General features: G+C 40.4%; 1 protein-coding gene, 1 long non-coding RNA gene and 2 pseudogenes across 6 annotated transcripts; 1 reads left to right on the forward strand and 3 right to left on the reverse strand.

Annotated features, from left to right (window-relative positions):
- Positions 1 to 9,406: 9,406 nt before the first annotated feature.
- LOC134730153 (protein FRG1B-like) lies at positions 9,407 to 49,393 on the forward strand (annotated as a pseudogene).
- Positions 49,394 to 54,698: 5,305 nt separating this feature from the next.
- Positions 54,699 to 193,905, reverse strand: LOC117977803 (histidine-rich glycoprotein-like). 5 transcript variants are annotated; one of them, XM_063603453.1, is made up of 7 exons: positions 193,013 to 193,902; positions 189,019 to 189,176; positions 149,121 to 149,243; positions 99,024 to 99,145; positions 73,667 to 74,559; positions 65,011 to 65,440; positions 54,699 to 64,562 (listed from the first exon to the last, which is right to left on the reverse strand). In XM_063603453.1, the coding sequence occupies exon 7, from the start codon at positions 57,761 to 57,763 to the stop codon at positions 56,630 to 56,632; it is 1,134 nt and encodes a 377-aa protein (XP_063459523.1). In that variant the 5' UTR covers positions 57,764 to 64,562; positions 65,011 to 65,440; positions 73,667 to 74,559; positions 99,024 to 99,145; positions 149,121 to 149,243; positions 189,019 to 189,176; positions 193,013 to 193,902; the 3' UTR covers positions 54,699 to 56,629. The 5 variants fall into 5 exon arrangements, with proteins under 5 accessions (XP_063459523.1, XP_063459520.1, XP_063459521.1 ...); XM_063603450.1 differs by lacking the exon at positions 99,024 to 99,145; XM_063603451.1 differs by lacking the exon at positions 73,667 to 74,559 and having other exon boundaries at positions 193,013 to 193,901.
- A 37,739-nt stretch (positions 193,906 to 231,644) lies between these two features.
- LOC134728419 (zinc finger protein 717-like) lies at positions 231,645 to 237,493 on the reverse strand (annotated as a pseudogene).
- A 29,314-nt stretch (positions 237,494 to 266,807) lies between these two features.
- On the reverse strand, positions 266,808 to 272,305 carry LOC134730075 (uncharacterized). The gene is made up of 3 exons (XR_010111729.1): positions 272,024 to 272,305; positions 269,830 to 269,888; positions 266,808 to 266,883 (listed from the first exon to the last, which is right to left on the reverse strand). It is a non-coding gene; the product is annotated as an uncharacterized LOC134730075 (long non-coding RNA).
- Between the last annotated feature and the right edge of the window lie 16,053 nt (positions 272,306 to 288,358).

The following is a 288,358-nucleotide window of genomic DNA, read 5'->3' on the forward strand; positions in this document are numbered from 1 at the left end:
AAATGTTATATGTCATTGGTCTGGGCAAGGACTTTTTAGAAAAGACATCAAAAGACATGCACAACAAAAGCAAAAATAAACAAATGGGATTACACCAAATAAAAACTTCTGCACTGCATAGGAAACAATCATGAGAGTGAAAACACAACCTACAAAATGGGAGAAAATATCTGCAAACTCTTCACTTCATAAGGGGTTAATATCCCAAATTTATAGAAAACTCAAACAACTCAATAGCAAAAATACAAATAATTGGATTAGAAAATAGTCAAGACAGCTGAATAGACATTTCTCCAAATAAGACAAAAAAAAAAAAAAAAAAACCAACAGGTATATGAAAAAATGCTCACCATCACTAATAATCAGAGAAATGCAAGTCAAATCCACAGTGAGATATCATCTCACCCTGCTTAGAATGCTTTTTATGAAAGAGTCAAAAATAACAAATGCTGGCAAGGATGTGAAGAAAGGGGAATTTTCATACACTGTTGGTGGAAATGTAAATTAGAGCAATTGTTATGGAAAACAATATAACTTCCAAAAACGTTAAAAATAGACTTATCACAAAATCCAACAATCCCACTACTGGGTATATATTCAAAGAATATTAAATCAGTATGTCAAAGAGATTTCTGGACTCTAATGTTAATTACAGCACTAGTCACAATAGCCTAGAATCAACCTAAGTGTCCATCAATGAATGAATGGAGAAAGAAAATGTGGCATATATGCTGTATTTGGTCATTCTTGCATTGCTATAAAGAAATACCTGAGATTGGATAATTTATAAGAAAAGAGACATACCTGGTTCCATGGGCTGTACAGGGAGCATAATGCCAACATCTGCTTGACTAGTCAGGAAGCTTGGGAACTCGTTCACTATCATGTGGTATCACCAAGCCATGAGGGATCCACCTCCATGACCCAAACACCCCCTACCAGGCCCAATCTCTAACAGTGGGGATTACAATATAACAAGAGATATGGGTCAGGACAAATATCCAAACTATATCATATGCACATTTGGCCATAATGAAGGGTAAAATCGTGTCACTTGTGACAACATGAATGAGCATAGATGACATTGTGGTAAGTGAAATAAGCTAACCATGGTAAGACAAATATCACATGATCTCATTCATATGTGAAATCTAAAAACACTCATCTACTAGAGAGTAGAAGAGTGGTTACCAGACTGGGAAAGATAGGGAGGAGAGGTTTTAACAATGTGTCATGTATCAAAATACCACATTGTACCCCATCAACATGTGAAATTATCATGTATCCACTTAATAAAAGAAAAGAAAAAATAAAATGGAAGAGTCAAGATACTGGGGCACTGGAAGAGATAGAAGAGAAGGTGAGTTGGCAGTAAGGAAGAGAGAGTCTGAAAGAGCATGTCACAGAGTGGAACATTAAAGTTTATAACATTAGAAATCAATTTTTAAGTTATTGAAAAGTTAAGTTTATAGCCATGAAAGTGAGTAGCTCAATTGAAGTGAAAGTAAAAGTCAATGAAAGATTAAGTTAGAAAATATATTGCTTGGCATTTAGTAATTACTTCAGAAATATTAATAAATCTTAAGAGAATTAAGAACACCAAAGCATTCATAGTGGGCCATTATCATAATACGAATTTATGTGGTAATATTTTATTCTTTCCAGTGAAGGGAGTAATTCAACAGTCTTGATTACAGGTTAGAAAATGATTTCTCCAGGTGTGACCCACTGACCAGATTCATTGTATTTGAATTGCTTGAGCAATTTGTTTCAGGAGAAAATGGAAAGATTTTAAGATGGACCAACGAAATTACCACTGAGTGTCTTTAATGGAAATCTCATCCTTGTCTAGAATAACCTGGGTTATCTGTTTCTATGGGGTCTCTGTGCCTTTTGTTTTCTTTGTTATTTGCAATTCTGTTAGTTGTAGATTACTGATAGTAATGCAAATATTCTTGTCTATAGACAGGCAAATGATTGATTTTGGTGGAAGTATAATTAATTTTCCTTTTTCCACCTTCCATCAAGAAGTCAGTTTTGAACCTATCAAGCAAATTTATTTCAGTGTTCCTTAGTGCCTAGATATGTGTGTGGCTCTTAATTTTCCATAAAACTTAGCATAACATCTTACTGGCTCCCTCATTAAATAAATGAGTTAAAAATCTTAGACAAGTGTTCATTTTATATTTGTAAGTCATAATTTACCCTATTTTAAGCAATTTTCCTTTATCATTCCTAAAAATCCAGATTCCTATGTCCCATGCTAGACCTATTGAATCAAAATCTCAGGCCGAAGGCACAATAATTTACATTGTTAGTAAGCTTTTTAAGTGATTTTTAGGCATACTAAATTGTATTACCTTTACCATTCTAATTCTTTAAACTTGAATTATTGTATTTATAATTCCATCTTCGTCAAATTAAACTTTTGGTTAGCAAAAACTGTAGAAACCCCCTTATTCAATCAGATTGGGACCAGTAATAAACAGATTAATCACAAATTTAAGTTAGATGGAGGAATCATAAGAAGTATTAGATGTAAGTCCTTAAAACTTAACTTTAATTTAAAAGACATGTGTAAATAAATTTGCCAGAATTTTGATGACAAGGTCAAAGCCTTGCACGGATTCAGAGTGGAGTTTCTTGTGGAAACTATGCCAATGATATGTTGTCATGGATTTCTTGTTCACTTTCTGTGAAGACAACTGGGGTAAAGCAATCTGAAATCCTAGATTACACAATTTTTCCCATTTGTTTCTAGTTGTCTTGCCAACAGTTAAGCTGACAGCAACTGTTTGAGTTTCTCATTTTTCCAACACATTTAGTTTATTTCTCAAAGAAACAAAAATGCTACTCTTGTTATACTCATTTTCTCAGTTTACATAATATTTATTTATTTATTTATTTAGAGACAGAGTCTCACTGTGTCACCCAGGCTGGAGTGCAGTGGTGCGATCTCTGCGCACTGCAAGCTCCGCCTCCCGGGTTCATGCCATTCTCCCGCCTCAGCCTCCCCAGTAGCTGGGTGTACAGGCACCCGCCACCACGCACAGCTAATTTTTTTGTATTTTCAGTGGAGACGGGGTTTCACCGAATTAGCCAGGATGGTCTCGATCTCCTGACCTAGTGATCCGCCCGTCTCAGCGTCTCAACACAATATTTAATTAAATCACATACCTACAAGAACAAGAACAAATGGTGTAAACATATTTAGGAATCAACACAGCTTCCTCTTAGAAACTATACAATTTCTGTGATGGAAGGAGAAATTTACAGGCATTAAAAGTAGCTCAAAGGCTTTCAGTTTACAGTGGACATCAGTCAATAAGTTGTACAGGGGTAGCAGAAAGTGCTAATTGCAAATCAGTTAAGTGGAGGTCAGTTAAGGCAGCATCCACTGTATCTTAATTTGTAAAGTGAATGTTCTAAAACTGGGTTCACTTTTGCTATAAAGGACCAGATGATAAATATTTTAGGCTTTGCGAACCATACGGTCTCTATAGCAACCATTCAACTCTACCATTGTAGCAGGAAAGCACCATAGATCCATAGATGTGCTCCAATAAAACTTTATTAAAACAGGCAGCTGGTCTGAGGGCCATGTATATATCTTGCTGTTTTCATACAATTTTCTAAGTTAGTAGTCCCCTGCCTTTTTAATAATCAAGGATTACTTTTAATCCTCTCCTCTGATTTTATGTTTCAAAAGCCTTAAGAAAACCCCACAAAATATATTTATTTTGTAATTTTGGGGGGTTTCTTATTTTACTAATAAGTAATCAATGATATATAAAGGCTACCCACTAGGTCAGTATGAAATAATCAACATTATTAACTCTAATGACTTAGTTCTGGATAGAAATAAAAAGTATTCAACTATATATATATATAACTTAAAACCTGTATAGCTTTTTCTGGTGTAAATATATAACTTTTCGAGATTTTTCAAGTATTAAATAAAACTTTTGGAAATCCTCACACCTGGCTCCCTATGATGACATTCAAGAATTCTTAGGATTCTGGGAATCTTAGAATGAAAGTCACTGCTCTGTAGGAATGAATGAACGAATAAGAAAGGGAAGGAAGAAGAAAGAGCATGTTTACTAAATGTAAATTAATCATCAAGGAACTGTTATTTTATTAATACATTTGTCAATTTTAGGTTGCCAAATCTAACAAGATACCAACATGGCATTCATGGTGATCACACCTCTAGTCAAATTTTATTTTAGTTCATTGACTATAGTATTAATATCCTGAAATACTCAAAAATTCTGTCCTAACTCTGTGAATAATTCACTTATTAATCACCCTATACACTACTTAATGAATGGAATGATGCTTGGAATAAAGATAATTACAGGGCTAAAAGGGTTTTCTCTAGAGGCAGGTTATAAGATTTTGTTGTCTGACTGGATTAAAACAAAATTAATCAATATTTTCTGCAACCAGTGGCTTTTGACTTAGTCATCTATTAATATCTATCAATCACCATAACCTCAGTCCTATTTCCTCCATTCTTCTTTTTGCTATCATAAAAACTTGTCCATTTTTTTTCCTGTTAGATCTATATGTTTCTCCTCTTTTCTTTTCATCCAAACAACTGGACATCAACTTAGTACAGATAGTGCAATTGATCCGAACCCTACAGAACTCACTGTTTCCATTTACATAACTTACATAACTGTCAAGCTGAAATCACTCTCAAATTTTTTAATTCAAAATTTTAATTTCATTTAATCATATTTATTCATTAATTAATTAATTTATTTTGAAAATAATTTTAACTTGTATTTTACATTCAGGGGTACATGTGCCAGTTTGTTACATGGGTATATCTCATAATGCTGAGTTTTGGGGTATGAATGATCCCATCATCCAGATGCTGATTTGGTATGGTTTGACTCTGTGTCCCCACCCAAATCTCATGTTGAATTATAATTCCCAATGTAGGGGGAATGACCTGGTGGGAGGTGATTAGCTCATGAGAGCAGACTTCCCCCTTGCTGTTCTTAGATGGTAAGTGAGTTCTCATGAGATCTGATGGTTTAAACATATGGCACATACCCCCTGGCTCACTTGCTCTCCTGCCGCCATGGTAGAACGTGCCTTGCTTCCCCCTTCACCTTCTGCCACGATTATAAGTTTCCTGAAGGCTCCCAGCCATGCTTCCTGTGCAGCCTGTGGAACTGTGAGTCAGTTAAACCTCTTTTCTTTATAAATTACCCAGTCTCGGGTAGTTCTATATAGCAGTGTGAGAACAGATTAATACATGAGCATAGTACCCAATAGTTAGTTGTCAAACCTTGCTTTCCTCCTTCTCCCTTCTAGTAGTCCCAGTGTTTATTCTTTCCATCTTTATGTCCATAAGTACCCAGTGTTTAGCTCCCACTTATAAGTGAGATCATGTGGTATTTCGTTTTGTATTCCTGCATTAATTTACTTAGGATAATGGCCTTCAGCTGCATCCATGTTGCTTCAAAGGACATGATTTTGTTATTTTTATGGCTGCATAGTATTCCATGGTGTGTGAAATGGTTTGGAAGGTGGCCCCTATAAATCTCATGGTGAAATGTAATCCTCAGGGTTGGAGGTGGGGCCTGGTAGGAGGTGTTTGGGTCATGGGGGTGGATCTCTCATGATCTGATACCGTCCTTGTGATAGCGAATTCTTTCAAGATCTGGTTGTGTAAGGGTGTGTGGTACTTACCCCCACTCCCATTCTCTCTTGCTCCTGCTCTGGCCATGTGATGAGCCTACTACCTCTTCACCTTCCATCATGAGGAAAAGCTCCCTGGAGACTCCACAGGTGCAATCAGATGCCGTCACCATGCTTCCTTTACAGCCTGCAGAGCTATGAGCCAATTAAATCTCTTTTCCTTATAAGTTACCTAGTCTCAGGTATTTCTTCATAGCAATGCAAGAATGGCCTAATAATACTGTGTGGATGTACCACATTTTATTGATCAAATCCACTGTTGATGGGCACCTAGGCTAACTCCATGTCTTTGCTATTGTGAATAGTGCCGCGATGAACATGCAAGTGCATATGTCTTTTTGGTAGAATAACTGACTTTCTTTGGGTCATATACCAGTAATGGAATTGTTGGCTTGAAAGGTAATTCTATTTTAAATTCTTTGAGAAATTTCCAAACTGCTTTCAACAGTGGCTGAACTAATTTACATTCGCACCAATTATGTGTAAATGTTCCCTTTTCTCCAGAGCCTCCCAAGATCAGTTGTTTTTCGATTTTTTAATAGTAGCTATTCTGACTGGTATAGGATAGTATCTCGTTTTGGTTTTGATTTGCACTTCTCTCATGATTAGTGATGTTAAGCCTAATCTCTGCCACCTGAAAACTGGGAAAATACAGTGTCACTTGTCAAAATAAGTTGTTTTACTTTGCTTTAAAAACAATCAATTGAGTAGTATATTTCTTCCATCAAAATTAAGAAGTAAACATTTAGAAATGTACAGTACCTTGCTGTTAAGTCTTCGCACAAGTATACCAATCCAACATAAAGGCCATCTTAAACTTTCATTTGAAACGAAAGGCAATTTTTAAGAGGTTAAGGGCTAGTAATTTGTTAAAGTCCTGAAGTTAAATCAGCTCAAGTAAATAAAAAGACTTTCTTTTAATTAAAGCCTTTTAAATGAACACTTTAAAGCATAGTTGGTTTCTCCCTCAAATCTTGTCCAAAGCCACTGTTTACAACTCAGTATATCAAAGAAGATTTCAGACATGATTGTGAAGCTCCCTCAACTTACAATGTGCTATTTGCAACCTTAGATGGCTATCATTCTGGCTTTTCTACCTTTTAGCAACAATAAGCACACCATTCCCATTTCTCCCCCACCCTGACTTACCCCTCTTTGCATTTAATATATAATTTTTTTCAGAGTGTTCTTACACATCTTTAACTGTAAATATGACAAAAGCACACAGTATAGTACATGTGCCACATGTATAAATGTTGTATCTAGTCATACAATTTTCCTTTTAAAAAAGAAATATTTTAATTTCAAAAAGCAAAGACTCTAGGAATCTTTTCTAGCTGCCAGTCATAAAAACATAAATTCCTGGTTAGATTCCCAAATTTGCCTGACCATAAGAACCACTTGTGATACCTGTCAAACACATGTATTCTGAGTTCCATCCGTGATCTCCTGAATCAGAATCAGCAGATGAGAGGCCTGGGAATACACATTTTAAACAAACGTCCACAGTGATTACGATTAGTCAAGCTTGAAAAAAATTTCACTAGGATCTTTATGACTGAATAACCTCACAAACATAGGAAAGTTACTGGAGAAAAATATGGGCAGAATTTCAGAATTCTGCCTTTGCTGAAAGTGTTTGTTCCCTCCTCCTCTACTCATCAAGACCTGACTGCTTATGTAACTCCCCCAAACCACCAACACCTGGAAGGAGTTGAAAATGATTTTAATGAAGAAGAAAAGCTGATGTTTAATTCAAAACTGATGGCGACAATAGAAGGGAGAGGCATGAATTTATCTTGATTCTAACACAAAGCATTGTATTTGAGTCTACAAACGAAATTGGTTTCATTTTTATTTTTTGTAAGTTTTTGCCAAACTTTATGCATATATAGAGGCTGGGCAAGAAAGAAAGAAATACAGAAATATGGCATATGCCATCCCTTATTTATTTCCTCATGCGACAAGCCAACAGCTTTTTCACCTAGTCCCTGCTTCAAGCTGACTTTGTGTCTACTTCTCTATCAGAAATGGAGCTTCCCTAAAGACTGCCTCAATGTCAGTTACCCAGAGGCCGTTTTTCCATCTTGTGCTCCTAAACTTCTATGATATTAAATGATATTACCCTTTCTGGAAATTCTCCTTAGCTTTGATTTTATAATTTTACTCTAACTCTGTTTCATTCCTTCTTTTATAGCCTTTCTTTTCTCTATCCCTTTACTGCAGACATGTTGTACGGCTTTGTTCTTGACCTTCTGATCTCTCCACATTCATTCCCTCAGAGCATGTATCCATTTTTTTGGTGTCGGCATTCCTGACTATCTGTTTATTACCATCATATAACAATGCTGGTGATAAGCATAGCTAACATATCCTAGGCATTTTCCATGTAGATTATAATAAGCACCCTATATAATTTATACCATTTAATTCCTCAAACCTAAATGGTACTATTACTAACCACATTGTATGAGATGAAGACAGTGAGATTTTCATCAAAACCATGGAAAGCCAACGTGAGGAGCCCCTGTGTGTCTCCTTTGTTAATGCCTCTGGGCATCATGGCATGTGGATTGCCGTGGAATGGGGATTAGGAAGGGCAGCACTGTGAAAACACCAGAAAATATGTTATGATAGCGGGTAAGGAAGCTCATCTCTGCACATTGAGATGGTTTTGTTTCTGAGTCAGGTTTGAGATGAGCCAATCCTGACTCCGTGGTGCCACCAGGGATCACGAATTTAATAAGATCTTCGTGGATGCTTGGAACCCAACTGGTCTCTGTTTTGTACTTTAAGGAAAGAGCCACAGCTTGAGTGGGGTGGTTTTGGTGTCACATACGCTATCAATAATACCCACCGTTTTGGTGTCACATACGCGATTAAGAATGCCCACCGCTGCAGAGGAATCACCGTGGACTACTCCTCCTTTCATCCCATACTCTTGCGATGGATCCCTCTCACCTGTTTACTGATTTCATTCAAATTCTTCAGCGACCACTGGACCCCGACTTGCCTTCTCTATCCTGGCTCCCATCACTCTGCTTTACAGGCCTGGCCTGCTCGCGGCTCCTCACACCAGCGCTGCATGGCTCCCTCCACGCCTCTGCCCTGTTTCCTCCATCTGACAGGGCTAGTTTCCTCCATCAGACACGGCTAGCTTCCTCCATCTCTATCGGGAAAAAGCCTGCCCAGCGTTCAAGACCCTCCTCAGATGCCGCCTCCACGATTAAGCTTCTTCCTGACCCCTGAGCCTGTAACACGCGCCTGTAACTCTCCACCTCAGCCCACATTCCCACAGCACTTGCGACGTCCGCGGCCCTCAACATGGCGCTTCATTCTATTTTAGGGTATTTCCTGCTTGTTTCCTGCACACACGGTCGCGCGAGGCACAGCCCCGAGTGACCCATGCACGAGTGGCCAGCGCTTCCAGACGCGCCGCCGCAGGCCGGCGAGGGAAGGCTGAGCCGCTTCCTGCCCCCGCGGGGACCGTCGCCAGCCCGCAGCTCTAGCGGGAGGCGGTTCCACAGCGAGCCCGGCAGTCCCGCCACCGTCAGCACCGGCGCCTCGGGCGGGCTTTCCCCACCTCTGGGAGGCACGAATCCTCAGGGGCTCCTCGAGAGGGCGCCAGGGAGCAGCTGCGTCCGGACACCTTTCGGCCCTCTGCGGCCGCCGTAGCTCCCCGGCAGAAACCCGGAAGTGGAAATCTCAGCCATTCAGCGTTTGGGTGAAGACGAAGGCGGGTTCTGGACAGACGTACGCTGTTAGGGAGTGTTTACTTCGCCTCCACTTCTGTTCCTCCCCGCCGTGGTGCTGCTCTGGGTCACATATTCGTCCTGAGCCGGCTTCAGCCTCTCCGCGCAGAAGTCTCCCGGAACCATGGCCGAGTACTCCCATGTGAAGTCTACCAAGCTTGTGCTTAAGGGAACGAAGGCGAAGAGGTGGGTCCTGCAGCTCCGGCGGGAGCCTCCTCAGTTCTTTTCGGACGCACTCCACCCCCTCGAATCCGGTGGAAGCCGTGGCGCGGAGAGCCGGCTTTGTGGCCTCCCAGGCTTCGCCCTGGCCCCTGTCCGGGCTGGACGGAGGCCGGACCGCGGTTCCTGGCGCCTGTGCAGAGAGGGGCAGCCTCCCGCGCGGACGACCCTGGAAACAGGATAGACGGGCGGGTGACCCGTGGCCCCGTACCCACGAGTTTCGGTCCTCTGAGGCATCTCTCCAGGTCTCTGCCTGGTGGGTCTGCGTTAGTGTGATCTCGTAGTTCATGATAATAACTTCCTTTATTAGGGATTATTCTTTTCTCCATTGTCTCTTCCTGGAAAAATTATTGATTAATTTTTTCTAAGCTAATATGTAGAGTGAAACCAGGATGAATCACACAGTGGTTGAGGTGTATATGGGCTTTGATAGGGATATGGGCTGGAACCTGCACTCTGTCATTTACTAATTTTGTAATTTGTGGCAAATTGGTTAATATGTCTGGACTTCCATTTACTCATTAAGAGATCAAATATCTTTGAACCTCCGTTTACACATTTATACTTTCAGGCCATTTTTTATACCTTTAGAAGACTCTGAGGATTAAATGAGAGGACATATATGCAGTAAATAAATTGAGCCAAATGTGAGGAGGAGGTCGTCGTGGTAATTTATTAGCTCTTTAGGAGAAAAATACCTGTGCATTCATATCCCCGCTTCTTTTATAACTGGCAGATTTGCCTGAGGTTAACTGTACATACAAATATTGAGCATTTCCTCCTGGTCTCCGTGATAAACAAAGCTTTTGATATTGTTAGGCAAGATGGAAAGAAAGTATCAAGGAGTGAGCTGAAGCCACTGCCCTTGAGAATCCTCTCGAGGAGTCTGGCCTCATGAAGATGCCAGAATAAACGGCAGGTATATCCTGAATGAATGTGAGATTTTTACCCTGTGAATTTCCTGTGAGGAGTGGTGAGTTATCTTCTGAAAACTTTATGATGAAAATGCAGACAAGAGTGTCTTAAGATTATCGTAATAATCATAATTAATGCTTATATAGCACTTTCAATGCACCAAGAAATTGTTGTAGGCACTTTGCACATTAACTTTTTTCAAATCGCTCTTGGGTTTTTTTTTTATTGCGATGTAATTCATAATTATAAAATTCACCCTTTTTTACAGTCAGTGGTTTTTAGTATATATTCAAGAGGTTCACTACTGTCTAGTTGCTCAGCATTTTCATCATCTCAGAAGAATCTCTTCCTACCCATTAAAGCAGTCACATCCCATCCTCCCCCTCTCCTAGTCCTTGGCAACCACTAGTCTGCTATCTATGTGAAATTGCCTATTCTGAATATTTCCTAAGAAATCATGCAACATGTGGCCTTTTGTATCTGGCTTCTTTCATTTATAACATTCTTGAGGTCCATCATTGTTGTAGCACTTGTTCCTTTTTATGACTGCATAGTATTCCATTGTATGGATGTAGCATTTTGTTCATCCATTCATCAGTTGATGAACATTTAGGTTGTTTCCCCTTTTTGACTATTGTGACTAATGCTAGTGTGAATATTCTTATGTAAGTATTTTTGTGGGTGTATGTTTTCATTTCCCTTGGGTATACATACTTAGGAGTAAAATTGCTGGGTCATATGGTAACTCTTTAACTTTTTGAGGAACCCCAAACTGTTTCCTGTAGATGCTGCACCATTTTACATTTCCACCAGCAATGTGTGAAGATACATATTACCTCTTAATCCTCACAATAGCCTTAAGAGTTAAGTTATTATCCTAATTTTTTAAGTGGGGAAACTGACTCACAGAGAGATTCAGTACCTTTTCCAAAAATCACAGAGCTAAGAAATGACAGAACCAGGATTTAAAATCTGGCAGTGTGGCTCTACAATCTGCTTTGAACTTTAACATGATATGTACAAAGCCTGAAGCAACTTCTCAGTACTGTATTTAAGAGGGCATAGCAATGTAAGTCTTCCTAAATCAATAATTTATAAATGCAACAGCTTAAAAGACTTCCAAGTTTCAATCTTATGATATTTATTTATCACACAAATCGATATACCTAAACTCATCTATATAAATTATGTCCTGTAGTAAGAAGAAAAAGAGGAAAGATAAGAAGAGAAGAAGATGAAGAAACCCAGTTTGATATGTTGGTGAGTCAGATTTCAGTGCTTTATTCTGAAAAAAAGTTAACAGTTCTTGAGATCTCATTGAAAATATTTTCCTAGTTAGAAATTTATGATGTATTCATATTTGTCTTAAAGTGCTTAAATATTACCTACATTTGTAAATTCCATTTATTCTTTAGCACAGTAGATGCTACTGATGCCTTTACTTCATTATCAGAACAGAGCACAGGAGAGAAGAATTACAACTCTCTGACTTAGTAGGCACCATTAGACTGCTTAATAGCCAGAGATTCTGATACATAATTTTAAAGGCTTAATGTAAATGTTATTCAACCAAATATATTTTACAATTTATTTTCTTTGAACATGTATACATTTTAGTTGTAGAAGTCAGTTGTCTCTTAAACGAAGTATCTTCACAGGAAAAATCATTATTTTGTGAACTCTGAAATGAATGAAAATTTTAAATACAATATCAGGGTAGCCTGTAAATGATACTAGAAATAAACTGACCCAAACACACTTAACCAGCCTGTTTTCCGTTTAGCTGTTTCCATACTTTTTTTTTCTGTTTTAAAACTTGGCAAGTTGCATTTTGAATCTTGATAAATTATGGAAGCTTAAAAATATATAAAATATGGAATGGTATAAAACTAATGTTCTGGAAGAATCATTGCTTTTGAAATGGCAAATCAACAATTCTAAAATTAGGGTATATATCTAGGGTAGATATGTAGATGTGGAATTGCTGTGTCAAAGGATAAGTGAATGTTTAACTATATAAGAAACTGCCAAAAATTTTCTAAAGTGGTTGTGCCATTTTACCCTCCCACCAAGAATGAATTAGTTCTCCAGTTACACCCTTGCCAAAAGTTGATGGTGTTGTCAGTCTTTTCTCCCAGTCTGAGTTTTTCCTTTTCAGTTTCTTAATGGTGGTTTTTGGATGGACAGCTTTTTTTTTTTTTTTTTTTTTTTTTGAGATGGAGTCTCACTCTGTCGCCCAGGCTGGAGGGCAGTGGCGCAATCTCGGTTCACTGCAAGCTCCACCTCCCAGGTTCATGCCATTCTCCTTCCTCAGCCTCCCAAGTAGCTGGGACTACAGGCACCTGCCACCACGCCCAGCTAATTTTTTGTGTTTTTAGTAGTCACAGGGTTTCACCATGTTAGCCAGGATGGTCAGAAGCTGTTAATTTTTATAAAGCTTAGTTTATTTTTTTCTTTTATGGTTACTACCTTATCTCTTTGATCTAAGAGATCTTTGCTTACCCCAAAGTCAGGAAAATATTCTACGTTGTCTTTTAGAGGCATCATAGTTTTAGTTTTTACATTACATCTGTCTTTAGTCTCAATTTATGGCATGGTGTGAGTTTGTTTTCAAAATATACTTTTTTTTTTTTTTAACATCTTGATAGCCATTTGTGCCAGCACCACTGGTGTTTCCTTTTTCCATTAATCCAGTTTCATATCTTCATAAAAAATCAATTATCTTTCTATATATTGGTCTATTTCTGGACCCTGTTCTATCGATTGTCTGTTTTTCTTTTGGTATATTTCTCTTGATTGCTATAATTTCATGAAGTCTTGAGATCAGGTAGTGTGTGTCCTCCAACTTTGTACTTACTATTAGTTTATTAATTTCTATAGTGAGGCCTGTTGGATTTTCTCGGAGAATTGTATTGAGTCTAGATCATTTGGGGGAGAATCAACATCTTAATATTGGGCCTCAATATTTCATAATTTTCAATGTAGCAGTCTTGCATGCCTGTTTAAAAATTTATTCTTAAGTATTTTATAATTTTACACTACTGTCAGTAGAACTTTTGAATTTGATTTTCCAGTTGTCTGCTGTCAGTATGTAGATATACAATTGATTTTTGTATAGTGACTTTGTAGTCTCATAAGTCTGTTTCACTTATTACTTCTAGTGGTTTGTTTATATAGAATACTAAGAAATTTGCAATTATGTTTCCTGTGACTATCATTTTACTTTCTTTCTGATCCTTACGTCTTGTCTTGCTTTTTATTGGTTTATTATACTGCCCAGGACTTCCATAGTGTTGAACATAAGTCACGAGAATGGGCATAATTGCATTGTTTCCAAGCTAAGGCAGAAAGCTTTCAGTAGTCCACCATATGGTATGGTGTCTCTAGGATCTACAGAGAAAACCTTTATCAAAATGAGGACATTCCTTTTAAACTTTGTTTCTTGGGAGTTTTTTATCATAACAATGTTTAATGCTGTCAAATGCCTCTTTCTGTGTCTGCTGAGATGATTATACAACTTTCTTCATTTTGCCAATGAATTACATTGGTTTCATTTTCAACTTTTAAACTAACTTTACATCCCTGAGATAAACCCCACTTGGTTGTGGTGCGTTGCCTTTTGGGATATTGCTAGATTTGATTTCTAGGTTTTTTTTGTTTTTTTTTTTTAAGATTTCTATATTGGTGTTGATGGGAGATATTGAACTTTTGTATCCTTTTCTTGTAATGGCTTTATTTGATTTTGGTGTCAAGGCGATACTGGGTGTCATAAAATTAGATGGGAAGTGCTGTCTCCTTCCCTGTTTTTGGAAATAGCTGTGTAAGATCGGTATGATTTCTTCTTTACATGTTTGATAGGATTTACCAGTGAAGTCATCTGAACCTAGAGGGTTTTGTTTGGTTTGGTTTTAATTTTTTGTGGGAGAATTAAGATATTTTAAGAGATATGTTCAGATTTTTCTGTTGTCAGTTTTGGTAACTTGTGTCTTTTAGGAAAATTTCATTTCATCCAAGTTGTTGGATTTATTGGCATAAAATTGTTCAGAATATTCCTTTAATATCCTTTTAATGTCTGTAGAATCTAATCTGTATTGCAGTCTCTTCATATTGGCAATTTGTGTTTTTTCTATTTTTTCCTGGATCAGTCAGTCTAGCTGGAGGTTTATAAATTCTTTATAAGATCATTTATTTTAGATCATTAATGATCTTTTACTACAGGGGTATTCAATCTTTTAGCTTCCCTGGACCACAATCGAAGGAGAAGAATTGTCTTGGGCCACACATAGAATACACTAACGATAAGCTGATGAGCCAAAAAAAAAAAAAAAAAATCTCATAATGTTTCAAGAAAGTTTATGAATTTGTGTTGGGCTGCATTCAAAGCTGGCCTGGGCCACATGCAGTCCTCAGGATTTGACAAGCCTGTTTCAGTATTACTTATTTTATCTTTTTTTCATTTTTTATTTCATGTATTTTCAGTCTTTTTTTTCCCCTCCCTTTAACTTATTTTCAGTTTACTTTGCTCTTGTTTTATTGCTTCTGAAGAAGAGAGTTAGATCTCTTCATTCCACTTTAGTTTTAGTTATAGTCAACACATTCTGTTTTCATTTTCATTCCATTCAAAATATTATCTAGTTTTCCTTGTGATTTTTCTTTTCATGGACACTTGAGTTATTTAAAAGTGTATTGTTTTTAATTTCTACTACATAGAGATATTATAGGTATGTTATGGTTGCTGATTTCTAATTCATTTATAGTATAGTTGGAGAACATACTTTCTTAGTGAATTTCTACGTACACTTGAAAAGAATGTGTATTCTGCAGATGTTGGTTCAGGGTTTTTTTTTTTTTTTTTTTTTTTGGAGACGAATTCTCGCTCTGTTGCCCAGCAGGCTGGAGTGCAGTGGCACAATCTCGGCTCACTGCAGCCTCTGCCTCCCAGGTTCAAGTGATTCTCCTGTCTCAGCCTCCGGAGGAGCTGGAATTACAGGCACCTGCCACCATGCCTGGCTAATTTTTTAAATATTTTTAATAGAGACGGGGTTTCACCACGTTGGCCAAGCTGGTCTCAAACTCCTGACCTCAGGCGACCCACCCACCTCGGCCTTCCAAAGTGCTGGGATTACGGGCGTGAGCCATGGCACCCGGCGGTTCAGTGTTTTTTAGATGTCAGTTAGATCAACTGGTGGAGCTTGTGTCTATGCACATCTGTGTCCTTACTGATTTTTTATTCATCCTACAATGTAATGAGAGTTATGTTAGAATCTCCAGCTGTAATTCTAGATCTGTCTACTTGAGCAGTTTTTGCTTAAAGTATTTTGAAGCTGTCATGTGTACGCATTTAGGATTGTTAAGTCTTCCTTATAAATTCAGTCTTTCATTTTCATAACATTTTAACCTTTATTTCTGTTAAATGTCTTGATGCCTAGTTAAATTATTTGACCACCCTTTTTCTCCTGTCAAGCCGGGCCTTTGTTAGTTTGTGGTTATTTATTAGGTTTTTGCCTGTAGACTTAGACAGTGACTCTTACTCTAGGAAAGGCTCATCCTCATGGGCCTCAGCCACATGTTCTAAGTATACTTGGTGAGTTCTGTCCACTCTGCTGTGTCCCAAATTTGTGTGATCTCTGGCATCTCCAGTCAGCCCTCAGAAGTGCCAGCTACTCTGCAGAGGCCTTGTGGAGCCTGCCTACTGTATGCACTCCCCCCAGCCCTTGGCCCCAGACCTGCAGAGAACTTTTGCATACTATTCCGAGGCCTCACCTGTATGTAGTTCCCTCTTCTCCAGTACCTTATTCTATAAACTCCAAACATGTTAGCACTGCAAGACTCTCAGCTTAGTGACAGTGACATTGCCTCATTTTTGGAGGTCTCTACCTCTCTGCGTGGTCAAGAAACTGCCATTGGGCAGAAAACAGAAGTGTGTGTGAGATTTGCCTCCTGTGTTTTCCTGTTCTCAAATATCACAGTCCTGTTCTGCCTGTGTTCCAGTCCCCGAAAACAGTTTTCTCAAATATTCTATCCAGTTTCAGTTTTCTCGTTGGTCATGGTGGGAGGGCAAGTCCATCTTGGCTGGAAGAGGAAGTCCTTCTGCATCTTTTTCTCTTTGTCCTTCCACCTTCTTTTGCATTGTGGATTTTCTAAACTTGCCGTATAAGTAAGCAAGTGCCTATTTGTGAAGGGAAAGAAAAAAACCTTTTAATTTTTTAAAGCCCCTCTGTTGGTTCCTCACAAGGATCTGAAGGGATTGGTAAGTAGGATGAAAGAAACTCTGTCTTTCACATGGAGAGTACCATGTGTGACATTAATAAAAATGAGCCTGTCTGTAAGCAAGGATTTTCACTGAGCTCTGCTAGATTCAGAAGCAATTGAACTTACAACATCGTAGTTTGCAAAACACAAATTTGATTTACCCAGGAACTAAAGCTAAGTCAGCTATGGGTTAATAGAAGGTCTGTGAAGAGTACTTAGACTACAGTAAGATTGGGGAAGAAAATTCCCTTTCCAAATCTAAGATATATCATTCCTTTGTGCCAAGCACATAATGAAGGCAGAGATTTAAGGGGGTCCTTAGCACAGAAGCACTGGGTTAGTCAGAATGTGAGGTGAGCTGTCACACAGCCTTGATGCTAGAATGAGGGTGCCCTGGTAGTATCTTATCAGCCATGACACTGGTGCATCGGGCCAGTTTTTTTTTTTTTTTTTTTTTTTTTTTTTTTTTTTTTTTTTTTTTTTTTTTTTTTTTGAGACAGGCTGTTGCTTTGTTGCTCAGGCTGGAGTGCAGTGACATGATCATGGCTCGGTGCACCCTCGACCTCGTAGGCTCAAGCAGTCCTCTCACCTTGGACTCCCGAGTAGCTGGGACCACAGCCTTGTACCCCCATACCCAGCTAATTTGTTAATTTTTTTGTAGAGATGGGGGTCTCCTTTTGTTGCCTAGGCTGATTTTGAACTCTTGGGCTTAAATGATTCTCCTGCTTCCACCTCTCAAAGTGCTGGATTACAGGCATGCCAGACATATGGGAACATTCTCAACTATGTGAAAATATGTGAAAAGCTTTGTTATGCATTGTGAGACAACACAGCGGAAATATTTCACCATCTGCCTAAGGTTTAAAAGGAAATAACTTTAAGCATGTGTCTAAATAGCAAGTAATGTTTTTGAGTGGATTCTCTTAAATTCAGCTTGGGCGTCTGCAGCATATACACAGCTTGAGCTGTCACCTGACGTAGAGACAGGCAACTTCAGTGCCCACTGTTCTTAGGATCCACTGCTTTTTCACAGCTAAAACCCCGGAGTGGCACCGTTAAATATTATGTTATGTTACTTTAGTCGCTAAACATATAAGCATACCTTCAAAGGTTGAATGTAGGCCACTTGCAGAAAGTAGACAGAATGCTCACATTTAATTCTTGATGATACTGTGTTTAGCTTTCTTATTCTTTGAAATCCCATTGAGAAAAAATACTGGCATCTGCTCAAAGTAATTTCGTTTTCAGTTGACAATATTATAAGTAATGTTATTGTATCATTTCCCTACTTGGACAGAGTGTGAAAATTTTGAGGAGCTTGTCTGCCAGAAATTTCTTCTTCATTTGCAAAACATTAATGAGATATTATATTTAAATGATTTTATTTAATATTAAGTGTACTTGGTGAACGTGGCATAGAACATACAAAATAAAACTAAGTTAAAATTATTAACTGTTACATTTATAAGAAAGGCTTGCTAATCATCACACTGTTCATAATGATTCTGAATAAAGCATTATTTCTTTTACTGAAAACAATTGTAGCTATAACTCAATCATCTAAATTGTCATTAGTTTTATTGCTTTCTAATCGTCTTTAGCTGAAATTTTAATTTTGATTAATTTTCTTTTTCTCCATTGTTTTTGTGTGTGTGTGTGGAGGTAAAATATACAGAATATAGAATTGGCCAGTTTTTCTTTTTTTTTCTTTATTATAATTATACTTTAAGTTTTAGGGTACAAGTGCACAATGTGCAGGTTACTTACATATGTATACATGTGCCATGCTGGTGTGCTGCACCCAGTAACTCATCATCTAGCATTAGGTATATCTCCCAATGCTATCCCTCCCCCCTCCACCCACCCCACAACCGTCCCCAGAGTGTGATGTTCCCCTTCCTGTGTCCATGTGTTCTCATTGTTCAGTTCCCACCTATGAGTGAGAATATGCGGTGTTTGGTTTTTTGTTCTTGTGATAGTTTACTAAGAATGATGATTTCCAATTTCATCCATGTCCCTACAAAGGACATGAACTCATCATTTTTTATGGCTGCATAGTATTCCATGGTGTATATGTGCCACATTTTCTTAATCCAGTCTATCATTGTTGGACATTTGGATTGGTTCCAAGTCTTTGCTATTGTGAATAATGCCACAATAAACATACGTGTGCATGTGTCTTTATAGCAGCATGATTTATGGTCCTTTGGGTATATACCCAGTAATGGGATGGCTGGGTCAAATGATATTTCTAGTTCTAGATCCCTGAGGAATCGCCACACTGACTTCCACAATGGTTGAACTAGTTTACAGTCCCACCAACAGTGTAAAAGTGTTCCTATTTCTCCACATGCTCCCCAGCACCTGCTGTTTCCTGACTTTTTAATGATCGCCATTCTAACTGGTGTGAGATGGTATCTCATTGTGGTTTTGATTTGCATTTCTCTGATGGCCAGTGATGATAAGCATTTTTTCATGTGTTTTTTGGCTGCATAGATGTCTTCTTTTGAGAAGTGTCTGTTCATGTCCTTCGCCCACTTTTTGATGGGGTTGTTTGTTTTTTCTTGTAAATTTGTTTGAGTTCACTGTAGATTCTGGATATTAGCCCTTTGTCAGATGAGTAAGTTGCAAAAATTTTCTCCCGTTTTGTAGGTTGCCTGTTCACTCTGATGATAGTTTCTTTTGCTTTGCAGAATCTCTTTAGTTTCATTAGATCCCATTTGTCAATTTTGGCTTTTTGTTGCCATTGGTTTTGGTGTTTTAGACATGAAGTCCTTGCCCATGCCTATGTCCTGAATGGTAATGCCTAGGTTTTCTTCTAGGGTTTTTATGGTTTTAGGTCTAACGTTTAAGTCTTTAATCCATCTTGAATTGATTTTTGTATAAGGTATAAGGAAGGGATCCATTTTCAGCTTTCTACATATGGCTAGCCAGTTTTCCCAGCACCATTTATTAAATAGGGAATCCTTTCCCTATTGCTTGTTTTTCTCAGGTTTGTCAAAGATCAGATAGTTGTAGATACATGGCGTTATTTCTGAAGGCTCTGTTCTGTTCCATTGATCTATATCTCTGTTTTGGTACCAGTACCATGCTGTTTTCATTACTGTAGCCTTGTAGTATAGTTTGAAGTCAGGTAGTGTGATGCCTCCAGCTTTGTTCTTTTGGCTCAGGATTGACTTGGCAATGCGAGATCTTTTTTGGTTCCATATGAACTTTAAAGTAGTTTTTTCCAATTCTGTGAAGAAAGTCATTGGCAGCTTGATGGTGATGGCATTGAATCTGTAAATTACCTTGGGCAGTATGGCCATTTTCACGATATTGATTCTTCCTACCCATGAGCATGGAATGTTCTTCCATTTGTTTATATCCTCTTTTATTTCCTTGAACAGTGGTTTGTAGTTCTCCTTGAAGAAGGACCTCTTCAAGGAGAATGTGCCAGTTTTTCTGTTTTTATGTGTACACTTCAGTGACATTTAAATACATGCACCATTTTACCTTCCCACCAGCATTGCACAGGGTTTCAGTTTCTCCACAACCTGCCCAACATTTGTTTTTCTGGTTTTCTTGGTTTCTGTTTTTTGTTTGTTTTGATAATAGCATTCTAATGGGTGTGATGTGGTATTGCATTATGGTTTTGATTTATATTTCCCTAGTGACTAGTGATGTTGAGCATCTTTTCGAGTGCTTATTGGCCATTTGTATATCATCTTTGGAGCAATGTCCATGTATATCCTTTGCCCAGTTTTGAATTGTGGTATTTGTCTTTTTGGAGTTCTCTATGTAGTCTGGATATTAATTCCTTATATTGTATGTAGTTTACAAATATTTTCTCCATTCTCTGGGTTGCCTTTTACTCTGTTGACAGTGGTTCTTGATGCACAAAAGTTTTTAATTCTGATGAAGTCCAGTTTGTCTGTGTTTTCTTTTGTTGCCTGTGCCTTTGATGTTCTATATAAGAAATCATTGCCAAATTCATTGTCGTGAAGCTTTTCCAATTTCTTCTAAAAGTTTTGTAACTTTATCTCTTACATTTAGGTCTGTGGTCTATTTTAAGTTACTTTTTGTGTTTGGTGTTAGATAAGGGTCCAACTTCATTTTAGCTGAAATTTTATGTATTTTAAAATTGATTATGAAAAGCATGAAATGTTTAGTTGAATAGAAAATTTTGTGCAGTGGAATTAACTGAATCTTTAAAACCTTTTCGTTATGGAAATATCCAAACTAATCCATACATAGAAGAATATAATGAGTCCCCCATGTGCCCAGGCCCCAGCATTAATTATCAATATTTTGCCAATCTCCTTTCATTTACATGCACCCCCCACACACGTTTTTTACAAGAAAATTTTAAGTAAAATCACAGATATTACATCATTTTACCCGTAAGTACATAAATGTACATTTCTTAATGTGGTATGTCTTTCTCTCATCACCTGTTTTGTTGTTTACTTTTATACATTATACTATGTCATTATCAGACCTTGTAAAATTAACAAGAATTCCTTAATATGTCATATCCAGTTAATGATTGACTCATTTCTACTCTAGTTAAAGTACAATTTAGGAGAAGGTTTGAGGATATTTTTTAACATTAAGATGTAAACTTTTATAACAACTGCTAAAATAATTGTTGCTAGAGTCTAACATTTCTATTGGCAAATTGGAAATTAGTATACATAGACATAGATTCTGCTCATTTTGCTTTCAATCTAAAATCGTTGTTAAGATTACTGGCCGGGTGCAGTGGCTCACACCTGTAATCCCAGCACTTTGGGAGGCAGAGGCAGGTGGATCACGAGGTCAGGAGTTCAAGACCAGCCTGGCCAATGTGGTGAAACCCCGTCTCTACTAAAAATACAAAAAAAAATATTTAGGCATGGTGGCAGGCTCTTGTAACTGCAGCTACTTGGGAAGATGAGGCAGAGAATTCTTTGAACCCAGGAGGTGGAGGTTGCAGTGAGCCAAGACTGCCTCACTGCACTCCAGTCTGGGTGACAGAGCAAGACTCCATCTCAAAAAAAAAAAAAAAAAAGATTACTATGCTAGAAAGTCTTCCTGTAGAGGCATTTTTAAGAAGCATTATGATAGGCATTGCCTCGGGAAAGCAGGCATGAATAGATGGCTGGGGTCTATCATGAGAGAGACCGTTCTCCATATATCACTTTGTACCCTCACATGTTGCCTTTTGTTTTGTTTTGGTCTTTTTTTGAGACAGGATCTTGTTCTGTCACTCAGGCTAGAGTGCAGTGGCGTGATCATAGCTCACTATAACCTTGAACTCCTGGGCTCAAGTTATCCTCTTTCACAGCTCCCCAAGTAGCTGGGATTACAGGCATGCACCCCCATGCCTGGCTGTATGTTGCTATTGTGTATTTTAAAAACCTAATCCTGACTGTGCTGGTAGTCACATGAATCTGTGCACATACATGCAAACAAGTACATGTAAAACTGGTGAAATCTGAATAAGCTTCATGGATTATATCAATGTCAGTTTCCTGATTCTAACAATGTATGATACTTATGCAGGATGTCATCATTGAGACAAAGTGAGTGAAGGATATGTGAGATCTTTGTAGTATTTCTTATGACTGCAAAATAAAAAGTTTTAAAAACTAAGTTATAATAACAAAGAACTCTGTGTCAAAACTAAAATGTAAAGTTGAAATATCAATTTTATTTTTTAGGAATCTGGTGGACGGTAACAAACTTTGGTGGAATTTCAGGAACCATAGCCATTGAAATGGATGAGGGAACCTATATACATGCACTCGACAATGGTCTTTTTACCCTGGGAGCTCCACACAAAGAAGGTTTGTGTCTGGAAGGGAAGATCCTGCCACAAGTGTAGATTTTAGGACATTCATTCACTCAGGCCAAACTCTAACTAGTCTCAAACATTTTCCAAAGAAATGGAACCATTGCATTTGACTCTTCCATTTTTTAATTCCTTAATATTTACCAGCCATTGGGAAGTCCCTCTTTCTAATATAAGCATTTGAAAACATTCCATATAGTTCCATAAGAGTATCTTTGGAAATCAAAACAATATGAATAATTAAAATAGTAAGTGGAAAGAAAAAAGAAAACCTACTTGAGTCAAACATATTTGAATTTCTTTTTTATTCAGACCTATTACCAAAACTAACCTGGGTGCATTTAACAATTTGAAGTTTCCTCATTTTCTTTAGCCCATCAGAGGAAGCACTAATGAGATATGAAGTAATTAGAAGGTAAAAAGCAGTATCATTTGGTCAGCAAGGCCATCCATTGAATAAATGAAAGCGTTTAGCTTTTTTAAATAAGTGCTTATTTATGACTGTATTTTAAAACATAAAGATAAGCTATCTTGAAAGTTATTAAATAAGCATTATATCACCCTGTCTTACTCAGTGTATAAAATTAGCACTGTAGTTACAAGAAGGTAAAATAGATCTTGATTCCAAAGATACAGTATTACAGTGACATCAGTATATCTGAATATTCTTACATTTAATTGCGGAAGAAAATAGCCACATTTTTTAAAGCAAAATAATGTCTTTATATTTATAGCAAATGTCAAATTTATTTTCAAACGTTTTTTCTCCAATAGTTGATGAGGGCCCTAGTCCTCCAGAGCAGTTTATGGCTGTCAAATTATCTGATTCCAGGTGAGCTTATGTTGTAATATAATTAGTAACCAGTTATTTTAAAAATTTAATTGTATTCATTAAAAATTTTAGTATCTGTCTTAAGCCCACAGTAATTTTGATATAAAAAACGAAATAGCTTTTTTGAAAAGTAGATTTTGTGATCTACTTTTAGTGGATTTCCTATCAATATATAATGCTAGGCTGGAAAAAAGATATGTAAGTTAAAAAATGAAGATTAATAATTTCACACACCAAGTAAGATAGATTAAAAAATAAATCAAATAGTGCAAAACCTGGTTCACTGTTGCTATGATATTTAAACTCACTGTTTGGAAGTCTAAAGACAAACAGGAAGACTAAAAAAAGGAATATTGTTGAAACCAGCAGAGAATGTTACAGCATCATAACGACCAAAAGAATATTTTTACTCACTATTTTTTCAGTCATTTTATAAAGTAGCCTTTTTTATTCTCACCTTGTGCAGAAGTATAGAATGATTCTTTGGGTAAAAGATACTGAAAGTGAATTTACATATTTTAGTAATTGGTTACATCGACATGATAATGATTTCTGTTATATAATCATTAACGTATAAAGGAGTAAAAGTCAATTCTGGCATCCAAGGAGATTCTTGGTAAGGTAAAAGAAATCATAATTTTAAAAAATCACATTAAGATGATTATTTCTGTACTTTCTTTGGAAGTCAGATAAGTAGGGTGAAAAACAAAGAATAAAAGCAGAGGAAGAAAAAATTCAATAGTTTTAAACTGCTTTACAATTATAAACAAAAAAGGAATATAAAGAAAATTAACTGACAAATGAGGAAAATATTTACAACAATCTTAATAGGCAGTGAGTTCTTACTCTTCATATGTATCTTGTATAAAATTCATAGCACTGAAGACCCCAGTAGAAAAATTGCGAACAATCAGATCTGAATAGAAAAGTGGACAAGGCACATTACCAGATAATCTAAAAACTAAAAAGGAAAGGAAAAGAAAAACAATTGTTATTCTAGTTAACTACTAAAATGCAAATTAATAGGATACTGTTTTTTCCATATCACGTTTTCAAGTATTTTTTTAGAGTCATAATGTTTAAAAAAAAATCCATGATACAAAACATGCTCTGTTAATTTGAGGTAAGAATGTAAATGGAAGCAGCATTTTCTGGAAAACAGTTTAATGACATAAAGTTTTAGTAATTATTGAAGTTCATAACTAAAGAGGTATAATTGAAGAATGACGAATTTTGAAAATATTTATTATGTAATATATAAGGTACAATGTTTATATTAAAAAAGCAAAATATGAAACTAAATTTAAAACTGCACTGTCCAATATAGCAACAACTAGTCACATGTAGCTTTTTTTTTTTTTTTTTTTTGAAGGCACAGAGTCTCACTCTGTCACCCAGGCTGGAGGGCAGTGGTGTGAACATAGTTCACTATAACCTCAAATTTCTGGGCTCAAGCACTCCTCCTGCATCAGCCTCCCAAGTAGCTGGTATTACATGTGCACACCACCATGCCCAGCTAACTTTTAAAATTTTTTGTAGAAATGGGGTCTCACTATGATGTCCAGGCTGATCTTGAACTTCTTGCCTCAAGCAATTCTCCCATTGCCTTCCCAAAGCACAGAGATTACAGGTGTGAGTCACCACTCAGCCACATGCATCTTCTGAACACTTGGAATATGTCCAGTCTGAAATTTTAGATATGTACACACCCCCACACATACACATGTCCTGTTTTGATGTCCTATAATTAATTTTCTGTCAGTTTTTAAATTTTATCTATCTTATTAATGTATAGAATTGCCCTGAAATCTGGCTATGGAAAATATCTTGGTATAAATTCAGATGAGCTTCTTGTTGGGCATTCAGATGCAGTTGAACCAAGAGAACAATAGGAACCAGCCTTTAAAAATATAAGTGCTGTTATTGTTTATAAAAACTTCCTGTCAGTTTAACAGAAAGTCTGTAACAGTCAATCATAATATATTTAAAAAGAAAAAGTAGGATGCAATAGTATAATACATTAAATAGGAATAAATCAGTAAGAACATAGAGCCTTAAAGAGATCTCAAAATATAGTGCAACAAAAATAGCTTTAGTACTTTTGCCCACAATTATTTCTGTGTACCATTAGTGCCTAGATATGGATCTCATTTCCACTGAAGAACCAGTCAATTTTAGGTCACAGAGTAGGAAAACAGAATAGTTCCTAAGTATGTTCCTTGTAGGAGAAATCATGGATGCTTTCAGAAACATTACAGACTGTAAGAGAACAGTGGAGCTAGCTAAGAACAAGTTGTGACAATTTGTGTATAAAATATAAATAATAATAGTTCATTGAAGTAAATTATCTCTAAAAGACTTTCAGTTCATAAGCTTAAATTAGTGTATGAAAAGATAGTTTTAATATAAGAAAGAAAGATAATATACTAATTCTTAATTTTAGTAAGTAGACAGTTGTAGTATATGGATGTTTTGTTAAATCTTTGTTGATACAGAATACATGATTTCCTTTTTCTGTGAGAGAAGTAAAGATTGAACAAAAAATATGTGAGTGCTAAACTGTCTTTAAAAAGTAGATAACTATATCAAAAACAGTAAGGACCAGTGGGTACCACGCAGAACAAGCAAATAGAAGATAAGCTCAGCCTTTGAGTAGCAGCTTTGGTAGTATACAATAATGAACTGAAAATAGGAACTCAGCAGTGTTTTCTAAGTTGACAGATTAAACAAACATCCCACCAGAAAGAGGTAATCACTTAGACTAATTTCTTCATCCCCTAGGATAATATCTTAAGTCAGTGACTTGAAAACTATTTTGACCCAATCCATTGAGAAATGCATTTTTACATTGCAGCCCAGCACACACATATGCATAACTGAAGCAAGAGTTGTACTTAACAATACTTACTTATCCAGGTGTTATGCACCTTGATATTTCTTATTCTCTTTTACCCCTTCCTCTGTGTGTCTGTGTGTATTCCTTTTCCCCCCAGCCCACCCAATACCGTTTAGGAAACACTACATTGATTTCATTACCTGTTAATGTGTTGCAACCCCTTTGAGATGATCCTACTAGTTGTGATGAGATGTTTCTAATAAAAGTTACACCAGTAGAAAATGCCAATATTTCATAAGGCCAGGATAATGACTTAGATAGTACTAATAATACAACACTTTAGGAAAGTTCTTTTCATTTTATTTTTAGGAAGGACGCTAAGTTTCAAAAATTTAAATGAAAGAGGGTCTTAAAACTCTATTTCAAAAAGGACTCAGCTGAATAATCTGTGGCACAGGTTTAAATCGCCTTGGACCACACCGCCATGTTCCAGGGCTCACCAGGAGCCATCCAGATGAGAGACCACCCAGCCCTTGGGACTTGACTAAGAAATTAAATCCATGTTATCAGCACATTTTTAACTGGATGTGATATAAGGTTAACATATTTTGTAATCATTGTATTTATAAATATTTTGTCTAAATGTTATGGTATTCCAAGTTTTCCAAAAGAATCAACCAAATACAAGTTATAAATAAACATTATATTTGTTACGGGAGTTAAGCTAACCAAATTTGTAACCCAGATTTAGATACACAAGAAAATCAGTTTTTAAAGTTTTGTTTAATAGAAAGCAGTGTAATACATCAAACATTAAACAACTAAAAATGTATATGAATATTTATTTTCACACACAAAAGTCCCTCAGACATGGATTCTTAAATTCAAAACACCAAAGGTATTGTATGTACCTTTTCATGTTTTCTAATTGTGAAGAAAATAAATTTTATTTAAAATGTTAATATTTGAATAAAGTGTGCATTCATAATTATGTTCCTGTTTTTAAAGTTAATTTTCCAAACAGAACTAAATCAGTTTCATCTTCAGTAGATCTTTCAGAAAGGAAGCAATCCTACCTCATCTAATTAGAATTTAGTCCTACTAGGAAGATACATTACAAATGTTTATTGTGGTAATCTTTGAATAGTAAAATGAAAGGTGATTTTGGTTTCCTTTTCTATATGTTCTTGTATTATATTTTTCAGGTTTTTCTCTAAGTTCTTTTCTGTGATTTTTAAATCAGGGAGGAAAAATTAATTCAGTCTAAACACTTAATGTTTCTTCCACAAGAAGTATCCTCATGGCTATTTTGTTATTTTGTTTCACTTAGGGGAAAATGGCTTTGTTGGCCTCAAATAGCTGCTTTATTAGATGCAATGAAGCAGGGGACATAGAAGCAAAAAGTAAAACAGCAGAAGAAGAAATGATCAAGGTAATGATGACATTTTATACAGATGACTGCATTCACACATGCGATGTGACTGTATCTCTTTAAAATGTTAAGTCATCATTTACTGTCACTTTAAAGATTTAGTTAATAGCTTTTTATAATGTGGTGTTTCAAATAGACTCATTTTAAATTATAAATCCCATAGTTGATGGCTTGTTTATACAATATGTTAGACAAATCAGTGCATCTAGGAACTACCTTGCCATTATCTCCATGGATTAGTATATTTTTCTGGTAGTTCCACATGCTCCTTTTAGGCTTTCATTTTCTTGTTTTCTTGCTTGTATTTTAAAATCTGATTTTTTAAATAGATAACATGTACACGTGGTCCAACATTTTTAAATAAAAGCATATAAAGATTAAGATACATGCCTGCCATGCATCTTACTCACCTGTGTCCCAGCTCCTGTTCCTCGTTCCCTTTGTTTTGTTTTTTTATAGCCTCCTAAAGTTTCTTTATAAACATATGAATATATTTATAATTTTCAACTGTTTTACTCTAAAGACAACCTCCTCTATAGTCTTCTCGACTTTGATTTTTTTTTCCTTAAAATTGTATCTTGGAGAGTTTTCTACTATTAGTTTGAATGTAGAAAGTTTTCTCTTTGTCTTGCTTTTCCTCTCTTTCTCTCTCTCTCTTTTTTAACAGCCACACAAAATTCCATTTTAGGGATGTACCTTAATTTATTTAGTCTTTTGTAGATGGAAATTTAGGCTGTTTCCAGTCTTTTGCTCTTATAAACAGTGCTGCAGTACATAACATTGAATATGCATCAATTTGTAGATGTGCGGGTGGACCTGAAGATAAATTTCCAGAAGCAGAATTACCAGGTCAGGGTATACGTGTTTGTATTTATGTAATGCTTGAGCTTCTGTGATGATAATCACTCTATGAAACGTAAAAAATCATAGCAGAACTTCTGAGGCCTTAGCCCTTACATTTTAAAAATATTTTTATTAATAGTACCTGTCTTCTTTGCATTAGGAGAAACATGAATCACATAAAACATGGTTTTTATTTTATTTTTAAAATTCATGTGCATCACTAAGCTGGAAATAAAAGTTCCTTATTCCAGGCTAAATTCCCTCATCCATAGTCAGATGTGTTATCCATTGCACCAGTGGCCTGTGCCCTCCCTAATCCTACTCTTTGTTTTACATCATTGTAAAAGTTACACAGACATCTTCATATCAAGGTGAAATTCCAAATAATACTGTTAATATAACCTAGATAAATCAGGTAGTTAACTGGAACTTGATGAAAACATTTAAGGATTAATTTTTTAGACTCACAAAAGCCACTGATCTTTAATGATATACATATACCAGGATGTGTCTAAGGAACAACTCCCCCCTTCTTGACACATGGTTTTTCTGTGTCTTGGCATTCCATCGCAGTACTGAGCAAAGGCACTGATCTTTAATGATAAACATATACCAGGATGTGTCTAAAGAATAACTCCCCCCTTCTTGACACATGGCTTTTCTGTGTCTTGGCATTCCATCCCAGTACTGACCATCCAGAACCTTACTTTGTTTGCCTCTGTTGGGAATCACAGGTTGCATCCAGTCTGACCCAGATTTGCTCTGTAAGGCATTGTGGGGGCCAGAGTGGAAGGCTCTAAGAGAGGGGGCAAATGCCTTTTCTAAAATGCCCTTCATTCTTATAATTAGAGCATAAAAATTTATGTTACATTTTTCTCTACTACCAATGTAATTTAAAAGCATCTATCAATTCTCTGTATGTGCTTCATGTTAGATTTCCGGTCATATGTTTGATTTTCTTTTTAGAATAGTCTTGATTTCAGATACTTTCAAATCTAAATCTCAAACAATTTCAATCTAAAATGTAGGTATTTTCTTACAGTTAGAGAAGTGAAATGTTATATTTTTTCATTGCATGCATCCGGCACATGCGTTGTAGTCTTGAATTTCCATAATGCTCCTGTGAGGTGGATTTGAACTCAGCCTTACAGACAGGAAGACAGCCTCTGACCCTCCTTACATCCTCGTGGTTTTTGTCAGTCAGTTCATGGAAATCACAGTGATTTCAAGGTGTGGTAAGACAGGATGTGCAGCCAGGCCCAGCTGACTCCAGAGGCCACTCTCAGTATTTCATAGCACATTGCTTCTCAGGAAACAGGTCATTGGGGAAATGCAGATGGGTTTGTGACTTACATTTAATTTTATTTATTTATATTTTATTGTATCATGTTTAAATTATTTTTCATCTGGATATCATCACAAAAGTGTTACTGAAGGCAACAATTGCAAATATATGTGCAGTGCTTTGCACTTATACAAAGATACAAAGATACTTATACAAAGATTGCATTTTTCATGATTTAAAGCAATTTTCAGATGAAATACAAAGTTTTCTGGGTCTTTTTGGTTAGTCAAGTACTTGGAAGCTCTGAACAGTGATTATTTAGGACTCTTTTTGTACCATTTAATTGCAGGCTGTCCTAATCTCTGTCAGCCCTTCACCTTTATGAGCTTGCCTTGTCTACCAGAACACAGACCCCTCTTACTAAAGGTAGCATTGTGCTACAGGCCCTAGCAGGGAATGTTTTCAGGTCTGGGACCCCTCCAATCAAAACTGTCACAAAGATGTCATTGGCACAAACACGTTATTTGTCATCACTTTCTAAGCAGCCCTGGAACTGGACTCTGGCCACAGAGATCCCTTAGGAGACTTGAGTCCTTACCATTGCCAATTGCCTGTTCTGTGGGCGATCCTAATTGTTGAATGCAGATTAATTAACTTATGACATGTGATAGTAAACATCTATCCAAACTTAGGAGGATATAAGAAGCTAGTAAAAGAGGTGGGTCACAATTAATTAAAAACAAGTTGTGTAATGTTAAAAGATTTAATACTTTGGTAATAGTCTGTGCAATGTAAAATAGCTATTAAGCTTTTAATCTGATCAAATGAACACTTGTCTACTAGGGATAATTTGATCCCAGTGTATTCACTTGGCGGACAAAATTAAATTAATGATTTCTTTATTGCCTAGCAGGATCTGATGTGTAAAGTGTTTCTGAGATAATTTTGTCTGTAGTGTTTCTGACACAAGGGCTGTGGAGAAAGCATGTGATAGCACTTACTCATATAGATTATATATATGAAGTAAAAACACATAGCCAGAACCTGTCTTTTTCTGAATATCGTTGCTCAGTTAATTTTTTCTTCTGCATAAGAAATCATCTCGAATGTTCTTATGTGATGCGTAAAGTGGGGAAGGTGGAAGATAAACATATAACCCATTGGATTCTCTTTTCCAATATCTAGATTAGATCCTGTGCTGAAAGAGAAACCAAGAAAAAAGATGACATTCCAGAAGAAGACTAAGGAAATGTAAAACAATGTGAAATCAATTATGTGTATGTATGATTTTCCTTTTAGACCTACAGATTTGACAGTGAAGTGCTTCTCAAAGTGCTTTCAAAATAAATTACCTAATTAGCTGGGGATGGTGATGCATGCCTGTAGGCCCAGCTACACGGAAGGCTGAGACAGGAGGATTGAGCCCAGGAGTTCAAGGCTGCGGTGAGCTCGGATCACCACTGCATTCCAGCCTGGGTGACAGAGTAAGACCCTGTCTGAAAAAATGAAAACTGATGGACAAGAAGAGGCAACACAATGTAGCCTCTAGGACAGAGCACTGAGCTCAATGCTTTTCTCTTCTTGAGGGTTCAGTTTTCCTAATCATCCTACCAGCTCCCAAAGGTAGTCACTCTGGTTAGTCAATCTCTCTATTCATTCATAGAATGGGCCTGATGCCAGTCAAAGGCTGTGCTATGGCCAGGACACAGGGGACTCCAGCCAGCATGACTTAATAGAAGTGGGGCCTTCTGCTACCCAGTCAATGAGTGGCCCTCCTCTTGAGAGGTTATGAAGGTCATCTTTGTTGTTCAAAATCTCCAGCTTATTTAAAAAAATACAATTAGACTTTTTTTTTTTTCTCCCCCGAGACAGAGTCTCACTCTGTCCCCCAGACTGGAGTGCAGTGCCATGATCTCGGCTCATCGCATCCTCCTCCTCCCAGGTTCATGTGATTCTCCTGCCTCAGCCTCCCGAGTAGCTGGGACTACAGGCACGCACCACTACACTCGGCTAATTTTTGTATTTTTAGTAGAGATGGGGTTTCACCATGTTGGCCAGGCTGTTCTTGAACTCCTGACCTCGAGTGATCCACCTGCCTTGGCCTCCCAAAGTGCTGGGATTGCTGGCATGAGCCACTGTGCCTGGCCTACAATTAGATCTTTTTAATAAGTGAAAAAGAAATTAACAGTATTTACAAATTTAATAGTAAATATGTATAATCAGTTTGAGGTATTTTTCAATGAAGACATTTTCTTTGCAGAAAGAAATTTCAGAGCTTCCAAGACCACAAATTTAAAATAAGTAAAGAAGAGAGTAAAATTCTTAAAAAAGGCTCAGAAAGATGGATTTTTCATGAGACGCTTCTGGACAGGTAGCTATTTATTTACTTATTTTCACTATTTTCAGTAGCCCATAGAAATGGCATGTAGAAAACCTATATTCTCTTAAATTACTGTAGTTTTCACATTTTTGTGTTTATTTCTAATTTATGAGTGTGGCAATATTACCTAGAGAGGACATCATGAGTTTGGGAAAAGACTGTCAAGAAAGAATATCTAAAAATTATAACCGATTCTAAGTATATATTTTAAGAAATTCAGGTTTGACTGTATCTACTTCATAAATTTATCATCATCTTTTTATAACTATTAGAACCAGAGTTAGAAAGAAGCAGTTTGACTAATATAAAAATTATGTGGATTCTGTTAGAGTAGTTCAGGTTCCTTAAAATAAGCATAGATCAACTAAAAAACTAAGTATAAAAGCTGAACAAGTGAAATTGAAACAGTTTTATTGTAAGATTTGGAAGAGTGCAGGATGTTTATCATAGCACATTATTAATATTTATTACTCTTCCTATGTAGATAAGTAGTGTCCTAGATTTACAACATAGAAAAACAGGTAGAGACATTTAGCTGTGAGTGTACAAGTATAAATCAATTAAGTGCCAGATTTTGATAATCACCAGCCGCTCATTCAAGTCCTATGTTGCAAAGTTACTCTTACACTTTTTTTACATTACTTGATAAAGGCAATGTTTAATTACATATTTTCTATTAACTAGCTGGTAGAGTTCATACCTAAAGTCAGTAAATAATGTTAAGAGTTTTTTCCAGCTGAGCAAGTGAGTATGTATCTAGTTGTAAGAAATCAAGAAGAGGATATAAAATATAATCAGGATGTGGACTCTAAAACGGAATAACCTCTATGTCCTGTAACTTTTATCACTCGTAATAATACAGCATTCTCACCCTATTAAATGGAAATTTAAAGCATCTTTAAATTCTATAATAATTAAAATTGCTATTTGGATTGAAAAAGCCCTTAGGTGACATTTATTGAATATTAGGAAATAACTTTTATAAGATTAGAATCCATTTTTTATAGAAACCAAATTTGAAAGTATACATATTTTAATATAAGTGTTGTGGTAATACAGTAACCAAAATTGAACACACAGTTTTAAAGCTTTTTATATTTAGTAGCAGTTGAATATATGTGGCATGTTTTACATAGATTAATTTTACTATTTTTCTTTGTTTAAAAAAGAGAACCAAATTGAAAGCCGACAGATACTGCAAATGACTGAGATTTTTGTTTCTGCCTTATCTTTTTGTATTTTTTTCTGAATAAAATATTCAGAGGAAATGCTTTTACAGAGTTCTTGAGTTGTTGTGAAATTATTATTTAGCTAGTACCTAGTTTAACCAGGATTAAACAAGTTTAATCAGGATTCTTCATGGATGTACTTTTTAGCTAACTACAGTTTTTCACATGGAAATGAAACTTACAGTACACACTTAACATACCACATAATTTTTTTCTGGATTTCCTGTCCTGAAGCATGAAGTGTAGTAGAAACCAATTCTTCCTGCGCTACTTGTGGAATCTTTCTTACTGGATCATAATCTTACTTACTTTATACAATAGATGCTTAATCAGTGCCTTTAATAGGAAGTTAGAAACTCCCAATCCAATCAACAAGGCTTTGATTCTACCTCCTAAGTAGTATCCAGATCACAGACAATCCAAATATCAGAACTAGGGGGCCGGGCAGAAAGGACAAATCATCTATTAGGGAGTGGGACAGAAAGTAGAAACATTACAAAGGAGCAAGTAGTCTCAGAACAGAGGGGAGAGTAGTACTGGGAAAACTCCCTACTGAGGAAAGGTTTGCCACAGTGGATATGTATGTGATGCTTTTGTCCTCTTGGGCTGGAATGGAAGCTGATAAAGAAGTTCAGACGCTACGTGTTGCTTAGGTCTGCTTTGTTGAAGCCTGTCTCTTTCAGAGTTCCTAAACACAATATTCCCGTGGCATCTAATCCCAGTGAGTGCTCCAAATCCAGGCTGTGTATCAGATGCCACGGGAAATTCTGCCTCAGGACTGAGGTTGGTTCAAGTGATACAAACCACAGAATGAGGAACACGCCTTCAGGAGACTGAATCCTGCTTCCCAACCCTAGCTTGGTATCTGAGACCATCTGCCTGCTGACTGGCTTTCCTGGCACAAACATTCTGCATGTAGGCACAGTGTGTTCCTGGACTCCATGTCAACCCGTTCACCCTCATGTTCCCTTGGTTCCTCTCCCCAGTCCAGCGAGCAGAACTGATTACAGATCTTGACAACAGAAGATACAGATTTAAAATAACTTGCCTGTTCCCGTGGACTTTATCCACTAGTGGAGGAGGACAAGTGGACAAGGGGAGAGGGTAGGTGGGGGCTCCTTCCCTATTCCTCCCATTCCACTTTATACAAACCCCAGCTAGACCACTGGGAGAGCAACGGAGGTTAAGAATGACTGCATCTAAATATTGTCATCTGGTCCACTCTTCTTCCATCTTGTACACAAGAATATCATGAGTTTTGGTTAAAGCACTACTGAAACCAAGATAAACTCTGGCTTAGCATGCCCCTGACGGATCAGTCTAGTAATCATATCAAAACCAAGACTACCTAAAAGCACTAACCAAAGGAAAGCTCCCTCACCCCAACCTATGACTGCTCACATTTTTCAGATTGAATCATTTCAATTGTATTTTAAGGTTCATTGACTCTTTACCACCTCCAAGCTGCTCCTGAACACAACTGATTGTTATTTTTTAATTTTGAAAACTTTCTCACTTCTAGAATTTCCACTTGAGCCTTTGTTATTATTGTAGTTTCTTCTTCTCTGCTGTGATTTCCTATCCATTTATTTTATGGGTTTTTGGGGTTTTGATTTTAGTAAGAATTACAATAACTACTTTAAAAATCCACACTAATTCCAACATCTGGGTCATCTCGAGGTCAGTCTCTATTGATTGCCTTTTTCTTTGAATATGTTTCTTTATATGTTTGATATAATGGGATTGAATTCTGAATATTGTAAAACTAGATTCTGTTTTGTTCCTCTGAAAATTTTGATAATTTTATGTTGTATTTGTTGTATTTTGCTTGATTGTTTCTTTCTATTGTATACTTTACAATATATTTTCTTCCAATGGTTTTAACATTTCTGTTTCTCAAAATATTTATGTTTATGTTAAAAATTATACAAAGTAACTTGGTGCAGTGGCTCCCATCTGTAATCCCAGAACTTTTTAGAGGCCAAGGCAGGAGGGTCACTCGAGCCCAGGAGTTGGAAACCAGCCTAGACAACAGGACAAGACCCTGTCTCCACAAAAAATTATTAGGATGGTGCAAAAAGTAATTGCGGGTTTTGCCATTACTTTCAATGGCAAAACCCGCAATTACTCTTGCACCAACCTGATAAAAAAACAAGCTGGGTATGGTGGTGGCGTGTGCCTGTGGTCTCAGCTATTTGGGAAGTGAAGGCAGAGGTGGGAGGATTGCTGGAGCCCAGGAGTTCCAGACCAGCCTGAGAACCTGTCTCTATGAGAAAAATAAATAAATAAATAAATAGCTGGGCCCACGTACCTGTGGTACTAGCAACTTGGGAGGCAAAGGCAGAGGTGCCAGAATCACTTGAGCCCAGAAGCTCAAGGCTGCAGGGCACTGTGATTGTGCCACTGCACTCCAGCCTGAGTGATGGAGCATGACCCTGACTCCAAATAATAATAATAATTACAAAAAGGAAAGACCTAGAACACCAGGTTAGGGTTAAGTATTCTAAAATTCAGCTGACTTACTCTGTTCACTATAAAGCAGGTTGCCACAGAAAATATAGCATGCCCAGTTAATTTGAAATTTCAGATAAACAAATACTTTTTTCAGTGTAAGTATATCCCATGCAGTATTTGGGACATGCGTATACTAAAATATTATTCCTTGTTTATCTGAAATTGAAATTTAACTGGGTATTACATAATTATAGCAGCCTGACCATAAACGATATGAGCTGAGCAAAATTCTACTTTAAACTTCAAGATTTATAATAATGCATTATTAATCAAGAACTATTATTTACTGAAAACTGTGTAGATCCCCGTATTTATCTTTTTAAATGTGGAACTAGGAAAGCTACATAAAGAACATTTATAGAAATAAATGACTGTTCTATAGCTGAAAGGAAAACTCTAGCTTTCATTTTTCTCCCCAAACTTAAGGTTTATTCTACATTTGTATAAACAATAAAATTACAGCTCAACTTTGGAAGCACAGATCATAATATAAAAATAAAGCAAAGATCCCAGAAACATTTAACAGGCAACAAATCTTTCACATCATCTTACTATATCAACTAAACATATAATAACTTAGAATGATCCATTAATTATAAGTAAAGAATAAATTCTTTTACAAAGCATAACTATTAATATTATTGACCATCATAAGAGCAAATATTTTAAGTAAAACACCATGAATACTTTACAGAAAGGAGCGAGTTGCAGACACAGTCATTCTTGGATTTTTTTCAACACCAGGCTTTCTTCCCTTTTTACCTGAACTGGGAGTTGAATATTTCCTCTCTTTGCCCTCTGACCCTCTAGTCTCTGAAGCATCTTTTGTACTAGAGGTATGTGCAGAGACTTCCTGGAAATTTGGATTTCTAAATTGTGCTGTTGTATCTTCTAGGCACTGCAGTGATCCAGATATAGAGCTGTTGCTCTTGCTTGTGTAAGTGTAACATTTTGATTCAAAAAAGGAAGTAAAAGGAAGAGAGTTGATTACATTTGGCTACTGACATTAATAATAATAAATAATAATTGTACTTGTAATATAAACATCTGAAAGTTTTAGTTCTAAGAATGGGTGTCCACATAAGAAAATTATGTAAAAATAATTAATGTCTATTATAATTACTTTTCTTTAACCAAAGAAAAAGTATAATTTAAAGATGGCTGTTTAAGGATCAAATTGCAGCCATTGGTAAAAGTAGATATTAGTCATATTTATTAACTGACACACAGTGATACTGAAGGCACTTACTTCTCAAGAAACATCATTTTTTCCCAACAAGAACATACTACATCCTAGACATGAAATGAAAATAAGCTTTAATTTTCACCACAGGAGGGCGACAATCAGAGAACTGAGGTGGTACAGATCCATTAGAGGACCATATCCATGAGTCCATCAGTCTCTACTGTAGGACAGAGCAAGAATTTTTAAAGAATCTCGGTAAAGGCTCCTTTTCAAAAAAATACAAAGATTAAAGCCTTTGAAACGTAAATTATTTTTTCCAGTTATTACATTGAGGACAAAGTTATAGTTGCAAAGTTAAGATTTTTATAACTATCCCTAAAATTGATTCTCAGTGACTCCCTTGATCTACATGTTAAGGAAAAAGGCAAGATAAAGATGTGTTAAATATTTTCCAGTTTTTAATAATCAGTTTTAATATAAGGTATACCCAAATAATGGTTAATTAAATGACAATGAAAGAATGTTATAGCAGAGGCTCACTTATCAACATGTCTTGAAATTAAAGGTTTATAAGGTGCATAAGGGCAAAGTTTTTGATGTTGCCATTACATTCACAAAAGTATCTGAGGCGTGTACAGCATGAAGTTCACTAAGTGCTTGCAACATAACCAGCACTAAATTTTGTTGAATAAATAAATGAATAATTTTGTATAGCATCTGTTCAAAATCTCTGATGTAAAAATGAAAATAATCTGAAAATACGCAAAACTGAAATTTCCCACATACGGCTGCCAATTCGGACAAACAATAAGATGAATTTCAAAATGAGAACATGACAATAAAATCAAGTTTCAAAATGGCTGGCCTTTTTTAGCAATACCCATGTTCAAAAAAAGGAATAAGACATCAATTGTTTTGAGAACCAAAATTTCACTGCTGCTTTTCTCACACCCTGTTGTTAATCTAAGCCCCCATGCTCTTACTGTAAATAACAGATTTTCATCATAAAATACAAGAAACAGGCAGGGTGACTGTCAATAACAGATATTCATCATCAAATACAAGAAACAGGCCAGGCACGGTGGCTCACACCTGTAATCCCAGCAATTTGGGAGGCTGAGGCGGGTGGATCACTTGAGGCCAGGAGTTTGAGACAAGCCTGGCCAACATGGTGAAACCTCATCTCTACTAAAAATACAAAAATTAGCTGGGTGTGGTGGCAGGCGCCTGTAATCCCAGCCAATCAGGAGGCTGAGGCAAGAGAATCGCTTGAACCTGGGAGGTGGAGGTTACAGTGAACTGAGATCGAGCCACTGTACTCCAGCCTGGGTGACAGAGCAAGACTCTGCCTTAAACAAATAAATACACAACATAACAGAATCACTGGGACACATTCAAAGCAGTGTGTAGAGGGAAATTTATAGCACTGAATGCCCACAAGAGAAAGCAAGAAAGATCCAAAACTGACACCTTAACATCACAATTAAAAGAACTAGAAAAGCAAGAGCAAACACATTCAAAAGCTAGCAGAAGGCAAGAAATAACTAAAATCAGGGAAGAACTGAAGGAAATAGAGACATAAAAAACCCTTCAAAAAATTAAGTAATCCAGGAGCTGGTTTTTTGAAAAGATCAACAAAATCGATAGATCACTAGCAAGACTAATAAAGAAGAAAAGAGAGAAGAATCAAATAGGTGCAATAAAAAATGATAAAGGGGATATCATCACCGATCCCACAGAAATACAAACTACCGTCCGAGAATACTAAAAATACCTCTACACAAATAAACTGGAAAATCTAGAAGAAATTGATAAATTCGTTGACACATACATCTTCCCAAGACTAAACCAGAAAGAAGTTGAATCTCTGAACAGACAAATAACAGGCTCTGAAATTGTGGCAATAATCAATAGCTTACCATCCAAAAAAAGTCCAGGACCAGATAGATTCACAGCTGAATTCTACCAGAGGTACAAGGAGGAAATGGTACCATTCCTTCTGAAACTATTCCAATCAATAGAAAAAGAGGGAATCCTCCCTAACTCATTTTATGAGGCCAGCATCATCTTGATACCAAAGCCTGGCAGAGATACAACCAAAACAGAGAATTTTAGACCAATATCCTTGATGAACATTGACGCAAAAATCCTCAATAAAATACTGGCAAACCAAATCCAGCAGCACATCAAAAAGCTTATCCACCATGATCAAGTGGGCTTCATCCCTGAGATGCAAGGCTGGTTCAACATATGCAAATCAATAAATGTAATCCAGCATATAAACAGAGCCAAAGACAAAAACCACATGATTATCTCAATAGATGCAGAAAAGGCCTTTGGCAAAATTCAACAAAACTTCATGCTAAAAACTCTCAATAAATTAGGTATTGATGAGACATATCTCATAATAATAAGAGCTATCTATGACAAACCCACAGCCAATATCATACTGAATGGACAAAAACTGGAAGCATTCCCTTTGAAAATTGACACAAGACTGGGATGCCCTCTCTCACAACTCCTATTCAACATAGTGTTGGAAGTCCTGGCCAGGGCAATCAGTCAGGAGAAGGAAATAAATGGTATTCAATTAGGAAAAGAGGAAGTCAAATTGTCCCTGTTTGCAGACGACATGATTGTATATCTAGAAAACCACATTGTCTCAGCCTAAAATCTCCTTAAGCTGATGAGCAACTTCAGCAAACTCTCAGGATACAAAATCAATGTACAAAAATCACAAGCATTCTTATACACCAATAACAGACAAACAGACAGCCAAATCATGAGTGAACTCCCATTCAAAATTGCTTCAAAGAATAAAAAACCTAGGAATCCAACTTACAAGGGATGCGAACGACCTCTTCAAGGAGAACTACAAACCATTGCTCAATGAAATAAAAGAGGATACAAACAAACGGAAGAACATTCCATGTTCATGGGTAGGCAGAATCAATATCGTGAAAATGGCCATACTGCCCAAGGTAATTTATAGATTCAATGCCATCCCCATCAAGATACCAATGACTTTCTTCACAGAAATGGAAAAAACTACTTTAAAGTTCATATGGAACCAAAAAAGGGGCCGCATTGCCGAGTCAATCCTAAGCCCAAAGAACAAAGCTGGAGGCATCATGCTACCTGACTTCAAACTATACTACAAGGCTACAGTAACCGAAGCAGCATGGTACTGGTACCCAAACAGAGATATAGATTAATGGAACAGAACAGAGCCCTCAGAAAAAATGCTACATATCTACAACCATCTGGTCTTTGACAAACCTGACAAAAACAAGAAATGGGGAAAGGATTCCCTATTTAATAAATGGTGCTAGGAAAACAGGCTAGCCATATGTAGAAAGCTGAAACTGGATCCCTTCCTTACACCTTATACAAAAATTAATTCAAGATGGATTAAAGACTTACATGTTAGACCTAAAACCATAAAAACCCTAGAAGAAAACCTAGGCAATACCATTCAGGACATAGGCATGGGCAAGGACTTCATGTCTAAAACACCAAAAGCAATGGCAACAAAAGCCAAAATTGACAAATGGGATCTAATTAAACTAAAGGGCTTCTGCACAGCAAAAGAAACTACCATCAGAGTGAACAGGCAACCTGCAGAATGGGAGAAAATTTTCACAACCTACTCATCTGACAAAGGGCTAATATCCAGAATCTACAATGAACTCAAATAAATTTACAAGAAAAAAACAGACAACCCCATCAAAAAGTGGGCAAAGGATATGAACAGACACTTCTCAAAAGAAGACATTTATGCGGCCAAAAAACACATGAAAAAATGCTCATCATCACTGGCCATCAGAGAAATGCAAATCAAAACCACAATGAGATATCGTCTCACACGGGTTAAAATGGCGATCATTAAAAAGTCAGGAAACAACAGGTGCTGGAGAGGATGTGGAGAAATAGGAAAACTTTTACACTGTTGGTGGGACTGTAAACGTGTTCAACCGTTGTGGAAGTCAGTGTGGCAATTCGTCAGGGATTTAGAGCTAGAAATACCATTTGACCCAGCCATCCCATTACTGGGTATATACCCAAAGGACTATAAATCATGCTGCTATAAAGACACACGCACACGTATGTTTATTGTGGCACTATTCACAATAGCAAAGACTTGGAACCAACCCAAATGTCCAACAATGATAGACTGGATTAAGAAAATGTGGCACATATGCACCATGGAATTCTATGCAGGAGAAAAAAATGAAGAGTTCATGTCCTTTGTAGGGACATGGATGAAACTGGAAACCATCATTCTCAGCAAACTATCGCAAGGACAAAAAACCAAACACCACATGTTCTCACTCATAGGTGGGAATTGAACAATGAGAACACATGGACACAGGAAGGGGAACATCACACACTGGGGACTGTTTTAGGGTGGGGGGAGTGGGGAGGGATTGCATTAGGCGATATAAACCTAATGCAAGATGTCGAGTTAATGGGTGCAGGACACCAGCATGGCACATGTATACATATGTAACTAACCTGCACATTGTGCACATGTACCCTAAACCTTAAAGTATAATAAAAAAAAAAAAAAGAAAAAGAAAAAGAAACAACAGATGCTGGAAAGGCTGTGGAGAAATAAACACTTTTACACTGTTGGTAGGAATGTTAATTAGTTCAATCATTGTGGAAGACAGTTTGGCAATTCTGCAAGGATCTAGAACCAGAAATCCCATTTGACCCAGAAATCCCATTACTGGGTATATATCCAAAGGACTATAAATCATTCTAGTATAAAGATGCATGCAAGCGTATATTTATAGCAGCACTATTCCCATTAGCAAAAACATGGAATCAATCCCAATGCCCATCAGTGATAGACTGGATAAAGAAAATGTGGTACATACACGCCATGGAGTACTATGCAGCCATAAAAAGGAATGAGATCATGTCTTTTGCAGGGACATGAATGAATCTGGAAACCATCATCTTCAGCAAACTAATACAGGAACAGAAGACCAAACACCACATGTTCTCACTCATAAGTGGGAGCTGAATAATGAGAACACCTGGACACAGGGAGGGGAACAACACACACTGGGGCCTGTCATTGGGGACGGGGAGGAAGAGCATCAGGAAGAGCTAACGCATGTGGGGCTTAATACCTAGGCACCTAGGCTGTGGGTTGATAGGTACAGCAAATCATCACAGTGCACGTTTACCTACGTAACAAACCTGCATGTCCTGCACATTTATCCTGGAACTTAAAATTTAAAAAAATAAAAAGAAAACAAGAGTACTGAAAATTGGCTCACAGTTCCACAGCCTGTACAGCAAGCATGATGCTGACATTTGCTCAGCTTCTGGGGAGGCCTCAGGACACTTAACAATCATGGTGGAAGGGAAAGCAGGAGCAGGAGGAAGAGAGAGAGGGGGAAGGTCCTACACACTTTAAACAACAAGGTCTCATGAGAACTCTATCACAAGAGCAGCGCTAGGGGGATTATGCTTAACCATTAGAAACTGCTCCCATGGACCAGCCACCTCGCAGCAGGCCCCATCTCCGACAGTGGGAACCACTGGAGGCTGCTCCTGTGGACCAGCCACCTTCCAGCAGGCCCCGTCTCCAACACTTGGAACCACTGGAAACTGCTCCCATGGACCAGCCACCTCCCAGCAGGCCCCATCTCCGACACTGGGGATTACATTTCTATAGAAGTTTCCAATAATTTTGGAACACATATTAATAACATATTTATAAAAATATAGTCCAAAGTATCCCAAACATCATTCACTCTTCTATTTGAAAGTTTTCCCTCTATTCTAATGTCACAATCTCCAGCGTTATTAATCAGAATCCTGCATTTAAGGGCATCTGTTAAATTTTATAGCTGATTATAAAACCATCATTTAAAGAGGACCAAAATGAGACAATTGTCTGTGGATGACAAAAACATTAAGGGCAGCCACAGTTAAAGACATGAACAACAGCCTTTAAAGTAGAATTTGCTGTAGAGCCTATTATGAGGGAAATATTTCTAGTTATTACCTCTTTTATTCTAAACCATGGAAAAAGGACCTATCAAATAAAGTCCTTCTAGAAGAGTGAAGGGCTCCTGGCAATGTTCTCTTTAATCCATGATGTGGGATAAGGGGAGTTTTTACTGATTATGAGGCAATGTATATACCACTAAAGTTTCAACACCCCAAAAGGAAAAAAAAGGGGGGGAGGGAAGTCCTGGAAGAACCAGATGGAGCCGTAGCAGAAGATGATTTCAATCCACTGACCCCTGAATTGTGGGCTGGTTGTGCTGCATCGCTCTGTGACTTATGATTCTGCCACAAAAAAGATCTAATTCCCAGGGTTATAGGAAAAGACACCTGTGGTACTCCTGAGGCAGAGAGAAGGGAGAAATCCAAACCTGACTTAAGTCTAGGGTTCTTAAACCACACAATCTGCTCACAAGGAGGACCTTAACTCTGAAGATACCGATTTGGGGCTGTTTCAAAAAAGAAATTATAAATATGAGTGGGAAAGAGAACAACCTTCGCCATATCCAGTGGCAAAAAAATGAGAGAGAGGGAAGAAAGGAAGGAGGGAAGGAAGGAGAGAGGGAAGAAAGGAGGGAAGGAAGGAGAGAGGGAAGAAAAGAGGGAAGGAAGGAGAGAGGGAAGGAAGGAAGTAGGGAGGGAGGGAGGGATGGAAGGAAGGAAGGAAAGAGGGAAGGAAGGAATGAAGGAAGGAAAGAGAGAAGGAGGGCAGGAAGGAAGGAAAGAAGGAAGGAGAGAGGGAAGTAAGGAGGGAAGGAAGAAAAGGAAATAGGGAAGGAAGGAGGGAAGGAATGAAGGAAGGAAAGATGGAAGGAAGGAAGCAGGGAAGGAAGGAAGGGAAGGAACTTGGATATGCACAAAAACAAAATTAAATTAAAACGGAATTCTATCATCTGACCTAATTGGAAATGTACTATTTTCTAAAGTAACCTATACAGTCCAAAGGTAAAAGGGTGCTGATTGGTATTTGTAACTCTCCAGCATGTATTCGAATCAATTTTAACATCTGCTGAAGTCTACCAATTGGCATACCTTCACAAACTTAACCAATACTGGAGCTCAAACTTTGTTATACCTGAGATTTCACTAAATTTAAACATTGCATCCCCTAATCCTAGCAGAGTAACTGCATATAGAATACAGGACACATAGTTATGCCTCACATTTGTTACCTTGACTAAATTTCCCGTAGTCATAGAAGCCTTTGTCCATAGGTGACCTGGATGCTCTGACCCAATGAGTAACAAATTGATATTAAATCATTTGAACTTACACATTGACTTCACCAAATGTAACCTTACAGAACTCCCTCTCCTTTTTTTTTTAAATTTGATTTGTTTTTAATTTTTCATTTTTTTTAGAGATGGGGTCTTGCTCCATTACCCAGGCTGAATGAAGTGCGGTGGCACAATCATAGCTCACTGCTGCCTTGAACTCCTGGGCTCAAGCAATCCTCCCAGTTTAGCCTTCCAAGTAGCTGGGATTACAGGCATGTACCAGCACAGCCAATTAAAAAAATTATAGAAGTGGAGTCTTGCTATGTTGCCTAGGCTGGTCTCTAACTTCTGGCCTCAAGAAACCCTCCCCTGCCTCGGCCTCCCAAAGTGCTGGGATTACAGGTGTGAGCCATCGTGCCTAGCCTCCCCATCTTGATAAATTATCAAATATGATCCAACATAAATTACAACATGACTTCAAATAAATAAAACTTATTATATAAGACCTAATTAATTAGTGAAGGGGTGATAATCCTCATTGCTTCAACGTTTAGCAGTAGAATTTGGCCTGTTCTTAAACCTGCAAATAATAAATGGTGTTTCACAGTGGATTACTGTAATGTGACTGCAGTGCTCCCATCCATTCAGGCCCTCGTACCCAATGCCTAATATTGTGGTTAATTTTTTTTTATTTCAATAGGTTTTTGGGGAATATGATGGTTTTCTTTTTATTTCAATAGGTTTTGGGGAAACAGGTGGTTTTTGGTTACAGGACCAAGTTGTTTAGTGGCGATTTCTGAGATTTGTGGTGTACCCATCACCCAAGCAGTGTACACTGCACCCGTTGTGTAGTGTTTTATCCCTCACTGCACCCACCCCACCACTCCCAAGCTTTCCCTGAGTCCCCAAAGACTATTGTATCATTCTTATGCCTTTGCATCCTCATAGCTTAGCTCTCACTTATGAATGAGAACATACAATGTTTGGTTTTCCATTCCTAAGTTGCTTCACTTAGAATAATGGTGTCCAGTTTCATCCAGGTTGCTGTGAATGCATTATTTCATTCCATCTTACGGCTGAGTAGTATTCCATGTGGTAAATATTTATACCACATTTTGTTTATCCACTTACTGATTGATGGGCATTTAGGCTGGTTTCAAATTCTTCTAACTGCATATTGTGCTGCTATAAACATGCGTGTGAAAGTATCTTTTTCATATAATGACTTATTTTCCTCTGAGTAGATACCCAGGAGTGGAATTACTGGATCAAATGATAGATCTGCTTTTACTTCTTTGGAAATCTCCTCACTGTTTTCCATAGCTGTTGTACTAGTTCACATTCCCTCCAAAAAGTGTAAAAGTGTTCCCTTCTTAACACACCCATGCCAATATCTATTAGTTTTTGATTTTTTGATTATGACCATTCTTACAGGAGTGAAGGGGTATCATATTGTATTGTGGTTTTGATTTGCATTTCCCTGATAATTAGTTATGCTGAGCATTTTTTCATGTTTGTTGGCCAGTTGCTTATCTTCTTTTGAGAATTGTCTTTTCATGTCCATAGCCCACTTTTTGATGGGATATTTTTCTTCCTGGTTTGTTTGAGTTCCTTGCAGATTCTGGGTGTTAGTCCTTTAATCAGAAGTACAGATTGCGAAGATTTTCTCCCACTCTGTAGGTTATCTGTTTACTCTGCTATTTCTCTTACTGCGCAGAAGCCTTTTAGTTTAATTAAGTCTCATCTATTTATCTTTGTTTTAGTTGCATTTGCTTTTTGGGTTATTGGTCATGAAGTCTTTGCCTAAGCCAGTGTCTAGAAGGTTTTTTCCAATGTCGTCTTCTAGAATTTTTATGGTTTCAGGTATTAGATTTAAGTCCTTGATCCATCTTGAGTTGATTTTCGAATAGGGTGAGAAACGAGCATTCACTTTCATTCTTCTATGTGTGGCTTGCCATTTATCTCAGCACCATTTGTTGAATAGGGTATTCTTTCTCTGCTTTCTGTTTTTGTTTGTTTTGTTGAAGATTAGATGACTGTAAGTATTTGGCTTTATTTCTGTGTTCTCTATGATGTTCCATTGATCTTTATGGCTATTTTTATGCCAGTACCATGCTGTTTTGGTGACTATGGCCTTCTAGTATAGTTTGAAGTCAGCTTCTAGATTTGTTATTTTTGCTTAGTCTTGCTTTGGCTATACAGACTCTTTTTTGGTTCTAGGCTTTTACTACCTTAAGGTATTTCCCTTCTATGTCTTTTTTAGTTCCGTGTGAATTTTTGTAGTTCTGTGAAGACTGATGTTGGTACTTTAATGGGGATTACATTGAGTTTGTAGATTGCTTTTGGCAGTATGGTATTTTCACAATATTCATTTTACCCATCCGTGAGCATGGGATATGTTTCCATTTCTTTGTATCTATGATTTCTATCAGCAGTGTTTTGTAGTTTTCCTTGTAGAGGTCTTTTGTCTCTTTGGTTAAGTATTCCGGATATAATTAAGATTTTGTCTGCAAAGATTGCATGCAATTGACAATTATAGGAATATACTATTATAATTATAGGAATTATAATATTCCTAAGGTTTTTATTGCAACTATTGTAAAAGGGGGTGAGTTTTTTATTTAATTCTCAGCTTGTTCACTATTACTGTATAGCAGAGCCACTGACTTGTGTACATTAATTTTTTATCCTGAAACTTTGCTGAATTCATTTACCAGTTCTAGTAGCTTTTGGGATGAGTCTTTAGGGTTTTCTAGGTATACGATCATGTCATCAGCAAAGAGTGACAGTTCGACTTTCTCTTTACCGATTTGGATGCCCTTTATTTCTCTTATCTGATTGCTCTGGCGAGGACTTCTAATACTATGTTGAATAGAACTGGTGAAAGTTGACATCATTGTCTTGTTCCAGTTTCAGGGGGAATGCTTTCAACTTTTCCCCATTCCATATAATGTTGGCTGTGTGTTTGTCATATATGGCTTTTATTACCTTAAGATATGTCCCTTCGATGTTGATTTTGCTAAGGGTTTTAATCATAAAGGGATTCTGGATTTTGTCAAATGCTTTTTCTATGTCAATTTTGCTGAGGGTTTTAGGCATAAAGGGATGATGGATTTTGTCAAATCCTTTTTCTGCATGTATTGAGAGGATCATGTGATTTTTGTTTTTAATTCTGTTTATATGGTGTATCACATTTATTGACTTGCAGATGTTTAACCATCCTGCATCCCTGGTTTCTCTTCAGATCGTATACCTCTTTCACCTTATGATGGTTAATTTTATTTGCCAAGTTGGGTTGCCTAGATATTTGGTTAAACACCCTGGATGTGTCTGTGAGGGTGTTCCTTGATGAGACGAACATTTGAATATGTAGACTTAGTAAAGTAATTGCCCTCCCCAGTGTGAGTGGGCCTCATCCAATCCATTAAAACCCAAATAAAACACAAGGGTAGAGGAAGAGAGAATTCACTCTCTTTGATGATTTCAGAGCTGAGACGTAGATCTTCTCTCGCCTTTGAAGTCAGACGTGGACTGTAACTTATGCCATCAGCTTTCCTGGTTCTCAGGACTTTAGGCTTGGACTGGAACTCCAACATTGGCAGTCCTGGTTCTCCAGCTTGCTGACTGCAGGTCCTGGGACTTCTTAGCCTCCATAACCACATGAGCCAATCCCTTATAATAAACCTATATATATTCATGCAACTGATAAATATTTTGTTGTTACAGATTTGGCTACCATGTTCTTCTGGTGCCTATTTTAACAGAGTCTCAGTCATAGCCTGCCTTCATCTCTGAAGGGATCAGGCGACCCACGGAGTGCCTCGGCAGCCTTGTCATTGCATGCAATCTTCACAGACAAGATCTCACTGCAACCACCTTTCTACAGGAGCACAGGTGTGACATTGTACTGATGACATCATTCTCAGAGAAAATTCATTTTACACACTAAGGACACACAGACACAAGGAGGCTTACACAAAGGGAATGGACCTTTCCCAACACAGCAGTGCAAGGCCCTGCCACTTTGCTTCAATTCCTGAAATTTCCTTGGTAAATATGGGGCTGCCCTATTCCTGAGACCTTCAAAAAATAATTATTCATCCTCTCAGCATCCACAATGTTAATACAAGCCTAATATTCTTTAATTTGTGTTTTGTTTTTTGGAGGTACAGTCTTGCTCTGTCACCCAGGCTGGCATGAAGTGGCATGGTTTCAACTCACTGCAGCCTCGACCTCCTGAGCTCAAGCAGTTCTCCCATCTCAGCCTTCCAAGTAGCTAGGACTTCAGGTGTGTGCCATGACACTCAGCTAATTTTGTTTATATTTTTGTAGAGAAAAGGTCTCGCTATGTTACCCAGGCTGGTCTGAAACTCCTGGGGTGAAGCGATCCTCTTGCCTCTGCCTCCCAAAGTTCTGGGATTACAGGTGTGAGCCACTGTGCCCAGCCCTTTAATTCTTTACTTGGGGTTCAGGTGACAATATATTTCTTATTTACAAATCTTATTTAATCTCACTGATGCTGTCATTGGCAAACTGACCCACCTTGAATGAAGCCTCCTCCAAGTCTGGAATCTGTCCGAATTTAAATTAGCAGGTGCTCCTATGAATTCCCTCAGAGAACACACTGTGGATGATTTAGCAACCTCTTCCTATGCCTCCTGAAGTATCTGGGTGGCATATGGTGGCCATAAGTAGTCCATGGGCTTCTGATGTAAAAAACAAACCTGCCACTTTTGACCCTGTTCTGTACAGCATCAGGGCAGCGATTGCTGACCACATGCTGGACCCTCTGGAAACAGAGGGCTCTGCATCCATGTCCACGAGGCTTCATGTCCATCTGGCCATCAGGCCTTGGGAAGCAGCACCCCACAGCCTTGGCACAGCTGCAGAGACCTCCTTGCATCAGGATGGAGTCAAACCTGGACCCCCTGCCATTCTCATCTGCAGGAAACACTGGCCTCCTTCATCCTTAGTCTGTGTTACTGGAAGTCACCCATCTCCGAGGCCCCTTGGGATCGACTGAGTGACCAGCAGTGAAGTTCGTCCACCTCCTGAATGGATGCCATCATCTGACGTGATGGAGCTCAGTGGGATGCTGCTGCCTTCCCTCGCTTAGCTAGGATGTCCCTGATAAAGGATGACACCAAAGCCTCAGCACGACTGGCCAAACTTGAGGTGGTCATCTCAGCACTGATGCTGGGCCAACAATTAGCCCCATTTGTACATTTTTACAAATTTTTGGCAATTGCCAAGAATTCTCCACCTTCCCTCCCCATTGAATTAAAGAAACTTCTTGCCTCATGGACACTCAGAATACAGTCAAGGTAACAGATGCCTTTTTTTTAAACCAAGGACACAGTACGGATCTCACAGGGACAATCCTTATCCCCTGCAGAGAGTTCCAGACACTACTGATGGTGACCAAGGCAACATTTCATCAGAAAACACAGTGCTAGGCTTGTGAAAGTGTCCAGTAGGGGTTCCACTGCCCCTATAGGCTGCAGGCAGCTGCTTTAGTTGAGAGATAGACTGAGCTCCTCAAAGAATTCCTATTTAAGTTACAAAGCAGCGAGTGGATGCCGTGCTGGGTTCCACTGTTGCCACAGGCTTTGATTACTCTTAAGTTCATGCTTCTTAGGAAATTGCACTTTTTACACCAATGCTACACAGTTCCCTCAGTTGCCTTTACTGGACATCAAGGAGTTCACATTTTTGACAACCATTCAGTCCTGGACTGTCCAAGGGGTGGAGGTAGCTCCGTACAGGAAGCTGCCTGCTGCGTGTGGATCAGTAATATCAGACTTGCCCAACAACTCACTGGAGACATGAAAACCAATGCATGGGGGATGCATGACGTCACCCAAATATTTATGAACACGCTTGTGCTGCCAGAGACCCCAGATCTCTAAACCAATGCATGGGGAATGCATGATGTCACCCAAATATTTATGAACAGGCTTGTGCTGCCAGAGACCCCAGATCACTTTTCCTGCCTCCTGCTAAATAAATGGGGGCAGTAGATTTGCATCGGTTTCCACATTACATTACTCATAACTGTGGCCTTCCTAATTTCTCATGTCCCTAAGCACTTATTACAATGTCTCAGCAGCTTTCTCTCAGCCTCTCAAAATATTAGTCATCATGAAAATAAATGTCTGATGTTAAAGCATCAGGGGTCAATTGTATTGTGACACCTAAAATTTCATGCACACCCCACCATGTTCTCAGCCTAATGGCTTTCATGCCCCCACCAGACTGCAAAACTCTGAATTAGTCAAGCACATCCCTGAAGGGACCAGGGGTTACTCCACCCTCTGATTTCTACCAAGCCTGCCTCCCACACCCTCTGTTCCAGCGTGCAACCCTGGGTAGACCTGCATAAATGCAGTGTCATCCCCCTGGCTGAGTATGTGTGACGAGTAAATTACTGGGAATTTCATCTGCTCAGTGTTTATTTTGTCTGCAGCCATTCCCAGAATTCTAGGCCAATGGGGTGAACAGGAAGGAACCCAAGTAGGAATTGCCTTTTTAAAAAAATCCCTTCCCACCCTCTTAATTATGTAATGCATGTATTTTTATAGCTTTTTTGCTCATTCCATTACCTGAGGTCAGCCACTGATATTTAACCCATCCTTAGCCTCGGAGGAGGGCAGAGGAGCACTGGTCATATTGATTTCCCTAGCGGTGACATGATTTCCTCCTGTGCCACTCAAATTCTCTCCTTCTTTAACTTGATGCTCAGTAGGTTGTGTTTCTCTCGTCTTTGCAGATTGTTAGGAAGATGAGAATCAGCTTTCATTTTTGATGTTGCCATAGAGAAGACTCCATGGTAATGTTTATTTGCACAATCAACTTTTTCTTTTCCCCCAGAAATTGCAAATTCTTATGTGAGAGACAGCTTTCTGGATTCTGCAAATATAGAGTATCGTCTCTCTTTTGATGGTAAATTTATTATATCCCCACCATCAATAAAATACTTACATATAATTTTGGCATGTCATATTGATTTCCAACTACACATAAGAACATTCCTTGATTTTAAATCTAGACTAATTATGAAAATTTGGGTAGTCACAAAAAATTATTGTGCACAAATTTATAGACCTTAGGATTAAATGAGTTACTATTAACTAATATTTATTGTGCAGTCAGTGTATGGCAGAAGCTTACTATCTACTATTTCATTTTATACTTAAAACAGTATTCTATGCAAAATGCTATAATTTCACCATGCCTCTAATTTGGACATGATAAAACTGGGTCTTGTAAAGTTTTCGCCCCAGAGTTCTCTGCTTAGTAAGAAGTAGAAATAAGTTTAAACCTAAATTATCTGATTTCAGAGCCCATATAGTTAAATGCTCTAAATGCAGCTTCCCCTGGTGATGGTGACTATGACAGCCTGTCACATATGATGTAGGACAGTGCTTCCCTGTAACATGCACAAGATTCCCGTGGTGATGGTGACTATGACAGCCTGTCAGATACTATGTAGGACAGTGCTTCCCTTTAATATGCACAGGATTCCCGTGATGATGATGACTATGACAGCCTGTCACATATGATGTAGGACAGTGCTTCCCCGTAACATGCAGAGGATTCCCGTGATGACGGTGACTATGAGAGCCTGTCACATATGATGTAGGACAGTGCTTCCCTGTAACGTGTGCAAGATTCCCGTGATGATGGTAACTATGAGATCCTGTCACATATGTAGGACAGTGCTTCCCTGTAACGTGGGCAAGATTCCCATGATGATGGTGACTATGAGAGCCTGTCAGATACTATGTAGAACAGTGCTTCCCTGTAACATGCACAAGATTCTTGTGATGATGGTGACTATTTGAGCCTGTCACATATGATGTAGGACAGTGTTTCCCTGTAACATGCACAAGATTCCCGTGATGATGGTGACTATGACAGCCTGTCACATATGATGTAGGACAGTGCTTCCCTGTAACGTGTGCAAGATTCCCGTGATGATGGCGACTATGAGAGCCTGTCAGATACGATGTAGGACAGTGTTTCCCTGTAACATGCACAAGATTCACCCTGGAATCTTATTAAAATGCAAACTCATGGACCACACTTTGACTAGCTAAGACAAGAGCATTTAAATGGATGTCCAGGTGACATTGCTAAGATCCTACTCTTCATGTGGGCACTGGCTCACCATATTAATGAAGCTTAGGACCTCCAGTCCCTGCTGGAAAAGAAATACAGATACATAGGATATGACTGTGCATATGGAATGTCTGTTGTGTTCTCGACATTGTACTAGACACTAGAGATAAAAAATCAAATATCCCTTGCCTCTTTCTGAAAGGAGCTTCCTACACAGTGGCTTCTGACTGCAGTGTATATTTTCTCTTCTGTCCTGGGTGGGTGAGCTCTATCTCAATGTTGGTAACTGAACACTGCCCAGTGGGTTTGATGGGGGAGATCACAGCTAGCTGCGCTCCCACATAGCTATGACCACAGCATACCTCGTGATGCCATTTCCCCCTTGTCAGAAGCCTCCCTCCAGTATCATACACGCTCCCCATGATTATAAATTCTTCCTCCTTCCACTAAATGTTCCTAAATCTTGCAAAGATAAAAACATAAACCACATTCTTGTCATATTAGTTATATATTAATGATGAAAGTTCCTTACTTTTCTTTCTTATTTTTTGCGACGGAGTCTCGCTCTGTCCCCAGGCTGGAGTGCATTGGCGCGATCTCAGTTCCCTGCAAGCTCTGCCTCCCGGGTTCATGCCATTCTTCCGCCTCAGCCTTCCGAGTAGCTGGGACTACAGGCACCCACCACCACCCCTGGCTAATTTTTTTGTATTTTTAGTAGAGACGGGGTTTCACCATGTTATCCAGGATGGTCTTGATCTCCTGACCATGTGATCCGCAAGCCTCGGCCTCCCAAAGTGCTGGGATTACAGGCATCAGCCACGGCACCCAGCCCAAGTTCCTTATTTTTCATGTGTTTAATATTTTCTCCCAATTTATAGAATATATTGATTAAGAATAAATTTTAGCCATGCACATCTTTTACAAACTTCATGATATACTTTGCTATATTTAAATTTCTTATACTCTTATAAAATGTGTGTTCTGATCTCACGTTGGCTTCCATTTCTTCCCTCTGGCTTCTATAAGTTTAGGCTATGAGCAGAGATGGACGAGGTGGCTACTGTAATAGATCAAGGCTATGAGCAGAGATGGATGTGAGGCAGCGGCTGTAATGGATTAAGGCTATGAGCATCTTGTGAAGTAGGATGTAAAATCTGTAAATGTCAGAATGAATCCAAAGTTATCAATTCAAAGCTGGATTGTAAAACAGCTCAAAAAAAGACTGAAAACACAGCTCTACACTTTAGGAGGCTGAGGCAGGCAGATTGCTTAAGTTCAAGAGTTGGAGACAAGTCTAAGAAACATGGAAAAACCGTCTCTACAAAAAAAAATTTTTAATTAGGAGGGTATGGTGGTATGAGCCTGTGGTCCCAGCTTTTCAGGAGGCTGAGGTGAGAGGATTGCTTGAGCCCAGAAGGTAGAGGCTGCAGTGAGATCCGATCACACCACTGCATTTCAGCCTAGGTGACAGAGTGAGACCTGTCTCAAAAACAAACAAAAATAACAAACAAAAGCAGCTCTAAACAAAAGTGGCTAGAAAAGTAGCTCAAGTTGTTCCAGTCTGGTTAAATAGAAACATAAATGAACTACTTATGTGCCCCAGTGGCTTCATAATGCTGAGAGGAAAGTCAATTATTCTAGCAGGTTCTAGAAAACTTTGTCATATCATGGGGTTCAATGAAAATATCAAATCATAAATATAATAATCAAATCTGAAAGTGAATCTAGTTTCAAAGACCTCAGAAGCCAGTGTGTAGGAAGCTCTTTTCAGATAGAGACAAAGGATTATTTGACTTCTTATCTCTGTTGTCTAGCACAATGTCCAGAACACAACAGATATTCCATATGCACAGTCACATCCTATGTATGTGTTATTTCTTTTCCAGCAAGGACTAGAGGTCCTAAGCTTTGTTTATATGGTGAGCCAGTGCCCAAATGAGCAGCAGAATCTTAGCACAGTCAGCTACACACTCATTTCAAAGCTCTGGCCTCTTATCCAAGCTTGTCAAAGTGTGGGCTATGGTTTTGCATTTTAAGGGATCCCCGGGTGAAACTTGTGGCTGTCAAAGGAGGAGAAGCACTGCCCTCAAAATATAGAAAAGGTGAACTAATTTATACAGGCAGGTGGCTGTTTATTTATGTATTTATTTATCTTGTTGATGGGAAGATTCAAATTGACATACACAATCACTCCATAAGGATTTCAGGTAAAAAACAAACAAAGGTTTAGATATCAGATGTGTTTTACAATTAGCACACCAGTCTTTTTACTACAGAATCTAGTAGCATATTTCCAATAGATCTAGGTGAAAATTTCTATCTCATGACCCTTCTGTCAGTATTTTTAAAATTGGGTACTCCATTAGTGGCAAAATTGAATCTCTTACAGGCATCTCACTCAAACTGCAGTCATACTTTCCAAAAGGCCCCATAAAAATCCTTGCTCTGGAGCAATCTAACATATTTATCCACCTCTTTAGACACTTAGGTAAGTATAATAATACAAGTTTTGTGCGTGTGTGTGTGTGTGTGTGTGTGTATTGTGTACCTTGTGGCCTCTTGTCCAGTTTCTGCAACACCTGAATCTGAGGCAAGTTTAATGTAAATAACGTCCAGCAATGTCAGAAATGTTGACTTTTATGTGCCCATCAGGAAAAAAGGATGAATGTTATTGTAGAGTAAATTTTCATTCTGGAAAAAATGCATACTGTTTGAATGTTGCTTTCATGCTTTCCACAGATATTATACACAGATATTATATTCCAAGGATTATGTTTCAAAGTCTTCAAAAATAGAAAATTCATTTTATATTTCTAGCTGAAAATAAAAACAGTAATTAGCCTACCTTTGGGGAAATGTGATAAAAATACTAATGACCATCACAACTCATTAAAAGCATAAAATGTGCAATGATTTAAACTACATGTTCTTTCTATGAATCTGCATAGAAATATAGACACATTTGATAAATGCTATTTAAAGTCTGAGTGCTTTGGTAAATGATTCATCTATAGGTTGAAGGGATTACTTTTATCTGCCTTCATAGTGAGAATTAGATTTCTATTCTTTATAAAGCAGGGAATACAGATTGTGCATGGAGTAAAAGCCTTCAATCCTTATTAATAATGATGGTAGCTGCGCTGCAGAAAAGAAAGCCTGTCAGAGTAACGTGTTCAGTTTTACATCATAATCAGAGGTATGTCGATCTCTGTTGAAGGCAGAATTAAAAACGCCTTCAACGTTTTTAAAATAATAGATGAAAAACATCTCAACGTCACTTTTAAAATTTGAATTGACGATTCCACATAACAGGAAAAGGACCAAGACCATCTTAAATACTTCATGATGGAAGTGATGTTTTAAGTGCAATTTCATCAAGGAGAAGTTTTTCCAGAAAGTCTTTTGACCTCAGTAAGAAGCTTATTTACTCTGGTAAATAATTTATCGTAAGATGAGAAAGACTCGATTTTTTAAAAACAATAAAAAATTTACATGGTTTAATCTAATGTTGTGATTTCGAAAGTACTACTTTTGCCCTTATAGTTACTCTTGTGTATTTATATGCATTTTTTTGGTTCATTCAAATGCCAATAAAATACTTTACTATCCAGGCTCCTTAAAAGCCAAATTAATTTCTAAAAGTGAGGATTGTATGTATGCTGTGAGGTGTGCGCAGGTGTATGTGTGTGATGTGTATGTATGGTGTGTGTATGTGGTCTGTGTGTGTAGTAGGTTCATGGGGTATGTATATGTGTGTGTAGTGTGTATTGTGGGTGTTATGTGTGTATACTGTGTGTAGTTTGTGGGTGGTGCATGGTGTGTATATCTGCTGTGTTTGTGGTGTATGTGTGTGTGGTGGGTGTGTACTACGTGTGGTGTGGTGTGCGTATGATATATGTGTGTGCAGTTTGTGGTTTATGTGATGTGTGTGTGTATGGTGCTGGATGTGTGTGTACTGTGTGTAGTGTTTGATGTGTGATGAGTGTAGAATGTGTGGTGTGTGTGTGCACAGTATGTGTGGTGTGTACGTGATGTGTGTGCTCTGTGTGTGTGGTGCTACATATACGTGTGCAGTGTGTGGGGAGTATGTGTGGGGCGTGTGTTTGATGTGTGTGGGGAGTATGGGGTGTGTGTGGTGCTGCATGTGTATGTTGTGTGTGTAGTAGATTCTTGTGTGTGGTGTAGTGTGTGCGGTGTGTGGGGGGTATGCGTGTGTGCAAATTGTGCAGTGTGGTGTGGGGATGTGTGTGCATGTGCACATGGTGTGTGTGCAGTGTGTGTGGTGTCTGGGGTGTGTGTGTGCACATGGTGTGTGTGTGGTGTATCGGGGTGTGCGTGTGTGCACCTGGTCTGTGTGCAGTGTATGTGTCTGTGGTGGGGTGTGTGCGTGTGCACATGGTGTGTGGTGTGTGTGATTTTGGGGGTTTGTGTGCATGTATACATGGTGTGTGTGCAGTGTGTGATGTCTGTGTCGGGTGTGTGTGTACGTGGTATGTGTGCAGTATGTGTGGTGTGTGGGGGTGTGTGTGCGTGTATGCATGGTGTGCTGTGTGCAGTGTGTGTGGTGTCTGTGTGGTGTATGTGTGGGGCATGTGTGCTTGTGTACACTGTGTGTGGTGTGTGTGTGGTGTGTGCATGTACACGGTGTGGCATGTGCAGTGTGGTGGGCTGTGTGTGCAGTGTGTGGTGTCTGTGTGTGGGGTGTGTGTGCACATGGAGTGGTGTGTGCGGTGTGTAGTCTCTGGGGTGTGTGCGTGTGCAGTGTGGGGTGTGTATGCATGCACATGGTGTGTGTGCAGTGTGTGTGGTGTGTTTGTGCACATGGTGTGTGTGCAGTGTGTGTGTGGTGTGTGTGCACATGGTGTGTGTGCAGTGTGTGGTGTCTGTGTGATGTGTGTGCATGTGCTCATGAGGTATGTGCAGTGTGTATGGTGTCTGGGTTGTGTGTGTGCATATGGTGTGGTGTGTGCAGTGGGTGTGGTGTCTGGGGTGTGTGTGCAGTGTGTGCGGTGTCTGTGGGGTGTGTATGCGTGTGTGTGGGGAAAAGAAAAAGATCAGACTGTTACTGTGTCTATGTAGAAAGAAGTAGACATAAGAGACTCCATTTTGTTCTGTACTAAGAAAAATTCTTCTGCCTTGAGAGGCTGTTAATCTGTAACCGTACCCCCAACCCTGTGCTCCCTGAGACATGTGCTGTGTCAAGTCAAGGTTAAATGGATTAAGGGCTGTGCAGGATGTGCTTTGTTAAACAAATGCTTGAAGGCAGCATTCTTGTTAAGAGTCATCACCACTCCCTACTCTCAAGTACCCAGGGACACAAAACACTGCGGAAGGCCACAGGGAACTCTGCCTAGGAAAGCCAGGTATTGTCCAAGGTTTCTCCCCATGTGATAGTCTGAAATATGGTCTCATGGGAAGGGAAAGACCTGACCATCCCCCAGCCTGACACCTATAAAGGTTCTGTGCTGGGGAGGATTAGTAAAAAGGAAGGCCTCTTTGCAGTTGAGATAAGAGGAAGGCATCTGTCTCCTGCTTGTCCCTGGGCAATGGAATATCTCAGTGTAAAGCCCAGTTGTATATTCCATCTACTGAGATAGGGGAAAACTGCCTTAGGGCTGGAGGTGGGACATGCTGGCAACAATACTGCTCTTTAAGGCATTGAGATGTTTATGTATATGAACATCAAAAGCACAGCACTTTTTTCTTTACCTTGTTTATGATGCAGAGACATTTGTTCATATGTTTTCCTGCTGACCTTCTCTCCACTATTACCCTGTTGTCCTGCCACATCCCCCTCTCTGAGAAACGCCTGATAATGATCAATAAATACTAAGGGAACTGAGAGACTGGTGCCGGCGTGGGTCCTCCGTATGCTGACCGCCATTCCCCTGGGCCCACTTTTCTTTCTCTATACTTCGTCTCTGTGTCTCTTTTCTCAAGTCTCTTGTTCCACCCGATGAGAAACGCCCACAAGTGTGGAGGGGCAGGCCACCCCTTCACGTGTGCATATGGTGTGTGTGCTGTTTGTGTGGTGTCTGTGTGTGGGGTGTGTGTGCGTGTGCACATGGTGTGGTGTGTGCAGTGTGTGTTATGAGTGACTGCTTCTCTTAGCATGTGGGCATCAGTCTTCCAGACCAGCTTTCTCCATGTGTCTGGGAACATAAGAAACAAGTTTCTGCAATAATTGTTACACAGCTTTTCCAGAGAGGTACCAAATCTCTGTCGTGAGTGGATATCTGCGTCATTGCAGGAGGGAATGTGATGTCCTGGTTTGGCTCACACCCTCTGAGGGCTTAGGCAGGGTTCCTGATGGATCCCTCACTGTGGCCAGAGACGGAGGGCTCTGTTTCACCATAGGGCACCGGAAGAGGACTGGTGCGTAGGAAGACCAGGTAATCATAATGGTATTAATAATAGTGGTAATAATACTGTTTTATACATTGTATATGTCATAAGGATTTTAACTTTCATCTAACATAATTGTTGTAAAAATGTCCCCAGTTTGTTTTGTGCTATTTACTTGGTGTTGAAATGTGTAAGAATGTACGTTTTAGGTACGTTAGGTTTATTCCTTTTTATATAGTTTCTGTTTGCAATTTTGATTTTAGAAGACATTCATTCATTCTCAAGGTCATAAAACAAAGGTACATCTAATTTTCTTTTCTTTTCTCTCTCTTTTTTTTTTTTTTTACATTTAATACTGGAATTAACTTTTATGTAAGGTGTGGGACTAGGACTCAATTCTATCATTTTATATTCTCAAATCATTACCCAATATTTTAACATCATAAATGGAAAAATGGCTCTGTTTTGTGGGTTTAAAATATTACCGTTACTAGATAAAATTACACTCAATTTCTGTGTTTTTGTTTCTCTTTCATTAATGTGTTTATTTTTGTGCCATTTCAAATTTGTTTAATTTTGAATAGTAATAACAATCTTAAATATGTCATAGTAAATTTTATAAAATTGGCTCTCGTGTGTGTTCAATATGTGGATTTAAAAATCACATTTTCTTGTTCGAAAATATTTTTCTTGGAATTTTTATTGGAATTTGAGCATATTTTTAAATGATTTACAGCAAACTAAAGAGTTAATATTATTGAGTCCTCTCATCCAGAATGTGACATGCAAATTTCTCAAACCTCCTTTAATGCCATTTTGTCAAAATTAATATGTTAAATCAATATAAATTAGTATAAATGAGTATAACTAATGATTAAAATAAAATAATGTATTTGGCTCCACGTTTCTGTCTTCTGCCTTCTATCACTGATGTTTTTTATTCCTATCCTTGTTGTTTTCTACAGTTTCTTTTATTATGTCTTTTTCTGTCTTGTGATGTGAAAACTATATGACACATTGTAATGTTTTAATTTTTCTAATTTTTTGCTCTTAATTTTAACTAATTTTATTTTTTAGAGAAGTGCAGGTTCACAGCTAAACGGAGCAGAGAGTAAAGACTTCTCATATGTCCCTTTCCCCACACACAGCCTCCCCACTACAACTTCCTGCCTCACAGGAGCACACCTGTGACAACCAGGAACCTACGTTGACCCTTCAGTATCACTCAAAGCTTACAGTGCACATTCATGCTTATTTACTCTTCACATTGTACTTTCTGAGTCATGACAAAAGTATAATGGCAATATGATATTATTCACCGCTAACAGGAGATGATCTATCAAGCCACAAAAAAATACATGGAGGAAACTTAAATGCATATTGCTAAAAGAAGAAGCCAATCCAAAAAGTCTACGTACTGTTCAATTCCAATTATATGACGTTCTGGAAACGGTGAAACTATGGGAACAGTAGAAAGATCAGTGGTTGCCATGGACCAAGGGGAAGGAAGAGATGGATACACAGAGAACAGAGAAACTTCACGGCAGTAAAACCATTCTGTATGATACTGTAATGGTAGATATATACATTTGTAAAAATCTATCTTAACTTTTAATCTTTTGAATTACGTTTGTTCTTTTTTTTTGATGGAATCTTGCTCTGTCGCAAGGCAGGAGTGCAGTGGCACGATCTCGGCTTACTGCAATCTCCACCTCCCGGGTTCAAGAGATTCTCCTGCCTCAGCCTCCCAAGTAGCAGGGACTACAGGTGACCGCCACTGCGCCCGGCTAATTTTTGTATTTTTAGTAGAGACTGGGTTCACCATCTTGGCCAGGCTGGTCTCGAACTCCTGACCTTGTGATCCACCTGCCTTGGCCTCCCAAAGTGCTGGGATTACAGGCGTCAGACACCACACCTGGCCGTTTTTGTTTTAAGAACTTCAGACAAGCTGGGTGCAGTGGCTCAAGCCTGTAATGGCTGCACTTTTGGAGTCTGAAGTGGCTGGATTGCTTTAGCCCCAGAGTTCAAGACCAGCTGGGCAACATAGTGAGATCCCGTCTCTACAACAAAAGTATTAAAAAAAAAATCCAGGCATAGTGCTGCATGCCTGTAGTCCCAGCCACTCAGGAGGCTGTGGTAGAAAAATAACTTGACCCAGCAGTTTGAGGCTGCAGTGAGCTATCATCATGCCACTGCACTCTGGCCTGGGCGACAGAGCGAAACCCCATCTCAAAACAAAGAACAACCAAAAACCTACAAGCATACTCAGAGATATTGTGGGTTTGGTTCCAGACAACTTCAATAAGGCAAATGTTACAACCAAAAACCTACAAGCATACTCAGAGATATTGTGGGTTTGGTTCCAGACAACTTCAAGAAGGCAAATGTTACAACCAAAAATCTACAAGCACACCTCAGAGATAGTGTGGGTTTGGTTCCAGACCACTGCAATAAGGCAAATGTTACAACCAAAAACTTACAAGCACACCTCAGAAATATTGTGGGTTTGGTTCCAGACCACTGCAATAAGGCAACTGTTACAATCAAGTTAGTTGCATAAACATTTTGTTTCCCAGTGCTTATTAAAGTTATGCTTAAACTATATTGTAGTCTAATGAGTATTTAATTATTAATTAGCAATTAATAGCATGTCTGAAAAACTGTGTACATACCTTAAGTTAAAATACATCAGTGCTAAAAAATGCTAATGAATATCTGAGCCTCACCAAGTCATAATCTTTTTGCTGGTGAGGGTCTTGCCTCTATATTGATGACTGCTGGCTAATCAGTGTGGGGGCTGCCGAAGGTTGGGTGCCTGTGTCAATTTCTTCAAACAATGAAGTTTGTTCCTTTCACAAAATATTTCCCTGTAGCATGTGATGCTGTTTGACAGCATTTTATTAACAGTAGAACTTTTTTCAAAATTGGAGTAAACCCTCTCAAACCCTGCTGCTGCTTTATCAACTAGGTTTATGGAATATTCTAAATCCTTAGTTGTCATTTCAACAATGTTTGTAGCATCTCCACCTGGATTAGATTCCATCTCAAGAAAATATTTTCTTTGCTCATTCATAAGAAGCAACTCCCTATTTGTTCAAGTTTCATCATGAGTTTACAGCAATTTCATCTCACCTTAAGGCCCTAATTCTAATTCTAGTTGTCTTGCGATTTCTACCACATCTGCAGGGACTTCCTCCACTGATATCCTGAGCCCTCAAAGTCATCCATGAGGGCTGGAATCAACTTCTTCCAAACTCCTGTTAATGTTAATATTTCAACCTCCTCCCATCAATCACAAATGTCCTTAATTGCATTTAAGGATTGCTATTAAGGACATTTGTGATTCACGGGAGGAGGTTCAAATATCATGAAAGGATTAATGGTGTATCCTTTCCAAAAGGTTTTCAATTCAGTTTATCCAGATTCATCAAAGAAATCACTATCTATGATAGCTATACCTTTGCAAAATGCATTATTAATTAATAAAAACACTTGAAAGTCAAAACCACTCCTTGATCCACAGGCTGAAGGTAAATATTGTATTAGCAGCCATGAAAATAACATTAATTTCCAAGTACCTCTCCATCTAAGCTTCTGGGTAGCTAGGTGAATTGTCAATAAGCAGCAATCTTTTTTTTCCTTTTTCCTTTTCTTTCCTTTTATTTTATTTTATTATTATTATTTTTTTTGACGTAGTTTCGCTCTTGTTCCCCAGGCTGGAGTGCAGTGGTGTGGTCTCTGCTCACTGCAACCTCCGCCTCCAGAGTTCAAGCCATTCTTCTGCCTCAGCCTCCTGAGTAGCTGAAATTACAGGTATTACCACCATGCCCGGCTAATTTTTTTGTATTTTTATTAGAGATGGGGTTTCATCATTTTGGCCAGGCTGGTCTTGAACCCCTGACCTCAGGTGATCCTTGGCCTCCCAAAGTGCAGGGATTACAGGTGTGAGCCACTATGCCTGGCCAAGCAACAATCTTTTTAAAGGAATCACTTTTTTTTCTGAGCAGTAGGTCTCAATATTGGGATTAAAATATTCAGTAAACCATGCCATTAACAGATGTGCTGTCACCCAGACAGTGATGTTCCATGTCTAGAGCACAGAAAGAATAGATTTTGCATAATTCTTAAGGGCCCTGAGATTTTCAGAGTGGTCAATGAGCACTGGGCTGTAACTTAAAAGTCACCAGCTGCAGTGGTCCTCAAAGAGAGTCAGCCCATCCTTTGAAGTTTTGAAGCCAAGCATTGACTTCTCTCTAGCTATGAAAATTCTACATCTTCATTAAGCTTAATCATTTCTAGCTCTGGACTTCAAGTGAAAGACGTGCAAGTCTTCCTTTCATTTGAGTTCTTTGAGGCCACTGTGGTTACTAATTGGCACCCCCGGTGGGTGTCACCCTCCTCCCTCCTCTATAGAGTTCACCCACAACAGGGCATGGGGAACGGTGCTTCCGACACCGCACATGCCCTGCGCGCCTGGGGCTCTCCCACAGGGGGCTTTCGTGAGCCAGGCAGCAAGGGCCATCCCCCTGCTCCAGCCCAGCCAGGCTGCGCAGGCAGAAGGACTCTCCCAACCTGCCCGAGCATGTGGGGCTTTGTGTTCCCTGCCCTGGTTCCTCCGGAACTGGGGCTGTCCCATCCTCAGACTCCCTGGTGGCCTCCGCACCCCAACAAATGACAGGAAGACCAGAAACCGCTGCGCGAGGGCCTGCTGGGCGCGTGCTCATTTTGGGCCCCCTCAAGCTGAGTCACAGGGGCAAGGTGTGCTTGTGCCATCCACGTCCCACCAGAATCCGTAGTGGGGCTGGAGCCCCAGGTCGCCAGGGCGACGTGGGAACCCGAAGACGGGGCACCTCTACCTCCGGAGATCGCGACCCGCGGCCTCCGCGTCAAGAACAGATGCCAGCCATCCAGGCTCCTCTCAACCGCTCCAGGAGCCGGGGAGCTCGTCTGCACTCACCTCCAGCCTGTTAGATGAGCTCCTGTCAACCCCAGAGTTTCAGCAAAAGGCACAACATTTCCTAGATCCGGCGCTACTGGGGGAGCTGAAGGACGTGGAAGAGCCCGCTTTGCTGGAACCACTCCTCAGCCAGGATGAACACTGGGCTCTGCTGGAGGAGCAGGTTGGGGCGGGGTTGGGGCGGGGTGGGGGCAGAGCGGCGGCCTCTCTTTCGCGGTGAACCTCAGGCTTGGTATGGAGAGACGTGTCTTCCCTTCCAGCTGACCTGCCTAGGATCCCTGAGTTCCAGGTCCAGCGAGAGACTCCACACAGAGGAGGGCTGTCAAGAATGACAGGAAAGAATTCCTGAGCATCCTGGGGATCCCAGGGCCGGTCCAGGTACCCGGAAGTGGGCTGTCTACTGCGCATGCGCGGGTTTCCAGGCAGCAGCCTAGGTTTTCTAACTAGCCCAGGCGGAGCTCTCATTCCTTTTTCCCCCGCGTTCTTCAATCGGGTTGGCGGAGACCTCAGTCCGAGAAACACTGGGCCGGGGCAGAAGCCAGGCCAGTCCTTTCTGCGGCTCGCCTCCTCTGTCTCTTCGCTCTCCATCACTTGCCAACCGTTGTCCCGCCAGCCTCCTTGCCAGCACCATGGAGCGCCTTGCAACTAAATGTAGACCCGAGACCGCGTGCAAACCGAGGTGCTGCCCTTTCCAGGCAAGACGGAAGGCAGGCAGAGATGAGGAAAGGAACGGAGACAAAGTGAGATGGAAGGATGGAGCTAGGAAAGAATGGGTGGAAGGAGGGACCCTGGAAGGGAGAGAAAGAGGGAGGGAGGGAGAAAGGGAGAAAAAAACCGGGGGAGGGAAGGAAGAACAGAGGGAAGGATGGACCGAGGGACAAAAGGAGCAAGAAACAGAGAACGGAAGGCAGAGAGAAAAACGGTCTTCTGCCTCCAGAACCAACAGGACCCAGCACTCCGGGAAAATGTAGGGTGCCCAGTGCGGGCTAAGTGCTGGGCCCACAGCCCCGTTGGCCGGTGGGGCGCTCAGCAGCCCTCTGGATCGCCAGCCTGGGTTACTTCATCCCAGAGCAATTCAGACCAATTCCGTTTCCGAATGAGCGAATTCCCCAGAGAGCAATGAGCCGAGACTCACCTGGTTGTCTGTTTTTCATCCACATGGTTCACAGATGACATATCCCCACGTTGAGCCCTGCAACAGAGCGCGAGGCGGATAGTCCCATCCACACAGGAGTCACACTTAGGCCAACTGAAGCGTGATTCTGGATTCCACGTTTCTTTGCCCTCTGCAAAGATTCCTGTTGCTCAAGTTTCTGCCCTCTGAAAGCGTGACCATGTTGACTGTTTGTTTCCCGTGCTCTGTGGGGTCCCAGAAACTTCCAGGAATGCGTGGAAGACCAGCATTGTGTCAGTGCTCTCCTTTCCGGTTTTCAAACAGGCTATATTGGAGACTCCCCATTTTGCAGGAAACAGGAATCCATCGTCAGGCCGTGATGCACGGGATGTTTCTTTTCTCTGTGGTTTCGCTCTCGTTGTCTACGTGAAAATGAACGAGATCCACACACCTGCATGTATGAGAATATCACAGCAACTGTGACACCCACGCGCTGGCAATAGAGTTGGCAGCCTGATCCCAGGACTAAGGTACTGATGGACATCCAGACTCACCCACCACAATCATTAGCAAACCCACTCCCAAATACACAGACACACATGGGCGCACGCGCGGGAACACAAGCACACACACAGACACAGAAAGACACAGACAGCTTGAAGGAGAGCAAGGGACAGAGGGATGGAGAGATAGAAACGGAAGGAGAGAGAAACAGCGATCGAGAGAGAGACACAGAGGAACCGGGGAGATTGAGAGAGAGCAAGGTGGAGAGGGAAGTAGAGAAAGGGAAAGGGTGAGGGAGCTAGAGAGGGAGAGCAACAGAGCCTTGGAGAGGGAGGCTCTATCTGGTAGACAGGGGCCCCTTTGGCCAGGGTAGGGTGGAGGGTGTCTGGGACGGGCTGGAACAGGGAGGCAGGGCCACCCACGCGGGAAAACCAACAGAGCCCTGAGACGTGTTTTTACTTGGATTGGTTGGTTGCTTTGGGGGTACGTTTCATAGCCTCATTCCTTTGTTGGCTCCTCCCTGTCCTCTTGGTGCTGTGGGCCCTGAAAGTTGTAGAGTGCGCCCCTCACTTTGGCAGGAGCAGTGGCGCTGAGCGTGCCCACGGGTCGCGGCTTGGGTCTCTCTCGTTTTCCGTGTGGTGTGGCCGTAGACAATGGCAGTGGCGCCTGGCTAGCCCAAGAGTCCAGTCCAACTATGCCCGCTTGATTCCAGGCGTCACCAGCAACCCGGGGCCACAAGGCTGGGATCAGGCACCTCAGAGCCACTTGCCCCTGGCCGGGCGGCTCTCCCTCTCTACGCCCAAGCACCACCAGTCACCGCGCTGCGCTTTCCGCTGACCTCCCAGAGCGTCCCGCTGTCGCCAGCAGCCAGATCACGTGCGAGACCGCCTAGGCACCAGAAGCCTCCCTCCCCTGCCAGGGCTCTGGACTCTCCAGGTGGCCCCCCTCTCGCTGACACTCCAGGCCTTCCCCCGGCTCTCGAGCTCCAGAGCTTCCAACACCTGGGGCCCGCTCAGGAAGGGGTGTGCTCCGAGGCGTCAGGGCCCAGGGCCCACTGTCCTGGGGTCCCCTCCGGTCCTCCGCCTTGCCGCGGAAAAATTATTTTGGATTCCTTGCTGCCCCTCCTTCAAGGCCCCCTCTTGCCCCACACACCCACAGCCGCCAGGGCTGACCGGGGCGAACAGACGGCCCAGCCCCGCGGGCCATTTTTCTTACAACGCCTACACAATCGTCGCTTGTTCCGACAAGGACCCGCCGTGGCCAACGGGGCAGGAAGGCTCTGCTTTGCCCCACGCCAGCACTAGAGCCCCGGCAGCCTCACCCTGGGAAAGAGGGGCTGACGGACACCCAGACACACCCCACCACTACCACGAGCAAACCCACCCTGACACACACACGGATACACACGGGTGCACGCGGGCAGACACACACACACGGACACAGACACACCACACCCGGGCACACACACATGGACACACAAAGACACAGACACAGACACAGATAGCTTGAAGGGAGACCACCCCTCATATTGTCTTATGCCCAATTTCTGCCTCCACTTCGACCCCTGACCTACTCGGTTATGTTATCTATAGATTACAGACATTGTATAGAAAAGCACTGTGAAAATCCCTGTCCCGTTTTTTTCTGATCTAATTACCGGTGCATGCAGCCCCCAGTCACGTACCCTCTGCTTCCACAATCCATCACGACCCTCTCACGCGGACCCCCTTAGAGTTGTAAGCCATTAAGAGGGACAGGAATTGCTCATTCAGAGAGCTAGGTTTTTGGAGACGTGAGTCTGCCGATGCTCCTAGCTGAACAAAGCCCCTCCTTCTACAACTCGGTGTCTGAGAGGTTTTGTTTGCAGCTCCTCCTGCTACAGAAGGAGAGCAAGGGAGAGAGCGATGGAGAAACAGAACCAGGAGAGAGAGAGACAGCGATAGAGAGAGAGAGACAGAGAAGGGGGGAGGAGAGAGAGAGAAGGGGGAAGAGAGAGCGCCACAGTAGAGCGCAAGGTGGAGTGGGAAGTAGAGAAAGGGAGAGGGTGAGGGAGTGGTAGAGTGACAGCAACAGAGCCTTGGAGAGGGAGGCTCTGCTCAGGTAGACAGGGCACCTTTCGGCAGGCCGGGGTGGGGTGGAGGGTGCTTGGGCCGGGCTAGAACAGGGTGTCAGGGCCCCCCACCCGGGAAAACCAACGGAGTCCTAAGACGTGTTTTATTTTCTTGAATTGGTTGGTTGCTTTGTGGGTGCCTTTCATAAGGTCCTTCCTTTGTTTGCTTCTTTCTGTCTCCTTGTTGCGGTGGGCCCCGAGATTTGTAGAGTGTGCTCGTTTGTCTGGAGGGAGCCGTGGTGCCAAGCTTGTCCATGGGGCGAGGCCTGGGTCTCTCTCCTCTCCTCAGGAACTGGAGTTCACAGGAAGTCAGTGGCATTGGGAAACCGGGTGCACAGGGACGGATTTCCTCGTGGCTGGCGAAGACAATGTCCTTCCCCTGGGGAAAGCAGCCCACGGGTTCTGGAGCGGAGGTCTTGGCTGGGGTCTGTGGGACCCACTGCCCCTGCCCGCCCCTTCCCCCGGCTTGGACGGTTGCAGCGTCGCTGGATGAATGAATAGAATTGCCTGGGAGTCCGGGGAGTGTGAAGACACCCGGGACCTCAGGGGACCCACGCCTGCGCCCTCGGGGTCAGTCCCATCCTGCCCGGGTTGGAGTCGGGCTCCTGGTGGGGTTGCCGCGAGTCAGAAGAGGTGGGATGCTGCTGCCTGGCGGTGCTGCAGTGGTGGATCTTCAGGAGGAGGTCCTGGGCTTCGGCTGGGGAGCGGGGGCGGTCAAGGGGAAGCAGAGTCGGGGGGCGGTTGGGAAGCACGGAAACAAAAGGGGGAAAGAGGGAGAGAGCGGGAAGCCAAAAGCCTACCGTACCGGCTATTACCAGGCGGAATCCCATCCAAGTACTAACCAGGACCGACCCTGCTTAGCTTCAACAAATCAGAGGCGAGCGGGCGCATTCAGGGTGGTGTAGCCTAGACGCCAGCAGGGGCGCCTGGCTGCCCCAAGAGCCCGGCCCAGCAACACACGCACGACTCCAGGCGTCACCGCCATCCCAGGACCGCGGGTCTCTGATCCGGAACCCCCAGAGGCGCTGGCCGGTGCCCCCAGGCAGCTGTCTCCCTCTACACCCGAGCACCGCCGGCCTCCCAGAGCGTCCCGCCGTCACCGGCGGCCAGACCTGGCGAAGGACCAATGTGGTGCCGCCCTGCTGTTGCTGGGGGGCGCCGGAGGCCTCCGTCCCCTGCCCAGGCTTCCGGCTCTCGGGGCGGCCTCCTTTCAGCCCACGCTCCAGTCCTTGCGCGAGCTCCCGAGCTCCGGGGCTTCCACCACATCTGCCGGCTCAGGACGGGTCATGCTCATCCCTTAACTTTGTAACTTTTTGTTGCTTCTATTTATATTTTATTGTGCTATGTCTTGAAATGTTGTAGTTATTACTTTTGATTGGATATTCTTTAGTATTCCTACTTTGAGTAAGAGTAGTTTGCACACCACACAGCTATAGTGTTATAATATTCTGTTTTGTTTTGTATCCTATTAGCAGTGAGGATTTTTTTTTTACCTTTAGGTGATCATTCATTGCTCGTTAATGTCCTTTTCTTCCTGACTGAAGTACTCCCTTTAGCATTACTTTAGGACAGGTATGGTATTCATAAAATACTTCAGCTTTTGTTTGTCTGAAAAAGTCAGTATTTCTTTTTATTTGAAGAAAATTTTCACTGTATATTCTGTTCTAAGGTAAAAGTTTTTTTCCTTTAATACTTTAAATATTTATTGCTTCTCTCTCCTGGCCAGTATAGTTTCCACTGTAAAGTCTGCTGCCAGACGTGTTGGAGCTCCCCAGTATGTTATTTGTTCCTTTTCTCTTTCTTCGTTTAGAACTTTTCTTTATCTTTGACTTTTGGAAGATCTATTGAATGCTTTGAAGTAGTCTTTTTTGTGTTAAATCTTCTTAATGTTCTATAACATTTTTGTAGGTGGATATGGATATCTTTCTCTAGGTTTGGAAAGTTCTGTGTTATTATCCCTTTGAATAAATTTTTCTACCCCTGCCTCTTTCTCTACATCTTCTTGAAAACCAATAACTCTTAGATCTGTCTTTGTGAGGTTATTTTCTAGATCCTCCCCTGCCTCTTTCTCTACATCTTCTTTAAAACAAATAACTCTTAGATCTGTCTTTGTGAGGCTATTTTCTAGATCCTGTCCGCATGATTTGTTGTTTTTATTCTTTTTCTTTTTTCTCTTCTATGTATTTTCAAAGAGCCTGTCTTCAAGCTCACTATTTCTTCTGCTTGATCCATTCTGCTATTACATGGCTCTAATGCATTCTTCAGCATGCCAATTGCATTTTTCAGCTCAGAATTTCTGCTTTATTTGCTGTAACTATTTCAATATCTTTGTTGAGTTTAGCTGATAAAATTTGGAATTTCTTTACTTTGCTATCTTAAATTTCTTTCAGTTTTTTTTTTTTAAATACAGCTATTTTGAATTCTCTGTCTGAAACATCACATATCTCTTTTTCTCCAGGATTTGTCCCCAGTGCCTTATTTAGTTCACTTGGTGAGGTCATGTTTTCCTGGATGGTGTTGATGCTAGTAGATGTTCTTCAGTGTCTGGACATTAAAATCTTGGGCATGCAGCACCATATGAGAGGTTTAAAAAATAAAATTTAAAGAGAGAAAAGGTGAGTATTTATTGTAGTCTTCATTGTCTGGGCTTATTTGTAGCTGTCTTTCATGGGAAGGCTTTTCACATATTTGAAAAGAGTTGGGTGTTGTGATCTAAGCCATATCTGCTTTATGGGGCACCTTATACCCAATAATGCTGCAATTCTTCCAGACTCAGAGAAGTACCTCCCTGACAGCCTTCAACAAGATCCAGGAGAATTTTCTGGATTACTAGCCAGAGACTCTTTTTCCCTACCCTTATTTTCTCTCAAAGATACAGAGTCTTTCTCTCTGTTCTAAGCCACCTAAAGCTGGGAGAAGAAAGACACAAGCACCCCTGGCCACCACCACTATGATGCCCTGGATCAGACCTGAAGCTAGCACAGCACGGGTCTTGCTGAAGTCCTGCTGCATGCACTTTCTGACGACTGCCTATGTTCACTCAAGGCCTTTGGTCTCTACAATTAGCAGTTGGCAAAGCCAGACAGGCCTGTGTTCTTTTCTTTAGGGCAGTGAGATCCCTCAGTCCCTGGCTGGGTCCAGAAGTGCCATTCAGAAGTCAGGGCTTTGGCCACTTTTTAATAGGGTTTTTTGTTTTTCTCTTGTAAATTTAAGTTCCTTATACTGAATATTAGATCTTTGTCAGATACATAGTTTGTAAATATTTTTCCTCATTCTATATGTTGTCTGTTCACTCTCTTGATAATTTCTTTTGCTGAGCAGAAGCTTTTAAGTTTAATTAGATCCCACTTGTCAATAGTTGTATTTGTTGTTTTTGATGTCTTATCATGAAATCTTTGCCTCTTTCTATGTCCAGGATGGTATTGTCTATGCTGTCTTCCAGGGCTTTTATAGTTTTGTGTTTTACATTTAAGTATTTAATCCATCTTCAGTGATTTTTGCTTATGGTATAAGGAAGAAGTCCAACTTCAATCTTCTGCATATCGCTAGCCAATTATCCCAGCACCATTTGTTGAATAGGGAATCTTTTCCCCATTGCTTGTTTTTGCCAGCTTTGTCAAAGATTAGATAGTTGTAGGTATGTGGTCTTACTTCTAACCTCTCTATTCTGTTCCACTGGTGTATGTGTCTGTTTTTGTACTAGTACCATGCTGTTTTGGTTACTATACTGCTGTAGTATAGTTTGAAGTCGGGTAATGTGATGCTTCAAGCTTTGTTCTTTTTGCTTAGGATTGCCTTGGCTACTTAGGTTCTTTCTTGGTTCTATATGAATTTTTGAATAGCTTTTTTCTACTTCCATGAAGCATGTCATTGGTAGTTTAATAGGAATAGCCTTGGGCAGAACAACCATTTAAATGATATTAATTATTTCTCTCCATTAACATGGAATGATTTTTCATTTATCTGTGTCTTCTCTGACTTCTTTGAGCAGTGTTTTGTAATTTTCATTGTAGAGATTTTTCACCTCCCTGGTTAGCTGTATTCGTATGTACTTTATTCTTTTTGTGGAAATTGTGAATAAAATTGCCTCTCTGATTTGGCTCTTAGTTTGGCTTTTCTTGGTGTATAGGAATGCTAGCAAATTTTGTACATTGATTTTGTGTCCTGAAACTTTGTGGAAGTTGTTTATCAGCTTAAGGAGCTTTTGGGTCGCAACTATAGGGTTTAGATAGATAATTATGTTGTCTGCAAACAGACGTAGTTGGACTTCTCTTTCTATTTAAATACCCTTCGTTTCTTTCTCTTGTCAGATTGCTCCAGAAAGGACTTCTAATACTATGTTGAATAGGAGTGGTGAGAGAGGGCATCCTTGTCTTGGGCGGGTTTCAAGGAGGATGCTAGCAGATTTTGCCCATTTAGTATAATGTTGGCTGTGAGTTTGTCATAGGTGGCCTTTATTATTTTGAGGTATGTTCCTTTGATACCTCATTTATTGAGAATTTTTAACATGAAGCTTTGTTGAATTTTACTGAAAGCCTTTTCTACATCTATTGAGACAATCACGTGGTTCTTACCTTTAGTTTAATTTATGTTATGAATCACATTTTATTGATTTGCCCATGATGGACCAACCTTCCATTCCAGGGAAGAAGCTTACTTCATTATGGTGAATTAGCCTTTTGATGTGTTGCTAGATTCAGTTTGCAAGTATTTTGTTGTGGATTATTGAATGGATGTTCATCAAGGATACTGGCCTGAAGTTTTCTTCTTTTGTTGTGTCACTTCCAGGCTTCGGTATCAGGATGATTCTGGCTTCGTAGAACAAGTTGGGGAGGAGTCCCTCCTCCTCTATTTCTTGAAATAGTTTCAGTAGGACTGGTACTGGCTCTTCTTTGTACATCTGTTAAAATTTATTAATCTATCAGGTCCTGGGTTTTTTTGGGGGGGTGTTGATAGGCTATTTATTATGGATTCAATTTTTGGAGCTCATAATTTGTCTGCTCAGAGACTGAATTTCTTCCTGGTTCTGTCTTGAGAGAGTATATGTGTCCAGGAATTTATTAATCTCTTCTAATGTTTCTAATTTGTGTGTATAGAGGTGCTCATAGTAGTTTCTGGTTGTTATTTTTATTTCTCTGGGGTCAGTGGTAACATTCCCTTCATCATTTCTAATTTTATTTATTTGAATCTTCTCTCTTTTCTTCTTTATTAATCTAGCTAGTGCCCTATCTATCTTATTAATTTTTTCCAAAAACCTTGATTAAGTGATCTTTTGAACAGTTTTTCATGTCTCAATTTCCTTCAATTCAGCTCTGATTTTAGTTATTTCTTGTCTTCTATAAGCTTCGTGGTTGAGTTCTTGCTTCTCTAATTCTTTCAGTTGTGATGTTAGGTGGTTAATTTGAGATATTTCTAATTTTTTGATATGGGCATTACTTCTTATGCCCTACTCTAACTTTTGTCCTTCTAGAAAACTCAGAACTATGCTTTCTAAACCAATTCAGACTTTCTCAGTGAATCAGCCTGGTCTCCCTGAGGCAAAGTTAGCAATTTTCCATTACTCATGGTTCTCTTTCTCTGTAAGAATATCTAATGCAACAATGCAAGTGTTTATTTCACTCCTGGTAATGTGGGGAACTCCTTTTGGCTGAGACCAAGACATGAAACCTTGTTCTTTCAACATTAATGAAGATTTATTTAGAAAGCCTCCATTTTTACAGAAAAGATATATAAACACCAATGAAAATAAATATGAAATTATATGACATACAATTATATTGTGGAAAGACTGAATAAATAAATGAACTAAGCTCTAAGAGAAATGATGATGATATAAAATGATATAGAAATAAAAACCTGGGCTGGTATAGCATAATTAATGTATCAGTAAAGTATGTACATTGTAGAAGGGGCAGGAAGACAGCATAGAGAGTGAGACCTGACCAAAAGTTTTAAGGAAAGTTCTATACCCTTAAACGAGATTAAAGTGGACTCAGGAAAACATGGGCCACTTGAGGGGAAGGACACATGTTTCAGACGGGCCAAAGCTCAGAGCATCTCTACCTTCTCCAGGAGGAAAGGGGAGGCAAAGCAGCAGGCAGAAGACAGCACGGCCAGGTCAGCACAGGGCACCCAGGCCAAGCCAGGTGGGCTCCGTTGTACAGGTAGTGAGGAGCCACTGCCAGGTAGGCTTTATTCATTAGTTTGTTTTGTTTCCTTTAGTAATGAAGACACATGATCAAAGTTGACCTTTGTAAATGTTGCTGCAGCTGAACAAAAAGATGGATAAAACCAGTGTTTTAAAAATTATGTTGTGTACAGCACTAGCCTCAGTGAGACATTAGTAGAACACACAGGCATACACATGCACACACACTCACACTGAGCCCAGATTATTCTGGCAAATGTTGGGTTAAGCAAATTAAAAGAAACATCTTAGTTCTGGACTTCTCAGAACCTGGAATGTGGCTATATGACTCATAAAACAGCAAGGTTAAGACAGAGCATGTCATTTTTTCCCAGAAATGTTGAAACACTTTCCTTCCCTTGGCTTCAGTGTCATCTTCTTTCTCCTGGTTCTCCATCAACCCCTTTGGCTGCTCCTTCTTGATTTCCTTTTTGACAATCTGCTGCTGCTCAGCCATTCTCTTTTCATTCCCCATGGATTTCTCAAGTGTGTTTCTATTCCGGCATTTTAAACTTTCCTTGTTTTTCCTGACACCTCTCCTTGTCTGACCCTGCCCTGTTCTAAGGCAGGTGTTCCATCCGTGTGCGCTTTTGGCATCCTGGGATGCTCCCAGAATGTTCCCTGCCACACTCCATCAGGTTTTCTCAGCAGACTCCGCGAGGGTAGCAGCCTTGTCTCCACCGTTCCTTCAATGCTCACCACATAACACAGAAGCTGACTCCATAACATTTAGTTGGCCAACTGAGACTAATTGTATGTTCCTCTAGATCTTAAAAAGTTACAGAAACATAGCACAATAGACAAAAAAATATCTTTAGTCAGGAGTTCTCTATACATGTACAAGAGTTTGAAGTCATTATTAAAGCAAAGAGAAAGAGAAACTGTCACAGAATTCCCTAAGATAAATTATTTTGCTTTAATCTTCAAATCATCATGTGAGATAATCAAGACCATGTGTTACTGTAAATATTTCTAGCTTAAAACACAATGACCTGATTTTTATTGTTTGAAATAACTGCAATATAAATCATTTAATCAGAAATTGCATAAATAATCCTTTCAAATAAAATTCTGCCTAAATTTTAGATTACTCATATGTTCAAATGATAATGAACCCATAAGCTTTTCTAATACCTCAGTCAAAACATTGTACTGATTCCAGGTGTGGGAATCGTATCTGAAAGTTATTTTACAGATGGGGAAAAGGTACGTACGTGACATTGGCCTTTGCACTACTGTGCCCTTTTGGGTCAGGAAAAAGCTGTTCCCTTAAAATCCTAAAAACTCTTCTGTCAGGTCTGAAGGGTGGGTGGGAAACACAGTTTTACAAATTTTAGCAACAGATGTTTTATTCCTTGCTTAAAGCAGTGACTAGATAAAGGCCAGTAGAAGAGTCTCCAATGTTTCTTTAGAAGCGTGCGCCTGAGAACATCTTCCTGAAACACTCCCTTGTCTCTGCCAAAAATCACCTTTGGTAGGAAAATCACAGCTCAGCAGGCTGAGGAGATCCAAGGGGATCATTGAGCTCTGAGGCTTATGAGAGAAGAGAGAGAGATCTAAGACTTTTTTTGTATAAATGTATGGGTTCCAAGTGCAATTTTGCTGTAAGCATGGATGGCATAGTGGTGAAGTCAGGGCTTTTAGGTATCCATCACCAGAATAATGCACATTGTACCCATTAAGTAATTTCTCACTATTCACCCCTTCCATCCCCTCACCCTGCAGAGTCTCCATTATCATTCCACTCTCTACATCAATACCCTCACATCTTTTAGCACCCGCTTATGAGTGATAAAATACGATGTTTACTCTGTGTCTGGCTTGCTTCACTTACAACAGTGGCCTCCAGTTCCATCCATGTGTCTTCAAAAGTTATGATTCTACTGTTTTTTATGCCTGAATAGTATTTCATTGTGTATATTTTCTACATTTTCTTTCTCCAATCATTTGTTGATGGACATTCAGTTTGATTTTATGTCTGTGCTACTGGGAATAGTGTTGCAGCAAATACACGAGTACAGTTATCTTTCTGATAAATTGATTTCTTTTCCTTTGCATAAATACTCAGTGGTGGGATTGCTGAATCAGACAGAGCCAATAGATGATCAGTAATGGTGGCCAATCGTCAGCTAGAAAAAAGTGCTTAGCAGGGCTTGAAAACACCGAAACTCTGAGACAACTGAGCTTCAAAAACTTCAACAGCCCTGAGTGAAAAGTCCAAACACGTTTATCTACCATTCAAGGACGCTTTATTGTCTGTCCTTTGTGCATCTCAGTAGTCTCTTTTTACCACACTGTCTATATACTGCATGAGCCATTTATATGAAACTATCTGACACTCCAAGGCATCTTATACTATATATTCAACCTAGTATATATACTATATACTAGGGATACACAGAGTATCCCTAGTACCTAGCACAGTCCTGGCATATAGTTTGCTACTAAACGTTTGCAGAATGAAGGAATTATCTTGTATCCAGGTTCCAAGTTTTAAGGTGATTCTTCACTAAAAAAAAAGTATTACAGTTCACAAATAATCTATTTCCCTTTTTACAAATGGGATCGATTTTAATCTTATCCCCTAATAACTTTATTTTCATTTACTCCCATCTAAATATACTGTCTTAAGAGAGCAATAAGAAAGAGAGTTGAAGCTGGAGTTTGAAGAATTGTACATGGTCCTGTGATACCCTACCTGTTTTAACCTGAGTGACTCTCTCCTAGCGGAGAGAGAGCCGGACAGACTCTATTTCAGTTTCTTCAAGTGCAGCCCCCTTTACCTCCCTCCCTTAAGGCCATAACTAGTGTAAATTGACTCAAAGCACGTCCAGGAATGCACTTACTGATAAGATATTTAGGCAAGCCGCACAAGCAGCTCCTGGGGACACACTCAGTGAATATCACACAAAACCCCTGCATTTCTCTCTTTGTGATAGTTTAAGCCCCTGCACCTGGAACTGTTTATTTGTTTTGTAACTGCTTTTGTAACCAATTAATTTTTTAGCTATTTGCCAGCTCTGCCTCTGTAAAAATTGTTTCGATAAACTCCCCCCTCCCCTGTTTAGACCACGGAATAAAAAATAAAAAACAGCCCCTTCCTCGGGGCCAAGAGAATTTTGAGTGTTAGCTGCCTCACGGTCGCTGGCTAATAAAGGACTCCTTAATTTGTCTCAAAGGGTGGCGTTCCTCTATAACTCGCTTGGTTACAACAGTCCACACTGTGGCCTGAGGTGCATCGCTCACCTGAACTTCATCTGTTAGGTATGTCAGGGAAGATAAGCAGGGTGAGAGTGGCCTCATCAGAGGACCCCAGAACTCTGGCTTCCCCACCTGGCAAGTGCACCTCTGCGAACAAAGACTTCAGAGCCAGATGACAAGAACGGCCCAAGCAGTCCACCAGGGAAACCTGGGCCCAGTGTACATCAATGCAGAGCATCAAGCACGGTGTAACAGGTGCACAGTTGCCTATTCCTGTTCAGAGATGACTGCATCCCACACACTGTAAAATGAGGAAATGCAGAGAAGCAGATGTAACTGAAGAAGACAGCAGGAGCAACAAGGAGGGACAACCACGACCTAGGAAGGCACGATGCCAGAGATGCCTGGACCCCATGCTAGGCTCAGTGCCTGTTATACTCTTGGGACCCAGGACTTTCCCTCTCCATCACAATGCATACTTGATATTTTTTGTTGTTTAAAATATTGTCCTTAGTTTTCACCTTTCTTTGTGATTCGTTAGTTCATCTCACAGAGTTGAACATTTCTTTTTATTGAGCAGTTTGGAAATACTCTTATTGTAGAATCTGCAAGTAGAATATTGGAGGGCTGTGCGGCCTATGTTAGAAAAGGAAATATCTTCAAATAAAATTTAGACAGAAGCAATCTCAGAAACTACTTTGTGATGTGTGCATTCACCTCACAGAGTTAAACCATTCTTTTGATTAAACAGTCTATAAAATCTCTTTTTGTAGAATCTGCAAGTGAACATTTGGAGTGCTTTGAGGCCTATGGTGGGAAAGGAAATATCTTCACATAAAAACTAGACAGAAGAATTATGAGAAACTTGTTTGTGATGGCTGAGTTCATCTCACCGAGTTGAAACTTTCTTTTGATTGAGCATTTTGGCAACAATCTTTTGCAGAATCTGCAAGTGGACATTTGGAGCGCTTTGCGGCCAAAGTTACAAAAGGAAATATCTTCAAATAAAATATAGAGAGAAGCAATCTGAGGAACTTCTTTGTGACGTGTGCATTCATCCCACAGAGTTAAAACTTTCTTTTGATTGAGGAGTTTTGAAACTCTCTTTTTGTAGAATCTGCCAGTGGACATTTTGAGGGTTTTTAGGCCTATAGTGGGAAAGGAATTATCTTCACATTAAAATTAGACAGAAGAATTCTGAGAAACTGGTTTGTGATGTGTCCATTCATCTCACAGAGTTGAAAATTTCTTTTTATTGAGCAGTTTGTAAACACTCTTTTTGTAGAATCTGCAAGTGGACATTTGGAGCGCTTTGCGGCCTATAATAGAAAAAGAAATATCTTCAAATAAAATCAAGACAGAAGCAAACTGAGAAACTTCTTTGTGATGTGTGCATTCATCTCACAGAGTTAAAAGTTTCTTTTGATTGAGCAGTTTTGAAACTCTCTTTTTGTAGAATCTGCAAGTTGACATTTGGAGTGCTCTGAGGCCTACGGTGGAAAAGGAAATATCTTCATATAAAAACTAGAAAGAATAATTCTGAGAAACTTCTTTGTGATGTGTGCGTTCATCTCACAGAGTTGAACCTTTCTTTCTATTGAGCAGTGTGGAAACACTCTTTTTGCAGAATCTGCAAGTGGACATTTGGAGGGCTTTTTTTCCTATGGCAGAAAAGGAAATATCTTCACATAAAATCCAGACAGAAATAATCTGAGAAACTTTTTTGTGATGTGCACATTCATCTCAAAGAGTTAAAACTTTTGATTGAGGAGTTTCAAAAGTCTCCTTTTGTAGAATCTGCTAGTGGACATTTGGAGCACTTTGATGCCTGTGGTGGAAAGGGAAATATCTTCACATAAAAACTAGGTAGAAGTATTCTGAGAAACTTCTTTGTGATGTGTGCATTCATCTCACAGAGTTGAACATTTCTTTTTATTGAGCAGTTTGGAAACACTCTTTTTGTCATATCTACAAATGGACATTTGGAGCGCTTTGCGGCCTATTGTTGAAAAGGAAATATCTTCACATAAAATCTAGACAGAAGCAATCTGAGAAACTTCTTTGTGATGTGTGCATTCATCTCACAGAGTTAAAACTTTCTTTTGAATGAGCAGTTTTGAAACTCTCTTTTTGTAGAATCTCCTAGTGGGCATTTGGAGTGCTTTGAGGCCTATGGTGGAAAATGAAATAGCTTCACATAAAAACTAGACAGAAGAATTCTTAGAAACTTCTTTGTGATGTGTGCATTCATCTCACAGAGTGGAACCTTTCTATTGATTGAGCAGTACGGAAACATTCTTTTTGTAAAATCTGCAACTGGACATTTGGAGCGCTTCACAGTTTATGGTAGAAAAGGAAATATCTTCATATACAATTTAGACAGAAGAAATCTGGAAAACTTCTTTGTGATGTGTGCATTCACCTCACAGAGTTAAACGTTTTTTTTGATAGAGCAGTTTCGAAACTCTGTTTTTGTAGAATCTGCAAGTGGACATTTGCAACTCCTTGAGGCATATAGTGGAAAAGGAAATATCTTCACATAAAAACTAGACAGAAGAATTCTGGGAAACTTCTCTGTGATGTGTGCATTCATCTCACAAAGTTGAAACTTTCTTTTGATTTAGCAGTTTGAAAGCACTATTTTTTCAGTGTCTACAAGTGGACATTTGCAGCGATTTGCTGCCGATGGTACAAAAGGAAATAACTTCACTTAAAATCTAGAAAGAAGCAATCTGAGGAACTTCTTTGTGATGTGTGCATTCATCTCACAGAATTAAACTTTTCTTTGATTGAGCACTTTTGAAACTCTCTTTTTGTAGAGTCTGCAAATTGACATTTTGAACGCTTTGTGTCTTATCTTGGAAAAGGAAATCGCTTCCAAGAAAACTACACGGAAGAATTCTGAGGAACCTCTTTGTGACGTGTCCATTCTTCTCACAAAATTGAAAATTTCTTTTGATTGAGTAGTTTGGAAATACTCTTTTTGTAGCATCTGCAAGTGAACATTTGGAGCACTTTGTGGCCTATGGTATAAAAGGAAATATCTTCACATAAAATCTAGACAGAAGCAATCTGAGAATCTTCTTTGTGATGTGTCCATTCATCTCACAGTGATAAACCTTTCCTTTGATTGAAGAGTTTTGAAACCCTCTTTTTGTAGCATTATCTTCAAGTGGACATTTGGAGCGCTTTGCGGCCTATGTTAGAAAAGGAAATAACTTCACATAAAATCTAGACAGAAGCAATCTGAGAAACTTCTTTGTGAGGTCTGAATTCATCTCACAGAGTTAAACCTTTCTTTTGATTGAGGTGTTTTGAAACTCTCTTTTTGTAGTATCTTCACGTGGATATTTGGAGTGCTTAAATGCCTGTGGTGGAAAAGGAAATATCTTCATGTAAAAACTAGACAGAAGAATTCTGAGAAACTTCTTTGTGATAGGTGTGTTCATCTCACAGAGTTGAATCTTTCTTTTCATTGAGCAGTTTGGAAACACTCTTTTTGTAGAACCTGCAAGTGGATATTCAGAGCGCTTTGGGGCCTATAGTAGAAAAGGAAATATCTTCACATAAAATCTAGACAGAAGTAATCTGAGAAACTTATTTGTGAAATGTGCATTCACCTCACAGAGTTAAATCTTTCTTTTGATTGAGGAGTTTGGAAACTCTCTTTTTGTAGAATCTGCAAGTGTATATTTTGAGCGTTTTGAGGCCTATAGTGGGAAAGTAAATATCTTCACATAAAAACTAGAGAGAAGAATTCTGAGAAATTTCTTTGTGATGTGTGCGTTCATCACACAGAGCTGAATCTTTCTTTTTATTGAGCAGTTTGGAAATCCTCTTTTTGTAGAATCTGCAAGTGGACATTTGGAGTACTTTGTGGCCTAAGGTAGAAAAGGAAATATCTTCACAGAAAATCTAGACAGAAGCAATCGTAGAAACAGCTTTGTGATGTGTGCATTCATCTCACAGAGTTAAACCTTAATTTTGATTGAGCGGTTTTGAAACTCTCTTTTTGTAGAATCTGCAAGTGGACATTTGGAGCGCTTTGTGGTTTATGGTAGAAAAGGAGATATCTTCAGATAAAATCTAGATAGAAGCAAACTGAGAAACTTCTTTGTTATGTGTGCATTCACCTCACGCAGTTAAAACTTTCTTTTGATTGAGCAGTTCTGAAACTCTCTTTTTGTAGTATCTGCAACTGGCCATCTGGAACACTTTGAGGCCTACGGTGGAAATGGAAATATCTTCACATAAAAACTTGACAGAAGAATTCTGAGAAACTTCTGTGTTATGAATGCATTCATCTCTCAGAGTTGAAACTTTCTTTTGATTAACCAGTTTGGAAAGATTCTTTTTGTAGATTCTGCAAGTGGCATTTGGATTTCTTTGCCCCCTAATGTAGAAAAGGAAATATCTTCACATAAAATCTAGACATAAGTAATCTGAGAAATTTCTTTGTGATATGTGCATTCATCTCACAGAGTTAAACCTTTCTTTTGAGGGAACAGTTTTGAAACTCTGTTTTTATAGAATCTGCAATTGGACATTTGGAGCACTTTCAGGCCAATGGTGGAAAAAGAAATATCTTCTCATAAAAACTAGACAGAAGAATTCTTAGAAACTTCTCTGTGATGTGTGCATTCATCCCACAGAGTTCAACGTTTCTTTTGATTGAACAGTTTGGAAACACTCTTTTTGTAAAATCTGCAACTGGACATTTGGAGTGCTTCGCGGTTTATGGTAGAAAAGGAAATATCTTCATATAAAATCTAGACAGAAGAAATCTGGGAAACTTCTTTGTGATGTGTGCATTCATCTCACAGAGTTAAACGTTTCTTTTGATAGAGCAGTTTCAAAACTCTGTTTTTGTAGAATCTGCAAGTGGACATTTGCAACTCCTTGAGACGTATAGTGGAAAAGGAAATATCTTCACATAAAAACTAGACAGAAGAATTCTGGGAAACTTCTTTGTGATGTTTGCATGCATCTCACAAAGTTGAAACTTTCTTTTGATTTAGCAGTTTGGAAGCACTATTTTTTCAGTGTCTACAAGTGGACATTTGCAGCGTTTTGCTGCCTAAGGTAGAAAAGGAAATATCGTCACTTAAAATCTAGAAAGAAGCAATCTGAGAAACTTCTTTGTGATGTGTCCACTCATCTCACAGAGTTGAACATTTCTTTTGATTGAGCAGTTAGGAAACACTCTTTTTGTAGAATCTGCAAGTGGAGATTTGGAGCACTTAGCAGCCTATGGTAGGAAAGGAAATATCTTCACATAAAATCTAGACAGAAGCAATCTGAGAAACTTCTTTGTGACGTGTGCATTCATCTCACAGTGTTAAACCTTTGTTGTCATTGAGTAGTTTCGAAACTCTCTTTTTGTAGAATCTGCAAATGGACATTTGGAGGGCTTTGAGGGCTATGTTGGAAAAGGAAATATCTTCACATAAAAACTAGACAGAAGAATTCTGACAAACTTTTTTGTGATGTGTACATTCATCTCCCAGAGTTGAACCTTTATATTGATTGAGCAGTTTGGAAAAACTCTTTTTGTAGAATCTGCAAGTGGATATTTGGAGCGCTTTGTGGCCTATGGTAGAAAAGGAAATATCTTCACATAAAATCGAGAAAGAAACAATCTGAGAAACTTATTTGCGATGTGTACATTCATCTCACAGAGTTGAAGCTTTCTTTTGATTGAGCAGTTTGGAAACACTCTTTTTGTAAAATCTGCAGGTGGACATTTGGAATGCTTTGCGGCCTATGATAGAAAAGGAAATATCTTCATATCACAAAGAGAGAGTTTTAAAACTGCTCAAATTAAAGAAAGGATCAACTCTCTGTGATGAACGCACACATCACAAAGAAGTTTCTCAGAATTCTTCTGTCTAGTTTTTATGTGAAGATATTTCCGTTTCCACTGCAGGCCTCAAACCACTCCAAATATCCTCTTGCAGATTCTACAAAAAGACAGTTTCAAAACTGCTCACTCAAAAGAAAATTTTAACTCTGTAAGATGAATGCACACATCAGAAAGTAGTTTCTCAGATTGCTTCTGTCTATAATTTATGTGAAGATGTTTCCTTTTCTACCATAGGCCCCAAAGCGCTCCAAATGTCCATTTGCAGATTCTACAAAAAGAGTGTCTCCAAATTGCTCAATCAAAAGTAATGTTCAACTCTGTGAGAAGAAGGTCCGCATCACAAAGAAGTTTCTCAGAATTCTTCTGTCTACATTTTATGTGAGGATATTTCCTTTTCCACAGCAAGCCTCAAAGTGCTCCAAATGTCCACTTGCAAATTCTACAAAAAGAGAGATTCCAATCTGCTCCATCAAAAGAAAACTTCAGCTCTGTGAGATGAATGCACACATCACAAAGGAGTTTCTCAGATTGCTTCTGTCTAGACATTATGTGAAGATATTTCCTTTTCCAACATAGGACTCAAAGTGGTCCAAATGTCCACTTGTAGATGCTACAAAAGAGAGTTTCAAAACTGCTATATCAAAAGAAAAGTTTAACTCCATGAGATGAATACACATATCTCAAAGAAGTTTCTCAGATTGCTTCTGTCTAGATTTTATGTGAAGATATTTCCTTTTCTACCATAGTCCGCAAAACTCTCCAAATGTCCACCGGCAGATTCTACAAAAAGAGTGTTTCCAAACTGCTCAATTGAAAGAAAGGTTCAACTATGTGAAATGAATGCACACATCACAAAGTTGTTTCTCAGAATTCTTCTGTCTAGTTTTTATGTTAAGATATTTCCTTTTCCACCATCCGCCTCAAAGCGCTCCAAATATCCACTTGCGGATTCTACAAAAACAGAGTTTCAAAACTCCTCAATCAAAAGAAAAGTTTATTTCTGTGAGACGAATGCACACATCACAAAGAAGTTTCTCAGATTGCTTCTGTCTTCTTTTTATGTGAAGATATTTCCTTTTCCACCGCAGGCCTTAAAACGTTCCAAATATCCACTTGCAGATTCTACAAAAAGACAGTTTCAAAACGGCTCACTCAAAAGAAAGTTTTAACTCTGTGAGAGGAATGCACACATCACAAACTAGTTTCTCAGATTGCTTCTGTCTAGATTTTATGTGAAGATATTTCCTTTTCAACAATAGGCCCCAAAGCGCTCTAAATGTCCACTTGCAGATTCTACAAAAAGAGAGTTTCAAAACTGCTCAATCAAAAGAAAGGTTAACTCTGTGAGATGAATGCACACATCACTCAGAGGTTTCTCAGATTGCATCTTTCTAGATTTTATGTGAGCATATTTCATTTTCTACCACAGGCCACAAAGCTCTCCAATGCTACAAAAAGAGAGTTTCAAAACCGCTCTATCAAAAGATAGGTTCAAATCTGTGAGTTGAATGCACGCATAACAACGAAGTTTACCGGAATACTTCTGTGTAGTTTTATCTGAAGATATTTCCTTTTCCAAAATTGACCGCAAAGCCCTTGAAATATACACTTCCAGATTCTACCCAGTAGTGTTTCAAAACTACTCAGTCAATAGAAAGTTTCAACTCTTTGTGATGAATGCACTCATCACAAAGAATTTCCCTAGAATGGTTCTGTGTAGTTTTTTTTTTTTTTTTTGAAGATATTTCCTTTTCCACCATAGGGTGCAAAAGGATCCAAATATCCACTTGCAGATTCTACAGAAAGAGAGAGTCAAAACTGCTGAATCAAAAGACAGGTTCAACTCTGTGAGTTGAATGCACACATAACAAGAAATTTCACAGAATGCTTCTGTGTAGTACTTATGTGAAGATATACCCTTTTCCGCAACAGGCCTCAAAGCTCTCCAAATATCCACTTGCAGATTCTACAAAAAGAGTGTTTCAAAACTGCTCAATCATAATATAGGTTCAACCCTGTGAGATGAATGCACACATCACAAAGAAGTTTCTCAGAATGCTTCTGTGTACTTTTTATTTGAAGATATTTCCTTTTCCACCATAGGCGACAAAGGGCTCCATATATCCACTTGCAGATTCTACAAAAAGAGAGATTCAATACTGCTCAATGAAAAGATAGGTTCAACACTATGAGTTTAAAGCACACATCACAAAGAAGTCTCTCAGAATGCTTCTGTGTAGTTTTTATGTGAAGATATTTCCTTTTCCTCAATTGGCCACAAAGCTCTCAAAATATCCAGTTACATATTCTGCAAAAAGAGAGATTCAAAACTGCTCAATCATTAGATAGGTTACATTCTGTGATTTGAATGCACAAATCATGAAGGAGTTTCTCAGAATGCTTCTGTGTAGTTTTTAAGTGAAGATACTTCCTTTTCCACAGTAGGCCTCAAATCGCTCCAAATATCCACATGAAGATTCTACCAACAGAGTGTTTCAAAACTGCTCAATCAAAAGAAAGTTTCAACTCTGTGAGATGAATGCACACATCACAAAGAAGTTTCTCACAATGCTTCTGTGCAGTTTTTATGTGAAGATATTTCCTTTTCCACAATAGGCCTCAAGGCGCTCCAAATATCGACTTGCAGATTCTACAAAAAGAGTGTTTCAAAACTGCTCAATCATAAGATAGGTATAACCCAGCAAGATGAATGCACACATCACAAAGAAGTTTCTCAGAATGCTTCACTGTAGTTTTTATTTGAAGATATTTCCTTTTCCACCATAGACTGCAAAGGGCTCCAAATATTCACTTGCAGATTATATAAAAAGAGAGATTCAAAACTGCTCAATCAGAATATCGGTTCAACTCTGTGAGTTGAATGCACACATCACAAAGAAGTTTCCCAGAACGCTTTTGTATAGTTTTTATGTGAAGATATTTCCTTTTCCACAATTCGTCTCAAAGCTCTATGAATATCCACTTGTAGAGTCTGCCAAAAGAGAGATTCAAAACTGCTCAATCAAAAAATAGCTTCTACTCTGCGATTTGAATGCATACCTCACAAAGAAGTTTCTCAGAATGCTTCTCTGTAGTTTTTATTTGAAGATAGTTACTTTTCCACAGTAGGCTTCAAAGCACTCCAAATATCCACTTGCAGATTCTCCAAAAGAGAGATACATAACTGCTCAATCAAAAGATAAGTTTAAATCTGTGAGTTGAATGCACACATAACAAAGAAGTTTCCCAGAATGCTTTTGTGTGGTTTTCATGTGAAGATATTTCCTTTTCCACAATGGGCCCCAAAACTCTCCCAATAATAAATTGCAGATTCTGCATAAAGGGTGTTTCAAAACTGCTCAATCAAAGGAAGTTTTCAACTCTCTCTGATAAATGCACTCATCACAAAGAAGTTTCTCTGAATGCTTCTGTGTAGTTTTTATTTGAAGATATTTCCTTTTACACCATAGAGCACAAAGGGCTCCAAATATCCACTTGCAGATTCTACAAAAAGAGAGTTTAAAAACTGCTCAATCAAAAGATAGGTTCGACTCGGTGAGTTGATGGCACACATCACAAAGTAGTTTCTCAGAATGGTTCTATGTAGTTTTTTTCTGTAAAGATATTTCCTTTTCCACAATAGGCCTAAAAGTGCTCCAAATATCCACTTGCAGATTCTAAAAAAGAGTGTTTCAAAACTGCTCAATTGTAAGATGGGTTCAACCCTGTGAGATGAATGCACACATCAGAAAGAAGTTTCTCAGAATGTTCTGTGTAGTTTTTATTTGAAGATATGTCCTTTTCCACCCTTCGCTGCTAAGGGTTCCATATATCCATTTGCAGATTCTATGAAAAGAGAGATTCAAAACTGCTCAATCAAAAGATAGGTTCAACACTCTGAGTTGAATGCACACATCACAAATAAGTCTCTCAGAACGCTTCTGTGTAGATTATATGTGAAGATATTTTCTTTTCCACAATAGGCCTCAAAAGTACCCAAATATCCAGTTGCAGATTCTGCAAAAAGAGAGATTGAAAATGCTCAATCAAAACATAGGTTCGACTCTGTGAGTTGAATGCATACCTCACAAAGAAGTTTCTAAGAATGCTTCTGTGTTGTTTTTATGTGAAGATATTTGCTTTTCCACAGTAGCCCTCAAAGCGCTCCAAATATACAGCTGCAGATTTTGCAAAAAGAGATATTCAAAACTGCTCAATCAAAAGACAGATTCAACTCTGTGAGTTGAATGCACACATAACAAAGAAGTTTCTCAGATGCTTCTGTGTGGGTTTTATATGAAGATATTTCCTTTTCAACCATAGGCCCCAAAGCACTCCAAATATCCACTTGCAGATTCTACAAAAAGAGTGTTTCAAAACTTCTCAATCATAAGATAGTTTCAACCCTGTGAGATGAATGCACACATCACATAGAAGTTTCTCAGAATGCTTCTGTGTAGTTTTTATTAGAAGATATTTCCTTTTCGACCATAGGCCGCAAAGGGCTCCAAACATCCACTTGCAGATTCTACAAAAAGAGACATTCAAAAACAGCTCAATCAAAAGATAGGTTCAACTATCTGAGTGGAATGCACACATCACAAAGAAGTTTCTCAGAATGCTTCTGTGCCGTTTTTATGTGCATTTATTTCCTTTTCAACAATAGGCCTAAAATCGCTCCAAATATCCACTTGCAGATTCTATAAAAAGAGTGTTTCAAAACTGCACAATCAGAAGAAAGGTTCAAGTTCGTGAGGTGAACGCACACATCACAAAGTAGTTTCTCAGAATGCTTTTGTGTAGTTTTTATGTGCAGATATTTGCTTTTCCACACTTGGCCTCAAAGCACTCCAAATATCCACTTGCAGATTCTACAAAAAGAGTGTTTCAAAACTGCTCAATGGAAAGATATTTTCAACTCTGTGAGATGAATGCACGCATCACAAAAAAGTTTCTGAGAATTCTTATGTGTAGTTTTAATCTGAAGATACCTCCTTTTCCACAATAAGCCTCAGAAGCTCCAAATATCCACTTGCAGAAATTACAGAAAGAGTGTTTCAAAACTGCTCAATCAAACGAAAGGTTCAACCTTGTGAGATGAATGCCCACATCGCAAAGAAGTTTCTTAAAATGCTTCTGTGTAGTTTTTATATTAAGATATATGCTTTTCCACAGTAGGCCTCAAAGCACTCCAAATATCCACATGCACATTCTACAAAAAGAGAGTTTCAAAACTGCTCAATCATATGTTCAACCCTGTGAGATAAATGCACACATCACAAAGCAGTTTCTCAGAATGCTTCTGTCTAGTTTTTATTTGAAGAAATTTCGTTTTCCACAATAGGCCTCAAAGCCCTCCAAGTTTCCACTTCCAGTTTCTACAAAAAGAGTTTTTCAAAACTGCTCAATCAAAAGAAAGTTTCAACTCTGTGTGATGAATGGACTCATCACAAAGAAGTTTCTCTGAATGCTTCTCTGTAGTTTTTATTTGAAGATATTTCCTTTTCCACCACAGGGTGCAAAGGGCTCCAAATATACACATACAGATACTACAAAAGGAGATATGGAAAACTGCTCAATCAAAAGATAGGTTCAATTCTGTGATTTGAATGCACGCATCACAAAGATGTTTCTCAGAATGCTTTTGTGTAATTTTTATGTGAAGATATACCCTTTTCCACAACAGGCCTCCAAGCTCTCCAAATACCCAACTGTAGATTTTGCAAAAACAGAGATTCAAAACTGCTCAATCAAAATATATGTTGGACTCTGTGAGTTGAATGCACACCTCACAAAGAAGTTTCTCAGAATGTTTCTGTGTAGTTTTTATGTGAAGAGATTTGATTTTCCACAGTAGGCCCAAAGCGCTCCAAATATCCACTTGCAGATTCTGAAAAAAGAGAGATTCAAAACTGCTCAATCAAAACATAGGTTCGACTCCGTGAGTTGAATGCACACCTCACAGAGAAGTTTCTTAGACTGCTTCTGTGTAGTTTTTATGTGAAGATATACTCTTTTCCACAGAGGGCTTCAAATCCCTCCAAATATCCTCATGCAGATTCTGCAAAAACAGAGATTCAAATATGCTTAATCAAAAGATAGGTTAGACTCTGTAAAATGAATGCACACCTCACAGAGTAGTTTCTCAGAATGGTTCTGTGTAGTTTTAATGTGAAGATATTTGGTTTTCCACAGTAGGCCTCAAAGCGCTCCAAATATCCACTTGCAGATTCTACAAAAAGAGCATTTCAAAACTGCTCAATCAAAAGAAAGATTCAACTCTGTGAGATGAATGCACGCATGACAAAGAAGTTTCTGAGAATGCTTCTGTGTAGTTTTTATGTGAAGATATTTCCTTTTCAATATTTGGCCTCAAAAGCTCCAAATATCCACTTGCAGATCCTACAGAAAGAGTGTTTCAAAACTGCTCAATCAAAAGAAAGGTTCAACTCTGTGATGTGAATGCACACATCACAAAGAAGTTTCTCAAAATGCTTCTGTGTAGTTTTTATGTGAAGATATTTGCTTTTCCATGGTAGGCCTCAAAGCACTCCAAATATGCACCTGCAGATTCTACAAAAAGATTGTTTCAAAACTGTTCAATCATAAGATTGGTTCAACCCTGTGAGATGAATACACACATCACAAAGAAGTTTCCCAGAATGCTTCTGTGTAGTTTTTATTTGGAGATATTTTCTTTTCCACCATAGGTCACAAAGGCCTCCAAACATCCACTTGCAGATTCTACAAAAAGAGACATTCAGAAACAGCTCAATCAAAAGATAGGTTCAACTATCTGAGTGGAATGCACACATCACAAAGAAGTTTCTCAGAATGCTTCTGTGTAGTTTTTATGTGCATTTATTTCCTTTTCCACAATAGGCCTCAAAGCTCTCCAAATATCCACTTGCAGATTCTGAAAAAAGCGAGTTTCTAAACTGCTCAATCAAAAGATGGTTTCAATCCTATGAGATGAATGTACACATCACAGAGAAGTTTCACAAAATGATTCTGTGTAGTTTTTATGTGAAGATATTTCCTTTTCCACAATAGGCCTCAAGTCGCTCCAAATATCCACTTGCAGATTCTACAAAAACAGTGTTTCAAAATTGCTCAATCATAAGATAGGCTTAACTCTGTGAGATGAATGAACACATCACAAAGAAGTTTCTCAGAATGCTTCTGTGTAGTTTTTACTTCAAGATATCTCCTTTTCCACCAAAGGCTGCAAAGGGTTCCAAATATCCACGTGCAGATTCTACAAAAACAGAGATTCAAATCTGTCCAATCAAAAGATAGATTCAACTCTGTGAGTTGAATGCCCACATCACAAAGAAGTTTCCCAGAATGTTTCTGTGCCGTTTTTATGTGAAGATATTTTCTTTTCCACAATTGGCCTCAAAGCTCTCCAAATATCCACTTGCAGATCCTACAAAAAGAGAGTTTAAAAACTGCTCAATCAAAAGATAGGTTCATCTCTGTGAGTTGAAGGCACACATCACAAAGAAATTTCTAGGAATGCTTCTGTGTATTTTTTATGTGCATTTATTTCCTTTTCCACAATCGCTCCAAATATCCACTTGCAGATTCTATAAAAAGAGTGTTTCAAAACTGCACAATCAGAAGAAAGTTTCAAGTCTGTGAGGTGAACGCACACATTACAAAGTAGTTTCTCAGAATGCTTTTGTGTAGTTTTTATGTGCAGATATTTGCTTTTCCACACTTGGCCTCAAAGCACTCCAAATATCCACTTGCAGACTCTACAAAAAGAGTGTTTCAAAACTGCTCAATGGAAAGAAATTTTCAACTCTGTGAGATGAGTGCACACATCACAAAAAATTTTCTGAGAATTCTTATGTGTATTTTTTATGTGAAGATATCTGCTTTTCCACAATAAGCCTCAGAAGCTCCAAATATCCACTTGCAGAATTTACAGAAAGAGTGTTTCAAAACTGCACAATCAAATGAAAGGTTCAACCCTGTGAGATGAATGCCCACATCACAAAGAAGTTTCTCAAAATGCTTCTGTGTAGTTTTTATATTAAGATATATGCTTTTCCACAGTAGGCCTCAAAGCACTCCAAATATCCACATGCACATTCTACAAAAAGAGAGTTTCAAAACTGCTCAATCATAAGATATGTTCAACCCTGTGGGATGAATGCACACATCACAAAGCAGTTTCTCAGAATGCTTCTGTGTAGTTTTTATTTGAAGATATTTCCTTTTCCACCATAGGCCACATAGGGCTCCAAATATCCACATGCAGATTCTACAAAAATAGAGATTCAAAACTGCTCAATCAAAAGATAGGTTCACCTCTGTGAGTTGAATGCACACATCACAAAGAAGTTTCTCAGAATGCTTCTGTGTAGTTTTTACGAGAAGATATTTCCTTTTCCACCATCGGCAACAAAGGGTTCCAAAAAACACAGGCAGATTCTCCAAAAAGGTTGTTTCAAAACTGCTCAAAAAAAGAAAGTTTCAACTCCGTGAGATGAATGCAAACACAACAAAGAAGTTTCTCAGAACACTCTGTGTAGTTTTTATGTGAAGATATTTCCTTTTCCTCCATAGGTTGCAAATGGCCACAAATATCCCCTTGCCGATTCTACAAAAAGAGAGTTTCAATACTGCTCTATCAAAAGATAGGTTCAACTCTGTGAGTTGAATGTACACATCAAAAAAGAAGTTTCTCAGAATGCTTCTTTGTAGATTTAATGTGAAGATATTTCCTTTTCCACAATAGGCCTCAAGCCACTCAATATATCCACTAGGAGATTCTACAAAAAGAATGTTTCCAAACTGCTCAATCAATAGAGAGGTTCAAATCTGTGAGAAGAATGTACACATCACAAAGAAATTTCTCGTAATGCTTCCGTGTAGTTTTTATGTGAAGATATTTCCTTTTACACCATAGGCCTCAAAGCGTTCCAAGTATTCACTTGCATATTCTACAAAAAGAGAGTTTCAAAACTGCTATATAAAAAGATAGGTTCAACTCTGTGAGTTGAATGCACACATCAAAAAGAAGTTTCTCAGAATGCTTCTGTGTAGTTTTTATGTGAAGATGTTTCCTTTTCCACAATAGGTGGCAAAGGGCTCCAAATATCCACTTACAGATTCTACAAAAACTGAGTTTAAAAACTGCTCTATCAAAAGTCAGGTTCAACTCTGTGAGTTGAAAGCACAAATCGCAAAGAAGTTTCTCAGAATGCTTCTGTGTATTTTTTATGTGAAGGTATTTCCTTTTCCACCATAGGCCTCAAAGGGCTGCAAATATCCACATGCAGATTCTACGAAAAGAGTGTTTCAATACTGCTCAATCAAAAGAAAGTTTCAACTCTGTGGGATGAATTCACACATCACAAAGAAGTTTGTCGGAATCCTTCTGTGTAGTTTTTAAGAGAAGATACTTCCTTTTCCACAGTAGGCTGCAAAGGGCTCCAAATATCCACTTGCAGATACTACAAAAACAGAGTTTCAAAACTGCTCAACCAAAAGATAGATTCAACCCTGTGAGATGAATGCACACATCACAATAAAGTTTCTCAGAATGCTTCTGTGTAGTTTTTATGTGAAGATATTTCGTTTTCCACCGTAGGCCTCAAAGTGCTCCAAATATTCACTTGCAGATTGTACAAAAAGAGTGTTTCAAAACAGCTCTATCAAATGAAAGTTTCAACTCCGTGAGATGAATGCACACATCACAAAGAAGTTTCTCAGAATGCTTCTGTGTAGTTTTTATGTGAAGATATTTCCTTTTCCACAGTAGGCTTCCAAGGGCTCAAAATATCCACTTGCAGATTCTAATAAAATAGTGTTTCCAAACTGCTCAAACAAAAGTAATGTTCAACTCTGTGAGATGAATGGGCACATCACAAAAAGTTTCTGAGAATACTTCTCTGTAGTTTTTACGGGAAGACATTTCATTTTCCACAGTAGACCTCAAAGCACTGCAGATATCCACTTGCGGATTCTACAAAAAGAGTGTTTCAAAACTGCTCAATCAAATAAAATGTTCAACTCTCTGAGATGATTGCACACATCACAAAGAAGTTTCTCAGAATGCTTCTATGTAGTTTTTATGGGAAAGTATTTCCTTTTCCACCCTCAGCCACAATGGGTTCAAAATAACCACTTGCAGATTCTACAAAAAGACAGTTTCAAAACTGCTCTATCAAAAGGTAGGTTCAACTCCATGAATTGAATGCAAACTTCAGACAGAAGTTTCTCAGAATGCTTCTGTGTAGTTTTTATGTGAGGATATTTCCTTTTCCACCACAGGCCACAAAGCGCTCCAAATATCTACTTGCTGATACTACAAAATGTGTTTCAAAAATGCTCAATGAAAAGAAAGGTTCAACTTCGTGAGATGAATGCACACATCACAAAGGAGTTTCTCAGAATGCTTCTGTGTAGTTTTTATATGAAGATATTTCCTTTTCCACCTTAGGCCCCAAAGCTCTCCAATTATCACCTTATAAATACTAAAAAAGAGTGTTTCCAAACTACTCAATCAAATGAATGGCTCAACTCTATGATATGAATGCACACATCACAAAGAAGTTTCTCAGAATGCTACTGTGTAGTTTTTATGTGAAGTTACTTCCTTTTCCACCATAGGATGCAAAGGGCTCCAAATATCCACTTGCACATTTTACAAAAAGAGAGTTTCAAAACTGCTCTATCAAAAGACATGTTGAACTCTGTGATTTGAATGCACATATCACAAAGAAGTTGCTCAGAATGCTTCTCTGTAGTTTTTATGTTAAGATATTTCCTTTTCCTCCATGGACTTCAAAGCGCTCCAAGTATTCACTTGCAGATTCTATGAAAAGAGTGTTTCAAAACTACTCAATAAAAAGAAAGGTTCATCTCTGTGAGATGAATGCACACATCACAACGAAGTTTCTCAGAATGCATCTTTGTGGTTTTTGTGTGAAGATATTGAATTTTCCACCATAGGCTGCAAAGGGCTCCAAATATCCACTTGCAGATTCCACAAAAAGATAGTTTGAAAGCTGCTCTAACAAAAGATAGGTTCAACTCTGTGAGATGAATGCACACAATACAAAAAGTTACTCAGAATGCTTCTGTGTAGTTTTTATGTGAAGATATTACCTTTTCCACCATAGGCCTCAAAGCACTCGAAATATCCTCTTGCAGATTCTACAAAAAGAGTGTTTCGAAACTGCTCAATCAAAATAAGCTTCAACTCTGTGAAGTGAATTCACACATCAAAAAGAAGTTTCTAAGAATACTTCTGTTAATTTTTATGGGAAGATATTTCCTTTTCTACAGTAGGCCTCAAAGCCCTGCAATTATCCACTTGCAGATTCTACAAAAAGAGTGTTTCAAAACTCCTCAATCAAATGAAATGTTCAACTCTCTGAGATGAGTGCGCATATGACAAAGAAGCTTCTCAGAATGCTTCTGTGTAGTTTTTATGAGAAGATATTTCCTTTTCCACCATAGGCAGCAAAGGGCTCCAAATATCCATTTGAGGTTTACAAAAGAAAAAAAAGATAGTTTCAAAACTCCTCTAACAAAAGATAGGTTTAACTCTGTGAATTGAATACACTCATCAAAAGGAAGTTTATCAGAATACTTCTATGTAGTTTTTATGTGAAGATATTTCCTTTACCACCATTGGCCATAATGCCCTGCAAATATCCACTTGCAGATTCTACGAAAAGAGTGTTTCAAAACTGCTCAATGAAAAGAAAGGTTCAACTTTTTAAGATGAATGCACACATCACAAAGAAGTTTATCAGAATGCTTCTATGTAGTTTTTATGTGAAGATAGTTACTTTTCCACCTTAGGCTGCAAAGGGCTCTAATATCCATTGCAGATTCTACAAAAAGAGATTTTCAAAGCTGCTCTACCAAAAGATAGGTTCAACTCTGTGAGATGAATGCACACATCACAAAGAAGTTTCTCGGAATGCTTCTGTGTAGTTTTTTTGTGAAGATATTTCCTTCTCCACATTAGGCCACAAAGCGCTCCAAATATCCACTTGCACATTTTACAAAAAGAGTGTTTCCAAACTGCTCAATAAAATGGGATGTTCAACTCAGTGAGATGAATGCACACATCAGAAAGAAGTTTATCAGAAAGCTTCTGTGTAGTTTTTATATGAAGATATTTCCTTTTCCACCATCAGCCACAAGGGGCTCTAAATTACCACTTGTAGATTCTACAAAAAGAGAGTTTAAAAACTCAACAGATAGGTTCAACTCTGTGAGTTGAATGCACACATCACAAAGAAGTTCCTCAGAATGCTTCTGTGTAGTTTTTATGTGAAGATATTTCCTTTTACACCATTGGCCTCCAAGTCCTCTAAATATCCATCTACTGATTCTACAAAAAGAGAGATTCAAAACTGCTCAATCAAAAGAAAGGTTCAACTCTGTGAGATAAATGCACACATCACAAAGAAGTTTCCCAGAATACTTCTGTCTAGTTTTTATGTGAAGATATTTTGTTTTCCACTAAAGGCCTAAAAGGGATCCAAACGTCCACCTGCAGATTCTATAAAAAGACAGTTTCAAAACAGCTCAATCAAAAGAAAGGTTTAACTCTGTGAGATGAATGCACACATCACAAAGAAGTTCCTCAGATTGCTTCTGTCTAGATTTTATGTGAAGATTCTTCCTTTTCTACCATTGGCCACAAACTGCTCCAAATACATTGTTGCAGATTCTACAAAAGAAGGTTTCCAAACTGCTCATCAAAAGAAAAGTTCAACTCTGTGAGATGAATGCACACATCAGAAAGAAGTTTCTCAGAATTCTTCTGTCTAGTTTTTATGTGAAGATATTTCATTTTCCACCATACACCCCAAGGCTCCCAAAATGTAAATTTGCAGATTCTACCAAAAGAGTGTTTCTAAACTGCTCAATCAAAAGAAAAGTTCAACTCTGTGAGATGAACGCACACATCACAAAGCAGTTTCTCAGAATTCTTCTGTCTAGTTTTTACGTGAAGATATTACCTTTTCCACCATAGGCCTCAATGCGCTCCAAATGTCCACTTGCAGATTCTACAAAAAGAGAGTTTCAAAACTGCTCCATCCAAAGAAAGTTTTAATTCTGTGAGATGAATGCAAGCATCACAAAGAAGTTTCTCAGATTGCTTCTGTCTAGATTTTATGTGAAGATTTTTCCTTTTCTACCATGGGCTGCAAAGTGCTCCAAATGTTCACTTGCAGATTCTAGAAAAGAGTGTTTCCAAACTGCTCAATCAAAAGAAAGGTTCAACTCTGTGATGTGAAAGCACACGTCACAAAGAAGTTTCTCAGAATTCTTCTTTCTAGTATTTATGTGAAGATATTTCCTTTTCCACCAAAGGCCTCAAAGCGCTCCAAATATCCACTTGCAGATTCTACAAAAAGAGAGTTTCAAAACTGCTCAATCAAAAGAAAGTTTTAAATCAGTGAGATGAATGCACACATCACAAAGAAGTTTCTCTGATTGCTTCTGTCTAGATTTTTTGTGAAGACATTTCCTTTTCTACTATAGGCCACAAAGCTCTCAAAATGTCCACTTGCAGGTTGCACAAAAAGCGTATTTTGAAACTGGTCCTTCAAAAGAAAGGTTCAACTCTGGGATATGAATGCACACATCATAAAGAAGTTTCTCAGAATGCTTCTATCTAGTTTTTACGTGAAGATATGTTCTTTTCCACCATAGGTATCAAAGCGCTCCAAATATCCACTTGCTGATTCTACAAAAAGAGAGTTTCAAAACTACTCAATCAAAAGAAAATTTTATCTCTGTGAGATGAAAGCACACATCACAAAGAAGTTTCTCAGATTGCTTCAGTCTAGGTTTTATATGAATATGTTCCCTTTTCTACCACAGGCCGCAAAGGGCTCCAATTGTCCACTTGCAGATTTTACAAAAAGAGAGTTTCAACACTACTCAATGAAAAGAAAGTGTTAAGTCTGTGAGATGAATACGCACATCACAAAGAAGTTTATCAGATTGGTACTGTCTAGATTTTATGTGAAGATATTTCCTTTTCTACCATAGACCACAAAGCGCTCCAAATGTCCACTTGCAGATTCCACAAAAAGCGTGTTTCCAAACCGCTCAATCATAAGAAAGGTTCAACTTTATGAGATGAATGCACACATCACAAAGAAGTTTCTCAGAATTCTTCTGCCTAGTTTTCAAGTGAAGATATATCCTTTTCCACCCTACGCCTCAAAGCGCTCCAAATCTCCACTTGCTGATTCCACAAAAAGAGAGTTTCAAAACTGCCCTATCATAAGAAAGTTTTAACTCTGTGAGATGAATGCACACACCACAAAGAAGTTTCTCAGATTGCTTCTGTCTAGAGTTTATGAGAAGATATTTCCTTTTCTACCAAAGGCTGCAAAGCGCTACAAATGTCCACTTGCAGATTTTTCAAAAAGAGAGTTTCAGAACTGCTCAATGAAAAGAAAGGTTTAACTCTGTGAGATGAATGCACACATCACAAAGAAGTTTCTCAGATTGCTTCTTTTAGATTTTATGTGAAGATATATTATTTTCCACCATAGGCCTCAAGGCGCTCGATATGTCCACTTTCAGATTCCACAAAAAGTGTATGTCAATACTGGCCCATCAAAAGAGAGGTTCAACTCGGAGATGAATGCCCACATCAGAAAGAAATTTCTCAGATTCCTTCTGTCTAGATATTACGTGAAGATATTTCCTTTTCTTACACAAGCCACAAAGCGCTCCAAATGTCCACTCGCAGATTCTACAAAAAAAGTGTTTCCAAAACTGCTCAATCAAAGGAGATGTTCAACTCTGTGAGATGATCGGAAACATCCCAAAGTAGTTTCTCAGAATTCTTCTGTCTGGTTTTTATATGAAAATATTTCCTTTTCCACCATCAGCCTCAAAGTGCTACAAATATCCACTTGCAGATTCTACAAAAAGAGAGTTTCCAAACTGCTCAATCAAAAGAAAGGTTTAACTCTGTGAGATGAATGCACACATCGTAAAGAAGTTTCTCAGATGGCTTCTGTCTAGATTTTAGGTGAAAATATTTCCTTTTCTAACATAGGCCACAAAGCTCTGCAAGTTTCACCTTGCAGATTTTGCAGAAAGAGTATTACCAAACTGCTCAATCAAAAGAAAGTTTCAACACTGTGACATGAATGCACACATCACAAAGAAGTTTCTCAGAATTCTTCTGTCTAGTATTTATGTGAAGATATTTCCTTTTCCACCATAGGCCTCAAAGTGCTCCAAATGTCCACTTGCAGATTCTACAAAAAGAGAGTTTCAAAACTGCTCTATCAAAAGCGATTTTTAAGTCAATGAGATGAATGCATACATCACAAAGAAGTTTCTCAGATGGTTTCTGTCTAGATTTTATGTGAATATATTTCCTTTTCCACCACAGGCCTCAAGGCCCTAGAAATGTCCACTTGCAGATTCTACAAAAAGCATATTTCAAAACTGGTCTTTCCGAAGAACAGTTCAACTCTGGGAAATGAATGCTCACATCACAAAGGAGTTTCTCAGAATGCTTCTATCTAGTTTTTATGTGATTATATTTCCTTTTCCACCATATACCACAAGTGCTCCAAATGTCCACTTGCAGATTCTACAAAAAGAGAGTTTCAAAACTGCTCAATCAGAAGAAAGGGTTAACTCTGTGAGATGAATGCACACATCACAAATAAGTTTCTCAGATTGCTTGTGTCTATATTTTCTATGAAGATATTTCCTTTTCTACCATAGGCCACAAAGCCCTCCAAATGTCCACTTTCAGATTCTATAAAAAGAGTGTTTCCAAACTGGTCAATCGAAAGAAAGGTTCCACTCTGTGTGATGAATGCACACATCTCAAAGAAGTCTCTCAAAATTCTTCTGTCTAGTTTTTACGTAAATATATTTCCTTTTCCACCATAGGCCTCAAAGCGCTCCAAATGACCTCCCACAGATTCTACAAAAAGAGAGTTTCAAGTCTGCTCAATCAAAAGAAAGTTTTAACTCTGTGAGATGAATGCACACATCGCAAAGAAGTTTCTCAGATTGCTTGTGTCTAGATTTTCTGTGAGGATATTTCCTTTTCTACAGTAGGCCGCAAAGCACTCCAAATGTCCACTTGCAGATTCTACAAAAAGAAGGTTTCCAAACTGCTCAATTGAAAGAAAGTTTCAAACCTGTGAGATGAACGCACACATCACAAAGAAGTTTCTCAGAATTCTTCTGTCTAGTTTTTATGTCAAGATATTTCCTCTTCCACCATAGGCCTCAAAGCGCTCCAAATGTCCACTTGCAGATTCTACAAAAAGAGAGTTTCAAAACTGCTCAATCAAAAGAAAGGTTTAACTCTGTGAGATGAATGCACACATCACAAAGTAGTTTCTCAGATTGCTTCTGTCTATATTTTATGTGGAGATATTTCCTTTTCTACGATAGGCCGCACAGCACACCAAATGTCCACTTGCAGATTCTACAAAAAGAGTTTTTCCAAACTGCTGAATCAAAAGAAGGATTCAACTCTATGAGATGAAGGTACACATCACAAAGAAGTTTCCCAGAATTCTTCTGTCTAGTTTTTAAATGAAGATATTTCATTTTCCACCAAAGGCCTGAAGGCGCTAGAAATGTCCACTTACAGACTCTACAAAAAGTGTATTTCAAAAGTGGTCCATCAAAAGAAAGGTTCAACTCTGTGAGATGCATGCACACCTCACAAAGAAGTTTCTCAGATTGCTTCTATCTAGTTTTTATGTGATTATATTTCCTTTTCCACCATAGACCTCAAAATGCTCCAAATGTACACTTGCAGGTTCCACAAAAAGAGAGTTTCAAAACTGTTCAATCAAAACAAAGTGTTAACTCTGTGAGATGAATGCACACATCACAAAGGAGTTTCTCAGATTGCTTCTGTCTAGATTTTTTGTGTAGATATATCCTTTTCTACCATAGGCCACAATGCACTCCAAATGTCCACCTGCAGATTCTACAAAAAGAGAGTTTCAAAACTGCTGAATCAAAAGAAAAGTTTAACCCTTTGAGATGAATGTACAGCAAAACTCTAAGACCACTGCCCTTCAAAAACTTCAACAGCCCTGAGTGAAAAGTCCAAACACATTCATCTACCATTCAAAGACCCTTTATTGTCTGTCCTCTGCACATCTCAGTAGTCTCTTTTTACCACACTGTCTATATACTGCATGAGCCATTTATATGAAACTATCTGACACTCCAAGGCATCTTACACTATATATTCAATCATGTATCCCTAGTAATTATCACAGTCCTGGCATATAGTTTGCTACTAAACGTTTGCAGAATGAAGGAATTATCTTGTATCCAGGTTTTAAGGTGATTCTTCACTAAAAAAAAGTATTATAGCTCACAAATAATCTACTCCCTTTTTTACAAGTGGGATCGATTTTAATCTTATCCCCTAATAACATTACTTTCATTTATTCCCATCTAAATATACTGTCCTAAGAGAGCAATAAGAAAGAGAGTTGAAGTTGGAGCTTGAATAATTGTACATGGTCCTGTGATACCCTACCTTGTTTTAACCTGAGTGACTCTCTCCTAGCGGAGAGAGAGCCGGACAGACTCCATTTTAGTTTCTTCACGTGCAGCCCCCTTTATCTCCCTTCCTTAAGGGCATAACTAGTGTAAATTGACTCAAAGCACGTCCAGGAATGCACTTACTATTAAGATATTGAGGCAAGCTGCACCAGCAGCTCCTGGGGACGCGCTCGGTGAATGGCACCCAAAACCCCTGTATTTCTTTCTTTGTGATAGTTTAAGCCCCTGAACCTGGAATGGATTATTTATTTATTTATTTTGTAACTGCTTTTGTAACCAATTAATTTTTTTAACTGTTTGCTAGCTCTAGCTCTGCTTCTGTAAAAATTGCTTCAGCTAAACTCCCCCCTCCCCTATTTAGACGACGGTATAAAAACAAAACCAGCCCCTTCCTCAGGGCCAAGAGAATTTTGAGCGTTAGCTGCCTCACGGTCGCTGGCTAATAAAGGACTCCTTAATTTGTCTCAAAGGGTGGCTTTCCTCTATAACTCGCTTGGTTACAACAGTCCACACTGTGGCCTGAGGTGCATCGCCCACCTGAGCTTCATCTGTTAGGTATGTCAGGGAAGATAAGCAGGGCGAGAGTGGCCTCATCAGAGGACCCCAGATCTCTGGCTTCCCCATCTGGCAAGTGCACTTCTGTGAACAAAGACTTCAGAGCCAGATGACAAGAACGGCCCAAGCAGTCCACCAGGGAAACCTGGGCCCAGTGTACATCAATGCAGAGCATCAAGCACGGTGTAACAGGTGCACAGTTGCCTATTCCTGTTCAGAGATGACTGCATCCCACACACTGTAAAATGAGGAAATGCAGAGAAGCAGATGTAACTGAAGAAGACAGCAGGAGCAACAAGGAGGGACAACCACGACCTAGGAAGGCACGATGCCAGAGACGCCTGGACCCCACGCTAGGCTCAGTGCCTGTTATACTCTTGGGACCCAGTGCTTTCCCTCTCCATCATGTGGCATACTTGGCATTATTTCTTGTTTAAAATATTGTCCTTAGTTTTCACCTTTCCTAGGAGACACAGGCAGAACCTGTGACACTACAGTGTCTGGCACACAGTACGTGCATCACAAACATCTGCCGAGTTCACACACTCTTGCCTTCTCAAACCTTCTTGTCAAGTCTTCAGTGAAAAGGAATTGCTGATTGAGCAAGAATTAAACTTCTAGAGACTCCTGGATCCACTGAAGTTTGAGACAAGGTGAGATTTGTTTACTGCCATATTCCTAGCTAATAGCATATTGTAGTCAATTAAAAAATGTTTGTTGAATCAGTGAGTGAATTGATTCATATGTCATACTTAGCTATATATTTTCTGAGTAAAATTGATAAATTTAATAGTTTACTTCTAGTATAATTTTACTTTACTTATTCAATGAACCTGACAATTCAACCAGGTGCCAGGCACACCGCTGCTGAACAAAAAGAGGTATAAGATACAACTTCTGTCTACAAGAAAGCCACGGTCTAAAGAGTAGAAACATATGAACAAATCATAACAATAAACAGGCTGAATTCAAAATCAGAGGGGTTTGTTTCTATTTTAAACAGCTCTAGTCAGGAAGTGTTAGAAAGTTCTAAACAGGAAATGTTCCAACACACCATCCAAGCGCGAAGCAGAAGACACCCATAATTGAGTTTGCTGCCACCAACCCCAACAGCAAGAATTCCAGTCCTGCTGTTGCAAAGTAAGTGTCACTCTGATTTTATTACTGCTGTGTAATGCAGTTTTAGACCCTTTGGTTGTCACTTAATCTTCTAAAAAATATTAAAGAGAAAATATTATTATGGTGATGAGCCCATCCACTGCAGCCATCTCAACATCATACCAATTATAAGGCCTATCATTTAAAAAGAAAACTGTTAGTTTAACTTATTTATCCAAATATCAGTATTAGATAAACATGTTTGTCATCAGATTTTGGATTTATGGGTTAAATGGCATAAAAATATGATTAGAGCCTTAAAGTTTACACTTCTCTGGTTTTCTCAAATTTTTTGCAAAATAGCATATGCCTTTCTAAAAAATTGTTAGTATTTTTTTAAAATGAACATTAAAATTATATATTTTCCAAAAACAAAATACAGCTCCCATTGGCAAATGGTGATGTTGAGATACAACAGACAACTTCTCTTGGGAACCATTTAATCAGTGCTCACTTTTGCACTCTTTCCAGAAATGTCAATGCCTTTAAAATGTAGAAGTATATTATACAACTAAACTTACACTTATTCAGTATTGTGCAACATTTAGTACTTGTTCTAGCTATCTCTTGCTGAATAGTAAGCCATTCCAAAACGTAAGGAATTGTTTATAGTTTAATATTGTTTATTGTTATTGTTTAGTGATTATAAATAATGTTATTTCTCATGGTTTTGTGGGTTGATGGGCACTACAAAAGTTCTCTTTTGGAGTCTTTCTTGCAGTTGCGGTTGGTTGGCTGCTGCTGAACTCACCTGAAAGCTCAACTAGGCTAAAGAGCCTAGACGGGTCACTTACATGGCTGGCAGTGCATATTGGCTGCTGGGTGTGATGCCTATCTGACCTCTCCATGTTATCTGGAGTGATCACAACTTGGTAGTTGGTCCCAAAGCACACAGGCAAATACCACAAAGCTTCTTAGGACCTAGCCTTGGAAGTCCTAGAATACAACTTCTGCTCCATCCTATTGGTAAAGCAAGTCATTGTGACCAGCACAGATTCAAGAAATGGGAGATTCGACTCTAACTGTCAATGTAAAGAGCAGCATGTGCATGCAGGGAGGAAAGAAATTGAGGGCATCATGTCGAAGACTATCATATCACACCATTATTCCAACTAATGAACATTATGTTTTAGATGGGTAGTACTAGCTACTCATCTCTCCCCCAGAAACCCAACTAAGCATGGACATATTGAAGAGAATGTCAGCACCATTAAAAAAACTCTAGAAAAATCACATGTGATGACTGAGGTTAATTCAGTCTGTCAATTACATCAATATAATTCCCTTCTTGTAACCCTAAATATGGTGAAGCAGAATTGAATTCTACAAAAGTCTTTCATCTGTTTTCCTGTGGAATAATTAACAAACCCAATGAATGTATAAATAACATGAAGTCCGATTTATTTTAGATTTTTACCTCTTAATTTCAAAGCTTATAGAAATCCATAGAACTAATCATCATAATCCACAATGCCTGGACCAGAAGTCCTTGTTCTAAGAGTATCTTGTGGCATGCTAAAAACTTATTACTAACTAGGAAGTTTAAAACTTTTTGTTAGTGATTTTAAGAGAGCTGACTAGCTCATCACCACAATTCACACAGAGTAAGAATAGAGATTACTTTGCTGAGTGGATTGATAGTGATCAGAAAAAATCACGAAAGAGGAAAGGAGATAGAGAAGGGGAAACATACTGTCAATCCCTACAATTAAAGTGATTTTTTGAATGGTTTGATTTTGTATTTGCAAAGGAAAGGCAGCTTATTGTGATAGAATACGAATCCCACTTCTATATCTTTTTTTTTTTTTTTTGAGACGGAGTCTCACTCTGTCGCACAGGCTGGAGTGCAGTGGTGCGATCTTGGCTCACTGCAAGCTCTGCCTCCCGGGTTCACGCCATTCTCCTGCCTCAGCCTCCCGAGTAGCTGGGACTACAGGCGCCCGCCACCACGCCTGGCTAATTTTTTGTATTTTTTGTAGAGACAGGGTTTCACCGTGTTAGCCAGGATGGTCTCGATCTCCTGACCTTGTGATCCACTCATCCTGGCCTCCCAAAGTGCTGGGATTACAGGTCTGAGCCACTGTGCCCGTCTCATCTTCTTTTAAGAAGTGTCTGCTTATGTCCCTTGTCAATGTTTTAATGGAGTTGTTTTCTTAATGTTCAACTTCACTAATCATCAGAGAGATACCATCTCATATTAGTCAGAATGGCTACTATTAAAAAGTAAAAAAATAACAAATTCTTGTTAGACTTCAGAGAAAATGAAATGCTTATACACTGTTGCTGAGAATGTAAATTAGTTCAGCCACTGTGAAAAACAGTTTGGAGATTTTTCAAAGAATTTAAAACAGAAGTACCATTCAACCAGCAATTCCATTACTGAGTATATGTCCAAAATAAAATTAAAAATTCTACAAAAAGAAACCCCACATGCACTTGTATATGCGTCATATTGCTATTCACAATAGGGAAGGCATGGAATTAACTTATGTGTTAATCAATAAATTGGATAGAAATATGTTCCACATATACACCATAAAATACTATGAACACATTAAAAAGAATACAATCATGTCCTGTGCAGCAACATGCATACGTCTGGAGGCCATTATCCTAGGGAAATTAATACAGGAACAGAAAACCAAATACCACATGTTCTTGCCTATAAGTAGGATCTAAACATGGGGTACTCAGGAATATAAAGATGACAACAATAGACACTGAGAACTACTAGATGAAGGAGGGAAGGAGGAGGGCAGGGGGTGAGAAACTATGAGTGCTATGCTTACTGCCTAGGTGATGGGATCAAATATATCCCACAATATATGCTCACTACCTTGGTGATGGGATCAATAATATCCCACATTGCTCAGCATCACACCATATATCCATGTAATAAACCTGCAAATATACTCCCTAAATCTAAAAAAATTAAGGCAGAGACAGAATAAGAGGGCAGAATAGAAGCCTACATTCTCATCCACCACACAAAAACACCAAATTTTCACAACTCACTACATTCAAGAAGCACTGTCAAAGGGACCAAAAATTGGGTGAGCAATCACAGTACCTGGTATTAACTTCGTATCACTGAAACAGACATTGGAGAAGACAAACAAATAAAAGACGGTCTAGAAGCAAGTATGCCACCTCTTTTTCAACCACCAGTAGTGGCTACATCGTGCAGAGATAGTATGTTTGGGAGAGGGAGAGCATAGTTTGTGAGGCTTTGCAATAAACTCAGTACTACCCTGTCACAATGAAAAGCAGAACGAGACTGTACTCAGCTGACATCTCCCAATGGGGGGAGCACTTGTATTGGCCTTACAAAGAGGAAAACCTCCCATCCCAGTATTGGCACCTTCAGTTTTTGCAAGTCTTGCCATCATGAGTTGACGTGCTATTGGACTCTAAGAGAACTTAAGGGGAATTCTAAGCCACAAGGACTTCAATTATTAGGCAAGTCATATTCCGAGCTGGGCTCAGAGCCAGTGGAATGTGGATGGTGGGGAGAATGGAGTCTACTGAGACAGCAGCCAGAGAAGCAAAGGGACTGCTCACAACACCACTCCCCCACTCCCACCTAGCAGCAGCCACACAACACAGAGAAACCTGTGAATTTGGGAGAGGGAGAGCACAGTGACTGGAGGACTTTGCATTAAACTCAGTGCTGCCATGTCAGTAAAGATCTGGCAGAATTCATCACCTGCTGACTAAAGAACCCCTGTACCCAGAATAAAAAACAGTGACAACCAGGTAATACACCATGGGCATTGGGCTCTGAGAAGCGCCAACTTCAGGTGTGACCCAGTACATTTCCAGCTGTGGGAGCTATGGTGAAAGACTTCTGTTTGAGAAAAGCAGGGGGGAATGTAAAGGGACCTCTGCGTTGCACCTGATATGCCAGCTCAACCACAGTGGGGTAGAGCACCAAGCGGATTCTTAGAGTCCCTGAGTCCAGGCCTAAGGTCTTCTTGGTCAGCATTTCTGTGCTTGCCCTGGGCCAAAGGTTGAGTCCCAGACATTGTAGAATTTATCACAAGCTAATTAAAGAGTGCTTGGGCTTTAAGTGAGAAAGTGATGATGATTTGGTGGAAACCCCCCATGGGCCAGTAGTGTTTGCAGTCATAGAAGAGGTTCTACTGCCTGCAGACAGGGCAAGGAAGATTAGAAAATACCTTGTCTTATTCCCTAAGTGCCAGGTTAGCTACAGTAAAATAGAAGAGCAGGTAAATTTTGAAGATTCTATGCTTTAATCTCTGGCTCCCAGGTAGCATCTGTGGAGCCACTCATGGCTAGGGGAACTTGCCGCCCTATAGGCAGACACAAACCTGGCTGGCTTTGCCACATACTAATCACAGAGTCCTAGGGCTTTGAATAAACATATGGTAGCCAAGTAGTGTTGCAGTGGGCCTTGCGTGAGAACAAGTTCTGTGCCTACTTCAGGTGTGAACCAGCACAGTCTCAGTGTTGGTGGCCACAGGATTGCTTATGTTACCCCAACCCCAGCTTCACATGTCTCAGCACAGAAAGAGAGACTGCTGATTTGAGAGAATGTAAGGGAAGAGAACAACAGTCTTTACTTGATAAATCAAGAGAATTTTTCTTGATGTTAATTCAAGGCCACCAAGGCAGCACCTCTATGTGTTTGCATAAACTACTGTGCTATTGGGTTTGGGACCAAAGTTTCTTTGAATACCTGGAAAGTGTTCCCAAAGATAATGGGCACTAACAAGCCCAGACTGTGAAGACTACAGTAAAGACTGAACTGTTCAATGCCCAGATACAGATGAACATCTACATGTATCAAGGCCATCCAGGAAAACTTGACCTCACCAAACAAGCCAAGTAAAGCACCAGGGACAAATCCTGGAAAAACAGAAATATGTGACCTTTCATACAGGAAATCCAAAATAGCTGGTTGTGGTAATTCAAAGAAATGTACAATATAACACAGAGAAGAAATTCAAAATTCTATCAGATAAATTTAACAACGAGATTGAAATAAAAGAATAAAGCAGAAATTCTGAAGTTAAATTGCTATTGTCATACTGAAGAATGGATCAGAATTACTTAAAAGAATTGACCAAGAAGAAGATAGATTTAGCGAACTTGAAGTCAGACTGTTTAAAAATACAAAGTCAGAGGAGACAAAAAAGAATAAAAAATAAAGCATGCCTATAGAATTTTAAAAATAGCCTCAAAATAGCAAATCTAAGAGTTATTGGCCTTAAAGAGGAGGTAGAAAAAGAGATGAGTTGAACATTTATTTAAATAAATAATATTAAATCATATTAAACAATTCCTCAACATTTGAAATCAATATTCCAGTAACAAAAAGTTACAGAACATAAAGCAGATTTAACCCAAGGAAGACCACCTCAAGGCGCTTAACTGAACTCCCAAAAGTTAAGGATAAAGAAATGATTCTAAAAGCATCGAGAGAAGAGAAACAAATAACTTTCAGTGGAACTCCAATACATCTGACAGCAGACTTTTCAGGGGAAAATTTACAGGCTGGGAGACTGGCATGACATATTAAAAAATCTGAAGAAAAAAAAAGACTTTTACTTTAGAATAATGTCTCAGGCAAAAATGGCCTTTAAACTTGATGGAAAAATAAGAACTTTTTCCGACAAACAAAAACTGAGGGATTTCATTAACACCAGACCTGTCCTACAAGAAATGCTAAAGGGATATCTTAACCTAAAAGAAAAAAAGTTAGCGAGCAAGAAGAAATCATCTTAAGGTACAGAACTCACTAGCAATAGCACATGGAAAAACACTGAATATTATAATACGGTAATTATGGGGGGCAAAAATCTCAAATAGAAAGAGTAAACATATGAACTTTAAAGTAGTTTTTTCAAATTCTGTGAAGAAAGTCATTGGGAGCTTGATGGGGATGGCATTGAATCTATAAATTACCTTGGGCAGTATGGCCATTTTCACTATATTGATTCTTCCTACCCATGAGCATGGAATGTTCTTCCATTTGTTCATATCCTCTTTTATTTCCTTGAGCAATGGTTTGTAGCTCTCCCTGAAGAGGTCCTTCACATCCCTTGTTAGTTGGATTCCTAGGTATTTTATTCTCTCTGAAGCAATTGTGAATGGGAGTTCACTCATGATTTGGCTGTCTGTCTGATATTGGTGTATAAGAATGCTTGTGATTTTTGTACATGGATTTTGTATCCTGAGACTTAGCTGAAGCTGCTTAACAGCTTAAGGAGATTTTGGGCTGAGACAATGGGGTTTTCTAGATATACAATCGTGTCATCTGCAAACAGGGACAATTTGACTTCCTCTTTTCCTAATTGAATACCCTCTATTTCCAACTCCTGCTTGATTTCCCTGGCCAGAACTTCCAACACTATGTTGAATAGGAGTGGTGAGAGAGGCCATCCCTGACTTCTGTCAGTTTTCAAAGAGAATGCTTTCAGTTTTTGCCCATTCAGTATGACATCAGTTGTGGGTTTGTCATAGATAGCTCTTATTATTTTGAGACACGTCCGATCAATACCTAATTTATTCAGAGTTTTAACCATGAATGTTGTTGAATTTTGGCAAAGGCCTTTTCTGAATCTATTTAGATAATCATGTGGTTTTTGTCTTTGGTTCTGTTTATATGCTGGATTACATTTATCGATTTGCGTATGTTTAACCAGCCTTGCACCCCAGGGATGAAGCCCACTTGATTATGGTGGATAAACTTTTTGATGTGCTGCTGGATTTGGTTTGCCAGTATTTTATTGAGGATTTTTGCATCAATGTTCATAAAGGATATTGGTCTAAAATTCTTTTTGTTGTGTCTCTGCCCGGCTTTGGTATCAGGATGATGCTGGCCTCATAAAGTGAGTTAGGGAGGATTCCCTCTTTTTCTATTGATTGGAATAGTTTCAGAAGGAATGGTACTAGCTCCTTCTTGTACCTCTGGTAGAATTCGGCTGTGAATCCATCTGCTCGTAGGCTTTTTTGATTGGGAAGCTATTGATTATTGCCTCAATTTTAGAGCCTGTTATTGGTCTATTCAGAGATTCAACTTCTTCCTGGTTTAGTTTTGGGAGGGTGCATGTGTCGAGGAATTTATCCATTTCTTTTAGATTTTCTAGTTTATTTGCATGGAGGTGTTTATTATATTCACTGATGGTAGTTTGTATTTCTGTGGGATCGGTGGTGAGATATCCTTTATCATTTTTTATTGCATCTATTTGACTCTTCTCTCTTTTCTTCTTTATTAATCGTGCTAGCGGCCTATCAATTTTGTTGATCTTTTCAAAAAACAAGCTCCTGGATTCATTGCCTTTTTGAAGGGTTTTTTGTGTCTTTATTTCCTTCAGTTCTGCTCCGATTTTAGTTATTTCTTGCCTTCTGCTAGCTTTTGAATGTGTTAGCTCTTGCTTCTCTAGTTCTTTTAATTGTGCTGTTATGGTGTCCATATTAGATCTTTCCTGCTTTCTCTTGTGGGCATTTAGTGCTATAAATTTCCCTCTACACACTGCTTTGAATGTGTCCCAGAGATTCTGGTATATTGTGTCTTTGTTCTCGTTGGTATCAAAGAACATCTTTATTTCTGCCTTCATTTCGTTATATACACAGTAGTCATTCAGGAGCAGGTTGTTCAGTTTCCATGTAGTTGAGTGGTGTTGAGTGAGTTTCTTAATCCTGAGTTCTAGTTTGATTGCACTGTGGTCTGAGAGACAGTTTGTTATAACTTCTGTTCTTTTACATTTGCTGAGGAGAGCTTTACTTCCAACTATGTGGTCGATTTTGGAATAGGTGTGGTGTGGTGCTGAAAAGAATGTGTATTCTGTTGACTTGGGGTGGAGAGTTCTGTAGATGTCTATTAGGTCCACCTGGTGCAGAGCTGAGTTCAATTCCTGCATATCCTTTTTAACTTTCTGTCTCATTGATCTGTCTAATATTAACAGCGGGGTGTTAAAGTCTCCCATTATTATTGTGTGGGAGTCTAAGTCTCTTTGTAGGTCTCTAAGGACTTGCTTTATGAATCTGGGTGCTCCTGTATTGGGTGCATATATATTTAGGATAATTAGCTCTTCTTGTTGAATTGATCCCTTTACCATTATGTCATGGCCTTCTTTGTCTCTTTTGATCTTTGCTGGTTTAATGTCTGTTTTATCAGCTACTAGGATTGAAACCCCTGCCTTTTTTTGTTTTCCATTTGCTTGGTAGATCCTCCTTCATCCTTTTATTTTGAGCCTGTGTGTATCTCTGCACATGAGATAAGTTTCCTGAATACAGCATACTGATTGGTCTTGACATTTTATCCAATTTGCCAGTCTGTGTCTTTTAATTGGAGCATTGAACCCATTTACATTTAAGATTAATATTGCTATGTGTGAATTTGATCCTGTCATTATGATGTTAGCTGGTTATTTTGCTCGTTAGTTGATGCAGTTTCTTCCTAGCATCGATGGTCTTTACAATCTGGCGTTTTTGCAGTGACTGGTACCAGTTGTTCCTTTCCATGTTTAGTGTTTCCTTCAGGAGCTCTTTTAGGGCAGGTCTGGTGGTGACAAAATCTCTCAGCATTTGCTTGTCTGTAAAGGATTTTATTTCTCCTTCACTTATGAAGCTTAGTTTGGCTGGATATGAAATTCTGGGTTGAAAATTCTTTTCTTTAAGAATGATGAATATTGGCCCCCACTCACTTCTGGCTGGTAGAGTTTCTGCCGAGAGATCAGCTGTTAGTCTGATGAGCTTCCCTTTGTGGGTAACCTGACCTTTGTCTCGGGCTGCCCTTAACATTTTTTCCTCATTTCAACTTTGGTGAATCTGACAATTATGTGTCCTGGAGTTGCTCTTCTCAAGGAGTATCTTTGTGGCATTCTCTGTATTTCCTGAATCTGAACGTTGGCCTGCCTTGCTAGATTGGGGAAGTTCTCCTGGATAATATCTTGCAGAGTGCTTTACAACTTGGTTCCATTCTCCCCGTCACTTTCAGGTACACCAATCAGACGTAGATTTGGCCTTTTCACATAGTCCCTTATTTCTTGGAGGCTTTGTTCATTTCTTTTTGTTCCTTTTTCTCTTAACTTCTCTTCTCACTTCATTTCATTCATTTCATCTTCCATCACTGATACCCTTTCTTCCAGTTGATCGAATCGGCTACTGAGGCTTCAGCATTCATCACTTAGATTTCATGCCATGGTTTTCAGCTCCATCAGGTCCTTTAAGGACTTCTCTGCATTGGTTATTCTACTTAGCCTTTCATCTAACTTTTTTTCAAGGTTTTTAACTTCTTTGCCGTGGGTTCAAACTTTCTCCTTTAGCTTGGAGTAGTTTAATCATCTGAAGCCTTCTTCTCTCAACTCCTCAAAGTCATTCTCCTTCCAGCTTTGTTCTGTTGCTGGTGAGGAGCTGCATTCCTTTGGAGGAGGAGAGGAGCTCTGATTTTTAGAGTTTCCAGTTTTTCTGCTCTGTTTTTTCCCCATCTTTGTGGTTTTATCTACCTTTGGTCTTTGATGATGGTGACGTACAGATGGGTTTTTGGTGTGGATGTCCTTTCTGTTTGTTAGTTTTCCTTCTTACAGTCAGAACCGTCAGCTGCAGGTCTGTTGGAGTTTGCTGGAGGTCCACTCCTGACCCTGTTTACCTGGGTATCAGCAACGGTGGCTGCAGAACAATGGATATTGGTGAACTGCAAATGCTGCTGCTTGATCGTTCCTCTGGAAGTTTTGTCTCAAAGGATTACCCGGCCATGTTAGGTGTCAGTCCGCCTCTAGTGTGGTAGCCTCCCAGTTAGGCTACTAAGGGTTCAGGGACCCAGTTGAGGAGGCAGTCTGCCCATTCTCAGGTCTCCAGTTGCATGCTGGGAGAATCACTACTCTCTTCAAAGCTGTCAGACAGGGACATTTAAGTCTGCAGAGGTTTCTGCTGCCTTTTGTTTGACTATGCCCTACCACCAGAGGTGGAGTCTACAGAGGCAGGCAGGCCTCCTTGAGCTGAAGTGGGCTCCACCCAGTTCAAGCTTCCCGGCTGCTTTACCTACTCAAGCCTCGGCAATGGCAGGGGACCCTCCCCAAGCCTCACTGCCACCTTGCAGTTTGATCTCAGACTGCTGTGCTAGCAATGAGTGAGGCTCTGTGGGCGTAGGACCCTCCAAGCCAGGCGTGAGATATAATCTCCTGGTGTGCCATTTGCTAAGACCATTGGAAAAGTGCAGTATTAGGGTGGGAGTGACCTGATTTTCCAGGTGCCGTCTGTCACCGCTTTCTTTGACTAGCAGAGGGAATTCCCTGACCCCTTGTGCTTCCTGGGTGAGGTGATGTCTCACCCTGCTTCTGCTCATGCTCAGTGCACTGCAGCCACTGTGTTGCACCCTCTGTCTGACACTCCCCAGTGAGATGAACCCGGTACCACATTTGGAAATGCAGAACTCACCCATCTTCTGTGTTGCTCATTCTGGGAGCTGTAGATTGGAGCTGTTGCTATTTGGCCATCTTGGCTCCAACCTCTGTTTTGCTTGTTTCTTTCTTTATGCAACCAGTGTTAAATTTTCCACAGTCTAAAATCATGTATTATATTATTTTCAAGCCTCATGGTAATTTCAAATCAAAAGGTGTACCAAAGATGTACAAAAAGTAAAAATCAAGAAATTAGATTATAATTCAAGAGAAATTACCTTCACTAAAAGGAAGACAGGAAGAAAGGAAAGAAGGAAGAGAGGGCAAAAATCAATCAGAAAACAAATGAAAAATGGCAGGAGTAAGTGCTTATCACTGATAACATTGAATTTAAATGAACTAAATACTCCAGTCAAAAGAAAAATAGTGGATGAATGGATAGAGAAGCAGGACAATAATCTGTGATCTACAAAAAAAAACACACTTTACCTACAAAGATACATTTAGACTGAAAATAAAAGGATGGAAAAAGTTATCCCATGCCAATAGAGACCAAAAAAAGCAGAAATAGCCATACTTATACCAGACAAAAATAGATTTCCACAAAAGACTGTAGGAAGAAATTAAAAGGTCATTATATAATAATAAAGAGATCAATTCATCAAGAGGATATAATAATTGAAAATATATATGCACCCAACACTAAAGCACCTAGATAAATGAAACAAATATTATGAGCTAAGGAAAGAGACCTCAATACAATAATGGCTGGACACTTCAACACCCCACTTTAGTCATTAGGTAGACCTTCCAGACAGAAAATAAACAAAGAAACATCAGACTTAATCTGTACTATAGAACAAATGAACCTAATAGATATTTACAGAAAATTTCATCCAACAGCTGCAGAATACACATTCTTCTCCTCAGCACATGCATTATTTTCAAGGATAGACCATATGTTAAGGAACAAGTCTAAAAACATTCCAAAAAATTGAAGTAATATCAAGCATTTTCTCTGACTACAGGGGATAAAACTAGATATCAATTAAAAAAGGAATTTAAGAAACTATATAAACACATGGACATTAAGCAATATGCTCCTGAATGGTTAGTAGGTTGATAAAAATGTTAAGAAGAAAATAGAAAAATTTCTTGAAACAAATGTTAATGGAAACATAGCATAGAAAAACCTATGGAATATAGTTAAAGAAGTACTATTATAAAAGGAAAATTTATAACTGTAAGTGCCTACATAAAAAACAGAAAAGCTTCAAATAAATAACCTAACAATACATCTTAATTAACTAGAATAAAAGACCAAACCTAACCCAAAATTAGAAGAAAAGAAATAATAAAGATTAGAGCACAAGTAGATGAAGTTAAAATGATGAAAATAATGTAAAGAATTAATGAAAGAAAATGTTGATTTTTTGAAAAGTAAAACAATTGACAAATATTTAAACAGGCTAACTAAAAAACAGAAAAGATACAAATTAGTAAAATCGGAGGTGAAAAAGGAGACATTACCAATAATGCTTCAGAAAAGCAAAGGATAATTAGTAAATAATATCAGCAATTGTATGCCAACAAATTAGAAAACCTAGAGGAAATTAATGCTTAGACACACACAATTTACCAAGATTTACTAGGAAAAAAATCTAAAACCTGAACAGATCAATAACTATTAACAAAATTAAAGCCTTAATAAAAAAAGTCTGTAGGACCAGACTGAAAACTAGAGAAGGAAAGAACATTTCCAAACTCATTCTTTGAGGCTAGTATTACCCTGATATCAAAACCAGACAAAGACATATTAAAAAAAGGGAACGACAGGCCCATATCTGAGAATATTGGTGGAAAAATTTGCAAAACACCTAACAAACTGAATTAAGCAATACATAAATAGGTAATTCATAATGACCAAGTGGGATTTATCCCAGGGATGCAAGGATGGGTCAACATGCAAATCAATCAATGTGATAGATCACATAAAGAGAATGAAGGGGCCAGGCACAGTGGCTCACACCTGAAATCCCAGCAATTTAGGAAGCCGAGGTGGGCGGATCACCTGAGCTCAGGAGTTTAAAACCAGTCTGGCCAACATGGCGAAGCCCCGTCTCTACTAAAATTACAAAAATTAGCCAGGCGTGGTGGTGGGCACCTGTGATCCCAGCTACTCAGGAGGCTGAAGAAGAAGAATCACTTGAACCTGGGAGGCAGAGTTTGCATTAAGCTGAGATCATGCCATTGCCCTCCAGCCTGGGTGACAGAGGGAGACTTCATCTCAACAAAACAAAACAAAACAAAACAAAACAAAACAAGGACAAAATCCATATAATCATTTCAATTATGCTAAAAAATTTTTGATAAAATTTAATAGTCTTTAATAATAAAAAAACTCTTTGAAAACTGGGTATGGAATGAACATACCTCAACATAATAAAAGTCACATTTGACAGACCCACAGCTAGTATCACACTAAGTGGGGAAAAACTAAAAGCCTTTCCTCTAAAATCTGGAAGATGACAAGAATGTCCACTTTTACCACTGTTATTCAACATAATGCTGAAAGTCCTATCTGGAGCAATCAGACAGGAGAAAGCAATAAAACGCATCCCAATTGGAAAAGAAGTCAAATTACCTTTTTTTTTTTTTTTTTTGCCAATTATATAATCTTATATTGGTAAAAGCATAAAGACTCCTCTGATAGGGTTTGATTGTGTGTCCCCTCCCAAATTTCATATTTAAATGTAATTCTCAATGTTGGAGATGGGCCTGGTGAAAGGTGATTTAACCATTGGGGTGGATTACTCATAAATGGTTTAGCACCATCCCATTTGTTAAGATCTGGCTATTTAAAACTGTGTAACAACTCGCCCCTCTGTTTTTTGCTCCTGCTTTTTGCTCTGTGATGTGCAAGATTCTGCTTCAACTTCTGCCATGACTGTAAACTTCTAGAGACCTCCCCAGAAGCATATTCCAGTGCTATGTCTTCTCTACAGCCTGTAGAATCATAAGCCACTTCAACCTACTTTGTAAAAAATAAATTATCCAGTCCCACTCTCATAGTGATGCAAAAATAGCTTAATACAGTAAATTGGCACCAAGGAATGGAAAATGGTTATAAGAATACCCCAAAATGTGGAATCAGCTTTGTAACTGGATAAACAGGCAGAAGTTGGAAGAGTTTGTAGGATTCAGAAGACAGAAAAATTAGGGAAAGTTGAGATTTTCTTAGAGACTGGTTGAATATCTGTGACCAAAATGCTGATAGTGATCTGCACAGTGAAGCCCGGGCTGAGGAGGTCTCAGATGAAAACTAGAAACTTATTGGGACTGAAACAAAGGTCATGCATGTTGTCTTAGCAAAGTTGTTGGCTGAATTTCTGTCATGCCCTATGGATATATAAAAGTTTGAATTTGAAATTGATGATTTAGGGTTTCTGTTGGAAAAATGTCTAAGCAGCAAAGCAGTTGTGATGTGGCCTTGCTGCTTCTAATAACCTATGCTCACATGTTCTAGCAAAAAAAAGTAAAATAAAATAAGTAGTAACTTATACTTACAAAAGAAGCATAGTGTAAAAGCTTGAAAACTTTGCAGCCTAGTCATGTGGCTAAAATATAAAAAGCTTTTATAAGAGAGGAACTCAAGCAGGATATGTGTCAACTACTTGTTAGAGATATATGTATAACCTAAAAAAAGAAAGTGTTGATAGCCAAGGCAATGGGAAAGAGGAATTGAAGGCATTTAAAAATCTAAAAGGCAGCACCCCATCACAGGCCCTGAGGCCTGAAAGAAGAGAATAGTTTCTGGGATCAGACCTAGGACCTGCTGCCTTGGGTAGCTTTGGAACAAGACTCCCTGCTTCCTGGCCACTGCTTCAGCTCCAGGTGTAGCTCAAATTGACCCAGTTACAACTCCAGTCACTGCTTCAGAGGGTGCAAGCCATAACCTTGGTAGCTTCCATGTGGTGTTAGGCCTGTGGGTTTACCAAATGCAAGTAGTTGAGACTTGGGAGCCTCCACCTTTATTTCAAATGATGTATGAAAAAGCCAGGGTGGTAGGAGGAGCCAAGATGGCTGAATAGGAACAGCTCCAGTCTACAGCTCCCAGCGTGAGGGACGCAGAAGACGGGTGATTTCTGCATTTCCATCTGAGGTACCGGGTTCATCTCACTAGGGAGTGCCAGACAGTGGGCGCAGGTCAGTGGGTGCGCGCACCGTGCATGAGCCGAAGCAGGGCGAGGCATTGCCTCACTTGGGAAGTGCAAGGGGTCAGGGAGTTCCCTTTCTGAGTCAAAGAAAGGGGTGACAGACGGCACCTGGAAAATCGGGTCACTCCCACCCGAATACTGCGCTTTTCCGGCGGGCTTAAGAAACGGCGCACCACGAGATTATAACCCGCACCTGGCTTGGAGGGTCCTATGCCCACGGAGTCTCGCTGATTGCTAGCACAGCAGACTGAGATCAAACTGCAAGGCAGCAGCGAGGCTGGGGGAGGGGCGCCCGCCATTGCCCAGGCTTGATTAGGTAAACAAAGCAGCCGGGAAGCTCGAACTGGGTGGAGCCCACCACAGCTCAAGGAGGCCTGCCTGCCTCTGTAGGCTCCACCTCTGAGGGCAGGGCACAGACAAACAAAAAGACAGCAGTAACCTCTGCAAACTTAAATATCCCTGTCTGAAAGCTTTGAAGAGAGCAGTGGTTCTCCCAGCACGCAGCTGGCGATCTGAGAACGGGCAGACTGCCTCCATAAGTGGGTCCCTGACCCCTGACCTCCGAGCAGCCTAACTGGGAGGCACCCCCCAGCAGCGGCACACAGACACCTCACACGGGAGGGCATTCCAACAGACCTGCAGCTGAGGGTCCTCTCTTTTAGAAGGGAAACTAACAAACAGAAAGGACATCCACGCCAAAAACCCATCTGTACATCACCACCATCAAAGACCAAAAGAAGATAAAACCACAAAGATGGGGAAAAAACAGAACAGAAAAACTGGAAACTCTAAAAAGCAGAGCGCCTCTCCTCCTCCAAAGGAACGCAGTTCCTCACCAGAAACGGAACAATGCTGGATGGAGAATGACTTTGACGAGCTGAGAGAAGAAGGCTTCAGACGATCAAATTACTCTGAGCTACAGGAGGACATTCAAACCAAAGGCAAAGAAGTTGAAAACTTTGAAAAAAATTTAGAAGAATGTATAACTAGAATAACCAATACAGAGAAGTGCTTAAAGGAGCTGATGGAGCTGAAAACCAAGGCTCGAGAACTACGTGAAGAATGCAGAAGCCTCAGGAGCTGATGCGATCAACTGGAAGAAAGGGTATCAGCGATGGAAGATGAAATGAATGAAATGAAGCGAGCAGGGAAGTTTAGAGAAAAAAGAATAAAAAGAAATGAGCAAAGCCTCCAAGAAATATGGGACTATGTGAAAAGACCAAATCTACGTCTGATTGGTGTACCTGAAAGTGATGGGGAGAATGGAACTAAGTTGGAAAACACTCTGCAGGATATTATCCGGGAGAACTTCCCCAATCTAGCAAGGCAGGCCAACGTTCAGATTCAGGAAATACAGAGAACGCCACAAAGATACTCCTCGAGAAGAGCAACTCCAAGACACATAATTGTCAGATTCACCAAAGTTGAAATGAAGGAAAAAATGTTAAGCACAGCCAGAGAGAAAGGTTAGGTTACCCTCAAAGGGAAGCCCATCAGACTAACAGCGGATCTCTCAGCAGAAACCCTACAAGCCAGAAGAGAGTGGGGGCCAATATTCAACATTCTTAAAGAAAAGAATTTTCAACCAAGAATTTCATATCCAGCCAAACTAAGCTTCATAAGTGAAGGAGAAATAAAATACTTTACAGACAAGCAAATGCTGAGAGATTTTGTCACCACCAGGCCTGCCCTAAAAGAGCTCCTGAAGGAAGCACTAAACATGGAAAGGAACAACCGGTACCAGCCGCTGCAAAATCATGCCAAAATGTAAAGACCATCGAGACAAGGAAGAAACTGGATCAACTAACGAGCAAAATAACCAGCTAACATCATAATGACAGGATCAAATTCACACATAACAATATTAACTTTAAATGTCAATGGACTAAATGCTTCAATTAAAAGACACAGACTGGCAAATTGGATAAAGAGTCAAGACCCATCAGTGTGCTGTATTCAGGAAACCCATCTCATGTGCAGAGACACACATAGGCTCAAAATAAAAGGATGGAGGAAGATCTACCAAGCAAATGGAAAACAAAAAAAGGCAGGGGTTGCAATCGTAGTCTGATAAAACAGACTTTAAACCAGCAAAGATCAAAAGAGACAAAGAAGGCCATTACATAATGGTAAAGGGATCAATTCAACAAGAAGAGGTAAATATCCTAAATATATATGCACCCAATACAGGAGCACCAAGATTCATAAAGCAAGTCCTGACTGACCTACAAAGAGAGTTAGACTCCCACACAATAATAATGGGAGACTTTAATACCCCACTGTCAACACTGGACAGATCAACGAGACAGAAAATTAGCAAGGATACCCAGGAATTGAACTCAGCTCTGCACCAAGCGGACATAATAGACATCTACAGAACTCTCCACCCCAAATCAACAGAATATACATTTTTTTCAGCACCACACCACACCTATTCCAAAATTGACCACATAGTTGGAAGTAAAGCTCTCCTCAGCAAATGTAAAAGAACAGAAATTATAACAAACTATCTCTCAGACCACAGTGCAATCAAACTAGAACTCAGGATTAAGAAACTCACTCAATACCGCTCAACTACATGGAAACTGAACAACCTGCTCCTGAATGACTACTGGGTACATAACGAAATGAAGGCAGAAATAAAGATGTTCTTTGAAACCAACGAGAACAAAGACACAACATACCAGAATCTACGGGACACATTCAAAGCAGTGTGTAGAGGGAAATTTATAGCACTAAATGCCCATAAGAGAAAGCAGGAAAGATCCAAAATTGACACCCTAACATCACAATTAAAAGAACTAGAAAAGCAAGAGCAAACACATTCAAAAGCTAGCAGAAAGCAAGAATAACTAAAATCAGAGCAGAACTGAAGGAAATAGAGACACAAAAACCCTTCAAAAAATTAATGAATCCAGGAGCTGGTTTTTTGAAAGGATCAACAAAATTGATAGACCGCTAGCAAGACTAATAAAGAAAAAAAGAGAGAAGAATCAAATAGACACAATAAAAAATGATAAAGGGGATATCACCACCGATTCCACAGAAATACAAACTATCATCAGAGAATACTACAAACACCTCTACGCAAATAAACTGGAAAATCTAGAAGAAATGGATAAATTCCTGGACACATACACTCTCCCAAGACTAAACCAGGAAGAAGTTGAATCTCTGAATAGACCAATAACAGGAGCTGAAATTGTGGCAATAATCAATAGCTTACCAACAAAAAAGAGTCCAGGACCAGATGGATTCACAGCCGAATTCTACCAGAGGTACAAGGAGGAACTGGTACCATTCCTTCTGAAAATATTCCAATCAATAGAAAAAGAGGGAATCCTCCCTAACTCATTTTATGAGGACAGCATCATCCTGATACCAAAGCCGGGCAGAGACACAACAAAAAAAGAGAATTTTAGACCAATATCCTTGATGAACAATGATGCAAATATCCTCAATAAAATACTGGCAAACCGAATCCAGCAGCACATCAAAAAGCTTATCCACCATGATCAAGTGGGCTACATCCCTGGGATATAAGGCTGGTTCAATATACGCAAATCAATAAATGTAATCCAGCATATAAACAGAACCAATGACAAAAACCACATGATTATCTCAATAGATGCAGAAGAAGCCTTTGACAAAATTCAATGACCCTTCATGCTAAAAACTCTCAATAAATTAGGTATTGATGGGACATATTTCAAAATATTAAGAGCTATCTGTGACAAACCCACAGCCAATATCATACTGAATGGGCAAAAACTGGAAGCATTCCCTTTGAAAACTGGCACAAGACAGGGATGCCCTCTCTCACTACTCCTATTCAACATAGTGTTGGAAGTTATGGACAGGGCAATTAGTCAGGAGAAGGAAATAAAGGGTATTCAATTAGGAAAAGAGGAAGTCAAATTGTCCCTGTTTGCAGATGACATGATTGTATATCTGGAAAACCCCATTGTCTCAGCCCAAAATCTCCTTAAGCTGATAAGCAACTTCAGCAAAGTCTCAGGATACAAAATCAATGTGCAAAAATCACAAGCATTCTTATACACCAACAACAGACAAACAGAGAGCCAAATCATGAGTGAACTCCCATTCACAATTGCTTCAAAGAGAAGAAAATACCTAGGAATCCAACTTACAAGGGATGTGAAGGACCTCTTCAAGGAAAACTACAAACCACTGCTCAAGGAAATAAAAGAGGATACAAACAAATGGAAGAACATTCCATGCTCATGGGTAGGAGGAATCAATATCGTGAAAATGGCCATACTGCCCAAGGTAATTTACAGATTCAATGCCATCCCCATCAAGCTACCAATGACTTTCTTCACAGAATTGGAAAAAACTACTTTAAAGTTCATATGGAACCAAAAAAGAGCGTGCATCACCAAGTCAATCCTAAGCCAAAAGAACAAAGCTGGAGGCATCACACTACCTGACTTCAAACTATACCAGAAGGCTAAAGTAACCAAAACAGCATGGTACTGGTTCCAAAACAGAGATATAGATTAATGGAACAGAACAAAGCCCTCAGAAATAATGCCACATATCTACAAGTATCTGATCTTTGACAAACCTGAGAAAAACAGGCAATGGGGAAAGGATTCCCTATTTAATAAATGGTGCTGGGAAAACTGGCTAGCCACATGTAGAAAGCTGAAACTGGATCTCTTACTTACACCTTATACAAAAATCAATTCAAGATGGATTAAAGACTTAAACGTTAGACTTAAAACCATAAAAACCCTAGAAGAAAACCTAGGCATTACCATTCAGGACATAGGCATGGGCAAAGACTTCATGTCTAAAACACCAAAAGCAATGGCAACAAAAGCCAAAATTGACAAATGGGATCTAATTAAACTAAAGAGCTTCTGCACAGCAAAAGAAACTACCATCAGAGTGAACAGGCAACCTACAAAATGGGAGAAAATTTACGCAACCTACTCATCTGACAAAGGGCTAATATCCAGAATCTACAATGAACTCAAACAAATTTACAAGAAAAAAACAAACAACCCCATCAAAAAGTGGGCAAAGGATATGAACAGACACTTCTCAAAAGAAGACATTTATGCAGCCAAAAAACACATGAAAAAATGCTCATCATCACTGGCCATCAGAGAAATGCAAATCAAAACCACAATGAGATACCATCTCACACCAGTTAGAATGGCAATCATTAAAAAGTCAGAAAACAACAGGTGCTGGAGAGGATGTGGAGAAATAGGAAGACTTTTACACTGTTGGTGGGACTGTAAACTAGTTCAACCATTTTGGAAGTCAGTGTGGCGATTCCTCAGGGATCTAGAACTAGAAATACCATTTGATCCAGCCATCCCATTACTGGGTATATACCCAAAGGACTATAAATCATGCTGCTATAAAGACACATGCATACATATGTTTATTGCGGCATTATTCACAATAGCAAAGACTTGGAACCAACCCAAATGTCCAACAATGATAGACTGGATTAAGAAAATGTGGCACATATACACCATGGAATACTATGCAGCCATAAAAAATGATGAGTTCATGTCCTTTGTAGAGATATGGATGAAATTGGAAATCATCATTCTCAGTAAACTATCACAAGAACAAAAAACCAAACACTGCATATTCTCACTCATAGGTGGGAATTGATCAATGAGAACACATGGACACAGGAAGGGGAATATCACACTCTGGGGACTGTTGTGGGGTGGGGGGAGGGGGCAGGGATAGCATCGGGGGATATACCTAATGCTAGATGACGAGTTAGTGAGTGCAGCACACCAGCATGGCACATGTATACATATGTAACTAACCTGCACAATGTGCACATGTACCCTAAAACTTAAAGTATAATAAGAAAAAAAAAAAAAAAAGAAAAAGCCAGGGTGTGCCGGCAGAGGCATGCTGCAGAGGTGGAGCCCTCATGGAGATCGTCTACTAAAACAATGGAGAAAAGAAATGTGGGGCGACAGTCCCCAGGCAGGCTCCCCACTGGGTCATGGCCTAGTAGATCTGTGAGGAGAGGATCACTGTCCTCCAGGCCGCGGAATGGTAGATCTAGCTACAGCCTGCACCTGGCACCTTGAAAAGCCAGAGGCACAGAATGCCAGCCCACGAGAGCAGCTGTGAGGGCTGAACCATGCAAAGTCACAAGGTAGAACCTTCCCAAGGCATTAGTGTGCCCTGGAAATGGGACACAGAGTCAAAAATAATTATTTTGGAGCCTTACAATTGAATAACTGCCCTTCTGGGTTTCAGACTTTCATGGGTCCTGTGGCCCCTTTCTTTTGGCTGATTTCTTCCTTTTAGAATAGGAGTATTTACCCAATGCCTCTGCCTCATTTGTATCTTGGAAGAACCTAACTTGTTTTTTTTTTTTATTTTACAGGCTTATAGAAGGAAGAAATTAGCTTTGTCTTAGATGAGACCTTTGACTTTTGAGTTAAGGCTGAAATTAGCTAAGACTTTGGAGATTATTGGGAAGTCATGATTGTATTTTGAAATATGAGAAGGATATGAGATTTGGAATGCCCAGGGGCAAAATGATACAGTTTGGATGTGTATTCCCACCAAAATCTTATATTGAAATATAATCCTCAATATTGGAAGTGGGCCTAGAGGGGAGGTGATTGAATCATGAGGGCAAGATTTCCATGAACAGTTTGGCATCATTTCCTTTGGTGCCATTCCCACAATAGTAAGTTTTTATCAGAGCTGGTTATCTACAAGTGTGTGTAGCACTTCCCCCTGCCCTCACACTTACCATGTGATGTGCAAGCACCGGATTTATTTTTCACCTTGTCAGTTGTCAGAGGCTTCCCCAGAATCAGAAGCCAGTGCTATGCTTTCTGTACAGCCTGAAGAACCATGAACCAATTAAACCTATTTTCTTTATAAATTAACCAGTCACTGATTACTTTTTATAGCAATATGAGAATGGCCTAATACATCCAACAAAAACTATTAGAAGTAATAACTTGAGTAAATTTTCAGAATACAAATCAACATATACAAATCAGTAGGATTTCTATATGCCAACAGTCAACCAACTGAAAAAGAATTCAAAAATGTAATACTATTTGCAGTAGCCACAAATAAAACAAAATGTGTGGGAATTTACCAAAGAAATAAAATTTCTCAACAGTTAAAACTGTAAAACACTGATAAAAGAAATGGAAAAGGACCCAAAAATTGGAAAGATATTTTTATGTTCATAGATTGGAAGAATCAGTATTTTTAAAAAATGTCCATACAATCCATAGCAATCTATACATTTCATGCCATCTCTATCAAAATAACAGGCCAGGGGCAGTGGCTCATGCCTGTAATCCCAGCACTTTGGGAGGCTGAAGTTGGTGGATCAGGAAGTCAGGAGTTCAAGACCAGCCTGGCCAACTTGGTGAAACCCCACCTCTACTAAAAATACAAAAAAATTAACCAGGCATGGTGGCAGGTGCCTGTAATCCCAGCTACTCAGGAGGCTGAGACAAAGAATTGCTTGAACCCAGGAGGTGGAGGTTGCGGTGTGCAGGGATAACATCACAGAGCAAGATGCAATCTAAAAAAAAAAAGAAGACAACATTCCTCACAGATATAGAAAAAAAATTCTGAAATTTATATGGAAACATCACAAAACAGCATAATAGTCAAAGCTATGCTGAGTATATAAAACAAAACTGGAAGAATTCCATTACCTGGTTTTAAATTATACTACTAAGTTATAGTAATTAAAACAGCATGACACTAGCATAAAAACAGACATAAAGACAGATGGAACGAAATAGAGACCTTAGAAACAAACTCATACAGCTAAATTAATTTTCAACAAAAGTGCCAAGAATATACAATAAAAAATAAGACAGTTTTTATAATAAATAGGGCTGGGAAAACTGGCATTCTGTGTGAGGGACAAACATTCAGACCCTCATAGCAGTGTTCAGGAATCCTACGTGAGGGACAAACATTCAGACAACAGCAGGAGTGTTCTGGAATCCCCTGTGAGGAACAAACATTCAGACCCTCGTAGCAGTGTTCTGAAATCCTATGTGACAAACATTTAGAACCCAGCAGCATTCTGGAATCCTATGCGAGGGACAAACATTCAGACCCTCATAGCAGTGTTCTGGAATCCTATGGGAGGAACAGCTAAATTAATTTTCAACAGAAGTACCAAGAACATACAATAAAAAATGAGACAGTTTTTGTAATAAATAGGGCTGGGAAAACTGGCAAGCCATAGGCAGAAGAATAAAACTAGAACCCTATTTCTTGCCACTTACAAAAATCAAATTAAAATGAATTAAAGACTTAAACCTAACGCCTCAAACCATCAAACTTTTACAACAAAACATTGGGGAAACTCTTTAGGGCATTGGTTTGGGCAAAAATTCCTTAAATAATGCCCCAGAAGCACAGACAACCCAAACAAACATGGACAAATGGGATTACAGAAAGTCAGAAAGCCTTTTTAAAGTGAAGGAAACAAGAAACAAAGTGAAGAGAAAATCCACAGAATGAGAGAAAATATTTGTAAATTATCCATCTGAAAAGCAATTAATAGCTACATGATATGGTTAGGATTTGGGTCCCCACCCAAATCTCATATTGAATTGTAATCCCCAGATGTTGAGGGAAAGACTTGGTAGAAGGTGACTGGATCATGGGGGTGGTTTCCCCCATGCTGTTCTTCTGATAATGAGTGATTTCTCATGAGATCTGATGGTTTTATAAGGGACTCTTCCCCCTTTGCTTCACATACATGCTCTCTCGCCTGCTGTCATGTAAGAGGTGCCTGTTTCCCCATTTGCCATCATTGTAAGTTTCCTGAGGCCTCCCCGGCCATATGGAACTGTGAGTCAATTAAACTCATTTCCTTTATAAATTACCCATTCTTGCCAGGTGTGGTGGCTCATGCCTGTAATCTCACCACTTTGGGAGGCTGAGGCGGGTGGATCACGAGGTCAGGAGTTCAAGACCAGCCTGACCAAGATGGTGAAACCCCGTCTCTACTGAAAATACAAAAATTAGCCAGGCATGGTGTCAGATGCCTGTAATCTCAGCTACTCAGGAGGCTGAGGCAGAGAATTGCTTGAATCAGGAGGTGGAGGTTGCAGTGAGCCGAGATTACACCACTGCACTTCAGCCTGGGCAACAGACCAAGACTTCATCTCAGTAAATAAATAGATAACACAGTCTCAGGTTTTTTTTATAGCAGTGCAGAAACAGACTAATACACTACAATATATTGAGTTCAAGAAATTCTATAGAAAAAAGTAATAAATAAAGAGTGGACAAAAAATTTAAATAGACACTTATGAAAAGAAGACATACAAATGTGAAACAGGCAAATCAATAGGTGCTCCACATTACTGATCATCATAGAAATGCAAATCAAACCCAAAATGAGATATCATTTCACCCCAGTTAAGATGGCTTTTATCCAGAAGTCCGTGAAAGACAAATGCTGGTGAGTATGTGGAGTGAAGGGAACCCTTGTACACTGCTGTTGGGAGCACGTTTAAGGACAGTTTGGATGTTCCCGATATAACTAAAAATAGAGCTACTATGTGGTCCAGCAATCCCACTGCACAGTATATGCCTACAAGAAATAAAATTGGTAAATCAAAGACCTATTGGCACTCTCATGTTTGCTACAGCAGGGTTTATAATAGCCAAGATTTGGAAGGAACCTAAATGTCCATCAACAGTTGACTGGATAGAGAAAATGTGGTACATATACACAATGGAGTACTATTCAGCTGTAAGAAAGAATGAGACGCCTGCCATTTGCAATAACATAAATGGAACTGAAAGTCATTATGTTTGTGAAAGTCTTTATGTTTATAAAGTGAAATGTCAGGCACAGAAAGACAAATGTCACATGTTCTCACTTATTTGTGGGTGCTAAAATTCAAAACAATTGGTGTCATAGATATAGAGAGTGTAAGGATGGTTACCAGATACTGGGAAGGGCAGGGAGGGAACAAGGGGATAGTGGGGATGCTAAATGGGTAAAAAAAAAAACTATTGTTAGAAAGAATGAATAAGACAGCATTTGAAAGCACAACAGGGTGATTATAGTCAAAAATAATTTAATTCCACATGTGAAAAAACTAAAAGAGTATAATTGGATTGTTTATAACACAAGCTATAAATGCTTGAGGGGACAGATACCCCATTTTTTATTATGTATTACTCATTGCATGACCGCATCAAAGTATGTTATGTACCCCCATAAATATATACACCAACTATGTACCCACGAAAATAAATTAAAAATTGAAATTTAAATTAAAATTAAAACCAAAGGGAGGAGAGTATAATGAGGCATATGTGACCCATGGCTTGAGCTAGCTTTTCGGGTTAACTTTGGAATGTCCTTATCCAAGAAGAGAGGTCCATTTAGTCAACAGGGGTTTAGAAATTTATTTTTAGTCTATAAATGGAAAAAAGAAGGATTTTTAATCCTGAGCCATACTTCTCAGTCAATCAATCCCTGCAAAGAACCCTGTTCTTTACTCTGGAGATAAACATTAGTTTTCTTTTCCATGGAATAACACCACATTTCAAAATGAGGGGAAACATCTTGAAACTAAGAGGTAGAGCCTTATTCAATTTGATTTGGTTTCCATTGTAATTAATTTAATCACATGTGTTCTGGAGTTTGTCCTCAGTCTTCCCCTAGTTTAGGCCCATGATCTGTTGAACTTGCTCAGCTCCCTGCTCAACAGCAGGAAATCAGAATTATTTAAAAACCTCATTGTGGCTGGGAGTGGTGGCTCATGCCTGTAATCCTAGCAATTTGGGAGGCCAAGGTGGGCAGATTGCTTGTTGTCAGGGGTTTGAGACCAGCCTGGCCAACAGAGTGAAACCCCATCTCTACTAAAGATACAAATATTAGCTGGGTGTGGTGATTCATGCCTGTAATCCCAGCTACTTGGGAGGCTGAGGCAGGAGAATTGCTTGAACCCGGGAGGCGCAGGTTTCAGTGAGCCAAGATGCTGCACTGCACTCCAGCCTGGGCAACAGAGCAAGACTCTGTCTCAAAATGATAAGAAGAAGAAGAAGAAGAAGAAGAAGAAGAAGAAGAAGAAGAAGAAGAAGAAGAAGAAGAAGAAGAGGAAGAAGAAATGAAAATCTCATTTTGTTTCAAACAAAATTTCTTTTGAATATCAACTGCATCAACTTGCATATTAACTGTAATCATTTTGTTTACTTTATATCCAATCTGGAGAAATCTTTGAGGACTAATTTCACTCTTTTCTGCCATTTTGGTAAACATACCAAATGCCATCAAACAAAATGCATAAAATTCCTGAGAAATACACTTTCTCCTTGAGGAGTAGACTTGCTCTGTTAGAGGAACTCATGGTTACCTAGCTTCTAGTTTAATAAACATGACTAGAATATTCTATCTTAATATGAGTAGCTAGGTACTCACAAGGCATCTAGAAGGTTAGTGTTCATGGTCTGAAAATAGTCACATTTTTTACTTGGCCACAAATTACAATTGCAGAATATTTGTGGTCATACAAGACATCTTCCACCAAGCCTAAAAAATGTATAAATGTCCTAGGAGTGCAGCATATTTTTGTAAGGATATTATTAATGAGGTAGCTTAGGTCAATAGGTTAATTGTTATTGTTAAAACCAGTAGCCCCAACTTTAGTGACTACATCTGCACCTTCCAAGTTTATTTATAACTCTTTCTCTTTATAGTTATTTATAAGTAGAGACACTAACAAAAGACAATGCATTCCTCTTCTTGTTTTCTGAGGATGTCCAACTCTGTAATGGAGTAATTTCTCATAAACTTGCTTCTTTCACTGTGCTCTCTGACTCACCTCAAATTTTTTCCTGCACAAGATCTAAGAATCCTACTTTGTGGTCTGTATCAGGACCCTCTTTTCCAGCAACATCTTTCAGCAACACCATGAACGGACACCAAGACAAGACCCCCACTCCAAGGAAAAAAATCCACACAGAATCAATCAGCTGACACCTGGCAAGTGGGCTGTCTTTTAGAGTCGTGAAGCCATTCTGGTGGGCAAGAATGATTATCCAATATTATCATACTCAGATTAGAGGCCAAGCCCACAGGGTTAGAGGCCCTGGAAATATTGAGAAGAATGGATTTGGCTAAACAAGATATTTGCCACTTTCTCTTTTTGGACTGTCCACCTTGTGCTCTCTGTCCCTCACCTGAGTGCTCTACATATTGTCACCTTTCTGCTCACCGCCTCTGTTTTGTAGTAGCCTGGAGGCTGCCCCAGGACAGAGGCCCCAAACAGTTTAGCTTTTACTTTCCTCATCGATCCTCTGACTCTTAACTGACTGCTTGGTTAATTTGCCACTGGTCCAAGTGACACTGAAAGAAAGAATTGTCTTCTAACCTAGTATTTTTTTTACCGTAATTATCAGAAAAGATCAGCAGTAACCTTGCCATCATTATGACCAGAAGTTGAAATGTGGTATTTAAGAGCTCTACATGATAAGATCAGATATGCCTGTTTAGTGACAGCCTCTTCTATGACAACCCTCTGCAAACAATTACCCTCAAGATGGAGAACATGAGGGTTTTTCTTAACAGTTTTCTCTCATTTGTTAACCATAAAGCCATCTTTGATGAGCTGGTATAGGGCAGCTGGACCCTACTTTCTAAACCCAGCAAGTCACTTTTTTCCTGAGACAGTTTTGTCAGTTTTGTCATAGCAGTGTGAAAATGGACTAATACATTGCAATATACAAGCTACAGCCTTCCTATTTCCCCTGTTTGATCTGACTCCTATTTTGCAGCTTAATTTATTTTATAGAAGAGAAACTAAGAGGGAGGAAATACATTATATACAGGCTTTTCTGATGCTTGGTCAGGATAAAAAATTAAAATGGGCTTCCATATGTTTGATGGAGGAAAAGACAAAATAGGAACAGCACGTAATTGATTACCCTTTTAATGCAAGTACCTCTTAATATTAGGCCTTTCGTAGCTGGGGTTGAGCTCCCCCTGCCCGTCCAAGCACCCCATAAGAACACAGTGAGACTCCTTCCAGTTCTGGTGAGGTGTGCAACATGTTATTAATTTCTTCTAGTTTTCCAGGGTTATCTAGTGTCCGGTCATCATCTTCTCCCTGCCCTTTGAGTCCTGTCTTATGTACACACCTCACTCTCGAAACACCCGAGCTTCACCAGAACAACATGCAGTGGGGCCTCTTATCAGCTAGCAAAGTTGAATGTTTGCCCTCTCTGGGAAGTGACAGATGATAATAGGGACACTATATTGAAGGGGTGGCCTGTCCCTCCACACCCGTGGGTGTTTCTCATCAGGTGGAACAAGAGACTTGTGGAAAGAGTCTCAGAGACAAAGTATAGAGAAAAAGTGGGCCCAGGGCATTGGCGCTCAGCATATGGAGGACCAGCGGCGGCACCAGTCTCTGAGTTTCCTTAGTATTTATTGATCATTATTGGGCATTTCTCGGAGAGAGGGACGTGGCAGGACTATAGGGTAATAGTGGAGAGAGGGTCAGCAGGAAAACATGTGAACAAATGTCTCTGCATCGTAAACAAGGTAAAGAAAAAAGTGTTGTCCTTTTGTTGTGCATATACATAAACATCTCAATGCCTTAAAGAGCAGTATTGCCTCCACATTGTCTCACCTCCAGCCCTAAGGCGGTTTTCTCCTATCTCAGTAGATGGAATATACAATCGGGTTTTACACTGAGACATTCCATTGCCCAGGGACAAGCAGGAGACAGATGCCTTCCTCTTCTCTCAACTGCAAAGAGGCCTTCCTCTTTTACTAATCCTCCTCAGCGCAGACCATTTACTGGTGTCGGGCTGGCGGATGGTCAGGTCCTTCCCTTCCCACGAGGCCGTATTTCAGAATATCACATGGGGAGAAACCTTGGACAATACCTGGCTTTCCTAGGCAGAGGTCCCTGTGGCCTTCCGCACTGTTTTGTGTCCCTGGGTACTTGAGAGTAAGGAGTGGTGATGACTTTTAACAATCATGCTGTCTTCAAGCATATGTTTAACAAAGCACATCCTGCATATCCCTAAATCCATTAAACCTTGAGTGGACACAGCACATGTTTCTGTGAGCACAGGGTTGGGGGTAGGTTTACAGATTAACAGTATCTCAAGGCAGAAGAATTTTTCTTAGTACAGAACAAAATGGAGCGTCTTACGTCTACTTCTTTCTACATAGAAAAAGTAACAGTCTGATCTCTCTTTCTTTTCCCCACACTATATAGGTATATGTACCCTTTTCTACGTCTGAATTAGCCATATGCAAGGAAAAACTAAAACAGTTTTCAGAGGTTCCGGGAAAATTCATAGACAAATTTAAGAGGCTAACCTTGATGTATGATCTGACCAGGCAGGATTTACATATATTTATGTTTACCTGCTGCATGGTAGAAACACAGTGCATTACGGGAGTGGCTAGAGCACATGCTAATAGGGTGGCAGCCTGCAACCAGGGGCAAGACACCTATCAAATAGGAGGCATAGCAGTGCCTGACTAGGACCCAAAAGAACTAGAATCTAGAAAAGACAAATGAATTAAGAAGAAAGTGGGATATAGAGAGAAAAAATTATGATCATTTGACTCCTTGAAGGAATAAAAAAAGTGTGATAAAGCTTTTTAATTTTTATAAAGTCTGGAAAATTACTCAGGGAAAAGATGAAAACCTAGCCTTTTTACAAGGGTGGATAATTTAGACCTTGAGGAAATACACTAACACTGACCCTGACTCCAAGAAGGGACAAGCATTGCTAGGAGTTTATTTTATAGCCCGGTCTGCTTCTGATATCTATAGGAAGCCACCAAAAGCAGCCTTAGGCTTCCAGACTCCCATGGATCAGATTTTAGACTTGGATTTTGCAGTTTTCCATCACAGGAATAGGGCCAAGAAAATATAAAATAAAGCAAATCTTCCAAGAGGCCCAGCTTCTAGCTGCAGCCTTGTGCTCTCCACCACTTCAGAGGCAGCCCCTTAATCCCTGGCCCTCACAGAGGAAGTGAGAAGGTAAAAGTCCCAGTCTGTGACTCTGGGCCATTGTGCCTTTGATATAAATCAATGTGCCTTCTGTAGGATGGTCGGCCACTGCCGAAGGAAATGCACTGTGCTTCCAAGGGAGCCATCATCAGAGCCCAGCAGACTCAAAACTGGGAGGGCCTGATACTTCCTGCCTGCGCTCCCATTGGACTATTAGCTATCGAGAGATGGAGGAGCCTCAGGTGACTCTTGAAGTAGCAGGTAGGAGTATTAACTTCGTATTAGGTATGGGAGCAGATTACTCTGTTCTGACTCAATACAATGGGCTCCTGTCTTCTCATGATGGACAAGCCCAAAATCACTGCTTTACATATCTTCTAAGTTGTCCTCCAGAGCCTCTAGGTTTCTTGTCTGCCTTTTTAGTACTGTCTGATTGCCTGACCTCTTACTGGGGAGAGGTTTATTGACTCAGGAGACCAAGTCATGGTCACCTTCACAGATCATAAAGCATAGAAAGTGTTACTTTTGTTCCTGACCCCTCAGGGGAAAAAAGAAGTTAAGAATGAGCTGTCACATTTATCACCTGAGGTGTTGTCTCAATTAAATCTTGAGGTTTGGGCCACAGAGGCTCTGGGAAACGCACTAAACACCTCCCCCATTCAAATCCAACTTCAGCCTAGTGCTCCTCACCCTCAGAAGAGACAATACATTTTAAGGCGAGAAGCATGAGGGGAAATTCAACGCCTTATTGCCAAATTCTTGCCATATGAGTTATTAAGGCCATGAGAGTCTCCTACAATACTCGCATGTTACCAGATAAAAAGCCTAATGGCAAGTACAGATTTGTCAGAACCCTTAGAGCATTAAGAAATGCAGTTGTCTCCGTACACCTCATTGTCCCCAATACTTACCAAGTCCCAGGGGATGCAAGCTGGTTTACATTCCTAAATCTGAAAGATGCACTTTTCTGGATCTCAATGCATCCAGATTCATAATATGTTTGCCTTTGAATGGACTGATCCAGATATCCATTCAGCCTCAAATCTAACCTGGACAGTCATCTCTGAAGGGTTCTGGGATAGCCCCCACTTATTTGAAAATGCTCTAGCTAACGACTTAACAAATCTACAATTGGAAAGGGACACAATTATTCAGTATGTAGGTGACTTGCTCATTGCTAGCCCAACTAAAGAAGACTCATAATAATAATGTTAAGTTGGTAAATTTCCTGGGAACTTGCAGATATAGGGCATCACCACACAGGGCTCAGATTTTGACTGAAAGACTTAAATATTTGGAATCTGTCTTAACCTCTGGAACTGATGAACATCCCGAGAAGATAAAAAAGTTATTTCAGTCACCCAAGAGTCCCTGTCCAAAAAATGACTGTGGGCTTTTTTAGGAGATAGCTGGGTACTGCTGCTTATGGGTGCCCAGATTTGGGCATGTAGCCAAGCCTTTATATGATACATTAAAGGGAAAGATTTAGAGCTCCTAGAATGTAATGAGAACTGCAAGCAAACCTTCAATACTCTCAAGGAGAAATTGGGCTCTGCTGCAGCCACAGCAGTCCCCAAGTTGGATGAACCATTTTTTCTTTATGTGACCAAAAAGCAAGGCATAGGCCTTGGGTAATCTTGTCCCAAAACTGGGGGACATTCCAAGGCCAGTAGCCTAATTTTATAAGCAGATAGACCAGGTGGCCTCAGGGTGGCCTTGATGTCTTAGAGCTATTGCTGTTACCATTTTTCTAGCAGGCAAAGCTAATAAACTAACATTAGAACAGCACCTACAGGTTTTTGACCCCACACCAAGGGAAGGTGGTCCTAGAAGCTAAAGGGCAGCCGTGGATAATAGGAGGACATTTATGAAAGTATCAGGCCTTATTGCTAGACCCTCCAGACATAACTTTTAAAGGCTGCCAAACCATAAACCCAGCTACTTATCGGCCAGAGTTCACAGGTGCTTCTAGACTTCCTGGCATACAGGTTGTATTAGTCTGTTCTCATGCTGCTAATAAAGACATATCTGAGGCTGGATAATTTACAAAGAAAAGAGGTTTCATTGACTCACAGTTCCACATGGTCGGAGGCCTCACACTCATGGCAGAAGGCAAATGAGGAGCAAAGTCACATCTCTTACATGGCAGCAGGCAAAAGGGCTTGTGTAGGGAAACTCCCCTTTATAAAACCATCAGCTGTAATCCCAGCACTTTGGGAGGCCAAGGCAGTGGATGACCTGAGGTGAGGAGATCAAGGCCAGCCTGGCCAACATGGTGAATCCCCGTCTATACTAAAAGTACAAAAATTAGGCTGGTGGTAGGCACCTGTAATCCCAGCTACTCGGGAGGCTGAGACAGGAGAATCACTTGAACCCAGGATTCAGAGGTTGCAGTGAGCCAAGGTCATGATAATGCACTCCAGCCTGAGCAACAGAGCAAGACTATGTCTCAAAAATAAATAAATAAATAAATCATCAGATCTCATGAGACTTATTCACTGTCACGAGAACAGCATGGGAAAGACCCATCCCCCTATTCGATTACCTCCCACTGGATCCCTCCCACGATATATAGGAATTATGGGAGCTACAATTCAAGATAAGATTTGACTGTGACACAGCCAAAGTGTGTCACAGGTTATGAAACAAATTTATTCTAGCGGGCCAGACTTAAAAGAGATGAGCCCCTTTACCATCCCAAGGAAGAGTGGTTAACAGATGTATGTTGTTTTATGCATCAGGAAAACAGGAGTGGTAGATATGCTATTAGTAGTCAGCACAAGAGAATCAAGGCACAAGTCTTGCTGGCCTCGACCTCAGCTCAAAAAGCTGAGTTAATTGAACTTACTCAGCCCCTGCAGTTGGGAAAGGATTTAAAAGTTAACATTTACACTGATTCCAAGTATGACTTTTTAGTGCTTCATGCTTATGCTGCAATTTGGAATGGGTAGGGACTCCTGACCCCCAAGGGTTTTTCCATACAACATCATTCAGATTGTGAACTTGTTAGAATGCTGCTTTGCTGCCAAAAAGTGACTGTAATTAATTGCAGAGGACATCAAAAGAGAGACTGACCATGTAAAAGGAAATGCCCTTGCAGATGCTGCAGCCAAGGCCCCTGCACTGAAAGGGCCAATGAAGCTTATGGGTGTGCTGGTCAGCATACATTGAACTGAGCCAGAACACTCTGAAGAAGAACAAAAATGGGCCAGGGATTGCATTTCAGTCCAGGTTCCCTCTGGCTGGCTGAATGATGGTAATAAATTACTAATGCCAAGTACCAATCATAGGAATATAATTCAGCACTTTCATGATTCTTTTCACCCTAGAAGGGATTATTGGTTTCCGTTAATGTCTCATTTGTTTATAGGGGTAAATCTTTTCAAGACACCAAAACAGGTGACTCAGCCCTGTGATCTCTGTGCCTGACATGACCCAAACGGCTAGCAATTTTCTCCTTCTACAGGTAAACCTGTCCAAAATTGAGGAACCTATCCAGGTGAGAACTGGCAACTCTAATTTACTCAGCTACCTTTCTGCAGGAGATTCAAATATTTGCTAATGCTTACTGATACCTTCATTGGTTAGATCGAGGCATTCCCCACCCCATCTGAAAAATGTTTACCAGAAGAAATAACTCCTCAGTTTGGGTAATCTAAAAGCCTGCAAAGTGGCAATGGCCCGTCTTTCACAGCAGGTGTATCCCAACACCTATCCTCAGCTTTAAGAATCCAATATTACCTTCACTCTGTGTGCAGACTGCAGTCCTCTGGAAAGGTGAAAGGGCTAATCCTACTCTAAAGAAGACTCTAGCTAAATCAGAAGCCTGACTATCTCTAACACCCATAGCTTACTGCGGGTTTGAACTATTCCAAAGTAAAACTTATAATTAAATCCTGTTAACATTCGGAAGACCTTTCCTAAGCACAGATCTCCTAATAGATGAAAAGACTCATCAATTACAAAAATATGTCATCAATCTAGGACAGGTGCAAAGACACTCTGTGAATATGGATACAAGAGTCTTCCCCTCCCACATGGGAGGAAAATTCAGTTTCAGCTCAGCTAGGGATTTAGTCTTACTAAAGATGTTGGAGGAAGTTCTCCAGCTGACCAGCTTTCCCCAACGTGGAAAGGATCACAGCAAGGACACCTGAGCTCTCCAACAGACGTTCAACGCCAAGGGATTCACAGGTGGGTACACCTGTGTGGAAGTAAAGCTGTTGCTTATTCTGTGAGCCGAATCCGAGGCTGAGGGAGGTGGGCGCGGGGCTATTTCAGTGGTGGTGGAGTGTGGGCTGGGTAGCTGCGCGTCTGCTCCTCCTTCTCGCGTTTCTCCTGCCACTCTAATCCCGCCTTGGCCATGAGGGAAATCGTGCTCACGCAGGCCGGGCAGTGCGGGAACCAGATCGTCGCCGAGGTTGTATTTGACTCCATAAAAATTAAAATTTTGTATGAGAGAAAAATGTCTCAAAGTCAAAAGTCAACAGACTGGGGAAATAGATCTGCAACATACATGACAGACAAAAAGCTAATTTGGGATATATATATATACACATATAAATATATATATACCTATAAATATATATACATATAAATATATAGATAGATAGATGTAAATATCCGTTTTTAACACCATTTAAAAAAATACCGTCCTTTCCCCATTGAACAGTGTTGACGCTCTTGTTAAAAATCATGACCATATTTTTTGGTTCTTTATTTCTATTGCATTGGTCTTTGTGTCTGTCTCTATGCTGGTACAGCATTGTTTTGCATACTGAAGTTTGAAACCAGGAGGTGTTAGTCCTCTAACTTTGTTAGTTTTTAAGATTGATTTGGCTGCTTGGGGTTTTTTTGAGATTTCGTCTGAATTTTAGAACAGGTTTTTCTATTTTTTCAAATATTGGAATTTTTACAGTGATTTTATTGAATCTGTAGATGACTATAGATAACAATGGCACCTTGACAAGATTTTGTCTTCCAGTCCATAAACACATGATGTCTTTTCATTTATTTGTGTCATCTTTAATACTTTCATGCCATGTTTGTAGTTTTTGCTGTACAGGTTTTTCATTTCCTTGGTTAAGTGGGTTTCTAAGTATTTTATTCTTTTGATGCTATCATACATGATACTGTTGTCTTGATTTCTTCTTCAGATAGCTTATTGTTGTAGAAATACAACTGATTTTTGTGTATTATTTTGTATCCTGCAGCTTTGCTGAATTTTATTTATTGCATCTGACAGTTTATTTCACAGAAACTAAAAGATTTTTAATATATAAGGTTATGTCATCTGCAAACAGATAATTTTACTTTTTAAAAAATTGGAATATCTTTAATTCTTTTACTCACCTTATTAACTAACTAGAAACTTCAGTACTATACTAAATAGCAGTAGTAAAAGCAGGCATCCTTGTTTTTGCTCTTAGGGTAAAAGCTTTCAGTCTTTCACCATGTTAGCTGTGTTTTTTTGTTTTGTTTTGTTTTGTTTTTTTGTATAGCATTATGTTAATGTGTTTTCTTTCTTTTTATAGTTTATTAAGTATATTTTATCATGAATGTGGGTTAAATTTTGACAAATGCTTTTTCTTCTTTGCTTAAGATGATCACGTGAGGGTTTTTTCCTTATGTTAATGTGATATTACGCTGATTTTCATGTGCTGGAACATACTTTCATTTCAGGAGTCAATTACACTCATTCATAGTGTATAATCCTTTTAATGTACTGCTAAGTTTGAGTTGCTGGTATTTTGTTGAGGATTTTTGCATCAGCATGTATAAGGGATGTTTGTTTGTAGTTTTCTTATGGTGCCTTTGTCTGGCTTGGTGTCAGGGTAATACTGGCCTCATAGAATAAGTTAGAAAAAACTACCTCCTTTTCAACGTTTTGAAAAAGTTTGAGAAGAAGCGGTGTTAATTCTGCTTTAAACGTTGGGTAGAATTCAACAGTGAAACCATCTGGTCCAGGCTTTACTTTGTTGCTGGGTTTTTGATTACTGATGCAATCTTCCTGCTGAATCTCCTTGATGAATAGGTTTATTCAACTTTTCTGATTCAGTCTTAGTAGGTTTTTTGTTTCTAGGAATTTGTTCATTTTATTTAAGCTATTCAATTTTTTAGTGTATAGTCCCTTATGGTACTCTCCTACACCCCTTTTTTACTCCAAAAATTTGTTAGTAATGTACCCATTTTATTTTTGAGTTTAGTAATTTGAATATTCCCTTTCTTTCTTAGTCAATCTAGATAAAATTTTGTCAGTTTTGATGTTTTTCAGAGAACAAACTAGGTTGTGTTGATTTTTGATATTGTTTTTCTATTCTCTATTTCACTTATTTCCACTGCTATCTTTATCATTTTTTTAATTTTGCTAGCTTTTAGTTGTCCCTCTTTAATAGTCCCTCTTTTTCTCTCTGTTTTTAGTTCCTTAGGAGTAAAGTTGTTGATTCAGTATCTTATTTTTTATAATCATTTATAGCTATAAATTTTTCCCTTATGGTACCATTTTTAATGTATCTCTTAACTTTTGATATTTCATGTTTTTAATTTGTCTCTAGATATTTTTTCTTTTCTCTTGTGATTTCTTCCTTTATCCATCCTTGAATGTTTCATACCTATATTTTTAGACATAAAATGTGTAACCTACAATATTTTCTTGATTTGTTAGTTTTATTTGTTGTAAGTTTTTATTTCAGAATTAAATGTGTGTATCAACATTTGTTATGTTCTCATAAACTTTGTAATACATGGAGATTCCTGGTCCACATATGTAAGTCTCTACATGAATATTATTTTGAAGCATTTAACCTTCTATTTTAATATTTCAAAGGTCTAAATGAAATTGAGATTTTGGTTTCTGAGATGAAATCATGGTAGGTGACTGAGAAATGCTTAAAAATTAGCCAAAACTTAAAATTAAGTTAAAGTTTACCTTCAAGATTCAACCTGAATAAGTCGCCCTGTATTGCTGGTAATAAAGAATAAGTCTTTAATGATATAAAAGGAAACTTCAGATAATGTTTTTTTTCCCCAGTTGACATATAAATTAAAAGATATAAAAAATTTTTATGGCCTTATGCATTTTTTACTTTAGAATTCCAACTTTTTCTGGTTAACATTTTTCCAAACAGATTCCTGTGTATTTGAAAGACAAATAATTTTTTAGTTGAAATGCTTAAGCAGTTAAATAAGGCCATGAAAGTTTCTTGAACTTGTGGGAATCCATGAGAAAATCTGACATTATGTTCTATTCTCTTGGAAGGTAGAAATATCGTATGACTTCTGTTTTCCTGACAAGAAATGTCCTGAGCAAGGCTACCTGGGACAATGACCTCACACATGGAAAACTTTGGAGCCCATCTGTTTCCAATCAGCTGTTTTCCAAAAATTAGTGAAGTTCAGTTTTCCCTTTGATAGTCTCTGTTACTACCAATCCCAATGCCAGGGCTGTCCTGCTTCTACAAGTGACAATGACAAATATAGGCCTGAAGAAAGATGAGCTGATGGGATTCCCAGCTTATTACCTCTCCTTGGGGGCCTTATCTCACATACATGGATTCAACTCATAGACTCAGCTGGGTGAGGATCTATTATTCAGCTACATTAGAAGTGACTGCTTAAGACTCAGGTGTGTGGTGAAATGAGGCAGAATTTTCTCTATGGAGTGTTAGCAGAATTTTCTCCTCATAATTACCATCTTACTATCACTAAATCATAACTAAAATGAGGAAATTATTCAAGAAGAAATAGAAATGTAATCATATGAGGACAGAAATTTAGAGATTTGTGGAGAGCTCTTCATAATTTTATGGCGTTCTCTTTGAGCTGGGATTATAGTTGACATTTCATTATAATATATTAGCCGTTCTAGACTTTATGCATTTATGTAAAGTTTTCTTTGTTGTACTTTAAGTTCTGTGATACATGGGCAGAGCATGCAGGTTTGTTACATAGTTATACACGTGCCATGGTGGTTTGCTGCACCCATCAACCCGTCATCTACATAGGTATTTCTCCTAACGCTTTTCCTCCCCTAGCCTCCCGCCCCATGACAGGCCCCAGTGTGTGATGTTCCCCTTCCTGTGTCCATGTGTCCTCATTGTTCAACTCCCACTTATGAGTGAGAACATGCAGTGTGTGGTTTTCTTTTCTCTTTTTCTTTCTCTCTCTTTTTTTTTTTTTTTTTTTTGAGACAAATTTTCACTCTCGTTGCCCAGGTTGGAGTGCAATGGCGTGATCTCGGCTCACCACAACCTCTGCCTCCTGGGTTCAAGCGATTCTCCTGCCTCAGCCTCCCAAGTAGCTAGGATTACAGGTATGTGCCAATACGCCTGACTAATTGTTTTTATTTTTAGTAGAGACGGGGTTTCTCCATGTTGGTCAGGCTGATCTCAAACTCCCCACCTCAGCCTCCCAAAGTTCTGAGACTACAGGCATGAGTCACTGCTCCTGGCCTGGTTTTCTTTTCTTGTGTTAGTTTGCTGAGAATGATGGTTTCCAGCTTCATCCCTGTCCCTGGAAAGGACATAAATGCATAGTATTCCATGGTGTATATATGCCACATTTTCTTTATCCAGTTTATCATTAATGGGCATTTGGGTTGGTTCCAAGTCTTTGCTATTGTGAACAGTGTTGAAATAAACATACAGTGCTGAAATAAACATACAGTGCTGAAATAAACATACAGTTCATGTGTCTTTATAGTATAATAATTTATAATGCTTTGGGTATATACCCTATAATGGGATTACTGGGTCAAATGGTATTTCTGGTTCTATATCTTTGAGGAATTTTCACACTGTCTTCCACAATGACTGAACTAATTTACACTCCTACCAACAGTGTAAAAGCATTCCTGTTTCTCCACAGCCTCATCAGCATCTGCTGTTTCCTGACTTTTTAATAATCGCCATTCTAACTGGAGTGAGATGGTATCTCATTGTGGTTTTGATTTGCATTCATCTAATGACCACTGGTGATGAGCTTTTTTTCATATGTTTGTTGGCCGCATAAATGTCTTCTTTTGAGAAGTGTCTGCTCGTTTCCTTTGCCCACTTTTTGATGGGGCTGTTTTTTTCTTGTAAATTTGTTTAAGTTCTTTGTAGATTCTGGATATTAGCCCTTTGTCAGACAGATAGATTGCAAAAATTTTCTCCCATTCTGTAAGTTGTCTGTTCACTCTGATGATAGTTTATTTTGCTGTGCCAAAGCTCTTTACTTTAATTAGATCCCATTTGTCAATTTGGGCTTTTGTTGCCATGGCTTTTGGTGTTTTAGTCACAAAGTCTTTGCTCATGCCTATGTCCTGAATGGTATTGCCTAGGTTTTCTTCTAGGGTTTTTATGGTTTTAGGTCTAAGATTTAAGTCTTTAATCCATCTTGAATTGATTTTTATTACCTCTCCTTGGGGGCCTTATCTCACATACATGCACCTGGAGGTATCACAAGTAAAGGCTGCGAAACAGCAAAGATGGCAACCTGATCCTTCCTCTGGGAGCACCAGTCCAAGGGGGTACTGACTTGATGCCAGCTGGAACGCTCCTGTAGGAGGTTTCTGGTGACCCCTGTTGGGAGGTCTCACCCAGTCAGGAGGAACAGGCTCAGGGACTGCTTAAAGAAGCAGTCTGGCTGCCCTTTGGCAGAGCAGGTGTGTTGTTCTGATCCCCAGGAGTCTGCAGAGCCAGCAGGCTGGAAAGGTTCAGTTGGCTGAACTGGGGAGACAGTAGCTACCCCTCTCCCTGGGGACTTCATCCCAGGGAGAAATCAGAGTTCTGTCCATAGAACTCCGGCTGGAGTTGCTAAAATTCTGATGGGGAGGCCCTGTCCAGTGAGGAGGGATGGATTTCAGTCTCACTTAAAGAAGCAGCCTGGCCACAATCAGTCACAACAGCTGTACTGTGTTATAGGGGACTCCTCCTGGTCCCTGGTGCCAGCAGGCTAGAGCAGCCAACTCAAACCACAGATAGAGCCACTGCCCCTCCCCCTGGGAACTCAGTCCACCTCCAGCTATCTCCAGCCTGCTGCCACTGGCCTGCTGGAATTCCAAGCCAATGGGTCTTATAAGGTGCTGTGGGAGTGGGGCCTCAGAATGATGTCACTTGGCTCCCTGGATTCAGCCCCCTTCATAGGGGAATGCACAGATGTATCTCCCACTTTGCTGGAATTCTCTGGGCAGAGTATGCAAAATTCCTGGGTTTCCATGCATGCCCCAGTAAGCCAGCGAGCACTCCGCTGAGACTCTACACAGCTCTGTGCTTCAGACCCAAGACCGTGGTGGCTGAGCTCTTGAGGGGACCTCTTCATCTGCAGGTTGCAAAGATCCATCGGAGAAGCATGGTTTCCCGGGCAGAGTCGAACAATCACTCATGGCCTCCCTTGCCTGCGAGTGGGGGCTCGGCTAGCCACACCTGGATGGGTCATTGACCCACTTGCTTTTCCTGACTCTCTGTGGGTCGAGCTGTCTGCCCAGTCAGTTCCAATGCAAGAATCTGAATACCTCAATTGAAGGTGCAGAATTCACTCACAGTTTTCATTGCTCTCTGTGAGAGCCATGGGACACAGCTGCTTCTAATCGGCCAGTTTGACCCCATCTAAAGTATGATTTCTTAATACATGAGATGTTTTAATTACGTAACAATAATGATATTTATCACAAATATATTTTGTCTCAATGTGATATACAAATTGCTAATAAATCAATTCTTTTTTGGTTACCACAAAGCTATCTGGAAATGTAACGTCTGCCATTTATAAAATTTTTGTAGAGTTAATAGAACTTTACTTGAAGAGAGGCTGGCAATATGCATCATGACTTCAAGCACTGCCAGTGAAGTTGTGGAGTTTGAAGTGGTACTCACATCTTGTTACTGGGATTATAAATTAGTAAAAACTATATCAATTTTAATTAAACAATATATACCAAAATTATAAATGGAAATACTCTCTGATTCAGCAATTTCATTTCCAGAAATTTACCCTACAGACATACTCATGATGCCTGGAATTATGTATGAATGGGAGAAAGTATTATACCACCTTTTTAATTAACAAAAGTCTAGAAATCACCTTAATGTTTATCAATCACATTAATGATTAACACTTTACTGTTTATTGAAATTATGGTTTTCATATGATAGACTACTATGCAGCTATTTAAAGAAATAAATTTTAAAGGATGCTCAAAAATGATGTCCAAGATATGTTACAAAGGAAAATACCTGCGTGGAGAGCCATGTGTCTGATATGCCTCCATTCCTATAAAATCAGAGTGTATATAAAGGCATACAGTATCTCCATTAACTGGTAACTGTTACAAAATTCAAAGTTAATGCAGGCAAGCCCTTTCTTTTTTAATGCTAAAACTTCAAGGACCTGCACAATATTTGAGGATTTCCAACACAGGCTAATCTACCTTTGAACCTACAGATTTTAGGAAATGAAGCTCTTGAAAAATCAAGCATTAATATTCCTAGCTACAGTTGTTTGGAACATAATTAGAATGATCCATTCTTTGCAAGTCTGTAAAATTTGCTCATACAACCATCTGGGCCTAGTCCCTCCTTTGTGAGAGATTTTATTTTACTCGAGATTTTATGTTCTTCATGTTATAGTACTTCTTAGTTTTCTATTTCTTCTTGATTCTTGAGTCAATTTTGGTACCACTTAGTACCCCACAGGGTGCTTGGGCTCAGAACACATCAGTCAAAGGAAGAGAGAAGAAAGGAAGTTAGGAAGGAGGGAGGAAGAAAGGAAGGAAGGAAGGGGACAAAGAAGGAAAGAGAGATGGAAGGAAAGAATGAGAGAAAGAAAGATGGAGGGAGAGAGAGAAAGAAAGAGAGAAGGAAATGAGAGAAAGAAGGAAGGAAGGAGGGAGAGAAAGAGGGAAAGAGAAAGAAGGAAAGAAACAAGGAAGCAGGGAGGGAGAGAAAGAAGAAGGTAGAGGAAGGAAGGAAGAAAGGAAGGAAAGAGGGAGGGAAGAAAGAGAGAGAGAGAGGGAGGCAGGGAAAGAAAGAAAGAGAGAAAGGTGAAAGATGGGGATGGGAAGAAAAGAGGAGCCAGCCACAGGCTACAGGCTGTTTGTTCACTCTTTTAGTTGACCCAGGCAGTTCTGCCTTTTAAATATTCCACCTTCTGCCATGAGTTACACTGTTCAATATTCATTCCTCAGAGCATTCAAAGGTCTATGTGTGCCCTGCCATGATGGAGCATGGCTTCAGCTCCCAAACACAACTCTCAGCCAAAATATTCATGACTGGTCCCTCCCATATACTCATCAATCCCCAATGTATGGTCTTCATGTGTCCCCCCGAGCTCAAGTGTTGGAAACTTAATCCTCTATGTGACAGTGTTGAGAGGTGGGGCCTAATAAGAGTGATTGGGTTATGAGACTCTGCCCCCATGCGTGGATTAATGTCACTATCTCAGGAATAGTTTAGTTATCTGGGGGGTGGGTTAGTTATCTTGGGAGCGCACTTGTATTAAAAGCAAGTTCAGCCCCTTTTGCTCCCTTTCTTTCTGAAAGTCTTGCTCTGCTGCCTTCAGCCATGAGATGACACAGCAAGAAGGCCCTCACCAGATGCAGACCCCCTCATCCTTGGACTTCCTAGCCTCCAGAACTCTAAGAAATAAATTTCTTTTCTTTATAGATTCCCTAGTCTATGGTATTCTGTTATAGCAGCACAAAATGGGTTAAGATGCCCCATTACATGGACAGTGCTGATCCACAGGGTTGAGATCATTGACTTAGGGCTTGGAGTCTTATACAACATCCCTACGGGAGTTGGCCTCCATATTCCCTAACTTCCAGGAATCTCAAATGGTGATCTCAGACCAAAATATAGCCCAGATATTTTGCATTTGGCAATATTGCCCACTTTTATACAACTTTATCATGGCAGCTTTGATGTGTTCACTTCTACGATCCCTTAAAGGATATGAGTTCAAGATCCTGCAAGGTTACAATCCAAGGATAGAAGAGCCTAGACAAGAGTTCCATCACCTGGGTGATCAGTGCAGAGCTATGTCACAAAGTCTCCATAGGCAAAGCCTAGACAAGAGTTACATCACCTGGGTAATCAGTGCAGAGATATGTCACAAAGCCGCCGTAGGCAGAGCCTAGACAAGAGTTACATCACCTGGGTGACAGGCAAACAACAATAACAACTTATTTTCATCCCCACTTCAGTCTTTGAGGTTAGACAGACCTGGATTCAAATCCAAGCTCCACCCCTCACTGTGTGAGCTTGCTCAAGCTGCTAACATCTCTGAGACTTCACTCTTCATTCATGAAATGAGGATAAAGGCCCTTCTCTCAGGGGCTGTGCCAAGGATGAAATGAGTCATGCATTGGTCAGGACAGGTGACGCTGTGTAACAAACAAGCCCCCAAACCTCAGTGGCTTCAACAGCAAAGTTGACTTCTTTTCTTTTTTTTTTTTTTTTTTTGCTGGGGGTGGGGTGCGGTGGATGGAGTCTCGCTCTGTCACCCAGGCTGGAGTGCAGTGGTGCAATCTCAGACCACTGTAACCTCCACCTCCTGAGTTCAAGAGATTCTCCTGCCTCAGCCTCCTGAGTAGCTGGGACTACAGACGCCTGCCACCATGCCCGGCTAATTTTTTATATTTTTAGTAGAGATGGGGTTTCACCGTGTTAGTCAGGATGGTCTCGATTACCTGAACTCATGATCTGCCCGTCTCAGCCTCCCAAAGTGCTGGGATTACAGGTGTGAGCCACCACACCCGGCCTTTACTTCTGAATTGATTTCACATCCACCACGGGTCAACAAGGGGGCTCTGGTGGTCGTAGTCATTCAGAGACTCAAACAGATAGACCCTTATCCCAGAAGATGCTCCCACAGTTCCAGAAACAGAGCAAAGAAAACATAATCAGCCATGAGCCACTTCTTAAATCCCCTGCACGGAAGGGATGCACGTTTTTTCTGTCACAGCTGTTGCCCAAAATGTCTCAGGCGGCCAGGCACAGTGGCTCACATCTGTAATCTCAGCATTTTGGGAGGCAGAGGCGGGCAGATCACCTGAGGTCGGGAGTTCAAGACCAGTCTGACCAACATGGAGAAACCCTATCTCTACATATAATACGAAAATTTGCCAGTCATGGTGGAGGGTGCCTGTTAGCCACAGCTACTCTGGAAGCTGAGGCAGGAGAATCACTTGGATCCGGGAGGTGGAGATTGCAATGAGTCGAGACCAGCCACTGCACCCCAGTCTGAGTAACAGAGTGAGACTTCATCTCAAAAAAAAAAAAAAAAAAAAAAGTCTCAGGCTATGACTGAACTAGGAGGGTAGAAAGAATAGTCATTTTGGTTGCCACAAACAATCGAAACAAAGATGCAGATCATTGATGTAAAATTACAGTTAGTTCCTCCCCACTCCTTTTCAGCTTCTCTTCGTTGCTATGAGCCAGCGTTTCCAGTGTCAGTTTTCAGTCTGTTGCCTCCCAGCTCCTAGTGCACCTTTCAATACGTGCACTGTGATAAACTGGGAAACACTGTTCAATATGCCTTCTGGGAGTGAACATTCTGCAGGCATCTAGGTAGAGGATGGAGAGAATGCAGGGGGCAGGAGCTCTCTGGCTGTGCCTTGATCATGTTCAAGCCCCAACCACAGACCTAGGCGTGGTCCCTCAGCCACCTTGTAGCCTTGGCTTGCAACATCTCGACATGGAAACCAAAATGCAGCAGGGCCCATGTGATCTGAAAGTTCCTGAAAATTTTCCCAGACCCCATCTTGTACCCCTTGTGCAACCTGCACACAGTGATCTGTATTCTAGAGGTTCCGCACAGAGCTGCCATTCCTTCTGCCAGACCCTGCGGGACTCAGGCATTCTGGAGGCTTCCTGCCCTACAAAGGCAACCAGGCTCCCGCCATGCATCCCTGCACCAGCGGCTCACGGCTAGCTCCCTCATCTGCATTCCAGCGGCTCATGGCCAGCTCCCTCACCTGCACCAGCGGCTCTCGGCCGGCTCCCTCCCTTGCACACCAGCGGCTCACGGCCGGTTCCTTCCCCTGCATTCCAGCGGTTCACAGCCAGGTCCCTCACCTGCACTCCAGTGGGTGGCCTAGTTCTTGTGCAAAAGCTGCTGACTAGCTCCAGCCTGCCCAAATCCACGAACGTCTCTTATGTGGTGGCTGAACCACATTTTATGACATCTGAACACCTTTCAAATCTGTGCTTCCTTGGGTACCTCCCTCTGCACTAGGGCACCAGGCAGGGTTGCTTTATGTCTTACAGTGACTCTTTTATCATAGTTGCAATCCTTTATACTACACTTCCCCGTTAGACCCACTATGTGGTTTCTATCTCTTGATGGGACCCAGGCTGCTACAGAACCTAACCCATGAACATTGCACTTCATTAGTTCCTCACCATTGGCCCAAGTTCATGCTCCACCACCCCTCTCTGCACCCTGACTTTCTTTCCTTAAGTGAAACCCCTAAACGCCCTCTTTGTGCCCAAAGCTTACCTGCTCTTCCTTCCCTATATTCTTGGCCAGACACAAAAATCTGATGCTCTGGCAAATGCAGAAATGGGGAGAAGGCAGGGGAATCATTTCTCCTCCCTTAGGTAAGCACTGAGGGTTATGTAATTCCATTGTGTGAGGAATAAAAAAATGAGGAATAGAGAGCTGCCATGATTTGCCTGGACCAATGAAGCTGTCATGACAGAAGTGGAACAAAGGTTTAGGAGTCCCGAATGTCAGTCCAGCTCCTATGCCTTCAGAACGTGCTGTGGAGGGAGACGCCGGGGGCTCCACTCATGCTGAGCACTCAGGGGTACCCAAGTGCTGAGACTGGGGACGTGACAGGCTGAGTTGACTCAGCCAAGTCCTCCTACACCAAATAAGGATGGAAACCCTCACATAATAGATGTGAAGAGAGGGAACGAAGCCAGGAACTATTAAGAGGCTGATGCCTGGAAGGCCTGGGCAGAATGACAGTGAGATTGGCACAGAACAGAGGCCCTAGATGGGGACAAAGGGAAGGAATTGGCCTCAGTGGCCAGATGGCACCTGTCCACTGCACAGAGGCTGGAGCCTTGAGTTCCATCTAGTCCTTGTCAACCACAATCATTCTGCCCTATGGCTCAACGAGTCCTGGAGAAAATGTATTTTCTGCAGGCTGGGGAGGTGAGAATAAAACAATTCAGCCTTAAGAAGTTGAAAGCCCAGGAAATCATAGCACGTGGAGATGGGATTCATACTTAAACTTCCTGCCCTTGACTTCTGGTTTGGCCATGTGACTTACTTTGGCCAATGGATGTGGTAAAGTGGTAGTCTGCACATTCTGAGCCTGGGTGGTAAGATAAGAGACCTTCACATTTCCCTTTGTTCTTTGCACTCCTGCCATTGCCATGAGAAGAAGGCACCCTGGCAGGCCCCAACCCAAGGAGGATCAGAGACACTTGGAGCAGATCCAGCTCAGCCACCACAGTTCGAACTGAAACCTCCCAAGCAATCCATGCTCATGAGTGAGAAATGGTGGCCTATGGTCTTAGGCCTCTGAGGTGTGGGGTTACTTGTTACAGAGCAAGAGTTAACTAATAGAGATTTCTACCTCACATCCCTATGAATCAAAGAACAAAGGAAATAAAACAAAATATGAAAAGCAGATTTCCAATTTTTAGAAGAAAACAGAGGACAGATTTTATGACACTAAACAGAGAAAAACTTTTTTTTAATATGACACAAAACACAGACATCATAAAAGAAATTACTGATAAATTCAATCATACTAAATGTAGTAGCTTTGATCTGACAAAAGAGGCGATGAATGAAGTTAAAAGACAAAGACAGTGCATGATACGGTTTGGCTGCATGTCCCCACCCAAGTCTCATCTTGAATTGTCCTCCCATAATTCTCCTGTGTTGTGGGAGGGACCTGGTGGGAGATAATTGGAATCATGGGGGTGGTTCCCCCATACTGTTCTCCTGGTAGTGAATAAATCTCATGAGATCTGACGGTTTTATCAGGGGGTTCCACTTTTGCATCATCCTCATTTTTCTGTGGCCACTGCCATGTAAGAAGTGCCTTTCACCTCCCACCATGATTCTGAGGCCTCCTCAGTCATGTGAAACTGTAAGTCCAATTAAACCTCTTTTGCTTCCCAGTCTGGGGTATGTCTTTATTGGCAGTGTGAAAATGGACTAATACAGTGCACCAATAGGGAAAACATATTTGTAAGATATTTGGCCAAAAAAGCATTGATATACAGATCATTAAAATCAAAATTGGCCAGACGTGGTGGCTCATGCCTGTAATCCCAGCACTTTGGGAAGCTGAGGTGGGTGGATCACCTGAGGTCGGGAGTTCGAGACCAGTCTGACCAACATGGAGAAACCCTGTCTCTACTAAAAATACAAAATTAGCCAGGCGTGGTGGCGCTTACCTGTAATCCCAGCTACTCAGGAGGCTGAGGCAGGAGAATCGCTTGAACCCGGGAGGTAGAAGTTGCGGTGAGCCGTGATCATGCCATTGCACTCCCACCTAGGCAACAAGTGCAAAACTCCGTCTAAAAAAAAAAAAATAACATTTACAAGTCAGCAAGGAGTAACCAAAGACCCAACAGACATATGAGCCAGGAGCAATTCACAGAGGGGGAGACCTGAAGGGCTGGGAAACACAAGGCACGCATTCAGCTGCACAGCAAAATCCAGGAACAATATCAGAAAGTGCGATAACAAATATTGATGAAGATGAGTGAAGATGGATGTGCGCACTGCTGGCGAGGGGCATTGTGAGGTCTCCAGCCCCAAGGTCATCTGGCTGTGCTTCCTAGGAAGAAAGGGCTGAAAACAGACCTGTCCCAAGACTCCAAGCCTCACCAGGCTACGTGCAGGTCTTGGACCAGAACATCAGCATCACCTTGGGGTGGGGATTGCAGGGGGTTCACACATCCTCTGCTCACCAGAAATGCAGAATTCTAGATTCATCTGGAAGATATTGTTGAAGAAAAAAGCAACTTTCAGGAGAGTATGTATGGACTGCTATTTGTATAAAATTGCAAAAACAGACCAAAGAACACTATCCATTCTTCATGGACATGCACACTAGGTATTAAACATGGATGGGAAGACACATATTGACTTCAGAATAGTGGGGAGGGAGGCGGTAACTGGACTAGAAAAGGGACATATAACTCGAGGGTCAGCATGAACATTATGGCTGAATCCGTAGTTTTCTTCCCTTAAACTCTGGGGCAAATGCATCCAAAAGCTACCACGTTTGAATTTTAACTGGGAGGTACATGAAAGTTTGATATCATTATCCTCTACATAGTCCTGTGTGTTTGTAATGTTGAGGCATATTTTTTCAACACTTGACACAGCATGAAAGGAAGCTTGCCTACATGGTAACAATGGTTATCTTTAGGTAGCAGAATTCAAGACTGCTTCTTTTTCTTTTTTTCCTACTTGTATGTTATCTCTATTTCCCTGTGTGAGGATTTATGACTGTTGTGATGAAAAGGCTAGTATTCTAACTCCCTGCATCATAAGCACACACTGTGTCCTGGTTGGAACGATGGGGAGGAGGGAGCGTGTCTGTTCACCTGGCCAGCCCTAGGCAACTCTGCAGAGAAAGATACAGGCACTTCCCCTCTGCAGCCAAAGAGTTAAGAAGGCTTGATGTGAAATAAATCATTCCAGGGGAGCTAAATCCCAGCCTTATCTAATTGTGTATCCTGAGGCTGATTAATTTAAACTCAAAAATAAAATAAACATCATCCTTAAATAGGGATTAAATACTCAGCGGGGTCCTTAGTTGAACAAACTGACATACATTTTATGGTATGGATTCAAGGGGCCTGGTGTGGGGCGAGGGGTATCTGTGGGGATGCTCGCTGAGCTAAGGAGAGAAAATCGCCAGAGCTCCTGGATTCCGGAGTACATTCACCTTTAGCTTCTTCTCTGGATACCCACAGAAAACCAAAGATCCACCCTGTGGCAGGATCTTCACACAGGAGGTGGGCTTGTGCCCTGTGTCCCTGAGGGAGAAGGGATTAGTGGAGGGAGTGGGTGAAGAGTTTGGAGGAAGCCCCTGATGTTCTTAGAAAACAGTAGGAAAGAGATTGCCTTGCCTGGGCATTGTTCCCAAATAGGAGACAAGAGCATGAGCTAAAAACAGAGACTCTCAGCTCCCTCCATGGTTCCTGAATTCAGAAGGGAACCCAGGGAAGTGGGGCAAGTAAAAAATTGAGTGGGCTATCTGACATGTGCCTGGAGGGACCCACGAACCTGAGTCAGGCATGAGAGTGGGCAGCTGGTGGATTCTTCCAGGCCTGCAGCACAAAGCCAGGTGGATGTCCCAAGAACAAGCCATGTCTGCAGAGGCTTCTACTGCATCCCTGCCTCATGGGCACAATGTCACAGAACAGAATTACATCATTTGGGAGACCATGTGCAGTGTGAGTGTCATAATGGAGCTGGACCCAGAAGGTCCCAGACCCAGGTCCAGTTATGTCTCTGCTATAGTCAATGTTTGTGTGCCCCTAAAATCCGTGTGTTGAAACCTAACCCCTGATAGGTTAGGTTTGAATTAGGAGGCAAAGACTTTAGGAAGTGACTTCATCATGAAAGCAAAGACCCCATGAATGGGATAAGTGGCCTTGTAAAAGGGAGCCAAGGGAGCTTGTTCTCCTTCCACCATGTGAGGACACAGCTAGGAGGTGCCCTCTATAAGGAACAGGCCCTCAACAGACACCCAATCTGCCACTACCTCGACCTTCCACTTGACAGCATCCAGACCTATGAGACATAAATTTCTGCTGCTTATAAGCCCCCTAGGCTAAGGTATTTTGTTACGGCAGCCCAAATGGAATGAGACAGCCTCTGAGCATCTTGAGCAACTCACTTATCTGCTGAACTCTCCACAGATTTAACTGTGATGAAATCCCTTCAACAGATGTATATTGAACACCTACTTTGTATAAGGACACACTGTGTTATTGGATAGAGTATAAAACAAGTCACGGTTCCCCAGAGGTAGGCACTGCCATAGCTGAACAGCAAACCCAAGTTGCTGTGGCCAGTGGGGGAAGGGGTGGGTGTCAGAGAAGAAGAGAACGTGCTAGAGTCCATGTCTGCAGCAATATTGGAACGTCTAATGGATGGTTCTCAAAGTGGTGACTTCTCATCTTCCTACAAAAACTCATAGTTGTCCCTGTGTAAAGTCTTCCCAGAAGTGCAGAGCGGTTGATAATATGCAGATCAGAAAAGAGGAGAGGACAGAGAGAGCACATTCTTGGCATCAGCAGCCACGGAATTCTTGGAGGAAGGAAAGCAATTCTCCTGGATCCGTGGGTAGCAGATAAACATACAGAAATACATTTGTTAGCTATTTGGTTCATGGACTTTGAACATTTGCAGATCGAGAGGCTGAGAATCTTCTCCAACCAGATGATAGGGGGCTTGGAAGTACAGAAAGGGATGAAAGGAGGGGGAAAACAGAGCAATGAGAAGGGAGCTCTCAGCATGACCAACACAGAGACCTGGGTCTCTCCTACCAACAATAAGAGCTAATATATAATGATTGCAGGTCTGCAAACAGCAGGCTTTCCATATCACATGTGGCAAGCTCTGAAGACAACCCTGTGTGACAGGTATTGTCGGAGGCAGAGAGTTGCTAAATAATCACACACAGATGGTGGAATGCCGGAGAGTTTGGTTTTAATTGGTCATCTTCCTGTTTGCTTTTTATTTGTCGCATCTGTAGTTTGTTCTCTTTTTCCTCTTTCTCTGACTTCTTTTGAATTTGTTGAGTATTTTTATTTCATTTAATCTTCTTTGTTGGCCTTTTACATATAACTATTTTTCCTTGGTTTGGTTTTGAGACTTAGTCATTGCTCTATGGTTTATGATATATCATATTGTTTGGATCTGTGTCCCTACCCAACTCTCATGTGGAAAAGTAATCCCCAATGCCAAACGTGGGTTCTGGAGGGAGGTGATTGGATCATGGAGCCAGTTTCTCATGGTTTAACACCATCCCCGCGTGGTACTATATAGCAAGTGAGTTCTCACAAGTTCCAGTTGTTTAATAGTGTGTGGCACCTCCCCCTCTCTCTCTTCCTCCTGCTCCAGTCATATAAGATGTGCCTGCTTCCCCTTGGCCTTCTGTCATGATTGAAAGCTCCCTGAGGCCTCCCCAGTAGCCAAGCAGATGACAGAATCACACTTGTACAGCCTGCAGAACCGTGAGCCAATTAAATCCCTTTTCTTCATAAATTACCCAGTCTCAGACTTCTTTTTTTGAGATGTAGTCTTGCTCTGTCGCCCAGGCTGCAGTGCAGTGGTGCCATCTCGGCTCACTGCAACCTCCACCTCCCTGGTTCAAGTGATTCTGCTGCCTCAGCCTCCCAAGTAGCTTAGCTGGGACTACAGGCATATGCCACCATGCCCAGCTAATTTTTTTGTATTTTTAGTAGAGACAGGGTTTCACCATGTTGGCCAAGACGTTCTTGATCTCTTGACCTCGTGATCCGCCTGCCTCCGCCTCCCAAAGTGCTGGGATTACAGGCGTGAGACACCGCACCCAGCACCAGTCTCAGACATTTCTTTATAGCAGTGCAAGAGCAGACTAATACAGTATATGTATTCAACTTAGCATTGGCTGCCGTCAACATTATACCACTTCACATAGAGGATAAGAACCTTAAAGCAGTACCCATTCATTTCCCTCCTTTTGGGTTTTGTGTTATTGTTTTCATGCATTTTGCTTCTATATGTGCTGTAAACTCACATTAATTTGTTATCATTTTTTTGCCTTAAACAGTCAATTATCTTTTAAAAATGCTTTTTAATACTGTATTTTTGCTCACATATTTGACCTCTTTGGTGCTGTACATTCTTTTGTGTAGATCTGGACTTCCATCTGGTTTCACTTTCCCTCTGACTGAAGGATTTCCTTTAATATTCCTTGTAGTGAGGACTGGCTGGTAATGAATTCTTCAAGCTTTTCAATGTCTGAACGTCTTTATTTCACTATCATCTTTGAAAGATATTTTTGCTGGGTGTAGAATTCTAGACTGACAATCATTTTATCCTTAAGTATTTTATAGAAGATACTGCACTATCCTCTGGTTTGCATTGTTTCTGTTCTTTTCTCTTTTTTTTTTTTTTTTTTTTTTTGAGACAGAGTCTCACTCTGTCACCCAGGAAGGAGTGCAGTGGCATGATTTCAGCTCACTGAAACCTTTACCTCCTGGGTTCAAGCAATCCTCCCACCTCAGCCTTCCAAGTAGGTGGGACTACAGGTATGCGCCACCACACCCAGCTAATTTTTACATTTTATGTAGAGGTCAGGTTTTGCCATGTTGCCCAGGCTGGTCTTGAACACCTGGGCTCAAGTGATCATCCTGCCTTGGTCTCCCAAAGTGCTGGGATAACAGGTGTGCATCACCAAGCCTGGCCTTGCTTTGTTTCTAACCAGATGTCTGCCTTTTTTTTTTTTTTTTTGAGACAGAGTCTCGCTCTGTCGCCCAGGCGTCATCTCAGCTCACCGCAACCCCCGCCTCCCAGGTTCAAGTGATTTTTCCCTCCTCAGCCTCCTGATTAGCTGGGGTTACAGATGCACACCACCACGCCCTGCTAATTTTTGTATTTTCAGTAGAGACAGGGTTTCACCATGTTGGCCAGGCTGGTCTTGAACTCCTGGGCTCAAGTGATCATCCTGCCTCAGTCTCCCGAAGTGCTGGAATTACAGGTGTTAGCCACCACGCTCAGCCCATTTTCATCTTTGTTCCTCTCTGTATAATGCCCTTTTCCCTTTGGTAACTTTTCATATTTTCTCGTTGTCACTGGTTTGGGGCAATTTGATTATGATGTGCTTCAGTGTGTCATCCTCATGTCTGTTGTGCTAGGGGTTCATTGGTTCTTAGATCTCTGGGTTTATGGTTTTTATCAAATTTAAAATTTTTCAGCCACAGTTTTTTCAAATATTTTTTCTTATACTACTCCCCACTTCTTCAGGAACTCCAATTACACATATATTAGTCCTGTTGGTGCTGATTTTCTGTTCAATTTTTTCCATTTTTTTCTCCATGTTCCATTTTTGATAGTTTCTACTGCTACATCTTCCAGTTGACTAATCCTTCTTTGTATAATATCTATTCTATTTTAAATGCCATTTAGTATATTTTTCATCTCAGACATTGTATTTTTCATCTCTACAAGTTCAAGCTGGGTCTTCCATGTCTCTACTTCCATGTTCTAGCTTCCCTTTACCTTCTTGTTGTGCAATGTTATCATTATAATAACTGTTTTAATATCATTGCCTACTAATTCCATCTTATGTGCCATTTCTGTATCTATTGATAAAATTTTCTTCTCATTATTGAGACATTTCCTTTCTTTTCACATGTCTGGTAGTTTTCAGCTGGATGGCAGACAACGTGAAATTTATCTTATTTTGCATTGGATATTGTTGGGTTCCTGTAAATATTATTGAGCTATGTTCTAGGATGCAGTTAAATTATCTGAAAAGATTTTGGTTCTTTCAGGGTTTTCTTTGAGGTCTTGTTAAGTAGGACCTTAGCAGCCTTGGCCTAGATCTAATCTTCCACACTACTGAGGCAAATTCTTTTCTGAGTGTTCCATCCAATGGTCTGGGAAGTATAAGATTTGTCCACTGTTGCTGGTGGGAACACCAAATATGCCTGGTTCTGTGGGAGGTTCGAGCGTTGTTCTTTCTGTTTACTTAAGGTGTTTTTGTTTTACCCCAGACTTGGGTAGTTTACACACATACATGTTCTGCTCAGTATTTAGCTGAAGACTCTGGAGCTTTTTTGTTTTGTGACTTTGTCCTTTTCATACCCTGAATACTCTGCCCTGCAGAGTTTATCTGAGCTTCTTTGGTCTCCCTGGACTCCCAGTTTCATCTCACCTCAGGACCATCAACAGGCTCAGCCTGGTTTCTCCCTCCCTGAGCTGTGGCCTAGAAACGGTTTCCACTCCCTGATTCCCTTCTGGTCACCACACCTGGGCAGTCCAGAGTCACGAGAAACCCTAGGCCATGTGGCAGAATGCCCACTGTCCCCACTTCACCACACTGTACTCTCTCCATCCAGTGCTAGCTGCAGCCAGGCTGTCTAACAGTCCAGAATGCTAGCCAGAGACCAAGCTTTCTGCAGTGCTTTGGCTGGGGAACACAGATAAGAATGGCTAAGCAGTGCTCCAGAAGCCAGCAGATGCCATCAATCAGTTTTACATCCGCCAGGCACTGAGAATCTTTGGACACCAGAAGTGTCCTCTGTTGCCAGAGCTGAACTCTCAAGTGAAGACTCCAGAAGGCCCTGAAATGAGGGCAGTCTTCCATCATTGCCAGTCTGTGGCCACGAGGACACAGTCTCTTTCCATGGCTGGTGAGATGTCCAGCACTCCTGGGGCTCTGGAAAGCCCCTTTTCAACTTTAGGCCTTAGCTGAGCTCTCCATTTACCTCAGGCCAGGCAGTGCACATTATGGGGGACACCGCTGGATGTTGGATGAGGATGGCACTTGGCATGTGAGCTAGGATTGAGAGCCCACCGCTCTCTTCCTCAGCCAGGCGGTGGCCAGTTACCATCTCTGGCTTCTGTCCGCTTACCAGCCTCCTCTGCTACAATTGCATTTCTGGCAGACAGTGGATCAGGGAAGCACCGGCAGTTGAGAACCATGTGGATAACCACTACTGGCCAAGCATTCCCAACCTGACGGCAGAACAGGAGTACAGCAGAGCTGAGGTGAACTTGACAGGGAACTTTGAGACCATGAAGGAAGCCAACACTTCCAACTCATCACAACCTGCTTCTCTCATAGATTTATTGTAGACCAACTCAACCATCTCCATGTCAACAAGAAATGGCCCTCAATCTAAGCCATCACCCTTGGATTTAGATCATGGGGCTGTCCTGTCTTTAGTATGGAACCGAAAAGCTTTAATTTCTACAAAAATGTAAGGTTTTGGGCCACAGCCTTATTAAAACAAACAAATATGAGCATAGAGAACTACAGATGGAATATCTGGGGCCCTAAACAAACTGCTACTTGAAAGTATAATCACTGTCTTTTGTTTGTTTCTTTAGCCTGGTAGAAGAATATCAGAAATTTCCCTGGTCATAGAGAATATAAAACATAGTTTGAACAAAAGCAGCAATAAAGCTACAAACTATTTTTTGGTGTATTTGCTTAAGTAAGACATAGCTGATCAGGGCTTTATCATGTAACGTTAGTTTGCTTAGCTTTCATTAAGTTTGTTAAACTTGAATTGTGAATAAATATACGGCTGATTCATATTGCAATTAAACTGCATATTGACATAAACTGTACATTAAAAGTTGCTGCACATTGTCATCCAAAATAATACTTAAGTAAAACCAAAAATGCAATAAACCAATGTCAAGGAACCTACCCTAAAATAAAAGTACAGTTAACATGGAATTGCAAAACTAGAATGGGAGAAATATTTACCCATAAAATCTTGTTTGGAACATTGATATAACACTAGAAAAGATTTTTTCTAAATAACTACAATGTTCAACTGTGACTGTGCATCTGTGAAGACCAGGCATTTTGAATCATTGCCCTGTGGTGTGTGGCAGTACAATTTTACAGAAATGCACTACAATAATTAATAAAATTCTCTAATGGGAAAATTTTAATAAGTATTTACACTATATTTATATTATTAATATATTGATGCTACTATTTCACAAAATAAAAAGCTATAATACAGTTTTAAAAGCAAATAATAACCTTACATTTCTAAATAAAGAAAAAATATAAATTTTGTGAAATATGGCTAAGAGTAATTGATAAAATGAAAATTAGTGCATAAATTATATTATAGTTTAATAGAGGCTGAAAAAATGGATCAAAATTTTAATGAGCCCTTTTTGCCTGCTCTAAACTTAATCCTATAGGTGAACATTATAATATATATAGGGTACCTACTAGCTATCTAATTTACTGTTTACACAATGTATAAATCATAGCCTATTGTTCTTAATATTTGAACCTAAAATAACACACAAACTACAACAGAACAAAATAAGGAAGAAACTTATGGAGACAGTGACATTATCAAGATGGTGGAATAGGGGGTCCCTACTTTTATATTCCCCTGCAGGAATCAAAACTAGTCAGCCATCCATCAACCAAAGTAACTTTATGAGAGAGCCAGGCACAGTGGCTCATGACAGTAATCTCCTCCATTCAGGAGCCTGAGGCAGGAGGACTGCTTCAGGCCAGGAGTTCAAGAACAGTCTGGGCAATATAGTGAGCTTTGGGATGGAGGGCATTACGAAACCTTGCTAAAACCCAAGACCAAGAAGAGTCATTTTGAGAAGGCAGGCCCTTTGGTTAATAAGATGTCATATTGCTCTCTCCCTCTCCCTCTCCCTCTCCCTTTCCCCACGGTCTCCCTCTCCCTCTCCCCATGGTCTCCCTCTCCCTCTCTTTCCATGGTCTCCCTCTGATGCCGAGCCAAAGCTGGACTGTACTGCCACCATCTCGGCTCACTGCAACCTCCCTGCCTGATTCTCCTGCCTCAGCCTACACAGTGCCTGAGATTGCAGGTGCGCACTGCCACGCCTGACTGGTTTTCGTATTTTTTTGGTGGAGACGGGGTTTCGCTGTGTTGGCCGGGCTGGTCTCCAGCTCCTAACTGCAAGTGATCTGCCAGCCTTGGCCTCCCGATGTGCCAGGATTGCAGACGGAGTCTCGTTCACTCAGTGCTCACTGTTGCCCAGGCTGGAATGCAGTAGCGTGATCTCCGCTCACTACAACCTCCACCTCCCAGCTACCTACCTTGGCCTCCCAAAGTGCCAAGATTGCAGCCTCTGCCCAGCCACCACCCTGTCTGGGAAGTGAGGAGCGTCTCTGCCTGGCCGCCCATTGTCTGGGATGTGAGGAGCCCCTCTGCCTGGCTGACCAGTCTGGGAAGTGAGGAGCACCTCTTCCCGGCTGCTATCCTGTCTAGGAAGTGAGGAGCTCTCTGCCTGGCCACCCATCATCTGGGATGTGGGGAGTGCCTCTGCCCCGCCACCCCTTCTGGGATGTGAGGAGTGCCTCTGCCTGGCCGTGACCCCATCTGGGAAGTGAGGAGCGCCTCTGCCCGGCCACCCCGTCTGAGAAGTGAGGAGCCCCTCCGCCTGGCAGCCGCTCCGTCTGAGGAGTGAGGAGCCCCTCCACCCGGCAGCTGCCCCCTTCTGGGAAGTGAGGAGCCCCTCCGCCTGGCAGCTGCCCCATCTGGGAGGAGAGGAGCATCTCCACCCGGCAGCCGCCCCATCCGGGAGGAGGGGGCAGCCCCGCCCGGCCAGCCACCCAGTCCAGGAGGGAGGTGGGGGGCAGCCCCCGCCCGGCCAGCCGCCCAGTCCAGGAGGGAGGTGGGGGGCAGCCCCCGCCTGGCCAGCTACCCCATCCAGGAGGGAGGTGGGGTGCAGCCCCCACCCGGCCAGCCACCCCATCCGGGAGGGAGGTGGGGGGCAGCCCCCGCCTGGCCAGCCGCCCCGTCTGGGAGGGAGGTGGGGGGGCAGCCCCCGCCCAGCTGGCGCTGCCCTGTCCAGGAGGTGGGGGGTGCCTCTGCCCAGCCGCCCCTTCTAGGAAGTGAGGAGCCCCTCTGCCCGGCCACCACCCCATCTGGAAGGTGTACCCAACAGCTCATTGAGAGCGAGCCATGATGACGATGGCAGTTTTCTTGAGTAGGGGGGGGGATATGTGGGGAGGGGATGGAGAGGTCGGATTGTTGCTGTGTCTGTGTAGAGGGAAGTAGACATAGGAGACTCCATTTTGTTCTGTACTAAGAAAAATTCTTCTGCCTTGGGATGCTGTTAATCTATAACCTTACCCCCAACCCCATGCTCTCTGAAACATGTTCTGTGTCCACTCAGGGTTAAATGGATTAAGGGCTGTGCAAGATGTGCTTTGTTAAACAGATGCTTGAAGACAGCATGCTCATTAAGAGTCATCACCACTCCCTAATCTGAAGTACCCAGGGACACAAACACTGCGGAAGGCTGCAGGGTCCTCTGCCTAGGAAAACCAGAGACCCTTGTTCACTTGTTTATCTGCTGACCTTCCCTCCAATATTGTCCTGTGACCCTGCCAAATCCCCCTCTGCAAGAAACACCCAAGAATGATCAATAAATACTAAAAAATAAAAATAAAAGAATAAAATTCAAGAGGGGGGAGACTAAAAAAAAAGGAACCCTGTCTCTACTAAAAATTAAAAAAATAATAAGATGTCGTATTATCCAAAGCAATCTGTAAGTTAACTCAAATCCCTATCATAATCCCTGTCCCACTTTTTATAGTAATAGAAAATGCAAGCCTACAATGTAGGCTGAATGGCCAAACCAATCATGAAGAATAAGAAAAAAGCTGGGGACATCATACTTGTGACCCACACAAAACAGCTCAAAAGTCACTGTTTGAAGATAACCTGGGGACATCCTGCTAGGTACTCAGTGGGAGCCACACTCACCCACACATCTGCTATTAGGCCCAGCATACAGCAGAACACTGCCCTAGTGACTGCTCCACAGAACAAATCCCTGAAGACAATCCAGCCTACCCAAAAACATGACAGAACTCACGACCACACGTGCTCCTGGTAACAAGCCCACTAAAGGTAAAACCCACTCCAGATTCGGCAGCCACCTTGTGACCCAGCTGCAAGGCTTTTTACTGCAAACCCAGTAAAGATTTCATCAGCCTTGAGACCCAGTAGATTAAGATCTTTGCCTACTAAAGCCAGTTTATAAAAATGAAAAGAGGTGTTTGCTCCTTCAAATGCACAAACACCAATGCGAGCCTATATTATGCCCATTCTAATGGTTCTATTTTAACATAGAACCGGAAGTCCTACATAGAATAACTAAGTCCTACATCAAATAATTAAGCAAGAAAATCTAAAAGATCCAAATTGAAAAGAAGAAAAAAAGTCAGTGTTTGTAGATGACATAATTTTATATGTAAAAAACATAAATAGTACATTTAAATAGTGCATTTAAACTAATAAATGCACTCAGTAAAGAAGCAGAATATACAATTAACATACAAATATCAGTTTTGTTTCTATATACTAGCAACAAACCAGTAAAAAAGAAAAAATGCCATTTACAATAGCAACAAAATAATAGATTTCTTAGTAATAAATTTAACCAATGTGGTGAAAGATTTTTACAATAAAAAATAAAAGATATTGATAAAAAATTAAAGAAGATATAAATAAATGTAAATATATTACATGTTTATGGATTAGAAGAATATGGTCTAAGTGCCATATTATCCAAAGCAATCTGGAGATTAATTCAACTTCCTATCAAAATTCCTGTGCCACTTTTTACAGTAATAGAAAATAAAGTCTACAATATATATAAAACTATAAGAAATATTGAATGGCCAAAGAAATCATGAGGAATAAAACGAAATCTGGGGACATTATACTTTGTTATTTAAAACTACATTTCAAGACTCAGTAAACATAATAGAATGGTATGTTTATAGGAACAAACACAAAAACCAATGGAACAGAATACAGAGCCCAGAAGTAAATCTATGCACCTAAAGTTAATCTTTGACAAGGGCACTATGAATACACAATACAAAAAGTGTAGCCTTTTCAATACTTGGTGCTGGGAAAACTGGATACTCGCAAGCACAATAATAAAATTTGATCATATTTCTTATGCCAGACACAAAAATTGACTTAAAATAAAGACTTAAATTTAATACATAAATCCTTGAAATAAAATCTTTAAAAAAGCATATGAAAAGCCTCCATGATACTGGTCTTGGCAATGATTTTTTAAATATGATATCAAAAGTATAGCAATAAAACCAAACATAAAGTTGTAGTGTATCAAACTATTGTGCACAGCAAAAGATAAGAAAATCTTTAAGATGGGATAAAATATTTGCAAACCATATATGATAAGAGGTTAGTGTTCAAAATATAGCAGAAACTAATACAAACCACAAGCAAAATACTAATAATACCCAATTAAAAAATAGGCAAAAGACTAAATATTTTTAGCAAACATATTCAAATGGCCAACAGTTGTGTAGAAAGATGCTAAACATTACCATTCATCAGAAAATTGCAAATCAAAATCATGAGACAGCCCTTTACAGCAGTTAGAATGGCTAATATCAAAAAGAAGAAATATGGCAAGTGTTAACAAGGTTGTGGCGAAATATTTCCGTACAGTCTTAATGAGTTGTAAACTGGAAGAGTCATTATGAAGATTAGCATGGAGGTTATTTTAAAAAAAAAGAACTATTGTACAATCCAGGAATTCCACTTCTGTCTATAAAAAAATAAAATCAGTGTCTCAAAGAGATGTCTGCACCCCTGTATTCAATGCAGCATTATTCACAACTGTCAAGGATTTTTTTTAAAAGATTTATCTGTAGATGCTGAATGGATAAGGAAAACGTGATATAAATAGACAACCGAATATTATTCACCCATAAAAAGGAATGAAATTCTGCTATTTCAACAACATGAATGGAACCGGGTACATTATGCTAAGCAAAATAAGCCGGGCACAGAAAGACAGGCACTGTATGTTCTCACTTAAATGGAGAATTTAAAAAGGCTGAACTCATGGAAGCAGAGAGTACAATGGTAATGACCAGGTCTGGAGGTAGAAAAAATGATAAGGTGTTCAAAGAGTACAAACTTTCAGTTATAAGATAAGTAAGTTTTGGGGATCTAATGTATAGCTTTAAAATTCAGTTAATAACTGTGTTTTGTATGCTTAAAATTTGCTACAATAGTAGGAGACCTCAAGTGCTCTCACTGCAAAAAACATAACCATGTGAGATGACATGAATGTTCAACTTAATTGTATTAAACATTTTACAATATATATCTATCAAATTATTAGAATGTACACAATACATAATTATGCAATTTTTATTGTTCAAAAAATTAATGTATACACATGCATATATACACATAAGTGTGTATATGCACATATATAAAACTTATACATATATATCAATTACATATGTTATGTGTATACTTGTGTGTGTATACATATATACACATACATATCAATGACACAATCCTAGTACGCTTCAAACTAAACAAGAGAAAATTATAAAATGATAACTATTTAAAAATCAGGAAACAAATGGGAATTTAATACATGCTCAGCAATGTTCTAAGTTCCTCAATGGCAAAGTACATGTTTTAAACGTAGAAAGTAGTTACGTTAAACCATATTACAGTTTAGGAATTATGGCACAGGGTGTTTACAGTAGTAGCCTCAATACATATCAAAAACCTTAAAATTTTGAAGTAAAATAACATTAGGTTTTATTATATGGGGCAGATGATGCTTAGTGTTCTGATAAAATTATTGAGTATGAATTTCTGTAGAATCACATTTGAAACCTTCATAGGATATGAAATTATACAGCAGAAAACATACGACATCTGGATGTGGTGTTTCTGGGATTTCTAAACCAAATCCCAATATCTCCACTACTCTCACACGTTTTAGACAAGACTTAAAATGGAAAATAGAAAATGTTCAACATAGAGTTCCTTAAAAATCACAGAAGGCCCCATGTCCTCAAAAGCAATAAAAGAGCAAGCAGCCAGGTCCTCCAGTCCCTTGTAAGCCATACAAAGGACTTTGATTTTCCTTGTAACCTAGAAGAATAATCGTTGAAGGGGAAGTCCAGTCCTAGAGAATTGAAGAGCATGGGGCAGAAGATGTCTGTCTCTATATGAGAGCAAGAGAAAGAAACCAGGGCTTCTCAGAAACGATTTCCATTGGAGCATAGATTCGCAAACCACACTTTAAGATCTGGCTTTCTCCTTGACCTTTGGACATCTCATCTGTGTCATCTGCTTTACTCACTCCCACCTATTTGGATGTTTGGCTACTATCTCCTGTCTCCTCACACTCTGGGGCTTTTTCTTTCTCTCAATGTAGGTGATCAGGTTTAGCTTAGAAAACAGCCAAGGACTCTGTATTAGAAAAAGTAATATGACTTCTGCTGTGATTTTCCAATTACTACTTAGTACTGTGCTCAGTGGAAATAACAGAACGTTATAAAGGAGTCTAAAAATTTAATACCAAATACTGTTTCTTCAGAGAAACGTTATGATATTTAAAAACTTTTCTAAATTTGTGGGTCCTTAGCTCCACAACCCTGTGCTGCTTAATCAAAACTTGGTGGTGGTTGGCTGGGCATTCTGGCTCACACATCTGATCCCAGCACTTTGAGAGGCCAAGGCAGGCAAATCACTTAAGCCCAGGAGTTTGAGGCCAGCCTGGGCAACACGGCAAGACCTAATCTATGGAGTGGGGGTGGGAGAGGGGGAAAGGTGGTGGTAATGTGATTATAAAGTGTGGGCAACCATATTTTGTGCCTCTAAATTTGTGGAGTTATCAGTAATCTAAAATTAAGGATACAGATCGGCTGAAGAAAGAAAAACATTTATGTCGAGATGAAACCTCTTCGTGGGGGTCTGCAGCTGCAATACCCCAGGCAGCAGCATCCCACCTCTTCCGCCTGGCTGCAGCCCCACTAGGAGCCAGGCTCCAGCTGGGGCGCTGCAGCAGGTACTGGACCCCGAAGGCGCAGGCGTGGGTTTCCTGCCATCTCGGGGTGTCTTCCTGCTCTCTGGATGCCCAGGCAATTCATTCATTAAGAGCCGCTGCAACCGTCCAAGCTGGGGGCAGGGGCAGCATGTCCCACATACACAGCCAAGACCTCCGCTCCAGAACCTGTGGGCTGCTTTCCCCGGGGGAAGGACATTGCCTTCACCAGCCACGAGGAAATCCGTCCTTGTGAACTTTGGCACCGACTTCATGTAAACTCCAGTCCCAAGGACAAGAAAGAGACCCAGGCCTCACCCCATGGACACGCTCAGTGCCACAGCTCCCGCCAGACGGATGGGCGCACTCTACAAATCTTGGGCCCACCGCACCAAGGAGACAGAAAGAAGCCAGCGAAGGGGTGGCCTGCCCCTCCACAGCTGTGGGTATTTCTAGTCAGTTGGGACGAGAGACTTAGAAAAGAAATAAGACACAGAGACAAAGTATAGAGAAACAACAGTGGGCCCAGGAGACCGGCACTCAGCACACCAAGGACCTGCACAGGCACCAGCTTCTGAGTTCCCTCAGTTTTTACTGATTATTATTTTCATTATTTCAGCAAAAATGAATGTAGTAGGAGAGCAGGGTGATAATAAGCAGAAGGTCAGCAAAAAACATGTGAGCAAAAGAATCTATGTCATAATTAAGTTCAAGGGAAGATAGTATGCCCGGATGTGCACGTAGGCCAGATTTATGTTTCTCCCAAACATCTCAGTGGAGTAAAGAATAACAAGGCAGCATTACTGCAAACACGTCTCACCTCCCACCATAGGGCGGTTTTTCTCCTATCTCAGAATTCAACAAATGTACAATCGGGTTTTATACCGAGACATTCAGTCCCCAGGGGCAGGCAGGAGACAGTGGACTTCCTCTATCTCAACTGCAAGAGACTTTCCTCTTTTACGAATCCACCTCAGCACAGACCCTTTACGGGTGTCGGGCTGGGGGACAGTCAGGTCTTTCTCATCCCACGAGGCCATATTTCAGACTATCACATGGGGAGAAACCTTGGACAATACCCCGCTTTCAAGGGCAGAGGTCCCTGCGGCTTTCAACAGTGCATTGTGCCCCTGGTTTATTGAGACTAAAGAAAGGCGATGACTTTGACCAAGTACACTGCTTGTAAATATTTTGTTAACAAGGCACGTCCTGCACAGCCCTAGGTCCCTTAAACGTTGATTCCATACAACACATGTTTTTGTGAGCTTCAGGTTGGGTCAAAGTGGCTGGGGCAAAGCTACAAATTAAAAACATCTCAGCAAAGCAATTATTTAAAGTACAGGTCTTTTTCAAAATGGAGTCTCTTATGTCTTCCCTTTCTACATAGAACAGTAACAGTCTGATCTCTCTTTCTTTTCCCTACAGCCAGCAAAGGAAGGGTCCTATGAAACGCACCCACAAAGCAACCAACCAATCCAAGGAAAAACACATCTCAGGGCTCCGTTGGTTTTCCCTCATGGGGGGCCCTGAACCCCTGTTCTAGCCCGGCCCAAGCACCTTCCACCCCACCCCCATCTGCTCAAAGGGTCCCTGTCTACCTGAGCAGAGCCTCCCTCTCCAAGGCTCTGTCTTTCTCATTCCACAGCTCTACAACTCCCTCACACTCTCCATTTCTTTACTTCCCCCTCCACCTCTCGTTCCTCTCTCTCCCTCTCCTTCCTCCCTCTCTCTCTCTACTTCCCCCTCCACCTCTCGCTCTTCTCTCTCTCTCTGTTTCTATCTCTCCATCCCGATCTCCCTAGCTCTCTTTCAAGCTGTGTCTTGGAAACTGGAAAGGAGAGCGAAGACACGAGGCTGCTTTTCCACGCTTCTCTGGAGGTTTCTGTGTCCCTACAGGGCTCGGGAAACAAACAGTCAACATGGTCACGCTTTCGAGGGCTGGAGACACGTGAGCAACAAGCCCCCTTGCAGAAGGCAAACGAACGTGGAACCCGAAACCACCTTTCAGTCGTCCTGAGTGTGACTCCTGTGTGGACAGGACTATCCACCTCGCGCTCTGTTGCAGGCTCAACGTGGGGATGTCATCTGTGAACCATGTGGATGAATAAAGGACAATCACCCGAGTCTCGGCTCATTGCTCTCTGGGTAATTCACTCATTCCCTGGGAGACGAAATTCGTCTGAGTTGCTCAGGGATGAAGTGACCCAGGCTGGTGATCCGGAGGGCTGGTGAGCGCCCTGCAGGCCGACGCGGCTGTGGGCTGAGCACTTAGCCTGCACTGGACACCCAACAATTCCCCGGAGTGTGAGGTCCTGCTGGTTCTGGAGGCAGAAGACCGCTTTTCTCTCTGCCTTCCTTTCTCTCTCTCTTGCTTCCTCCCTCCCTCTTTCCCTTCTTCAGTTCCTCCCTCCCTCCCTCCTTCTATCCCTTCATCCCTTCCAAGGTCCCTCTGTCTATCTGTTCCTTCTTCCCTCCATTGCTCCCTCCCTCTCTGTCTCCCTTCCTCTCCCCATCTCTGCCTGAGTTCCTTCCTGCGTAGAAAGGGCACCACCCCGGTTTGCGAGGAGTCTCGGGTCTGCATTTAGCTATCAGGCGCTCCACAGTGATGGCCAGGAAGCTGGCGGGGCACGGATAGGCGAGTGACGGTGGGGCAGGGAGGCAGAGGTGGCCAGACGCTGTCCGGCCGCTGTCCGGGCCAGTGTTTCCTGGGATGGAGGTCTCCGCCCACCCCAATGAAGAAAGCAGGTGGGTGGGGGAGGAAGGGATGAGAACTCCGCCTGGGCTGGTTGAAAACCTAGGCTGCTGTCTGCAAACCCACGCATGAGCAGTAGACAGTTCACATCCCAGTACCTGGGCGGGCTCTGGGATCCCCGAGATGCTCAGGAAAGAATGACAGCCCTCCTCTGCATGGAGATTCTCGCAGGACCTCGAACTCAGGGATCCTAGACAGGTCAGCTGGAAGGGAAGACACGCCTCTCCATACCAAGCCTGAGGTTCACTGCGAAAGAGACGCCGCGGCCCTGCCCCCACTCCGCCCCAACCTGCTCCTCCAGTGTTCTTCCTGGCTGAGGAGTGGTTCCAGCAAAGCGGGCTCTTCCATGTCCTTCAGCTCCCCCAGTGGCGCCGGATCTAGGAAAGGTTGTGCCTTTTGCTGAAACTCTGGGGTCTACAGGAGCTCATTTAACAGGCTGGAGGTGAGTGCAGACGAGCGCCTCAGCTCCTGGAGCGGTTGGGAGGCGCCTGGATGGATGGCATCTGTGCTTGACGTGGAGGCCTTCGGGATCACTAGCTCCGGAAGTGGAGGTGCCCCGTCTTCGGGTTCCCACGAAGCCCTGGCGACCTGGGACGCCAGCCCCACCACGGACTTCGGTGGGACGTGGGTGGCACAAGCAGACCTTGTCTCTGTGACTCAGCTTGAGGGGACCCAAGCTGTCCCACTGAGCACGGACCCTGCAGACCTTCATGCTGCGGGTCCTGGTCTTCCTGTCATTTGTTGGGGTGCGGAGGCCACCAGGGAGTCTGAGGGTGGGAGAGCCCCAGTTCCAGAGGAGCCAGGGCAGTGAACAAAAAGCCCCACATACCCGGGCAGGTTGGGAGAGTCCTTCTGCCTGCGCAGCCTGGCTGGGCTGGAGCAGGGGATGGCCCTTGCTGCCTTGCTCACGAAAGCCCCCTGTGGGAGAGCTCCAGGCACGCAGGGCATGTGGGGTGCGGGAAGCACCGTTCCCCATGCCCCGGTGTGGGTGAACTCTATAGAGGAGGGAGGAGGGTGACAGCCACCGGGGGTGCTAATTAGTAACCACAGTGGCCTCAAAGAACTCAAATGAAAGGAAGACTTGCACGTCTCTCACTTTAAGTCCAGAGCTAGAAATGATTAAGCTTAGTGAAGATGTAGAATTTTCATAGCTAGAGAGAAGTCAACACTTGGCTTCAAAACTTCAAGGGATGGGCTGACTCTCTTTGAGGACCACTGCAGCTGGTGACTTTAAGTTACAGCCAATGCTCATTGACCACTCTGAAAATCTCAGGGCCTTTAAGAATTATGCAAAATCTATTCTTTCTGTGCTGTAGAAATGGAATGTCACTGTCTGGGTGACAGCACATCTGCTAATAGCATGGTTTACTGAATATTTTAATCCCACTATTGAGACCTACTGCTCAGAAAAAAAAAAAAAAAACGATTCCTTTAAAAAGATTGTTGCTTGGCCAGGCATAGAGGCTCACACCTGTAATCCCTGCACTTTGGGAGGTCAAGGATCACCTGAGGTCAGGAGTTCGAGATGAGCCTGGCAAAATGGTGAAACCCCATCTCTACTAAAAATACAAAAAAAAATTAGCCAGGCATGGTGGTGGTACCTGTAATTTCAGCTACTCAGGAGGCTGAGGCAGAAGAATGGCTTGAACCCTGGAGGCAGAGGTTGCAGTGAGTCGAGACTGCACCACTGCACTCCAGCCTGGGTAACAAGAGTGAAACTACATCAAAAAAAATAAAAATAAAAATAAAAAATAAAAAGAAAAAAGAAAAAAAAGAAAAGAAAAAAGGAAAAAAGATTGCTGCTTATTGACAATTCACCTAGCTACCCAGAAGCTTAGATGGAGATGCACTTGGAAATTAATGTTATTTTCATGGCTGCTAATACAATATTTGCCTTCAGCCTGTGGATCAAGGAGTGGTTTTGACTTTCAAGTGTTTTTATTAATTAATAATTGCATTTTGTAAAGGTATAGCTGTCATAGATAGTGATTTCTTTGATGAATCTGGATAAACTGAATTGAAAACCTTTTGGAAAGGATTCACCATTAATCCTTTCATGATATTTGAACCTCCTCCCGTGAATCACAAATGTCTTTAATAGCAATCCTTAAATGCCATTAAGGACATTTGTGATTGATGGGAGGAGCTTGAAATATCAACATTAACAGGAGTTTGGAAGAAGTTGATTTCAGCCCTCATGGATGACTTTGAGGGCTCAGGATGTCAGTGGAGAAGTCCCTGCAGATGTGGTAGAAATCACAAGACAACTAGAATTAGAATTAGGGCCTTAAGGTGAGATGAAACTGCTGTAAACTCATGATGAAACTTCAACAAATGGGGAGTTGCTTCTTATGGACGAGGAAAGAAAATATTTTCTTGAGATGGAATCTAATCTAGGTGGAGATGCTATAAACATTGTTGAAATGACAACAAAGGATTTAGAATATTCCATAAACCTAGTTGATAAAGCAGCAGAAGGGTTTGAGAGGGTTTACTCCAATTTTGAAATAAGTTCTACTGGAGATAAAATGCTGTCAACAGCATCACATGCTACAGGGAAGTATTTTGTGAAAGGAACAAACTTCATTGTTTTAAGAAATTGACACAGGCACCCAACCTTCGGCAGCCCCCACACTGATGAGTCAGCAGCCATCAATATACACGCAAGACCCTCACCAGCAAAAAGATTATGACTTGCTAAGACTCAGATATTCATTAGTATTTTTTTAGCACTGAGGTATTTTAAGTTAAGTTATGTACACAGTTTTTTAGACATGCTATTGCTAATTAATAATTATTAAATACTCATTAGACTAAGATATAGTTTAAGCATAACTTTTATAAGCACTGGGAAACAAAATGTTTATGCGACTAACTAGATTGTAACATTTGCCTTATTGCACTGGTCTGGAACCAAACCCACACTATCTCTGAGGTGTGCTTGTAGGTTTTTGGTTGTAACTTTTGCCTTACTGCAGTGCTCTGGAACCAAACCCAGACTACCTCTGAGGTGTGCTTGTAGGTTTTTGGTTGTAATATTTGCCTTATTGGAGTGGTCTGGAACCAAACCCATACTATCTCTGAGGTGTGCTTGTAGGTTTTTGCTTGTAACATTTGCCTTATTGTAGTTGTCTGGAACCAAACCCACAATATCTCTGAGTATGCTTGTAGGTTTTGGTTGTTCTTTGTTTTGAGATGTGGTTTCACTCTGTCGCCCAGGCCAGAGTGCAGTGGAATGATCATAGCTCACTGCAGCCTCAAACTGCTGGGTCAAGTGATTTTTCTGCCACAGCCTCCTGAGTAGCTGGGACTACAAGCATGCAGCACTATGCCTGGCTATTTTTTTAATACCTTTTTTTTTGTAGAGATGGGGTCTCATTATGTTGCCCAGCTGGTATTGAACTCCGGGGCTCAAGCAATCCAGCCACTTCAGCCTCCCAAAGTGCAGCCATTACAGGCTTCAGCCACTGCACCCAGCTTGTCTGCAGTTCTTAAAACAAAAATGGCCAGGCACAGTGTCTGACGCCTGTAATCCCAGCAATTTGAGAGGCCAAGGCAGGTGGATCATGAGGTCAGGAGTTCGAGACCAGCCTGGCCAAGATGGTGAACCAAGTCTGTACTAAAGATACAAAAATTAGCCGGGCACAGGGGCAGCCACCTGTAGTCCCAGCTACTCAGGAGGCTGAGGCAGAAAAATCGCTTGAACCCAGGAGGCAGAAGTTGCAGTAAGCCGAGATCATGCCACTGCACTCCCGCCTGGTGACAGAGCAAGACTCCATCAAAAGAAAATAATAATTTAAAAGATTAAAAGTTGATAGATTTTTACAAATGTATATATCTACCATTATAGTATCATACAGAATGGTTTTACTGCTGTAAAGATTCTCTGTGTTCTGTGTATCCATCTCTTCCTTCCCCTTGGTCCATGGCAACCACTGATCTTTCTACTGTTCCCATGGTTTCACCGTTTCCAGAACGTCATATAATTGGAATTGAACAGTACGTAGACTTTTTGGATTGGCTTCTTCTTTTAGCAATATGCATTTAAGTTTCCTCCATGTATTTTTTTGTGGCATGATAGATCATCTCCTGTTAGCAGTGAATAATATCCCATTGCATTATACTTTTGTCAAGACTCAGAAAGTACAATGTGAAGAGTAAACGTGAATGTGCACTGTAAGCTTTGAGTGATACTGAAGGGTCAAGGTAGGTTCCTGGTTGTCACAGGTGTGCTCCTGTGAGGCAGGAAGCTGTAGTGGGGAGGCTGTGTGTGGGGAAAGAGACATATGGGAAGTTTGTACTCTCTGCTCCGTTTAGCTGTGAACCTGCACTTCTCTAAAAAATAAAATTAGTTAAAATTAAAAGCAAAAAATTAGAAAAATTAAAACATTACAATGTGTCATATAGTTTTCATATCACAAGACAGAAAAAGACATAATCAAAGAAACTATAGAAAACAACAAGGATAGGAATAAAACATCAGTGATAGAAGGCAGAAGACAGAAACGTGGAGCCAAGCACATTAATTTACTTTAATCATTAGTTATACTCATTTATACTAATTTAGATTGATTTAACATATTAATTTTGATTAAATGGCATTAAAGGAGGTTTGAGGAATTTGCATGCCACATTCTGGATGAGAGGACTCAATAATATTAACTCTTTAGTTTGCTGTAAATCATTTAAAAATACGCTCAAATTCCAATAAAAATTCCAAGAAAAATATTTTCGAACAAGAACATGTGACTTTAAATCCATATATTGAACACACACACGATGAGAGCCAATATTATAAAATTTACTATAAGATATTTAAGGTTATTATCACTATTCAAAATTAAAGAAATTTGAAATGGCACAAAAATAAACACATTAATGAAAGACAATTAAAAACACAGAAATTGAGTGTAATTTTATCTAGTAACAGGGTAACATTTTAAATCCACAAAACAGAGGGATTATTCCATTTATGGTACTAAAATACTGGGTAATGATTTGAGAATATAAAATGATAGAATTGAATCATGGTCCCACACATTACATAAAAATTAATTCCAATATTAAATGTAAAAAAAAGAGAGAGAAAAGAAAATTAGATGTGTGTGTGTTTTATCACCTAGAGAATGAATGTCTTCTAGAATTAAAATTTCAAAGAGAAACCATATAAAAAGGAATAAACGTAACGTACCTAAAATGTAAATTCTTAAACATTTCAACACCAGGTAAAAAGCACAAAACACACTTGGGAAATTTTTACAGCAATTATGTTACATTAAAGTTAAAATCCTTATGATATATACAATGTATAAAAGAGTATGATTACTGCTATTATTAATACCATTATGAATACCTGGTTTTCCCGCACACCAGTCCTCTTCTGGTGCCCTGTGGTGAAACAGAGTCCTCCCTCTCTGGTCACAGTGAAGGATACAGCAGGAACCTGTGCCTAAACCCACAGAGGGTGTGAACCAAGCAGGGACCTCACAGTCCCTCCTGCAATGATGCAGATACCCACTCACGACAGAAATTTGGTCCCTCTCTGGAAAAGTTGTGTAATAATTATTGCAGAAACTTGTTTCTTATGTTCCCAGACACATGGAGGAAGCTGGTCTGGAAGACTGATGTCCACATGCTAACAGAAGCAGTCACTCATAACACACACTGCACACACCACACCATGTGTATACGCACACACACCCCACACACAGACAACACACAAACAGCACACACACCATGTGCACACACATACACACCCCACACAGACACCACACACTGCACACACAGCATGTGCACACGCACACCCCCACACACACCACACCCACTGCACACACACCATGTACACATGCACACACCCGACACCACACACACTGCACACACCACACCATGTGCACACACACACCACAGACACCACACACACTACACACACACCATGTGCATATGCACACACACCTCAGACACAACCACCCCCCACACAGACACCACACACTGCACACACCCCACACACCCCACCCACTGCACACACACCATGTGCACATGCACACACCCCATACAGACACCACACAATGCACACATACCATGTGCACACAGACACCACACATACTGCATACACCACACCAAGTGCACATGCACACACACCTCACCCAGACACCACACACTGCACACACACCATGTGCACACACACCAGACACCACACACTACACACCATGTGCACATGCACACACCCGACACCACACACACTGCACACACACTATGTGCACACACACCCCACACACAGACACCACCCACACTGCACACACACCATGTGTACACACACCAGACACCACACGCACTGCACACACACCATGTGCACACGCACACACCTCACACACCACACACCGCACACACACAATGTGCACACACACCCCACACACATACACCATACACACTGTACACACACCATGTGCACACACACACACCCCACAGAGACACCACACACACTGCACACACACCATGTGCACAGACACCCCATACACCATACACACCACACCATGTGCACACGCACACCCCACAGACACCACACTGCACACACGCCATGTGCACATGTACAACACCCCACATGCAGCTGCCATACACTGCACACACACCATGTACACACATAGAGACACCACACATCATGTGCGTGCACACACACACCCAACACCACACTGCACACACCCCACACACACCACACAATGCACACACACAGAGACACCACACATCATGTCCGTGCACACACACACCCAACACCACACTGCACACACCCCACACACACCACACAATGCACACACACCCGACACCACACTGCACACACCCCACACACACCACACACTGCACACACACCACACACACATGCACACACACCCCAGACACCACACACACACTGACACCACACACACTGCACATAGCACACCATGTATATACACACACTCACACACCACACTGCACACACACCATGTACACACACACACCAGACACCACACTGCACACAGCACACCATGTATACACACATTGCACACACACCATGTATACACACACTGCACACACACCATGTACACATGCACACACACCCTGCACACAGACACCACACATTGCACACATCACACCATGTGCACATGCACACACACCGACACCACAGACACCGCACACACTGCACACACCACACACACACCATGTGCACATGCACACACACACAGACATCACACTACACCCACACCATGTATACATGCACACACACCCCCACACCACACACACACCATGTGCACATGCTCACACACACCAGACACTGCACACACCATGTGCACACACGCACACCAACACCACACACACCGCACTCACCATGTGCACACACCCCACACACCACACACACCGCACACTATGTGCACACGTGCCACACCCCCACACCACACACACTGCACACACACCAGACACACGAATCTACTACACATACACCACACACATACAGCACCACACACCCCACACATACTCCCCACACATACTCCCCACACACTGCACACGTACATACAGCACCACACAGAGCAAACACATACATCACATACACACATCACACCACACACATTCTACACACACATCACACATCAAACACTACACACACTGCACACACACAGCATCATAACCACACACACTGCACACATATCACATGCACACATCACACATAGTATACATACACACCACACACATACACCACAAACACAGCACATATACACACCATGCACCACCCACACACTACACACAGTATACACACATAACACCCACAGTACACACTACACACACATATACATACCCCATGAACCTACTACACACACAGACCACATACACACACCATACATACACATCACACACATACACCTGCGCACACCTCACAGCATACATACACTCCTCACTTTTAGAAATTAATTTGGCTTTTAAGGAGCCTGGATAGTAAAGTATTTTATTGGCATTGGAATGAACCAAAAAAATGCATATAAATACACAAGCGTAACTATAAGGGCAAAAGTAGTACTTTCGAAATCACAACATTAGATTAAACCATGTAAATTTTTTATTGTTTTTAAAAAATCGAGTCTTTCTCATCTTACGATAAATTATTTACCAGAGTAAATAAGCTTCTTACTGAGGTCAAAAGACTTTCTGGAAAAACTTCTCCTTGATGAAATTGCACTTAAAACATCACTTCCATCGTGAAGTATTTCTTTAAGATGTTCTTGATCCTTTTCCTGTTATGTGGAATCGTCAATTCAAATTTTAAAAGTGACTTTGAGATGTTTTTCATCTATTATTTAAAAATGTTGAAGGGGTTTTTAATTCTGCCTTCAACAGAGATCGACACACTCTGATTATGATGTAAAACTGAACACGTTACTCTGACAGGCTTTCTCTTCTGCAGTGCCGGTGCCATCATTATTAATAAGGATTGAATTCTTTTACTCCATGCACAATCTGTATTCCCTGATTTATAAAGAATAGAAATCTAATTCTCACTATGAAGGCAGATAAAAGTAATCCCTTCAACCTACACGTGACTGAATCATTTACCAAAGCACTCAGACTTTAAATAGCATTTATCAAATGTGTCTATATTCCTACGTATATAATTCATATAAACAACATGTAGTTTGTTTGCACATAAAATCATTGCACATTTTATGCTTTTAATGATTTGTGATGCTCATCAGTATTTTTATCACATTTCCCCCAAAGGTAGGCTAATTATTGTTATTATTTTCGGCTAGAAATATAAAATGTATTTTCTATTTTTGATGACTTTGAAACATAACCCTTGGAATATGATATCTGTGTATAATATCTGTGGAAAGCATGAAAGTAATATTCAAACAGTATGCATTTTTTCCAGAACGAAAATTTCCTCTACAATAGCATTCACCTTTTTTTCCTGATGGGCACATAAAAGTCAACATTTCTAACATTGCTGGACGTTATTTACATTAAACTTGCCTCAGCTTCAGGTGTTGCAGAAACTGGGCAAGAGGCCACAAGGTACACAATATACACAGCCACACAAAGCTTGTATTATTATACTTACCTAAGTGTCTAAAGAGGTGGATAAATATATTAGGTTGCTCCAGAACAAGGATTTTTATGGGGCCTATTGGAAAATATGACTGCAGTTTGAGTGAGATGCCTGTAAGAGATTCAATTTGGCAACTGTTTATTGAGTATCCAATTTTAAAAGTACTGACAGAAGGCTCATGAAATAGAAATTTTCACCTAAATCTATTGGAAATGTGCTACTAGATGCTGTAGTAAAGAGTGGTGTGGTAATTGTAAAACACATCTGGTATCTAAACCTTTGTTTGTTTTTTACCTGAAATCCTTACGGGGGTGATTGTGCGTATCAATTTGAATCTTCGCATCAGCAAGATAAATAAATAAAAAGCCAGTCTGCCTCGATAAATTAGTTCACCTTTTCTATATTTTGAGGCAGCGCTTCTCCTCCTTTGACAGCCACAAGATTCACCCAGGGATCTCCCTAAAATGCAAAACCATAGACCACACTGACTAGCTTGGATAAGAGGCCAGAGCATTGAAATGAGTGTGTAGCTGACTGTGCTAAGATTCTGCTGCTCATTTGGGCACTGGCTCATCATATAAACAAAGCTTAGGACCTCTAGTCCTTGCTGGAAAAGAAATAACACATACATAGGATGTGACTATGGATATGGAATATCTGTTGTGTTCTGGACATTGTGCTAGACAACAGAGATAAGAAGTCAAATAATCCCTTGTCTCTATCTGAAAGGAGCTTCCTACACAGTGGCTTCTGAGGTCTTTGAAACTAGATTCACTTTCAGATTTGATTATTATATTTATGATTTGATATTTTCATTGAACCCCATGATATGATAAAGTTTTCCAGAACCTGCTAGAACAATTGACTTTGCTTTCAGCATTATGAAGCCACTGTGGCACATAAGTAGTTCATTTATGTTTGTATTTAACCAGACAGGAACAACTTGAGCTACTTTTCTAGCCACCTTCGTTTAGAGCTGTTTTTCTTAGCTATTTTTGCTTGTTTGTTTTTGAGACTTGTCTCACTCTGTCACCTAGGGTGGAATGCAGTGGTGTGATCAGAGCTCACTGCAGCCTCTAACTTCTGGGCTCAAGCAATCCTCTCACCTCAGCCTCCTGAAAAGCTGCGACCACAGGCTCATACAACCATACCCAGCTAATTAAAAATATATATATATATATATATTTTTTTTTTTTTGTAGAGACAGGGTTGTTCCATGTTTCCTAGACTTGTCTCCAACTCCTGAACTCAAGCAATCTGCCTGCCTCAGCCTCCTAAAGTATAGGGCTGTGTTTTTAGTCTTTTTTGAGCTGTTTTACAATCCAGTTTTGAATTGATAAGTTTGGATTCATTCTGATATTTAGATTTAACACCCTACTTCACAAGATGCTCATAGCCTTGATCCATTACAGCCACTGCCTCATCCATCTCTGCACATAGCCTTGATCCATTACAGTAGCCACCTTGTCCATCTCTGCTCATAGCCTAAACTAATAGAAGCCAGAGGGAAGAAATGGAAGCCAACATGAGTCCAGAACACACATTTTATAAGAGCAAAAGAAATTTAAAAATAGCAAAGTATATCATGAAGTTTTTAATAGATATGCATGGCTAAAATTTATTTTTAATCAATATATTCTATAAATTGGGAGAAAATATTAAACACATGAAAAGTAAGGAACTTGGGCTGGGTGCGGTGGCTCATGCCTGTAATCCCAGGACTTTGGGAGGCTGAGGCTGGCAGATCACAAGGTCAGGAGATCAAGACCATCCTGGCTAACACGGTGAAACCCCGTCTCTACTAAAAATACAAAAAATTAGCCAGGCGTGGTGGCAGGTGCCTGTAGTCCCAGCTACTCGGGAGGCTCAGGCAGGAGAATGGTATCAACCTGGGAGGTGGAGCTTGCAGTGAGCCAAGATCACGCCGCTGCACTCCAGCCTGGGCGACAGAGCAAGACTCCATCTCAAAAAATAAAGAAAGAAAAGTGAGGAACTTTCATCATTAATATACAACTAATATGATGAGAATGTGGTTTATGTTTTTATCTTTGCAAGATTTAGGAACTTTTGGTGCAAGGAGGAAGAATTTGTAATCATGGGGAGCATGTATGATACTGGAGGGAGCCTTCTGACAAGGGAGAAATGGCTTCACGAGATATGCTATGGTAATAGCTATGTGGGAGCGCAGCTAGCTATGGTCTCCCCCATCAAACCCACTGGGCAGTGTTCAGTTACCAATTGAGATAGAGCTGACCCACCTAGGACAGAAGAGAGAATATACACTGCAGTCAGAAGCCACTGTGTAGGAAGCTCCTTTCAGTAAGAGGCAAGGGATATTTGACTTTTTATCTCTAGTGTCGAGTACAATGTCCAGAACACAACAGATATTCCATATGTACAGTCACATCCTATGTATCTGTATTTCTTTTCCAGCAGGGACTGTAGGTCCTAAGCTTAATTAATATGGTGAGCCAGTGACCACATGAACAGTAGCAACTTAGCACTGTCACCAAGACATCCATTTAAATGCTCTTATCTTACCTAGGCAAAGTGTGGTCTATGAGTTTGCATTTTAATAAGATCCCCGGGTGAATCTTGTCCATGTTACAGAGGAAGCATTGTCCTACATCATATGTGATGGGCTCTCATAGTCACCATCATCACAGGAATCTTGTGCATGTTACAGGGAAGCACTGTCCTACATCAAATATGACAGCTTCTCATAGTCACCATCATCATGGGAATCTTGTGCATGTTACAGGGAAGCATTGTCCTACATTTTTCTGTTCCATTGGTCTATGTGTCTGTTTTTATGCTAGTATCATTCTGCTTTGATGAGTACAGCTTTGCTATGTAGTTTAAAATCCGGAAGTATAATGCCTCCAGCTTTGCCTTTCTTACTCAAAACTGCTTTACTCTTTCATGATTCTAAACTTGAGAATATTTTTTCTATTTTTGTGAAATATGCTATTGAAATTTTGATAGAGACTGATTTGAATCTGTATATCACTCTGGGCAGTATGGATGTTTAAACAAACCTTTTTCAGGAACACAACATATTTTTGTTTTATTTGTGTCTCCTATAATTGCTTTCATTAATATTTTACAGTTATTGATGCACAGATCCTTGAACTTCTTGGTTATATTTATTTGTAAATACTTTGACATTTGTTAAATGGATTTATGTCAGGATTTCTGTCAGATATATTGTTAGGGCACAGAAATGCAAGTGATACTTTTGGTACATTGATACAATACCCTGAAACGTTACTTAATTAGTTTATTCGTTCAAAAAGTTATTTGGTGTAATGAGGAGCACAATGGACTGTGGTTACACATTAAATGATAGCTTCTGTTAGTATATCATGGTGCCCCAAAATGTGATCTGCTGTATTTCTGCTGTTATAAATTCAGTCGCATTTTTTAGTGCTAGTATTTTTTCTTCTGAAATATTTTTGTCTGTCATTTGCTGATAATGTGTATCCTCTGCTTACTGTTCAATTGTGCTACCCATTTATCTTCAAGCCTAGTTAGTCCAACTTTCTAATAAAATTAACAATGGTATGTTCATTTATTGTAAGCCTAAATAGTAAATTTGCATGATAGTTTTACAGTTACCAAATAGGATTTAAAACATGTCAATTTGTTGCTACTAATGAATCTCTGGGTTCCTAATTTTAAATTATTATGTATCATGTCTATTAAATATGTATGTGCAATGCCTTAGAATCATGCCTAACATATCATATGCACTAAGTATCAATCAAACCAATTTTTAAAATTATCTTCATACTATTAAAAATGATTTAGAGAGAAGAAAAATATACAGGTCATATACCTGGATCTACATAAAGAAAGGAAGAGCAGTAAAGAAAGAATAAATGAGGGTATCTTAACCAATCTACATATTATGTACAAACATATGTAACTATATACACACTCACGATTATGTGTGCTTATATATAGTTGAAATGAATGATGACAAGGACACAAAGGACAGGAAGATGGAAGAGAAAAATTATGTTAGAAGACAGTCATGCTACTTCTGAAGTGGTATAGTATTATTTGAAACTGGACTTGTAAGTGTATATTGAAACCCTAAGGCAACTACTATAAAATGTTTAAAAATATACAGCTATAAAGAAAATACATGCTAAGAAAGAAGATAAAATGGGATCATATAAAATGCTCAGTTAACATCACAAAAGGCAGAAAGAGTGGAAGACAAAACAATATGGGAATAATAACAATAACAAATATGCCAGATATTAATTCAAATATATCAATAATCACTTTGAATGTCAATGGTCTAAATGCACCAATTAAAACAGACTGTCAGAGTGGATCAAAGTACAAGACCCAACTATATGTTGTCTACAAGAAATCCATTTTAAATATAAAACCACACATTAATTAAAAGTAAATAGAGAAAAATATACAATGCTAACAATAATCAAAAGAAAGCAGGAGTGGCCAGGTGTGGTGGCTCACACCTGTAACCCCAGCACTTTGGGAGGCTGAGGTGGGTGGGTCACTTGAGGTCAGAAGTTCAAAACCAGTCTGGCCAACGTGGTGAAACCCCATCTGTATTACAAAAAATACAAAAATTAGCTGGACATCTTGGTGGGCACATGTAATCCCAACTTCTTGGGAGGGTGAGGCAGAATCACTTGAACCCAGGAGGTGGAGGTTGCAGTGAGCTGAGATCATGCCATTGCACTCCCGCCTGGGAAACAAGAGTTAAACTCTGTCTCAAAAAAAAAAAAAAGAGTAACTATATTTCACACAAAGTAGACTTCAAAGAAAGAAAGTTATTATAGATAAAGAATGGTACTTCATCATGACATAGCAGTTAATCCTCCAAAAAGATGACAATCCTTAATGTGTATGCACCTGACAGCTGATTGTCAAAAGACATAAGGCAAAAACAGAACTGGAAGGAGAAGTAGATGGGTCCACTGTCACAATTTGAGACATCAGCACCTTCCATCAGAAACAGATCTAGCAGGCAGAAATTAGTAACAGTATAGTTGATTTCAATATCAATATAAATGAACTGGATACTGACAGAGAAAGAGCACCTGTCACCTTGGACAAACACTCCCACTTTAAGTTCCAGCTCCCTTCTTAGCCCCATGCATTTCAAGGATATCACTTCTAACTATAAGCAGCCAGAAAGAGCAGACAGTAAAACACTAATAAGACAGCTTGGGCACAGAGGGAGGTGGGGCGAAAGTCTCTTGGGTAAAGTTTAACTGCCAAACTTCACCCTCATACAACAGACCCAATAAAATAGTGGGCCTTAATAAGCACATTCCTTTCCCTTCAGGTGCACTAAGATAGGAAAGCTAAACACAGACTCAGGGGACATGCCTGCCGCTGCAGAAAGATGTATGGGGACAGACACACAACTCTCCCACCCAGATAAGTGCAACACAGACACAGAAACAGTCCAAGCCTTGTATTAACTCTCCCACCCTGAATCCTTAAAAACTCTGAGTGTGTAAGAGAGTGTGCCTCTGCCCTAACTCAGCCAGAAGGCATCTCTCAGGTTTGTTTTCTATGAAATAAATCTGTCTTAACTGGCAAGACACCTTTCATGTTTCTCTCCTCTTTCTTTAATTCTTACAAATACAATTCCTATTTATAGACTTCATCCAACAACAGTAAAATATACATTCTTTTCAGGATCAATAGTCACCAAGATATACCACACTGTGGACCATAAAATATGCTTTAACCAATTTAAAAAAACAAATCTTGCCATATGCACTCTTAGACCACAATGAAATCAAACTTAAAATTAGCAATAGACAGACAAGTGGAAAATCTCTAAATACAGTGAGATAAAAGAACACCTTCTAAATAATGAATGCATCAAAGAAGAAATCTCAAGATAAATTAATATTTTATTGTATTATTTACATATATTTTTAGAGACAGAGTCTCACTGTCACCCAGGCTGGAGTGCAGTGGCATGATCAAATCCCACTGCAGTCTTGAACTCCTGGGCTCAAGCCATCCTCTTACCTCAGCCTCACAAGTGGCTGAAAATATAAGCACATGTCTCCCTGCTAACTTTTAAAAATTTTCTTGTAGAGACAGGGTCTTGCTATAGCTGCTCAAGCTGGTCTCAAACTCCTGGTCTCAAGTAATCCTCCTGCCTTGGCCTTTCAAATCTCAGCCTCCCTGGCCGAGATTACAAGTGTGAGCCACCATGCCTGGCCTAATAAATATTTTCACTAAATAAAAATGAAAATAAAACACAATTTGTCAAAATTTTTAGAATACAGCAAAAGCATGGCTTAGAAGAAAATTTATGGCATCAAATGCATATATTAGAAAACAAGAATGATCTAAAATAAAGGAAAAAATGAGCAGATTAAACCCAAAGTAAGAATAGGAAAATAAATTGTTGCAGAAATCAATGAAATTGAAAACAGAAAAATCAAGAGAATATTATTAACAATAAAGCTGATTCTTTTACAATATGATTAACAACAAAGCTGCTTTTTTAAAAAACTGGTTCTTCAATAAAATTAAAAACCCTAGAGCCAGGCTAAGAAAAAAAAGACAGAAACTAATAATATCAGAAATGAAAGAGGGGATACCACTACACATCCTGTGGACATTAAACGGATAATAAGGAAATACTATGAACAACTCTGTGCACACATCTGATCATCTAGTTCAAATGGACCGCTTCCTTGACAGACACAATTTATTGAAACTCACACTAGAAGAAACACACAATCTGAATAACCTATTATTTTAATAACCTTCAAAACAGAAAGTACCTGACCAGGATGTATTCATTGGGAAATTGACCAAATATTTCAGGAAGAAATTATACCCATTCCCCACAATCTATTTCAGAGGATAGAGGCTGTTGAAATACTTCCTAGTTCATTATGTGAGGCCAGAATTATTCCAACGACATCAAAATAGAAAACCACAGACCATTATCTCTCATGAAAATACATACAAAAATCCTCAAAAACACTAGTACATCAAATCCAACAATATATGGAAAGAATCATACACCATCACCAAGTGGGATTTATTCTGGGGATAGCAGGCTGGTTCAACATTTGAACATCAATTAATGTAATTCATTACATCAAGAGAGTGAAAAGGAAAAATCACATGATCAGGTGCAGAAAAAGCAGTTGACAAAATCCAGCATTCATTCATGATAAAATCTCTCAATAAGCTAAGAGGGGAATTTCCTGAAATTAATAAAGAATATCTACAGAAAACTACAGCAAACTTCATAATTAATAATGAGAAACTCAAAGCTTTTCCACAATATCAGGAGGAAGAAAAAGATGTATTCTCTCATCACCCCTTTCAATATCATACTGAAAATACTAGCTAATGCAATAAGGCAAGAAAATACAATTAAAGGCATACAGATTGGGAAGGAATAAATAAAACTTTGTTCACAAATGACAGGATTGTCTATGCAGAAAATCTAAAAAATTAAAAAAAAAAGAAAGAAAAAAGAAAAAGGACCAAACCGAAAAAAAAACCCTCCTGGAACTGAAAAGCAAGATTACAGAATACAAGGTTAAAAGAGAAAGTCAATCACTTTCCAATGCACCAACAACCAAGCGCAATTTGCTATGAAAACACAGTACTACTTATATTTAGCACCCAACAGATGAAACGCTTAATGTATAAATTTAACAAATGTAACAAGATCTATATGAGGAATACAATAACACCTTAATAAACAAAATAAAAGTAAACCTGATTCTAAAGTTCACATGGAGAAGCAAAAGACCAAGAATAGTCAATTACTGAAGAACAAAGTTGGAAGACAAACACTGCCTAACTTTAAGCCTTATTCATTAATCAAAACACTGTGGTATTACCCAAAAGTAGGCAAATATAACAATGGAACAGGATAAATAGCCCAGAAATACACCCACCTAAATACACTAAACTGATACAATAAAGCAAAGTTGCTGTTTTCAACAAACGGCATGGGAACAACTAGAAATCCACATTAAAAAAAAAAAAAAACCTGAATCCAGACATAGATCTTATGCCCATCACAAAAATTAACTCAAAATGGGTCACAGACTTCAATGTAAAATGCAAAAGTTATAACTGTAGAAAATAACAAAGGAAAAAACTTAGATGATGCTAGCAAAGGAAATGACTTTTTAGATATAACACTAATGTCAAGATCCATTTTAAAATGATTCATAAACAAGACTTCATTAAAATTGAAAACTTCTGTTCTGCAAAAGCCAATGTCACGAAAATGAGAAGAAAAGCCACAGATTGGGACAAAATATTTGCAAAAGACACACCTGAGAAAGGGACTGTTCTACAAAACATCTGAGAAAGACTGTTACACAAAACATCTGAAAAAGAGAATGTTACACAAAACATCTGAGAAAGAGACTGTTATACAAAACATCTGAGAAAGACTGTTACACAAAACATTCCAAAAACTCTTAAAACTCACATCTGATAAAGAGACTGTTACACAAAACATTCCAAAAACTCTTAAAACTCACATCTGATAAAGACTGTTATGCAAAACATTCCAAAAACTCTTAAAACTCACATCTGATAAAGAGACTTATGCAAAACAATCCAAAAACTCTTAAAACTCACATCTGATAAAGAGGGTGTTACATAAAATACTCCAAAAACTCTTAAAACTCTACAGTAAGAAAAGCACCTAATAAAATAGACCAAAGACCTTAACAGATACCTCACCAATGATGAGAAACATATAGGAAATAAACATATAAAAGAATGCACTATATTGTGTAACATTAGGGTAACATATTAAAACAATGAGATACCGCTACATACCTAGTAGAATGGCCAAAATAAGGAGCACTGACAACAACTGACAGTGAGAATGTGGAGCAACAGGAACTCTCATTCAGATTGTGGAAATGCAAATTGGTTGTTCTTGCTAAAGTAAACATATTCTTACCATATGATCCAGCATCTGCACCTCTTGGTATTTACCCAAAGGAGGTGACAATAAATGCTAGCATAAAAACCTATAAACAGAAATTTATAGCAGCTTTATTCAAAATAACTAAAATTTGGAAGCAACCAAGATGCCCTTCAGTAAGTGAATGAAGAAACTATGGTACACACAATGGAACATAATTCAGCACTAAAAAGAAATGGGCTATCTTGTCCTCAAAAGATAAGGAGGAACCTTAAATGCATATTACTAAGTAAAAGAAGGCAGTCTGAAAATGCTACTTACTATATAACTGCAACTATGTAACATTCTGCAAAATGATGGAGATGGTTTGCAGGGTTAGGAGGATGATGAGTAATAAACAGGAAGAGCAGGGATGACTTTTAGAACAAAGTGTTCTGTGAGGTACTATAAGGCTGGATACATGTCATTATACATTTACTCAAACCCATAGCATGTAAAACCACAAGAGTAAACCCTAATGTAAACTATGGCCTTTGGACAACTATGATGTCTCAATGTAGGTTCCTCATTTTAACAAAGGTACTACTATGGTGGGGGGAGGTGTTGAAAAGGGCGAAGGCTACATATATATGTTGGATCACAGTATATGGTAAATCTATGTACTTCTTAATTCTGCTGTGAAATTAAAACTGCCTTAACTAATAAAGTATATTTATTTTTAAAAAGAATTTAAGAATCTAAAAATGTTTTTAATAATAAAAATTAAATCAATATTAAAAACCACTTCCCCATTTGTAATAAGAACTCTCAATAATAATGAATGTATAAAGAAAATGTGGTCTATACATGCAATGAAATATTACTCAGCCTTAAAAAGGAAGAAAATCTTGCCATTTGCAAAAACATGCACATACCAGAAAGATATTGTGCTAAGAAATAAGCAAAACAGGAACAAAGTATTACATAATCCCATCTGCAATAGTCTGGATGTATGTATTCCCCTCAAATTCCTATGTTGAAATCTAATCACCAAGGTGATAGTATTAGAAGGTGAGGCCTCAGGGGAGTGATGAGGTGAGGGCTCTTCCCTCTCGAATGGACTGGGAGTGCATTCATTCACTGCCACTCTTTTGCTTTCCACCATGTAAGGATGCAGGAAGAAGTCTCTCATCAGGCACCAGATGACAGTGCCTTAATCTTGGACTTCCCAGCCTCCAGAACTGTTAAGAATAAATTTCTGTTCTTTATTAATTACCAAGCCTGAAGTATTTTGTTGTTCCAGCACAAATGAAGCCATGCTTCCTGTACAGCCTGTGGAACTCCACGTATATAAAAAAGGAAAACAGTTAAACTTACAAAGACATAGAGCTGAATCATGGTTACCAAGGGCTGAGAGGGAAGGGTAACTGGGGAGGTATTTGTCACAGAGTATAAGTTTTAGTTATGCAATGAGTAAATGGAATCTACAGATCAAAGAATGTAGTTAATACGGAATTGCATATTTAAAAATTTGTTAAGAGGATGCTATGGTTTCAATCTGTTTACTTGCCCAAATCTCACGTCAAATTGTAAGCCTCAAGGCTGGAGGAGGGGCCTGGTGGGAGGTGACTGGATAAGGGGGCAGACTTGCCCCTTGCTGTTCTTGTGTTAGTAAATTCTCATGAGATCTGGTTGTTAAAGGTGTACTGCACCTCCCCCTTCACCACTCACTTCCTTCTGCTCCAGACACATAGAACGTGCCTGCTTCCCCTTTATCTTACACCATAACTGTAAGTTTCCTGAGGCCTCCCCAGCCATGCTTCCTGTACAGCCTGTGGAACTGTGAGCCAATTAAACTGCTTTTCTTTATAAATTACCCAGTCCGAGGTAGTTTTTTACAGCAATGGGAGAACGGACTTATACAGAAAATATATGTTATGTCAAATGGCTGTATCCCAAAAGGGGCGTGGGGGGGAGGGAGAAATTCGTGGAGGCAAAAGTTGTTTATTGCACTGTTTGTGGTGACAGTTCCATGGGTGAATACTTACCTCTACAGGTAAGTATATTTTGCATGTGGGAGGAATGTAAATAATTTGTAGCCAGAGGGAAAACTGTGGTTTATTAAAGACTGCTACAGATTCTCACTATTCCTCTTATTGAGAGGTAGAAGCTAATTACTCTCTACTCTAAAACCGTGTGTAAAGGAAGAGAGAAGGATGTAATTTTATTTTGGATTTGTTAAGCTTGAGGTGCCTTTCGGATAGCTACAAAGAATCATTTAATGGAGAGTTGAACCTGTTGTCTAGAGCAGTGATCCCCAAATTTTTGGCACCAGGTTTTGTGAAACACAATTTTTCCATATACCAGGGTGTGAGGGGGGATGGTTTTGGGATGAAGCTGTTCATCAAGCATTAGATTATCATAAGGAGCAGGCAACCTAGATCCCTCACATGCATAGTTCACAATACGGTTCATGCTCCTATGAGAATTTAATGCTGCCATTCATCTGACAAGAGGCAGAGTGCAGGCAGTAATGCTTGCTTGCCTGCCACTCACTTCCTGCTGTGCAGCCCAGTTCCTCACAGGCCACAGACTGGACTGGTCCATGGCCTGGGGGTTGGGGATCCCTGGTCTAAAGGTCGGAGAAGTCCATGCTGGAGATAAACACACCTGCTACACCACAGAGAGCAGAACTGGTAAAAAAAAACAAACAACCAACAACAAAAAAAGAACTGCACAGTGGGATGGGTGGGGAATTGGATGAAACAATTGGATAAGCTATGTAAAGAAGAAGTAGAAGAATTCAGGAAAAAAAGACAAGCAGCATCAGTGAGGTCATGATAGAAACTAACACAGAAGATTTCCAGGAGAAAATCATGAACAATAATTTGAAATGCAGGAGTCCCCCTTTATCCATGGGGGATACATTCCAGGTCCCCTAGCAGATCCCTGAAACTGTGTATAGTACCAAACCTTATATATACTATGTTTTTTGCTATATATACATACCCTTGACAGTTTCATTTATAAATTAGGCACACTATGATATTAACAACAATAAAATGGAACAACGTACTATACTAAAAGTTATAGGAATGTGATCTCTCAAAATATCTTATTCTACTGTATTCAACATATTCAAAATAACAAAATATTCAAGATATTCGAAATATCTTATTGTCTTTTCTGTCTGCAGTTGACTACGGGGAACTGAAACCACAGAAAGCAAAACTGTGGATAAGGGGGATTACTGTACGGCATAAGATTCAAGTAAGGCAGACTGGAGAATAGCCATTGGAGTTGCATATAATTTAGGTTAATGGTGAGCATTAGAATAAACCAATTAAGACTACACTGAATGAAAGTGCAAGTGAACAGTGGAAATATTTGTCAGAAAATACAATTGTGAACAATCTGCTATAAATTCTCCATGTATAGATGAATTGACAGAAACGTATGGGGGGTTAGTTAAGGACCTGTGGTCAACTCAATCCTCCAGATATTCTAGGTTTTAGCCATGAATCAAGTAGGGCCTTCCAAAAGCTGTCTGGGACTGCAATGTTTTAGCAACTCCAGAAAAACCTCATTACAGGAGTTATGCTTTAGCACTAAGTGACTATTTCTACTGCAAAATGCTAAAAGTGTTTATTTCCAGGTCGGCAGTAAAAAAAACTTTTCACTACATCATCTCTGTGACCAGTGTAGTCAGTGTTCCAGACTTTGGTGACAGCAAGTCTTCCTGTCCCATGAGAATGCAGCATGCACTCCTTCCAGGTTCCATTCCAATCATGTAACAAATGTGACTGCCTTTTTGTTGCAGCATCAGAAAGACCAGAGACACATTTGTACTCCAGTTCCATGGCTTATAACCTGCATATGTCTACATGCCAGCATTATTTTATTTATGTGCATTTCCTTTAACCTGAATTTTACTTATTTCTATTTTTTCATTTTAATCCGTGGACTCCATAAAGGCAAAAAATACAATGTAAAACAAAGAGAGGAATATATAAACAAATGACTCACAAGAGATTTATTCATCGTTTGTTGATCGTGGAAATGCACAGAGCACTCTGGAAGCATAGCTGGGAGAACAGTCGAATGGAGTGGGTTAAGCAGAGAACCGGTGTGGCTTGGTCCTAGATTCTCTTGCCAAAAACGCTCTACACAATAGCTGGAAAAGACTAAAACAACAACAAAACCTCCCTGTGACAGAATAGTCATTCATGCCTCAATAAGGGACAACAAATATCCCACTGAAGATGTACCCACAAGTACATTAATTAGTAGAGATACATACAATTTATTATGGGATTAATGAAAACATGTATTACCTACTGATTTAGGGACAATTAATTTATCCAAAGAAACAATGTAATAACTTAAACCAAAGAAATATACATTTAGTCTTCAATGAAATTAATATTGTAGAAATATAATTCAGCTGCATTAACAATTTCACTACTAATATGGAGATTCTACACGATTCCATATAGGTGTTTCCACTAGAATACATCTTGCTTTTATACCTTCGCATCATTGAAAGGATTCATGTTTTATATATCTACGCATCACTGAAAGGATGCATCTTTTATATACCTAAGCATCATTGAAAGGATGCATCTTTTATATACCAACGCATCATTGAAAGGATGCATCTTTTATATACCTGCGCATCATTGAAAGTATGCATCTTTTATATACCTAAGCATCATTGAAAGTATGCATCTTTTATATACTTAAGCATCATTGAAAGTATGCATCGTTCATACGCCTACGCATCATTGAAAGGATGAATCTTTTATATACCTAAGCATCATTGAAAGGATGCATCTTTTATATAACTACTTATCATTGAAAGGATGTATGTTTTATATACCTAAGCATCACTGAAAGGATGCATCTTTTATATACCTACTCATCATCGAAAGGATGCATCTCTTATATACCTATGCATCATCGAAAGTATGCATCTTTTATATACCTAAGAATCATTGAAAGAATGCATCTTGCAACCCAACATTTTCTGCCCACGATTATATAGGGGGAAAAATGTACATATTGTATAGTTCTTGGGATATACTGTTTTAGTAATGTTTCCTAGTGACAAGTCTCCCAGTATCTAAGACCTCATAGAGTGTGCTCTGATAATGAATGGGGTTCTGCCGTTTGAGTTGCTTCGGCCAATGGGACATAGAAAATATGATGAAAATATAGGTTGGAAAAGTACTTGCCCACTTGTGCTTGCCTTCTTGGACAAGTGTCAGCATGAACCACCAGACATGTGAGTGAAGGCACCAGATGACTAAAGCCTCATTTGTGATCCAGACAACATTAGCAAAGGAAATGCCCAGGTGAACAGAAGCCAAAATGTGAATCAACAGAACTTCTATCAAATAAAATGGTCACTTCTTTTTAAGCCATTGAGTTTCGTTGGTTCTTTAGACAGAAAACAGTAACTGATACACCTAAGCCACCAGAACTCAATGTTTGTAAGAAAATCATGTGAAGGAGATAATGTGAAATTACTTGTCAAATACAATCACTAGAACGTCACAACCTCATGTAGAAGTTTGGCAAATCACAATAAATGCCAACTTGATGGAAATCAGTGAGACTGCTGTTACTAAGAGACCATGTTAATCATAAAAAGCAACTCTTTGCATATTAGTAAATTGTGTTTTAAAGTTCTTTACATCATAAAAATGTCTGTTGACTTAAAAAAACATAATACACAAAAAGGATCTCTTACGAGTGAGCATTGTACTGTATTTTACTTACATTTTAAGACACTGGTTGGAATAGAAGTGAGACACTGTCTAATCTTCCCTTTTTAAGTATGTAAAATATGCTATTGTTTTCCTACAGAATTTATAATTTCCAAGAACAGATTACTGACACTGAGCAGGAAACACTTGTTATTTGTCCTTGAGGTCACAAAATTCACAGAAAGAGTTGGGGATAAAAAGGAACAGAGATGGTTAAGGAAATGTTTCTGCTTGGTTGGTTGGTTGGTTGGTTGGTTTTGAGACAGAGTCTCATTCTGTCACCGAGGCTGGAGTGCAGTGGCACAACCACAGCTCACTGTAACTTCGCCCTCCTGGGCTCAAGTGATCTTCCCACCTCAGCCCCCCAAGTAGTTGGGGCCACAAGTGGATGCCACCACAACCAGCTATTTTTTTTATTTTTTTATTTTTGTAAACACATAGGGTCTCCCTATGTGGCCAAGGCCAGTCTCAAACTCCTGGGCACAAGCGATCCTCCTGTCTTGACCTCCCAAAGTGCTATGATTATAGCTGTGAGATACTACGCCCGGCAAGGGAAAGTACTTTATTATTATTTTTTCCAGCGGGAGGGGTGGGCAGGCAGGGAGGGGCTGAGAAAGTACTTTAAAGCAATATTTGTTCTTAGTTGACTTCAGTGTCAACAAAAATCTAAAAAAAAAAAAAAGTTTTGACTTAATTGGAGCAAAATGAGTAACACTAGCCAAAAAGTCAGGATGCATAACATCTGTATATCATGTGACCCTGGCAAGTCACAGCTCCTCAAAGCCAAATTTTTTCCATCATTCTCATAAGGTAGAAATAGTTTGGCTAACCCTTACTGAACTACCAGGAAAAGCTACCAGGATAGAGGGAGCTTCAGCATATCACTGGATGCTAAATTTAGTGACTGGACGCTAAATTTCGTGACAGGAATTTTTTTTTTTTTTTTTTTTTTTTTTTTTTGAGAGACAGAGTCTCGCTCTGTTGCCCAGGCTAGAGTAGGGTGGCACAATCTCGGCTCACTGCAACCTCCGCCTCCCCAGTACAAGTGATTTTCTTGCTTGAGTTTCCCAAGTAGCTGGGACTATACAGGTGTGCACCACCACACTCAGCTAATTTTTGTATTTTTTAGTAGAGACAAGGTTTCCCTATATGTTGGCCAGGCTGGTGTTGAACTCCTGACCTCAGGTGATCCTCCTGCCTTGGCCTAGACTACTTTTAAGAAAGTTCAGCCACTGGAAACAGTGAGAAACGATTGAAGGAATGAAAGTGTCTTTACAGAGTACTCCAGACACATCCTCTCAAGTATAACAGGATATTTTTCCACCGAAGACCACACTATTAGTCCCCTCCAACAAGTAACATCTCTTTGGCCCTTGCCTGTCATTCGCAGCCAAACTCCCCTCTTCCTTCTGAATGTTGGTCCAAACCTTCCGCTACCACCCAGTGTTTGAGAGCTATTGGATAAGGTCTTATCAACCAAATCTGGGCCATTCTGGGGAGTGGGAAAATAACTGCTTGGGTCATACAAACTGGAATCTTCACCTGTGACACCTCCTCTGCTTTGAAGTACCAGTGAGAGGGTTAGTCCAAAGAGGTGTTCTTTTAGGTGGGATTCCTAAAAGGCGCCCTCCTCGAAACTTTGTAACACCTACTTTATTACAAAGAAAACAGGATCATCATCTGGGACCCCCAACTTCCCTAGAAACCAGATCTTGTATAAACTCCTATAAACTAAAGCGGGGATGGGATGCGTAGGAAGGGGACACAAGCAGAATCTTCACTTGCTGAAAACACACCGGGAAACCCTACTAATACACTCCCCAGGTAGTAGGACGGTGTGCATGCGCTTCGTACTCCTCGTCTGGGAATGAGGGGCATCTCCCTACAACTGTCCGTATGCTGACCTTACAAGGGCGTGCACGGAACGCCGCACAAAGTCCATGCAGTGCCGGAGCGCAGCCTCCCCGCAGACCTCCCAGGCTCGGCCGGCCTGCAGACCCCGTCCCTGCGCCACCGGCTTCGCCCACCCGCTCCGGCGTCTCTGGAACTGGCTTCAGTACCGGGATCCCACGCCCGCCCTCCCAGCAGCGCCGCCCTTTCAGCCCCAGCCTGGGTCCGCGGCCCGCACCTGTGCGTCAGGCCCCGCCCCCGAGATGTGCCCACGCCTCTGCTCCCACCAACAGTGGCACGTCAGCCCCGCCTCCCTATGGTGCCTCCAAGCCCGCTGTCTCCTGTTTCATCCTACCACCAACCTGCAGGGATGAAGACCCCAATGCCAGAGCTTCCAGAGCAGCTTCTCCATTGCAGCAGGAGCCGGGATTCTCTGGCGGAAGATGGCGTGCGTAGGCGGGGCGGCGCAAGCGCAAAGAGCCCTTCCTGCCGACCTGTGCTGATGACGTCATTGGAAGCCGAGACTGCATTTCCCACGAGACATTGCGGTATTGAGGCGGGAAATTCTGTTCCAAGCGGGAGCGGAGGATGGATCGGGATTGGTGTCTATCCGCCTGACTGAGGTGGAATCTGGTTATTAAATCCTGGTTTGACAACCAGGCACATTGCGGGAATGTTGGGAAAAGTCGAATGTGGGCCAACTAGTCAATTATATTAGCAAGTAATCTTACTTTTTTTTTTAAGTTCTAAGTGTTGCTGTCACAGAAAAAACTTTTTTTTTTCTTTTTAAACCGATTCTCCCTCTGTCTCCCAGGCTGCAGTGCAGTGGTGGGATCTCAGCTCACTGCAGCCTCCGCCTCCCAGGTTCAAGTGATTATCCTGCCTCAGCCTCCAGAGGAGCTGGGACTACAGGCATGTGCCACAAAGCCTGGCTAATTTTTGTATTTTTAATAGAGATGGGGTATCCCCATGTTGGCTAGGCTGGTCTTGAATTCGTGGCCTCAAGAGATCTGCCCACCTTGGCCTTCAAAAGTGCTGGAATAGAGGACTCGAGAGACTAGAGAGACCGATATGGAAAACAGGACGATTGTTTATTTTAGGGTATGTAGGGTCCAGCCCCACAGGGTTGGTGGGTTTTCTCCTCGTGTGCAGAGACAAGAGAGCATAGAAATAAAGACACAAGACAAAGAGATAAAAGAAAAGACAGCTGGGCCTGGGGGACCACTACCACCAAGACGCGGAGACTGATAGTGGCCCCGAATGCCAGGCTATGCTGATATTTATTGGATACAAGACAAAGGGGCAGGATAAGGAGTGCAAGCCATCTCCAATGATAGGTAAGGCCACATGGAACATGTGTCCACTGGACAGGGGGCCCTTTCCTGCCTGGCAGCCAAGGCAGAGAGAGAGAGAGGAGAAAGAAACAGCTTACATTATTATTTCTGCTTATCAGAGACTTTTAGTACTTTCACTAATTTGCTACTGCTAACTAAACGGCAGAGCCAGGTGTACAGGATGGAACATGAAGGTGGACTAGGAGCATGACCACTGAAACACAGCATCACAGGGAGATGGTTAGGCCTCTGGATAACGCGGGTGGGCCTGGCCCTCCACAAGAGGTGGAGGAGTAGAGTCTTCTCTAAACTACCCAGGAAAAGGGAGACTCCCTTTCCCTGTCTGCTAAGTAGCAAGTGTTTTTCCTTGACACTAACGCTACCGCTAGACCATGGTCCGCTTGGCAATGGGCGTCTTCCCAGACGCTGGCATTACCACTAGACAAAGGAGCCCTCTGGTGGCCCTGTCCAGGTGTAACAGAAGGCTTGCACTCTTGTCTTCTGGTGACTTCTCACTATGTCTCCTCAGCTCCTATCTCTGTATGGCCTGGTTTTTCCTAGTTTATGATTATAGAGCGAGGATTATTGTAGTATTGGAATAAAGAGTAATTTCTACAAACTAATGATCAATAATATTCATATATAATCATATCTAAGATCTATATCTGGTATAACTATTCTTATTTTATATTTTTTTATGTTGGAACAGCTCGTGTCCTCAGTCTCTTGCCTCAGAACCTGGGTGGCTTGCCGCCCACACGGTATGCACTGGATTCGTGGATTCATATCTAAAAAGCTGAGCATTGAACAAAGACTGAGCGGGGCTTTTCTAAGCAAACTTACATAAGCAAAACAAAAACAGTTAATCATACAGTGACAGGTCACGTAATCTATAGCATAACTGTTGACTTGTCATAACTTGTGGCCTTGCATAGCTAGTGGCCTTGTAGCTGCATCAAAAGAAAAATAAGAACTGGCTAAATACAGAAATTTGTAAAACATCATCATGCTTAAGAAGCCAGGGAAAGGAGTAACAGTAAAGGAATTTGTCTTTCTCTCTTGCTTTTTTTTCTTTTAACTTTGCTCTGGAAGTGGGGGTGGTCTGGAGCCTATTCCTTTGGCCTTTGCTTCTCTAACAGTGTTATAACTGTCTTTGAAGTGAGCTTACTAGGCAGAGGAAAACTTGTTCTTTTCTTTTTAACCTTTGCTTTGCCTGTTGCTTTTCTTGGAGTGAATGAATGCATATTTATTTTTAAATTTCTGCCTCAGTTTCCTCCTTTTGATGCCTTTTATAAAAGAAGTTTAATAGAAGGCATCACTATTACTGAATTCTGCCTGAAGAGACAAGTTTTCTTCTTTAGGCACAGGCTGATATTTATATAGATCCATTAGCTGAGTGGTAGTTTGCCTAGCTACTGTTGCCTCTATAGCTGATTAAGTGCTTCTAACAAGGAGGGGTAAGAGGCAAGGGAGTATTGGGCAAACTCTTAGTATGGCCAGGACTATTCTTATTAAAGTCTTGAATCCACTGAAGGAGGAAAACCAGCCTCCAAAGAGGGAATCTGGAGACTACCATTTCCAAGTTTGAACTGGAACATGGGGTAATTCTCTCATTCTTGCAGTTATTTCTATAATTGCCTTTCCATTGTCATCAATTTCCAGGCAGAAATTAGTTAGATTTAACTTTCCACATACTCCTGCTTCCTAGGCTAGGAGGTAGTCTAAAGCTAATCTGTTCTGATAAATAGCATTCTTCATTTTTGTGGCTTGCTGGGCCATTAAATCTAATGCATTTGCTGTTTCATTAGTGATCATTTCAAGTACTGCCTGAAAACTTATGATGTGGCTAGGCATGTAAATAGGAGTGCAGTACCCTCATGACCTATCTTGTGCCTAGGTAGCTGGCCTATAGTATTGCATTATTCTTTCAGGGGGCCAATCTGTGTCTTTCTAATTTCTTATTTCTATATCCCTTTTTATGTCTGCGTCTCTTTTGCTTCTTCTTCTAACTTCATCATAGACGGGATACCTTAAAGTTTCTCCCTGTTGAAGTGGGAGTAGGAAGAAAGATGGTCTAATTGTTTCAAACACAATGGACTTTGTCCATTTAGCTGGCAACTGTCGATATGCCTGTGGCATACAGATGCCAATAAAGACCAAGGGGTGCTTGCCAAGTATTTGGAGCTTCAAGCTGATACCAGGTGTGGTTTAGAGGAGAGAAACAGGAGAACGGATTTGGTTGAGGTGCTTTGGAGTCATCTCTGCCTCACCACAAAGTTTTCTTTAGTGTTTCATTATAATATTGCTGTCCTAAGAAGGTTAGCTCTCCTACTGCGTCTGTAAAAGCCTTTCTTCAGGGAGCAACACATTATCTCCTGATAATAGAAGTTTTTAAGAGTCAGATGCTTGAACTTGTGGGCATCGGTTTGGGGGAAGAGTCTATTAGAGTTAAGTTATCTTGTGGCATTAACTCTTTTGCTTCCTAAGGCCATTGGTCTCCTACGTTAGTCTTTCTACAAACATAACATGAAACGCCCAGGCTGCCGGCAGTGTTTTCAGCCAGCTGAGCAAACAGGTTTTTGGCTAAAGAAGTAGGCTCTGGTAACTTCTGGTCTACATGCTTATAGAATGATTTAAAGATTTGGAACTGTTGCTGGGCTGGATGGTTCTGGGTTCTTTTTTTGATAACATACAGGAGGATTGCTGGGTATGTGTGTATATACACATGAATGGTGTAACATGCAGTCTACATGGGTAAGTCTGGCTTTAGAAGGGTGAAATTTACAGGATTACAGGTTTTTGCTTCACAATCTGGTTTCACCGGCATTTTGGTAAAAGCATAATTGACCTTTGTTGTGTGCTAGGGTGCTACGATATGCAATGCCAACAATCTTTTTCTGGGGTCCTAGGGGAACAAAGTGGAGTTACTCTTGGCATGCATACATATTTGTAGTCATTTCTATAGTATCTGTCTAAAGGTAGGTTACCACAGACAGGGGAGTCGGTCTGCTGCCTGACAAGCATCAAAATACAGATAAATAGGCCCTTGGTTAAAGGGAGGGACCCTGGTTTGGTTTAAGAGGGGATTTTCCTTTGACCTCTCATGATAAGTCTCTGGGCAATATTTCTTCAGTAGCTGCTTGAGTGTCTGGTTCATGCGTTCTACTTTTCTTGAACTTTGCAGCCGATAGGCTGTGTGTAACTTCTATTTTATTTTTAACAGTCTTGTTAAATCTTGCACTATTTCAGCTACAAATGCTGGCCTATTGTCTGACTTTAAAGTTACAGGCTGTCAAAACCTGGGAATAATGTCTCTTAGTAGTACTTTAGTCACTTCTCGTGCTTTTTCTGTCCTGGTGGGGAAAGCCTCAACCTATCCTGAAAAAATGCAAATAAACGCTAGCATATACTGATAGCCTCTGGCACGGGGCATTTTGGTAAAGTCTATAAGCAAGTTTTCACAAGTCACGAAGGCATGGCTCCTTCTCCTGTTCAGTTTCTTAGAGGAGGGTTTCTTTCTCTCTCTCTCTCTTTTTTTTTTGTAACTTCATATAATGGCTTAGCCATCAGTGAGAAATTTATAATATAGATACAGCAGAATCTTGCTGCTTTCAACTTCTAATGTGACGATGGGCTTTTGGAGGCCTAATGTGAAGGAGCGCGGTGTGTTTTAGTCCTCACATCTTTCAGCTCTTGCTAGCCTGATCAGATCAGTATGTGGTTCCTCTAAGGGGCGGCAGCTTTTGGCCAATGGCCTCTTTGTCTAGTGGCCTTGGCCATTTCTTTCATTGCCTTCTGGACATTCATCTTTGTAGTGTCCTTTTTTTTTGCATCTCGCACATTTTTTTGCATCTCGCACATTGATCCTTCTCTAGCCTTGGTCAACTTTCAAATCCTTGTCTAACTTGACTTATTCTATGTCCACATCTGTGTCCACATCATCTTACACTGCTAATCTCTTTTTCTGTAAAGGCTGCTGCCAACAGATCTTAAGCCTCCAATCTGCTTCTTACTTTGCCTCCTGGTCATGGTTAACATACACTTTAGTGGCTACTTCTACAAGCTGGGTGGCATTCATACCCCCAAAACTTTCTAACTTCTTCTTTTTTTTTTTTTTTCAGACGGAGTTTCACTCTTTCGCCCAGGCTGGAGTGCGGTGGCATGATCTTGGCTCACTGCAACCTCTGCCTCCCAAGTAGCTGGGATTACAGGCACCCACCACCACAGCCGGCTAATTTTTTGTATTTTTAGTAGAGATGGGTTTCACCATCTTGGCCATGCTGATCTTGAACTCCTGACTTCATGATCCACCCACCTTGGCCTCCCAAAGTGCTGGGATTACAGGCATGAGCCACCGCACCAGGCCAAAACTTTCTAACTTCTTAAGATTTTGTTTGATATCACTTTGGGCCTGTCCTACAAATGACGTATTCACTATATGCTGATTTTCAGTGGCCTCAGGGTCAAACGGGGTGAAAGCCGGTATGCCTCACACAATCTTTCATAAAACTGGCTAGGGCTCTCATCACTTCCTTGAAGCACTTCTGAAATATTCTTTATGTTAATGGCTTTCTTTCCACCATCTCAGCCTTTGCAGAAGTGCCTCTTGGTACCTCTGCAAACACTGAAGCTGAGTTGCATCCTCTGGGTCCTAGTTAAGATCTTGGTCTGGGAACAGACCTTGAGTGTGTGCCTGAGCATGCACTGCGTCTGCATCATGCCTGAGCATGCACTGCGTCTGCTGATGCCTGGGCTTCTAGCCAGCATTTGGGAACTGACCTTGGGTGTATGTCTGAGCATGCACTGTGTCTGCTGATACCTGGGCTTCTAGCCAGCATTTGGGAACTGACCTTGGGTGTATGTCTGAGCATGCACTGCGTCTGCTGATGCCTGGGCTTCTAGCCAGCGGAGAGCTGCCTAGGTTACACCCAGGCACTCCTCAGTGTTAAATAACGTGAGAAGGAGCTGCTGGCAGTCTGGCCAGTTGGATTGTGTGTCAGAAAGATGGATTGCATCAGATCAATAAGAGCTCGAGGCTTCTCTGTGTAGGAGGGAGTATGGTGTTTCCAGTTTAAAACATCAGTGGTTGAAAAGGGATGACTGATGAAAGTCCATTGCCTTCTTTGCACTTGGTCTTTGTCATCATAATAAATGGGTCCTCGCGTCTCCTAGAGAGGCATTAGCAGAGCTTGAGCACCGCCAGATCTGAGACAACCTGCTTGACTATCTTGACTTCCTTCCCTGGCCTTTCAACGCTCTGATCCTCCCCTTCGCGGTGAAACTTGGGGCATGCTGGCTCTTGAGTCTGGCTCCTGCGGGGCTGTTGGACTTGGTAAAGTGGGGTAGACTGGGACATATGGAGGAAGAATCTCTGTTCTTTCTGGCAGCTCCAGCAAAACTGACTTTTCTTGCTCTCTTTGGGACTTCTTTAACTCTGTGTCTGCCAGTGAAGCTGCTCTTACTTTCATTCTTGGCTGAGCTCAGGCCACACATGTTTCACGATAAGCTGCTAAACAGGGCTGGATCCAGGCCAGTCTTATCTGTGCTATATTTAACCATGAATCGTATAAGGAAATTGATCTGGATGCCTTGGCTGTCCTCTCAATCTTGTCACCACCTTAAATACACAGCCAATTATTTCCTAATCTATAGTTCCTTCGGTTGGCCATCTAACACTAAAAGAAGGCCATTCTAATTCACAGAGAGTTCTCAACCTCTATGGGGTTAGCTTAACTCCATAGTCCTCTGCAAAACCTTTCTTAAAGTTCTGCAACTTTCACTCTGACGGGGTAAGTTTTGATGACTTTCTTCCTGTTCTTTCTTTTAAGGCACAGCACACTCTTTCCTCTCATTTCGGCCTACTATACCATCTCCTATTATGGGAGTTTTCAGAGCCTGCTTGGCTTTGGAGAGTTCCTTATTCCTGCTACAACTCTGAGCTGTAGGGCAGTTCTTATAAGCCCTATGCAGATCACTACAGTTTGTAGTCGGCCTTACACTTTGCTCGGAGCACACAGTCTACGCTAAGAGATCTGTGACTCCTTACTTCGTGGCTGATGAGCTTAATTAGGCCTTTTCATTCACACACTTTCACACGCTTCTCTACTCCTAGTTCTTGTGTACCTAACTGGGGTGGCAAACCACTCTCACCGTCTCTAGTTTCTTTTTCTTAACCGAGTTAGCAATCCAGTCTCACATCTTGTGTTTGTTGGGTTTTGGGTTTCATCTGAATTGGCGATCCTTTCTCACTGCCTTTAGCCTCTCTGGGTTGGACTATTAGGCACACCTCGGGAGGTGATCAGGCTCCTCCTCCATCCTTATGGGATGGGTCCTTCCTTGGGCCTTAAAACTTTACTGCAGTTCTTGAAGCGCACTGTTTCTGGAATCATCCTGGAGCCTTTCTTAAGGTTCTGTTTCTCTGCTGGGTAGGGGCGCCGGGTCACGTGAAAGCCCATCTGCTCTCTGGGCTGAAGTTCTCCTGGTGGCGACTCGGGTCATAGATCTCCTGAGGCCTGGGGCTCTAGCCCCTAGAGGCAAAGGAGACAGTAAACTTGCCATCTCCGGTCCCTTCATGGTCGACGAAAATGTTGCAGGGAACTGAGGACTAGAGAGACTGATATGGAAAACAGGAGGATTGTTTATTTAAGTTATGCACCAGCTCAGTTTTTTTTTTCTTTTTTGAGATGGGGTCAGGCTGTGTTGCCCAGGCTGGAGTACAGTGGTGCAGTCTCAGCTCACTGCAACCTCCACCTCCTGGGTTCAAACGATTCTTGTGCCTCAGCCTCCCAAGTAGCTGGGTTTACAGGTACACACCATCACACCTGGCTAATTTTTGTGTTTTGGGTAGAGACGGGTTCTCACCATGTTGGCCATGCTGGTTTCGAGCTCCTGACCTCAGGTGATCCACCCACCTTAGCCTCCCAAAGTGCTGGGATTACAGACATGTGCCACCATGCCTGGCCCACTTCTCCTTTTGTAATGTAGATGGCTTACATTTATTTCTGTTGCCAAATTGTCCTGGCTAGCACCTCCAACACAATGATGAATGGATGTAGTGAGAGTGGATTTATCTATTTTGTTCCTGATCTTAGGATATAAGTATACAGGCTTTCAACATTAAGTATGCTATTGGCTGTGGTTTTTCATATGCCCTTTATTAGTTTAAAGATGTTCCCTTCTTTCCTTCTTTGTTGAATATTTCATCATGAAAGGCTGTTGGATTTTGCTTCTGCAACTATTGAGATGACTGTGGTTTTGCTTATTGTGTTGGTATAGTGTATTAGATTAAATAATTGTTGGCTGCTATCCAACCTTGTATACTTGGGATGAATCCAACTTGGTCATGAGGTATAATTATTTTTACATGTTTCTGTATTCTGTTTGCTTGTATTTTATTTTATTTTATTTTATTTTATTTATTTCATTTTTTGAGACAGAGTCTTGCTCTGTCACCAAGGCTGGGATGCAGTGGCATGATCTCGGCTCACTGCAAGCTCCACCTCCTGGGTTCATGCCATTCTCCCTCCTGCCTCAGCCTCAGGAGTAGCTGGGGCTACAGGTGCCCACCACCATGGCTGGCTAATTTTTTGTATTTTTGGTAGAGACAGGGTTTCACTGTGTCAGCCAGGATGGTCTCAATCTCCTGACCTCGTGACGCCCCCACCTCAGCCTCCCAAAGTGCTGGGATTACAGGCATGAGCCACCGCACCTGGCCTCTCTGTTTGCTTATATTTTATTGAAGAGTTTTGCATCTATATTCATAAGATATATTGGTCTGAATTTTTCTTTCCTCATGATGTCTTTGGATGGCTTTGCTATCATGGTAATAATATGGTAATACTGGCCTCATAGAATGAGTTGGGACATGTCTCCACCACTCCTATTTTTTGGAGAGTTTAAAAGAATTGATCCTAAATATTCTTCAAATATTAGACAAAATTCACCAGTGAACTTTCTGGGCTAGGGCTTTTCTTGGTGTGGAGTTGTTTCTTTATTAATAATTCAATCTCTTTGCTTATCATGTCTAGTGAGAGCATTTTTTATTGCATCAGTGTCACTGGTTTGGGTCTAGAAATTTTTCCATTGTATCTAAGTTACCTAATATATTGGCTTACCATTGCATATTATTTTTCCTTAAATGTATTTTTTTTTTTTGCAATGCTGCTAGTAATATATCCTCTTTCATTTCTGATTTTAGTTACTTGAGTCTTCTATTTTTCTAGTCAGTGTAGAAAAATGTTAGGAAAACTCCCTGCCAGAACTGAGCTATCATACATAATGGAGATGAAGCTCTCAGACCAAAGAAAGAGACAGACCACTCCAGGCTGGTAGATAGTCAAAGATTTATTCAGGAGGAACTTACTGGGATAGTCTTGGCAGCAGAAAGATGACACAGATCTCCACATTTGCAGTGCAGGACTGTCTAACCTTTTATATCATGAAAATAACAAGGGATAAAAGAAAAAAAGCCATCTAAATTGCTTTCTTAATTTATTTACTTTCTACTTAAAGGAATTGTTCGGGTTTCCTACAATCTGGTCAACATTTTTAGGTGAGGGGATGCAGGGGGATGATCCTAGCAACAGCAGTTATCTTGGTCCTCCAGTTCCTGTGTCCTACAACTCACTACATCTTGGTCGTATACCCAAAATACATTTTCATGACAATAAGGTTTGTCAGTTGTGTTAGGCTTGTTTGAATGTGCTTCTGGTTTCATTGTTTTTCTCTATTGCTTTTCTAGTCTCTGTTTCATTGGTTACTGCTATGATCTTTATTGTTTCCTTCCTTCTGCTTACTTTAGCTTCCATTTCCTCTCCTTTTTCCAGTGTCCTTATGTCAAAAGTTATGTCATTGATTTGAAATAGTTCTCTTTTTTATTATCTGTATTTACAGCAATAAATTTCCTTGTAAGCATGTCTCTAATTGTCTTTCATTAAGTTTTGTATGTTGTGACTTCATTTTCATTCCTCTAAGTAAATTTTCAAATTTCTGTTTTGATTTCTTCTTTGATTAGTAATTTGGATGTGTGTTGTTTAATATCCACGTATTTGGGTTTCCCTACTTTTTTGTTATTAACTTCTAGTTTCACTCTATTGTGATTGCAGTACATGCTGTTCAGTTCCTTTAATGGCCTAGTGTAGAGTCTATGATGGACAATGTTGATGAGCCCTTGAGAAGAATGTAGCTTCTCTTGTTGTGTGGAATGTTTTGCACGTGTTTTTCAGGTCTAGCTGGACTATGAAGTTGTTTGAGTCTTCTGTTTCCTTGTTGCTCTTCTGCATAGTTTTTCTATCCATTAGTCAAAGTGCAGTATTGAAGTCTCCACTCATCATCAATTTTGGCTGTCATTTCTGTCAGTTTTTGTTTCATGTACTTTGGTGATGTTTAATTGGGTACATATATGTTTATACTTGTGCTTTCTTTCTTTCTGATGGATTGGTCATTTTATTATTGTAAAATATCCCACATTATCTCTAAAAACAATTTTTTTTTTTTTTTTTTTAGACAGAGTTTCTCTCTTGTCACTCAGGCTGGCATGCAATGGCGTGATCTCAGCTCACTGAGGAAATAATATAACTTTCACTCAACCTCCACCTCCCAGTTTCAAGCAATTCTCCTGCCTCAGCCTCCTGAGTAGCTGGGATTATAGGCACATGCCATCACACCCAACTAATTTTTGTATTTTTAGTAGAGACGGAGTTCCACCATCTTGGCCAGGCTGGTCTAGAACTCCTGAACTCAGGTGATCTGCCCACCTTGGCTTCTCAAACTCCTGGGATTACAGGCATGAGCCACTGCACCTGGTCAGATTATTTTTTGTTTTAAAAGTCATTGTGTCCGATATTAGTATAGCTACTTTAGAATAGCTTTCTCAGGGTTTCTGTTTGCATAATATATGTATTTCCATCCTTTTACTCTATTTATATCTTTGAATCTAAAATGTTACTCTGGTAGATGGCATAGAGGATCTTATTTTTTATTGTCTGACAAGAATTAACTTTTGATTAGGTTGTTTAATCAAGTCATATTTAATATTATTATTGATATAGTTGGATCATATCAGACATTTAATTTTTGTTTTTTATTCCTCATATGTCCTTTTAACTCTTCAGTCCTGTTTTCTGCTTCCTTTTGCAAACAGTGAATATTTTCTTTTCTTTTTTTGAGACAGAGTCTCACTCTGTTGCCAGGCTGGAGTGCAGTGGTGCAATCTCGGCTCATGCAACTTCTGCCTCCCAGGTTCAAGGGATTCTCTTGCCTCAGCCTCCTGAGTAGCTGGGACTGCAGGTGCCCGCCACCACGCCTGGATAATTTTTGTATTTTTAGTAGAGATGGGATTTCACCATGTTGGCCAGGATGGTCTCAATCTCTTGACCTCATGATCCACCCACCTCAGCCTCCCAAAGTGCTGGGATTACAGGTGTGAGCCACTGCACCCGGCAACAGTGAATATTTTCTAAAATGACAATTACATTTCTTTAATGATTTTAGTACTGTATTTTTGACTTATTATCATAGTCAGTTCCTTGGGCTTACATTATACATCTTAACCTATCAGAATCAGCTTCAGATTCATGCTAATTCAGAATAGTTTCAGTTAGACACAAAAACATTACCCCTACCTTGCTTCACACCCTTCTGCACATAGCTTTGTACCCTATGTAGTTCTATACCCTTCTTAATGTACGTTTTTAAGGTATTATTCTTATTTATATGACATCTATAAATACTAAAAACTCAACAATACATTGTTACAATTATTGTATCATATAACCATATCTTTTAAGAAGCTGAGAGGAAAAAGTAAAGCACATAAATATTTAAAATTTTAAGTTAACCTTCTTATTTATCATCTATGGTTCTCTTCATTTGTTTTTATAGACTCGAGTTGTCTGTAGTGTGATATATGGAGTTGTTGTCTTAACCCAATACAGCTTTGTTCCCACTCATCTTGGTTAGATTGTTATTGGCAAACATATTAAATTTTGTATGTCACAGGACAAACAATACATTAAATAGACATTGTTTTATAAATTGTTTTCTAAATCCAGAGAAAAAATAGAAAAATGTGCATTTATGCTGCCTTTTATTATTTTCATAATATAAAATATATTAGTTTTAGAGTTTCATATTTACCTTTACTGGTGCGTGTGTTTGTGTGTGTGTGTGTGTGTGTAAATTTGGATTATTGTCTGGGGTTATCATTTTCAGCCTGAATAACTTCTTTTAATATGTCTTGTAAGATAGGTCTGGTAGCAATGAATTATTTCAGTTTTGTTAATCTAGGTATGTCTTTGTTTCACCCTCATTTTTTAACCATAGCCATGGTGAATAAAAGATATTTTCTTCAGACATTGTATATGTTATTCCTCTTCTTCCTGGCCTCTATTGTTTCTGGTGAGAAATCAGCTGTTAGTCTCCTTGGGATTCCTCCTATTTATAACAGTTTTAGAGGATCCCTTTTAAGCTCAATGGCTCCTCTTTCTTTATCTCACTTCTGCTTTCAGCGTTTCCCATGTGTCTTTAGCTTTCAGCATCATTACTATGATGTGTCTGTGGATCTCTTTATGTTTGTCTAATTTGAAGTTCCTTGAATTCCTGCATGTGAGTAAAACTTTATTTGCTGTGCGCTCTTGGGACCATTTCCAGAGACTGTGAATGGTTATTTTTGTTTTGTATAGTTTTTAAAATTTTTGCTAATTTTCAGAAGAGAATTTATTTCTCACCCACCTTCCTATGCAGATCGGTGAGGGATATGTGGTTCTCCACAGATGCAGATCGGTGAGGGGCATGTGGTACTCCACAGATGCAGGTGGGTGAGGGGCATGTGGTACTCTACAGATGCGGGTCGGTGAGGGGCATGTGGTACTCCACAGATGCAGGTCGGTGAGGGGCATGTGGTACTCCACAGATGCGGGTCGGTGAGGGGCATGTGGTACTCCACAGATGCAGGTCGGTGAGGGGCATGTGGTACTCCACAGATGCAGGTGGGTGAGGGACATGTGGTACTCCACAGATGCAGATCGGTGAGGGGCATGTGGTACTCCACAGATGTAGGTCGGTGAGGGGCATGTGGTACTCCACAGATGCAGGTCGGTGAGGGGCATTTGGTACTCCACAGAGTGCCTCAGGGACTAGGCTGTTGCTAGCTCTGCCATCTTAGAGCTGCTCCATCTAGAGCACATTGCAGGTTGCACAGCTGTAAGTGTACCACATAAGAGTAAGTTTCCCTCTGCAAATTGATCAGGAGCTAGGCAGACTTAGGGGTAAGCTGATGCAACTGAGCTCGGTTCACATGCCACGAGGTGACCCCTTTTCCAGCTCCCAGGGTATCCCCTGGGTCCACAGAGAATTTTCTTTGTTCTGCCTCCTTGCTGGTTTGGACGTCATTATTTAACCTGGCTCAGTCCTGCCTTCCAAATAGCTTTCCTTAAAAGTTCCCATAATATTTACCACAATCAGAGGTCAAAGCAGTCAATAACTGAAATTACTACCAACCTTGAAATAGATGAAGATGAGTTAGTTTCCACTGAGGCAAGGTTCCAGTGGGGTTCTTGGGGCCTCAGATTGGTGGTAGTGGGGTGCCAATTGTGTGGAATTTGAAGCTAATCTGTAAGTTGGGAAAATTTTGGATTTGGGGGACAGTCAGACTTCACCGGGATTTAGACAGGTAGAGGCCACCCTTCAACTGGTGGATGAGAACGTTTGTGTCCAACAAAAACACTTGGTGGAACATGATACAGCTTTCAATCATCACTTTGCCCAGGCTTGGGACTTGTGTGTGGTGCTGAACAAAACTGAATGTTCCACGTATCTTTCCCCTGATTTTACTACCATGGAGAACTTAATTTAAAAGGTGGCCAGTAATACTGTTTCTATAAACATTGCCATTGAATACATTAAGAGAATTTCTCAGGGGAAAGAAACACATGATGTGCTTTTGGGAGCAGCATGTGGCTGATTTGTAGGCTCCCTGAATGATGGTTGGCATCATTCCAAGATTTTCTAATTGTTATGTTTCATTTAGTCCAGGTTACTATGACTTGTGTTACCCCACTGATAAGCTTTGGATGTTTTTTCCCCTCCAAATATCACATTGAAATGTGACCTCCAATGTTGGAGGTGGGCCCACTAGGAGGTATTTTGGTATTCGGGTCATAGGGACAGATCCCTCATGAATGCTTGGTGTTGTCCTCATGGTCACGAGCAGGTTCTTATGCAGAGTTTACATAAGATCTGTTTTTTGTTTTTTGTTTTTTTTTTTTGAGATGGAGTCTCTGTCACCCAGGCTGGAGTGCAATGGCACAGCGTGATCTTGGCTCACCACAAGCTCTGCCTCCCAGGTTTATGCCATTCTCCTGCCTCAGCCACCCGAGTAGCTGGGACTAGAGATACCTGCCACCATGCCCAGCTAATTTTTTGTTTTTTAGTAGACATGGGGTTTCACCGTGTTAGCCAGGATGGTCTCAATCTCCTGACCTCGTGATCCACCCACCTCGGCCTCCCAAAGTGCTGGGATTACAGGCATGAGCCACTGCACCTGGCCAAGTTCTGATTATTTAAAGAGGCTGGCATCTCCCTTGTCTCTCTCTTGCTCACTCTCACCATGTGATGGCCAGCTCCCTCTTGGCCTTCTGCCATGATTGTAAGTTTCCTGAGGCTTCCTTAGAAGTAGATGCCAGCACCATGCTGCCTGTATAACCTGCAGAACTGTGAACAAAATAAACCTCTTTTCTTTTTAAATTACCCAGCCTCAAGTATTTATTTATAACAATATAAATGGAGTAAAACACAGACCAACTTAAAGCATGAATACCTCTTTGAATCAGGCCACTTCACTGTGAAATATGGCTCGTAATCATCATCATGCCCCAACAAAGACTATGACCAATAGGACTTGATGACTGTAGTGCTCTCTCTATTGCATGAGTTTTGAATTGTTTGATTTTAATGTTTTCTTTGCTGAAATTCCTGTTAAGGAGTGCATTTCAGTTTCTTGGTATTATCCTTCTGATAACCGCCATGATGTCATCACTAATGTGTTGTACTCATTTAAAAGTCTTACATACTAGTATGCAGCCCATTCTTTGTACATCAACTAGTCTCATTATGATTGGAGTAGCAAAACCTTGAAGAAAACATGAGAATCATGTAATTATTTTGACATTGTGAATTATGAATACCATACTGAGATCAAACAAATTCATCGTGATGATGACAGAAGGTGGTGTCATTGCTCATGCCTTTGGTCAGTCTCACATAGCTCCCTCTCCACAGCAGGTAATTGTTAAATCAAGTTGGGCATAAAGCTGCCTCTGTACATGGTGAACTGTAACATGACTGAATGTGAACACAAACTATAAGCCAAGAGTATACATTCTTGTGTCAAGGAGCCAAGTCTTGGCTGAAGGTTCCTGCAGCCAGTCTCAGGCTGAAACCTGTGAAAACATGATCAAATAAGGCAAATGCTGACTGCAGCCAACAAAGGCTCTCTGTATGTCATTTTTTTCTGGCTATAAATATAGCTTGCAACCCCATGTGGGGTGGAGGATTCTGAACCACTTTTGTCCTGAGTGCTACCCAGTTTATGAACTTTTTCTGCCCAACTAAACTCTGTTAAATTGAACTTGTCTAAGGCTTTTATTTTAACACCCCAATCCCTAACCCAGATCTTCGTTTGTACGAGTGTGTATGTGTGTGTTTATGTGTTTGTACATGTATTTTGTTACGTGTTTTTGATCACCAGGCAAGAAATTTGGCTTAAACTTAAAGAGTACTTATAAATTAAATAATTCACCCAAATATTTTTCAAGTTAACATGACTTATTGATTAAGAAATTTCATACTTATCTCTGCCATATATTATAAGGTGTCAGAATTCGGCATAAAATTTATAAAATCAGCCAGGCGCAGTGGCTCACGCCTGTAATTCCAACACTTTGGGAAGCCGAGGTGGTTGGATCACGAAGTCAGGTGATTTGATCACAGCAGAGGTGGTTGGATCACATTGAGGCAGGAGGTAATTGGCACTTAAGAGTCAGTGTCAAAATCCTTTTAGGCACATTTGGAGCAACAAGGGAGATTTGAAGGGAGTAGTTTTCAGGCTAAGTCTACCTGGAGTTCATTATTAAGTTCGATTTTGTCTGTTCTGCAATCTTTTGGTATCATCTCAAAGTGCTGTACCGGCATTATTCTGTTAGGAGTTGTACTTTTGAAAAAAAAACTTAAGTAATGGATACACAGTTTAAAAAAGGAAATTATGAAGTAAATAGTAATAGGAAAATTCTAGTTTGTATAATGGCTTTGAGCCATTAACCGAGGCTTACAGACAACTAATTGAATAAATCAAATGACCATAGGGAATCAGGTGAGATGGTGTAACCCTGTGGCCTGTCTTCTTCTTTTGTGTCTATAAATTTCTAATTTCCTGGAGAAATTTATCCAGTACAGCATATAGTATTGACAATAACACAGTCATTTTCTCATTTAACCAAAGGATACTTATGAGCTTAAGCTATTGATTGTGAATTTTCATTCACATCATTATTCTGCCAAGTGAAAAATATAGCATTAAGGAGGAGGAGGGGTAAAAATCTCATCACAAGGAGTCTTGTTCCAATGACCTGGGAAAATCTGTTCTAATGACCTAGGAAAATTGGCATGAAAACATTAACTTCTAGTGCTTTGTAGTTTGAATGTCTTTGGTCATGACATCAGTTGGTTTGGTGAACTCTTTCTGTGATCCATACACCAGGCACAAGTTTATTCTTTAAAATTTATCTAGTTTCAGCTCATAGGGCTTTAGTAACAGAGCAGCTTTTGCTTTTAGTTGGAGAGTTGTTGCCAAATTAGGAGAAATACGTTAGGAAAATTCAGGATGTAGTGTAATCTACACGTAGATAATAAGAACTTGAAAAGAATGCACAGATTTACAATCTACTAACAGACGCATTATAGTTTTTCTTTAGAAACAGAACTTTCTCTCTACATTAATCCACAGAAAGTTCAGGTTTAAAAACCTCTTGAGGCCAAAGCAAGAGAGGTTTCAGAGTTTACTTCCAATCTTAAAGTTCTTGAGCCTGCCATGAAGTGACAAGTTTTACTCATTCACTGTCAGGCTGGAAGCAATGGAAGCCAGGCATTTTATGCACATTCTTAAATATGAGATTTCAGTCAAACCGTTAATAATATAACCAATGTTTTCAATGGCATTCTGTTTATGAAGAGAAACAGATATCTGTCGAGTAAAACTAAAAGGATACTCACAAATACTTTCCAAATTTTGCAGGAATCAAGTAGGGAGAAGAAATGAATGCTTCCATCTTTGTTCAAAAAATTATACTTTACTGAATTTTTGTAAACTATAGGTAGCTTACGAGATAAAGTGTTCTTAAATCTGGAAAACGAAATATTTCAGAACCAATAATGTTTCAAAGAAAAGTCATAAAAACATCATCTTCATGAACCACTTGGTTTCATGTAATTGTTTTGCTTTGTTTAATCTTGATTAACAGTTTTATAAACCCATCAGTTTATATATTTGAGCTCTGGAGACTTTTATTTAGTCTACTGATCTTAAATTATCAAAAATTTGGCCAGGCACAGTGGCTCACATCTGCAATCCCAGCACTTTGGGAGGCTGAGGCAGGTAGATCGCTTCAACTTGGGAGTTTGAGACCAGCCTGGGCAATATGGAGAAATCCCATTTCTATAAAAAAATACAAAAATTATCCAGGAGGCTGAGATTAGAGGATTGGGAGGTCGAGGATGCCATGAGCCAAGACTGTGCCACTGTATACCAGCTTGGGCAGCAGAGTGAGACCCTGTCTCAAAAAATTTATCAGAATTCTGTGTTCAAGAGTATTTGATATTTTCTATGAAAAGCCGTTTTGGACTATAGCAGATTGCAAACGCTTTTAGAGAAATTTTCAAAACAACTGTGAATGACAAAACTTGGAATAGCCATGGTTTAAAATCTGATCAAAGGTCCCAATTGACAATGAAACTTGGTTATTTTTATTACATGCAACCAGAATCATAACTGACTACATCACATCAGGACTTTTATTAATTTCAAGTTACGTTGGAGTAAAACACTGTTTTTTCACTGATTTCTAGAAGAGACAAATATAAAACCATCTGACCAGTTAACCCGGGTAAAATGTACACTGACCATTTTGAAGATATTTCTATTTTTATTTTACCACTAATTTTAGAATAGTTTATTTATCACAGATTTAATTAAGCCACATGAATTAAAAAGCATTTAGGTTAATTATTGTATATTTCATGAGGCCATTTATCTAAATAGACTTTCTTAAGGGATTTCTGAATCAGTACACCAGATTTTACTATGAAGACAAAACATATAACAAAATACATGTGTATATGCATAAACACATCTGACCACATATACACACACAAATAACAGATCTTATGGTTTTTTTATTTAGACTTTTAGTCATGAGATAGTAATACTAATCCACCAGTTTATAAAAGACAGTTGGACCCAAATTATATTTTTTTGCAAAATGTAAAACATGGCTAAAATTTATTTGCCACGATAGGTAATCTAATAAGTGCTGTGAACCGCAGTTTGGGTAAAGCAGTTTCCATGGCAGTTTGACTTCTTAAAAAACTTTTTTCATCTTTTCTTAAGTTTCAAATGAGTTTAGGGTTATATTTTCAATGTTTACATTTAAGCTGGGACTGGATAAATTGTATAAGAGAAATAAAATCTCCGTGTAACCTTGAATTAGTAGCAAATCTATTTTCTGTTTTCCAGTGTGATTTGCTTGACTAGCAAGTGTGGACAGGAAAGATTTTTAGTGGTTTTAAATTATTTATAATTTTTATTTTTTGCTTCTGCGTGGCAGAAATAGCAAAATTTTTGTGCTTGACATACCTTAGATTATTGCTGTAAGGTCAAGATTTTGACCTGTTTGATCTGAGAGCCTAATTTCATAAATATTTATCTAGTTATTTTTCTCTTATATTAACTACTAATTAAGTATTCTGTCATTGTACACAGTTGTAAGTCAGGTAAACCTAAATTTATATTTCTTATTTTTTTAACACACAGTATTTTAGAATTAAATTTTTATTTCTAAAGATTATCTCACTTGTTGATATCATGAAGCTGTTGTAATTTATAAAGCCATTAATTTGAAAACTCTTTAAGATTTGGGGCAAAGGCCAAAATTCCATATACAGTGAATGGGCAGAAGAAGAACAGAGGGAGGCATACAGAGAACTTAGAACCCTCTACATGTTAACTCTATAATTGCAGGTTTTCCAAATAATGACTATTGGAGATCTGAATTTTCCTTGATGTAATTTTCCCAGCAAGTTAAAAATATGTGCCATAATATATAACCAGCTGGAGTCCCAGAAAACCTAGCATGCTTTAATGTTTGAGAATGTGATTCTGTTTTGTTTTTGTTTTTTTTTTTTTAAGATGGAGTCTTGCTCTGTTGCCAGGCTCTCATGCAGTGGCACAATCTCGGCTCACTGCAACCTCCACTTCCCAGGTTCAAGCAAGTCTCCTGCCTCAGTTTCCCAAGTAGCTGGGACTACAGGCACACACCACCATGCTTGGCTAATTATTTTGTTTTTTTGTATTTTAATAGAGACGAGGTTTCAGCATGTTGGCCAGGATAGTCTTGATCTCTTGATTTCGTGATCCACCCACCTTGGCCTCCCAAAGTGCTGGGATTACAGGCATGAGGCACCGCACCCTGCAACCATTCTGTTTTTCATTAATCTTGCAAGAGTAGAGAAAATCCTATAAATCCTGTCATGGAATTTCAGGGGTTAGGCCAGTGTTTTAGAGGGTGACAACTGCCATGGGAGTTTTTAGTTAGCCATCCTGACCCACCATTTAGAATGTTTACTTTTTCTCTTGGGATAATTTCAGAAACAAGGATAAAGAGTCAAATAAAATCAAAAGAAACCAAGATAAGATTGTTCACAAAAATTTTAACCTAGACATGCAGATCAAAATATTAAACTAGGCACGCAGACCAATTTGAAAGTAAATTCACTAGAATATGTGCCTCACATACAGAATGTAAAATCTGTGGAAACCAAGACTGATCCAGAAAGACACTGATCTTTATTCCAGAAAAGACTTACCAAAAAAGACAAAAAGTCTTTTATCATCTCTGGAGGGATGTGTGGTCCTTCATTAAGGTAGCTTATCCAAACCAGTTCCCAAATGGTATAAAAAAGCCTCTACCAAAAGGAGGGAGGCTTAGCCTGAAAGAAGACAGGAAAAACAGGCAGGAAAAAACAAGCTGTGAAAGAAAGCAAAGAGGTCAAAAGTCTCAAAGGTGAGTACTGCACACTGGTTCTGGGAGTAATTCCTCTCAATCTTGGTTTCTGAACAAGAACTTAGTGAAAAAATGAAGTCAGCAAGATTCTTGAGGGGTGGTAATTATACTTTCTGTGGTTAGTTAGGGAGAACATCTGTGGGCTTTTGGGTTAAAGGACCACTGACATCATGAAAACCAGGGCAGCCTCTCCCAAGAATACTATGTTCCTCCTTGTCTTCTTCATTCACAGACAGGATTCCCTTCATCTGAGAAAGCCAGTTCTCATCCAAAGGATCCACCTCACACAAGTCCGGGGTAATTATAATGTATTGGCAACACCCATTCACTATATTGTACATTTTGAAAAAGCTATTAATTTCACTACATCTGCATTTAACAGTTAAACACACAATTGCAGACACTGTGTGCAGAGTCTTTTTCTTGGAATGCTGATGTCCTGGGCTCAGTACTTTCTCCAGAGGTTTTGCACAATTTGGGGATTTTCTCTACAGAATGGAGAAGGCTTTTTTTGCTAAATACAAAAGACAAACTCTTGAGAGGAAAAATCATGTTTCAATATAAAAGTAAATGTGATTCCCAAAGGCCTACTTTGAAAGAAAAGGGACAAAACTGAGGTGTCATTCCAGACAGTGTGATAGGTATGTCAACAAATGATTGGTATGTCCAACGGACACCTCCAAATACACGCCTCCTAAAAATGTATCAATTTTTATTTATTCAAGTAATATCTTTGTGAGCTGCTTTCCAAAAAGGCAAAATCAATTATTTTGAATGGGCAGAAAATCTTCAAATTTTGAGGGTAAATTATAAGCTGAAGAACAATCAAGTCATTCATAGCAGGGTTTGATACGTCAGGAGGATGAATGAATGGAAAGAATGCTGTTGGTGTCCAAAGGTAAACCTGGCTTTCTTCTGCTAGGTGGCGTCTAAGGCACATACAATGTGACAGCTTTGAAGGGCAGAGGGTCTTGACATTGACTCTCCACAACGATATGGAGATCAGTGTAAGTGCCCGCATGTTGACTCCTGGGACAATACTAAGCATTTGCCACCTCCTCCAAGGTGGAGGTCCACAAGAAGGCTCCAGAGTCATTCACAGGTGTTGACAACTTCCAGCATCAGTGCAGCTCTCCTTACCTGCTCAGCTAGAGACACAGACAATATTGGCAAACAGTATTCTTGTGGGATTTGTGTGCTTCCAGCATAGCAAATGAATTTTTCTCCAACAAACACAACAATTCATCTTCAACAGGCACCAGTTCCTCCTAAATATGGAAGATTCAGCATGTCGTAGTGTGGGTTCCCCCAGAAGCAGAACTTCAGACAAAGATTTCAGTGCACGTAGTTTATTTAGGACATGATCCCAAGGAGACAGGAAGCACTGGTCAACAAGGGACAGAATGGGACAGGGAACAGGAAAAAGACGAAATAAGAATGTGTTGCCAAGTGAGTTACACTGCAGATGACTGGTGCTTACTCCCATGACAGAACTCTGGGGAGCCACGTCGAACATGGACCTCAGAGTTACGCAGCCAGGGGACAACGGAACTGAGGCATGTATTCTCCAGTCCAGTCAGTAGTAGAAGGCTTTTCTGGGGTGGGGAATGGAACCCAGGCCAAGTGGGCTCTAGCTGCAGAGAAGGGGATACACAACCTTAGGTAAGAGGGTGTACATCCCAGCCATTGGATGTGGGGCTGGAGGAAGACATTCAGCTGGGCTCCTACCATGTATACTATTATACTGTTAGGGTTAGTAAGAGACAGGTGGTGATGATGTTGTCAGTTAAGAATAGCCATCATTTGCTTAGTGAAGTGTGGAATTGTCCTGGGAGTCTAACTTGCTAAGCTAATTTCACACCTAACTCCCACAGCTTGTCCACATCTAATTTCAGGATATATATCAAAAGGTAAGAATAAATGTGATATACTGGTATATAAGTTACATCAGTGGTCCCCAGCCTTTTTTGGCACCAGAAATGGGTTTCATGGAAGACAATTTTTCCACAGATGGCAGGGAGGATAGTTTCAGGATGAAATTGTTCAACCTTATATCATCAGGCATTGGATTCTCATAAATGCATGCAACCTAGATCCCTCACATGTGCAGTTCACATTGGGATTCGTACTCCTATGAGAATCGAATGCTGCAGCTGATCTGATAGGAGGTGGAGCTCAGGTCATAATGCTCGCTCAGCCACCACTGACTTCCTGATGTGCAGCCCAGTTCCTAAGAGGCCACAGACACATACCTGTCCATGGCCCAGGGGTGGGGACCCCTGAGTTACATTATATATACTATTAATATATGGCTGTACCAAACAGTATTGTGAAAATATTTATAGCCCTGTTTGAGGGTCTTTTCTGAAGCTTTCCATTTACAAATAGAAAAGAATATTAAAGTCAGGCATGGTGGTTCATTCCTGTAATCACTGCACATTGGGAAGCTGAGGCAGGAGGATCCTTTGAGCCCAGGAGTTTGAGACCACCCTGGGAAACATGGAAAAACCCTCTGTGTACAAGAAAATACTAAAATACACCAAGTGTGGTGTTACATGCCTGTGGCCTCAGGTACTTGGGAGGTTAAGGTGGGAGGATCACTTGAGCACAGGAAGTTGAGGCTGCTGTGGGTTGTGATTGCACCAGCCTGGGTGATAGAGTGTCACCCTGTCTCAAAAGTATATATATATATATAACAGATACTGTGGTTTCTATCTTTTTGGTCCTCTCATAGCAAAAATCAACAAAAGAAACTAATGTATAAGCTAGCAAAATACAGCAAGCACTAGGAATTTTCTATTTCAGTGCCTTAGGCAATCTGACAGATAATGTAGTTCAAAAAAAGTGTTTGCTGTACTGTGAAATGTACATTTAGATATGCAGACAGCCTCTTGACACAGACATTGCTATAGTGGTTTCTAGCATAATTTAAGGCTTTTTGTTCTTGATTAACAGTGAGATGCCATGCACCTCAGTGTGTGCCCTAAGAAATTAAAGAGATGTCAGGAAGGAAAAGTATTAATGAGGAGTTTAAAATTCTACTTTTAAAAAACGTCTTGGCCAGATGCGGTGGCTCATGCCTGTAATCCCAGCACTTTGGTAGGCTGAGGCAGGTGGATCCCCTGAAGTCAGGAGTTTGGGACCATCCTGGCCAACATGATGAAACCCCGTCTCTACTAAAAATACAAAAAATTAGCTGGGCATGGTGGTGCATGTCTGTAATCCCAGCTACTCGGGAGGTTGAGGCAGGATAATTGCTTGAACCTGGGAGAAGGAGGTTGCAGTGAACTGAGATTGAGCCACTGCACTCCAGCCTGGGTAATAAGAGTGAAACTCCATCTCAGAATAATAATAATAATAATAATAATAATAACAACAACCGATTTTTGCAAGGCTACAGAGAAAAGGGAATGCCTATACACTCTTGGTAAGAATGCAAATTAGTTCAGCCACTGTGGAAAGTGGTTTGAAGATTTCTCAAAAAACAGAACTATCATTAGACCCAGCAATCCTATTACTGGGTGTACACCCAAAAGAAAATAAATTATACTTATTCTACCCAAAGACACATACACGAATATGTTCACAATAGCAAAGACATGGAATCAACCTAGGTGCACATCAATGATGAATAGGACAAAGAAAATGTGGCATATACACACCATGGAATACTATGCAGCCATAAAAAAGAATGAAATAATGTTTTTTTGCAGCAACATGGATGCATCTGGATCCCATCATCCCAAGCAACTTAATGCAGAAACAGAAAACCAACTATCACAGGTTCTCACTTATAAGTGGGAATTAAATCTTGGGTACACACAGACATAAACATGGGAACAATAGACACTAGGGACTTCAAATGATGGAGGAAGGAATGGGGCAAGACCTGAGAAGCTTCCTATTAGGTACTATGTTGGCTATCCGGTTGATGGGATCAATAGAAGCTCAAACTTAAGCATCATGATATATACCCTTAAAACAAATCTGCACATGTACCCCTGAATCTGAAATAATAAACGAAATAAAAATGTTTTATTAGCCTAAAACCTGTCAATATGACATAGAAGTAATTATCAGGTTGGGCACAGTGGCTCATATCTGTAAACCCAGTGCTTTGAGAAGCTGAGGCAGGAGGATCACTTGAGGCCAGGAAGGCCAGCCTAGTCAACATAGCAAGACCCCATTTTTACTAAAAAGAAAAAAAAGAAAAGAAAATACTCAAAATAAAAAGCAATTGCCTTTGTTACTCCTTCTTCTCTCTTCATTCCTACACCAGTCTTATTTTTCTAAATGACAAAAATTATCAATATTTATTAAGGTTTTGTAATTCTAGTACTTTTCAATAATAAATATCAACTAATTGCATTGTTTTTAAAATCAATATTTCAAAAACAAATCAGTATTTCACATGGCTATAAAAGCACAAAACATTGATTAAAGTTAAATAAAAACATGACAATAAATTATTTCAAATAAATATAAAGTTAATATAATTTAATTGAAGGAAAAACTACTTGAAAATAATTAAGGTTGTTCAGGTTCAAATCAACAAATTCCATGATCAAAAATTTAAAATGTTAAAGTCTGGTAAGTGATAGAATTAATGCCTAAATATGCCTAAATGACAACATTGCTAACTGATGTTCCTGTTTGTTTATTTATTTATTTATTTTTGAGATGGAGTCTTGCTCTGTCACCCAGGCTGGATTGCAGTGGCATGATCTCAGCTCACTCCAAACTCTGCCTCCCACATTCAAGCAATTCTCCTGTCTCAGTGTCCTGAGTAGCTGGGATTACAGGCGAGTGCCACCACGCCTGGCTAATTTAGTATTTTCAGTAGAGACGGGGATTTGCAACGTTGGCTAGGCTGTTCTCGAACTCCTGACCTCAGGTAATCTGCCCTCCTCAGCCTCCCAAAGTGCTGGGATTACAGGCGTGAGCCCCCATGCCTGGCCTGATGTTATTTAATTTTTATTTTAAAGAACAATCCCTAAGCAATTCATGGTGCTAAGTACAAATAAGTCAAAAATAAAGCACATAACTTTTTTTCTGCAGAACTTCATAATTTAGTTGGGATGACAAGATTAAAAATAATAGTGATAAACCCTGTGATAGAAGGAAAAAATGAAACTAAAGGAGTGTGGAGGAATAAGGTCTCTATTTTAATTTATGAGTTTTGCAGCCACTTTGTAGACATGACACTTGAATTTTAAATAAGTTAAAAGAAAAAAAATGACAACTTCCAAACCTTTCTCTCTCACCCAACTTTATTCATATGTATTATTTCTATTAATGATTATCACAAAAGAAATTAGGACTTCTAAATTAGTAAATATTGGCCAGGTGCAGTGGCTCACACCTGTAATCCCAGCACTTGGGGAGGCTGAGGCAGGTGGATCACAAGGTCAAGATATCAAGACCATCCTGGCCAACACGGTGAAAACCCATCTCTACTAAAAATACACACAAAAATAATTAGCCAGGCGTGGTGGTGGGCACCTGTACTCCCAGCTACTCGGGAGGCTGAGGCCAGAGAATCGCTTGAACCCAGGAGATGGAGGTTGCAGTGAGCTGAGATCGTGCCACTGCACTCCAGCCTGGAGACAGAGCAAGATTCCACTTAAAAAAAAATTAGTAACATGCTTAAAAATAATAAATTCCGTTCATGCTAACAAAATAGTATTTTAAAATAAAACAAGTCCCCAAATAGTTTGAAGAGTTGCAATGTTTTTACATTTTTGCAAAATATCTGGCTTAACTGAAGACAGCTTGATACTCATATCTGCTTCTGAATTCAATCTGTTGCAATATATTGTTCTAAGTGTATGAAGAAAATAGTGCCCCACACAGACATGAAGTTGTAGAAAGGAAGACTAATTTAAAATAATTTTTGGACGAGGTGTGGTGGCACATGCCTGTAATCCCAGCACTTTCAGAGGCTGAGGCGGGTGGATCGCCTGAGGTCAGGAGTTCGAGACCAGCCTGGCCAACATGGTGAAACCCCGTCTCTACTAAAAATACAAAAATTAGCCAGCATGGTGGTGAGTGCCTGTAATCCCAGCTATTTGGGAGATGGAGGCAGGAGAATCGCTTGAACCCAGGAGGTGGAGGTTGCAGTGAGCCAAGATTGTGTCCAGCCTGGTGACAGAGTGAAACTCCATCTCGAAAAAAAAAAAAAATTAAGTATTTTTGGCCAACTATTCTTCTTCTTCTTTGATCTCCAAACAAATGCTTTATTCAGGTTATTGCAATGGGAGGCATGACACCACATCATATGTTTTTCTGCTATATCACATCAAAACCTACAGATCTATTTTCAATGTTAATGGGTCTTTTACAAATCATGATTTTTATCATATTGGTATGGCCATTGGGAAAATATTGGTTCATCGAATAATGCAGATGTTCCAAATATTGATACACTTTATTATAAAATATTTTGAAATTCAGTAATATTACCCTTGATCTCCTCAGAAAAATCCGTAAGTTTTGAAAAATTGTCATGTTCAAGAATGCAGATACGTTTTCCAAATTTTAATTTTCACTTGAAAACTTTTTACATTTTCAGTAACAGCTCAGTTATTTTTCTTTAAGACAATCTCACTTTTTTTTTTCAGACAAGGTCTTGCTCTGTTGCCCAGGCTGGAGTGCAGTGGTGCAATCATAGCTCACTGCAACCTCTGCCTCCCAGGGCCAAATGATCCTCCCGCCTCAGCCTCCCCAGTAGTAGACTGTGGGCAGCAAGCCACCCAGGTGCCAAGGCAAGAGACTGAGGGCATGATCTGTTCCAGTGTAATAAAGAAAATATATAGAAGAATACTTGTATTAGAAATAGAATATAGATGATGATATGTGAATATTAATAATCATTAGTTTGTAGTATTACTCTTTATTCCAATATTATAACAATCTGTTCTACAACTATAACCTAGGAAAAACCAGGCCATACAGAGATAGGAGCTGAAGGGACACGGTGAGAAGTGACTAGAAGACAAGAGTACGAGCCCTCTGTCACGCCCAGACATGGCCGCCAGAGGGCTCCCTGGTCTGGCGGTGACGCCAGCGCCTGGGAAGACACCTGTTACTTAGCAGACCTTGGTCTAGCGGTAGCGCTAGTGCCTGGGAAGGCACCGGTTACTTAGCAGAACGGAAAAGCGAGTCTCCCTTTCCCCGGGGTAGTTAGAGAAGACTGCTCCACCACCTCTTGTGGAAGGCGACATCAGTCAAGCTCGCCCGCAGCTATCCGGAGGCCTGTCTCCCTGTGATGCTGTGCTTCAGTGGTCAGGCTCCTGGTCTGCTTTCATGTTCCACCCTCTGCACCTGGCTCGGCCTTCTAGATAGCAGTAGCGGAATTAGTGAAAGTACTAAAAGTCTTTGAAATGCATAGAAGAAATAATGGCGTAAGCTGTCCTCTCTCTCTCTCCGCCTCGGCTGCCAAACAAGGAAGGTCCCCCAACTGGTGGACACGAGACCTACGTGACCTTACCTATCATTGGAGATGGCTCACACTCCTTACCCTGCCCCCTTGCCTTGTATTCAATAAATAACAGTGCGGCCAGGCATTCGGGGCCACTACCAGTCTCCACATCTTGGTGGTAGTGGTCCCCTGGGCCCAACTGTCTTTTCTTCTATCTCTTTGTCTTGTGTCTTTATTTCTACGATCTCTCATCTCTGCACACGATGAGGAAAACCCACAGACCCTGTAGGGCTCATCCCTACAGTAGACTACAGGCTTACATCATCACCCCTGGCTAATATTTATTTGTAGAGATTGGGTTTCACCATGTTACTTCAACTGGTCGCAAACTCTTGAGCTCCAAAAGTGCTGGGATTACAGGCGTGAGCCACTGCACCCTGTCACACTTAGTTCATTTTTAAGTAATAAGTGCTCTATGAGTTCTTACCATTTTATCAAATACTGAAAAGACATACTTGGGGATCTAGACTTAATGAAAATTTTATTTTTTACTGCTTCATCAATGATATTCTTAAGTAACATGAAAATAAAATTGGCATGTTTACTTATTTAGGCAACCATGTGACTGTAAATAATAGAACTGCTACTATTGTTTGGAGCCACTGTCTTGTTTTGTGCTACGGTTTTACTTACTATTGCATTTGCACCAAAGCAGAGAACAAAAACAAGCGAAAAAGACAAGTAACATAGTTGTATTATGATAGAAAGAGTCTTATTTTCATGGAGCACTCTGAGATCCACTGTTCCAGCTACAGTTCTCTCCCAGACCCATCACCTGTTCTGTCACAAAGTCTTATTAATTCTACTTCTTAAGTATTCTAATACTCACTGCTTCCTCTCCACAATTTTATGACTCAGTGAAACCCTCACTCTCTCTCACCTGAAATATTTCCATTTTCCATCATGTTTCCATCAGCCTGCACTCCTCGACTCAGTGAAACCCTCACCCTCTCTCAACTGAAATAGTTCCATTTTCCATCATGTTTCCATCAGCCTGCACTCCTCTTACTTCCCGTTATCTTGTTCACTTCCAGACTAACATCTCTAGACAGGTAAGTGTGCTCCTCAAGGACTTAAAATCACTTAACAACAGCTTAAAACTTAGGTTCTCACTCTTTAGCAAGGACTTGAAGACTTTTAATGATTCAGCTCCTGCTCACAAATCTAACCTCACTTTTTCCCACATCAACACTGAACAGAAACTAAGTTTCACTCATATATAAAATCTTTCAATTTTCTGGAATAAAAAAGATTATGTAGCTGTCACCCATAATCTGACTCCAGAACTCTGTTTTTGCACCTTCGTATCAAACTCATAATAAGTCTCCATATTAGTCTGTTCTCATGCTGCTAATATGGACATGCCCAAGCCTGGGTAATTTATAAAGAAAAATAAGTTTAATGGACTCACAGTGCCACGTGGCTGGGGAGACCTCACAATCATGGCAGAAGGCAAAGGTCAGGTCTTACACGGCAGCAGACAAGAGACAGCATGTGCAGGGGAACTTCCTTCCATACAATCATCAGATCTCATGAGACGTATTCACTATCATAAGAACAGCACTGTCCTCATGATTCAATTATCTCCCACCAGGTCCCTCCCACAATACGTGGGAATTATGGGAACAATTCGAGATTTGGGTGAGGACACAGCCAAACCATATCAGTCTCATAATAAAAACAAAAGGGCAAGCCTTAACTAAGTCGTCCTTAAGAGACTCATGCAGATTTCATAATTTGCTCCCAGTTGGGCCTTTTCTCAAGACCTTGACATTTTGATCTGGACTCAGATGCCTTTGTGGCTCATTATGAATCCCATTTGTGTTCTTACACTGGACTCAGTAAGATAGCTACTCTTTCATCAATTTCTCACTATTTATTAATTCTTTGCATAACTGGACTTCAAAATAGGATTTTAAAAAAAGTTTTGTCCATGTGCTCTTCACAATGAAGATCACTAGGCATTTGTTATGTGATTCTTTCTTTCCTATCATATGGGAAAAAAGAGGATTGGGCTGTGTGCCCTGAGAGGGAGGGCACACTTAGATATTTTAGGAGTTGTAAATAGAAGACCAAACATCAGACAGAGAGACTTTGCTTCACTTGTAGTTCAAATGGTTAGTTAGGACAGGCGCAGTGGCACATGCCTGTAATTCCAGCACTTTGGGAGGTTGAGGCAGGTGGATCACTTGGGCTCATGAGTTCAAGAGCAGCCTGAGCAACATGGTGAAACCCTGTCTCTACAAAAAATAGAAAAACTAGCTGGGCATGGTGATGTGCAGTATTATGAGGTTGCACTTCACTGAAAAACTGAAGATGTTTAGCACTTCCATGTGAACCACACCGTCTCACAACTATGAGGTGTAGCAGAAGTCCAGTCCCAAGGACACAAAGAAGACACACCATGTTAATGGAATGACATACTGCAGTGTATCTAGATAAATGATCCTGGGCCTTGATGAGACAGATATATGCAGTCTTGAATGAACGGATTATGCAGTGATTCTGCATTTAAATATTTGACCAAATTTTAATAACAAAAATGTATGCACCTTTCATTTTCAAAGTACAGTTTTTCCTCAGTATCTGTGGGAAATCAGCTCCAGAATACCCCCACAGTTACCAAAAACCATCAATGCTCAAGTCTTATCTAAAATGGTATATTTGCATATAACCCATGCTTATCCTTCCATATGCAGTCATGTGCCTCATAATGATCTTTTAATCATCAATGAACCATGCATATCACCATGTTCTCCTAAGATTATAAACACACATAGAAACCTTCTTGCGGGAAGTCAGAGACCCCAAACGGAGGGACTGGCCGGAACCATGGCTGAAGAACATAAATTGTGAAGATATCATGGACATTTATTAGTTCCCATAAATACTTTTATAATTTCGTATGCCTGTCTTACTTTAATCTCCTAATCCCATCATCTTCATAAGCTGAGGATGTATGTCGCCTCAAGACCCTGTGATGATTGTGTTAACTGTGCAAATTGTAAAACATGTGTGTTCAAACAATATCAAATCTGATCGTAAAACATGGGTGTTTGAACAATATGAAATCAGTGCACCCTGAAAAAGAACAGAATAACAGCGATTTTCAGGGAATGAGGGAAGATAACTACAAGGTCTGACTGCCTGCGGGGTCCGGCAGAATACAACCATATTTTTCTTCTTGCAGAGAGCCTATAGACGGAAATGTGAGTAAGAGAATATTGCTGAATTCTTTTCCCAGCAAGGAATATTAATAATTAATACCCTGGGAAAGGAATGCATTCCCGGAGGTAGGTCTATAGACGGCCACTCTGGGAGTGTCTGTCTTAAGCAGTTGAAATAAGGACTGAAATACACCCTGGTCTCCTGCAGTACCCTCAGGTTTGCTAGGATTGGGAAATTCCAGCCTGGTGAATACTAGTCAGACTGGTTCTCAGCTCTTGAAACTTGTTTCCTGTTAAGATGTTTATCAAGACAATTTGTGCACAGCGGGACACAGACCCCCATTAGTAGTTCTAGTTTTGCCTCTGCCTTGTGATCTTTATGGCCCTTTGAAGCATGTGACCCTTGTTACCAACTCCCTGTTCGTACAACCCCTCCTCTTTCAAAATCCCTAATAAAAACTGGCTGATTTTGCAGCTCAAGGTCTCCATCATGGTCCTACCAATGTGATGGCACCCCCGGAGGCCCAGCTGTAAAATTTCTCTCTTTGTAAGCCAACACTTAGGGAAACTAGAAAGAACCTACATTGAAATATTGGGGGCTGGTTCCTCGATAAAACCTGATATGTGGGACTTGATACTAGCACTGGAGATCAAGTAGGGAAAGTGACTGATATTCAATGATGGTGCTAGAACATATGGTTTCTCATATGAAAAAATATAAACATATATACCATCTAGGGTTATGTAAGAACACTTTATGATGTTCACAAAACAAAAATATTGCTTGGTAAATCATGTCTCAGAACATAAACATGTCATTAAGCCATGCATAACTGTACTTTATATCACCTCTGGAACACTTCAGTCAATCAAGAAAAATGACCAAGACAAATCTCGATCATTTTAGAAGGTTTATTTGTCAACATTAAGGATGCACACCCAGGAGACAGGTCTATGCCTTTCTTCAAAAATGATTTTGAGGGCTCCAAATTTAAAGGGGAAAGAGTGAAATATTGAGAAATACAGTTTTCATGTAAGACTGGGGTAGGGGGAAAACATTCATTGATACAGTTTGGCTCTGTGTCCCTACCCAAATCTCACCATAAATGGTAATAATCCCCATGTGTCAAGGGTGGGACCAGGTGGAAGTAATTGGATCATGGGGGCAGTTTCCTCTGTGCTGTTCTCATGATAATGAGTCACATGAGATCTGATGGTTTTATGAGTGTCTGGCATTTCCCCTGCTTGCACTCATTGTCTCTGCTGCCACCCTGTGAAGAGGTGCCCTCTGCCATTATTGTAAGTTTCCTGAGGTCTCCCCAGCCATGCAGAGCTGTGTCAATTAAACCTCTTTCCTTTATAAATGACCCAGTCTTGAGCATTTCTTCAGAGCAGCATGAGAACAGACTGATACAGTCATTCATGCCTTTGGCTCAGTGAATCTGCATTTGTACATAACATAGACAAACAGGGAGGGGGAGCAATCAGATATGCATTTGTGTCAGGTGGGCAGAGAGGTGATTCTGGGTTCTGTCCTATGCACTCTAAAGATGAGCTCTCAGACCAGGTGTGGCAGCTCACATCTGTAATCCCAGCACTCTAAGAGGCTAAGGTGGGTGGATCACCTGAGGTCAGGAGCTCGAGACCAGCCTGACCAACATGGAGAAACCCCGTCTCTACTAAAAATACAAAATTAGCCAAGTGTGGTAGTGCATGCCTGCAATCCCAGCTACTCGGGAGGCTGAGGCAGGAGAATTGCTTGAAACCAGGAGGTGGAGGTTGCAGTGAGCTGAGATTGTGCCACTGCACTCCAGCCTGGGTGACAATAGTGAAACTCCATCTCAAAAAAAAAAAAAAGGATAAGCTATCAATTTACATTGCCATGATGAATTTTAACAGAAACACTTTAAGATCTTAAAGCATACCAGAAATTTCCTTGTGGGAAAAATATGAGGGAGGGGCTACAAGATAAAAAGCTTTTTATCTTGTAGCCATCTTATTTAGGAACCAAAAGGAGGAGGCAGGTTTGCATGACCGAGTTCCCAGCTTGACTTTTCCCTTTAGCTTAATGAGTTTGGAGTCCCAAGCTTTATTTTTCTTTCACTCTTAGAAGACCAAATACAATGTGGATGTAAATAGTTGTGTTGTTTAGGAAATAATGACAATAAAAAGTCTGAATATTTTCACCACAGATGCAAGCGTCTGATTTTATTTCAAATATTTTGCACCCAAGTTTGTTTACATATGCAGATGTTAAACCTACAGATACAAAAAGCTGAGTGTACTTACAAATTAATAGCTGTACACAGGCAGCATAAAATTCTCTTTGTACATGCCAAAAACATTCTGTGTCCACCCAGGGTGAACACAGCCACTTCACAAACAGGGTGTAAATAAGGAGGTTCACTAAGTACAGGAAAGTTACATGACTATATTGGCATTTTAACAGCCATTCCTGAGAAAGAGAATGGGAAAGGGCTTAAGAGTCAGAGGAGAGGAAAATAGAAAGCCAGATGACCTCCTGCATCAGAAGATGGAGCAGTGAGAATACAGAATAAGGAAGAAATAGTTAAAAGGAAAAAAAGTAGAAACAGGATTTGATGTCAATTTGCTGTGCAGAGTGTAAAAAGGGTAGTTTTGTTTCCAGGCTATCTGCCATGATCACAGCTAGTTTGTTACTGCTGATGTGAAATTTGGAAAAATAAAAGAACAATATGATGGCCAGAAGAGATACAGTCTTAGACACATCATGTTTGAAATATCTGAGGTCCCATATGTAGGGAAGTCCAACTGGCAATTGGGAATACAGTTCCAGAGTTCACGAGAGAGATCAAAGCTGGAGATAAAAATTTTGGAACTATCAGAATTTCAGTGGTACCTGAATCCATCAGACCAAGTGAACCTAAGAGAATGAAAGGATAAAAAGGAACAAGTACAGAATCCACAGAAACACTAATATTTACAAAGAGAAAGTCTGTTAAGACCAAGAAGGAACTGTCTGAGTTCATTTCACAAATTAAGAAAAGATCAATATTAGAAAGTCTATTGATACAATTCATCATATTCAGAGTCCTGAGGAGAAAAATCCTTTAATTGTCCACATAGGTATTAAGAAGATAAGTCTTAGAAACAGATTCCAGGTTCTGATTTCTGTATGTAAGAAGCTTAGAAGTGGCCAGGTGCAGTGGCTCATGTCTGTTATCCCAGCACTTTGGGAGACCGAGGTGGGCAGATCACCTGAAGTCAAAAGTTCAAGACCAGCCTGGCCAAGAAGGCAAAACCCCGTCTCTACTAAAAATACAAAAATTAGGCTGGGCACGGAGGCTCACACCTGTAACCCCAGTACTTTGGGAGACTGAGGTTGGTGGATCACCTAAAGTCAGGAGTTTGAGACCAACCTGGCCAACATGGCAAAACCCCATCTGTACTAAAAATACAAAAATTAGCAAAGTGTGGTGGTATGTGCCAGCAGTACCAGCTACTTGGGAGGCTGAGGCAGAAGAATTGGTTGAACCTGGGAGGTGGAGGTTGCAGTGAACCAAGAAGATGCCACTGCACTACAGCCTGGATGACAGAGTGAGATCTGCCTCAAAAAAATAAAAAATAATATAATAATACAAAAATTAGCCAGCATGGTGGGGGGGCCTGTAATCCCAACTACTCAGGAGGCTGAGGCAGGGAGAATCACTTGAACCTGGGAGCCAGAGGTTGCAGTGAGCTGAGATTGCACCATTGCACTCCACCCTGAGCAATAAAGCGAGACTCCATCTCAAAAAAAGGAAAAAAAAAAAAAGAATGGAAGTAATCAGTCCATCTTAACAACACATGAAAAGCTGAAAAGGTCAGGTGTGGTGGCTCATGCCTGTAATCCCAGCACTTTGGCAGGCCAAAGCAGGAGGATCACTTGTGTCCAGGAGTTTGAGACCAGCCTGGGCAACATAGTGAGACCCCCAACTCTAAAAAAAAAATTTAATGAAACAAAAGCTGAAGAGACTGAAAAATCAACGATTCTTTGTGGATTTATTGTGAAGAGAGGATATAGGGCAAACCACTGCCTCCAAAATTGGAGAGATAGAGAAGTGAATATAGGAATTTATGGCCTACAGGAACAGAGACTTACTACTGAAACCAACTTAGGAACCAGTGCTGGAGTAGAAAATCTTCAACTATAGCTGGTGAATTGCTGAAGGTTCCATATGGACAACTCAAGGAGGTAAAAACGCCAGGGAGATCCAGTTATGAGAGAGCATAATATTTTAAAATTTACCTCTGGGGCTTCACCAGCCTCCTGTGGCAAATACCTGAGAAAACTCGCTTCCTGCTTCCACCTTTGGGAAGGAAAAAGGAAAACCATCTTAAAATATGCCAGAGCACCCTGTTCTTAACAAGGCTTTTCCTCAGGAGAAATTACTGACCCTCAGCCTAACCTGCTCTCATATAATCAGATCCTAAATGACCTGCTGGAAGGAAAATACCCAACTCCAGCCTACTCCAGTCATTACTAAAGGGGAAGATAAAAACAGAGAAACACATCTGAAGTTCATAGTCCAAAAGCAGAGACTCACTTAAACAATTAGGCCTGATCGTAAGACTCCAGAACACTTCTGTTACAGTCTGAATATTTGTTCCCTGCCCTACCCACTGCAGAATGTGCCTGTTGAAACCGAGTCTCCAATGCACTAGAATTAAGGGGTGGGGCCTTTGAAATGTAATGGCAATGCCATCCTGATTAGCATTAGTGCACTTATGAAAGAGGCCAAAGGAAGCTTCTTTGTCCATTCCAACATGAGAGGATATATAGCTGGCACCATCTATGAGGAATGGGTCTCATCAAACACTGAATCTCCTGGAACCTTGACTTTGGACTTTCTAGCCTCTAAACTGAGCAATAAATTTCGTTGTTTACAAATTACTTGCTTTTAGTTATGCTGCTTGATGGACTAAGACAGCTTCCCCTCCCCTGCACAGCTTCCCATCATTACTGGGTGCACTGTTACAGTAGTTCCCTTTACCTGGTGTCTCATCTCTAGGAATAAAGAAAAAGCACAAGGCATACTAAAAGGCAAAAAACACAATTTGAAGTGACAGATCATCAGAACTAGACACAGCTTTGATTTTGGAATTGTCAGACGGGGATTTTAAAAAAAATCTGAGTAGTATGCTAAGGGCTCTGATGAACAAAGGAGACAGCATTCAAGAACAGATAGGCAATGTAAGCAGAGAGACAGAAGTCCAAGAAAAGAACAAAAAAGAAACAGTAGAGATAAAAAAATACTGCAACAGACCTGAAGAATATCTTTGATTGGCTTACTAGTAGACCGAACACAACAAGGGAAAGAGTCTCTGAGCTCTGGAAACATTGAAGGAAACTTTAAAAACTGAAAACAATGGAACATAATATCCAAGAACTGTGGGACAGCTAGAAAATGTGTAACATAGAGTGATGAGAATACCAGAAGGAGAAGAGAGAGAAATAGAAGAAACATCTGAAACAATCATGTCTGACAACTTCCACTGTTAATATCAGACACCAAACCAAAGATCCAGGAAGCTCAGAGCACACCAGGCAGGATGAATGCAAAAAACCTACACCTAGACATATTATTCTCCAACTGTATAAAACATCAAATCCAAAAGAAACCAAAGGTGGAGTGGACAACATCTTACCTATAGAGAAACAAAGATAAGAATCACATTCAGGCCAGGCTCGGTGGCTCACACCTGTAATCTCAGTACTTTGGGAGGCCGAGTTGGGCAGATCACGAGGTCAGGAGATCAAGACCATCCTGGCTAACACGGTGAAACTCCGTCTCTACTAAAAATACAAAAAAATTAGCTGGGCATGGTGGCGGGCACCTGTAGTCCCAGCTACTCGGGAGGCTGAGGCAGAAGAATGGTGTGATCCCAGGAGGCAGAGCTTTCTCTGAGCTGAGATCACACCACTGCACTCCAGCCTGGGCAACAGAATGAGACTCTGTCTCAAAAAAAAAAAAAAAAAAGAATTACATTCAAAATCTCAGAACCATGAAAGTAAAAAGAGAGTGGAATGAAATATTGAACATGCTGAGAGAAAAAAAAAATCAACTTAGATTTCAGTGTCCTGTGAGATCTTCTTTCAAAAGTAAATGAGAAACAAAACATTTCTTGGACAAAGAAAAGTTGAGGAAACTTGTTTCCAGCAGATGTGTCATGTGAGAAAATATTAAACATTATCTAGAGAAAAAAAAGATCTACATCTGAAAACTGAATCTACATTTTATTTATTTTTATTTATTTATTTTGAGACAGAGTCTCACTCTGTTGCCCAGGCTAGAGTGCAGTGGCACAATCTCAGCTCACTGCAACCTCTGTCTCCCAGGTTCAAGCAATTCTCTTCCTCAGCCTCCCAAGTAGCTGGGATTACAGGCAACCTCCACCACGCCTGGCTAATTGTTTTGTATTTTTAGTAGAGACAGTGTTCCATCATCTTTGCCAGAGACGGGGTTTCACCATGTTAGCCAGGATGGTCTCAATCTCCTGACCTCGTGATCTGCCCGCCTCTGCCTCCCAAAGTGCTGGAACTACAGGCATGAGCCACTGCACCCGGCCGCTTACTTTTTATTCTTAATTGACCTAACATATAATAGTTTGTATATAATAACAATGTATGCAATTACTTTTTTTTTGAGATGGAGTCTTGCTCTGTCACCCAGGCTGGAGTGCAGTGGTGCAATCTCAGCTCACTGCAACCTCCACCTCCTCCCTGATTCAAACAATTCTCCTGTCTCAGCCTCCCGAGTAGCTGGGACTACAGGCTTGTGCCACCACATCCAGCTAATTTTTTATATTTTTAGTAGAGATGGGGTTTCGCCATGTTAGCAAGGAGGGTCTCCATCTCCTGACCTCATGATCCACCTGCCGCAACCTCCCAAAGTGTTGGAATTACAGGCATGAGCCATGGCACCCGGCCAATTACATACTTTAATATATACAAGGCTATGTATGCTTACATATAAGTGAAACAAATGGCAACAATAACACAAGAGATGGGAATATGAGAGAAGCTGGTATTACATTTCCATTAGAAGGCAGTTGAAGTAACTGAACTGGTATAGTGTTATTTGAAGGTGGACTTGGATTTGTTGCAAGTCTATACTGCAAACTCCAGGGCAACTAGTAAAAACCAAAGTATAAAAATGCTAAAAAGAGGAAACAGGCCAGGTACGGTGGCTCATGCCAAGGTAGAAAGATGGCTTGAGCCCAGGAGTTAGAGACTATCCTGAGCAACACAGTGAGACCCTGTCCCTACAGAAAAGAAAAGGCCAGGTATGGTGATGCATACTTGTAGTCCTAGCTAATTGCATACTTGTAGTCCTAGCTAATTGGGAGACTGAGGTGGAAGGATCACTTGAACCCACGAGGTTGAGGCTCCAGGGAGCCATGATCACACCACTACACTCTAGCCTGGGTGACTGCCTCAATAAAAAAAAAAGAGAGAGGAAACAAAAATCATATAAAATCATCAACTCCATAAAAGGCTGAAAAAGAGTGGAGGACAAAGCAATAACAAAGAACAATAGGAGTGAATGGAAAATGATATGGCAAAATTAATCCAACTCTATAATCACTTTGAATGTCAATGGTTTAAATGCACCAATGAAAAGACAAATTGTTAGAGCCCATCAAAATAGAGGCACAACTCACTTTATCGAGCTTCACTTTATTTTGCTTGGCAACATCACCTTTTTAACAAATTAAAGATTTGTGTCCACGAAATGCTGAGTAAGTCTGACCAGCACCATTTTTCCAACACCGTGTGCTCACTTCACATCTGTGTCACATCTTTTGGCAATCCCCACAGTCTTTCAAAGATTTTAGTTATCACATCTGTTATGATGATCTGTGATCAGTGTTTTCTGATGTTACTATTGGAATTGTCTCAGGGTGATGGAACTCTATGGAAGACAGAAAACATGAGGGAAAAATGTTGTGTTTGACTGCTTCATTGACTAGTAATTTCCCTGTCTCTATTTCTCTCTTCCAGCCCCCCATTCCCCAAGATATAACAGTGAAATTAGGCCACTTCACTCTGCAGTGGCCACCATGTGTTCAAGAGAAAAGAAGTGTGCACACCTGCCACTTCAAATCAAAAGGTGGAAATCATCAAGCTTAGTGAAGAAGGCATGTTGGCAGCTAAGACAGTCCAAAGCTAAGCTTCTTGCATCAGCTACCCAAGTTGTGAATGCAAAGAAAAAGTTCTTGAAGGAAGTTATAGGTGCTACTCCAGTGAACACATGAATGTTTTTTAAAAAACAAAACAAGTTTTTACTGATACAGAGAAAGTCTGAGTGGTCTGCATAGAAGATCAAACCAGCCCCAACATTCCCTTGAGATAAAGCCTAATCTTGAGAAAGGCCCTAACTCTCTTCAATTCTATGGAGGTGAAGAGAGGTGAGGAAGTTGCAGAAGAAATGTTTGAAGCTGGCAGAGGTTGGTACATGAGCTTCTAGGAAAACAGCCATATCTGTGACATTAAAGTGTGAAGTGTGCTGTAAAAATGGGAACAAGAAAGCCTGCATGATAGCACATCTCTTACAGCATGGTTAAGACCTTCTTGTTGGTAGGCCAGGAGGTAATGGTCACCATTTGTGGCCATATTCTCCTAGACTGAGCATGGAGAAATCTATAATAGTAGCCAGAGACGTGTAGGTTGTGTGTTCCAGGGAAAAAAGAGTGATTTTGAGGGAACGCATAGCCTGCCTCAGCTACGTCAGATTTTTCTCCTATATGGGTTTGTTGATGCCTGCTGAGGTGTGACTTCTGGCAAAAGGTTTTCCCACATTCCTTACATTCATAAGGTTTTTCTCCTGTGTGTGTTCTCTGATGTATACCAAGGCCTGACTTCTGGGAGAAAGTTTTCCTATATTCATTACATCTAAAATATTTTTCCCCTGTGTGAGTTCTGTGATGTACAAAGAGTTTTGACTTCTGGGAGAAGGTTTTCCTACATTCTTTACATTCAAATAGCTTCTTACCTGTGTGAGTTCTCTGATGTACAGTGAGAACTGTCCTATGGCAAAAAGATTTCCTACATTCATCACATTTATAGGGTTTCTCTCCAGAGTGAGTTCTCTGATGCGTATTGAGGTTTGACTTGTGACAAAAGGTTTTCCCACACTCATTACATTTGTAAGGTTTTTCTCCAGTATGGGTTCTATGATGTACAGTGAGGACTGACTTCTGACTGAAGGTTTTTCCACATTCACTACATTCATAGTGTTTCTACCCCATGTGAATACTTTGATGCTTCTGAAGATTTGCCTCCTGATGAAAGGATTTTCCACATTCATTACTTTCATAGGGTTTTTCCCCACTTTGAGCTTTCTGATGTATAATAAGGTATGATTTCTGACAAAAAGTTTTTCCACTTTCATTACATCCATACGGTTTTTCCCATGTGAGTTCTCCAGTGTACGGTGAGGAATGACTTGAGATGAAAGGTTTTTCCACATTCATTACATACATAAGGTTTCTCCCCTGTGTGAGTTCCCTGATGGGTGCTGAGATTTGACTTCTGACGAAAGGTTTTTCCACATTCATTACATTCATAGGGTCTTTCCTCTGTGTGAGTTCTCTTGTGTATCCCAAGGTTTAACTTATGGATAAAGGTTTTCTCACATTCATTAAATTCATACAGTTTTTTGCCAGCATGAGTTATCTGATGTATAGTTAGGAATGACTTACAGTAAAAGGATTTTCCACATTCATTACATTCATAAGGTTTTTCCAGTGTGAGTTCTGTGACGTACTGTAAGTTATGACTTGTGGCTATATGTTTTTCCACATTCGTTACATGCATATGGTTTTTCCCCAGTATGAGTTCTCTGCTGGACAGTGAGGAATGACTTACGGGGAAAGGTTTTCCCACATTCATTGCATTCATAGGGTTTTTCCCGTGTGAGTCCTTTGATGAACAGTGAGGAAAGACCTATGGTGAAAGGTTTTCCCACATTCATTGCATTCATAGGGTTTTTCCCCTATGTGAGTTCTCTGATGTATCCTGAGTTTTGACTTATTGATAAAGGGTTTTCCACACTCATTACATTCATAGGGTTTTTCCCCTGTGTGTGTTCTCTGATGGACAGTAAGCCTTGACTTATGGCTAAATGCTTTTTCTCATTGGTCACATGCATAGGGCTTTTCCCCGGTGTGAGTTCTATGATGTATTGTGAGGTATGACTTCTGGCTAAAGGTTTTTCCACGTTCACTGCACTGATAGGGCTTTTCCCCTGAGTGAGTTCTGTGATGTAAAGTGAGAAGTGACTTACGGTGAAAAGTTTTTCCACATTCAATACATTTGTAGGGTTTATCCCCTGTGTGAGTTCTTTGATGTAAAGTGAGGAATGACTTATGGTGAAAGGTTTTTCCACATTCATTGCATCCATAGGGCTTTTCCCCTGTGTGAATTCTCTGATGGATAGTGAGGCTGGACTTATAGCTGAACAATTTTTCACACCAGTTACAGGCATAAGGTTTTTCCTCAGTAGGCATCTTGCGCTGTATCATAAGGTCTGATTTGCTAATGGAGAGTTTCTCACATCCAATACATTCATAGGGTTTCTCTCCTGTGTGTGTTTGCTGATGTTTAGTGAAGTCAGACTTTCTACAGCAAGTTGGCTGTCCTACCTGAGTTACCCCTTGGATAATAACAGCTAAGTTATTACAGACTTTCTCATATTCATTATATTTACCAAAGGTCTGTCCTATATGAACCTTCTTATGTATAAAGAACATTGCCTCTGTGTTGAAGGTTTTCCCTTGCTCATTACATTGAAAAACCTGCAGCAGAGTTTGAATCTTGTGATGCTGAGTAAGATGCTCATGATATCTGTGGGATTTCCTGGTTATATCAGGGACATGAGGTTTCTCTCCAGACTGTGTCTCACAAGGCTTAATAGGGAAAAGCACGTTCTGGCAAACGTTAAACTGCCCAGGCTTCATTCCTGAACTGTTTCCATTATTTGTAATCATATTTAATACATGGTTTGAGTTCAAATTAAACGTTTTTCCTAATTCCACTCTCTCCTGAGTTGATTTGTTGCTGTTGGTGATTACGATTTGCCAGAAAAATCTATCATGACTTTCATGGCTCCTTTCAATAAGGTCATCAATGATCTGGACAGCTGAAATGAGAAAAAGGTATCCATGAACCACACATGAGCATGTCTTACAGAATGCTTGTGTAAAGGTAAAAAAAATTACTTCCTATCCCAGTGGAGAAAGATTTGATAAAAATTAATAATGCGTGTTTGTTTTATATGCATATGGTTCCTGTTCCTACTGACATAATGTAATAAATCAGTATATATTCTAATGTTCAACTGAGTTTTTTTTTGCATTTTGAAGTTTTCCTGTTCTTTTTTATTTCACAAAGAACTACTTGGTAATAATATGTATCTATTTCCTACTCATAGGTTTTAATAAGTTCTAATTATCTGTCATTTGTTTTCTCTCTTTTTTTCTAATTATTCATATAACAATTGTGGCTGTTTTAATGGCTGGTATTTTTTTCATTATTCTTCTTTGAAGATAGCCAATTTTTCCTGGGTCAGCAACTGGCAGGTACAGGAGATGACCATTTTTCTGTCTCCTAAGCATGGAAGTAGCTTGTGGACAGGATTTTGCCTATATGTTAACCTTTCACTCCTCCCTGAGAATGGTTAAAAGTGTCTGGAGGTTTTCCAAGCAGAAAATCTCTTATTCCCCATGTTAAACAAAAACAGATCCTGGCAAATTCCTACTTAAACATGACATCCCCTGCTTCCCAGAACCATAATAGGCACAGAAGCTCCAGTCAAAAAACCATACTGGTGATCTGAAGGATTGGTTCTGCAACTCAGGCTGTGCCCATCATCTTTGAAAAGTGTATTTCTGGTTCCTTCTGAGATCAACAGCCCTGCCCCCTCCACTCACACACCCCTGCTTGATAATTCACCATTTTTGAAGGGTTTTATTTTGTGTTTTGGAGTTTCAGATGTCACATAGTTTTATATAAAAATGAAGTTTCCTGTACATTTCTCATCTTCAAATGGTAACTACAAACTCCACTCTCAAACAGAAATCTGAGCCCTTCAACAGGAAATAATTGGTTTCTTTGGACTTGAGACCCAGAATCTTCTGGTTCTCCTCCCAAGTCCAGCACCACACCTATCCAGGGCCCTATGATGGGTCCTCCTCAGCTTCATAATTTCTTTCTGAGACAGGATCTTACTCTGTTACCCAGGCTGGAGTGCAGTGTTGCTATCACAGCTCACTGAAGCTTCAAACTCCTGAGCCCAAGCAATCCTTCCACCTCAGCCTCCCAAGTATAAAAACTGGGATTACAAACCCATGTCACCATACTCAGCTACTATATATATATATATATATATATATATATATTTTTTTTTTTTTTGTAGTTGCAGGCCTACAAGGGTCATTTGAGGCCAGAAGTTGAAGACCAGCCTGGGCAATAGAACAAGACCTCATATTTACAAACAATAAAAATTATCTGGGTGTGGTGGCACACACCTGTAGTCCTAGCTACTTGGGAGGCTAGGGTGGGAGGAACACTTGAGCCCAGGAGTTCATCATTACAGTTAACTATAATCATGCCACTGCACTTGAGTCTGAGAAACAGAGTGAGAACCATCAGTTTAATAAAAAATAAAACAAGAAGAATACAGCTACGGCTTAAAAAGAAACACTATTTTCATCATCATTGTTATAATGACTGATTCTTAAAAATTGCTTAAGATACATTCAAAGGATAAATAAATTCATGAACATCTAAAAATTTGTTTAAGATACTACATCACAATAGAGGAAAAGGGGGAAATAGAGAAAATAAATAGCAAAGAAAAATGCCTAAGGAGAGGATGGCAGGGATTGGATTTGGGGTAAATAGAATAAGATACTCAGAAAAATAAGATACTGTGATATATGAAAGAGAGCTACCTCTGGGGACTATGTAATGCACATTTAATGCAGACCAACAGTCTTCAGGTCGACGACCTAGGGAAAAAAGTGGTGAAAACAAGATAACACTACCAAAATCTGCTGGGCATTACTCCTGCAGGCCTCCCTGCCCAGTATTCACCGACTGACATGAAAGTCTCAGGTTTGGGGCTTCTTCTACTATCCATGGCTCTGCTCCTTGCTCTAGCTTGAAGATCATCTCAGGTTTGGTAATGCAATGCCCTGGTAATGAGAAACAATGGAAGACTTTGTCAAACCACTAAGTCAAATCCTTTTCAGAATGACAACAGCTGGGCTTCAGGGACTGTGCAATGAAGGAGCCAATTTGAACATTTCATTACAGATTAGTGACATATTTTTCATCAAGCGGAATCTTACAAGTAAATATTATTATACCTTAAAAGGGTTCTTATATTTACCAACAACAAAACACATTCGTGGGAGTTACTGGGAAGTTTCACTCACCCAATGATACCAGGCTGCTGTAGGTCTCCAACATCATGTCCCTGTACAGGTTTCCTCTGAGCGTCATCCAGGTGGGGGTATCAACCCCTGTAATGGCACATTTTTCCTCAAGTCAAAGCATCAGCCCAGGGCCAAAATAACAAGAATCTTGGAATTCACTCTTTTGTGTGTCCATGTGTCTTATATGTATTTTTCATAAGATGTAGTTTGTTTTGTACTGCTTATGGTGGGAGAAGGAGTAATCACAGTAGAGATATGCTTCCACCATAATAACTTATGAATTAATAAAATTGTATTACAAAGTTGACCTTATGGATCTAGAACCACCCTTGTTGCTAGGGATAAAAGTATAAACAAAATGCAAGACCTTCTCTCTACAAAAATAATTAATAAATAGGCATAATGCATGCCTGTAGTCCTGGCTACTCTGGAAGCTGAGGCTGAAGGACTGCTCGAGCCCAGGAGTTTGACAGTGCAGTGAGGTATGATCACACCACTGCACTCCAGCCTGGCCAACAGAGACCCTATCTGTCAAAAAAAAAAAAAGGAATAAAATTCTACTCCTCAAAGGAGCTCATGATCTGGTTATGAATATATAAGTATAAACACATACTGGGAATAATGTTTAGGTGAACTCATTGAGACCCAACTTCAGTGCCGACTAAGATAAGAGAGGAGAAAATAAATTTTGTTTATTTTGCATCATGAAGTTCCACTTTACTGAAAAATGAGATGTTTGGCTCTTCCACATGAACCATGAATTCTCATGACTATGAGAAAGTATCAGAAGTCTACTCACAAAGGCAAAAAGGACACATACCACTTTAATGAAACTCTGGACAGCACCATGCCTAGACGAATGATCCTGGGCAGTGATGAAAGTTAAATGCAATATTTAAGGAATGGATTATGCAGTGATTCTGCACTTAAATATTTGACCTAATTTCAAAAATTCGTTTGCACCTATCATTTTTACATTACATTACTTCCTCAGTATCCATGGGGACTGACTCCAAGATACCCCCAGATACCAAAATCCACAGATTGGATAATTCTCTTATATAAACGTCTCATATTTGCATATAATTTATGCACATCATCCTGTATACAGTCATGAGCTGCATAATAACATTTCAGTCAATGATGAAACATGTATATCACAATAGTCCCATAAGATGATGATGAAACATACACAGAAACCTGATATTCGCATTGCAGATGAAGTGCAGAAAATTATATTCAATAATGGCTCTGAGACATCTGGTTAACCATATACCAAAAACATATAAATAAAAATATAATATCATGTAGGTTTTTGTAACACTATGATGTTCACAAAACAATGAAATTACCTAAGGATACATTACTCAGAAAGTAATCCCATCAGTAAGCCATGCATGACAGAACTTTAAATCTTTGAATTATATATAATACTGAAGACAATGTAATGCTACATAAATGGCTGTTATACTGTACTGTTTAGGAAATAATGACAAGAAAAATTTCTGTAGATGCTCTGCACAGAGACAACCATCTATTTGTGTGGGAATATTTTCAATCTGAAGTTGGCTGAATCCACAGATGCAAAACACATGAATACAAAAGGGTGAGTACAATTAATTAAAAACATATACACTGGCATTTCAAAATTTCCTCTCTACAGGACAAAAAATTGCTGTATCCACCCAGGCTGAACACAGCCACTTCACAAACAGGTGTAAATAAGGAGATCCAGTAAGGACAGAAAAGTTACATGACCATATTGGCATTTTAACAGCCATCCCTGAGAAAGAGAATGGGAAAGAGCTTAAGGGAAAGTCAGAAGGGAGTAAAGAGGAAGACAGATGACCACCTACATCAGTACATCAGGACACGGAGCATAAGAATACACAATAGGGAAGCAGTTCTTAAAAGGAAAAAAATGTAGAAACAGGATTTGGTACCAATTTGCTATGCAGTGGGTAAAAAGGGGAGTTTTGCTTCCAAGTTATCTGCCCTGATCCAGCTAGTTTGATACTTGTGTTGTGAAGTGAAATTTGCAAAAAAATAAAAGAATATGATAACCAGAAGTGACAGAGACCTGGACATATCATGTGTGAAACATCTGAGGTTCCATATGTGGGAATGTTCAACTGGCAATTGGGAATATGGCTCCAGTGGTTCAGAAGAGAGATCAAAACTGCAGATAAAGATTTGGAAATTACCAGAATTTCAATGGTACCTGAATCCATCAGACCAAACGAAAATGAGAGAAGGAAAGAATAAAAGAAACAAGTACAGAATCTACAGAAACGCTAACATTTACACAGGAAGAGAAATAGACTGTGGAGACCAAGAAGGAACTTTCTGAGTTTATTCCACGAATAAAGAAAAGTTCAATATTCGGAAGTTTAATATAATTCATCACTATCATATTGCTGTGGAAAAAAATCCTTTAACTGTGCACACAGGCATTGAGAAGATAGTTTTAGAAACATATTCCACGTTCCTATTTCTGCATGTAAGAAGCTTGGAAGTAATTAATAAGTACTTTACAATAATTAATTTTAATAACAATCTTAAAAACAAATTAATATGACACGATTAATCTTTACAACAAATAAAAAGTTGAAGAGACTAAACAATCAACAATTCTTTCTAGATTTGAAACTCAGGGGAGGACACAGGGCAAACCACTGCCCCCAGGATTGCAGAGACAGAGAAGTGAATATAGGACTTAATGGCTTACAGGAACATGGACACACTACTGAAACCAACTTTGGAACCAGTGCTGGAGTAGAAAAACTCAAACTGTAACTGGTGATTGGCTGGAGGATACACAAGGACAACTCTAAGTGGTAAAAACTACAAAGAGATAGAGTTATTGTGGGGGAGGGGGAACAATATTGTAAAATTGTCTCATGGAGCTTCACCAGGCTCCTGTGACAAATACCTGCGAAAACTCCCCTCTTGCTTCAGCCTTTCGGAAGGAAAAAGGAAAACCAGTTTGAAATGTGCCAGAGCACCAAGTTCTTAAAAAGGCTTGTCCACAGGAGAAACTACCTAACTTCAGCCTAATCTGCTCTAGTATAATCAGAGACTAAATAACCTAGGGGAAGGGAATTACCCCTTCCACTGTAGCCCATTCTAGTCATGTTCCACCTAAGGTGGAAAATTAATTAAAAAGGAACACTTCTGAGATTCACAGTATAAACCCAATCATAACATTCCAGAACACGGCTGCTGGGGTCTGCGTGTTTGTCCCTCATATATGATACCAAAACGCTGCTCCTGAGGTCTGAATGTTTCTCCCTCACATAGGATTCCAGAACACTGCTATGAGGGTCTGAATGTTTGTCCCTCACAAAGGATTCCAGAACATTGATGTTGGGGTCTGAATGTTTACTCTTAACTTAGGATTTCAGAACGCTGTTCCTGGGGTCTGAATGTTTGTCCCTCACACAGGATTCCAGAACACTGATGCTGGGGTCTGAATGTCTGTCCCTCACATAGAATACCAGAACACTGATACGAGGGTCAGAAGGTTTGTCCCTCACATAGGATTCCAGAACACTGCTGCTGGGGCCTGAAAGTTTGTCCCTCACATAGGATTCCAGATCACTGCTACGAGGTTCTGAATATTTGTCCGTTACGTAGGACTCCAGAACACTGCTGTCGTGGTCTGAATGTTTGTCCCTCACATAGGATTCCAGAACACTGCTGCTGGGGTCTGAATGTTTGTCCCTCACATAGGATTCCAGAACACTGCTGCTGGGTTCTGAATGTCTGTCCCTCACATAGAACTCCAGAACACTGCTGCGAGGGTCTGAATGTTTCTCCCTCACATAGGATTCCAGAACACTGCTGCTGGGTTCTGAATGTTTGTCCCTCACATTGGATTCCAGAACATTGCTACGAGGGTCTGAAAGTTTGTCCCTCACATAGGATTCCAGAACACTCCTGCTGTGGTCTGAAAGTTTGTCCATCACATAGGATTCCAGAACGCTGCTGCTGTGGTCTGAATGTTTCTCTGTCACATATGATTCCAGAACACTGCGGCTGGTGTCTCAATGTCCCTGACATAGGATTCCCAAACAGTGGTACGAGGGTGTAAATGGGGTCTGTCACATAGCATTCCAGAACACTGCTACGAGTGTCTGAATGTTGGTCCTTCCCATAGGATTCCAGAACACTGCTACGAGAGTCAGAATATTTGACCCTCACATAGGATACCAGAACACTGCTACGAGAGTCAGAATATTTGACCCTCACATAGGATACCAGAACACTCTTGCTGTGGTCTGAATGTTTGTCTCACAGAAAGCATTCCAGAACACTCCTGCTGTGGTCTGAATGTTTGTCCCTCACATAGGATTCCAGAACACTGCTACGAAGGTCTGAATGTTTGTCCATGACATAGGATTCCATAACACTGCTGTGAGGATATGAATGTTTGTCCCTCACATAGGATTCCAGAACACTGCTAAAAGGGTCTGAATGTTTGTCCCTCACATAGGATTCCGGAACACTCCTGTTCGGGTCTGAATGTTTGTCTCTCACATGGGATTCCAGAACACTGCTGCTGTGGTCTAAATGTCTGTCCATCGCATAGGATTCCACAACACTACAAGGCTCTGAATGTTTTTTCCCCACAAAGGATTCCAGAACACTGCTGCTGTTGTCTGAATATTTGTCCCTCACGTAGGATTCCAGAAGCCTCCTGCGAGTGTCTGAATGTTTGTCCCTGACATAGCGTTCCAGAAGACTCCTGCTGTGGTCTGAATGTTTGCTCTCACATAGGATTCCAGAACATTCCTGCAGTGGTGCGAATGTTTGTCCCTCACGTAGGTTTCCAGAAAACTGTTATGAGGGTCTGAATGTTTGTCTCTCACATAGGATTCGAGAACACTGCCACGAGGGTATGAATGTTTGTCCCTCACGTAGGATTTCAGAACACTCCTGCTGGGGTCTGAATGTTTGTCCCTCACACAGGATTCCAGAACACTGCCATGAAATTCTGAATGTTTGTCCCTCACATAGGATTCCAGAAGACTCATGCTGGGGTCTGAATTTTTGTTCCTCACATAGGATTCCAGAACACTCCAGCTGTGGTGTGAATGTTTGTCCCTCACATAGTATTCCAGAACACTGCCATGAAATTCTGAATGTTTGTCCCTCACATAGGCTTCCAGAACACTGCTAAGCGGGTCTGAATGTTTGTCCCGCACTTAGGATACCAGAAAACTACTATGAGGGTCTGAATGTTTGTCCCTCACACAGGATTCCAGAACACTCCTGCTGTTGTCTGAAAGTTTGTCCCTCACATAGGATTCCAGAACATTGCTACGAGGGTCTGAATGTTTGTCCTTCACATAGGATTCCAGAACTCTCCTACTGTGGTCTGAATGTTTGTCCCTCACAAAGGATTCCAGAACACTCTTGCTGTGGTCTCATTGTTTGTTCCTCACATAGGATTCCAGAACACTGCTTCCATTGTCTGAATGTTTGTCCCACACATAGGATTCCAGAAGCCTGCTGCTGGGGTCTGAATGTTTGTCCCCCATATAGGATTCCAGAACACTGCTGCGAGGGTCTGAATGTATGTCCCTCACATACGATTTTAGAACATTGATGCTAGGGTCTGTATGTTTGCCCTTAACATATGATTTCAAAACACTGCTCCTGGGTTCTGAATGTTTGTCCTTCACATAGGAATACAGAACACTGCTGCTGGAGTCTGAATGTTTGTCACTCACATAGAATTCCAGAACACTGCTGCGAGGATCTGAATGTTTGTCCCTCACATGGGATTCCAGAACACTGCTGCGAGGGTCTAAATGTCTGTCCCTCACATAGGTTTCCAGCACAATGTTATGAGATTCTGAATGTTTGTCCCTAACATGGGATTCCAGAGCACTCCTGCTGTGCTCTGAATGCTTCTCCCTCACATAGGATTCCAGAACACTGCTACGAGGGTCTGAATGCTTATCCCTCATATAGGATTCCAGAACACTCCTGCTGTGGTCTGAATGTTTGTTCCTCACATAGGATTCCAGAACACTCCTGCCGTGGTCTGAATGTTTGTCCCTCACATAGGATTCCAGAACATTCATGCTGGGGTCTCAATGTTTCCCTTAACATAGGATTTCAGAACACTGCTCCTGGGGTCTGAATGTTTGTCCGTCACATGGGATTACAGAACACTGCTGCTGGAGTCTAAATGTTTGTCAGTCACATAGAATTCCAGAACACTGCTACGAGGGTTTGAATATTTCTCCCTCACCTAGTATTCCAGAACACTGTTGCAAGGGTCTGAATGTTGGTCCGTCATATAGGATTCCAGAACACTGCTGCTGTGTTCTGAATGTTTGTTCCTCACATACGATTCCAGAACACTCCTGCTGTGGTCTGAATGTTTGTCCCTCACATAGAATTCTGGAACACTGCTACAAGGGTCTGAATGTTTGTCCTTCACATACCATTCCAGAACACTGCTGCCGTGGTCTGAATGTATGTCCCTCACATATGATTCCAGGACACAGCTATGAGGGTCTTAATGTTTGTCCTTCACATAGGATTCCAGAACACTCTTGCTGTGGTCTGAATGGTTGTCCCTCACATAGGATTCCAGAACACTTCTGCCATGGTACGAATGTTTGTGTCTCACGTAGGATTCCAGAACACTGCTACGAGGGTCTCAATGTTTGTCCCTCACATAAGATTCCAGAACACTGCTGCTGGGGTCTGAATGCTTATCCCTCACATACGATTACAGAACACTGTTGCTGGAGCATGAATGTTTGTCCCTTACATAGGATTCCAGACCACTGCTGCTGGGGTCTCAATGTCTGTCCCTCAAAAAGGATTCCAGAACACTGCTACGAGGGTCTGAATTTTTGTCCCTCACTTAAGACTGCAGAACACTGCTTCAAAGGTCTAAATGTCTGTCCTTCACATATGATTCCAGAACACTGCTACGAGAGTCTGAATGTTTGTCCTTCACATAGCATTTCAGAACTGCCACGGTCTGAAGGTTTGTCCCTCACATAGTATTCCAGAACAATGCTACAAGCGTCTGAATGTTTGTCCCTCACATAGGATTCCAGAACACTTCTGCTGGTGTCTGAATGTTTGTACCTCACATAGGATTCCAGAACACTGCTACGAGGGTCTGAAAGTTTGTCCCTCACATAGGATTCCAGAACACTGCTGCTGGGGTTTAAATGTCTGTCCCTCACATAGAATTCCAGAACACTGCTGCGAGTTTCTGAATGTTTGTCCTGCAGATGGGATTCCAGAACACTGCTGTGAGGGTCTAAATATCTGTCCCTGACATAACATTCCAGCACACTGCTACAAGGTTTTGAAATGTTTGTCCCTCACATAGGATTACAGAGCACTGCTGCTGTGGTCTGAATGTTTGTCCCTCACATAGGATTCCAGAACACTGCTGCTGGGCTCTGAATGTTTGTCCCTCACATAGAATTCCAGAACACTCCTGCTGTGGTCCTAATGTTTGTCCCTCACATAGGATTCCAGAACATTCCTGTTGTGGTCTGATTGTTTCTCACATAGGATTCCAGAACACTGCTACGAGGTTCTGAATTTTTTTCCCTCACATAGGATTCCAGAACACTGCTTCCAGGGTTTGAATGTTTGTCCCTCACATAGGATTCCACAACACTACTGCTGGGGTCTGAATGTTTGCCCCTCACATAGGATTCTAGAACACTCCAGCTGGCTTCTGAGTGTTTGTCCCTCACATAGGATTCCTGAAGACTGCTGCTGGTGCTATAGTTGTTGCGAGTGTCTGAATATTTGACCTTCACCAAACACCAAATATCCTGGCCCTTTAGTCTTGGACTTTCCAGCCTCCAGATCTGTGAGTAATAATCTCTGTTGTTGATGAATTACTCAGTCTAAATTATTTTGTTATAGTAGCTTAAAGAGACTAAGAGAGCATCAACTGCCCTGTCACCTCATCACCACATTACTGAAGCTATACTAACAGCAGTCACTTTTAGTGGGTACTTCATGCATGAGAATAAAGGGAAAAAATTGCAAGGCATACTAAAATCCAACAAAAGAAAAAAATACAATTTGTGTCAACAGAGCAAGCTTCAGAAGCAGACAAAAATGTGATTTTGGAATTTTTTTTAAACCTCTGGAGAATATGCTAAGGGCTCTAATGAATGAAGTAGACAGCATTCAAGTGTATATGGGTAATGTAATCAGAAAGACAGACATCGTAAGAACCTTCAACATAATGTAGTGATAAAAAATGTGGTAAGTAACTGAAGAATACCTCTGATGGCTTATTAGTAGACTGGACTCAGCTGAGTAAAGAATCTCTGAGCTTGAGGATTTATCATCAGAAACTTCGAAAACTAAAGAAAAGAAACACTGAAAATAACAGAAGATGATATCCAAGACTGCGGGACAACTACAAAAGGTGAAACAGAGTAATGAGAATACCAGGAGGAGAAGAAATACAAGAAAGTTCTGCAACAACCATGTCTGAGAACTTCCAGTATTAATGTCAGACACCAAACCAAAGATCCAGGAAACTCCGAGAACACCAGGAAGAATAAATGCCAACAACCTACACTTGGACATATAATTTTCAAACTATATGAAATAAAAGATAAAGGAAAACTCTGAAAGAAACCAGATGTGGGGCAGAAAACACCTTACCTACAGAGACACAAAGATAAGACCTGCATTCAACATTGCAGTAACTGTGAAAACAAGAAGACAGTGAAATGAAAAATTCAAAATGTTGACAGAAAAAACCCCACCAACCTAAGTTTCTGTACCCACTGAAACCACCCTTCAAAAGTGAAGGAGAATTAAGGCCTTCCTCAGAAAAATAAAAATTCAAGAAACTTGTTGCCAGGAGACGTGTCTTGTAAGAAATGTTAAATGAAATTCTTTAGAGGGAAACAAAAGATATATAACTGAAACCTGGATCAACTTTTTTTTTTTAAAAAGAGCATTAAAGAAAGAATTGTGGTACAATAAAAACCTATGTATTTATTCTTAATTGATCTGACCAAGCTGTTCATAGACAATGAGAAATACGCACAGATAGATTATGTATGCTTATACACAAGTGAAATGAGTAACACTAATACAAGGAATGGAATGGAAGGATGGGAGGGAGGAATTGTGGTAGAATAAAAACATGTATTTATTCATAATTGATCTGACCAATAAGTTTGTAGATAATAATAAATACACACAGATAGATTATGTATGCTTATACACAAGTTAAATAAGGAGCAATAATACAAGGAATGGAATGGAAGGATGGGAGGGAGGAATCAGGTGTTTTCTTTGTTAAGCAGGTAGTCATCAGTGAAGTGGGATGTTATCTGAAAGTGGACTTGAATTGGTTGTAAATGTATATTGAGGAATTAGGTGTGTTCTTTGTTAAGCAGGTAGTCTTATTTGTGGGATAGTGGGATAGTGTTATTTGAAAGTTGACTTGAATTGGTTGTAAATGTTACTGAGGAATTAGGTGTTTTGTTTGTTAAGCAGGTAGTCTTATTTGTGGGATAGTGGGATAGTGTTATTTGAAAGTGGACTTGAATTGGTTGCAAATGTATATTGCAAATTCCGTGGCAACTAGTTAAAAAAAGTTTTAAAAAGAGAAGTACATGCTAAGAAAGACAGGGAAAATGCAGTCACCTAAAATCATCAATGAAAACTGCAAAAGGCAGAAAAAGAGTGGTAGACAAAAGAATGAAGACTGAGGAGAATGAATAGAAAACAGTAACAAATATAGTAGATATTAACCCAATGATATCAATAATCACTTTGAATGTTAATGGTATGAACGTACCAATTCAAAGATAGAGATCGTCAGAGTCTATCAAAAGACAGACACATCTTGTTTAACTGCACTTTGCTTTATTGTGTTTTATGACCATGTTTTTTACATATTGAAGGTTTGTGGCCACCCTGCAATAAGCAGGTCTCACTGGCACCATTGTTCCTACAGTACGTGCTCACTTCACGTCTCTGTGTCACATTTCGGTCATTCTCACAGTATTTTAAGCTTTTTATTATTGAATCTGTTATGGTGATCTGTAATCAGTGATCTTTAATGCTACTGTTGTCATTGTTTGGGAACCACAAATCACACCCGGATAAGACAGCAAACAATTGACAAATGCATTTGTTCTGACTGCCCCACCAATGGGCCATTTCTCTTTCTCTCTCTTTTTCTTAGGATTCTTTTTATTAATATTAAAATGTGGCCAATTAATAACCCTACAATAGCCTCTATATGTTCAAGTGAAAGAAGAGTTGCATGTCTGTCACTTTAAACCAAAAGGAAGAAATAATTAAGCTTAGTGAGGAAGGCATGCTGTAAGCAAGACAGGCCAGTAGCTAGACCTCATGCAGCAAACATTAGCCGAGTTGTGAATGCAAAGGAAGTGTTCTGGAAAGAAATTTAAAGTACTACTCCAGTGAACACATGAATGATAAAAAGCTAAACAATCTTGCTGCTGTTATGAAGAAAGTTTAATTGGTCTAGAGAGAAGATAAAAAATAAAAAACATTCCATTAAGCCTAAGCCTAACTCTCTTTTTACTTTTTTTCTTTGTTTTTGAGACAGAGTTTCATTCTTCTTGCCCAAGCTGGAGTGCAATGGCGCTATCTTGGCTCATCGCAACCTCTGTCTCCCAAGTTCAAGCCATTCTCCTGCCTCAGCATCCCGAGTAGCTGGGATTACAGGCATGCACCACCACGCCTGGCTAATTTTTTGTATTTTTAGTAGAGATGGGGTTTCTCCACGTTCGTCAGACTGGTGTCGAACTCCCGACCTGAGGTGATCTGCCCGCCTCGGCCTCCCAAAATGCTAGGATTACAGGTGTGACAGCCACCGCACCCAGCCTCTCTTCAATTCTATGAAGACTCAGAGAGGTGAGGCAGCTGCAGAAGAAAAGTCTGAAGCTAGAAGAGCTTGTTTCTTGAGGTTTAAGGAAAAAAGTCATCTCCATAACATAAAAGCGCAAGATAAAGCAGCAAGTACTGATGGAAAAGCTGCAGAAAGCTATCTAGAAGATAACTGATTAAGATGGCTACACTAAACAGATTTGCAATGGAGACAAAACAGCCTTCTACTAGAAGGAGATGCCATCTAGGATGTTCCCAGCTAGAGAGGAGTTGATGCCTGGCTTTAAGGCTTCAAAGGACATGCTGACTCTTTTGTTAAGGGCTAATGCAGTTGGTGACGTTAACTTGAAACCAATGATGATTTACTATTCTGAAAATCCAAGGGCCCTGAAGAATTATGATAAAACACAGCTCTGCCTGTACTCTACAAATGGGAACAAAGCCTGGATGACAGACTATCGGTTTACAAATATGGTTTACTGAATATCTTAAGCCCACTGTTGACACCTACTGCTCAAGAAATAAGATTCCTTTCAAAGTGTTACCACTCACTGACAATGCCCCTGGTACTCAAGGGCTTTTACAGAGATGTATAAAGAGCTGAATATTGTTTTCATGCCTACTAACCCAACATTCATTCTGGTGCCCTTGGATCAAAGAATAATTTCCATTTTCAAGTCTTATCACTTAAAAAATATGTTTCATAAAGCTATAGCTTCTATAGAAAGTGATTCCTTTTATGGATCTGGGCAAAATAATTGAAAACCTACTGGAAAGGATTCACCACTCTAGATGCCATTGAGAACATTCATGATTTAAAAAAGATCAAAATAGCAACATTAGGAGAAGTAGGGGCCGGGCTTGGTGGCTCACGCCTGTAATCCCAGCACTTTGGGAGGCCAAGGCACGTGGATCATGAGGTCAGGAATTTGAGACCAGCCTGGCCAACATAGTGAAATCCTGTCTGTACTAAAAACACACAGAAAAATAGCTGGGCCTGCTCGGGGGTGACTGTAATCCGAAATACTTGGGAGGCTGAGGCAGGAGAATTGCTTGAACCTGGAGGTGGAGGTTGCAGTGAGCTGAGATCACATCACTGCACTCCAGCCCAGGCAAGACTTCATCTCAAAAAAAAAAAAAGAGAGAGAGAGAGAAGTTGGGAAGATTATTCCAACCCTCACAGATGACACTGAGGGGTTCACGACTTCTGTGGAGGAAGTAAATGCAGATATGGTGGAAATAACAAGAGCACTAGAATCAGAGACAGAGCCTGAAGATGTGGCGAGACTGCAGCAGCCTCCAGAGAAAACGTGAGTGGATGAGTTGCTTCAACGGATGAGCAAAGAAAGTGGTTTCTTGAGATGAAATCTACTCGTGGTGAATACAGTGTAAACATTGTTGAGATGACAACAGATTTAGAATAAACTTAGTTGGTACAGCAGAAGGAGGGCTTGACAGGTTTGAACCCAGTGATTTACAATAATACATAAACTTAGTTGGTACAGCAGTACGAAGGTTTGACAGGATTGAGTCCAATTTTGAAAGTTCTACTGTGGGTAAAAAGCTATCAAACAACATCGTATGCTACAGATAATTCTTTTGTGAAAGGGAGAGTCAATTGACACAGCACACTTCAATGTTGTCTTATTTTAAGAAATTGCCACAGCCACCCCAACGCTCAGCAACTACCACCTTACATTAAGGCAAGACCCTCCATCAGCAAGAAGACTGAAACTTGGCCAGGTGCAGTGGCTCACACCTGTCATCCCAACACCTTGGGAGGCCAAGGTGGGTGGATTGCTTGAGCCCAGGACGTCAAGGCAACATTGCAAAACCCCATCTCTACAAAAAAAAAAAACAAAAAAAACAAAAATTAGCTGGACATGGTGGCATGCACCTGTAGTCCCAGCTAGTCAGGAGTCTGAGGTGGGGGTTTGATTGAGCATAAGGTTGAGGCTGCAATTACTCCAGCCTGAGCCACAGAGTAAAACCCTGTCACACACAGAAAAAAAGATTGCAGCTTTCTGAAGGCTCAGATGACTGTTAGTACTTGTTAACAATAAAGTATTTGTAAATTAAAGTGTGCACACTTTGTAGACATATGCTATTGCACACTTTATACAGCACAGTATAAACATACTTTTACATGCACTGGGAAACAAAAAGAAATTGTGTAACTCACTTTATTGCAGTGGTATGGAACCAAACCGACATATATCTCTGATGCATGGTCGTCCTGTATTTTACACTTAAAAAAAAAACTTAAGAGGGTATACATTAGGTGAAATGGTCATCTCATTTTTTTTTTTGAGATGGAGAATCGCTCTGTTGCCCAGGCTGGAGTGCAGTGGCACGATCTCGGCTCACTTCAAGCTCTGCCTCCCGAGTTCACACCATTATCCTGCCTCAGTCTCCCGAGTAGCTGGGACTACAGGAGCCCGCCATCATGCCCAGCTAATTTTCTGTATTTTTAGTAGAAACGGGGTTTCACTGTGTTAGCCAGGATGGTCTTGATCTCCTGACCTCGTGATCCACCTGCCTCGGCCTACCAAAGTTCTGGGATTACAGGCGTGAGCCACAGCTCCTGGTCTCATTTTTTAAAAAGGGTGAGAATGAGAAATATATGGGGAGTGATGGCCAAGTTTACGGCATTATTTGTTGTGATGAGTCCTGGGGCGAATACTTACCTCTAAACTCATTAAGATGTATATATTCGGTGTCACACGCCTGTAATCCCAGCACTTTGGGAGACCGAGGCAGGTGGATCATCTGAGGTCAGGAGTTCGAGACCAGCCTGACCAACATGGTGAAACCCTGTCTCTACTAAAAAAATATACAAAAATTAGCCGGGCGTGGGGGCACACGCCTGCGATTCCAGCTACTCAGGAGGCTGAGGCAGGAGAATTGCTTGAACCCGGGAGGTGGAGGTTGCAATTAGCTGAGATCGTGTCACTGCACTCCAACGTGGGCAACAAGAGTAAAACCTCCGTCACACACACACACACACACACACACACACACACACGGATATACTAAATATGTGTAATTTTTGTATGTCAACCACACCTTTGTTTTATTTTATTTTATTTTTTTTGAGACAGAGTCTCGCTCTGTCACCCAGCCTGGAGTCCAGTGGTGCAATCTCGGCTCACGGCAAGCGCCACCTCCCAGGTTCACACCATTCTCCTGCCTCAACCTCTGGAGTAGCTGGAACTACAGGCACCCGCCACCACGCCCGGCTAATTTTTTGTATTTTTAGTAAAGACGGCATTTCACCGTGTGAGCCCGGATGGTCTCGATCTCCTGACGTGATCTGCCTGCCTCAGCTTCCCAAAGTGCTGCGATTACAGGTGTGAGCCACTGCGCCCAGGCAATTTTTATTTTTTTGAGACAGAGTCTCACTCTGTCACCCAGGCTGGAGTGCAGTGGCACTATCTTGGCTCACTGCAACCTCTGCCTCCCATGTTCAAGCAATTCTCCTGCCTCAGTCTCCCGAGTAGCCAGGACTACAGATGCATGCTATCATACCTGTCTAATTTTTTGATTTTTAATAGAGATGAGGTTTCACCATGTTGGCCAGGCTGGTCTCAAACTCCTGACCTCATGTGATCTGCCCACCTCAGCCTCCCAAAGTGCTAGGATTACAGGTGTAAGCCACTGCACCTGGCAATTTTTAAATATATATAATTAAAAATTAATAAGATACAGGTATTCCCAAGTTTCCATTTTGTTATATGCTTATTATTCTTTATCTTTATGTCAGGTTGCTGTGTCAATACACTTAGGAGATCATAGTTTCTAAATTGAAATACATATAAACATGTCAGAAATTTTTTCTTTTTCTTTTTTTTTTTTTTTTGAGATGGACTCTCGTTATGTCACCCAGGCTGGAGTGCAGTGGTGCAATCTCAGCTCACTGCAACCTCCGCCTCCCAGATTCAAGTGATTCTCCTGCCTCAGCCTCCAGAGTAGCTGGGATTACAGGCACCTGCCACAGCACCCAGCTAACTTTTATATATTTTTTTCTATTTTTATTAAAGACAGGGTTTCACCATGTTGGCCAGGCTGGTCTCCAACTCCTGACCTCAGATGATCCACCCGCCTCGGCCTCCCCAAGTGCTGGGATTACAAGTGTGAGCCATTGTGCCTGGCCTGGAATTTTTTTCTAAAATTTACATTTCTGAGTTAAGAATGCTTAAAATATTATAAAAACAGAAGAACAATTCATTATGTGTTCCATTAATTACCTTTATTAAAAACAACGCAATTAGATTACAATAGGACAAAAAATGTTTAAGCAAATGAAAACAAAACCATGACATACCCAAACTCAGGAGGAGGCAACAAAGGCATTGCTAAAGGGAAGCTTACAGCTACAGACGCTTAAATTAAAAAGAAGAAAGATCTCAAACCCATGCTAAAGGGAAGCTTACAGCTGCAGATGCTTAAATTAAAAAGAAGAAAGATCTCCAACCCAAGCTAAAGGGAAGCTTATAGTTGCAGGTGCTTAAATTAAAAGGAAGAAAGATCTCAAATCAATAACCTAACATTACACCTGAAGGGGAAAAAAAAACTAATGACAAACCTAGCAAAAGGAAGAAAATAACAGATTAGAGCAGAGATAAGGAGAACAAGACCAGAAAAAAAAGGAAAAAAACCCATTGAGTTTGTTTTTTTAAAGATCAATAAAAGTTTTAAAAATCACACCTATATTAAGAAAAAAAGAGAAATCTCAAATACTAAAATCATAAATAAAAAAGGCGACAGTACAACAGATGCCACAGAAATGAAAAAGATTACAAGAGACTAATGTGAGCAACCATATGCCACAAAACTGGGCAACCTAGAATAAATTTATAAATTCCTAGAAACACAAACCACCATACTGCATCACAGAGAAATAAAAAATCCAAAGAGACCTGTAACTAGTAAGAAGATTCAACCAGTAATCAAAAACCCCCCCAAAAAGAAAATTCCAGGTCCAGATAAATTCACTGGAGAATTTTACCAAACATTTCAAGAAGAATTAATGCCAATCCTCTGCAAAATACTCCAAAAATGTTCAAAAACCAGAAGGGGACATTCCAATCCATTCTATCAGGTCAACATTTATCTGGTTCCAGAGCCAGATGAACACCTTTTGTAATAAAAACACTCAAAGAATTAGTAATATATGGAAACTCCTCAGTAAATAAAGATCGTACATGAAAAGCTCACAGCTAACATCATACTCAATGGTGAAAACTAAAATCTTTTCCTCTAGGATCAGGAATAAGATAGCAACATCTCTTCCTGCCACTTCTATTCACCACAGTACTGGAATTTCTACTCAGAATAATTAGGCAAGAGAAAGTAATAAAAAGCATGCAAATTGGAAAGGAAAAAGTACAAAATTTTGTTCACAGACAACAGGATGTAATGTGTAAAAATCCTGAAATTCCACAAAATACTGGTAAAATAATGAAATTCAACAAAGTTTCAGGATACAGTAACACACACAAGTCAGTTGCATTTCTATAAACTAACAATGAACAATCTGCAAATAAAATTTAAAAAAATGAGGCCAGGTGCAGTGGCTCACACTTGTAATCCCAGCACTTTGGGAGGCCAAGGCGGGTGGATCACCTGAGCTCAGGAGTTCATGAACAGCTGGGCCAATTCCATCTCTAATATAAATAGTAAAACTCTGTCTCTATTAAAAATACAAAAATTAGCTGGGCGTAGTGGCAGACACCTGTAGTCCCAGCTACTTGGGAGGATGAGGCAGGAGAATTGCTTGAACTTGAAAGGTGGAGGTTGCAGTCAGCTGAGATTGTGCCACTGTGCTCCAGCTTAGGAAACAGAGTGAGACGCTGTCTCAAAAAAAAAAAAAAGAAAGAAAGAAAGAAAGGAAAGAAAGAGAGAGAAAGAAAACAAATAAAAGAAAGAGAAAACAAAAGAAAAGAAATTTTTAAAAAGAATGACATTTGGCCGGGTGCGGTGGTTCATGCCTGCAATCCCAGCAGTTTGAGAGGCCAAGGCGGGCAGATCACCTGAGGTCACAAGTTCAAGACTAGCCTGGTCAACATGGAGAAACCCTGTCTCTACTAAAAATACCAAAAAATTAGCTGGGCGTGGTGGTGCGCACCTGTGATCCCAAGTACTTGAGAGGCTGAGGTTGGAGAATCGCTTGAATAAAGAAGGCACAGGTTGCAGTGAGCTGAGATAGTGCCACTGCACTCCAGCCTGGGAGACAGAGCAAGACTCCGTCTCAAAAAAAAAAAAAAAAAAGAATTACAACAGCATTATACAAATTAGAAATAAGCTTAACCAAGAGGGCAAAAGATTTGAACACAGAAAACTACAAAACACTGTTGAAAGAAATTAAACACAAATAAATGAAAAGAAAAGCTGTGTTTGCAGATTAGATGATTTCATCTTGGAATGATGTCAACACTACTCGAAGTGACCTAGATTCAACACAATCCTTATAAAGATTCCAATGACATTTTTGATAAACAGAAAAACCTATCCTAAAATTCATATGGAATCTCCAGGGCCCATGAATAGCCAAATTGATCTTGAAACAGAACAAAATTAAAGGTCTCAAAACAATTACAAAACTGCAATAAGCCAAAAAAAATGTGGTTATGGCATAAAGACACACTTGACACACTTATGGACCAACACAACACAGACCTCAGAAATCAACCCTGGCATATATGGTCCGAAGATCTTCCACAAGGATGCCAAGACCACTCAATGGCAAAGGACAGTTTCTTCAACAAATGGTGTTGGGAAAATTGTATATCTACATGCAAAACAATGAAGTTGGACTCTTACCTTATACCACGTTAAAATTAATTCAAAGTGAATTATAAACCTAAATGTAAAACTAGAACTATCAAACTCCTAGGGAAAACAAATTTGGAAAATGCTTTATGATGATGAATTTGTCAATAATTTTTAGGATATGACATTAAAAGCTCAGGCAGTAAAAGCAAAAATATATCAAACCTAAAAACTTATGTACCTCAAAGGTCACAACCAACAGGGTAAAAGGAAAACTGTAGAATAAAAGAAAATACCAGTTGAGTGTCCCTTATTAGAAATGCTTGGGATGTGTTTCAGATTGTGTGATATTTGCATTATTCTTAGTGGTTGAGCATCTTGAATTCAAACACCTGAGTCTGAGATGCTCCAATAAGAATTTCCTTTGAGTGTCATACTGGCACTCAAAAAGTTTCAGACTTTGGAGCATTTGGGATTTCAGATTTTTGGATCAGAGACATTCAACCTATAGTTGCACATCATGTATCTCATAAGAAGTGAACATTCAGAATACGTAAAGAACTCCTACAGAGAGAATACCAGAAGCAGAGAGGAGCAAACACATTTTCACACCTCCTATCTCTCCTGGATTCCAATTAGGGCAGAGTAAGTGCTAGTTCTCTGCCAATCCAGGATTAGGCCCTGCAGCTGCAGTGAAAATAATCACAGAAGAAAACTAAGAAATAAAAAATGGAGAAAGTGAAACATCAAACTAAAATTACTAGAAACCCCCAAGAAGAAGGAAAAAGAAACCAAGAAAACAGAAAAACAATCAAACCAGTTAATTAAACCTTGGCATGACCAGAATATCAGAGTTTCCTAAAGGAGTGGAAATTTATTGACTTGAAGAGGATTTATTGATTACTGATTTGAAGAGGAAGAAAAACCATGAATGGTCTAAAGCAGAAGCCTAGTGTGTGAAGAAGTCAGTAGGGTGAAAACAAGAGCTGGCCAGAATGTCCACAGATGGTGACAAGCTTGCAAAGCCTTTACTAGACTACTCATGAGGCTAACTAGAGGCCAAGGAGCCAACACTGCCCCTGTCTTACAGACAGACCCTACACAGGATTCCCAGATATACATGGAAGGACAACATCTTATCAGGTCCTCTCTGTGCAGATGTGGTTATCATTCCAAATAATGAGCTCCAGCCCCAAGACTGTTCTATCCTCAATTGCTTTGAGTGGGCAATGTAGGCTCTCCACACACGAGCTACATGTAGGTTCCTTGGGTACCCAGATGGGAGCCGTGAAACACAAACCCTCCATGGTCAGGTCCGTATCTGTTTCCTGCCTTTTTCCCAGCAATCCCCAGGCCCCAGCAGCGGTGGTCTACCTCTGCTGATTCCCATTCAGAATCTAAACTTAGAAACAATTATAACCTAGACCCCAATTCTACCTGAAAGTAACAGAATAACATAATCTATACCCTGCAGCATGACTGTTTGCCCAACGTAATGAGGATGAACTGAGAGATAATGAATGATCATGACCCTGGCCCAAGTAATGAGAATGAACTGTGAGATAAATGAATGATCATGACAAAAAACCCCGCTACAACCCAACAACAAAATAAAGTGATTAAAAAATGGACAAAGAACATTTATCCAAAGATGCAAAGATGATATACAAATAGCCAACAGATACATGAGATATATGAGAAGATGTGTAACATCACTAGTCATTAGAGAAATGCAAAAAGAAACCACAATGGGACATCACTTCAAACCCAACAGAAAGTAACAAGCGCAGGTGAAACTGAAACCCTTGAACACTGTTGGTGGAAATATGAACTGGCTCCTCAAAAAAAAAATAAAATAAAATGACCATATGATCCAGCCATCCAACTACTACAGAGACAGAATAACTAGTAGCAGGACCTCAAACAGATATGTGCACCTCTATGTTCACAGCCGCATTACACAGCCACGAGGTGGAAGAAACCAAACGTCCGTCCAGGAATAGATGGATAAACAAAAGCATATATATATTAGATATATATTATATACATATATTATGTATTAGATATAAATATATGTATATAATATATATGTAATATACATATAATATATATGAAGAAATATTATTCAGCCATAGAAAGGAAGAAAATCCTGACACATCTGACACATAACATGGAACCTACTTACAAAACAAGAAATATTATGTAACCCTAGGTATATAAGCCAAATTTTTAGAAACACAAAGTAGAATAGTATTTGCCAGGAGGTGGAAGGAGGGGGAAATTAATAGTTGTTGAATGGGTATGGAGTTTTCCAAGATAAAAAAAATCTAGAAATCTGCTACACAACACTGTAAATATTCTTAGCTCTACAAAACTGTATACTTACAACTGGTTATGACGGTAAATTTTAAGGTATGTGTTTGTTACCAAAATTCTAAATAATAAATTATTTATAAAAAATGATCTTTTTTGACACACGGTCTTACTCTGTTGCCCTGGCAGGAGTGCAATGGCATAATCACAGCTCATTGCAGCCTCAACCTCCCAGGCTCAAGCAACCCTTCCACCTCAGCCTCCCGAATAGTTGGGACTACAGGTGCACACCAAGATGTCAGTCTAAATTTTGGTTTGGTTTTTTTGTAGAGAAGGTTTTGCCATGATGCCCAGGCTGGTCTCAACCTCCTGGGCTCAAGCAATCCACCTCCCTTGGCCTCCCACAGAGCTGAGATTACGAGCATAAGCCACCATGCCCAGCCTATAAAAAATTATTTCAAAAAGCCTAAAGATTAATCAAACTGGAATATTTAGAAATATTTAACCCAAAAGAAGTTAGGAAAGAATATATAGAAGATCAAAACACAGACGAAGGCCAGACATGGTGGCTCATGCCTGTAATCCGAACACTTTGGGAGGCCAAGGTGGGTAGATTGCTTGAGCTCAGGAGTTCAAGACCAGCCTGTGCAACATGGAAAAACCCTATCTCTACAAAAAATATAAAAATTAGCCAGGTGTGTTTCTATGCGCCTGTAGTCCCAGCTACTCAGTGGGCTCCAGTGAGGATTGGTTGGGCCTGGGAGGCAGAGGTTGCAGTGAGCCAACATTGCACCATTGCACTACAGTCTCGGTGACAGAGCAAGACCCTGTCTTAAAAAAAAAATAAACAAACAAATAGAAAATAAGTAGACTTATTTTCTAAGTCTTCTTAGAAATGGAGAAAGTGAAACATCAAACTAAAATTACTAGAAACCCCCAAGAAGAAGGAAAAAGAAACCAAGAAAACAGAAAAACTATCAAACCAGTTAATTAAACCTTGGCATGACCAGAATATCAGAGTTTCCTAAAGGAGTAGAAATTTATTGACTTGAAGAGGATTTATTGATTACTGATTTGAAGAGGAAGAAATCAGGGACTTCTGAGGGATGATCATGAGAGACCTTACAGCTCCTGCCTGGGCCTCTTGGACACACGCCCTGGGAGAAGCCAGACAAACCTGACTACCTGACACTGCCAGACTGGGAGGAAGTCCGTGCTGGCCACAAAGAGAGGGCTCGGTGCCTGCTCCATGTCCCCAGCCACTAAAGTCCTTCTGGGTGCCTGCTTCACGTCCCCAGCCACTCGAGTCCTTCCAGATGAGACCAGGGACATCATGAAGCAGCCAACCCACACCGCCCTGTCCAGTGTCTTGACCCAGAAAATTGTGACATGTAAAAAGAATAAATTCCTGGTTTAAGCCAGTAAGGTTACTGGTACATTGTTACATTGCAGATAATTAAAACCGTGAAAAACTCATGAGAGATCACAAGTAAAACCTTGATCTGAAACATGGCATGTGGTGATTTATATTGAGTATTAGGTTAAAAATGCAAGAATGGAGCATAGTTAATATTTTACGTTAAAGCTAAAACTATAATTCCCCACTTAAAATTTTCAGTTAATTACGTTGTCACTTTTTGTTCTTAACCAAGAAATCAACTAGTTTTAGTCCATAAACAGTTGGAACTGATGCACACATCCGTTTTTCCTTACTCATTTTAAGCAGCTATCTGAAATAGGAAGCGTAACATAATGTTTAAAGAATCTGAAAATATGACAGAAAGGTTTAAACTATAAACATATATTGTAAATGTTAGCATATTGTATACATTGCATATTAACATAAACTAGAATCATTGACATAAATTTATATAAACAAAAGGTAGAAAATATGACAATGTTCTTCTTGTTTTTTGTCTTTGCATATTTTTTATTGGCCCTTGTCAAACGTGACCCACTAACTCCTGAATGCTTTCTCTCTCCCCATGGATTCCTAAGGATGTCACCACAGTGCTGGTCAGATGCACAGGTCACAGGTGACTGAACCTCATCACCCCACAAACACACCCTTCAGGATTTGCCAAGAATGACACTGTAAATATAACAAAGCTTCTGTGCTTGTTAGTGAACACCAACTCAGCTTCTCTCCTGTATTGGGAAATCGGGATGAGATGAAAACAACAAGCAGACCAGGCACGGTGGCTCAGGCCTGTAATCCCAGCACTTTGGGATGCCAAGGCGGGTGGATCACCTGAGGTCGGGAGTTCGAGACCACCCTGATCAAAACAGAGAAACCCCATCTGTACTAAAAATACAAAATTAGCTGGGCGTGGTGGCAAATGCCTGTAATACCAGCTACTCAGGAGCTGAGGCAGGAGAATTGCTTGAACCCGGGAGGTGGAGGCTGCAGTGAGCTGAGATCACACCACTGTGCTCTATCCTGGGCAACAAGAGCAAAACTCTGTCTCAAAAGAAAAAAAATAAAAATGAAAGAACAAGGAAACAAAAGTAACCAGGCTTGACACCAGATGAGCCTGAATCTAAGCAAGAAAAGCCCAGAAGAAATCCCATTTTGGGTAACTGGCTTCATGGTAGTAATGCCATACACATAAGGGAAGAGAAGAGGATGTGGCTTTCGCTTCGAATTTTTTGAGCTTAAGGTAAATTTGGATAGCTACAAAGAAGCATTCAACAGAGAGTTAAACCTATGATGGAAAGACTGAAGAGGTCCAAGCTGTAGAGAAACAGGACTGCAAACCACAAAGGGCTGAATCAGTCAAGGAGAACTGCAGGGTGAGATGAATAGGGACCAATGGAACATTTGGATAAGCTGTTGAGAAGAAACGAGAATTCAGAGAAAAAGAACTGTCAGTGAGGTCATAATAGGAACTGTTACAGTGAACTAAATATGGCCTGGGAAGGACTCTGTACTTCTAGATTTGAGTCCCTGTGGACAAACTGCAACCTAACTTAATAGGTAGAAAGACTGAAAACCTAACTTAGGAGTATGCACCTATAACAGTAGCTGAGTCCTGGCCAATCCCAACAGCCAAACTTCTGCCACTCACACACTGCTGAGTGTTCAGCTGTGTTCAAATAAGGCAAATGCTGAGCACTGTAACCAGTCCAGTTGTTTCTGGACCTCACTGCTGAGAACTGTAATGGACCCAGCTGCTTCTAGACCTCACTCCTCACTTCAGATTTTTGTACATCATGTTCCCTTTATTGTCTATAAATCTTCCACCATGTGTCTGTGCGGGAGTCTCATTGAATCTGCTGTGATTCTGGGCGCTGCCTGATTCGTGAATCATTCATTGCTCAATTAAGTTCCTTTAAATTTAATTCAGCTGAAGATTTTCTTTTAATAGATGGTGTCAGAAGTGGGATGTGTGGGAGCAGGACTGCTAGGGCCTCCGGAGCTATAGTGTGGTGAGCAGTGTTGCTAGGGCTTCTAATGACCCCCAGGAGTGCTGAGGTACAAGAAAGGCACCTGAAAGGACCCGTTTGTGATGGCAGCAGTGGCCCACGTGGAGCAGTTGCTATGGAGACACTGGCTGCAATGGAGAGGAGTGGCTGGGGCTGTGCGCTCCTCAAAGCTGGTGGGAGCCAGGAAATGGGTGGGAGACCTGCCCCTTCTAAATTATCAGGCAGGAGCCGCGCCCTCCCAGGCACAGCTGCAGCCATCCAGCCATGACTGCAAACCCGGGCATCTCTGCACTCTCAGAGGCCCAGCAAGCCCCCCTGCCCCGCAGGCTCAGTTGTACCTGGTCCCGCCACCTGGCGTCTCTCCGCTCCCAGAGCCCACTCCAACTTCGGATCCAAGTTGAGGCCAAACCCGGGCACAGTCGCAACCCGGCCCGGTTTGTGCAAGCTCAGGGCAGTGCTGACATGCCAGCCCCCTGCCACCTCGGCCCCTCCAGACTTTGGGCACTGGCAAGCACAGGAGGGAGGCTGAGGTGGGGCTAAGGGTGGCTCAGCAGTGGCCGGAAGTCCCTCCTCAGCTCGAGCGGCCTGGGCACTATGGGCACAGCTACCCACCATGCGTCTCCTCTCAGCTGCTGAGAGCTGAACAGACGTTGGGATGACCTGCCTGCAGAAAGGAGCTACCCACTGCAGGTCTCCTCTGAGCTGTACTGTGGCTCAATAAAGCACCTCTTCACCTTGCTCACCTTCTACTTGTCCACATACCTCATTCTTCCTGGACTCAGGACAAGAACTCGGGACCTGCCAACTAGCAGGGCTGAAAGAGGTGTAACATAAACAGGGCTGAAACGCGCTCCTTGCTTGCCAAATTGCAGGCAAGAAGAAGAGAAGAGAGAAGGAGAGAAGAGCTGTGTCCCTTCAGGGAACACAGACCTAGGAGCTCCCCCAGCCAGGGCTGTGACACCTTCTTTGGGGCTCTGCAGGTCCTGCATCTCCAAGTTTCTGGGTGCCACTGCATTCCCTGATACCCACAGTGGAAGCTGTTTGCAGTCGGCCTGGTCCAGCTGCAGCCTCACAGGGAGCTGGCACCTGTGCCGGTGCCTGGAGCTGCCCACCCCACTGCAGCTGGCATGCTTGGCTGTGTGCAGTGGCCAGATCCCATGTTCGCTTGCTCACACACCCCTCACTGCTCTGTACCCAGCTCGCCCTTGGCAGGTGTGGGATCCAGACGACTAGCATGAGCCGAGTGGACAGAACTAACCCAGTGGGCCCGAGCAAAACACAGGTAAAGGCTCCACCAGCCAGAGGTTTCAGGCAGAAAAATGACACCTCAGGAATTTGTAACACTTGTGTCCTTTGACCTCTCGGAGCAGCTGGGGATCATGGTAAATTTTCTCTCGGATTTCAGAGCTCCATGGATTTGTGTTTTGAGCTCTGAGTTTCTTTGAGCAAATTTCTGTTCCAAACTGCTATCCAGTCATGACTGGCTGGATGTTTTAGAAGTTATGACAGAAACGGGACCGGGTCCAGGATCAGATTTGATTCAGTAGTTAACTGGCTTGAATCCAGTTCCAGTTAGAGGCCTCCTACATCTGACTGGGTCAGAAGGAAAGTGGTAGTAAATGACAATATTGGAAGGTTGTAACATTTGGCTTTTGAAAATTCACAGGGATTTTTGTGTTCTACCCTTTTGTTTCATTTTTCTCGCACGCTTAGGCAGGAAAAAAAAAATCATTGGCTAAGTTAATGAAGGGAACCTGGGAGTAAAGCCAATATTTTAGGTAAAAATAGGATCCTTAATTTCTGGAAAACTAAGTTCCTTCTGGCTAATACATTAGGCCTGGGAAGCAGCAAATTCTTACAGAAATGGCAAAATCTTACTAAAGATAACTTACAGTGGAACATTCCAAATGAATAATGACCTGAAGTGCATTTAAAAATGAGGGCTCCCAAATTAGTCTCATCTAGGGATGCCTATTAATATGAAGAAGCTTCTAAAAAGATTTAGAGATGGCACGGCCCATCTGGGAGCAAGTTTGAGTCTTACCAGTTTGATACTGGGTGCTGAGCAAAGTGGCTCATGTCTATGTTTTGTCACATGTATTTTGCTCTGGGCAGAATGAAAAATGTTAATTTGGTTACTCCAAGCAACCCCTTGGGCAGCATCTTGCAAAGCTGAGTGGATTCTTCCTGTGATTCCATGATTTTCCATTGTGATGCAGCTTGGCCCCCAGAGCTATAATGTGGTGAGAAGGGTGACAGAGCAAGACGCAATCTTTAAAAAAAAAAAATGGCCAGGCGCAGTGGCTCATGCCTGTAATCCCAACACTTGGGGAGGCTGAGGCAGGTGGATCACCAGAGGTCAGGAGTTCAGGGCCAGCCTGAACAACAAGGAAAAACCCCGTCTCTACTAAAAACACAAAATTAGTTGGGCATGGTGGCACATGCCTCTAATCCCAGCTACTCAGGAGGCTGGGGCAGGAGAATCGCTTGAACCCGGGAGGCAGGTGGTTGCAGTGAACCAAGATCACACCATTGCACTCCAGCCTGGGCAACAAGAGGGAAAATCCATCTCAAAAAAAAAAGAAAGAAAGAATAATAGGTTTGTCTATAAGGTTTTATGAAAAAGTGGGTGACATTTGGCTTTCTCTCTTTAAAGAAGATGTTCAGGTAATATTAAAAAATAATGAAAAATTTGTTTGCCTTTTAAATAAACTACCAAAAAAAAAAAAGGAAAAACAAGAGGCAGATGGTTTGTGAAGATGTCTTCCCTCTATCAATGAGTAAAGATTTTTGCCCTTTAAAACGTTTTTAAGTCATGATTTTAAGTAAATGAATGACTTATGGTGACCTGGAATTCTATTTCATAACATCAAGTGTTTAAACTTTTAATATATTCAATAGGCTTCCCAAAATCAAATTTCCACTTCAAAATTGTCTTTTCTGACCTCTAACTTTGGGATACTACAGAGGCCCTTGAAGCACCCAAAAGAGAGGTAAACAGGACTATTTAACATGTTAAGTCACACGGGTAGCACTGTCAAAATAAAACAAAATGTTGAACCTTCTTCAGGTTATATTTAGTTTATGTCATCAATCCGTTCTAAAATTGTATAGGATTTCTAAAATTCTTTTTTTTTTTTTCCCCAAGAAGGAGTCTTGCTTTGTCACCCAGGCTGGAGTACAGTGGCACAATCTCGGCTCACTGCAACCTCCGCCTCCTGGGTTCATGCCATTCTCCTGCTTCAGCCTCCCGAGTAGCTGGGACTACAGGCATCCACCACCATGCCAGGCTAATTTTTGTATTTTTAGTAGAGATAGGGTTTCACCGTGTTAGCCAGGATGTTCTCATCTCCCGACCTCGTGATCCTTCCACCTCGGCCTCCCAAAGTGCTGGGATTACAGGCGTGAGCCACTGCACCTGGCAAGGATTCTAAAATTCTAATATGCCTATATGCTATCTATCATAATTACCTGTTTTGTTTGTTTGGAGACACAGTTTCGCTCTTGTCACCTAGGCTGGAGTTCAATGGTGTGATCTACGCTAACTGAAGCCTCCCCCTCCTGGGTTCAAGCATTTCACCTCCCTCAGCCTCCCAAGAAGCTGAGATTACAGACAACTGCCACCATATCTGGCTAATTTTTTTATTTTTAGTAGAGACAAACTCCTGACCTCAGGTGATCCACCTAACTTGGCCTCTCAAAGACCTGGAATTACAGGAATGAGCCACCACATCCACCCTAATTATGGTGATTAAGTTATTGTAGACGAAAGAAATAACCAAATTTCCTTATCAATTGTCTTTAACTATAACTATTTAAAGTCATTTCCGCAGTTAATTGCTTAATGGTGATGCAGTTTCTAAAAACTTCACAAGCATGCAAAATTCTAGAATAGAAGATTCATGAAAGAATGAAAAGGACCATGAAAAACACTCGGGAACACAGGTTTCTAATAACTTTAATATCATGGGTAAAAATTGCCCATAAGTTCCCCGATCCCCCAATAATTGGACTGGTTAAGAATTCTCAAAAGTTAGGCTGGGTGCAGTGGCTCATGTTGGCAATCCCAGCACTTTGGGAGGCTGAGGCCGGTGGATCACTTGAGGCCAGGAGTTTGAGACTGTTATGCCCAGACCGTTTGTTCCCCAAAGAAGACCACCAGAGTCCAGAGTCAAAGCCAAGTGGCAAGGATCTTTACTACAAGTTCGAACCTGGTCCCTCCATTTCACCGCATACAAGAGGGCCCCGAACAATGCGAGTGTTTGCTTTTTTATAGCCTGAAAGTTACAGGGGAACAAAGGAATTCTTTTGGTTCCTGCTCTTTCAGTAAAACTTTGAATGGCTGTCCCCTCATCTGTCCCCTTATCGGAGACTTTCCTGGTGGTGTTTGTACTGGGCTTGTTTGTTTTGAGCGCGGGGGAAGTTTAAGAGATATATGGTGATATGTGGTGGGATGGGAGGATGGGATGTGTTTGTACTGGGCTTGTTTGTTTTGAGCCTGGGGCTGAGGAATGTGCACGGCTCTTTTCATTCCCCCCCTTTCTGGGGGGCAACCACCATTTAATTGGACAGACGAAGCCGAGTTGGCCTTCCAACAAGACCAGCCTGGCCAATGGTGAAACCCCGCCTCTACTAAAACTACAAAAATTAGCCCGGTGTGGTGGTATGCATCTGTAATCCCAGCTACTCGGGAGGCTGAGGCAGGAGAATCACTTGAACCCAGGAGGCAGAGGTTGCAGTGAGCCAAGATTGTGCCACTGCACTCCAACCTAGGTAACAGAGTGAGACTCTGTCTCAAAAAAAAAAAAAAAAAACAATCCTAAAGTTTAATAAGAAGACCAACTGGTTTATTAAACTGCTAACCCAAGTAAAACAAAAATTGAAAATCAAGGAAATATTTTGCCAGATTTGCAAGCTAAATCACCAATATTGAAGTTGTTTAGATATATAATTTAAATAAACTCCATGGTCTAAGCCAAATTATCTATAACTCATCAGTTACCAGTGCCATGCACCTAATTTGAAGAAACAGCTGGTATTCAAGAGGATGTAAGTCTAATGTTAATTAAGCACAGACTTATGAAGAACCAGGATGGCCACCTTGTCCATCTTAAGTCCTTAAAACTTTTGTTATTAAAAGTTCTGCATTCCATAACTCATCATGGAAAGAGAAAATGATCCAAATTAAATATATTGCTGTGGTGATCTCTAAATTGCTAAAATAGTTTATAATCAATGTTTGGTTTGTCAAACCTATATTCTTAGGAAAACAATCAAAACTTCAGGTACATTTGGTTACCTGATGGGCCATTTAAACATTTTATAAAGGGATTTCATTCAGTTGTCATTTTCAGTGCATGTTTTCTGATTGTATAAAAGCTCTTCCATGCAAGAGGGTTGATGTTAAAACAGTAGATTATTATGCTGAAGTGTATTTTCACCAGCTAAAGAAAGCCTTTTATGGTTCACAGAGGACAGCCAACCCCTTCACAATCTAGAATCTGATGACTGGATCTTCTGAGAACATCAGAGGACTGCCCTTGCCATCCACATGACAGCAAAACTTTAAAACCTTAAACTTTGGGTTCATAGTCTTACAACTCAGAAGGGTCCCTCCACACTCGGAACCATACACCCCTTGGAACCCTTAAGGTAAAGCTAACAAGGACAGTTCCCCCCCAGAAGAAGATGGCATCCTTAATGTGAACAGCTTTTCCCAAGATCACAGATCAAGACTTCTCTACTATCATGAGACTCTTATCTTAAGTATCTGTGCAGCTGCTAACATGGCATATGGAGAAAACATTGGGTATTATAAAGATTTGGTTGTAGGGAATTAACAAAAAAACCCACTTAGTTAAGCAAGTAAACTCTTTATCTAATTCATTCTTTAATCTATTTGATTTTAGGTGGTTTGATTTATGGGGACCCTGAATAAGGAGCATATACCAAATTCTTGGTGTTATCCCAATAGTCATAAGAGTCTCCCTGGTGCACTGTACTTACTCATATGTTTTAAGAGTTTGCATGCAGCCATCTCTAAAATGTCAAATGGTATCTCTTCAACTGGAATGACAACAGATTAAAAAAAATGTGCAACCATAAGGACACCGTAACCTATGAGTGACATGCTAAACCGGAAACCCAAAACAATGGGAGTGACATGCTAAACCAGAAACCCAAAACAATGGGACTGATGTACTAAAAGCGGAACCCAAAACAATGGGAGTGATGTACTAAAACCAGAACCCAAAACAATGGGAGTGACGTGCTAAACCAAAAACCCAAAACAATGGGAGTAACATGCTAAAACCAGAATCCAAAACAATGGGAGTGACGTGCTAAAACCATTACCCAAAGCAATGGGAGTGATGTGCTAAACCGGAAACCCAAAACAATGGTAACTAAGAGTGAGGCTAAGGCCCTACATTTTGGTCACACTCTCAACTAAGTGAGAACTTGACTGAAAAGGAGGATTTTTTTTTTTTTCTGAGACAGAGTCTTGCTCTGTCCCCCAGAGTGGAGTGCAGTGGCATGATCTCAGCTCACTGCAAGCTCTGCCTCCCGGGTTCAGGCCATTCTCCTGCCTCAGCCTCCTGAGTAGCTGGGACTACAGGCACCCGCCAGCATGCTTGGCTATTTTTTTGTGTATTTAGTAGAGATGAGGTTTCACCGTATTAGAAAGGATGGTCTCAATCTTCTGATCTCGTGATCTGCCCACCTTGGCCTCCCAAAGTGCTGGGATTACAGGCATGAGCCACCTCGCCCAGCCAAAAGGAGGAATTTTTTAAGCAAAATTATGGGAGGCCATTGTTTTGAACTAAGCTCATGCAATGGGTCCCAACAGAACAAACAAAACCAAAATGGAGTCACTCATGCTAAATGGAACATAATCAAACTAAGACTTTAAGGAAACACAAAAATCCTAGAACAAACCAGGTTTTGTTTTTCTCCTGTAAACAGGATGTTCCAGCATAAGAAGACACCTTCTACTTAAGTCCTTGTTCCACCTTTTCAAATCTCACTGTTCTATTTCCCAGTGGGTTTCTAAACCAAATAAGTACATTTGCAACGGTAATAGTGACACCAGTGACTGAAGTTTTGGCCAATCTCTCAAAATTGAGAAAATAACCAAGGGAAGGCATTGTTAAAGTGAACTAAGTATGTCCTGAGAAGGACTCCATAATTATATATATGAGTCCTTGTGGGTGACCTGCAACCTACCTTAATAGGTAAACAAGAATGAAAACCTAACTTGAGTGTATACACCTCAAACAACAGCTACATCTTGGCCAATCCCAATGGCCAAACTTCAACCACTCAGGCACTGCCAAATGTTCAAACTGTGCTCAAACAAGGCAAACGCTGAGTTGTTTCTGTACCTCACTTCCGATTTCGGTATGCCGCTTGCCTTTTGTCTATAAATCTTCTTCCACCACATGACTGTGCTGGAGTCTCTGTGAATCTGCTGTGATTCTGGGGACTTTCCGATTTGTGAATCGTTTATTGCTCAATTAAACTCCTTTAAAGTTTTTCTTTTAACAGAACTAACACAGAAGAATTTCCAGATCATGAACAGACGTTTTGTAATACCCAACGTTGTATTAACATGAATAGACTCTTCCTTAGATAGCTAACCTTGTTTTTAATATGAATAGACTCTCCCTTAGCTGAGAAAACCAGACAAACTCCATTTGGCTCCTTCATTTACAAGACATCAAGGGCTCCTTACCCACCCCCTTTCCTCAAGGACTTTAACTTGTGCAAGCTGATTTTCAACATATCAAAGAGTGCAATTAACTGATAAAGTGCTGAGGCAAGTGATGTCCACAGTTCCCAGCAAATTACTCAGAGATAATATCATAAAGCCCCCACATTTGTCTGGCAGATAATGCCCAGAGCCCCCTCACTCATCACTTTGTGGTGAATTTAAAGCCTCTGCACCTGGAACAGTTTGTTTTCCTGTAACCATCTGTCTTTTTAAGTTTTTTGTCTGTTTTTTCTTCTGTAAGTTTATTGCAGCTGGAATCCCCCCTCCCCTCTCTAAACCAATGTATAAAAGAAAATCTAGCCGTTCTTTAGGGCCGAGAGTATTTCCTGTGTTAGCCATCTCTCAGTCACCAGCTAATAAAGGACTCCTGAATTCGTCTCAAAGTGTGGCATTTCTCTCTAAATCGCTTGGGTACGACAGTTTCAACTATGGCAGAAGACTCGAGTAAGACAAATACAGCCCCCCTAAATTTGACTATTATTTAGGTTAATGGTGAGTTTAGAAGAAATAAGTTAAGACTACACAGAGTGGGCTAAATTGCAAGTAAACACTGAAAATATTTCCCAGAAAATATGACTTTGAACAGGCTGCTGAACACCCTGCATGTAGAGATAAACTAAGAAAAACGTGTGGAGAGTTATTTAAGGACATGTGGTTAACTCAGTCCTCAAGATGTTCCAGGTTTCATCCATGAGTGAAGGAGGACCTCCCAAAAGCTGTTTGGGACCACACTCTTTGAGCAAGGAGCATACTTTACGATGGAAGCTGTGCTTTAGCGTCAGATGACCATTTCCACTGCACCACACGCCATGCCTTAGCGGAAGATGACTGTTTCCACTGCACAACACTACAAGTGCTTACTGCCAGACCGGTGTGAAATATGTTCCAGCACATAATCTATGTCACCAATGAAGGTGGTGGTTAAGACTTGGTGCACACAAGCTTTCCTGTCCCACAAGAACACAGCATGCTCTCTTGTCGGGTTCCATTCCAATCACGTAACAAACATGACTGCCTTTTTTGTTTCGGCATCAGAAAGATCAGAGGAAACTTTGCACTCAACTTAGACAACTCTAAGCTTTTATAACCTGTCTATATCTACAGGTCAGCTTTATCTTATTTATGTATATATCCTTCAACCTGAGTTTTACTTATTTCTACTTTTCCTTTTTAATTCACAGACACCCATAAACTCAGAAAATACAGTGTAAAACAAAGTGAAGAACAAATAAACAACTCACCAGAGATTTATTCGTTTCTTGTTGCTCTTGGAAACACCCAGAGGACACTGGAAACATAGCTGGAAGAGAAGGCAAATGACGTTGATTAAGGAGAGAACTGGTGAGGTGTGGTCCCAGATTCTTCTGCCCAACACTCTAGACACATTACCTGGAAAAGCCCTCCTCCCTCCTGAAAAAGAAAAACTTCCCCATGGGAGAAGAGTCCTTCACACCTCATTAGGGGCAGCAAAGACTCAAGTTAAGATAAGATACATCTACAAGTACATTAATTGGTAGACATTAGATGCACAATTTATTTTTGAATAAAAATATGTATTACCTACTAATTTAGTAACAATATTACCTAAATATATAATCTAATAATTTAATACAAAGAAACATTATAAGTTCACTAAAATAAATGTTATAGAAATATACTGGGCTGTATTAACTATTTTCCTATTAATATGTGGATTCCGCAAATAACTTCATATGAGCATTCCCATGACAGTACATCTTGCTTTTCTATACCTGAACATCATGGAAAGTGCATCTTGCAAACCAGCAATTTTGGCCTACGTTTTTTAAAATGTACATAATATGTATTTCCTGCAGTATACCATTCTACTCATGTTTCCCAATAACACCTTTCCCTGTATCCAAGCCCTCATATTATGCTCTGACAATAAATTGGGCTTTTCCATCTGACTTGTCCAGTGAATGGACAATGGAAAATGTCATGCAAATATCCATTGATTCTCGCCTTTTTGGACACAGTCATATTGTGAAGAGGTCTGGAGCTACCCTGTTGGAGACACAGGGCCTAGCCAAGAGTCACCACAAACCACCAGATTGTGAAGGAACCTATCTTAAACCAACCAGGCTCAGTCAAGGCACCAGGTGACTAAGGCCTGTTTTGTGATCCAGGCAACACAAATATATCAACTACCCAGCTGAACCCACCACACCAAAATGCAGATCCACAGAACTTCAAACAAATAAAATGGTGGTTGTTTTTTATAAGCCAGTAAGGTTTAATTAGTTCCTTAAACAGCAAATATTAACTGTTACACCTAAGTGAATAGAATTCAATATGTTTTTAACGAAATTATGTAGGGGGAGAAAGTCTTAAATTACAAATGAAATGCAATCAATAGAACTTCACAATCTATCCTAAATTTGGTGATGGACTAGGTTTAATATATCTCAGACACTGGAAACAACAAGCTAAGGTTGAAGGAAATGGACTGTATTTGCAGAGTATTTCAATCTTTTCAAGTATGACAGGTCACTCCTGCACCCCAGATCACACTTTCAGGCCCCTTCAAATAAGGAATATTTCCTAGGTCCTTGCCTGTTCTTCTCAGCCGAATTCACCTCAACCTTCTGAAAGTTCTTCCAAACCTTCCACTATCACCTAGTCTTTGCAAATCTTGTGCATTCTAGGGAGTAGAATTAATATTTCCTGAGCGAGGAAAACTGGGATCTTCACCTGTGACCTTTTATCCTCCTCTGAAGCACCAGTGAGAGGTTAGACCAGAGGGCTGTTCTTTCAAGTGCGCTTCTTATTCATAGGGAACCCTCCCTTTCAAACTTTATAACACACAGTTAAGACTGAAGTACCCTTAAGGCTGAAGACCATCATCCAGTACCCCATCTCCCTCGCGGAATCAGTGAGTTCCTCCATGGAAACTAGGTCTCGTATAAACTTCCATAAATGCGACCCAGGAGGACTAGGCAGGTCACACAGTGAAGGAGGGAACCAGAAACTTCACTTGCTAAATAGACACCGGGAAACTCAACTAATACAAACGCCCAGCTTAAGACTAGAGGCACACGCATTTCGCACTACTCCTCTGGGAATGGGGAATGTCTCCAGAGAACTGTGTGTTAGCACCAGGAAAGATGGGCAAACTGAGCTACATGAGGGTTGGTAACCGGGTCCCTCAGCGTCAGGACAGGAGCGCGGCCTGCAGACTCCGGGCCCAGGGCCACCAGCCTCGCCTACCCACTCCTGCGCCTCTGGAACCCGCTTCACTGCTGGGACCCCACGCCTGTCCTCCCAGCCCCCGCCAGGGTCCACGGCCCGCAAATGCACGTCAGGCCCCTCCTGCCCGCGATGCGCCCACGCGTCTGCCCCCACAAATGGGGAACACTGGTCTGGCCCCCCGGGATCCCCCGAGGCCCACAGGTTCCTCTTCGCCCTCGCACCTACCCACAGGGACATAGAACCAAGCCCCAGGCCTGCTCAGCTACAGGACCACCGCTGGGATCCGCACTTCCGGAGGAAAATGGCGAAGTGGGCGGGGCGGCGCATGCGCAGAGAGAAAAGCTGGTTCCCAAGGTCCTTGATGGTAACATCATTGGAAGGTGACACTACATTTCCTATGAGGCTCTGCGGTCCCCTGTTAGGAATGCACGCCGGACATTCTGTTTTGCCCAGCAGTGAGTCCAGTTACCTGGAGACCCGGACTTAATGGATCAGGACTGGTCCCTACCCACGTGACACAGATGTGGCATTCTGGTTCGTTATTAAATCCTGGTTTCACAGCCTGGGACATTGTGAAAATAATGGAGAAATGCCAATAGAAACCAATTGGTCTATGCTGTTAATGAGTAACTTTTTTTTTTTGAGATGGAGTCTCGCTCTGTCACCCAGGCTGGAGTGCAATGGTGCGATCTTGGCTCACTGCAAACTCTGCCTCCCAAGTTCAAGAGATTCTCCTGCCTCAGCCTCCTGAGTATCTGGGATTACAGGCGGGTGCCACCACACTTGCCTAATTTTTGTATTTTTAGTAGAGACGGGTTTTCACCATGTTGGTCAGGCTTGTCTCGAACTCCTGACCTCGTGATCTGCCCTCCTCGGCCTCCCAAAGTGCTGGGATTACAGGCGTGAGCCACCGTACCCAGCCCTCAAGTCTATTTTTTATAGATGCATTCGAAAGCATGAAAAAAATCATGTCTCTATTTTACTTTACATTTTTAAAATCACAACTAATGAATAAGGTAATTCTCTTCCAATCTGTTATCTTTTCTCTCACTAAACTAATTTGTGAGCTTTCAATTTACACAGTTAGAAAAAAATGCTCTAGTGTATATACTAGGATAAAATAACAGGGTCATAAGACAAGTGCACTCCATAGTCTTTGTGACAACTTACACTTCCAATGTCTGATGAACATTTGCCCATAAACTCCCACGTTTCATCCATCCATCCATCAATCAAATCTACCTATCTTTATTTATTTATTGTGGGAAATACCTGAACTTTGCCTTTCCTTCCCTGACTTCTGCCACAAACTAGGCAAGGAGTTCTGCCTAGGGGTTTTTCAGAACTCCGGCTACCACCGAGGTTCCTAACAGGGAAATTGCCAGCTTGAATGCTTGGGGTTGATGTGGGACTGCGTGTGAAATGGGTGTGGGGTGAAAGGGCAGTGAACTTTGTAGGTGGGTAGATGGGGGTGTGAAGGGCTTTCAGGTAAGAGGCACAGAGGAAACTGGGAGAGGCAGTGAAAGCACTTCATGTCTCAGATCACCAGAAGATGCTCCCACCAGAGCCGTGACAGTTTGCCAGTGCCATGGCAGCACAGGAAGTCCCCACCCCTTGCCATGGAAACAGCTGGAAGTTACTGCCCATTTCTAGCTATTTCTGAGTAACCCGCCCCTTAATTAGCATGTCATTAAAAGTGAATTATAAAAATGACTACAAGCCACTCCTAGGCTGCTACTCTGGGAGCACAACCCACGGAGGGCTCCCTGCCCTGCAGGAGCGGACGCAGGGCTGTAACACCGCCAATGCCTCCATAGAGCTGCTTTATTCCACCACAGGCTTGCTTTTGGATTCCTTCCTGAGCGACGCCAGGAACCTGCCCTTCCTCAGTGTGACTCTTGCCTAAAACCCATCCCTGGTTTACTCTTTTCTTGAGCATGCCCTGACTTGTTCTTTCATCTCCTCTGAACTTGCAATTGGTCCTCAGTGACTCTATTCTGCAGATCCAGAAAACTCAACCTTAATCTTCCCAGAGCCCTGTTGTCTCCAATATTGGAATCTCTAGCCTTGCTTTCTCAGACGCCTAGATTACAGGCCTCTCTCTTGAACACCTAGTGGTAAGGTATCTGGGGATCCTTTAAATACACAATGATTGGCAGGGGTTACATAGGGGAAATCAGTGCCTGACAATTCGCCTTCCAGGATATGGATTGTCATTCCCTCTCTTTGTCGGCCCCAGTCTCCTATACATAAAAGTAGAGATTGTAATACTCATTTGACTTGCAGATACCTCACCCCGAACCCACCTACTATAATGTAAAAGCCAAGAATGCAAACCCTTTCCTCACCCCGTGAAGGTAAAGTCCTCAGAGCCAAGGAGAGAAGGCTCAGGGATGGTACCTGGGTGTTTCCAACACTAACCATGCATTGTAGTTTTTAGTGTTCAAGTTTAAGCTTCTTATGTTAAAGTTACCCCAGCTTTAATTCTATTGTAACAAGATTTATTTTTGTAATTCCATTTTTGGATTCTTGATTTCTTGGTAAAGAAATACAGTTATTTTTGTATACCAATCTTATATAGTGTTACATTCCTAAATTTGTTCATGAGTCCTAACACTTTTTAGTAAATTTCTTATGATTTTCTAAATGCAAGATCATGTCATCTGTACATAAAGATAAATGTGCTTCTTCCTTTCCAATCTAGATGCCGTTTATTTATTTACGTTGCCAAGTTGTCCCAGCTACCACTGTTATCAAGTAAAAGGGTCTCACTGCCCAAAGCACTAGAAGCCAGTAACATGACACTGAGTTTTTGAGAAGAGAAAAACTTTAAATTCAAACCAAAACCTATGGGATACAGGCCAGGCGCAGTGGCTCATGCCTGTAATCCCAGCACTTTGGGAGGCCGAGTCGGGTGGATCACGATGTCAGGAGATCGAGACCATCTTGGCTAACACGGTGAAACCCCGTCTCTACTAAAAATACAAAAAACAAAAATTAGCCGGGCATGGTGGCGGGCACCTGTAGTCCCAGCTACTCGGCTGAGGTGGGAGAATGGCATGAACCCAGAAGGCAGAGCTTGTAGTAAGCCAAGATTGCACCACTGCACTCCAGCCTGGGCAACAGAGAGAGACTCCGTCTCCAAAAAAAAACAAAAACAAAAAAACAAAAAACAAACCTATGGGATACAGTAAAAACAGTACTAAGGAGTAAGTTTATAGCAAAAAGCACCTACATCAAAAAAAGTAGAAAAACTTCAAATAAACAACCTAATAATGCATCTTAAATAGTTAGAAAAGCAAGAGCAAACCAAAACCAAAATTAGTAGAAGGAAACATAACAAAGATCAGAGCAGAAATAAATGAAATTGAAATTTAAAAATATAAAATATCAATGAAATGAAAAGTTAATATTTTTTTAAAAGATCAACAAAATCAACAAACATTTAGCCAGACTAAGAGAAAAGAGAGAAGACTCAAATACATAAAACCAGAGATTAAAAAGGAGACACTGCAACTGATACTGCAGAAATTCAAGTAATCATTAGAAACTATTATGACCAACTATATTCCAATAAATTGAAAAACCTGCAAGTAATGGCCAGGCACCATGGCTCATGCCTGTAATCCCAACACTTTGGGAAGCCAAGGCAGGTGATCACCTGAGATCAGGAGTTCAAGAACAGCCTGGCCAACATGGTGAAACCCAATCACTACTAAAAATACAAAAATTAGCCAGGCATGGTGGCGTGCACCTGTACTCCCAGCTACTCCAGAGGCTGAGGCAGGAGAATCACTTGAACCCAGGAGGCAGAAGCTGCAGTGAGCTGAGATTGTACCAAGCTCCATCCTGGGTGACAGACCCCATCTCAAAAAAAAAAAAAAAAAAAAAAAAAAAAACACAACCAAACCACAAACCTAGAAGAACTGGATAAATGAGATTGAACCCATAATAAAACATCTCATAGCAAAGAAAAGCCTGGATCCAATGGCTTCACTGATTAATTTTAGCAAACATTGAAGGAAGAATTACTATCAATCCTACTCAAACTATTCCAAAAAACAGAGAAGTCTGTAGTATTTCCAAAATCATTCTATGAAAAAGACCATTCATCATGTCTAAGTGGGATTCATCCCAAGGATGCCAACATGGTTCAACATATGCAAATCAATCAATGTGACACATCATATCCACAGAATGAAGGACAAAAACCATATGGTAATTTCAATTGATGCTGAAAAGCATTTAATAAAATCCAACATCCCTGTGATAAAAAGAAACCCCCAAAAAAACTAGATTTAGAAGGAACATACCACAACACAATAAAAACCATACACAACAGACCCTCAGCCAGTATCATCCTGAACAGAGATAACCTGAAATCCTTTCTTCTAAGATCTGGAACAAGGCAAGAATGTCCACTTCCAACAATCTTACTCAACATAGTACTGGAAGTCCTAGCTAGAGCAATCAAGAAAATTGAAAAACAGTAAAGGGCATCCAAATTGAAAGAAGTAAAATTATTATTGTTTTCTTGTTTGCAGGTGATTTGATCTTATATTTGGAAAAACCTAAGAACTCCACCAAAAAACTATCAGAACTGATCAACAAATTCAGAGTCACACGATACAAAATCAAAATACAAAAATCAGTAACATTTCTAAATGCCAAAACTGAACAATCTAAAGAAGAAAATCAAGAACGTAATCCCATTTACAATAACTACAAATAAAATAAAATATCTAGGAATAAATGTAACAAAAGAAGTGAAAGATCTCTACGATGAAAACTATAGAACACCAATGCAAAAAAATTAAAGAAGACACCAAAAAAAAAAAAGGAAAGATAGTCCATGTTCATTGATTGGAAGAGTAAATATTGTTAAAATACACATACTTCACAAAGCAATCTACAGATCCAATGCAATCCCTATTGAAATACTAATAACATTCTTCACAGAAACAGAAAAAAAAATCCTAAAATTTATATGAAATCAAAAAAGACCCAGAATACCCAAAGCCATCCTTAGCAAAAAGAACAAAACTGGAACAATCACATCACCTGACGTTAAATTATACTACAGAGCAATTGTAAGCTAAACAGCATGGTACTGGCATAAAACAGACACATAGACCAATGGAACAGAATAGAGAACCCGGAAATAAATCCTTACATTTACAACTAACTCATTTTCAATGAAGGTGCCAAGAATACACATGGGGGAGAGGACAGTCTCTTCACCAAATTGTGCTGGGAAAACTAGATATTCATTGGCAGAATTTTTTTTTTTTTTGAGATGGAGTCTAGCTTTGTTGCTCAGGCTGCAGTGCAGTGGCGCGATCTGGGCTCACTGCAAGCTCCACCTTCCGGGTTCACACCATTCTCCTCCTCAGCCTCCCAAGTAACTGGGAGTACAAGTGCCCCCACCACGCCCAGCTATTTTTTTTTTTTGTATTTTTAGTAGAGACGGAGTTTCACTGTGTTAGCCAGGATGGTCTCGATATCCTGCCCTCATGATCTGCCCAACTCAGCCTCCCAAAGTCATTGGCAGAATAATTAAACTAGAACCCTCTCTTGTGCTATACACAAAAATCAAATCCAAATGGGTTAAAGACTTATATCAAGGACAAGAAACTACTGAAAGAAAACATTAGGGAAACTCTCCAGGAAATTGTTCTGGGCACAGATTTCTTGAGTAATACTCCAAAAGCTCAGGCAAACAAAGCAAAAATGAACAAATGGTATCACATGAAGTTCAAAAGTTTCTGCATAGTAAAGAAAACAATGGACAAAGTGAAAAGACAATCCACAGAATGGAAGAAAATATTTGCAAACTATATATCTGACAAGGGATTAATAACCAGAATATATAAGGAGTTCAAACAACTCTATAAGAAAAAAACTAATAATCCAATTATTTAAATGGGCAAACAATCTGAACAGACATTTCTCAAAAGAAGGCACACAGGTCAGGCGCAGTGGCTCTCACCTGTAATTCCAGCATTTTGGGGAGCCAAGACAGGTGGACCACTTGAGCCCAGGAGTTCAAGACCAACCTGAAAAACATAGCAAATAATTTTAAAAACTATCTGGGCATGGTGATGCATGCCTGTGGTCCCAGCTACTCAGGAGGCTGAGGTGGGAGGATTGCTTGAACCCTGGTAGTCAAAACTACAGTAAGCCATCATCATACCACTGCACTCCAGCCTGGGTGACAGAGTGAGACCCTGTCTCAAAAAATGAGCAAAAACAAAAAAGAAGATATATAAATGTCAAATAGGTATATGAAAAGATGCTCAATATCATTGATCATCAGAGCATTTCAAATCAAAACTGCAATAAGATATCGTCTTACCCCCATTAAAATGGCTTTTATGCAAAAGAGAGGCAATAACAAATGCTTGCAAGAATGTGGGGTAAAGAGAACCCTCTTACTCTGTTGGTGGGAATGTAAATTAGTACATTCACTATGGAGAACAATATGGAGGTCCCTCAAAAAATTAAAAATAGAACTATCATATGATACAGCAACCCTGCAATGCAGCAACTCAGCAATGCTGGGTATATACCCAAGGAAGGGAAAATTAGTATATCAAAGAGATATCTGCATTCCCATATTTATTTCAGCACTATTCATAATAGCCAAGATTTGGAAGCAACCTAAGTGTGCATAAACAGATGAAGGGATAAAGAAAATGTAGTACATGTACACAATGGAGTACTCTTCAACCATGAAAAAGAATAAGGTTCTGTCATTTGCAACAATGTGGATGGAACTAGGGGACATTATGTTAAGTACAATGAGCCAGGCACAGAAAGACTTTGCATGTTCTCACACATTTGTGGGAGCTAAAAATTAAAACAATTGAACTCATCAATATAGAGAGTAGACTGAGAGTTTCCAGAGGTTGGGAAGAATAGCGGTGTTACGGGATCTTTTGAGTGTCACTTTTCTGGACAGAAAACTCTATGGCTGGTGGCACCTTTACCTGAGTTTTGCTTGGGCCCCGCCCACTCAGCCTGGCAGGCTGTGCTCAGCTCATGCTACCAGGTTGGATCCCATGTTTGCCAAGGGAGACTGCGCGGAGTGGCAAGGGGTGTGTGAGCGAGCATGGGGTCTGGCCACTGTGCAGTCAGACTTCCTGGCTGCTGCAGTGGGGCAGGTAACTCCAGGTGCCAGCATGGGTACCAGCTCTCCAAAAGGCTGTTGCTGGACCACGGGCACCGCAAGCAGCTTCCACAGCTGGCACACTGGGAACACAGTGGCACCCAGAAGCTTGGAGATACCAGGAACCACAGGGCCCCAAAGAGGGAATCACAGCCCTGGCTCGGGGAGCTCCCAGGTCTGGGCTTCCCAAAGGGTCACAGCTCTTTTTTCCTTCTCTTTGACCACAGTGTGGCTAGCAAGGGGCATGTCTCAGCCCTGTTTGTGTTACAGCTCTTTCAGCCTCTTCTCTAGGATTTGTCATAATTAATTCTCATATTGTCTTATTTTTTTACATGTGTTTCAACCTCAGAAGATGTATGGATCTAAACACAACATGATGTGTTAGCTAGCTGCCATATGAATTTCTCCCTGTTTCACCACTATGTAGCCTAAAGTTATTCCGTCATCCTTGACTATCCTGGCTAAAGAGTCTAAAGATCTTTGTTTGGTAGCTATGGCTTCAGCTAGTTCATTTGCTAAGTTACCTAGAGTGGTTGACAGATTTCTAATTATACGTTCATGAGAGGTTACTCCCCACCATTGCAAGTGACTTCTGCCAAACATAGGCCAAAATTCATCTCCTTGGTGTGCAGGTATGGTTTGTCTAATCCTGGAAAGTAATTTCGATGAATTACTTCAGTGTTCAGAAACATTGGAGTTATAAATAGAAAAAGGAAGAGTCACATAACCTAATAGACAATTACTTCTCATATGCCAGCGGTCAACACATTCATAAGCCCATGGGTGGTTGATCCAGGGACCACACAGGGTCCCTGACAGATTCAGAAAGTTAAGGCTTTGGTTTACTGGTAACAGAGACAGGTTAAAGTACACGTCTTCAGTCTTGAGTAGAGTGTAATCAATTCATTTTTTTTTTTAATGAGACAAACATCAGGTAAAGACTTTGACAAGAAGGAAGAGAAATACCGAGATTCTATAATCATAATAATCGAATTGTAATTGCTAGTTTAAGTAGTCCTTCAAAAAATACATCTCATTCCTGACAGGATAAAACAAGTTTTTAAAAATATATTATATTCAGATTCACTAGGGAACACTTGGAGCCAGGAAATAATTCAGGATTCAGCCCAAATTATAGGCAAATAATAAAAACTCTAAAACAATGATCAGGGTTGGAATCTAATAGCATATGTCATAGTTTTCTTTTGGAACATAAATTTTCTCTCTAGTCCATCATTTTATCAAAGACAAATCATAGTAGGACCAATTTTGTATGCAAAATAAGTTTTAGTCTTATCATACCTGGCCTGATTATTTCTGTAAAGTGCAGCAAGAATATTTATTGGCCATATAGGCTTCTTAAAATTGGCTTTGTTGGAAATTTTAAATAAGGAATCTTAGACTTTAAAAGCCTTGAAGTTAGCCAAGTAAAAGATTTGCATCAGACTGTGTCTGTAATACTTTTTTAACCTACTTTTTAAAATTATACGTTAAGTTCTGGGGTACATGTGCAGAAAGTGCAGGTTTGTTACATAGGTATATATATTCTGTGGTGGTTTGCTGCACCCATCAACCCATTACCTATATTAGGCATTTCTCCTAATGCTATTCCTCCCCGTTCCCCCACCCCCAACAGGCCCCAGTGTGTGATGTTCCCCTCCCTGTGTCCATGTGTTCTCATTGTTCAAATCCCACTTATGAGTGAGAACATGTGATGTTTGGTTTTCTGTTCTTGTGTTAGTTTGCCAAGAATGATGGTTTCCAGCTTCTTCCATGTCCCTGCAAAGGACATGAACTCATCCTTTTTTATGGCTGCATAGTATTCCATGGTGTATATGTGCCACATTTTCTTTATTCAGTCTATCATTGATGGGCATTTGGGTTGGTTCCAAGTCTTTGTTATTGTGAACAGTCCTGCAATAAACATACATGTGCATGTGTCTTTATAGTAGAATGATTTATAATCCTTTGGGTACGTACCCAGTAATGGGATTGCTGGACCAAATGGTATTTCTAGTTCTAGATCCTTGAGGAATAGCCACACTGTCTTCCACAAAGGTTGAACTAATTTACACTCCCACCAACAGTGTAAAAGCCTTCGTATTTCTCCACACCCTCTCCATTATTTGTTGTTTCCTGACTCTTTAATGATCGCCATTCTAACTGGCATGAGATGGTATCTCATTGTGGTTTTGATTTGCATTTCTCTAATGACTAGTGATGATGAGCTTTTTTTTCATAAGTTTGTTGGTTGCATAATTGTCCTCTTTTGAGAAGTGTCTGTTCACATCCTTCGCCCACTTTTCAATGGGGTTGTTTTATCTTGTAAATTTGTTTAAGTTCTTTGTAGATTCTGGATATTAGCCCTTTGTCAGATGGACAGATTGCAAAAATTTTCTCCCATTTTGTAGGTTGTCCGTTCACTCTGATAGTTTCTTTTTCTGTCCAGAAGCTCTTTAGTTTAATTAGGTCCCATTTGTCAATTTTGGCTTTTGTTGCCTTTGTTTTTGGTGTTTTAGTCATGAAGTCTTTGCCCATGCCTATGTCCTGAATGGTATTGCCTAGGTTTTCCTCTACGGTTTTTATGGCTTTAGGTCTGATGTTTAAGTCTTTAATCCATCTTGAGTTAATTTTTGTATAAGGTGTAAGGAAGGGATCCAGTTTCAGCTTTCTGCCTATGGCTAGCCAGTTTTCCCAACACCATTTATTAAATAGGGAATCCTTTCCCCAGTGATTGTTTTTCTGAGGTTTGTCAAAGATCAGATGGTTCTAGATGTGTGGTGTTATTTCTGAGGCCTCTGTTCTGTTCCTTTGATCTATATATTTGTTTTGGTACCAGTACCATGCTGTTTTGGTTACTGTAGCTTGTAGTATAGTTTGAAGTCAGGTACCATGATGCTTCCAGCTTTGTTCTTTTTGGTTAGGATTGTCTTGGCTATTCAGGCTCTTTTTTGATTCCATATGAAATTTAAAATATATTTTTCCAATTCCATGGAGATAGTCATTGGTAGTTTAATGGGGATAGCAGTGAATCTATAAATTACTTTGGGCAGTATGGCCACTTTCATGATACTGATTCTTCCTATCTAGGAGCATGGAATGATTTTCCATTTGTTTGTGTCCTCTCTTATTTCCTTGAGGAGTGGTTTGTAGTTCTCCTTGAAGAGGTCCTTCACATCCTTGTAAGTTGTATTCCTAGGTATTTCATTCTTTTTATAACAATGGTGAATGGGAGTTCACTCACAGTTTGGCTCTCTGTTTGTCTGTTATTGCTGTATAGGAATGCTTGTGATTTTTGCACATTGATTTTGTATCCTGAAACTTTGCTGAAGTTGCTTATCAGCTTAAGGAGATTTTGGGCTGAGATGATGGGGTTTTCTAAATATACAATCATGTCATCTGCAAACAGAGACCATTTGACTTCCTCTTTTCCTAATTGAATACCCTTTATTTCTTTCTCTTGCCTGATTGCCCTGGCCAGAACTTCCAATACTATGTTGAATAGGAGTAGTGAGAGAGGGCATCCTTGTCTTGTGCTGATTTTCAAAGGGAATGCTTCCAGTTTTTGCACATTCAGTATGTTATTGGCTGTGGGCTTGTCATAAATAGCACTTAGTATTTTGAGATACGTTCCATCAATACCAGTTTATTGAGAGTTTTTAGCATGAAGAGCTGTTGAATTTTGTCAAAGGCCCTTTCTGCATCTATTGAGATAATCATGCAGTTTTTGTCATTGGTTCGCTTTATGTTATGGATTACATTTATTGATTTGCATATGTTGAACCATCCTTGCATCCCAGGGGTGAAGCCGACTTGATCATGGTGGACAAGCTTTTTGATGTGCTGCTGGATTCAGTTTTCCAGTATTTTATCGAGGATTTCTGCATTGATGTTCATCAGGGATATTGGCCTAAAATTTTCTTTTTTTGTTGTGTCCCTGTGAGGTTTTGGTATCAAGGTGATGCTGACCTCATAAAATGAGTTAGGGAGGATTCTCTCTTTTTCTATTGTTTGGAATAATTTCAGAAGGAATGGTACCAGCTCCTCTTTCTACCTCTCATAGAATTCGGCTGTGAATCTGTCTGGTCCTGGAATTTTTTTTGGTTGGTAGGCTATAATTAATGCCTCAATTTCAGAACTTGTTATTGGTCTATGCAGGAATTTCACTTCTTCCTGGTTTAGTCTTGGTAGTATTCTCTGATGATAATTTGTATTTCTGTGGGATCAGTGGTGATATCCCCTTAATCATGTTTTATTGCATCTATTTGATTCTTCTCTCTTTTCTTCTTTATTAGTCTGGCTAGTGGTCTGTTTTGTTGATCTTTTCAAAAAACCAGCTCCTGGGTTCATTGATTTTTTGAAGGGTTTTTCGTGTCACTATCTCCTTCAATTCTGCTCTGATGGTATTTGTGTCTTGTCTCCTGTTAGCTTTTGAATTTGTTTGTTCTTGCTTCTCTAGTTCTTTTAATTTTGATGTTAAGGTGCCAATTTTAGATCTTTCCTGCTTTCTCTTGTGGACATTTAGTGCTATAAATTTCCCTCTACACACTGCTTTAAAAGTGTCCCAGAGATTCTGGGACGTTGTGTCTTTGTTTTCATTGGTTTTGAAGAACATCTTTATTTCTGCCTTCATTTCGTTATTTACCCAGTAGTCATTCAGGAGCAGGTCACCCAGTTTCCATGTAGTTGTGAGGTTTTGAGTGAGTTTCTTAATCCTGCATACTAATTTGAATGCATTGTGGCCTGAGAGACTGTTTGTCATGATTCCAATTCTTTTGCATTTCCTGAGGAGAGCTTTACTTCCAATTATGTGGTCAATTTTAGAATAAGTGCAATGTGGTGCTGAGAAGAAGGTATATTCTGTTGATTTGGGGTGGAGAGTTCTGTAGATATCTTTTAGGTCCACTTGCTCCAGAACTGAGTTCAAGTCCTGGATATTATTGTTAATTTTCTGTCTCATTGATCTAATATTGACAGTGGAGTGTTAAAGTCTCCCACTATTACTGTGTGGGAGTCTAAGTCTCTTTGTAGGTCTTTAAGAACTTGCTTTATGAATCTGAGTGCTCCTGTATTGGATGCATATATGTCTAGGATAGTTAGCTCTTCTTGTTGCATTGATCCCTTTACCATTATGTAACGTCCTTCTTTGTCTCTTTTGATCTTTGTTGGCTTAAGATCTGTTTTATCAGAAGCTAGGATTGCAACCCCTGCCTTTTGTTGCTTTCCACTTGCTTGGTAAATGTTCCTCCATCCCTTTATTTTGAGCCTATGTGTATGAGATGGGTCTCTTGAGTACAGCACATTGATGGGTCTTGACTCTTTATCCAATTTGCCAGTCTGTGTCTTTCAATTGGGGGCATTTAGCTCATTTACATTTAAGGTTAATATTGTTATGTATGAATTTGATCCTGTCATTATGATACTAGCTGGTTATTTTGCTCATTAGTTGATGCAATTTTTTCATAGTGCCAATGGTCTTTATAATTTGGTATGTTTTTGCAGTGGCTGTTACCAGTTGTTCCTTTCCGTGTTTAGTGCTTCCTTCAGAAGCTCTTGTAAGGCAGGCCTGGTGGTGACAATATCTCTCAGCATTTGCTTGTAAAGGATTTTATTTCTCCTTCAATTATGAAGCTTAGTTTGGCTGGATATGAAATTCTGTCTTGAAAATTCTTTTCTTTAGGAATGTTGTATATTGGCCCCCACTGTCTTATGGCTTGTAGTCTTTCTGCCAAGAGATCCACTGTTAGTCTGATGGGCTTCCCTTTGTGGGTAACTCAACCTTTCTCTCTGGCTGCCCTTTACATTTTTTCCTTCATTTCAACCTTGGTGAATCTGATGATTTTATGTCTTGTGGTTGCTCTTCTTGAGGAGTATCTTAGTGGTGTTCTCTGTATTTCCTGAATTTGAATGTTGGCCTGTCTTGCTAGGTTGGGAAAGTTCTCCTGGATAATATACTTGAGAGTGTTTTCCAACTTGGTTCCATTCTCTCTGTCACTTTCAGGTACACGAATCAAACATAGATTCAGTCTTTTAACATAGTCCTCTATTTCTTGGAGGCTTTGTTCATTTCTTTCACTCTTTTTTCTCTAATCTTGTCTTCTTGCTTTATTTCATTGTGTTGATCTTCAATCTCTGATATCCTTTCTCCTGCTTGATTGATTCAGCTATTGATACTTGTGTATGCTTCATGATGTTCTTGTGCTGGGTTTTTCAGCTCCATCAGGTCATTTATATTCTTCTATAAACTGGTTATTCTAGTTAACAATTCGTCCTACCTTTTTTTTCAGGCTCTTAGCTTCCTTGCATTGGGTTAGAACATGCTCCTTTAGCTCGGAGGAGTTTGTTATTACCTGCCTTCTGAAGCCTACTTCTGTCAATTCATCAAACTCATTGTCTGTCCAGTTTTGTTCCCTTGCTGGTGGGGAGTTGTGATCTTCTGGAGGAGAAGAGGCATTCTGGCTTTTGGAGTTTTCAGCCTTTTTGCACTGGTTTCTCCCCATCTTTATGGATTTATCTACCTTTGCTCTTTGATGTTGGTGATGTTGATACTATTCCTTTCTGTTTGTTAGTTTTCCTTCTAACAGTCAGGTCCCTCTGCTGCAGGTTTGCTCGAGTTTGCTGGAGGTCCACTCCAGACCCTGTTTGCATGGGTATCACCAGTGGAGGCTGTTGGAAATGCATGAACCACCTGCCTTCTGTGTTGATCTCATTGGGTGCTGCAGGCCGGAGCTGTTCCTATTCAGACATCTTGCCAGCTCTCCTGTAATACTTTTATGAATGGGTGTAGTCCTCTCTTCTCAAGGTCCCCAAATAACTTGACGTTCCTGTGCCCGTCAGAAAGTGACATTCTTTACTTCTTACCACAAGGACAGCAACTTTGTAAAGGACCCTTGTAGACAGGACACCAAGCCAGTCATTCTAAGGGGCTTTGTATTGGTGCTATAAAGTCAACCTCAATTCCTTAAAGTGGTCTGGTTGTATCTGCCATTCGAGTTAAAGCCTTGATAAAACAAACAGTGTCTCCAATGGAATCCTGTTACTAAAAATAGATTCTTATTGAAATTATGCAAATAATTATATTGCCATAATTTAGGAATGCTCACGAATGGCTTCTGAATTCTGGAGAAATCAGTTAGAGAGACAGATAAATGGCTCAAATTTTTGTTCACAATGTAGTTTATCTAATGTATTGTAAGTTAAAAATAGCTGAAAAGAAAAAAAATTCTTGACTTTGGAAAACAAAACATAAAGAGAATCAACAATGTTTCCAATGGAAGGGCCATGAATAAAATCTTTTCCTTCTTTTATAAGTTCAGTCCCATGTAACTAAATCTTGTTCTGCTTGATTTCAAATAGCAATTCTCATTCAGTTTTTTGTGTTTTGCTGGATTTCAATTGGAAATTCTCATTCAGCTTTTTAAAGTCCTGGAAGGTTTTCCTAGTCCAATGGTATGATCCCCAAAGTTATCTGAAACCATATTTAAGAGAACTTGTCAGAGTCCTTTCCATTAAAAGTAATTTAGATGATAGCTGTTTGTAAAGGCTTTTTTTTTTTTTGAGACATGGTCTGGCTCTATCACTCAGGATGGAGTGCAGTGGCATGATCTTGGTTCACCACAATCTGTCCCTCCCAAACTCAAGCCATCCTCCTACCTCAGCCTCCAAAGTAGCTGGGACCATAGGCATGCACCATCATGCCTGGTTAATTTTTGTATTTTTGTGGAGACAGGATTTTACCATGTTGCCCAGGCTGCTTTCAAACTTCTGAGTTTAAGCAATTCACCCACCTCGGCCTTGCAAAGTGCTGGGATTTTTACATGCGCGAGCCACCGTGCCCTGCACCACGCCCAGCACCATGCCCTGCACGGCCTCCAGCACCGCGCCTGACCTGTAAAAGTTTTCAGAGAAGAACTTTAAACAATCACCGTGGATGACAAAAACTTAGAATAGCCTTTGGTTAAAATCCAGTGGAAGTTCTCAAATGGCGAGAAAATTTAGTTATTTGTATTATATGTAGCATTTTAAGATAACAGCCAGAATCATGACTGATGGCAACACATCAGATCCATCAGACTTCCACAAATTTTATATAATCTTTAGAATATGTATATTAATAATATATCTATACACATACAACTTTAGAAAATATTTAACATCATCAAAATTATGACTGATACCATATTAGATTTGTATAATTTATATAACGTTGAAAATATTTATATTAATAACATACTTATAAATGTAACCAAAAGAAGATTTAGGCCAGGCACAGTGGCTCATGCCTGTAATCCCAAAACTTTGGGAGGCCAAGTTGGACAGATCCTCAGAGGTCAGGAGTTCGACACATGCCTGGCCAACATGGAGAAATCTTGTCTCTACTAAAAATACAAAATTAGCCGGGCATGGTGGCACGTGTCTGTAGTCCCAGCTACTTGGGAAGTTGAGGCAAGAGAATCGCTTGAACCTTGGGGCAGAGGTTGCAGTGAATCCAGATGACGCCACTGCACTCCAGCCTGGGTGACAAAGCAAGATTCTGTCTCAGAGAAAAAAAAAGAAGATTTAGTGTTACTTATCTTTTGGCAATGCTTCCCATACAATGTTATCAACTAAGTTTTAGCAAAGATGTCAAAAAATTGAAAACATTTGACCAAAACAGAATGACAGTTTATTGTTTTTCATTTTATTATTTTTTTGAGACAGGGTCTCACCCTGTTGCTCAGGCTGGAGTGAAGTGGTGAAATCATGGCTCACTGCAGCCTCAACCTCCCAGGCCCAGGTGATCCTCCACCTTAGTCTCCCAAGTAGCCAGGACTATGAGCACGTGCTACCACATCTAGCTAGCTTTTGTATTTTTAGTAGAGATGGGGTTTTGCCATTTTGCCCAGGCTGGACTTGAACTCCTGGGCTCAAGTCATCCACCCACCTCGGCCTCCCAAAGGGCTGGAATTACAGACATGAGCCGCTGCACACAGCCACATGTCATTTTTAAATAACAGTCATTCATTTAATTAGCATGACAACCAAAAGACATCAAAAGCAACATAGAAGGTTACATGGATGTGAAAACTGAAAACCCTCAGTTTTCCCAAGTAATTAAAAAAACAATAAAGGCAACACATGGATTATCTTGATAAAACCTAAAATCTTCATTACAGGCCAGTCATTTAAAGGGTAAAACCTCCTGTGGCATAATTGTGTCTTCTTATGGGAAGCTAATTTAAATCACTTGGAAGTCAAACCCGATGACAAGGAGACTTGAATTTAGTTAGACATAGAAAGAGTGTGTCCAGGGTCATGAGTGAGCATAATATTACAGAGGAATGTAAACAGGAAAACGAGAGCATAGAGCAGTGGGGATCCATAGCTCTCAAAGATAGCATGGAAGTTTCCTG

This window comes from Pan paniscus, chromosome 23 (genome assembly GCF_029289425.2).
Source record: "Pan paniscus chromosome 23, NHGRI_mPanPan1-v2.0_pri, whole genome shotgun sequence".
NCBI lineage: Eukaryota > Metazoa > Chordata > Mammalia > Primates > Hominidae > Pan > Pan paniscus.

Excerpts from the sequence above, each read along its gene's own strand:
- LOC117977803 (XM_063603452.1), bottom strand. The coding sequence starts at position 57,359 with ATGTGCATGCATACACACCCCACACTGCACACGCACACACCCCAGAGA.